General features: G+C 36.8%; 6 protein-coding genes across 19 annotated transcripts in view; 4 read left to right on the top strand and 2 right to left on the bottom strand.

Moving 5' to 3' along the window:
* The window catches only part of LOC134802609 (zinc finger protein 492-like), a 3,692-nt gene extending 2,857 nt beyond the window's left edge, over positions 1-835 (top strand). Inside the window, exons 3-4 of the mRNA XM_063775246.1 lie at positions 1-258; positions 823-835. The exon at positions 1-258 is cut by the window's left edge and continues 1,243 nt beyond it. Of these exons, the coding sequence (XP_063631316.1) occupies positions 1-258; positions 823-835 (271 nt within the window). The remainder of the gene's footprint in view (positions 259-822) is intronic.
* A 6,885-nt stretch (positions 836-7,720) lies between these two features.
* LOC134802700 (zinc finger protein 569-like) lies at positions 7,721-13,723 on the bottom strand. Its single transcript, XM_063775344.1, has 3 exons — positions 12,308-13,723; positions 10,784-11,098; positions 7,721-9,556 (listed from the first exon to the last, which is right to left on the bottom strand). Exons 1-3 carry the CDS (start codon positions 13,704-13,706, stop codon positions 8,178-8,180), a joined length of 3,093 nt encoding a protein of 1,030 aa, XP_063631414.1. The 5' UTR covers positions 13,707-13,723; the 3' UTR covers positions 7,721-8,177.
* Positions 13,724-39,267: 25,544 nt separating this feature from the next.
* Positions 39,268-42,832, top strand: LOC134802769 (all trans-polyprenyl-diphosphate synthase PDSS2-like). Its single transcript, XM_063775466.1, has 2 exons — positions 39,268-39,710; positions 41,867-42,832. Exons 1-2 carry the CDS (start codon positions 39,474-39,476, stop codon positions 42,830-42,832), a joined length of 1,203 nt encoding a protein of 400 aa, XP_063631536.1. The 5' UTR covers positions 39,268-39,473.
* Positions 42,833-48,206: 5,374 nt separating this feature from the next.
* Positions 48,207-75,124, top strand: LOC134802799 (androgen-dependent TFPI-regulating protein-like). Of its 5 annotated transcripts, none has more exons than XM_063775514.1 (5): positions 58,851-58,937; positions 64,960-65,128; positions 68,664-68,810; positions 72,026-72,246; positions 74,079-75,124. In XM_063775514.1, the coding sequence occupies exons 2-5, from the start codon at positions 64,964-64,966 to the stop codon at positions 74,260-74,262; spliced, it is 717 nt and encodes a 238-aa protein (XP_063631584.1). In that variant the 5' UTR covers positions 58,851-58,937; positions 64,960-64,963; the 3' UTR covers positions 74,263-75,124. The 5 variants fall into 5 exon arrangements, with proteins under 5 accessions (XP_063631586.1, XP_063631583.1, XP_063631584.1 ...); XM_063775515.1 differs by having other exon boundaries at positions 58,873-58,921; XM_063775512.1 differs by lacking the exon at positions 58,851-58,937 and adding an exon at positions 64,435-64,475.
* A 7,486-nt stretch (positions 75,125-82,610) lies between these two features.
* Positions 82,611-104,335, top strand: LOC134802608 (uncharacterized). The gene is made up of 9 exons (XM_063775245.1): positions 82,611-82,778; positions 88,565-88,711; positions 90,875-91,095; positions 91,586-91,761; positions 93,548-93,695; positions 96,603-96,774; positions 101,406-101,552; positions 102,428-102,648; positions 103,958-104,335. Exons 1-9 carry the CDS (start codon positions 82,614-82,616, stop codon positions 104,154-104,156), a joined length of 1,596 nt encoding a protein of 531 aa, XP_063631315.1. The 5' UTR covers positions 82,611-82,613; the 3' UTR covers positions 104,157-104,335.
* Positions 104,336-110,715: 6,380 nt separating this feature from the next.
* On the bottom strand, positions 110,716-280,888 carry LOC134802727 (probable nuclear hormone receptor HR3). Of its 10 annotated transcripts, XM_063775382.1 has the most exons (13): positions 231,886-231,993; positions 222,733-222,880; positions 132,106-132,219; positions 130,132-130,245; positions 122,473-122,641; positions 119,401-119,588; positions 118,160-118,666; positions 116,869-116,983; positions 115,310-115,464; positions 114,811-114,919; positions 114,076-114,194; positions 112,755-112,905; positions 110,716-111,905 (listed from the first exon to the last, which is right to left on the bottom strand). In XM_063775382.1, exons 2-13 carry the CDS (start codon positions 222,833-222,835, stop codon positions 111,782-111,784), a joined length of 1,968 nt encoding a protein of 655 aa, XP_063631452.1. In that variant the 5' UTR covers positions 222,836-222,880; positions 231,886-231,993; the 3' UTR covers positions 110,716-111,781. The 10 variants fall into 10 exon arrangements, with proteins under 10 accessions (XP_063631452.1, XP_063631454.1, XP_063631449.1 ...); XM_063775384.1 differs by lacking the exons at positions 222,733-222,880; positions 231,886-231,993 and adding an exon at positions 280,585-280,888; XM_063775379.1 differs by lacking the exons at positions 222,733-222,880; positions 231,886-231,993 and adding an exon at positions 259,329-259,932.
* Positions 280,889-288,358: the final 7,470 nt, after the last annotated feature.

The following is a 288,358-nucleotide window of genomic DNA, read 5'->3' as shown; positions in this document are numbered from 1 at the left end:
AAAAGGGTTCGTACAAAAAGGCCATTTGAACAAACACATACTAAGCCATACTGGAGCGAAGCTTTATTCTTGCGAAATCTGCAAAAAACGGTTCGCGCAAAAGGGCAATTTGAACACACACATACGAAGCCATACTGGAGCGAAGCCTTATTCTTGCGAAATCTGCAAAAAACGGTTTGCGTACAAGGGCAGCTTGAACACACACATATTAAGCCATACTGGAGCGAAGCCTTACTCTTGCGAAATCTGCAAAAAACGGTTCGCCCATAAGAGCTATTTGAACATACACATACTAAGCCATACTCGACCGAATCCTTATTCTTGCGAAATCTGCAAAAAACGGTTCGCGCAAAAGGGCAATTTGAACACACACATACGAAGCCATACTGGAGCGAAGCCTTATTCTTGCGAAATCTGCAAAAAACGGTTTGCGTACAAGGGCAGCTTGAACACACACATATTAAGCCATACTGGAGCGAAGCCTTACTCTTGCGATATCTGCAAAAAACGGTTCGCGCAAAAAGGCCATTTGAACAGACACATACGAAGCCATACTGGAGCGAAACCTTATTCTTGCGAAGTCTGCAAAAAACGGTTCGCGCAAAAGTGCAATTTGAACAGGCACGTACGAAGCCATACTGGAGCGAAGCCTTATTCTTAAGATCAGATATTTTAAGAATTAATAAAACCATAAAGTGCGATGTACGTTAAATGAACTTTTAGCACTCGACACGTGTTGAGTACATTTAAAATAAATCAATATTAAATTAAAATAAAAAGCCTTTATTAATAGGGAGTATTACTTCTATGTTTTGCCGCCAGAGTGCAGCACTAGTGACTTAAGTATACCATAGAGTAACTTACACATACTGTCACTTAAACTGATTTTTGACAAGTTTTCACTGACAATCAAATATGGCATTGATACATCAAGGCGGTTTGTTTACACTGGGCCTACCGGGAAACGCGAAATCGAAACTCAGCTATCTGCATCTTTATCATTCGAATATGCAAGAGTGATAGAGAGGTTATTAGATAGCAAAATGTTGACTCTCTTCGTTTGCGGTAGACCCTTAATAGATTGTGACTTATTGTGGGAGTGACGCCACCTACGCAGAGTTTCGCGTAATATTCCCTATTCTCTACGAGATTAAAGTATGTTGTATGGAATATTTCAAAACACAAATTTCAAAAGCCAAGGACTCCTCGAAAGAGATTTGGAAGGTTGTCCATAAACATCGAAATAAGATGACAACTAGAGCACAAGAAAATTTGTTATTAAAAACCGAGAATGAGAATGGGGACTTAAAAGTGCTTAACGATCCTACTGACATTTGTGCAGCTCTGTTAGAACAATTTACTCACAAAAAGGATGTAAGCAATTTTTCTCATCAATCTCTCGCTATCCTGAGAGCGCATGTAGAAAGAGTTAAAGAATATAAAAACATGTCATTGGAACCGATAACTCATCTAGATGTGATTTCTCTAGTTAAAAAGCTCAAACCAAAAAGATCGTGTGGATATGATGGCATTCCGATCACTGTTATAAAGGATAACATCGATGTACTTGTGGATCCGCTAGTCAGCTTTTTTAACCAGTGCTTTGAGGACAGCGTCTTTCCGGATCAACTTAAGGTGGCGAAGCTTTTGCCTTTACACAAAAAGGGCTCTAAGTTCGATTCCAAAAACTACAGACCTATCTCGCTATTACCAACTCTTTCTAAGCTGCTTGAGAGGTTGATGAAGGACAGACTTGTAAAGCATCTTTACCAGAATAAGATAGTCTGTGAAAGGCAATACGGATATCAAAAAAGTAAAGGCACTAGCGATGCAATCGGTACATTCATCAAAAATGTTGTTGATCAAATGAATGCCAGGAAAAAAGTAGCAGGGGTTCTACTAGATTTGAGCTCAGCTTTCGACAGTGTAAATCACGCCACACTATTAGGTAAGTTAGAACATTATGGAGTCAGAGGAAAAACATTAGCTCTTTTTCAATCATACTTAATGAACAGGAAACAATTTGTAGAGATAAGCTGGACACAAGATAATAAGGAAAAAACCTACAGATCGAGTGTAGCCAGCATACATAAAGGAGTCCCACAGGGTTCAATACTGGGCCCAATTTTCTTCATCCTGTTCATTAATGACATGATTCCATTTTTGCACAACAATGTACCCGATAGTAAATTAGTGGTTTTTGCTGATGACACTAACGCTGTCATATCGGCAGACAACATTTCAGAGCTAAATGCTAAGGTAAATTATGCTCTTGAAACTTTCCAGTTCTGGTTAAAGATAAATAACCTCAAAGTTAAACAAGTCGTAACGGGAAGGTTTCTGGGCGTTAATGTCGATTGTTTGCTCAACTGGAAACCTGAGGTTTCGGCGATTGTTAATTCAATAAATTCATCGTGCTATGCTCTCAGAAGTCTTCGGGATGAACTGCGCTTAGCTGAATTGAAAATGGTATACTATGCACTGGTTGAATCCAAGTATCGTTACAGTATTAAATTTTGGGGCAACAGTTATAAGCATAATATCCAGGCTGCATTTGTTGTGCAAAAAAGAGCAATTCGTATTATTGCCAGAATTCCGCAACTAACATCTTGTAAACCCTACTTTATTCAATTCAAAATTCTAACCATTCCTTGTTTGTATATATTAGTAGTTCTGACAGATTTGGTTAAAAATATCAAGGATGTTGAAACACAAGAACAGAAGGAGAGACGTCTTGCATCTAGGAGGAAAGATTTGCCACAACCTATTATGAGCAAGCTAACAGTGGTCAAACAATCTGCAAATTATCAAGCGATTACACTGTTCAATCAGTTACCCATTAGCATGAAGGCAATCTATAATAGTTTTCTGATTAAAAAGAAGTTAAATGCTTTCTTGTCGGAAAAATGTTACTACTCTGTGGAGGAATATTTTAGTAAAAATTTAGATTAATGCAATTATTATGTCTACAAATATTTTAAGATTTTCAATTCATATATTTGACATGAATAATAAATATTAATTTTGGCTTGACATATGAAATATTATTGCCTATATTGTTCTTATTATGTTTTTAATTTAAATTTTCCTTTTAATAACAGTTAATTTCAATATTTATTGTTCATGACATTAGAATTAGATTTTTTTTCATTATTTATTATTATTTTTTAAAGTGTATTTTATTTGGTGTTTTGTATGTCTTGTTATAAGTATCTTATAAGATTTGCTTGTGTATATAGATAAGAAAATGTATATGTATGTAAATTCATTTCAAACACAATGAAAATTGTTTATGAATAAACTATGACTATGACTATCATTAAGTATGTTTTAAAAAGTTTGTTCGTAAAGACCCCTGGGCCCTGTTTGGCTGAGGGCCTTCTCCAGTTTTCGCCAAGTTTTTCTATCCTTGGCCTTCTGTGGCCAGTCCTTGCCAGCTGTAGCCACTATTTCATCGGTCCACCTTTCTTTCGGCTTCCCGTATTTCCTGGTCCCGGTGGGACCACGCCATAGCGTGGTTATTTTCAACTTCAACTTTAACTTCAAATATACTGTATTCATGTAGGCCTAGCAAGTAGCAACAAGCACTTATGAATAGTAGCTACTTATTACATGTAATTATATTATCTTAAGAGGGGTTAGAGGAGGGTAAATTTTCAGATTCTGTCAAATTACCCCATTAGTCCCATTACACACACAAACGCAGTTCACGCACTCTACCTCAATTTACTGGGACAGGTCAGTGACCCAGTGATGTTTTTTTAAAGGTTCTGTTTCGAGTTTGGTATTAACCACTGGCCTCCTTTGAGGAATTAAAACTGTCAAAGCGTTCTTTGAAATGAAATATTTATTTTGTAAAGAAATGGGTGGGTTACAAGATGGTTACATAAATGATCTTATTCTATAGACAGTGTCTCCATTTTCAGCCTATTACAGACATACAAATTAAATAACCTTACAACTATATTTACAGAACTTATTATATCTATATTTACATTATTGCTTCATTGCGAAATGGCAAAGTGTTCCGAATTGTTATAATACATTTTTTCTAAACACCATCTAAATAATTTTGATTTAAATTGCGGTAAGTCCAATTCCTTCAATTCGTTAGGGAGATGGTTATAAATTGTTGTGCACATAAATACTATATTTTAATTAACAAGGGCAGAGGTTGTTCCCGGATAATGTAGGTTTAAACCATGTCTGGTATTGTATCTTGAGGTTGAAGCAAAGCTACAGAATGAGCTTATGTTATTTTTAACAAATAGACTCGCTTCATAAATGTAGAGTGAATGAAGTGTTAATAATGTTGTTTTTTTTATTGGTCGACACGAGTCATTTTGTTGAGCCCCGTAGAGAGCGCGCACGCATTTTTTTTGGAGAAGAAATACTTTTGAAACGTATGTACTGTTGCCCCATAATATTAGGTCATACCTAAGATTTGATATAACGTAACCATGAAAAGCCAGAAGGGCGGTTTTTTGGGACGTGATGGATTTGAGTCGCTTAAGTGCAAAAACAAATCGGCTCAACTTATCAATAAGATTTTCAGTTTGCTGTTTCCTTCGTTATATATATGCGAAACAGCTGTATTAGTGCATAGCAATCAAAATTATTTTAATAAAAACTGCGAAGTTATAACCTACAACGACCGGATATCCAGACAAAAAGACCAATTACGTCAATTATGTGTACCTAAAGCTAGCTTGAATCAAACGACAAATAGTCCATACTTTATGTGTGTTAAAATATATTTTAATAAGGTTCCAAGAAATATAAAAAAACCGGGCAAGTGCGAGTCGGACTCGCGCACGAAGGGTTCCGTACCATTATGCAAAAAAAAAACGAAGAAAAAAGAAAAAAAAAACGGTCACCCATCCAAGTACTGACCACTCCCGACGTTGCTTAACTTTGGTCAAAATCACGTTTGTTGTATGGGAGCCCCATTTAAATCTTTATTTTATTCTGTTTTTAGTATTTGTTGTTATAGCGGCAACAGAAATACATCATCTGTGAAAATTTCAACTGTCTAGACAGACTATCACGGTTCGTGAGATACAGCCTGGTGACAGACAGACGGACGGACGGACGGACAGCGAAGTCTTAGTAATAGGGTCCCGTTTTACCCTTTGGGTACGGAACCCTAAAAATCTATACCTCTTAATCAGTTCGAAACGAGTTTGTATGCCTGGATATGTGACTTAAATGTGTATTCTATTAATGAGTTTTTTAATGTAAAATGTATATAATAATGGTACGCATGTTGTAAGATAAGACTTGTAAATAGACTGTCTCTGTATCTTGTTGGATCATTAATTTACTAACAATCCACCAAAATACAGATTATTTTTTGCATGCTTGTCTAAATAGAATATGGAGAACTTGTAAATACTATGTTTATACCAACCCTATGTAATAATGTACAAATAAAATTAATTAATTCATTCATTATAACTTAATTTTTAGGGCTTTATTGAAAATAAGGTTTTAAAAAACATTGCTTAAGTATGTACTTATAACTTATCGGCCTTGTTAAGAAATAAAAAAAAACTCATAATTATATTAAAATATTTAAGTTTACTATTTCATTTCATCAAAGCCACTCTGATAAGACTTAAAACACCTCATAATTATAAACGTTCACTGAAAAAAACCAAAGGCATTTCTGATAATTCTATTTCGTTTCCGAGTTATCGTTTTGCACAGAATATCAATGAAATAAAAGCACGTTGTTATACTTGTTATTTGATAGATACATTTATATAAGAATCGTCATATGAAACCAACATACTCGTAAACCAGACCACTGCGATGGTATTGGCTTTAAATATCGTTTCTTCAACTGGGGTAACATTCCATTTCTAACCGCAGCTGCATTACTGTCAATTTTACTATGGAAATTGACAATGACAGCGACGCGTTCAGTACCAGTAGTGCCGCTGCGGTTAGAAATGGAATGTTATCACTCGCTGAGACTGCAGGTCGAGACTTGATTTCAATTTCTCGATGATAATGATGATATATCATTGAATTAACTTTCAAAGCACGTGATATTCTCAAAAACAACCTTAGGAACAAATAAAATTATTTAATTAAATATTTGTATTTTTAAGTTTTCACAACTAAATAGAACTAGAAGTGCCCGCGGCTCCGCTCACGTAAGTTTGTATTATGCTTACTTAAATACCGACATTATTATGTAATCAAAAATTAACCTTCAGATGATGATGATTCAAGCCTGCCAGAGTTCGTAACTGTGATGGACGTCCTAATTAATTGTAGCCGTCATTTAGATAACATAGTTCATAAATATCTCAATAAATGATGTGATTTGATAAAAAGCTAAATTGTATTTTTTCATTCACGTATTTATTTACTTACTTTTCAACATAAAATTATCATTTATTTTTATAAGCCCAGTTTCAAAAACGTTCATTAGATTAATCGCCGCCTTAAGGCCAGCTCAAACCGGCGGAGCGCAGTGCAGATCACCGAAGATTTACGCCGCGAAGCGCACACCGACGAGGTAAAATCCCCCGCATACCGCGAGCGCCCGCCAGCCCGAGCGCTGGCGGCCGGCGCAGCAGGGAGCACTTCGGCGGTGGGAGCAATTTGGCACCTGAGCGTAGTGATCCAAAAGACTCGAGCTCTGTTAGCTCTTTTTTTAGGGCTCGCCTCATCTCTTGACGCCTAAAAGCCTATTTTACTAATGAAATAAAAAAGGCTTTTAGCCTTTTAGGCGTCAAGAAATGAGGCGAGCCCTAAATAAAGGCTCACAGCCTGAGCGCGGGCTAGTCCAACGCTCAAAAAACCAGTGTAGATGCGTTTTCCGATAACGCGCCTTTGTTACGCATCTCGATGACACATTTTAGACTGGTTCTGTAGCGTTCGACTCGCCAGCACTCAGTAACCGAAGTACTGAGTGCCGGCGAGTGGAACGGACCACACACATCGTAACAAAATATTTATCCATTTAGTTCATTTTGAATCTTATTGCAACTTCTACAGGAGTTGTAATTCAATTACCTGGGTAAAGTGAACGAACGATTTTTTATGCAGGTGGTTGTAGCACGAGCGGTTTTACTTAACAATAGACAAAGGATTAGCCATCGGGGCTTATTAGAAAGCTACAACTACCAACTCATCAGATGGCGACCCATACCAGAAGAGGACTAGAAAAATGGGTTTAGTCGCGGACGGTCTAGAACGCAAAATGACCACTTTTTTATATCACTAGTTAGTTATCTTCAAATGGCCGAAGGCCAAACAGCACAGAATAAAAGCCCCGCGACGGCAGGGCTCCGTCGACATCGCTAACGTAAAGATAAAACGACGAAAATGATGTAGGCATTTTGCGTTCTGGACCGATCGCGATGTAGACTAAAAGTGATATAGGCAAAATATTACACTAGTCATTTTGCGTTCCAGACCGTCTGCGAATAACCCGGAAAATGAAGTCCACCACAGCGCATCGAATAGAAAAATAAAGATAGAACTCAGGGCAAGAAGATCAGGACAGACATGGCCGCTAGGTAGCGACAGCGCCACGCGCGGCTTATGGCTAGCCACAAGGATTAAAAAATAATGTACACACGGAAAAAATTAAGTATTTGTTTATTACTTACACATTTTATATAGTGACTACTTAAAAAAAAAAACAAATGTACACTTACAGGAACAAATAAAATTACTTTAATAAAGCCCTTTGAGAGCGGTGGTGGCCGAGTGGATATGACATCCGACTTTCAATCCGGAGGTCGCGGGTTCAAATCCTGGCTCGTACCAATGAGTTTTTCGGAACTTATGTACGAAATATCATTTGATGTTTACCACTAGCTTTTCGGTGAAGGAAAACATCGTGAGGAAACCTGCATACATCTGCGAAGAAATTCAAAGGTGTATGTGAAGTCCCCAATCCGCATTGTGCTAGCGTGGGGACTATAGCCCAAGCCCTCTCGCGCATGAGAGGAGGCCTGTGCCCAGCAGTGGGACGTATATAGGCTGAAATGATGATGATGATGATGAATAAAGCCCATCGACGTTTCGAGGATGTTATCCCCGCGGTCTCGGAGAAAACTGAACGTCGGAGGTAAATTTAGAACTTAATTTTACGCGATTAAGTCCCATCGTTGTGAATAATAATGAGTGAAAATCGTAAAAGTTTAAATCTGTCTTTATATCTCATGAGTCCTTACATGTGCGGTTAAGTGATATTTCCGACGAAACCCCATCTTACACGTATCGCACGAAAACGGCTTCTGTTTTGTGTGTACAAATAGATGATTCTTTAAAGCACTCCGCTGTGCAAAACATTTTTGACATATTTCACAACAGTAAGGCTTTTCACCAGTGTGGGTCCGTTTGTGTACATTTAAATAAGTAGAAGTCGTAAATACCCTGTTACATATTTCGCACGAGTATGGTTTTATCCCAAGATGTGTTTTTATATGTTGCTTTAAAGTATCCAATAGCAAAAAGCGTCTGTCACATATTCCACAGAGATGTGTTTTCACACCTATGTGAATAAGTTTATGTTTATTAAAAGCACTCAAGTGCATGAACGGTTTTGAACAGGTTTCACAAATGTAACGTTTTACACCCTCGTGAAGGCGTCTATGTGAGCGTAAACTACATAATTGTGAAAACTGCTTATTACATATTTGACACGAATATGGTTTTTCTCCCGTGTGAGTTACTTTATGAACTTTTAAAGTATGTCGCAGTGAAAACTTCTTTTTACAAATTTCACAAGCGTAAGGCTTCTCACCAGTGTGAACTAGTTGATGTCTATCTAATGTGGACTTTAGAGTATACTTCTTATTGCATATTTCACACTGGTATTTACGTTCTGCTATATGAATTTTTATATGCCTCTTAAAATTGCCCAATCCTGTATATTGCTTTCCACAATTTTCGCAAGAGTATGATTTTCTCTCAGTGTGAATTAATAGTTTGTGGGTCTTTAAAGCATTTGAATGCTTGTACTTCTTTTGACATATATCACAAGTTTTTTCGTCAAAACGGTGTGCCGTCCGTATATGTTGCCTTATGTAGTCTGGTCTCGCGAACGATTTTTTACATAGATTACAAGGGTATAGTTTCAGTCCTTTGTGTGCTAATTCATGCCTGTATGCGGAACGTTTAGATTTTAAAACTTTGTTACAATATTCGCAGACATAGGCCTTCTTTCTTGGACTGCGTTTGTGGTATAATTCTGATTTGGTATTTGGTAATATCTGAACCTTCTGTAGATGCACCCTACCATGACTATTGAGGCCAATTTCAGTTTGAAATGTTTCACCGCATGTATCGCATGCATATGTATTTGTGTTAGTAAGTTGGATAGCGTCAGAGTGCATTTCCTGTCGTGGTACACTATCCTGTCGTGATACAATTTCCTGTCGTGGTACAGTTTCCTGCCGTGGTACATTATCCTGTCGTGATACAGTTTCCTGTTTGCTCGGTTCTACGTTCTTAGATTCAAGCTCGCGATGAATCGTGTCACAGCCCTCGAGTCTCACCCAGCAGTCACGCATCAAAGACTTCAATTTCTCTGGAAAAACGAAAGGAGCATGAATATTTCCCATGGGCAGTAAGTACTTTACCTATCTGAGTCTGAGTTTTCGGGGGCCCTTGCGGATACACTTCGACCCATAGGGATCTTTTGTGCAATTATCCCCTGGAAAAGATCCGTCAACTACTCAAGAGCTTTTCCCACCATATCCATGTGTCGGATGATGGAGCTCATGGGTAGCGTTTTAAAGTCCTTTGGTTCCAGGTATCCTGCTCCAAAGTCCTTCATTCTTTGTCTGTCACCTATCTAAGTGATGGTATGGTACTACATACATATTAGGCTTGTGTCGGTCATGAACTAAGAACTGTTAAGAATGAAATCCCGTCAAGGACCGAAAGAAACTAAATCTTTTTGCACGCTCTTAGTCGGTCTTTAGGTCCTTAGTTCAGTGGGATTGATGAGCGCTAGACATGAGTGAAACAGAAAATAGACTGAACGAAATGGTTCACAATGACGTTGGCACGAGTGCGAACGAGATAAAAGAGTGTCAAACAGTCCTAAACCTGAAAAGTATGAAAAAAAACAAATATTTTTTCAATATTTTTTATTGTGTCTTTTTTGATGTTTAACCGTCATATAGTATCGTACAACTTGAATCGTAATTCAGTTGCCAATAATTTAGAAAAAAAAATAAGGTAAAATCGATTCATACATTCCTAGCTCTCAAAGACCGAACTGAACTAAAGGAACTAAAAGACCGAACTAGTTCGTTTGACCGATTGACCGAGAGCGGAGCGCTATCTGTAGTGACCGAGCAGGCACAAGCCTAATACATATGTAAAAACAAATTATAAACTGTTATTTTTAACGCTTACGATGGTAAAATAAGTCTTTGAACTAGTATAGGAACCGTCAGAATTGTTATACATATATAAACATTTAATCTCAATAACGGCTTATGCAATATTAAAAAAGTCAGGAAATTAAATTTCATCTTTATCAAGAAAAAAAATAGATCTGACTTAAGACAGACGGACGGGCCGACTAACTATAAGGCCTTTTTTATTATTTATTTATTTAAACTTTATTGCACAGTAAAAATTGTACAAAAGGCGAACTTAATAACAAGGCATTCACTACCAAGTAACCCTCGGGCCAAACAGGGAACAAGTAGTAATAGGTGCAAGAAAAATTTAAAGTACGATTTTTTTTACTTTTTTGGTTTTTTTTCTTGACTTGACGTAACCTTAAAAAAGCCAGACTCACCACAGTTCGAGACGCTGTGTCTCTCTTCCTCCTTCCCTGTAGGCATATATATGTGTCTCATCATGGCATGTTTCATCAAATCTGTTTTCAGACCAAACGCAGCACCACAAATACTACATATAGATTCTCTTTTGCCTCTCTCTTTTCTCTCAGGAGTAAGGTTTTGTTTAACCTCTTCAGTCTTGACAGTATGAGAGCCCTTGGTTCCTTGGTTGTCGGTGAACGCTTGGTGTTGGAGGCGTTCGAGCTCGACGGAGCACTTTTTTAGCTGTTTTACGCCGCGAGTACGCGCGGTTGATGCCGTTAACACCCAGCCTAAACACAATAACACATTATTAGTTACTTTTTGAGGTACTTCTTCTAGCACCTTATAACGGCGTCCTAGCCTATTTATTTTATTATTCAAATTAACAGACCTATGAATATGAAACAGGAGGTCCAGGTCCAGGGTTCAAACCTGGTAAGGGCATTTATTTGTGTGTGCAAGATATTTGTTCCTGAGTTATGGATGTTTTCTATGTAGTTAAGTATTTATATCTATAAATTACATATAATTACCATCATCTAGTAGTCAAACCACAAGTCTTATTGAGCTTAATAAAAGGCTAAGATGCCTAAGATAAGATTGTCCAATAATATTTATTTATTTATAGTGTATTCATCCTTAACAGTAACTGTCCTATCATGTAAACAAAGACTTATCGAAGATATTACCAGACTTTTCTCTGGAATTACACAATAATCATCACTTAAAATGTTCTTGTACACTTAAATAAACTCACAAAGTATTGAAATCAAACAAATAACCACTGAAAAATATCATTTCTAATAAGATTTTTATCAATAATCGCAGTAACAAACGGATCACCTCAAAAACATCTGACATTACGGTGTTAAGTATATGAATCGTATTGTTGGAATGACACTTTGACGTCACGTTTGTTTACATGATAAGATATGTAAGGGTGAATACACTTTATGTAGCCACCCAAGATTTAAAACATGTCAATAATGGAATTTTGAAAAATTGACAAAGTAAAGATGCAAATCACAATAGAATGTGAGGCCTTTTACAGGAGTCAAGCTGATCAGACGATGGACCCATGAGGTGACCATAGCAACAGTGATACAGCGCAACCTAATTGTGTATGGGTTTGTTAGAATTGTCTCGGATAAGTATAAGTTGCTAGTTGTAAGAAAAATATAGTCAGTGATAAATGCTTGAATCTAAATAGTTATTTACGATACAAGTGCGGAAAAGAGGAAATTCGAAACGAGTGGCGATAAATTAAAACACGACCGAAGGGAGTGTTTTAAATCGACACGAGTTGCGAATTATCTATTCGCACATGTATCGTACAACGTTTTACAGTACATATGGCCCTTTAAACTTTTGACATACGCACGAAAAGTGCTATTTTATGCACTAGTGCGGGAAAATACGACCATATTATATACTGTAAATACAGTTTTTGACGGTAAACTTATTTTTAAAACTTTAATATGAGAAAGTAAAGTACTTACTGGGAACCGTCAGTATTGAATCAGGCCTATGTGGGTGCTCCGGCCCTAACACAAGTTCGTCCTTGACAGTATGGTCGTTGTACAGGTCGGCCAGCAAGGCTGCCTCACTCAGTCCATCTGTGATATTTTGTGAAGGGATGGACTCTGGCATAACCTCATTCTTAACTTCATGGTTGTACAGGCCGGCCAGCATGGCTGCCTCACTCACTCCATCTGTGATATTTTGTGAAGGGATGGACTCTGACACAACCTCATCCTTAACTTCATGGTTGTATAGGCCAGCCAGCATGGCTGCCTCACTCACTCCATCTGTGATATTTTGTGAAGGGATGGACTCTGACACAACCTCATCCTTAACTTCATGGTTGTATAGGCCAGCCAGCATGGCTGCCTCACTCACTCCATCTGTGATATTTTGTGAAGGGATGGACTCTGACACAACCTCATCCTTAACTTCATGGTTGTATAGGCCAGCCAGCATGGCTGCCTCACTCACTCCATCTGTGATATTTTGTGAAGGCATAGACTCTGACATAACCTCATCTTTAACTTCATGGTTGCACAGGCCAGCCAGCATGGCTGCCTCACTCACTCCATCTGTGATATTTTGTAAAGGCATATACTCTGACATAACCTCATTCTTAACTTCATGGTTGCACAGGTCGATAGACATGGCTGGGTCATTCACTCCATCTGTGATATTTTGTGAAGGCATAGACTCTGACATAACCTCATTCTTAACTTCATGGTTGCACAGGCCAGCCAGCATGGCGGCCTCACTCACTCCATCTGGGATATTTTGTGAAGGGATGGACTCTGGCATAACCTTATTCTTAACTTCATGGTTGCACATGCCAGCCAGCATGGCTGCCTCACTCACTCCATCTGGGATATTTTGTGAAGGGATGGACTCTGGCATAACCTTATTCTTAACTTCATGGTTGCACATGCCAACCAGCATGACTGCCTCACTCACTCCATCTGTGATATTTTGAGAAGGCGTAGACTCTGGCATAACCTCATCCTTAACTTCATGGTTGCACAGGCCAGCCAGCATGGCTGCCTCACTCAATCCATCTGGAATATTTTGTGAAGGGATGGACTGTGGCATAACATTATTCTTAATTTCATGGTTGCACGGGCCAGCCAGCATTGCTGCCTCAATCACTCCATCTGTGATATTTTGTGAAGGCATAGACTCTGACATAACCTCATTGTTAACTTCATGGTTGCACGGGCCAGCTAGCATGGCTGCCTCACTCACTCCATCTGTGATATTTTGTGAAGGCATAAACTCTGACATAACCTCATCCTTAACTTCATGGTTGCACAGGCCAGCCAGCATGGCTGCTTCACTCACTCCATCTGTGATATTTTGTGAAGGCATAGACTCTGACATAACCTCATTCCTAACTTCATGGTTGCACAAGTCGATAGATATGGTTGCCTTGCTCACTTCACGAAATAAGGCTGTCTGTGAAGGCGTAGACTCTGGAACAACCTCATCTTTCACTTCATTGTTGTATAGGTCGGTCAGCATTGCCTCCACAAGTGCCTGCAGAGTGGGGTCTGCACTGTTTAAACTTGCTGTCTGTGAAGGAACTGTCTCTAACTTGTTCTCATTTTTCACTTCATGGTTGTATAAGCTGGATGGCAGTGCCTCGCTTATAACACATACATCACTGTCCAAACATGGAGGCGTCTGTGCCAGCACAACCTCATCATTAACTTCAGTTATGTTAGTATCTGTGGTCTCGCTCAGGCCACACTCTTCACTGTCTGAAGGCTCATTTGCGAAGTCTTCCTCCTTGACATGCACATCTGTCAAACAGCCTGAATACTGTAGCTCTGCATTGTTGTTGAAGTTCACTGTCACATAACAGATTGAATATTATTTTGAGTAAGTAAAAATGCTTATTAATAAATCTATCACAACAGTTTAGTCAAACTCCCAACTAAGATTAATATGTACCATCAGGCTCCGCGATTGTTGCGCCATTTAGGGCCCTAGCTAAATTGATTGTTCAATACTTATGCTATAGAATTTCCAATTTAGCAAGAACCCTAAATAGCATGGCACAATCCCGTGTGGTGACTGTACAAAAACCCTAAGAAGAATACAAATAAACTTTGTCATTTTATTCACATTTTATCTACTCATAACCTTTTTGTTAACATTCATAATATCAACAGATAAGTATATCAATATTTATAAAATCCCAATTTCTGGCAAACACACTTTGAAGAATTCAACTAACCTTCTGGTGTTGACAATTCTGTTGCTGCATATGTATGGTCTCCGAGGTAAGGCAAGTCATAGAGCCCACATGTTGAATCTGTAACAAATGATACAGGGCAGTAGTACTAGTAGTAGTAGTAGTGTGTAGTCCACCTGATACTGATACTACTACTACTAGTTCACCTTGAAGTGCGACCGCTGCGCCAGACGAGGGCAGGTTATCTGAATCTGTTTCAATCTCTTCTTTCACTTGCACTAAGTTTAGTGACTGTCCATAATGACTCTCCATGTCGCGCTGAACGTGAATACTCGGTATCGGGTCGCAGCTCGCTAATATGGGACCAGTATTGACGTTTGTATGTAAATAATATCACACGGCAGAATAAATATGTCACATTAGGTGTTTTAATTTAATTGTTACTGAATGTACTAGGGCCAAATGCTGAATGAAGGAATTAAAAATGTAGTTATCATAACCTCAGCTCGAAAACAAATACGCTGCATGTAATGACAGAAGTCACATTGACAGTCACATCAGTCGCTTTTTTTTACAAATGAACCATAGACTAAGAATAAGGATTGAACCGCCGATCGAACAGGTCCAAGACAAGTCCAAGGTTGCTCTCCGGTACGCCCGTCTGTTATAGTCAGATCAAGAAAAGTCTGCAGCGAATTTCATAGCCCACGCAGTGCAAGTGTTATTTTAAACGTGTAAAATTATGACGTATAAATAACACTTGCACTGTTATGAGTCTGTGCGGAAAGAGAAGAATCGTGGAATGTATGGGGCCTATACATTCTATGATTCTTATTATTCCGCACAAACTCTATGAATTGTATCGTTTTAGGTATGGCGTTCATCGAGTATCTTTAATTTACGTGATCGTTTATCTCTATTCCTTATATATGTAACCCTAGAAAACACTTCTTGCCGAATCGTGTGGTAAATGTGTGGAACTCTCTACCAGAAACTGTTGTTAGTGCACCGTCGGTCAACACTTTTAAAAATAGACTGGATACACATTTTAGAACTTTAAAAAGTGCAAAATAAAATACAAGTGCTTCGATATACACGCATCAGCTCTAAGAGCTGCTAGTGTATCAAATAAAATAATAAAAATAATAAAAAAAAAAAATATATGTCGGCGGCCGATCGTAAGGTCAGGCATATCGTGAAATTCCTAGGCATATCGTGAAACGTGAAAATCTTTGACTCGTTCCCTGAGTCGACGGAGCCCCGCTACGCGGGGCTCCTATTTCTGGGCAGTTTGCCCTTCGGGCATCTGAAGCAACCTAACGAACCTATCCTGCCTATCTATTGAGTTAATGTGACTATCGTCAAAACATTACACAGGAACATTACGATCTGCCTGATCTTACGATCGGCCTACGACATATATATCCTATAAGGGTTCCGTTTTTTCCTTTTGAGGTACAGAACCCGATGATATGATTTGATTTATAATGAATGATAAATGAGATGATTTATGATTTATTTATGATTTAGAACCCTAAAAACTTCTTAATTAATGATTACACGGAGAAATTCTGTGCCTGGTGGAATATATCGCCAGTATTGAATTTACACACTGTATATTCTCTTTTAAGGTCACCTTTGTCACCTTTGTGACGGACGGGTAACTACGGAACCCTACACTGAACATGGCCCGACATAGAAAGTCTTATAGTTAAAAGTTAAAGTCATAGAAAGCAGCGATTTAGGTAGCCCAAACTGTGAAATTATGACGTATAAATAATATTTGCACAGTCTGTGCTGTCAAAATCGTTGCAGTGCTATCTTGGTCTAACTCTAGTTTGATTCAATGGCTGTAACTGTTTTTAGGGTTCCGTACCCAAAGGGTAAAACAGGACCCTATTACTAAGACTCCGCTGTCCGTCCGTCCGTCCGTCCGTCTGTCCGTCCGTCCATCCGTCCGTCCGTCTGTCACCAGGCTGTATCTCACGAACCGTGATAGACAGTTGAAATGTTCACAGATGATGTATTTCTGTTGCCGCTATAACAACAAATACTATAAACAAAATAAAATAAAGATTTAAGTGGGGCTCCCATACAACAAACGTGATTTTTGACCGAAGTTAAGCAACGTCGGGCGGGGTCAGTACTTGGATGGGTGACCGTTTTTTTTGCCGTTTTTTGCATTATGGTACGGCACCCTTCGTGCGCGAGTCCGACTCGCACTTGCCCGGTTTTTTTTTTGTTAGCCTAGTTTAGTGTCCCACTGCTGGGCAAAGGCCTCCCCTCCTTTCCTCCGCTCAACCCTATTGTTTGTTCTTTCCCGCCAATCCGGATAAAATGCGTCCAAGTCGTCCGTATAACTGTTTAAGTTTGAAGCACATCATACCTGCATCATATTTCCTTTGCAGTATTCTCTCTTGGGATTTTTCTGCGATGACCGGACATGTTGCTTCGGCAGATCCAGATGGCATAGGTATTTCTGGTATGTCAACTACATACTTAGATGGTCCCGTCATGTCCGTCAATGCCACAGGTTGGACATATTCCCTTTGCGGTTGAGTATAGCAGTGATCCACCTGTATGAATGTAGAACTGCTTTGCCGCACACCTGGAATACATATTTCAATGATCAGTATAATTTACCTTGATTGGGTATGTGATATCCAAAATTATATATTCATAGGTACTTTATTGTTAGTATGTTCTCAATAAATATATTAATAGACTATACGGTTGCTCAAGACAGGAAGGCGTGGAAGAATTTTGTGGTTGCCCTATGCACCAGGGATGTTGCGGATGCAGATTTTTTGACATCCGCGGATGCGGATGTCAAGATTTGGTACTTAAAAAACGTCAAATATTACATTTTTTATTTAAAAATAACGAAATGTTTAGTATTTGAGCAAGAATATAGTTGCGTTTTATTTAATAAACAGTAACTTGGCCGACTTTTCGGGATCTAGACTATTTCGCTAAATATAATGACGAAATTACCTAGCACTTACGCCGCCGGCGCCGCCGCTAATACGTTCCTGTTACCGACTTGGTCAACATCCACATCATGCGGATGCTCCGCATCGATTTTATGCGGATGCGGATGTTGAAAATAATGCGGATGTTCCGCGGATGCGGATGCGAATATTCGCAACATCCCTGCTATGCACCTCCGGGGTGCCCTAGGACAGAAAACAACACTTACAATGTAAATTTATTGATGGGATTGCCGACTGCTTTAAAAATCTTCCAGATATTTTGTCTTTGGGATCAAAATGATGGTCACAGACTCTTCTGTTCTTGTATATTTTCATCCAATCAGTTTCATTGAGTGTTTCTCCAATGGCTGACATCCAGGCAGCAAACAAATCAGGGCTTTTCTCGGGACGGGGGAAGCAATGCTTGGGTTGGGTACACCAAGTGTGAAACGTAATTTAAACATGGTATATTTATTTACAAATTGAGTTTGTTGCATTCTATCAGCATAGAGAAAAAAATACATAGATTGCTCACTCCATACATCAGTTTTGGTAGGTTTCAAAAAGACTATTATTGTCATAGTCAACATCTAGCATTGAGTAGCGGAATTATCAGTACTGCTACTTGACAATAGATGTAGCACCGGCCGGAAAATTAATTTAAGTTAAGCATTAGACTTTCTGCATTAGACACAACCAAAACCGATGTATGGAGTGAGCACTCTTGTCTTATTGTTATTATATTTCTCTATGCTGAAACATAATAAAAACATGGTATATTTATTTACAAATTAAGTTTATTGCATTCTATCAGTGATATTGATACCTCATAACCTCATAAGCTACCTGAACGAATCTGCTTACGGAAGAATAAGCAAAATCATAACCATACATTGGGGTGTTCGGTGCGGGAATGTTTTACACTAGCCAAATAACAGGTAAAAACTGTAAAAAACGATACTAATTTAATATTTCTAAGCACATTTGGACCTTACTACCTATGTTTAATTCATAGTTTGGTAATTATTTTACAATAAACAAAGTTATAAATACACGAAATCATTCCCGCACCGAAAACCCCGATGTATGAATACAGCGTATGAATACATGATTGCGATACAGCGAGTAAATGCCGCCAGCATCCTTGGTACAATGCCTCAAGGGCCTATTTTAGATTTAAGCTAGTTATTAATTTAGTTTAGTAGTACCACTGTATATATATTGTATGTAAATAAATGATTAAAAATATAAACCAATTAATTTCTGTATAAAGGGGCCCACTGATTAACAGCCCGCCGGACGGTATCGGCCTGACAGTTAGAACAAAATTTTGACAGTTTCGAACAACTGACAGGTCGATACCGTCCGGCGGACTGTTAATCAGTGGGCCCCCTTAGTATATAAATCAGTATTATAGTTGGTCAAGCAGATCTTGTCAGTAGAAAAAGGCGGAAATTATGAAAAATATAGGCGCGAAGGGATATCGTCTCATAGAAAAGTTGAATTTCGCGCCTTTTTCTACTGACAAGATTTGCTTGACCATCTATATTTTTGTTGTCCTATACTCTAAATCATAATAAGATTCCAAAAAAAGTAAGACAATGTTGCCACTTATTACTAGCGCGTCTTGTATTTATGTAAAAATAAGTAAATAAAAGTACTTTTTTAAATCATAGGCGTAAAATTACCAATAAATAAATTATCTTAGCGTATTTATTTATAAAAAGGAATTTACTATTTTACAAACTAATTATTGCAGTGGCAAAATTTTTTGGAATCTAATTATGATTTAGAGTATACTTGTTCACCAACTTTTGGTCTTGTCATTATCACATCACAGACAAGACATCCCCCAGACTGTGCATAGTATAGTCAGACCGTAAAAAGTCTGCAGCGATTTTGATAGCCCACGCAGTGCAAGTGTCATTTTAAACGTCAAACTTCTATGAAATTATGACGTATACATAACACTTACACTGCGTGGGCTATCAAATCCGCTGCAGACTTTGTTTGGTGCGACTCTAGCTCTACCCCCTCTACCACGCATACGGTAGTTTTACTCGAAAACGGACGTCACATAAAGACATTTTCGAGTCGAAAGTGTCTTTGTGTGACTGTAGGCGATGGACGGGGCCGGAACCCCGTAGGCCCACATTCGAACCTAACTTTTTCGATAACTCAGTTGAGTGCTCTTCGGTATAGCCCTATATACTTTTACCGGCTGCAAGTCTGTCCACCCACGAAGTCCTAGCCTTCTTGCCTACTACTTTCCGGGATACTGAAGAAAACACCACTAATATTGTTATTGTCTATAATTATCGTTATCACTGAATAGAAGACATTAAGTAAGGTAAGTAAGTCTATGCGTTTTCTAATTGTGAAACTACTAAAATACCACAGCCTGTTTATAACACACTAAGTTAAGTCTATATGTAAAAATAATTAAATCTGCTTAAACCACTGAACACTTCAGAATAAACTAGAATAGAATCCAGAACTTTCCGGACAGAGTAACCCCGAAATTATTAATATTTACTCGCTAACCGGTGAAGATGCACTGCTGGCGCGAGCGGCGCCTCTAGTTTATATACGCAATTTTGATCCCATATGGGTGGAAAAAATTGGGGAAAAATTAGCCAATAGTATCCTAGATATCCATTTCCGGTGGATTTCTAGAATGTTCCAACGAACCGGGTTGGTTGCGCAGGAGCAGCCTTACTATTCTAACATACGAGTATATTTCTACTGTCTCTTTCATGCCGTAGAAGGTTCTGGAAACTAGATCATAAGAAATTTCTCTAACTACTAATACAGTATACCTTATTACAAGGACATAAGGTCCAGCAAATTCAACAGTGACTAGTGCATTGTTTTAATGTGATTAATTATTTATCTATAAACCTATACCTGGCAATTATTGTACTAAAAGTTGTGGAAAACTAAGTATTTATATAATCTTAAAGCTGATTTAGCCGGAAATGATTTTAAATGACATAAAATGCGTTTTTTGTTAATAATTCTTAGAATATACAATATTTTAGAAAATTACGACACTTAGGGCATTAAATATGTTATTCCACAAAAATGTATAACATTTTCATATTAATTAAAAGCCTTATTATAGAAAAAAGCGACAGTAACATAGTGGTAGTATGGCGCTGTCTCTTTCAGCGCGTCAAGGACAAAACGATTCCCTGCCGCTTCGCACGCGCAGTGACCTTGCGTTATGAACCTATTTAATGCCTTATTCTAGCCTAACTACTTACTAAACTATATCTACGATTCTATATAATAAAATGTTAACTTATTAGGTACGTAGGTACTAAAATAGTCGCTGGGTGTCCGTAACATTCTCCCCTCGCTGAACACGTAGTCGCGACGTGGTCAGCCTGTCCGTACCGGGAGGACAGCCAGCTTCGTAGTGGGACGCCTGAAGACTCTGCCCTTGGTTGAGACGTCCGCCAACCGGACCCCTCCATCTGGGCCAGGATATACCGCTGTGATGATGCCTCTGGGCCACACGTTCCGTGGTAGCGTGTGGTCGACGATGATTACCAGGTCTCCTACTTGAAGTGGTCTCGCTTGGTTGGTGGGTGACTGCCGTGGGGTGAGTAGCGGCAAATACTCGCGTAGCCACCTCCGCCAGAAATGGTCGGCGAGCGCTAGTGTGGCGCGCCAGGTTCGCCGATCTGCCTCCTCGCACGGACCGGTTATGGGTAGGCCCGTGGAACCTCCAAGTAGAAAGTGAGCTGGTGTGAGTGCCTCTTCGTCTTTCGGGTCGACTGACACGTGAGTGAGAGGTCGCGCGTTGACTGTATTTTCGACCTCCGCGAGCAAAGTTCGAAGCGTCTCCTCCTTCGGCGCCCTCTCATGTAGTGTAGTTGTGAGCGCTGTCTTGACAGAGCGCACAAGCCGCTCCCATGCTCCTCCTTCGTTAGGCGCGCCGGGTGGTATGAATCGCCAGCGCAGCCCGTGTTGCAGCCCGTACTCCTGGAGCTGCGGTAGCCACTCCTCGAAGGCTCGCCGTAGCTCGATGTCGGTCGCCCGGAAGTTTGAGCCGTTGTCACTGTAGATGACTGCCGGCCATCCTCTGCGCGCTGCGAACCGCCGCAACGCCATGATTGCACTGTCCGCTGAAAGCGATGAAATAACTAACTATGGTTATCTGATCTGACTGATTAATTTGTCTATATTTCTATTGTATAGTTGCTTTATATCGTTCTAATTCTTTCCAATTTTTAGTGTATTTTCCCCATTCCTTTTTGTGTAATATATGTATGTTTATCCTATAAATTTTGTATGTATTTATATCCTTTATCTTTCTGGTACCTTGTTGTACATTTTGCTGCATTTGTCACCCTCTTTTCACTTTCTCCTCTCATCTACTCAAAGGTTAACTGGAAGAGATCCCTCAAAGGGATAAGTTCGCCTTTGTACTTCTTACTAATTGTATGTTATTTTTGATGTCTTTTTGTACAATAAAGAGTTTACTACTACTACTACTATAACTTCTAAATGCACAGCTCTTGTAGTTAAACAGGTAAATAGGGCCACCCATCGCGTTTCATGCCTCCTTCCTATGGTAATGTGTAATGGTCCAAACAAATCTACCGCTGAGTGGGTGAATGGCCTTTGATATGGTGTAATTCGTGCTGCTGGTAGATCACCCATCGCAGGGACCTCGGGTTTAGCCTTCCTAATTTTACACATCATGCATGCATACGCTACTTTGCGCACTGACGGCCTTAGATGTAGGATCCAATAAAGTTGTCTTAAAAGATCATTGATTACACGTTCATTGTTTGCGTGATGACTCCGCGCATGTGCCCGTAAAATAAGTAAAAATACGACCTTATTTTTGCCATCCAGTATGATAGGCCTCTTGTTCAGCCCCTGGACCGGTGCGGCGTTGATTCGTCCACGCATCCTGATCAGTCCATCCTCCTCTAGCACCGGGTCCAGGCCGTAGAGTCGGCTGCTCGGCGGTATGGGCTCCCCTCGTGACAGCCTTAGTAGTTCGTCGGGGAAGGCTTGCTTCTGTGAGTACTGGAACAGCAGGTGCTCTGCTTTCTTCAGATGGTGTAACTGGAATGCAACATAAGCTTTATTTTTTAAGCGTTCAATAAACTGGAATATCCTTGCTGTTGCATTTAAGAGCCTGTCATAATTCGAAATTCTATCTGGGTCAGGTATAGGGACCTTATTTATAGACGGTGCCACCTGCGTAGCGCAGCAAACCTCCTCTAGCCCTTCGGGCTCTATAGGGCGAGTGTCGCCCTCTGCCGGACGTTCTTGAGGCCATTCAGACTCCGGCCGCCTCAAAAAATCTGGTCCCTCATACCAAAGGCTATGTGCATGTACCTGACGCTTCATGTCCGGTCGACTAGCCACGTCTGCCGGGTTAACCTTGGTCGGTACCCATCTCCACTGGTGGGTTCTAGTGAGCTCTGCTATCTCGCCTAGCCTATTTGCCACATACATCGAGTAGCGTTTAGAGCCGTTTCGCACCCAATGTAGAACCGTTGAGCTGTCAGTCCACATACAGACCTTTTCAACGTCGAAACGATGATGTTTGAGTATAGTCTCCTTTAATCTTGAGCCTATAAGAGCTGCCTGTAATTCGAGCCTCGGGACGCTCAGCTGCTTCGTCGGGGAGACCTTACTCCGTCCGCCGATTAGAGTAATTACATAATCTGAATCTACCTTATATCTCCAGTACGCGACGCACGCGTAGGCCTGACTACTTGCGTCCATGAAAATATGCAGCTGTTTCGTAGACTTCGTGTCCATTGCGAAGTAGCACAGGGGTATTCTTAAGGCCGTGACGCTGTCCATCGCCTCCAGCCAGGCGTTGAAGGCTTCTACATCCTCCGGTGGCAGCGGCTGGTCCCATTCGATTTTCTTACTCCATATTTTCTGTAATACACATTTCGGTGATATAGTATAATGCGCTAATAAGCCTAATGGGTCATATATGGACATGACAGCTGACAGCATTTCTCTCTTAGTCGGGGCTCTAAGTAGATCCTTGACCTCCTGAGGTACTCTTAACAGTTTCGTATTAAAGCCGAGTTCGTCAGTTTGCGGGTTCCAAAATAAACCTAATATTTTACTTTCCTTGTTACCCAGCTTCGCGGGTGTTTCTGCTTGCAGCTCCGCTGGTATCTGCTTGCGGAGTAGTTTGCTGTTCGAGCACCACCCGCGAAGCTGGAACCCGCCGCGCTCGTGGCACTCGGCTACTTGCAGGGAGCTGGAAACCAAAGCAGATTCATTTTCAAAGCTTGCTACGAAATCATCCATGTAATGATTAGTAGTTATTTCCTCAACAGCTAATGGGAATTCCTTTGCATTATCTAGCGCATTCTTATTTCGCACGCAATGTGCTAGAAACGGGCTCGAGGCTGCTCCGAAAATCATACTTTTCATTTTATAAACCTCAGGAACGCTCTTATTATTCTCTCTCCATAAAAATAACTGACTCGGCTGATCCTCCTTTCGTATCCTTATTTGCAGGAACATTTCGGCGATGTCTGCGACGACTGCGTATGGCCCTTCTCTAAACCTGTATAATATTCCTGGAAGAGACTGTAGGAGATCTGGGCCCTCTATAATGTGGTCATTCAAACTTTGACCCTTGACCTTTGCCGCAGCATCAAAAACTAATCTCAACTTGCCTGGTTTATTGACGTTAGTTACTCCGAAATGTGGTAAATAAAAGGTCAAATCACTGTCCGGGCGTTCGTTAACCTTCTCAGCATAACCTTTATCTACCAGATTTTTTATTTGAGCTTTATATGCCTCCGCATACATCTCGTCTCGTTTCATTTTTCTCTCAGTTGAATGAAGCCTCCTTACTGCGTTGGTGTAGCTTGGCGGCATCGTTGTGTCGTCCTTACGCCACAGCTGACCGACCTCGTACCTATTTGATTCAATTTTCTTACATGTCTGGTTGAAGATCTCAATCGCACGTTGCTCTGCCGGGTTACTTTTATTTAAATTTTTTATACCTAATGAATCCATCTCGAAATGCGACTTTACTAAGTCGTGCAGCTCGACCTCCTCCTCTGTATGGCAGTGCAGTGCTGAGTATTCTTCTTCTTCGGCAAGTAGTCGCATGAAGTGGGCAGGTGTAGTTCCGTAGACCACCCATCCTAGACGACAGCGTACTAAAGCAGGCTCGGTGTCGTCACCTACTCGCACCTCCTCTGGAATAGTTAAATACCAATGATCAGACCCTATTAATAGTCTAGGCCTCACTGTGCCATCATAGCAGGCGTCCTTTTTAAAATCAACGATATGCTTGCAGTTCATAACGTCATCGCGTATTGTTTGCTTGCGTAGTCCTAGATACTCTACTGTTTTAAACGTGACCTCGTAGGCTGGCAGGTTACGACCTCTGACCTTCGCTTTAACCCGGCGACTAAATTGATTCCCAGACTTCATATCTAAAACGCCATTCACATTCAGGGGAATCTGTGGACCTGTGATGCCGGCTTCCTCCATTAATGATTGTTCTGCCAGTGAAATCGAGCTTCCATCGTCTAAAAGGGCGTATGTATTGATCGTCTTCAGCGGGCCCTCGACGATTATCGGAATTACCTTTAGTAGAACCGCTGTACTTTGCTCCTGATCCGGTGTAGTGTTAAGTACTGTTGTTGTCGTTGTCTGCTCGCTATCAGTCGTACCACACGCCTCTGTGCTCGGCTCTTTGCGAGGGGGACAAGGAGAGCGAGGCGGGGGCGGTGCTTGAAATCCCGCCGTTTTAGACTTTGTTTCATTACTATGAAGCAGCCTATGATGGACATAGCGACAGCCGGTCACGCCGCAGCCCTTCGCCTGGCATTGATCACGGCTGTGTCTCCTTTCTAGGCATTTGAAACATACCTGATTTCCCTGTGCCCACTCTAGACGTTCTCCTATGGACATACCTAGCATTTTCTTGCAAACACTAATTCTGTGTACTCCGCCGCAGCACAAACAAACCTCTACTGATTTCACCTCTGTTATGTTATAGCTTTTCTCGGGGGGCTTGTGCATCAGTGATTGAGTTTGAACCTTATTATTATAATTTCTACTGTACTTGTAATCGTGTCGCGGCGCCCGAGTCTCTCGTGGCGGCGCGTATTGTCGCGACGGCTGCTCGCGCTGCACAGTAGGCCTCCTAAAACTCGACTTCACGTGGCTAAACTGCAGCTCTATGTCGCTTTCCTCGATTAGAAACTTTGATAAGAGTGTTAGCTCAGTTTTGCCTTTACTCATGTTTTGAGCGGCGTACGAGCACCATTTTGACCTCAGATGTGGGCTTAGCCTTTCAGTTACCTCTCTAATAAGGAGCGGGTTATCTCCGTAGTTCTTCTTGTCCACATGTATTAAGGTACTTACAATGTTTGCAACCTTTGTAGCAAAATTATTTAAATCAAGGGCGCTCGTTCCGACGTTCGGCAATCTCCGCAGTTCCTCTAAAGCTCTGTCTATAATTAGATCGTTTCGCCTGAAGTTTTTCTGTAGTATTCTAATAATTAAGTCAGGCTCTGACGCCGTAGCCAACAGGTGATGTACACAGGCGCGTGCCTCCCCTCGTAATGCATTACGGAGACGCGCCATATTTTCGTAGTCACTGAATTCGTACCTTTTTGTTGTTTCCTCGTACGCCTTGAAGAATATCTGCCACTCGCTCGTGTCACCGCTAAAATAAGGGAGCTCGTATACCTGTTTTGGCGGCCTAGGGCGTTTAAGCTCTTTTAGTTGGTCGGCGAGGGCTTGAAATGCTGCAGCGGCGTCGCTCATAAACGCCGGGTCGTTCATTGCGCGCTCCTCCTGTTCTTTCTTCACTCGTGGTGTAGACGTGTAGGCCGCCTACCTCGACTGAGCCGGCTGTGGCTCGCGGGCATAGGCGGACGTGTCCTCGCGCTCGCCCTGATGGGGCGCAAGGTCAAAGTACCTATTATAATCCACTCGCGGTTGATTACGAACTTCACTGATAGCTTTAAAAGTTTCTGAACGCGACGGCCCTACGTCTCGTTCGTACCGGCGCGGTGGCGACTCATCCGGGAGTCCCTGTCTAACCTTTCTTGATTCTAGCCAAGCGTCTATTCTATTAACAGTTTCTAACGGCCTATTCACTTTGTCCGACACTCGCGGTTCATCCACTAAACTGTCACTCGACGACGACCTGCCTAACTGTTCGAGTCTTTTTAATAATCGTTCGTCTTCCGCGGCTCGATTTGCTAACATCGTTTTAATTTGATCTAGTTCCGCACGCTTAGCGCTCGACCGCTGCGAGTGTAACGACGGCGTGTTGCTCCCGTCTCGGCCGTCGGTCGCGTCGCCGGTGGGATGCGCGGGAAGGGATGCGTCGCCGCTCGGCGGAACTCTGCTGGCGTCGACGACGGTTGAAGCCGCGGCCGTCTCTTTCTTGCGCTTGCTCGGTTGCCGCACCGCAACCTTACGAACCTTTGGTATTGCGCCGGTCTTCTTAAATTTGAAGGAATGTGATCTCTGTGAATATGTAGCGGTAGTATTGACGATCGCCTTGATTTCTGCCGGCTGCAATGTAGCTCCGCCGACGGCCTCTGTAACCTCCTGTACGTTACGGTCCACAATAGTACGGTCTCCCTGCTCGGGATCGAGATTCTGTTGACTCTCCTCCGCGTTACGCTTTGACTGCGACCGCGTAGTCATATGACCTAATAAATTGTCCATTTTTAAAACTATCACCAAAGTCAATCAACTAATACACAGGGAGCCTAAAACCGAACGTAAACCTAATTAGTAACGAGCGTAAGTATCGATCGCGACGAAATAATGTCCACGTGTTTTGAAACCTCCTCGCGAAACGAACACGACGTAAACCTAAAAATCACTACGACCCTACGTAGTAATATGCCTCCTAGCCTATTTTACGCGTGATTCGACCGCACTGAATTTATTGTTCAAATAAATCGCTCGCGAACACTTCTCACTTCGGCGACCGATATCTTGCACGACGTTATTCGTGGGGCACTCCTCCTGAAGCTGCAGGTCTTGATCCGGCTCGAAGGACCACGCAATGTAGGCGATGGACGGGGCCGGAACCCCGTAGGCCCACATTCGAACCTAACTTCTTCGATAACTCAGTTGAGTGCTCTTCGGTATAGCCCTATATACTTTTACCGGCTGCAAGTCTGTCCACCCACGAAGTCCTAGCCTTCTTGCCTACTACTTTCCGGGATACTGAAGAAAACACCACTAATATTGTTATTGTCTATAATTATCGTTATCACTGAATAGAAGACATTAAGTAAGGTAAGTAAGTCTATGCGTTTTCTAATTGTGAAACTACTAAAATACCACAGCCTGTTTATAACACACTAAGTTAAGTCTATATGTAAAAATAATTAAATCTGCTTAAACCACTGAACACTTCAGAATAAACTAGAATAGAATCCAGAACTTTCCGGACAGAGTAACCCCGAAGTTATTAATATTTCCTCGCTAACCGGTGAAGATGCACTGCTGGCGCGAGCGGCGCCTCTAGATTATATACGCAATTTTGATCCCATATGGGTGGAAAAAATTGGGGAAAAATTAGCCAATAGTATCCTAGATATCCATTTCCGGTGGATTTCTAGAATGTTCCAACGAACCGGGTTGGTTGCGCAGGAGCAGCCTTACTATTCTAACATACGAGTATATTTCTACTGTCTCTTTCATGCCGTAGAAGGTTCTGGAAACTAGATCAAAAGAAATTTCTCTAACTACTAATACAGTATACCTTATTACAAGGACATAAGGTCCAGCAAATTCAACAGTGACTAGTGCATTGTTTTAATGTGATTAATTATTTATCTATAAACCTATACCTGGCAATTATTGTACTAAAAGTTGTGGAAAACTAAGTATTTATATAATCTTAAAGCTGATTTAGCCGGAAATGATTTTAAATGACATAAAATGCGTTTTTTGTTAATAATTCTTAGAATATACAATATTTTAGAAAATTACGACACTTAGGGCATTAAATATGTTATTCCACAAAAATGTATAACATTTTCATATTAATTAAAAGCCTTATTATAGAAAAAAGCGACAGTAACATAGTGGTAGTATGGCGCTGTCTCTTTCAGCGCGTCAAGGACAAAACGATTCCCTGCCGCTTCGCACGCGCGTTATGAACCTATTTAATGCCTTATTCTAGCCTAACTACTTACTAAACTATATCTACGATTCTATATAATAAAATGTTAACTTATTAGGTACGTAGGTACTAAAATAGTCGCTGGGTGTCCGTAACAGTGACGTCCGTGTCTTTGAACGGACCAATCACGGCACGGGACCTCGCTCACCTCGTCCCCCGCACCCCCGTATTTTTGGCATCATCGGTTTCATGAAATAATTACTCTAAACTCGGTCTAGAGGATTCCTAGTCTATGGGTCGGTTGCACCAAACTGTTCGTATCGTTAAAGAGTTCGCTAAATTTTTATGTATGGAAAGTTTCATAGTAAAGCGCCGGGGCGCGCCGGCTGACGTTGATCAGTCTGTCAAATGTGGTTGGTGCAACTGGCCCTATGTGTCACATAGTTCAGTTTCATAGTACGAAGTACCATTTCGTAAGTTTCGGCCCGGCCGATATATTTGTGGTACATTGTAAATATTTCCCGCACCTATTACTGCTAGTGGTCCAATAAACTCGAGGCCTGTGAGCCTTTTTTTAGGGCTCGCCTCATTTCATGACGCCTAAAAGGCTAAAAGCCTTTTTTATTTCATTAGTAAAATAGGCTTTTAGCCTTTTAGGCGTCAAGAGATGAGGCGAGCCCTAAAAAAAGGGCTAACAGAGCTCGAGTCTTTTGGATCACTAATTACTGCTTGGAGTTGGGGGTTGTGCACAAATCACGCGAGGTGTTTTCGGCTACTTTTTGACCCCCCCTCTACATGATATTTAAGCGGGACTCCCTCTGGTCGCATAATAACTTTTGTCATATTTTTAATTGTCATAACACTTTATGTATAAAATTGTAAGTCATAAAAATCTTTAGTCAGAATTATCCTGAGCATAACTGGGTTTTTGTCATAAATTAGTTATGACATAATTTTTGTAGTCATTAATTTAATTCGCATAAAATTTTAAGTCATCTGCTTGATATCCATAATTGTTTATCGTTCGAAGTATTGCAGTGCATAGTATTAATATAGTCATAAAAAATTAAGGGGCCGGTATATGACGTTTTCGATTTAGACCTCACTTTGTAACCATAATTTGTTCAATAAATGTTTAATAATTGCATTAAATTACACGTAAATTTGTTCACGAAGAAACCGTGTACCGACTCTTCATGCCATTGTATTTTTAATTTGCTGTTATTCTCTACAAATCGACACTAAAAGTATCAAAAAATCAAAATATGGAGTTCCGTTTGAGACGGAAGCAAAACAATTTTGTCTTTGACAGTAATTGAATTATTGTATGATTCTGAAAGCTAGATAATTCAGCTACCAATTTATTATCGATTTATATTTTTACTCACAAAGACAACACAGAAATTCAATCTCAAATGTAAACTTTCGAACAATTTCCATACATTGACGACATCACTCAAAATTCTTCTTCAAGTCAGATGCCCGTTGGGGCTACACCGGAGCACACGTGTACTTCTTCAAATGAAAATGACAGCTTGATTTTCTTGCTTTTGACAATTATATTGACATTAAATCATATACGCACACGAGAAAGTATACCAGTAGATAAATTGTATTTCATAAAATAGGGTACATAAATATCAGCTTGCGTCTCATTTAAATTTGATTTGCTGTTATAATGGTTGAAAACCGCAGTAAACTATCTTAAAACAATACGATTACAGTCGAATTTAAGTATTATGTTCCTTCAAAACTCGCTTAAAATGAAAAAAGTTTAAAGACTCATCTTTACTGATTGGGATCAATTTTTATTATGCTGGTATCATTTTGCGTCAGTTTAAAAACGTATTTGACTTCTGTACGTCAATGAATTTTGATGACAATTGTAATCTTGTATTATATTATAGAACTTTTATCTTAAAATAATGCCTATTAACAGGAAGAGTTATGTAATTCGTATAAGTAATACCTGAAAGTCTTGTACCTAGATCTGTAATACCATGGATTGCGACGAATAAATGATAATGATTATGCGGTTCGCTCCGTCTATATGTATAATGCGTGTACGTGCTGTTCTCTGAAAATCTTCAAGAAAAAATAACGGCTAGACCAGCACTAAGTACTAGCGAGTTTTTGCGGCTTTGGAGACCGAGATGAAGCTTACAGGCCAATAGCGCTCTAGTTATTGTTATGTATACCTATGTATCGAATGTTTTATAAATTACCTATAAAAAGCAATGTTTTATTTTGATTAGGTCTACATTTTGTGCATATTGCATATCTGAAGTATTTTCGCACTAAACTTGAAACTTTCGTTGAATGTACAGTCACCTGCAATTTATGTTACACAACGAAGGCCGCAAAAATATCTGACACGATCTTATTTGTAGAACCATAAGACCATGTCACATATTTTTGCGGCCTTCGAAGAGTAGGTACCGTCATTATCACCAACTTTGCCCGCTTATTTTTTAAAACGAATTTCTCAAAAAACATCACATCATATGACTTTTTTTGCTCAGCACGTCCATTGTGATCAAACGCATCAGTTTATTAAAAAAAATATATTTTTATCGTGTTTTTACTAATTTTTTTGCGTTTTAGAGGGCGGGCAAAGATATCCGGGGTTTTCGCCAACATTGCCCACGTCAATTTGGTATTCAAATACAGCTCGTATGATGATGATGTCTAAGGATCACTTAAAGGTTTTGGGCAATCCTACCATTCCCTGTTAATAACTTAGCGATAAGTGTAAAAACTTTAAAATAAATTTGCTGGGCAATGTTGCCTACCCGTTTTTGCCCATTTCCAAATAAGGCTCGCCTAAGCATTTTACAATCTAGACATAATCTATGCTTCATGTGTTATAACTCAAACCCGGAAATATTTGTCAAAGAGTTCTCAATTTTTTCTACTTGCATTCATTATTTATCAATTTTTTGCCCGCCGAAATATACCCTATATTAGACAACTCGCTCAAACTCTAAATTCCCAAGTCAAGTTATGCACAAGTTTGGTATATAGTTTTGTCAGAAATATAACCTATTTTCTACTAAAAATAGCAGGGTGGCCATAACTATTATAATTTTTTCTACATTAACGAATTTGTTTAAAATTGTCGTTTTGGGCAAAGTTTCCCTGGAGGCAAAGTTGGCGCTAATGACGTAACATATTATTGCAGGTGACTGTACATAAATGTTTCGGTGATTTTGAGATTATTTTTCAGGTTAGTTTACTAACAATCAAGTTATGCAGATACCGATTTCGTGAACGTATAAGTAGTAAGGTACCGCTATTGTTTAGCGATACCGATTAGTTTTGAAGGCAAAACTATACCGTTGAAATATAAAGATTAAAGATATTAAAATTACAGCAGGGACAACCATTTTTTATAGGTGTACCTAAACCATCATTGGCCGAGCGTTAGCAAAGGTCTCCGTTTCAGCTTGGGCAAAAATGCTTTTGTATGTTCTCCTTTGCAGATCACATTTCTCAACTGATTCTCGTGAAAATTTGTAAGCAGGTTCGATAGAACTATTCTGTTTCGCTTTATTCGCCAAAATGGAAATGCCACCCTGCTGAAACTTTATTTATTTAAATTCCTATTGAATGGATTTTGCACCTTATGAAAAACCGTATAGAGTAGTAAATAACATTTTACATCTGACTTAATGACATCTTGTTTTATTCGCTTTAATTGTACAAAACGCGTATCTCGACAAAGCAATATTAGGTAGTAAAACAGTCAACAATCAAATTAATTAAATAGTTAAGTACGTCACGTGTGACATGAACAGACAAGGAAAGCAAGATTAAATGCATTGTTTCTCTTTCATCTTTCAATGGAACGCTTTTACCCTCAAAGGAGGCTAGTGGTCAATACTAAACTAAAAGTCCAATCTTAAAAAAAACATGATGGGTCACTGACCTGTCCCAGTGAAGTGAGGTAGTGTGCGTGAAGTGCGCTTGTGTGTGAAATGGGGTAAATTGACAGAATCTGAAATTTTACCCACCGCTACCGTCGCCTTAAGTCATATATTTAGTGGTCATTATAGAAACTAATCATAATAGGTAGGTTAGGTTCGTTAGGTTGCTTTAGATGCCCGAAGGGCAAACTACGCAGAAATAGGAGCCCCGCGTGAGCGGGGCTCCGTCAGGCCTCCGTCACACGCTCAAGGCCACGCGCTATATGCCTACCGCTCGGCGTATCGTCGACGATACAACCGACAGAGGGCCGCCGAACGCCCGCCTGAACGCTCGCACCGCACGTTTCCCGCGCTTACGCTTCGAGATGCCGAAACCACGTAATTATTGTGCAGTAAATGGGTGTAAAAGTCAAAAAACAAAGGAAAAAGCCTATAATGAAGATTCATTTTTTTATGGCGGGCTGAAGGTCCCACCTGAAACGTTTAATAATTATATTGAAGGGTTAGAAAAAGTATTTTTAAATAATTTTGACGACGTAATAATTAATCGGCCTGGTAGCACCGTATTACAACTTTTAAAAACCGTTGCTTTTCCGTTGCTTTGCTCCTGAGTATTTATTAAAATTATTTACGCGATTTAGGATATTTACAACTATAAAATTTAATAACAGAGAATTCCGAGAAGGGAAAAAAATTAAATCATTATATAAGACTAAAACATATTTCATTGACTAATAAAAAATATGGTTGATCCGCAACATTCGTTTTATTACAATAATCATTAATCATCATAGGTAGATGCCTACAACCCTAGCGCATTCTTACGATGACGCGTTAGCACGTGACTCGCACGGCGGGCAACACAGTCTCGACTCTTTGTGCGCGTACTTATGGTACATTTCTTCTTGTCCTGAGCAGCAGGTATTATTATTAAGGTTTTGTAGGCTATTATAGCGTAGGTATTTTCGCTTTTGTTTGGGAATGAAGTATCTGTTACGTAGTAACTATTTATTAATCTGTGGTTCCGTCGAATTAAGTGTTTGGACGGAGATTAGGGAAAAGGTTTTTTTCGAGGAGTTGTTGAGAGACTAAAATTAGTTTCTTAAATTATTTATGTAAACCATTATGGTTGAAAATTATTATGCTACAAAACGTTATACGTAAAAACCTTATAAATATCGATAAATATGGTTTTAGCTGGTATGACATTTGATTCATTATAATCAAAACCTATATGCACAAAAAATGTATGACAACTGCTGAGTATGTCATCAAATATTATGGCTAAAAATGTATGACACAATATAATATGACTTTTCATTTGTATGCCCAATGATGATTATGACACAAGTTGTTATGCGCATCAAAGATATGACCTAAACTTGTATGCAACCCAATATGGACCCTATTAAAGCTCTCTAACGGACCTCTACGTGTTGGATCTATATCCCTACGCGAGCCTATCAAAAGATCGGGATTTATATGCCCGTGAAATACAATAATAAATAAATAATCAATGTGATACAATCTACATCAAATCCCACATCTTGATTATTGACCTGACCATAAAAACTGGTCTGAAGTGAAATGGTATTTGACGCATCTTATAAAAAAAATGAACTTTCGAAAAAGGAATCCGTTTAAATCACCAAGTTGACCCGTACCTCAAACGATTTGTGTAGAAAACGTAGATCTTCAAGACTGGTCGTGTAAACAAGCGTTATGCGATCCATGATATAGCTGTTAGCTCTTAATTATATTGAGTTAGAGTCGGGTTTTGAGTGTTTTGATGAGTAGTAGGTGTATGTGTAAAGTTGTTTTTCTCTACGGTACATCGGTCTGTCCACTAGCGGCCTACTTTACACGGTCAAGCGCAGCTGTGTTGCCATCATAGTGTTGTTTAACCGGAATTATGGATTTTTTCAATCTATTATATGGTTCATAATTAACTACATATTCTTTTATTCTAACAAAGTTATTTATAAAGCTAGGGTACCGTTTAATACATATATGATTATATATGAAGTGACCGGTTTCCACTGCTCTTGATTGTATACCTGGAAAATATATGAAAACATTAAAAATACAAATTTATTAAAACTGGCCAATTTTATTGTTACAGGTAAAGTAGGTTCATACTTAGATATTCATATTATTATTTCTTTGTGTATTTAGGTACTAGAGATGCGCAAAACGCTTCACTGAGTTGAAAAGATTGATTCATTATCTTTCGCTCGCGGTGATATGTATCACTCATTTCGCTCATTTGGTTCATTTCGCTCACTGGATCTGAAAGCTATATGTATTGTTCACGAGTGAGTAGAGAGAGATGTCAATCAATCAGATACACACAGCCAAAGTGCGACCAAGATGGAGAATCACGCGATACGATTCCGCCATGTTTTCCCGACACTCTTCGAATTCTTCGGAACCGCTCCGAAAAATATTCGCATCGTTTCACTCGCTCAGTCGCTCGTCACGCTCGACCGGCTCATTCGAATCATGAGTGGGAAAGAGCGAGCAAGGACCACTGAGATAGATGAGTTGAGTTACTGAGCGAAATGAGCCAGTTGAATCTGCACTGAGTTGAAGAGTGAGTGAGTTCGGTCAAATGATACAGTTCATTTAAATAACTCACTCGTGAACGACACATGTCTATTGCGTACAATACAATAAAAAACTGTTATTGTTATGGCACTCCACAAATATTATTACAACAAACTGGTACAAAAAAATGACAATGACACCTACGAGTAAGTAAGTTTCGGAATGGAAATTTTCTTATTTCCAAAATGAAGAGTTTCTTTGTTCCCTGTAATATGTTCCTGAAATTTCCTAGAACTTTTCCAACTGTTTGGAAACTTTCCATAACATGCCTATATGTAAATAGAATTGTCATTTTACTTTAATATTTATTAATGTATTTTAGTTGGGGAATTTTTAAACCTAATAAACTGTAAAGTTACGGTCTTGAAAATAACCTACCTGGGTCGTTCTCTCATTTCGTGCAAATCGGTGATGTTCTCTCGATTTGTAAATTTTCTTTTAAATGGTAAATTTTTGGGTTTTCATGCATTGTGGATTCATTTATTGACACTTTTATGCTAAAGGCACCTTCGTAACCTTATTCCTTTTCATTTAATAAGACTGGTGGTAATGAACTGCGCGCTGGTAATGAAATGGGCATGGATGGTAATTTTATCAGTGGAGGGTAATGAAACAAACTTATGAAATCGCAATAAAAAAACTTTAGTTAACGAAAATTAACACCATTAATATAATGAACAACATTAAAATCACGTGTCTTAAGCGCTGTGCAGACGATCAAGCCGACTTAACAAATACTCCGGCTTGACAATCGCGACTTATGATTTACCACCTAGCTTGTAGCGATTGTCAAGCACAATTTACGTGATTGAAGACGTATTTCGTATTGTTTATTTATTTAATGATCACACAGCACTACATTAGTCTTGTCACCAACACACTGAGAAACTACATACTTTAATTTAAAATTAACATCCAAATACACTCGACTGCCAATCCAGCCACCGTAGCTCCATAAACTCGCAAAATCTCAAGCACTCATGAGTCAACAGGAGAAGCCTAAGGGTTATATTTCTAATGTCCGGTACAAAAAGTCTTACAAGCCTCTCTACTAGTTCAAGGCAGCCAGAGTCTCCACGAAAAGCCCAACAAGCTAAAAGTAGTAGGCTTAAGTTGTGCCTCACCTCCAAAGAAATGAAGCCCATGGTTCCTAAAATAAATATTTTTTGGTAATACACCCTAAGGAAATTCCTTTGGACCTTTTCCAATAGTAGAATGTACGTTGACTCGTAAGGGATCCAGGCTAATGCTGACGCCTCCGACTTGCTTCTGACCAGAACATTGTAAAAAACTTTTATGGGGCAAGGGTCACGGAATTCTCTGACGTTGCGAGTGACAAAGCCTAATCTACTGAAGCTACAGTACCAAGTGCTTTGATATGGTCGTGAAATCTTAGCCGCGTATCGAATATGACCGCAAGATCCTTTACTGAGACGACTCTTGTTATTACAAGAGTCTATTGATCTAAGAGTCTATTGGCTCAGGTCCAAGAAAAAATTGAGCATGTGTAGGAAATAGGGCTTGATTAAAACTACACACTTGACACTTAGCCGCATTGAAAGTCAGTTTGTTATCCCGACTCCATTGGAACAGAGATGAAACATCCTCCTGCAGCAACTTACAATCCTCCTCCTTCTCAACTCAATATACCAATTTAAGATCGTTGGCGTAGAGTAGACAACGAGCGTTATGGATAACCGAGGGCAGGTCATTGACCATTATTCCAAATAGGAAAGGCCCCAAGATTGAACCTTGGCTGTCACCAGAACGAGTATGGTACGGATCTGGTACGAAGTGGCCATGCTGGTCGTTGCGTACTGCGGTTGATCACGCAGATAACTGGCAAAAATGTTAAGCAAATGTGGATTGAACCCAATAGCGTCTAGTTTGTGTAGGAATACATCGTTACCCACACGATTGAAGGCTTTTCGGAAATCATAATACAGGACGTCTATCAGGATACCCATATCCAGATGCTCTGAGATGGTGTCAACCAAGGTCAGGTTAGTTTTCACAGACCGTTTCGCTCTGAAACCATGCTGAGTGTTGCACAGGAATAATGGTTTCACTTGTTTCGACAACGTGCCATGGAGTATGGACTCAAACAGCTTTGCTGAAACTGAAAGAAAAGAATACCTTGACTTTGGGATCGGTCTTATCCGTGAAATCTTCCAATGGTGAGGATATGTACTTGTGGAGAGTAGGTACCAGATTAAGCATGGAGTGTATTGGACCATTCAAATGCTCTAAACACCCCTTTAAGATATATGCAGGTACCTAAGTAGTCTGGACCAACAGCATAGAAGCCCGAAAAACTTACTTTGGTGTTAAGACCCCTTATGCAGGTACCTAAGTAGTCTGGACCAACAGCATAGAAGCACGAAAAACTTACTTTGGTGTTAAGACCCCTTACATTTTGGTAAATTAGATCCAGTGAAGGTTTCAAATCAGGATTCCGAACTAAGTATTACTGGTTGGTTTTTGTCTGACTCCCATTGACGTTGGATTTACGAAATGACCACGATTATCGGGCTACATAGTTGGAAATAAACAGGATTCATACATTGTCGAGGGTACTCCTATTTTGAAAGTCTTGGAGTCCCCTTTGAGCTTAAGTTCATCGACAGTGCACCATGAATAACAGCAGCTATGCCCGTATGTCCTCCGATCCTCAAGCTATATTCCACAGATGGATGAACTTGCGATGGTCCACCGCCCTGAGAGGGATTTTACACCGCTTTTTACTGCTGGTATCAGTTTTCTGAGATTTATCACGCACGGATTGGGAATTGTCGCTTTTGACGGCGGAGGCACTATTATTGCTTATCGGCCTGTGTTTATATTTCTGTAGTTTCTGCCCTTTATTCCAAACATGTGCCCCGTTCTCTACCTTATCGTCGACAGGTATCAGATGATTCCAACTCACTTAGTCTCTTAGTAACGTGTCAAATTTCTCAGCACAGTCCTTGAGTGCGGTCTGGTATTATATGTAGAGCGCCAGATTATGTTAATCTACTGCGCTCTAGTTAAATCCAAAAAATCACCAGTTGGGCTCCCCTATATATTATTACAGTTTACAGTTTTAAATGCTTATACCAACATTCTATTTATAATAACTTAACCCTCTTTCCATTAAATGCACTGCCTCAAATACATTATCATTACTTTCTAAATTCGTTCATTACCTTCCCTGGCAAAATTGGAAGGAAAAGAAATGAATGAAACAGATATGAATGAAGTTTTGGAAGTTTTAGTCGCCTAGGTCGGTTGATATCAGACCTTAATTTCGCAGAATAAGCCACACGAAAGGCAACCCTAAAACACATCAATTAGGTATAATTTTAATAATGTACAATTGGTACTTACTGTATATATCACTAGATGGCGATGACGATTTATCTGAACCACACTCCTTCCCGACACGAGAGAATGTAGGTATTTTCGTCAAAAGCAACATACGGACGACCGCTGTGGTAGCACGCGGCCAACTGACTGACGAACAATGTGTTGTATCCGCGGGAATTGCTATATACCCTTGCTATATAGCAAAATATAGCTAATCCATTTCTCGCGTCGGTAATGAAGAAATTGCTTGGACCATCACTTATAAAGCTGTATAGTTTTATTGTTAATTTCTTAGCGTATAATATTATAGGATATAAAACATAACTAAATTACTTGTTTACTGAACCAACAACAAGTTTTCTATTTTTAGTATCTTAAGGTTCAAATGGGGGTCAAAGTTTAACTTCACGCGTTACATGCAGAGAGGAATGAAAATAGTGGGGGTTAATTGTAAATATAAAGAAAATAACCACCTTTTTAGAATTGTTCATGGCGGGCCAATATACTTTAGGTCCTATGTTACAACCTTGCATTAACAGATATTCGAAAACACCATCACATTTTCGGTAAATTGCAAATAATACCGATTTGCACGAAATGCGAGAATGACCCACCTATCTAAAAATCTTACCGGCTGCTCTATTTACCGATGGTCTTCGCGACTATGTTTAATATACGTTGCAAATACAAATGGTAAATAGACCAAAGTAAATAATAAGTACAAATGCAATTGCTACTACATAGGAATATACGTTTACACAATTTACACGGACACAGTTGACAAATCCTAATTACTAAAACAATATAAATACCTATTGTTTATATAACCAACCTTGTCACATATTATAATGTCAAGCCACACTTCAGTAACTTTTGGGGTCGGACATTGATTCCAGAAAACTGGCAACACAGTCTCACGCACATCACTTACCCGTCAGCCGCGGCACGCGATCGTCGTCTCAAATTAAAAAGTAAAAATTCAAAATGGCGCGCGTTTTCCGCGCTTTCCGCCGGCCGTTCTTTTTTCAAACTCGACACGAATCTACAATGGCTTCGTTGACGAAGGACGAGATTTTGATACTTTTGCGACCGCCTTTTACTAATTGGAGTAATATCATAAGAGATGCTGAGAAAGTTGTGGGATATCCTACATCGTTTATGAATCTGAGGTGTCTGTTGAGTGACGAGTTTGCTAATATGGCGCTGTATTTAAGGAAATTGGTAAGTTTCATGTTATCAACCATTATTAAGTTTTCCTGTGTTCGTATATTGACCACTAGTTTCTGTCAGCGACATCTGTACGTCAGTATTCAGCATATATATTAGGTAAATTCAACCATTTGACTCCTATAATGTTGAGGGATAATTTTCGTATTAGAAACTATCCTATTAATGTTCATTAGGATTATATTTGTAATATTTTACAGTTACCTATTTTCCTCGCGTTGGTGTGGTAAAAAAATTTGTGTTACAACTAGGTGGGTAGCAAAGTTTGTTTAACCCTCCTGCATGGAAGCCCTGGCAACGCTCAAGATTCTATATGAGAATTGAATCAATTTTGTAAAATATATATATATACAGTGGTACTACTAAACTAAATTAATAACTAGCTTAAATCTAAAATAGGCCCTTGAGGCATTGTAATCTTTCACTTGCCCGGGTTGATACTATTGATATTGAGCACGAGGGGTTAAACAACAACTTTGTCCCCTACTAAAACAAATAGGTCATGGGGCTATTGCGCTAGTTTACGTCCAGCTTATTGCAATCCTTGATGTGAAAACAATATATTTATCTACATAAAAATAATATTTATCAATACTTACTTACTTACTCCTCTGGCGCAGCGACCCAAAGTGTGTCTTGGCCTCCAACACGACTGCTCGCCACTGATCCCGGTCCTGTGCCATTTCTCGCCAGTTTTCAATCCGGAGCTCGCGCAGATCAGCGTCCACCACATCCGCCCATCGATACCTAGGTCGGCCGACAGGGCGGCGTTCTATCGGTTTTCCCTCAAACGCTCTTTTCACCGCCCGATCACCTCCCATTCGCTCAAGATGGCCGAGCCACCGAAGCCTTTGCGCCTTTGTCACACCAATGATGTTTGGTTCCGCAACTAGTTCTTCAACTCTCACGCCCCGTCAGAGCGACGGGTATATTCAGCTTGAAATCTCAAAATTGACTTTTAGCTCAGCTCCCGTTTCGTCTTAATCTTGAAAGTTAAAGTTAAATTTAAAAGGTGTTTTCACTAGAGGTTAATTGGACTGCGGATGATATAAACAGACTACTTTCACGACGATATGACGTCAGTAAGTAGGTGGGCGTGAAAGTGGTTCCATCGAAATAGGAACTGTTATTGTTTACACGCTTATAAATAAGTAGTTTCGTTTTTTTTGACGAGTTATAAATAGAAATAGCGATTCTCAGCTATAATCTGATTGTATTAAGTGTTATAGCCGGTCAAACAAGTTGGTCAGTAGAAAAAGGCGCGAAACTTATATTTTCTATGGGACGATAACCCTTCGCGGCTACATTTTTTTAATTTGCCGCTCTTTTCTACTGACGGAAATTGCTTGGCAGAGTATATTTATGTAGATATCAAGTATCACTTTGTGAAAATATGTCACAAAAAATCCAGCATATTCTGTTGTTTATGTTTTTTAGGTACATATAACTCTTGAAAGGCTCGCGCAACGAATTAATTAACAACGAAATTATTATAATTGTTACCTTTAGAGCATTTCACCTAATTAATTCAGATTAATTAAACCATATGATTATTATAACATGTTATAACGGAATCCATCTTACTTTATTCATTTCAATTCAGCAAGAGCGAAGAGCTGGCGGCTTCCTCTCACAACGTATCAGCATTGCGATACAACATAGAGTAATTATAAGTAAAGAAAGGGTGGTAACTCCATCCATACATCAATTTTCTTACCAAAACGCGAGTTATTCGTAGTCGACATCTAGCGTCAAGTAATGTATTTATCAGTACCGCTACTTGACACCAGATGTCACGAGTGTTGTGACTGACGAAAAATGTACTGCTAAAACAATTTACAACTATAAGCAGAAGGAGTTGAAAATAGAGTTTCGGTTATCCGCGGTTATAATATTAGCTGAAAACTGTTGCGCATTAGAGTGTTCGTTCGTCGCGACATCTATTGTCACCTAACAGTACTGATAAATTCTGCTACTTGACGCTAGATGTCGACTACGAAATAACTCGCGTTTTGGTAACAAAACTGATGTATGGAGTTACCACTCTTTCTTAACTTATATTTCTCTATGACCTTATCTACCTGGGAGTGTATGACTCATAAAGCCCTAATTTATTATTAACCTTCTAATTTTAAATTTTACCATTCCAGCTGGGCAGCAACCACCTCGTGATGCAGACAGCCAAGAACGTCCTCTACGGGGACTCCAAGAACCTCCAACCTTGGGGGCTGATCATCCTCCTCCTCTCCAAGTCTGTCAAGACCTCATCCACTCCCCTACAAGCCAAACAGATAGAGGAGAAGCAGAGACTCCTCGCCGAACTGACCGAAATGATGAGAACAGGCCATCTGATCCATAAAGGCATAGTAAATGTTCCATTCGCTAAAAGATCTAAAAGCACAGAATCAGCGATCTTCGGAAATAAAATAGCATTACTCCTTGGAGACTATATCTTAGTGACAGCCAATGATATGCTCGCAAAGCTAAGGAACTCTGAAGTCTCCTACATAATTTCTTCTGCTTTAAGAGACTTATCCGAAGGAGAATTTTTCGGAGAACGAGATGAACAGAACCAACCGATTCCAGGCAAACCTAAAGCAGTACCCGATGATGTAGACATCACGTTTGATACCACTACAATCTCTGTTGATGATGTCTTGGGCAGACCTAGGAAAGAATGGACTATTAGATCAGTTTATAACGGCGCATCCTTGCTTGGCAGGGGATGCCAGTCTGCGATGGTCCTAGGCCAACAAAATAGGGAAACTATCAGCTATGCGTATCATTTTGGATGTCATGTTGGACTTGCTTGGCAGGCTGCTGCTGAAAACCAGACTTTAACGTCGAACAGCAAAGATCAGTTTTGCTTAGCGAGTGCCCCCGTCTTATTCGCTTTGGAAGAAAATCCAAGCCTATATCAGATTATAGACCAAGCGAAGGGAGACTTAAAAGACGTGGATTATGAAGATCTAAAATTCAATATTTTAAAGACTGATGCTATTAATAAAACTCAGAAGCTGTATGAAGACCATGCGCAGAAAGCCATAGCTTATATTGAAAGTATTGGACAGAACGAATCGGTTGATATGGTTAAGAAATTGATAAATACTTTTTAAAGCTTTCCTTACTTCGCTATCGCGATTACCCAAAATGAGTCGTGGCCTCCAACACAAGAGCACGCCACTTTGATCGGTCCAGGCCGCGTAGCCAACATGCCAATCGCTTAAGGCTTGGCCACACACAGAGCGCGACGCAGCGCCGCGTCCGCGCCGCGTGATGCCGACGCGAAGCCTGGTCAAACAGGGCGCGCGCCGATCGCGCCGGCCTCACGCTCTCAACACGCCCTCAAGGCGCGCGTGAACGCGGCGCGGCCGCGCGGGAACGCGGCGCACCGCTCGCTGCCTACGTCCGATCCTACTGACGTGACCTTGCGCGACGCGGCGGGCCGCCGCGTTCGCTCGGCGCAGCGCTGCGCACGCGCCGCGCGGACGCAATGGGCCGCGCGGCGCGGGGCGCGACAGAAGCGGGGCGTGATACCGGCGGGACGCAGTCTGTTTGACGTCGGTAACCTGTTAGCATGTGCCGCGGTCGCGCGGCGTGGACGCGGCGCTGCGTCGCGCTCTGTATGTGGCCAAGCCTCGCTCCGTAGCGATCGAAACGCAACTGTCACTGTCGCACTAATATGGAAGAGTGATAGAGAGACAAAAAGCGTTTCGGTGTCGAAGCGATAGCGATTGTAACCTTGGCTAGGCCGGCAGAGCAGATTCACGCCAGCTTTCGCCGACGCCGAGCTCACGGGATCTGCCTAACGATATTTAGGATGACCAACAGGACAGCATCCAGTTGGTCGACCCAAGACTTTATGAATTCAATATGCCCTTTGGTATGATGAATGTATTATCCTTTAGATCTGAAAGACTTAGTCGTATTATTAATATACCTACCTATTTACTACTCGTATTATAATTAACTTGACGGATCTTGCCAAAACCAAGTGAAAACTTAAAAGGATCGTGATTTCATTATTTTTTCTATTTGGGTAACATATAGATGTTGTAAACTTTTGGTTCAATAATTCGTTACGTACTACAAAACTTCTCTTAAGATCGTAGTGAATAAAAGTAGAATTGATTTTTTTGCTTAAAATAAGAAGAGAATAATGGTATACCATTAAATTATGAATAAGCTTTTATTTATTTAATTATGTGCCCAACATTATTGTAAGTTATTTATAACCATTTTTGTTTTTAAATCTTGTTTATTGGCATTATATAATGTATACTTGTTAATAATAAACAACTTATTTAAAACAAATGTTATTTTAATTTGCAATTTATAAACAGTCACATACGAAAGAAATAGTGACCAAGGCCTCCACTGCCGAGAGCTGGGATTGAACCAGTCCATTTATGGCGGGAATAAGGTACGCTTTTTTTTACCAGAATAGGAGATTCTCCAAATGTCTGATTAAAAAATCTGATAACTTCAGACACACAGAGGTGGATTAATAAAATTGCTCGCAAAATAGTTCAAGGCGTTAGGCGTTCTGGGTTAAAGAAAACTGTTTTGCAGCTTTGCTAAACCAATTTTGTCAGTAACAGAAAAATATGACTTCTGTTTTGTAACAGAAGTCACATTTTTTTCTTCCTTGTGGAGGCAAAAATGTTGGTTAACCCCATTTGCAAATATTGATGTCGGGTATCAAGCGAAAGATTCAAAAGTAATTGCTTCGAAAAGAGGAATCTTGAGCGTTGCGAGGGTTTTAGGACTTTTAAGGCACGACAAAACAGACGTGAATCACAAATTTTTTCAGCACAACAACACAAAGAAAATACATAGGTCGACGTCAAAAATATGTTTACACTTTTGCACCTTACTCCTTTGTAATAAGGCGAAAAATTTAAACATATCTTTGACGTCGACTGTACCTACTGTAAAATATTAAAAATCAAATCCAAATGAACGCTATTAAATATCTATCATGCAAATCATCATATCATCAATTCTACCAGCCGACACGAGTAAACAACTCAAAATTTGCATCAAAAATTTCTTTGCCACTCTTCTGAAAAAAAATCTCATCAGTTTTTATAGAATAAAGTGAATTTATATACGGGTGTCCAAAAAATAAGTGCATTCCCGTTGCTAGGGAGGTTTTGGGATTATAATGAGCAACTTTTACTATGGGACCAACACCGAAATCGTGTATATAAAAAGACTGGGCTCAGTATTTGGGATTATAATACTAGCATCAAAATATTAAATGTCTGTAGTAACTATAGTTTGTCAAAGGACTGTCTCATTTCAATCATAGACAGAGAGAATCATACCTACTATCTTTGTCTTACACTAGTACTAGCACCCAAAATAAAAGGATGAGTATAATAGTTTTCCTGGTTCTTACTCACTGACAAATTGGTTTGACCAACTATAATAATAGTACGTAGCATTATTGAACGCTACTCCAAAGAGAATATAACCACGTTCTATGCTACACCTCCAAGTCAATAAGGCGTGATTATACACACGTAAATTACTTACCTACTTATCTCTCATTATATTATAATTATGGTAAGTACCTTTACAAATAATTTATTGAGAAAAGTTTAGTACAGTGGTTGCTCTTAAAGACAGAATTTATACAGACAAGGGGTTTACAAATGCCTGAACTAGGATTCCCTGTGTTTCAGGCAGCGAAGGACAATATTAATAAATTTTTAATTATTCACTTAATTGTTCAATTGAACGTCAACAGGTGTTAGTGGTGTTAACGACGTTACCGTAGGTACCGCGTCTACCCTACATAGGTACCTATGTATCAAAGAGAATAGATAGTATAGAGGGGTCCTGTCCACGGAAGAATGAATGAGCGCGCATAGTAAATTTTGTAGTCACAGTAAATTTACTGCCATCTTTCGAAACGCGACTAAAACTCAAAATGAAAACGGATAAAATTATCAAAAAAATGTATATATATATCTGGATAAATGATTTTATTATTTTTATATCATTTTGACCCATGTTCATTCACTGATATATCTATGTTTTAAATTGTTAAATATGAAACGGTGTCGTCACGCCATCTAGCCGAGCATAGGCTAAGCGTGTGTGCGCCATCTATCCGAGAATGACTTTTTCTTGATTTCCGAGGCACGTTTTTTCCTTAGACTTTATTCATCTTATACGAAGTTACATATGTCTTTGCTATGTATGTATGTATGTATAAACGCTTTATTGTACAAAACAGATTTATGGCACAGGATAGGCAGTGCAAAGGCGAACTTATCCCTTGGGATTTCTTCCAGTTAACCTTTGAGCAGATGATGAAGTAGGTGTGTGAAGCGTTTAAGTCTTTTGTTTGACCACATGAATTAAAATACAGGTTATGGTGTTTACCGTACGGATGCGCGTGAGTGGCTCAGTTGCTCACCGTTACACCAACGGTGAGGTCGTCGCTGTTACGTAGGTATACTTCGTGGAACGAGTATAATTTCCGAGTATTTTAGTAACAGGTAAGTGTCGATATGAATAATGATGTAGAGTCTGTGCGGAAAGAGAAGAGTCGTAGAATGTATTGAATCCCATACATTTCACGACTCTTCTCTTTCCGCACAGACCCTTAGTATCATAGTATTTTCGTTACCTACCTATGTAGGGAGAGTCCGAGAGACGTACCAAGGTGGGAGTTTAGAACCTGTTTAGAACCATTTCATTGAAAAAGTGCCAGAATGATAAATAACATATAACATACAATATATTCTTTATTTTTGTCATGCCAATAGGTATCGTTGCGAGAAGGAGGCGTAGGTGCTGCAGGTGGCTTGATTTTGGCATTTTAAAAATAAATTTGTTTAGGATCTTTCAACTGGGCAAGTCTCCCAGATACCCCCTAAGTAGTGTTATATTCTATTTGATAAATTTTAAATAGCTAATAAGTAGGAAGTGTATTTAAAAATACTTAATTATTATATTTTAATAAAGTTTTTTAAATATATTAGTTAAATTATGCAAATAATAAGTCATCTTTGACATGCATTTTTATGTTTTTTGAAGTTATTTTTAATTGTTAAGTGTAGGTAGGTACCTAATATGTTAATTTCGTAAAACAAGCATTGCCATTGTAACCTTGACTTGTTTACGAAGAAAAAACAAGAGGTTATACTTACAAATAAAGTTACTTAACAGATTTATGGAAAATCGCTGGCCCAATGTTACAAAAAATAGACAACGCAAACGCGAACGCTCGCTTTTAGTATCTGTCAAACTTGTGGTTCGATTTTTAGTGTTCCGTACAAAACTTTGTTCACACACTTATGGGATCACTCCGGTCTTAGTTAGTTATACTGGGCCTTTTCCGCAAGAGACAACCATTGTGCCTATTTTGCGTGTAAAAACGAGGAGCACTACTCTAGCTACCCCGGCCAGCTCCTCCATGAAACAGTGTCCCTAGCATAGTCTAATAAAACATGGTCTTCCATTCCCAGAGTGACACGGGGCTACGTCACAACAACATGGCCGCTATATATAGCGCTATCGCATATTATCATATAGCGCTGTCGCATGATGACGTAAGCCCGTGTCAGTTAGGTGACCTAGAAAAGACGGGAATGGAGTACCAGGCGGAGTATATTATTATACCATGGTCCCTAGCAGTGTCCTCATGTTGCTAACTGCCTCCTACAGTGTGCACGGAGTCCCTAAGGTATTTGGTTCCTGTAACCTGTATACTTCTACCTGTTTACAGTGTAGGAAAATATGTTTCGGTCTTGCAAATCGGTTATTTCTTTATAAAATAAGGTAGGATTATGTTCGGTAGTTTGCTTTAGATGGCCGAAAGGCAAGCAGTCCAGAAATAGCTCCGTATACTCAGAGAACGAGTCAATGATTGTCACGTTTCACGAGCCTAGGAACTTCACGATCTGCCTGATTTTACGATCGGCCGCCGACAGGTGAATCAACTTTTTCTTGTCACTATAGTTGCCATGGAAACGGTCTCTTGGGTGACTCTTAAAATACTAGTTATTTGGTATTTAAATGAACCAAACTTAGATTTTTTGGTAGTTATAAGGCCTTTCCATAATGGGACATCTACATCTTCTACTAAGCATGTTTGTAGAACATGGTACAGCAGCTCTTCTAACACACTATGCTACGATTGTCTCGTGGCTGATGGGACAGAATAACAACAAGAAATAGTTGATCGACTCATCACTCACGTATTTTAAGTCGAAAAACGAAACGAGGGTAGTTTCTCGCTCCCCCTGCCGCCATCGGCGCCTGCGCCGAGTCATCGGGCACGGAGGGCTGCGGCCCGCAGTCCGCGCCGGTCCGTCACCGTAAACGCAAGCTCCTGATGACACTCCTCGGTACGGAGTGAAACAGGAGCGTTTTTCGACGTAAAATACGAGAGTATACACATAACATATTTACTCGTAATATGTCTGTGTCTCACGGAAATTTTGTTATTAAATTATCTATATTCTCAATGATCAAATATTTATTTCCGAATTTCAGCAAAATGGCCGCCATATACTTGCGAATGCTGGGCTACGTCGTGACCTTAACAATGCATAGCTGCAACTTGTTCGTGATGAACAATCTTCTCCAGGGTCCAGTCATGGAAGACCCTAACATAAGGGCCTTCAGCGCGATGTATAAAAGATTCTTCACTGTATGGACTATGGTAAGACGTATTTGCAATAGCCCCGTGTTTACAATCACCGCATGTAATAGGTTATGGACTTGTTTGTTTTTGTGTTTACAATAACCTTTTCAAAGTCTTGTAAGTTTAGTCTCACCCCTTTTTTTTAACTAATAAGTACTTATATAAAACCTCCGCATGCGGCATTGAGCCCATAACGCTGGCTGCGTTACCTCTCTGTATTGCCAGCGATATGCGCTGGAAGAGGTAAGCGCCAGCCCTATGGTCTCCCGAGGCGTTGACGAGCCTTCTAGTTCTAATTCGCCCCATTTATATTTCCATTCGTATATTTCAGTTCCTCCAAATCGTCGTGGCGTCGCTGGGTCTGACATCTGACTACCTCACGCTAAAATACCCCAACAAGACAGAGCCTAAATGGCTGGGGGTTATTAGGAGCACTAAGAATCGTCTTTTCGCTGCTGTACTCTGGCCTACGGTTTTTGTAAGTTTTATATTATGACTTAAAACTTTATGTCAAACAAAGGGACCCCGTTTTAAACATTTCACAAGTGCGAAAGAGACAGGGTATAAATGAAAATCTGTGACCATTTTTAACAGCGGTCGCTTTAATGTAACAAAACAAGGATACATTAGTCTCTAGTTCTACTAACCCCGTTTTAAATTCTCCTTTCATTGCAGCTCGTCTCCACCCTCTTCTGGTCGCTCTACCATTACGACCGTAGTCTAATTTACCCCCTCTTCGCCGACAAGATCCTCAGCAGCACCGCCAACCATATACTCCACACAGCTGTTGTTCCACTCGTGGTGTGGGAACTAGTTTTCCAACCGAGAAGTGTGCCGAAGAGTCATGCGGTTAATATTGCTATGTTGACGGTGTATATGTTTATTTATTTATTTGTGTAAGTAACAGTTTTGAATGTTTCACGGTTAGTTTCACTAGACTTATATCGACCGGGATATGAACCGTGATTAGCTTTTGTATTGTTTTCGAGCTCCCGATATTTCGAAGCAGTTACATGCATCTTGTTCACGGGTAACTGATGATGCATGATGCATGTAACTGCGTCGAAATATTTATTTGTTTATTTGTTTATTTATTTGTTTATTTGTTTATTTGTTGCATACAATTAACACTTACAGTTCAACCTTACGTGCTAATTGGAATTACATTACTTAATAGCTAGCAACATGCATTATGCGAATAAATAAGTGAGTGAATATGTCGCAGTCGGATCGTATAATCCGCCGTATTACATTACGGCTAGCCGTTTTCAAAAACAGGGGCGTTTTGAAATGCGGCGGTTTAACGATTAGCCGGATTGAATGCGGCTGAATGAGAATCCGCCGGAATGTATTCGGCGCCATACGTTCTTCAACACGGCTAGCCGTAATGTAATACAGCGAGTCATTAGCCGCCGCTTTGACAGTTTATAGTTCCCATTTTTAACACCCGTGGCGCTGCCTCACAAACGCTGGGGTGTCCATCAAATCTGGAGTTCGTCGGACAGTTTCTTTTCAAAAAACATTTCCATCGCAACTTAAGTAGACGGAGCCCCGCTTCGCGGGGCTCCTATTTCTGAGCGGTTTGCCCTGAAGTTTGCATCTGAAGCTACCTAACGAACCTAACCTACCTACCTATTGATTAGTGAGACGTCCGTGAAAACATTACACTTTGGGGAAAAAAGCGTAGGTAGGTAAGTAGGTTAGGTTCGTTAGGTAGCTTCAGATGCCCGAAGGGCAAACCGCCCAGAAATAGGAGCCCCGGTTGCGGGGCTCCGTCTATTTAAGTTGTGAAGGAACTGTTTTGGAAAAAAAAACACATGTAGTGCGGTGGGACCATGGTAAAAATAAATTAAATTGCAAACATTGTCAAACTCCGGTTACGTAGGCGACCGAAAGAACTGGTCACTCTACAATCTAAAATAGTAGTACGATGCGGCTAAACGTAGGCCGCCTTATTAAAGAACGTATCGCAATGACAATCCGGCTAATCGTCGAGCCGCCGCATTTCAAAACGCCCCTGTTTTTGAAAACGGCTAGCCGTAATGTAATACGGCGGATTATACGATCTGACTACGACAAATATATTATAAGATTTATAAGTAACTACATTCGATTTAAATCTATAACACATTACTGACATTACATTAGGAGTATGACGTTATTACATAAAAGAGATCAAGGGAGTAAAATAATTGATTAAATGTCATTGAAGGATAATTAAACCGTGGGATTGCAATAATTAATTAAATGTCATGTATATAAATAAATCAAGGAATTGCAATAATTAATTAAATGTCATGGATATAAATAAATCGAGGAATTACAATTATAGTACAAAGTCATAAAAATACAAATTCGGGTAAAGTCAAGCAGCACAATATGGGCAATTTATTAAAATTAAAATTAAGTCAGTCGTACATAAGCAATACACTGATTTAAACTTTCACGATTATTAAACATTATCAAACTGCACAACGGCTTGCAGTTGTGGTAGTTCCTATATCGGAGAAACTAAGCGCACCATAGCAGAAAGAGTTAAGGAACATATCGCAGCTGTCAAAAATCGTCAGGTCAACAAGTCTGCGGTGGCTGAGCATTTGCTGGAGTCAGGACCAAACCACTGGATTGAGCTGCATAACCCTAAAATCCTCTCCACGGATCGCCATTTCTACAGTAGAAAAGTGCGGGAAGCCATTGAAATCAAAAAACATTGCAATTTTAATCGGGACGAGGGTTTTAAGATCTCATCCACATGGAATCCAGTCATTAGTAAATGTAAGCGGAAACGAATATCGACAGTCGATAAATCGAATATCGTTAGTGTTGTGTGTCGACAGAGTGACATCCCTAGTGCGCAAAACGTTCAAACTGATAAACAAGACCAAGTGCGGGTAGTTCGAAAAACTCGCGCGGCTAGAAGATGTTGATGTCAACTTGAGCCAGTCTTCTCCGAGACCACGGGGACAACGCCGTCCTCGAAACGTCGGAGGTAAATCTTAAAACTTAAATACGCGATTAAGTCCCGTTGTGCAGTTTGATATAGTACATAAGCAATGTCAAATATTTCCAGCGAATACTTATTATAGCATATTAGGTAATGGAGCTAGTGGTAACGATTGATTCGATTTACCGATTTGATGCGCCTAGAAATTTAGACTCCGTCGTGAAAAAGATATCTAGGTCATTATCGCTGTCCAAGATGTTGTTAAGCAACGTTAAAGCCTGGTGAAGAGGGGACGTAGCAAGCAGGCGCGTCCGACCTGGAGGTACAGCAAAGAGACCACGGCTACGGGGCCGTAGCTGTTTCGCGGAGAGACGGGGAACCCGTTAGAACAAAATATCGGGAGCTCGAAAACAATACAAAAGGTAATCACGGTTCATATCCCGGTCGATATAAGTCTTGTGTAAGTAATTTTTCTGACATTGTGATACGAAATAAATAATTATGTTTTTAGTAGAGATGCCCCGAATAATGGTTTTGGCCGAATACCGAATATTCGGGCCCTCTCTCTGCCGAAGCGTCGAATATTCGGCATGAACTGTGAACATTTTGAGTCACAAATTTTTATTTAACAAAACACAACGTTTGCTAACATATAAGAAAAAGTTTAAGTTATTCATATAACTAGAGTTAGACCAAGAAAAGTCTGCCACGCAGTGCAAGTGTGACCTATTTTAAACGTGAAACTTCTGACGTATAAATAACACTTACACTGCGTGGGCCATCAAAATCGCTGCAGACTTTTCTTGGTCTAACTCTATTTACTTAAATATTTTAAATAACAAATACATTATATTTTCACACTAGTCCCACCTTGGAGTCACTCTAAAGGCGCCCACTGATTAACAGTCCGCCGGACGGTATCGACCTGTCAGTTAGAACAAAATTTTGACAGTTCCGTACAACTGTCAGGCCGATACCGTCCGGCGGACTGTTAATCAGTGGGCCCCTTAAATAACAAAGTACTTTATTTTTTTCAGAATGTATTACACCTACGTAGAGCAAGGAATCTGGATGTACCCCGTATTCGGCATCGCATACGACACTCATTTTTGCTTCCCTCTCATTATCACTGCCATTGGCGTGATGCTGATCATATATTATCACTTGCAATGGCTTTTAACAAGGATAGTTTGGGGATCGCAGGCGAAAATTAAAAAATAACAAATTCGGTACAGATGTAGTGCATAATTATTTTCCATCGTATTTTTACAGAAACGGTGTCTTGCTATTTCAGTCAGTCTCGGTACACAAAGTACTGAGGTTGACTGAAGTAGCACGACAAATACGAACGTTTCCGAGAAAATACGATGGAAAACAATTATGCATTACATCTGTAAAATCATGTTAGGACAGCGTTAAAATGGGGTGACTTTGAACATTATGTTGGCAAGGATGTTGAGGCAGCCTTAAAATGAGGTTACTTTGGAAACAACAGAATACTTTAACAGTAAAATAAGACTATAAAACGTAATAATGATTAATAAAAGAATCAAATTTTATCAAAAATCTTCTTTTGCTTTTTAGAATTTTAAGTTATAGTTGGTCAAACCAATTTGTCAGTCAGTAAGAACCAGGAAAACTATACTCATCCTTTTCTTTTGGGTGCTAGTACTAGTGTAAGACAAAGATAGTATGATTCTCTCTGTCTATGATTGAATAAGACAGTCCTTTGACAAACTATACTTGACTATGACTGATAGCTGCTGACAGTACCTAAGCTTAAAAACGATAAGGATTATGTACAAAAAAAAATCTTGTCATAAGCACAGTCCATAAAACAATACAGTCATTCGACGAAGCCGTCGAGACAGGGCAATCTTGTGGGGTGCGAGGGTCGAGGGGTCGCGCGCACCCGAGCTGCATACATCGCCATTATTAGTCGCTCGGTACTACTTACAAGCGTGATGTCTTATTTAAAATGTTTGGTATGTTTGTGTTGGTGTAGATGTCGGCACTTACGCAAACATCGAAGGCATCGGTCCACTGTTACTTTTTACACTGACATAACGGTATATTTGCAGGTACATATTGTATAGTCGTGTAACTCGACTCAACTCGCTACGCTCGTAGTTCAATTTTAGAATCTTTACAATAGGGTATTTTCCTACTAGTCAAATCAGTTACTTTTTTAGAACTGTCAAACCGATTTGTTAATATGGAATTTATATGAAACATTACATCGTGACGTCACGGTCAACTCACCTACTTATTATATTTCTATCCGATTTATTAAATAGAACTTGTGTTTAATAATAGCTCCTATCTGTGTTTTTCTAATAATTATCTGGTGCTTTATTTCATGCATGGTGTAAAATAATTTATTTTTCACCACACCAGCTCGGAAAGGCTTACTTTGCACTTCAAAAACTGATAGCAAAGTTGCATTTTATTCACATGTGAGGCAAAGTAATCAAATGCAAATTTTGAGTTGTTTTCTTATGTTTGCTGGTAGTGGTAGAATTAACTTTTAAATGATGATTTTGGATGATAAATATTTAAAAACATTCATTTGGATTTGATTTGGTTTGATTTTGTTTGATATTTTACATTAAATATTTGCTTCGGGTTGGTGTGGTGAAAAATGTTGTGTTTCACTCGGAGGCAAATTTTGTTTAACCCTCGTGCTTTGAAACCCTCGCAACGCTCAAGATTCCATTTTCGAACCACTCGCTACGCTCGTGGTTCAACTTTGGGATCTTTCGCTTGCTCGGGTATCAATATTAGCACGAGCGGTTAAACAACAACTTTGCCCCCTTGTAAAACAAATAACTATTAAATACAGTATAATACCCTATATTAAGTACGAGTGATTATATAACAACTTTGCCCCCTTGTAAAACAAATAACTATAATTATCGGCCCTGAACTGAACACTTCGCTCCGCGTGAACAGGTGAAGATAACAATGTATTAGGTACTTAAGCTTGGAATAAATTTAAAAGTGGAAAAATTACTGTCTTGGGTGAGACTTGAACTCACGACCCCTGGATCGATACTCCAGTGCTCTGCCATCTGAGCCACCAAGACCTCATCCACAGCCAGCAAATCTTTCCACCATATTATAGGTCAAGGGTCCCCTTTAGCGACATCTACCGCGAGAGTGTTACACTTCTTAAACGGCTACCGGAGTTCCAAGTCATACTATTTTCTTAACAGCATCGTTTGCAGACGTTTCTGCTTGTTAAAAAAATTAAAAAAAATATTAGGTACTTATACAATAGAGAAATATAAGTAAGGAAAGAGTGCTAACTCCATCCATAATCCATATACATCAGTTTTCTTACCAAAACACGAGTTAATTTCGTAGTCGACATCTAGCGTCAAGTAGCGAATTTATCAGTACCTACTGCTAGTTGACAATAGATGTCGCGACGAACGAAAAGTCTAACGCTCAAATATTTTCATCTAATATTATAAGTATTATAACCGGATTAACCGAAACTTTATTTTCAATTCATTCTGCTTGTAATACTAGTTGTAAATTGTTTTAGTAATACATTTTTCGTCAGTAGTGACACTCGTGATCTCTGGTGTCAAGTAGCGGTACTGATAAATTCGCTACTTGACGCTAGATGTCGACTACGAAATAAACTCGCGTTTTGGTAAGAAAACTATGGAGTTATCACTCTTTCTTTACTTATATCCTTATTTATTCATTTAACATCTTACTTATATGTATGTCTTTCTCATCACGGAACAATGGTGTTCTGGACCTTTGGGAGGCGTGCGCGGAGCCAACACGTAGAGGCCGTTTTGACACTTTAATGAAATGTAAGGGGTACACCGAGCGGATGCTGCCCTTACCCGTGTCATGGGACGCACGCAGAGGCAGCACCCGCCAGGGTGTAAGGGCTATTGAGAGTTGATGGAATCTAAAATGACCTAGGTTATTGGGTGAAAGCGATGGACTAAGTACTGAGCTATGGGGTAAAAAACCGGACGCCTGCCTAATAAAACGGTATGCAATTTTATTTCCGGCAGACGGTGACTCGCCCTCACAAGATGGGCCCCCACAAAAAGCGACATCTAGGATGGCTCAAGGGCAACACCGGTGTGAGCGGCTCAGGGGTGTCGAGAGGTGTGCGCCGCTTTCTACCCAGTGGCTGTTAACAGCCACTGTGCCAACTCGCGTCTTATGCATATTTCACTTCCACCCCTGAAGCTTATAGCTCTACCGACTCCACTCTGGCCGGCCGGCTAAGGCAAGCCAGAGACAGAGAATCCTGTCCCACCCACCCTCCTTGCGGGTAACAGAACTCCCCAGGAGCACTCGGGTAGGTACGTGAGGTCGCTAATCCCCAACAGCTCGCCACAAGCTGCCCTGCGTTGACTGATTGCACTGGTAAAACCAGCGGGCGATGGGGTCGTCACATCCCTACGCCTTTTTACTTATATTATTACTAGCTTTTGCCCGCGGCTTCGCACGCGCAGGAGAGTTTTTTTAATTTTGTTTTTTTTTTTACGGACTGAACAGTGACTGACCTTAGTCTCACCTGCTGGAAAGTGATGACAAGGCCGAAGGTGTAGGGTTGTAAAAAAACGGTTTTTTTTCTGACTTGAGAAAAAACATGAAAAAATACCGTGAAAAAGAAACGTTTTTTTTCTGGAGTACGTTTTTTTTCAAAAGTATGAAAACTCAAAATTTGCAAGGCAGTTAATACTTTTATACGGTTGTTTTACTTGTTTTAGACTTTATGTCAGTTTATGTTAACCATTAAACCAATTTAATTTAACAACTTTGATTAATAACAACATAAATGAAATCTGTAGTGGTAGTTATCGCAATTTACTGTTGGCAACACCAACGCCTCTCGTCGTCGCATCGGGGAATTCAGGGATTCCCCAAAAATTACTTAGTTTTAAGTTACATATACAAATAAATCACGAAAAACCGTTATTGTGGCATATTTTTGTTCATCTGAAAAAAAACCCTAATTTAGAAAAAAAAAACCATGGTGCCAGGTTTTTTTTCATAAATTTGAAAAAAAAACATTTGGTTTTTTGCTATTTGCAACCCTACGAAGGTGTAGCTCACTATTTCAGTAAAAGTAGCGTATTCACAGTATTCACTCTTGACTTGAAGACACCAATTGTAATTATATCGATTAATCGAGCTCGACTTATTTAATATAATCTAATGTACGTTTTGTACCTAATACCTTTTAATTTATATTTTTTATTTATGTAGTTGTAGCCTTTTGTACCTATAGCACCTCCTTATACACTACATTAGTGGTTCTCCCTTGGATTGCTAGAGGACGATAAACATTGGGACTCAACTTTAGAGGAAGCTGCGTTGTGCGATTCTCCCTTCAAGCTGCGTGAACTTTTCATAATAATGTTAGTTTTTTGTCAACTTACTGACCCGTTAAGTCTCTGGGAAAAATATAAGGACAGTTTTTCGGACGACATTAAACGGCAACTTGAGAGAGAATTGCAAAATGGTGCGGAGTTTTACATGGATGAAGTGTATCAGTGTGTGTGATTTGCTGATACCTAGCGGAGGTATCACGGTTTACCTCGGGGTGGGTTTGCTGATACCTAGCGGAGGTGTCACGGTTTACCTCGGGGTGGGCTTGCTGATGCTGATACCTAGCTACTGCTTCTCTGTGTACATCAGGGTTATTTTTTTGGTAATTGCTTACGGCAGCTTGGTGATCTGATGATTTGTTTTGCATATATTTATTTGCGGCAGCTTTTAGTTGTTTGTTCCGTGTAGTATTCGTGAACCTGGCACGGCGTTTTTTAGTAACTGTTTTGGTAGCGGTAAGAGATAATGATGAGCAACCACAGAGAGGAGTGAAGAAGGGGGCTCTGATATTGTGGGTCTTACGAGTAATTCACTGCGAATATATACGTCAAAATGACCGCTAGACAAATCACTTGAAAATTGCCCCACCGGATTACCCACAGTACCAACTCTCATATATAGCTCATTGTTGCGGTAAACTTCGAAAACCCACGGAAACAGTTGTCCTGCCGCTACCAACTCGCAGAGACTACCGTAAGTAAACGGGCGCGACATTTCAAGGCAGTATTCAACGGAGCTGGAGTAATTATCACCGTTACTGTTATGAGACATAATAACAAACTCCTCCCAGTTGGCCACCACGTGAGTAACGATTTGCTCGCGCACCTCCCTGGCCATCACCTGCGTATCATACAGAAGATAGGAGATGGCGCGAAACAGGCTCCATCTCCAATTATAGGTACTACGGTGTGAGCCAACATGGTCCCATCAATATCCAACGATTCAACAGCCATTGTAGGTATTAGTGAAATTTTCCCTGAGCTAATAGCTAAAAAAATTTACTTTAAGGCATTGCATTCTCAAAAGTCTGGATCACGTGTGGCTGTAAATCAGCGTGTATGTTACAACCGTCTATGCTATCTTCGTAATTAGCATTCCCCACCAGGGGCCATAGTTCACGTCGGCTACGTTATATTTTAATTTTGATCCCATTTTTGTAATTAGCGTCCCACAAAACCATGGAAATGATACCCATATTGATATTTTGAAATTTCAACCCCATTGCACCCCCACCAGGGGGATGATTGTTCACTTCGGCTACGTTAATTTTAATTTTGATGCCATTTTTGTTATTAGCGTCTCAAAATACTATGAAAACGATACCCATATTGATATTTTGAGATATCAACCCTATTGGGGACTTTTCCCCCTCTTAGGGGTTCAATTTTCAAAAAACCTGAAACACGTGTTTACTCATTTATCTTTAGGAATACTCCTGTGAAATTTGGAATAAAATAGTCTAACTAATCTTGTTTCCCCATACAAACTTTGGACCCCCATTTCACTCCTTTAGGGGATGAATTTTGAAAAATCCTTTCTTAGTGGACCCCTAGACCTTATAAGGAATATAGTTGCCAAATTTGGACTTTCTGGTCCCAGCGGTTTGGGCTGTGCGTTGATTTAAGTCAGTCAGTCAGTCAGGTCTTTCACGTTTATATATTTAGATTAGATTACTCTATGCTTATACCAAGTTTCCATTTATATTAGCGGTAGCGAGACCGCATCAATTCAATTTCAATTTCATCCCAATTTCATCGTAATACTCTGTGCCTCTAGTGTGATTTTTTTCGATTGCGTCATGCTACGTACGCGTTTGCGTTAAGTGTGATTTTGTAAGGGATTTTGAGTTTCCATAAAGTCCCGCTTGGCGCGGTGTTCAAAATCCCTTACAAAAATGAGACTTAACCCAAACGTAAGTCACGTCACGTTATCGAATTAAATTCTAGGGGTTCTGACCATTAGTTTGACCAAATGGATGAAAATACAGAGGCTCTGGGCAAACACGAAAATAAAAATTCCGTTAACTGCCTCTCCATCGTTCGAAGCAAGAGCGATAGAGAGGCAGATAACGAAATCGATTTTCGTGTTTCGCGGTAGGCCCTCAGGTTATGTGTTCACCGGGATGCGCATGAGTGGATTAAGTGGCTCAGTTGCACACCGGCACACAAACGGCATGGACGTCGCTGTTATTTTTACTTAGTCTCGTGGAACGAGTATAATTGCCAAGTATTTTTAATAACAGGTATGTGGCAATATGTGTAATGATATATTTACGTTATGTTGGGGGAGTTCGAGAGACTTGCCAAGGGAAATTTGATTAAAAAAGTGCCTAATTACGTAACATACAATATACAGGTGGGTTAAAAAATAAGTGCATTCCCGTTGCCAGTGAGGTTTTGGGATTATACTGAGCAACTTTTACTATGGGACGAACCCCGAAATCGTGAAAATAAAATTTACGCTCCCATAGATTGGACCAGCCAAAATGTATGAAACAGCAAAATTTATTTTCGCGATTTCGGTGTAGTATAGTAAAAGTTGCTCAGTATAATCCTAAAACCTCCCTGGCATACGGGAATGCAGTTAATTTTTAGCCACCCTGTATATATATTTTTTGCATGCATGTGTCCGAATAGGTGTAAGTCTTCCACCTGGGTAAGTCTCCCAGATTCCCCCTAAATAGTGTAATTTTTTATTTCGATATTTCTATAAGATAAAATTATGAATTAAAAATACTATTTTTTTTTTCGAGATAATAATAATGTTTTATTTTAGCTTTAAAACGCTTTTTCGGTCTTTACATTAAAAAATATATTTTTTTTAAATAACAAAAAAGTACATAGGTAAGTACATTTAAATGTTTCAAACAAAATACCAATACATTAGATATACCTATTTAAATATTACATGTGTAGGTACTACTTTGAATTTGGAAAAAAAACTTAGTACTTACGAGCCAAACACAGTTACACGATGCGACGTCGTTCGTGTCACGTTGTGACGTCGTGTCACGTTGCCACGTTGTGTCACGTTGCCACGTTGTGTCACGTTGCAACTAGGTATTTATATTCGGTGCCAACCCCAAAGTTAATAAGTTAAAGTCCTAAGGTCAACATAGGAGTCAACGTTCTGCGCGATAAGGGATTATCACTATTATCATATGCGATTAATTGATAATACACTGGAAGTATTCGATATTTTAATTTGATTAAACTGATTTAACACTACTATCTTTGGATTATTCAGAATTTAAGCAAAGTTGTGAACTAAAGCAAGGACCTATACAGGATGATTTCGGGGTCGTGGAGCAAGAGAGCCAGACATCATACAGATTACAGAATCCAAAGATGAGCCTAATGATGTTGTTAATTATTGTTTATCACCAATAATGATGATTATTTTACAGATGACAAGTAGGAAAAAACATTTTTGCATACAATTTGGTGACCCTACTCAATGTGACGTCTTGTCGCTTTCCATACAGCGTATGTCAAAAGTCATAGGGTGACCATAATTACTTAGCATAATATTAATTTTACTTGAAAAATAAGAATAATTCAAGTAATTATCTTTTAATCAAATACTACCATATGATAATGTGGATCATGTACAGAGTCAGAAAAAGTGGTTCTGGATCACGACCCCGAAATCACCCTGTATATTTTATTGGTACAAATAATTTATTAAATTATTAGTTATTCACATAGACTCTGTTATTAGAATAAATGGGACTATAAAGGAGTGAAATTATTGCAGTTATTTATATAATTCTTACAATTTTTAACCTATAGTTGGTAAAGCCTATGGTTGGTTGGGTTGGTTGGTGGTTGGTTGTCAGTAGAATAAGGCGCAAATTTTCTATGGGACCCTTCGCGCCTAAATTTTTTTTAATTTGCCGCCTTTTTCTACTGACAAGATTTGCTTGACCAACTATATCTTAAATTTCCCTACATATTTCATAAAACATACGTTGCGCTTTTCTCTTTTTAGTACGGATGACGTACAGCTTGGCAAAAAAGAGTAGAAATTAAAAAGTGGCAACACTGTAGTGTCGTCCCTTTCAAACCAATATATATAAGAAAACAGTGTTGCCACTTTTTAATTTCTACTCTTTTTGCCAAGCTGTAAAAAAATAAATAGGCCAATTAAATTAGATTTTTTCCAAAAATGTATTCCCAGCAAGCTGGTAATCGTTTTAATACCTTCATTTGGTGCCACATACATGTATTCCGAGTTTGCGCAATCCCAAGAGGTGTGCATACATTTTAGGAATTATCACTAAGCACTGTGTAAGAAGAATAATTTATTATTTTGTCTGCCACGGCACGTGTTAGTCACGTTTGTAGATATAAACCGACCTTTTACCGAACAACGCGCATTGTCTAAAATATGTTTGTCTTACATTTGGTAACTCATTAGCGGTTGATAAATCACCAAAACAAACTGATATGAAATCTCTACAAATAAATACGATCATTGGTTCATTTAATGGTAGTCAACGGCCAAGTTTGAACGGTTCGCAACAATATTGGAATATTTGGAAGTAAATAATCGTAAGTCTTTTATGGAATTAAACCTAATTGCGACTCTATACGGTACAAATTTCAATGACAATATAAATGGACTGTGTGCGTTCCACTGATTAATTTTAATTTTCCTTCCGGCGTTCGAATTTTGAAAGTTTGTTATTTTTTTTATATTGACTTGATATGAACATCGCCCGATGTTGCCCGCAGCCAACGTCAAGTAAATTGTAAAAGGGAAGGAAATTAAACGCGGAACAAGGATTAAAGGAATTCGGAATTTGGAAAGTGTAGTGGTCAGGACAGGTAGGTATATAGATGAAATACAAAATGATAGATATACTTAATATTATAAAAGTTTGTTATTGATTTGGTCAATTTGGTGAACGGATTCTTTTCAAGCATAGAAGGTAGGATCCTATAGAAGTAGGTACTATACGCGTGCCTCCGTGAGGGACAAAAACATACGCAATGCGACGCTATGATTGGTCGAATTTATTTGTTGCCCCCCATAATCAACACACACACACACACACACACACACACACACACACACACACACACACACACACACACACACACACACACACACCACAAATATGTTTTCTCCTTATATTGTACTCGAGTACCTACTGTACCTCTACGTGCCTCTACTTATCTACCTCTTCTTATTATTTTATGTTGTAAGTGTTGTAACCCTTTTACTGACGCCTTCAGCACGTCTATTCCAAATGTTTAGAATTAAAATTACTGTAAACCACCTTTTTATTATATAACGTCTACTTTATTAAGCTACAACATGTGGAAGAGCGGTGTTCTCTTAACACAAGTATTTAAAATACTTAAAAAGAGGCACCGGATCAAATATTGTAATTTAAATTAAGATAACGAATAAAAATCATTTTTATAATCCATACTAAATTTACGGTGGGGATTAAAAACAATCTGAGTCTGTGACAAGGACAAACAATAATAGCTCTTTCGCTGCTACTCCAACTGAAAGATACAGGGTGATTCAGGAGACGTGAGCAGGACTAACACTGCGCATATCGTTAATTATAAGCAACTGTTTCGTATCAGTATTAGTGAGGTTAACGTTAATTTTCTAGTCACGTTGAAAAAAAAAGTTATTAATTTTTTTACGACATGCATGGTCACCCTAAAATTAGAATACTAAACTACCGATATTCTGTGTCAAATTGAATGTCATTACTGCCATCACTTGTTACTTTTGAAAACTCGTATCTCACTCAAGTTTGACAGTTTATTTTCTTCGTAATCAAAATGCCATTACGGTTAAAGAGGTTTTATGTTTATTAATTAGGTCCTGTAGGGTGACCATGATTATTGAGAATTAAATTTGCCCTCATCAAAAAGTAAAAAAATAGGAAAAAGTGTGGTTGTTTCTCCTAAATACGACGGTGATCGATCAATTATCAGTTACTGAGTGTGCAGGATTAGTCCTGCTCACGTCTCATGAATCATCCTGTATATAATATATATCCTGTTCGGTCATTTCTTCCCACCCCTATGCCTGCATGATCCAGTTATATCATACATATATAATATACTTAGATGACGTCTCAGCGAGCTGTCACTGTTACCACTTTTGTTTAGTGTACGATTAACAATGTGGCCCACCTTGCTGTAGCCATATCGATAAAGTCATATCGATACACTATCGACATTGCTTGCAATTTTAATTTTACTTCAAAGGTTTAACGATACCTAAAATTAACAAAAACGCTTTTATTCTTTATTGTGATTATCAGATCGCAATTTTATCGTCACGCCCCAGCAGGGAACCAAGGGAAAGTTCAGATATTTAATTAAAATACATAAATACCTACTAAAATAGGTGTTCCGCAATAATTGAATTATTTTATTATATTATAATATATTCATTATCCATTAGCATTTCAATTATGTTTATGTTTAACGAAGATATTGAAGCTTCAATTAATCGCTATTTCGTTCCGCTGTGTAGCGTTTATCGATATATAACATGATTAAAATCGACTTTTCACATCCCTAAAAGAGCACACATATACGCATTTACGCACACATACACAACCTGGTTCTACCTAAAGTAGCTAACACACTATCGCACAATGACCTTGGTCCGGTGCGATAGTGTGATAGCTACTTAAAACGATAACACCTTGATTTGAAGTCCATCTTGTCAACAGTATGGTTGTCCTTTTTTGACAAACGGCATTTTTAAAAGAGCGAGGAGAGAGAAATGATACTAGTTGCTGCGCCGTCAAAGAGAACAGAAAACGTTGGGGCCTTGAGTTATATACTAGATTCATGGTCTAATAAAACATGGTCTTCCATTCCCAGAGTGACACGGGCCTACGTCACAATAACATTGCCACTTTATTTCAACATAACATGTTACATGGGTACATTATACCTATGGTTAATAAGTTAAAATATTTCTTTATAATTTTATAATTTTCATTTATATGTATTTTAGCTTAAATTTTACAATAACACGTCATTTTTAATTACTCGTTAGCAATATCTTCCGATTCACGAAAGAAATTTCAGACTTTCGGGTAATTCTGTTTATACTACTGGCAACACAGGATAGCGCTGTGCACATTTGACAATTCGGATCTAGATAACTTCATGCCCTGACCGTCATCCTTGTCGAACGCGTGTTAATTGTTATTTCCTTCTCGCTCAGTGTCAGCAGTCGCAGTGTTTTCCAAACTTTTCACGTCGTAAGCTTGGTAATTAATGTGTAACTGTGAATTAGTTTTTTAAACGTTTGTCTTGTATAGATAAATAAAGTTTAATTTAATACATTAGATTTGTTGTATTTTACTATGTTTCTACATGAATAACTTAAAATTAATGCCGTTAAAATAATTTTCACCGTTGGTTAAAATTCTCCCACATTTCAAAGTTTGAGAACCTGTAAACAGCATGATGACGTAGGCGCGTGTCAGTTAGGTCATACGCGAATCTCGGAATGGAGTACCAGGCGGAGTATATTATTTATTATACCATGGAATGGAGTACCAGGCGGAGTATATTATTATACCATGAGATAGAGTTGTCAAGTGTCAATGTCAATGTCACTAGTGTCAGTAGTCGTGCGTCGTGCGTTGTTTATGTTTTGATTCATGATTGATTCAATGTTTTTACCGGTCTTGTTAATAGTATGTTTTGTGTGTATTTAAAATGAAATGAATTTAGGTACGCGGATATAGTGATTCGACTATGTATAAGTATCGTGTCGGGCGAAGGTATGCTATTTATCATTTAGAGCATAATTGAAAGTTCTATAAGACTTCGTAAAGTCTTGAATAGTTGAGTTGAGCATCGTAATGCTCAACTCAACTATTTACGTCCACTTAAGTCCGATAAACGTATGGAGAATACAAAATTACTAGGGAATTTGAAATTAATTAAATGTAGGTTGAGACAGAACGCTCAAAGTGAGAAAGCCTTGTTTCCCCTCAGGGTTCGAAGTTCAGTCAAACGGCAGTCGCTTTCGTAAAAACTAGAGCCTACGCCAAATCTTAGGTTAATAGCCGAGCGGAGCCCAGGCCCACATGAGTGACAAAGAGCCGGGACAAAGCTAGGAATTTCGTAATGATCTTTAAGTTTTTTGTCGTGATAACATCTTATAAATCGATGAACACCGGTATCATGCACGTTTTCTTATGTCGTTATTCCGCAAAATTATCGTCCGTAAACCGACTTTACAGACAACCATTTTTTTTTCAGCAAAATGGTCGCCATCTACATGCGAATGCTGGGTTACACCGTGACCTTGGCAATGCATGTTATCAACACGTATGTGATGACCAGCTTTCTTCAGGGTCCAGTCATGGAAGACCCTAACATTAGGACCTTCACCGCGATGTATAAAAGATTCTTCACTGTCTGGACTACGGTAAGTTTAGTTACAATAGCCCCTTATTTGTTATGACCCCATGACATTGCGTTATGTTTGTTAAACGCGTTTTAGACTTAAGTAGACTACTTGTCAGGCGATTACCTGCCTTTATTTATTTATATTTTCTCCTTCACTTTGTTGGTGTATACCCATGTTTGTGAGCCATAGACTAGACATCGCAGGAGACAGGTGTCACTCACCACTTTTTTTAATGTCATGCTGTAGTCTCCCTTCATAACTTCTTTCAGAGACCAGTACTTCTTCCAGGTTATAGTTGATCTTCTGTTAACCTCTTCTTCGTTGCTGATTTTCGAAAATGATACCTGTTTGCCTAAATATATATAGTTATTAACATACTCTATTGTCTCGTTACCAATGATTATAGGCTTTTCATAACTGTTGGTCATCAGTTTTGTTTTATTAGTGTTCATTTCCAGTCCTACTACGCAGAGAGCTATGGAGATAAGTATGACGGGGCTGTGGAAAATATACAAAATAAGACACACAAGAATCAGAGAAAAAACCATGGTAACCGACGCTCTTACCCATGCTCTCAAGCTTAAGTGGAACTGGGCTGGCCATGTAGCCCGCATGACAGACAAAAGATGGACCATACAAACCACAAAATGGAAGGGACCACACGGAAAACGCCCCCCCGGCAGGCCGAAGAAACGCTGGTCCGAAGACATTACCCAAATAGCCGGAAAACATTGGATGGAGACAGGAGAACACAGAGAAAGATGGAAAAAACTGGAGGAGGCCGTCACCCAGAGAGGGATCCATATAAATAAATAAAACAATTAGTTCAAAAATACATAGCTAAACTAAAATGGATATGGAAGAAGAGGCTATAATAATAATAATAATTTATTTATATTTTATTGCACAAACACAGGAAAAATGTACAAATGGCGGACTTAATGCTTAAAGGCATTCTCTACCAGTCAACCATTAGATCAAACAGAAACAAATGTTGGTGCAGGAGATTTATAACTTATAAAGAGAAATGTAACCGAGAAGTCAAATATTATAAATAAACATAATAAGATAAACCTATAAAATTAAGATTAAATACTAATATTATATGATATACAAAAAAAAACTAATACATATTACTACATAAAAGATGAAGAACATTATTCAAATTTTTCTGACAGAAGATGCTTGCAGAGTAGTCATTTGAAGACAGGTTTGCTTGGGGCTTGTTGAATAGAGAGAGGGAGGGAGTTCCCGAGACGGATTGCCTCAACGGCGAAAGAGTTGGAGTTGGAATCAAAAGTTTGAGAGAACGCCTTTCCCTTTATTCTGTATTCCCTTAGCCTTAATCTGTTAACACCACTCTTACCAAGAAATGTGTCCCAAGAAATAGTGTAGGCTCAGTTTCACTGGTGCGGGGTGAGGGAGATTTCCAAAACGTATGCCATTATGAGTTTCACTAGTCTTGCTGCCGGTTTAACCGCCCCGACAAAAAAACCAAAAGGGTTTGACCTCCCTCGCAAGAGTCGCAAACTTTGGTATCGCCTAAATAGGCTGAGAACCGGGCTTGGTTGCTGTAATTCTCTAACACACAAATGGGGTTGGAAAGGTTCTCCACTCTGCGAATGCGGGCAGGAAGAGCAGACACCTGACCATATATTCCAACGCTGTCCCCTTCACTCGTATTCTGGACCACCTGAAGATTTGAACTCTGTCACGCCTGAGTTGGTTGCCTGGCTTAGCGACCTCAAAGCTATACTCTGACTGTCCTTCTTTGTGCTTGCCATATCACTAAATAATAAATAACTAGTCTTTATACTGCCTACGGGGAGTCACCGCACAACATATCGACCAAGTTATCAACTTATGAGTTTCACTATAGTTCGTTTTTTTTTTTAGCATTAGAAAGAAGGTAAGCGATCTTGACACGTCTTTTAAAAGAAAAACGCTTTTTAAAAATCGGTAACTATTACTTATGGGTTACATATCAGAATACCGAAAATCGATTTACCTAATGTTGAATCACCTATGCTCGTTTCACCTATTTTTTTAAATACCTAATGACCAATTAACCTAAGCTCATAACACCTAATGAACGAATTACCTATTGCACGTTTCACCTACAATTGGTTTACCTAAGCTCAGAATACCTATGCTCGATTTACCTAAAGTTGAAACACCTAATACTCGAAATACCTAAAGCTAATATACCTAATACATGAAACACCTAATGTTGATATACCTAATGCACGAAATACCTAAACTCGGTATTCCTAATGATCGAATTGCCTAAAGTTAACATATCTACTGCACGAATTACCTAAAGTCGGTATACCTAATGATCAAATTACCTAAAGTTAACATACCTAATGAACGAAATACCTAAATTCGATACACCTAATGCATGAAATACCTGAACTCGATGCACTTAGTGAACAAAATATGTACCTAAAATAAAAAATATAATTATTGTTTAGTAGAATATTATTAGGACATAAGTACTTACAACATTTGGTATAAATTTTTTAGCCAAATCATTCAATTGACTTACTATTTTTTATTATAATATAAGGTCTAGTCATTATAGCGTGTTAGGTTAACTGCGACCAAACAGTGCCAAAACCGACTTTTATTTCATCGTCATGATGTTAACTTACAAAAATTAAGTTGTTGATAAGATAAGATAACTAATTTTGTATTAGACTTCAGAAATCATCTACTACCTAAAAAGTAGCGTTTCAAAAAGTGTATTTTTAAGTTGTTATCCAAACAAACAGTTTCTACTGTAAGGTTGGGAAATCATACGATTTATTGGGTGGAGTTGCCACTTGATCATTCGGCAAAATGATATGAATTTTGTACTAGGTATATAGATTTTAGGTATTCCGTGCATTAGGCATATCGACATTAGGTAATGCGTGCAGGAAGTATATCAACTTTAGGTATTTCGTGCGATAGGTTTAACAGTTTTAGGTATTTCGTCCATTAGATAAATCAAATTTAGGTACATCGTTAATTAGGTATATCAGCTTTAGGTGTATCGTCCATTAGGTATATCAGCTATAGGTGATTCGTGCATTAGGTACAATAGCTTTAGGTGAAACGTGCAGTAGGTAAAACGTGCATTAGGTATATCGTGCATTAGGTATTTCGTCCATTAGGTTATTTAAGCTTAGGTATTATAAACTTAGGTCAGTCAATGTTTAGGTAAAATGATTGATAGGTAATTTAAAAATAGGTGAATCAAGCATAGGTGATTCAACATTAGGTTAATCAGTTTTCGGTATTCTGATATGTAACCTACTTATGAAAGGAGAAGGATATAAATGATCGTATTAGATTCATAATTGTTACATATTTGACTTATTTTTAAAACGTGTTTTTCAATTAAAAGACACATCAAGATTGTTTACCTTATTTCTAATGGTAAAAAAACGAACTATTGTTGTTGTACCGCTAAATAAACTATGTTTGTCTTATCCCATATTACCTTAATAATCATAGGTTTTAAGTTCAATCTCACCCATTATGCTAATTAACCCCATTTATGTTTCAGTTCCTCCAAATCTTCGTGGCATCGCTGGGTCTGACGTCTGACTACCTCACGCTAAAGTACTCCAACAAGGAAGAACCTCATTGGCTGATGGTTATGAGGAGTATGAAGAATCGTCTCTTCGCTGCTGTACTCTGGCCTACGGTTTTTGTAAGTTTTATCATAGCCTCCTAAGGCCCAGCCATACAAATGAAAAACCCAAAATTTGCCACTGAAATTTGAACCTATAATGTAGGTCATAGAGTTGATTTTGCGTTGTTTGAAAATTGAACGAAACAAAGCAAAAGCGACTCTGTTCCAATTAAATATGATTTAGATTTCATCGAACTGAAGAAGTACTATAGGTAGGACCTTGGGCCTTAGGAGGATAGAGAAATATAAGTAAGGAAAGAGTGGTAACTCCATACATCAATTTTCTTACCAAACGCGATCTATTTCGTAGTCGGCATGTAGCGTCAAGTAGTGGATTTATGAGTACCACAGCGTCAAGTAGTGGATTTATGAGTACCACAGCGTCAAGTAGTGGATTTATGAGTACCACTACTTGACACCATATGTCACATTTTTCGTCAGTAGCGACGAAAAATGTACTGCTAAAACAATTTACAACTAATATGTATTACAAGCAGAACTAGTTGAAAATATAGTTCGGGTTAATCCGGTTATAATATGAGCATAAGACTTAGTTCGTCGTGACATCTATTGTCGACTAGCGGTACTGATAAATTCCGCTATTGACGCTAGATGTCGACTACGAAATAACTCGCGTTTTGGTAAGAAAACTGATGTATGGAGTTACCACTCTTTCCATACTTATTTCTCTATGGTTTTATTTAAACTCTTTCTACTTCTGTCGTCTAATGATAGTCCCTATGACAGTACATTTTATACGTAAAATTTTTGTAGGCACACATTTTTTGGAAGTTTAGCACATTCTTTTATTTAGTAATGTTACATTTCAGAAAGTAATAAAAATATCGTAAAAACATATTTCTTCAATTCATTTTTACCACAACCAAAAAGATTTTAAGGAATTGTCATAGGGCCCATCATTCGACGTGAGACGTATCACTACATCTTATAAAAAGTCCCCCGTCGTGTATGTCTGTTTATGTGTATGTATGTTCGCGATAAACTCAAAAACTACGCAACGGATTTTCATGCGGTTTTCATCTATCAATAGAGTGATTCTTAACACATTCATTGCCACCAAGTGCTACGGGTTACGCTCGTAGCGCGTAGCCACGGTTTCGCCGTATGTAGCGCGTAGTCGCTACGAACCTACGAACAGCGCACCCGACAGTCGGGTTCTTGGCCCTGAATGTGTTAAGGAAGGCTTAGGTGTATGTAACCCGTGCGAAGCCGGGGCGGGTCGCTAGTAAACAATATTAGCATTATTTTAAATTGATTACATATTCAAATCATGTTTACTATTTCAAGAAAAAATGTGGTACATGTTGAGTGCAGGAATAATAACCAAGTCCAAAATCTAGGTATACTAAAGAACATTTATCGTTATGCCACCAATTACGTTATCAGAATGGAAAGAAAGGAGGTCAGGCAGACATGCTTTATCTACCAGTCAAAACTACGCGACTCAATTATACTTACGTGATGCACACGTGGTGCAATATCAAATTATATTAATTAACAAAGACGAAAAACAAAATTACTATTTTTAGGTGCATAGATAAAACACATATTAAGATTATAATTGGGAATGTTACGGAGCTTCGCCTCTGACTCTTTATTTTTTCAATTTCAATTTCAATGTCTTTAATGTCAAAATAACACATGTCAAACCGGAACTTCCGTTTACACCTTCGGATCCGACTCCGCCTCCGCAATTTTTTAGGGTTCCGTAGTTTTTTTGGAACCCTTAGAGGGCTTAGAGTTTCACCATGTCCGTCTGTCTGTCCGCGGCATTGCTCCGAGATCGTTATTCGTTATCCGTCATTCTGTCTGTCATTTCTGATTCCATCATTCTAATCAATTCATTGTCAGTAGTAATGTCATTTCTAGTGTCATTACTTTGACATAACTCCAATACTGACGGATGATATTTAAATAAACTTCATTACTGACCGTCATTCCTTCATGCCAATCCAAACACTATCACTAAAAATGTCATTCCTTCAAAGTAATCTCATTATTCATGATAGTGTCCGGCCCATATTAGTGTTAGAAAACTGCAATTTGGCATGGATGTATAAATAAATCATGCCGAAAAAGTGGTAAAATAAAAACTAGGAAAAAAATAGAATTTAGGGTACCTCCCCTACACGCAAAGTGAGTTTATTTTCTGTAACCCTATGGTGTGGGACTGTGAGATGTAGTTTTAATCAGTTGGATAGGTATTTTAAAACGAATAGAGGTCTTTAAGAACCATTTTTTATAGCGTAATTATTTTTGGAAATAATCGCTCCCGTAAATAAAAAATGCGTCCCTAAATACAGTATGGTGTAATCTTTTCGAGCGATGACGCCATAACCTTCAGCCTACTCTCGAGTAGATGGCGTTAATATTAATATTTAACAAGTTAACACATATCAGGGAAAGAATAATGATCAAAGTCAAATGGCGTTCTAACACTTTTAATCTTCTGTCGAAAGATGTCAGTAAATGTACTGTAGCTACATAATTTACCATGACAGTAACTCTCTATTTCAAATTCTCTTTCGTTTGTGGTTAGGGTCGGTCTGTAGTGTTGTCCCCAAATAAAATAAAAATATCCCCTTTTTTAATTACACAAACGGTTCTACCGCGATATAATTTAATTGTTTTTACCTTAAATTCCGACGTTTCAGCTGAGTTGCACCGGTCACGGAAAGACGTCTTTCCGTGACCGGTACGGAATTTAAGGTAAAAACAATGAAATTATATCGCGGTAGACCCGTTTGTGTAATTAAATATGTGTACAAAATGCGAGAGTTTAAAGTGTAATATCCCCTTTGACTAATGCTCAAAAGCTTTCCCTCAAGCTTTGCCAGAGAGCGATAGAGCGCAGTATTCTCGGGGTCAAATTGACTGACAGAATCAGAATATCGTATCTTGCGCTCCAAAACCAAAGTAGCCGACGTAACCCTGACAGCCGCTAACTTAAACGGGACTGGGCCGGACACATCTGCCGTATGCCAAACGACTTGTGGGCCAAGAAAACTACCGAACGGACACCAAACATAGTGCGGCGTCACAGCAGACCTCGAAGGAGATGGCGGCACGATCTTGACGTCTTTAAGAAGGATTGGCCTAATAATACCATAGAACGAGACGCGTGGAAGAAAGAGAGGGAGGCCTTTGCCCAGCAGTGGGACACAACAGGCTGACAAATAATAAAATAAATAAATAATCCCCTTTTGTTGCAGCTCACCTCCACCCTATTCTGGTCTCTGTACCACTATGACCGCAGCCTGATCTACCCGACCTTCGCGGACAAGATCCTCAGCAGCGGCACCAACCACGTCCTCCACACGGCCGTCATCCCCCTCGTGGTGTGGGAGGTGGTCTTCCAGCCGAGGAGCGTGCCGACAAGTCATACGATCAACGTTTCCATGCTGTCGGTGTATATGTTCACCTATTTATTTGTGTAAGTAAATCCATACTAATATTATAATAATTATAATATTTGCGGCACTCTAGGTTAGGTTTTTTATAATGTGTTTATATGTATTTTTTATTGTTTTTTATGTGTTTTTGTATTTTACTTTTATATTCATGTTATAAAGAACCTAACTTATGAAGAAAAATAAATAAAGATAATAATATTATAAAGGCGAAAGTGTGTCTGTCTGTCTGTTAGCTGAACGGATTTAGTTTAAATTTGGCATAGAGATAGTTTAAGTCCCGGGGAAGGACATAGGATAGTTTTTATGTCGGAAATCATCCCTAAAGAGAGTGCAAAGGGGGGTGGAATCGAAAGAGTTAATGAATTGCCTAATAATTGAAGTAAGCAATGCGCGAATTGAATGATTGCTATTAGCATTATCCAGGCGCTATACCTACTTTAGCTGCTGTCACTAATTACACGCAGACGAAGTCGCGGGCAAAAGCTAGTTTCTGATAAAAATAATTGTATTTGTCCTTTGTCCGTCTGTCTGTCACCAGGCTGTATCTCATGAACCGTGATAGCTAGACAGTTGAAATTTTCACAGATGATGTATTTCTGTTGCCGCTATAACAACAAATATTAAAAACACAATAAAATAAATACTTAAGTCTACTCCCATACAACAAACGTGATTTTTTTGCCGTTTTTTGCCTAATGGTACGGAACCCTTCGTGCGCGAGTCCGACTCGCACTTGACCGGTTTTTTATTTACACATGCCAATTTCATATTCAAATTCAAAGTCTACAGTTAAATAAGTTAGTTTTTCTGATTGTGTGATTGAATGTAAGGGAACACCCATACTGCGTGATCCATTTTTTTTACGATTTTTACCCCGTCTCGCCCCTTAGGGGTAAGCTCTAAAGGTGACTTCAGTTATTAAATGCTCTACCTAATTACCTAATACCAGGGGTGCGAAACTCCTGAGATCGGCCAAACTCGGCTCCGCTCGGCTCAGCATTGCTCCGAGCAATTATTAGGGTTGGCACCACTTGACTTCCTTCTGCGTGCACGACCACAGATAAGATAATCACTTGAATTTTGACAACCCTAAATAGCCGAAAGGGATAGTGCCATATATTAGAAAGGGATAGCATGATTCGACCCTGAACCCTGTCAAACTTCGGTTTTGTAGGAAGATTCCTTTCTGTACGGTAGTACTATTATTTATTCTGTGCTAATACTGTACCTACAATGTGTCTAACTTGAAATGACCATAATTGAAATAAACGAACTACTACTACTACTAGCAGGCGAGTCTTCATTATTTACTTAAATAAACAAAGTGTTTCAAAACAACAAACAAACAACAAAGGTTGTCTGGAAGAGATCGCTTTTTAGCGATAAGACCGCCTGTTGTTTACCTCTGCTTGTATTTCTGTTTTCTTTTGTATTGTTTTCTTTATTCAAAAATAGTAGTTTGTGTTACAAGGGATCAAAATGATATATTTCCGTCAAGGGCGTACATTGAATCCTGAGCGTAATGAGGGATTCAAGTGTTAACGCCCAAGACGAAATAATTTTGATACCGTGTGACACATACTGCTTTTCACATCAACTATGAGGAAAATATAAAAATCTTAATGTTGACACTACATGTGTTGCCACTTTTTAATTTCTACTCTTTTTTGCCAGGCTGTACATACGATGTTCATAGTCAATAATATTAATATTTTATACTGGCAATGAAATGTCCTTGAACAGAAAAGTGCCACTTTGATCCCTCCTAGCAGGGAAGAAAAATCCATTTTCTGATTAGGTGATGTGAAAAGAGTATTAGTAATTGTATTGTATTGTATTTTCTTCTTTTCAGAATGTACTACACCTACGTAGAAAAAGGCATCTGGATGTATTCCATATTCGGCATCGCGTACGACACTCATATTTGCTTCCCCCTCATTATATCTTTCATTGGAGTTATGTTATACATATATTATCACATGCAGTGGTTCTTAACCCAGATAGTTTGGGAACCGCAGGCTAAAATAAAAATTTAACATGTCACAACAGGCAAGTGACAGTCTCACCCCGTTTTAACATTGTCTTAACATGTTGTTAAGGCAATGTTAAAACGGGGTGACTTTGAACATGATGTTGGCAAAGTTGAGCGTTAAAATGGGGTTACTTCGAGTAATGAGACGCTTTGTATTTTTAAGACAATGTTAAAACGGGGCGACTTTGAACGTTAGCAATGGTGTTGAGGCAGCGTTAAAATGGGGTGTTTTCGAAAAAGTAATGGGACGCTTTAATTATAAAATAACTGTAAAAACAAGAACTATTTTGATAAAATGGGAATATTTTAGGCATTATTTGGTCTTGTGTAGACATTATGGGCCCCATGCATGAACTATAGGGGGCATAGGAGCCGTCAGATTTTTGGCGCGAGGCGTAAATGTGTCGTTTATGCTTCCGATGTAGCCCACAAGATGGCATAACCTACTATGCTCAAGGAAACGTACCGACGAGAACGGTAGATGGTAGCACTTGCTTTGGCAATATACATGTGCACATATGTTTCCGATTCAGGCCACAAGATGGCAGAAGTTATTGAAATAGTTTATGCTTTTTCAGTTTCAAGTTAATTATGTTTATGTGTGACATTAAGGTCAAAATATTTATTAATTTATTATCCACAAAGTGATCAAAAAATATATATAAGTATAAACATTTAACATATATAATATAATTAATATAACATGTTAATAAGGATGTACAGATTCTGATAACCGGGTGTTTAACATTCCTTTTCCATTTTCGCCCCTTACTGTGATGATTTATTAAATACAAGTAAGATTATTTAAAGAAAATATTGTTACGGATAACGTTAAGTTATTATTAAATAAATGTTAACAAAAAGTGTGTTTGTTTTTTATATTTTTCGGCTCGATAATTCGCTAACGTCGGATATAAAATAGTAGTTTGTGTTACAAGGGATCAATATGATATATGTATTTCCGTCAAGGGCGTACATTGAATCCTGAATGAAGCGATGGATTCTAAAGTAGAATCATGAGCGTAAGGAGGGATTCAAGTGTTAACGCCCAAGACGAAATAATTTTGATACCGTGTGACACATACTGCTTTTCACATCAACTATGAGGAAAATAAAAAAATCTTAGTGTTTGCACAAATTATTATGTTTAAAAATATTATTCAAGGTAAAAAAAGAATGCAAAAAACAACAAAAACAGTGTCCTAGAACAGAAAAGTGCTACTTTGATCCCCCCTAGCAGGGAGGAAAAGTGCCACTTTGATCCCTCATAGCGGGGAAGAAAAAGCCCTTTTCCGAATAGGTGATGTGAAAATAACATTTCACCACACCAGCTGGTAAAGGCTCTCTTGATTGTTCAAAAACTTATGAGAAAGTTGCGTTTTATCCACATGTGTGGCAAAGTAATCGAATGCAAATTATGGGTTGTTTCTCTATGTTGGCTGGTAGAATTCAAAAACAAAATAAAATCTAAATCAAAAAATTGATTTGGTATCTAGGTGGATTTATACAATACAAGGCCATCGAAAACAGGGAGGGATACCCACACGCTGGTTCAACGCCATTCAAGACTTCAAGAGGTTACACGCGAGGGGTTCCAGGGTTCCTTAAGGAAGGCAATGAATCGGCCAGGATGAAGAGCACTACAGTGCAGAGCGACTTATGGTGGTCACGACCCTCAGACGTGAGGATTCGACTTGGAAGAAGTTATACAATAATTTGTGGTGGATATATACCTCCTGTTAAGTATAGCAATACTTGTTTTAGGAGGTACCGCTCCTTCCAAACGGAGTGTTTCAGGTTTGGTACATAGTTGTTATTTTTACAATAACTATAACTATACCTACAGCTAATTCATATAAGTATATTTTTTTTACAATTCAATATTCCGAGATTTATAATAAAATTAATAAATTATACCTACAGGGAAATATATTGTTTAAGTTAGTTTGTTATAATCACAAATTCATAATTCATTTTTTTTTTATTTATAATTACAATCAAGATTAATTCGCAGGTATATACAGTGTGGAAAGATAAGTCGGGCCCTGGAGGGAAACTACCTTAAATTCTTAAGCTGGCTCATTTTACTTAAAGGAGATATTCCTTTATTTTTTAAAAAGAAACAAAACTGCATTCGAAGATTTTCTAAAACTCGCTTGCCTCGCCCGGGACTCGAACCGACTAAAAATCCCAAAAAATAAACACTCGCAATTTTATTCTACTAGTCGATACAGTTAATGTTAATTATAACATTTCTCCAAGAAACATTAGGTCCTACACTCGTCTGTCGTATAAAATATCCATAAAATCTAATATTTAGTACTCAAGATTTTTTTTAGACAAGCCAAATTGAAGAAAAAAAGAAAAATCTTTTTATATAAATCACTAGTTGGATATTTTCTAGGGAGTTTATGCATGACCTCTCTCAACCTGCAAGAATTTGTTTTTGTAGCTCCACCCCAGACGACAATACAATAACTCATCATTGACTGCGCAAGTGCATTGTATAATTGTTCCAGCAATTTTTTGTCGGCAAGAATTGACTTTTAAATGATGATTTTTTAATGATAAATACATATTTAATGTAATGACGTTCATTTGGATTTGATTTTGTTTGATATCACACACACACTCACACAGAGTTAATATACGCAGACACATGCACAGTTAATATTTTCTTCGGGTTAGTGTGGTAAAAGAAATTGTGTTCACTCGGGGGCAAAATTTGTTACATAATAGGGTTGCCAAAAAAATAATTAGCAATCATGAGGATTTTCTTTAGTGACTTCATCGATGCGAACCCTGATTTTTTTGACTCGCTTGTTAGAAAAAAAAAATAAACTCACAGGATTTATATGATTATTACTATCACACCTTATAAAACAAAGTCCCCCACCGCGTCTGTCTGTTTGTGCGTATGTATGTTCGCGATATAAGTACTCAAAAACTACTGAACGGATTTTCATGCCGTATATCACCACCTATAAATACGAGGGTCGCACTGAAATATTCGGGAATGGGACACTTAGAAATAACATAATAGAAACAGGCATATAATTTATAAAAATGTAACTCTTTATAAAACTTTTAAGGTATATTCCATTTGGTTGTCATTTGTATTTAAGAATTACTGGCAATTTGAAAATTGTATGTCGAACATTATTTGAATTTTTGGCCAAGTGATTTTTCGGATCATATTTTTAAACGGTTTTCAATATGCCCTCAGCGAACAAATAAAAGTTACAATGGGCTTCTGTTATTTTTTTATGAACTAGAGTTCATCGTACGCTCGTTTGCAGTTAAAATTAAATATGAAAGTCACTTTCATTTTATCCCATGGGTGATCTTAAAGAAGCATGTCATTCCAAAGCGACGTCAAAAATTAAAATCGCATTTGTGCTGTTAATTAAAAAGACTGCCAAAAAAGTTGCATATCGGCAGATTTCGACATTCCTAAATATTCATATGACAACAGTAAAAAAATCTTTTATATATATATATATATGTAAAAAAACATCAATTCCGTTGGCTACTCCACGAATTTCATACAAAACCACTAAGGCCCCAAAATCGCCATACAAAAAGGACTTTGGGATTATGAGCCGTGTGCATTACAGAATGATTACTTTCAAAAGAAAATTTATATGCGTGGTCAGTTTGAGTTTAAGTATGTATTAAAATAAAGATTGACCGTCTAGATGCGACAGTTTTCTCTATTCCCGACATTTTCAGTGCAACCCTCGTAGAGTGATTCTTCTACAATTTCTACATGTCATAAATGCGAGTTCTTCAAAACAAGCATAGTAAATCAGTTATGTTGTAATTACCTATATGGGGCATTATCTATGAAAAGGGACCTTATTGTCGATGGCGCTTACGCCGCACAGCGTCGCGCGTTATTGTATTTATATCGGAGCATCGTTAATAATGGCGTAAGCGCCATCGACAATAAGGTCCCTTTTCATAGATAACGTCACATATACATATATCGTAATACTTGGTAATACTGAAGATTCATTGGTGTAATCAAAGACATAGGTATGTAACTCCGTATAAGATGAATAAAGTTCATCTTCCGTATACCGTATACGATGAATAAAGTCTAAGAAAAAAACGTGCCTCGGAAATCAAGAAAAAGTGATTCTCAGATAGATGGCGCACCTTTAGCCTATGCTCGGCTAGATGGCGTGACGACACCGTTTCATATTTAACAATTTTAACACGTAGATATCAGTGAATGAACATGGGTCAAAATGATATAAAAATAATAAAATCATTGATTCAATAAACATACATTTTTTTGATAATTTTATACGTTTTCATTTTGAGTTATAGTCGTGTGTCGATAGATGGCAGTAAATTTACTGTGACTACAAAATTTACTATGGCAGGACCCCTCTATACTATCTATTCTCTTTGGTGTAATTAAAAGTAAAGATTTATACCTATACTCTGTACCTTTAGGTATTTAAATAAAAGTAAACAAACAATTTGTAAATTTTCGGGTAGTTGTAACATTTATTTGTTAACCGAGCAATTACAAAACCACCTGGATCAGTCACTGAACGACCTGACTTTAACCTACATTATTTGGTCGTGTAATGTTTTCTTCTACCCTCAACTGGCTTAAGGAGCCATTTGAGGGTAGATTTTGTTTACGTTTATTTAAATACCTAAAGATACAGACTATAGGCCTTGGCTTATTTTTAAAGTTTAAAGTGAGCGAACTAGCTCAGAAAACTATCTTGTTTTCAGGTTATTACTGTCTAGGATTATAATGTATTAGATAAGTAAATATTATTGTATAATTTATATTAAATAAAGAAATATTATAAAGAAGAAGACAAGTAGAGTGATTCTTGAGGAAGGTTTAAGCGTATAATATGTGTATGTATGTGTGTGTAGGGGCGTATTTACCCTAGGGCCATCCGGGCCATGGCCTGGGGCGCCAACTCCCGGGTGCGGCTTATGCCGCCCCGGACGGATTGCATTTTGTTTTTCTTCCTTGACTTCTGGGGCGGCGAAAGGTATTGGCCCGGGGCGCCAAATTTCCAAATACGCCCCTGTTTGTGTGTGTATGTGTTGTGTTTAAATGAGCATGGCTTATTGAAATTTCATTGTGCTGTGTTTTTTCTTTATTTCTTTTGAATCTTCTTACGAATACAAAATTAGTTACTCTGCCTTTGGCGTTGAAATGAATGTGTAGTGCAATAGTGCTAACCACCAATTGTTTTTGTTAATCTGGTGGCTTAGCACGGTCGCGTTTTTATCCCTTGTCACCATGCCTGTCACGTTCTAACAAGTATGTAAGTGCGAAAAGGACGCGCATAGTGATAGTCGATAAAAATGGAACCGTCCTGAGCCCGCTGTACTGGTGAAAACTTGTAATTGGCTTTTTGTAACACATTTATAAAACCTATTGATATTTTAACAGCTATTTAATTACACAAACGGGTCTACCGCGATATAATTTCATTGTTTTGAAAATTGTTTTGTGTGTAAAAAACACCCTAAAAATTTCAATCGAGAGGACGGGTACAAATTACCGTCTACTTGGGGACCAGTGATTCAAATGTTGAAACCAGCGGATATATCTTCGGACCAGTGTACGGATACTGTGAGTGTTGCGTGTCGTGCCGTGGACAATAAACATTAAACTTTAACGGGTAGCTGCAATTTCTTTGTCTACCCCGAACATTTTTATAAACTAATTTCGGGTAGTTTAGTGGTGTTTTATTAATATCTCCGTTGACATTTGCTGGGACGTCGGTCTTTCCGTGACCACAGCACCAGCTCAAACGTCGGAATTAAAGGTAAAAACAATTAAATTATATCGCGGTAGACCCGTTTGTGTAATTAAGAGTTTCAAGTGTTATTTTAACAGCTGTTGGATCCGAATAGTATTAAATAAATAAATAAATAAAATATGTAAGGTTAAAACATTCTTTAAAATAAAAAATAGAAAATATTAGTTATAAGTAGTTTATAAATAAAATAAGTTACTTGCTTATGTATAAGATTTCCTATAATTAACAACAAGACTGCTTAGTTATGGAGGAGCGGGGCATCCTGATACAGGTTCACTCACCTAAAAGGAAGTCCCAACCACTGATGGCAATTTGTATAAGTTTAATAAGGAAATAAATATTTCTTCATTTTTTTTTTTTTTCATATGTGTAACCCGTGCGAAGCCGGGACGTGTCGCTAGTATGATTATAAAAGTCTGACCAAAGAGTCGTGTTTTATAGGTTTGGTTTGCTAAAGCATGTCCGCTACAAGTACTTGATTGACCGGTTTGGTATGGCAGGTTGGCAGGTCGACCAAGTCACGTGTATATTGACTTTAAAAACAAAACTTCCGTGAGACAGACATATTAAATATATTAAGAACGACTCACGTATTTTAAGTCAAAAACGCTCGACATGTTTCACTCCGTACCACAAAAAAATACGTGACCCGTTCTTAGTATATTTAATATGTATATTGACTTATTTCATTTTGGCTAAAATGTAATATACTTCGTAGTATCGTCCCACGTTTTCAAATATATAATGTTACTATAAAGTTCTCGTCATTTAGTCATTTATATATTTCAAAACGTCGTATACCTAGTCATTTATTTATTTCGAAGATATAAAGCAATTACAAACATTGTACTAATACATTTACATATACATATTGTTCAGTGTTTTACATAATATATATACAAGAAATAGTGAATGAGTTTCATCTGTGATATCAAGATAATAGTCATGTAAGTACCTAGGTATTCCTAAGGGCCAGCCATACAAATAAAATCCAGAATTTGCCACTCAAATTTAAACCTTTAGTGGAGGGAATAGAGTTGTTTTTTTTAATTGAAGGAAACCACAAATGCGACTCTGTTCCAATTGGATATGATTTAAATTGCATCGAACTGAATAAGTACTATAAGTAGGACCTTGGGCTTTAAATCAAATCAAATCAAATCAAATCAAATCAAATATCATTTATTATCAGGCAACTAAGGCCCATAGATACATCATTACATACCTTACAAACAAACATACATACAATAGTAAAATCTTACAACCTAAAAATTATTTTATGTTAGGAGGCTATAATAAAATGTAGTGATACAGTATCTAAATAGGGTATTTGACTGTAAAATAAATTATTTTACACCATGCATGAAATAAACCACCAGAAGATTAATAGAAAAACGTGGACAGCAGTTATTTTTAGACACTATTTCTGTTTTCAAACCCGTATAAAACTATAAAGAGAAGGTAATTTGATTGTGAAGTCACATGCCAGTGTTTCATATAAATTACATAGTATAGTAGCAATATCGTTTTGACAGTTCGAAAAAAGAAACTGATTTGACTTAGTAGTCAAATACCCTATTCTTGGTTAGGTATAGTAAAAGCAAAGAGAATAGAGTGTATAGAGGCTTATTGTCTAAATTTTGCAGTGACAGTAAATTTACTGCCATCTTTCGACATAGGATTGAAACTAAAAATGAATTAAAATACCAAAAATTATACAGCGTGGAAAAATAAGTCGGGCCCTGGATGGAAAGTACCTTAAATCCTTAAGTTGGCTCATTTTACTTAAAGGACACATTCCTTTATTTTTTAAATTAAACAAAACTGCATTCAAAGAGATTTGATTTTCCAAGGTACGTTTTTTGTTAGACTTTATTTGTCTTATCTTCTACAAAGTTACCCACATATATCTTTAGTAAAAGTGATATGTGACGTTATCTATGAAAAGGGACCTTATTGTCGATGGCGCTTACGCCATTATTAACGAAGCTCCGATATAAATACCTACTATGCCGCGCGACGCTGTGCGGCGTAAGCGCCATCGACAATAAGGTCCCTTTTCATAGATAATGCCCCATATGTAGATAGTGATTATCTATATACCTAGTTTGTAATTCGCAGATTGATTTTTCATAGTTCATTGATATCTTTATCCTTTAGCCAAGAGGTATAAAAGGTCTCTCATTTTATTATAATTCGAATCTTTATTTTGTCATGTAAAAATTTCATTTGTCTTGGAAAGGATATAACAAAAAACTGCTAAGCGACGTGTTAAAATATTTACTTTATTATATTTGTGCTAAGGTAGTAAACAAATGGAAAATATCGGTTAGAGGAGCCTTAATATCTAAAAATAAAAAAAATAAAACGTTGTCTCGAAATGCCGCCAAATATAAAAAAAAATATTATTAATATAAAATATATTATATAAATAAATATAAATATTAATTATATAAATAAATATAAATATTTTATATTATTAAATATTATTTCTTACCAAAAAAATATTATTTCTTTTTATCCCACTTAATATATCCAATTCAGGACAATGTCCCGAATCCACCTGCGCATGGCCGGCTATGTGGTCACCCTAGCACTACACCTCACAAATGGCTTGTATATGAGGAGTTTCCATACGAAAGAATTGCTGGAAGACCCTGAAATAAGGACTTTTGTTGGCGTCCAGTGGAGATACATCACAACGTGGACTTTTGTAAGTTTTTTTTCGTATATTCCCAAACTTAGGTTCCCAAGTAGTCCGACAAGAAATTGTAGAAAATTATTGAGGGCGCCACTTCCTACGTAACTGTCCATGGAAAGTAGGATCCTATAGAAGTGTTATACGCGCGCCTCCGTGAGGGACAAAACATACGCAATGCGACACTATGATTGGTCGAATTTATTTGTTGCCCACCATAATCCTTATATATAAACGCGAGCGGCTTTGACGGTAGAAACAAATTAAATTATGCTCAATCGAAAGAGCTTGAAAAAATATCACTTTTGAATCGAGAACATGTATCCGCAAAATTCGTATTGTCGCGTATTTTGCATTTAAAAGTGAAAAAATTTCGACAATCAATGCTAAAGGCTCAATTTGTTGGTTGAGATTTGACAGCTATGGATGCGTTCAGAATATGTTGCATGTTAGTTAGCTGGATTGTAACCGCGAACACCGAAGTTCGCAAATTATCTCTGTCATTCTTTCTAATTACGCCTAAAAAGGCGTCGACGGGATGATCAAATCGACCGAAAAGAAATTGGCGTCAATCTCATCTTGCACCCATCCCATTTATTCTGACATTGAAGCGCTCTAAAGAGGAATTTGAGTTTTCGAACGGTCTTCTGTCACGTCAACGTCATTACATTGTGTTGAATAATTGAGTGTTGAAATGTTGAAATCTAAACTAAATAAAATCAGTTAGGCCTGAAATCACCCTGAAATGTGTAGTTTGAAGTGTAAAAATTGTATAAATAACGATAAACAGTGATTTACATTACGTTTTGTACTTACCAGCCTTTGTAGAAACCGAAGTTACAAGTTTAACGGATGTTAAAATTTGGATTTAACCTGGGCGAGTAAGTATTTGTTTTATTATTTTGTTAGTTTATAAGACAATAGTTCTCATTGTATTGCATATGTGAGACACATTAGCATTACATGTTACAAAGTTCATAACTTATAGCGTCGTGAGCAACGTCCAATTTCTCTTTACTTAACGTATGAGATAGTTTACACCTACATACATTACCTTATAATCAGTATTATGTATGTAGTGTCAACACTTTAAATATATTTGACAAATAAATAAAAATAAATATTGATGTCCCTATTCTTACACAAATCTCAGTCTCTTTGGAAGTACCTACTTAAATACATAGAAAACATCCATGACTCGGGAACAAATATCTGGGCTCATCATACAATTAAATGCACTTACCATGATTCAAACCCAAGACCATTGGCTTCATAGGCAAGGTCACCACGCACTAGGCCAGACCGGACAAACATTTTATATTGAATATGTCTACTAAGTTGTATTTAATTTCAGAAAGGCTTCAAACATGGCACTGCTAGCCACCTGGACGGAAAGCAACCTTGAAGGAGTTTGCATGACAAACTAATAAGTGAGCGAGATGAAAGTGAAGTGAGAAGAAGTCACAAAAGTAATTCAAAGAAAGTCTCGAGTTAAAGAACCGGCTGACTCCACTCTGATTGTATGGACAGTGTAAAACAGTGTGAACAACTACAGTGTATGGTGGACATATTTGATATGTGTGCTTTAGACTAGCTTCAAAGAATCAAACTTGAGGCGTATCAGTGAATCGGAAAGTGAATTGAATGAAGCTAATTTATTAATAAGTGATCTCCGGAGACAATGTAAGTTGAATATAAGGTTAAAAGATAATAAGATATATACATAGATAGTATATATAATAAGATATATTTTATGCTTATTCAAATAAAAGTGTAAATAACAACTTCAGAGTTTGACTTTAATAAATAGTCAGGTGACAACTAAAACAATATACTGCTAAAATTTCAGAGTCATAGTGAAGCTTAGTACATAGTAAACAAGGTTGATTTTTAGAGTTCTGTACACAAAAGGTAAATACGGGACCCCCCGGGAGACGGGACGGGGAGGGCAATGGGACGGGACTAAGACTTCACTGTCCTATTAACACAAAACAAATTATTTTCAGAAAATATTTAATTTAGGCTCAGGGATGGCCAGGGGGCACCATAAGCCTTCAGTTAGTAGTGCATATACTTGGAAAAATTCGACCTATGCCGCTGGGGCCCGGTGGCCGAATGGCACAGGCACCTGCTGCTATAGCAGGGGACGCTGGTTCGATTCCAGCCTGGGGCACTGGAGGCCATGATCACTTTTTAGGGTTCCATACCCAAAGGGTAATAACGGGACCCTATTACTAAGGCTCCGCTGTCCATCTGTCCATCCGTCTGTCTGTCACCATGATCTCATGAACCGTGATAACTAGACAGTAGAAATTTTCACAAATGATGTATTTATGTTGCCGCTATAACAACAAATACTAAAAAAAAAATTAAATAAATATTTAACCGGGGCCAATGCTAGACTGGATATGACAAATGAAATGAGTAAGTTTTTATTCATATGTTTTAAAATGCCATGTTGGTGGCAAACAAGCATACAAAGCTGTTAGTGCCGATGGTAAGTGGGACTTTAGACTAGATCTCTGCATCTCCAAGGGACTTACATTGCTGACGGGTTACAAATCTATACACTCTTAATAGGGTTCCATACCCGAAGGGTAAAAACGGGACCCTATTACTAAGACTCCTCTGTCCGTCTGTATGTCATCAGGTTGTATCTCATGAAACGTGATAGCTAGACGGTTGAAATTGCCACAGATATTGTATTTCTGTTGCCGCTATAACAACAAATACTAAAAACAGAATAAAATAAATAAAGTGGGGCTCTCATGCAATAAACGTGATTTTTCTGCCGTTTTGTGCGTAATGGTACGGAACCTTGCGTGCGCGAGTCCGACTCGCACTTGGCCGGTTTTTCTTAGTAGGTATATGACATTTATTCAGTTTACTTCACTGTCCGTCTGTCTGTCTGTCACCAGGCTGTATCCCATGAACCGTGATAGGTAGCTAGGCAGTTGAAATTTTCACAGATGATGTATTTCTGTTGCCGCTATAAGAACAAATACTAAAAAGTATGGAACCCTTCGTGCGCGAGTCCGACTCGCACTTAGCCGGTTTTCTTAGTATATGACATTTAAGGCTCCGTCACACAGGCGCGTTTTGCGGGCGGCGCATGAGCGGGGCGCGCCGCTTTTTCATATAAAACGCTCACGCCCCGCCTGGAAAACGCGCCTGTGTGACGGAACCTTTATTTCAGTTTACTCCACTGTCCATCTGTCTGTCTGTCACCAGGCTGTATGTTATGAACCGTGATAGCTAGACTGTTGAAATTTTCACAGATGATGTATTTCTGTTGCCGTATACTAAAAAGTACGGAACCCTCCTCGGTGGGCGAGTCCGACTCGCACTTATCCAGTTTTTGTTTATTTTTTTTTGTAATCGAATTTAATATTTAACGGACAGGCTTTAATATTAAAGAATGAAATCGTAGTCATAATTTCCATATGTACTTTTATTTTAGTGCCATGAAGGGTAGGTACAAAAGGGTTCCCTCTTTTGAGATTGGAAAGTGGGTTAGGTTATAAATGCGGCTTTTACAGAACCGATCTGCGATCAGAACAGTGGGTCAGGTTAGAGCTGTAATCCTTATAGAACCAAACTGCAACCAGAAGTGGGTTAGGTTAGGTTAGAACTGCGACCCTTACAGAACCGAACTGTTACCAGAAAAGTGGGTTAGGTTAGGTTTTTTAATTACATATTTGTTTTTAGATATATCGAAATAGTAAGTTTTTAGAGTTATAACTGTATGTTACGGATTTAAAGTTTTCTGAGATGAGATAGGTATGTAACCGCCATGATGAAGGTTTGAAGTCTAAAAGTAAATAATTACTCAATTCAAAATGAGTATCTATTATTATTATTTATTTTACCCGAGCGAAGCCGGGTTTTCATCTAGTACATACTAAATTTACGGTGGGGATTAAAAAAAAGTGAGACTGTGACAAGGACAAACAATAATACCCAGCGCTTTCTCTGCTACTCCTACTGAAAGATACGTGAGACTATTCCGTTCTGTCAGTTACCCCCACCACTCATGCCCAATCCAGTTTAATACTAGATTCATGTAACTGACACATTTTTGACGTAAAATGCTTAAACATGGCAACAATTTAGTATGGATGTGTTTAGTTCCATTTTATTTAATTTGTACTATTTTATGTCGCACTATACTCGTATATGTGTATTTTATGTGCTGCTGCATAATTTAGTTGTTAAATTTCTGAAAATAATAGTACATTACTACAGAGGCCGGGACGAAAGGGGTTGCCGGCCGAAGACATATAGACGGATAGGTCTGAGCGCGGGCAACCCCATTTCCCGCCGAGGTATGTATAGTGCTTTTCTCAAACATGCAATGAAATAAATAAAATAAAAAATCCACGAAATCCAAGTTTTATTTATAGAAAAAACTAAAAGTAAACTACACCCAAAATATAACCAACACGTACCTATATCATTATCACGCGTATGTTTTACACGAGTCGTGTATTTTTACTACCCGTATATTTTCATGTATCTTTGATTTTTTCACCTTGTATCCGTCTGACTGTAGTTTTCGTCACATAAGTTTACATAGTCTTTCATGTTGATATCATGTTTCACATACATCGTTGCTTTATGCATGGAGTAAATAAGTATAATTTCCACAGTGTTGACGAATTTGTAGTTACATTCATTTAAAATATGCCACAAAACTGTTTCTAATAAACTGTAAGCCATTTTTCTTAGTTTCTCAAATAATAAAATTGCCATAAGCAACCATATACATACTTCGTCTTTGACTTGGCGACAGAGGCAGCAAGTTATTAAAATCAATTCTGCTTACGCTGCCAATTCCAACACCTACGATTACAATTAATATTAATTTCATTATTTCTTCGGAACTCATATTAAAGTCAAAAAATCAACAACGCACCATAAATCCAATAAAACAGAATGAATATTTTTCAACTTTACCTCCATAACAATTTAAAAAATATAACTACGCGTGTTTGAGTAGACCTTTTTACCGCTAACGTTTAGATGAAATATTTTAAATGTTTTTATTTGTGTAGTTATAGCTGGTCAAACCAATTTGTCAGTAAATAGGAACAAACAAAACTATACCCATCCTTTTCTTTTTGGTGCTAGTACTAGTGTAAGACAAAGATAGTATGATTTTCTCTATCTATGTTTGAAATTAGACAGTCCTTTGACACACTATAAATTTATAATTTAAAATTATAAAATTATAGAATGTATTATTTATTAAGTTCATGTTGATTTTATACAAATAAAACTGCAAATTATAGCAAACATTGTTTTTTTTTATAGGCGTAGTGGCAGAGTGTCATTACGAACCATAAAGCAAATAGGTACTGCCTCTAGTTTTTTTTATGGATGAATGCCACGATGCTGTGTCACAAATATCTGTGAAATGAAAATTAAAAAAGAGGACTTTGCCGGCCTAGGCCTGCAAGATGTGTATGAAATTCCATTAACGACCTTTTGTCCTAGCCGCACCTGAAACGTCATACTTCGCAGCCTATTATAAGGAACATAACATCAATATTTCATTGCATGTTTGAGAAAATATTATTATATGTCATAAAATAGGCATAATAACATTGCATAATAATTACATCAACGTTCATCATTAAACTGGTACCTATTTTAAGATAATTTGAAGGTTTATGAATATTTTTATTTTTAATTTGTGAATACTTTTGAAAATTATTAAAATAATACTTTGGTAATAAAAAAAAACTGCTTATATTGAATTCTATTTATTTTGTAATAATCTAAATATAAATTTATTCCAGCTCTTTCAAATGCTGTACGCCCTCATCGGACTGAGCTGTGATTGGTTGACACTGAAAAACTCCTCGAACAAGAAATACAAAGTCCCGAGTTTCCTGACCAACAGTAGAAACACCTTGTATTCCGCTATAATTTGGCCTTCGACTTTTGTAAGTATTCAATTTACTGACTTTAAAAATTTAATTGTGATAAAATTTTAATTAAATTAGTTCAGAATGATGTAGTTTCCAATTTAGTTTTTTCGCACCTCCTCATCATTCTCTTGCCCTTGTCCCATTCACTTGGGGTCGGCGCAGCATGTCTTTCTCTTCCACACCTCTCTGTCGCCCGTCATTTGATCATTCACTCGCGTTCGTTTCATATCATCTCTCACACAGTCCAGCCACCTTTTCCTCGGTTTTTGCACCTCCTAAGTAGTTTAATTAATATTATAATTTCTCCACTACCTAAAGGTTGTCTGGAAGAGATCGCTCTTTAGCGATAAGACCGCCTTTTGTTGCCTCTGTCTTCATGTGTTATGTATGTCTCTCAGTAAATGTTTTATTTTAAATTTTTTTGTGTTTATTATTTTATTGTTAATTTTTTGTAAATTGTAATGCGATGTGTTGGACCTATGTTGTCTTTAATAAACGGATTTATTATTATTATTGAGGATGAGGATTTGTATTGTAATGTAATTAGAAAACCTAATATCATTAATATTCATACAACCGATTTTTTTTAAATGATTTTATAATTACAATATTTAAAATTTCTTGGGTAAGATTGTCTCGTAATATATTTTTTTAATAATGTTATGACTGTCTCTAAGAACAGTGTTACATGATTTTTAAAATGCCCACGTTTATAATAGTTTAACCGGTTACTCCATAGACCTGTTTACCAATATATGAAGCAAATATGTGTGTTCTTTCCTCGTAATATCATACCGTAAAATGGGGTGAGTAGGGATTACGAAAGCTCACAGACTTCGCTGGTTCGGTCACCTACTCAGAATGGGAGAGGATGCCTGTTAAGAGTTCTTGGGACGAGCGACTGGTAGCCGTTCGGTGGGTCGGCCCAGGCCCCAATTTCACCACGGTGACAGGTGCGACAATTGTAAAATCACTGTTGCCGACGTCACAGGCATCCATGGGCTACGGTTACCACCTACCATCGGGCGGGCCGTATTCCTGTTTGCCACCATCATTGTATTATTTTAAAAAACTTTATTATATCGGAAAAAAACAGATATTTCTTTTGCGAAGTTTCTGACAATTGTCAAGATTTAGAAGAATTGTAGGTAATTCTTGACAGGTAATGAGTTATATGTCGGAATTTCGTGACAATTGTAGTGTTTCTTGTGACAATTGTCATAAACTTAGCAAGAGAAATATCTGTTTTTTTCAGATATTATAAAGTTTCTTTTAATAAAACAATGATGGTGGCAAACAGGAATACGGCCCGCCCGATGGTAAGCGGTAACCGTAGCCCATGGATGCCTGTGACGTCAGCAACAGTGATGTTTTACAATTGTCGCACCTGTCACCGTGGTGAAATTGGAGCCAGGTATCGCTGGGAAGACAGTGTGCCGCTGCGTCTTACGTAAGCGAACAACTTGCGAACGCGACGCGGCGCGGCGCGGCGGGCCCAAGGCGTTCGCGTTCGCAACCAGGGGCCGATTTTTGAATTTCTACCGCTGGATTTCGTGTATTTCGTTAAATGATATCTCCACTACTAAACATTTAAATTTTACTAATAGAATTGAAATCGAGTGGTCAATACCACTAGATTCCAAATTTCGATCGGTCGTATTTAAAAAATTAGCATTTCGCCGTTTTCCACCGATTTTCGAGTGACAAAATCGAGCGATCGAAATTCAAAAATCGGCCCCCAGATCGCCCACGTAGGACACTTCTATAGGTGTCAAAGGATTGATTCACCCCGCGCCGCATCGCTTCGCGTTCGCGTGTTGCTCGCCTACGTAGTACGCTGCGTGACGGCGGATCTGCTTCAGATTCGCGTCAGTAACTGGCAGGAAGTTGCGCAGGATCGGGACAGGTGGCACGCTCTCGTTTCGGAGGCCAAGATTCTCTTTGGATCGCTGAGCCAAAATAGTTAGTTAGTTAGGGTTTGCGAGGGCAGTTGGGTTATAGGGAGCTATGAGAGTGGGGTGAGATGGTATTTTACAACAGAGTTATCACGTTGTTTTGTTACGTAAATACTTTATTGTCCAAAAATGACTGCGGCCAAAGTTTTTGTAATCAATGTACTAGCGAATTGCTTAAATTCTAACGATCATCATGTTAATAAATATTGTTATTATTTTGCAGCAAGTGGCAACCCTATTCTGGCCTTTCTACCTCTACAACGTGCAACTGGTGTACCCAATCTTCATAGATAGGGTTGTCACCCGTTTATCCAATCATATCATGCACAGCTTCATAATACCAATAGCTGTATGGGAGATGTTGATGAGGCCGCAGAAAAGACCTCAGAGCGAAGCGAAGATTGTTAGTATAATGTCGGTGTATACTGTAGCTTATTGGGCTGTGTAAGTATTTTAAAAATGAAGAGATGTTTTTTTTTGGATATCACTTTTACATAATATCTTTGTTATCCTCCGACTACCATTTCTATAGTCCATTTTTTGAATCATCTGGCATTCGGAACTTTCGGAATGACCCGAATAACTTTGAATTTCTGTACACGATGATGCATTTTGTTGAATAATTTGTATGAACTAGTCATCATATGAATCATGAATTATAAACCGTCTATTAGTGGCCACCGTCCAATAACTGGCCACTTTATACTAAAAAAGATTCTTCTTAATTTTCACACAATCCGAAGATAATCTTTAGAACTAGTTAATGTTATTAAAATTTGGTTTACTTGAATTGTGCGAATAAATAAATAGGACTCTTATTTTACCCCTTTTAGTATGAGGTGGCCAGTTATTGGAAGGTGGCCAGTAATATACAGTTTACCTTATATCTTATATACATTTTTATATTTTATTATTACTATATTTTTCTTTTCAGATTATTCTACACATACATCGAGCAAGATTACTGGATATATCCCATATTTAAATATGTATATGGCACAATTTATTTGCCATTACTTATATGCTATAGTTTCCTACTTTTATTTATAAATTATAAGTCGCAATGGATTGTAATAGAGTATTTGTATCCGTCAAAAAAAGTTAATAAAAGTTGAGATAAATATTTGTATTACTTATTTGATTTTACGTTTAAGATATTAGGGGCAGAAATGGACCACCATAAATATTAAAGCATTTTTAAATAGGCCAGTAATAGACAATTTACCCTTCCTAAGCTCTAAAAATATTGATGTACTTATATATTACTTACCGTAAAATGGGGTGAGTTGGGTGAAATTTGACTTTCAAACCTCGATAAAATTTTATTTTTACATGTGAAAACTGAATGGTGTATATAATAAGTGGTTCGGACCTTTGTATTTTAGTTTGTATTTTATTGACGACCGGTCTGGCCTAGTGGGTAGTGACCCTGCCTATGAAGCCGATGGTCCCGGGTTCGAATCCTGGTAAGGGCATTTATTTGTATGATGATACAGATATTTGTTCCTGAGTCATGGTTATTTTCTATGTATTTAAGTATTTATATATAATATATATCGTTGTCTGAGTACCCACAACACAAGCCTTCTTGACCTTACCGTGGGGCTTAGTCAATTTGTGTAAGAATGTCCCTATAATATTGATTTATTTATTATTTATTTATTTATTTATTTTGGGTAGTTCCATCTCATAACTTTGACGATAAAGAGGAAAACCCACCTCACCCCGTAGTGCCTCGTATTTGGGGTGAGAGAGTTTTTCATACAAAGGTGATTTTGGAAGATTGTTGGATCGATTTTTTTTTATTATGAATATTACTATAGCTCCATTTTAAATTGGAATACATTATTTTTGTAGCAGTAGCCTTAAAAAACCACCTCACCTCCCTCTCAATCCTTCTCTCCCCATTCATAACCCATAGCTCCCCGCGAAACCTACTCACCCCGTTTTACGGTACACAAATAAATTATTGTAAAATATATGAAAAAAGAAACAATATTTTTGACATATATTTTAAGGTCTTCGCTGTGATTTGTGAAAGATATGATCGGTCGAAGTATAGTATCATAAGATTTAATTATCATAAGTGTTTAAGTGGTATATTTATTTATTATGCAGTATCTAAAACATATCGATACATTATCAATTTATCACTTATCAGTACTTATTCGTTTTCTTGACTATGCATTAAACTTTATCATTTCTTACTAAGCAGCACGCCTTTGCACATAATTATTTAATTAATTACGTTTAAAAATATCAACAGTGGAAATAACAACAAACGCCTACTTCTCAGGCCTTACCTTACTTTTCTTTTCTTTTTCTTTTTTAATTTTTTTTTCTTTTGTTTCTTTTTTTCTTATTTTTCTTTTCTTTTTATGTGTATTCGTATATTATATATATCGTCGTCTAGTACCCACAACACAAGTCTTATTGAGCTTAAAAAGTACTGTGGCACTAGGTCGATCTGTGTAAAATTATCCTATAAATATATTTATTTATTTATTTAAGTATGTTCTTTTAAATTATAATAATTTTAATTACGTAATAGTAAGTGTAGAACTTAGGTATACATACGAGTTTTAATTTAAGTGTAAAATGATGGATTTTCATCATTTTATTGACTCCATAGTTTCAAAAATATAATTCTCTCTACGCTTTATAAAACAATAACCCCCGCCGCCTTTGTCTGTCTGTATGTTCGCGATAAACTCAAAAACTACTGTACGGATTTTCATGCGGTTTTCACCTTTCAATAGAGTGATTCTTAAACAAGGTTTAAGTGTAAACATTAGGTTTTATGTAACCCGTGCGAAGCCGGGGCGGGTCGCTAGTTATTGGATAAAGTCAACACTACCTTATACCTATCCTATCTGAAATTTATTCATATGTTAACATTGTGGCGTTATAGACGATGGTTATATCGCTACAAAAGATGGTTATGGCGTTATAGAAAATGGTTATGGCGCTACAGAAGATGGTTATTTAACTTGTCAAGTTATAGAGATACTATGTTGTCTGTATTACTGTGGATATTCTGTCTGGTAAGTATTTTAGCAGTTTATTTTTATTTATTTATTTATAAAAAGTTTACTTGTAAAAAACCTGACAAAACCATTGACTTGATATAAAGTCATGGCGTGTGGGGCACTAATTATATGACTTTATGTCAAGTCAATGGCGGCGGAAAGGTTAAACTAGTCTTTTCGCGGCTTTGCCCGCGTAAAAGTCATTAAAATGAATGAACTAGGTATTCTATTTAAATCTTCAATTTTAATTAATATTCTCTTGTCTTGTTTACAGATATTTATCACAGTATTTTGGTTCTTATTCTTATATGACATAAGCGTTATATTCGTGGACTTTATGTATGGTACACTATCAAACCATTTAGATAATATGTTGTACCTGGCTATTTAAATGCAAGACTAATTGAATTAAAAGTATACAAACAAAAACATACAGTTTTAGGAGTCGCACGAATTCAGCCGTCACCATACAATTGAAGGTAAGTTTGACTCTTAATTTACTAAGTAACACATTGATTAGCATACACAACGGGCTTCGAAAAATCTGAAACTATGTTCATTCAAATATAAACTCTAACACTTTGTAATAAAACCGAATATTCACCACACGCCCTCAATGCTTAATTGTCAAAATGGCTTACAGACTACAACTTTTCCATTAAGATACACCCTATTTGAAATTAGTACTACATACAGTTATCATCGAACTGCGTGAACCCTACACGATAATTTAATATTACACATTCAAAAATACACCTAGTCGTTTAGTTAATTAAGTCCAAAATCGAATAAACGTGTTAGTGACTTGTGCTCTTATGGTGTGAGTGATTGGACCAGTATAGTTTGAGCTGCCTCGATTCTCTTCTAGTTATTGAATGGTAATAAAAGTGCGTGTCCGTACTAAATGAGAGATCTTTTAAAAGTGGTTGCTGGTTCCGTTATGTTACCCACTACCCAGTGACGAGTATTCCTTTACGTAGAGTGGACATGTTTTATTTTTGTGTTTTTAAGGAATTATAAAGGTACGGATGTATTTTAAATTGTATATGTGTGTACATAAGTGAAATTCAGTGATAACTTGTTCATATATTTATAAATGAATGAGTATTTGTGATTTTAATAAAATACAATATACCAGATATGAGCTTTGCGTAATTACATCGATTTTGATAGGTGAGGTTAGTTATAGATAAATGCAATTGATAGATCATTTGATATAGGTACATACTCGTATGTAGTGTTTCATAGATCAACGATTTTTGTTTATTCACAATTCTATTCATGTCAATACATAATGATTAAAAACAAAATTACAATTAGCACCTAACACTCTAAATGCTGACTAAAAAAAACTATAGGTGCTTAGGTAATTAGGTGAAATTTTGCTAGGAAATGACACAATTTAAATTCTGACTCAATTAAATTGTGACATTAGTAAATTTCACGTAATTATACCTATAGTTTTTTTAAACAAAACAACTTATCAATCAATTTTTGTCAATAAAGATGATGATATAGTTGAATCATCGAGAGCGTGGAATTGCATATGTAGTAGTATTGTTTGTTTACAGGCATTCTATATTTGAATTTTCTATTTTCTTGTACTATCAGCATACAACCACTACAAATGCAATTCCATCTTCTCGATAATTCAACTATACCTATTGCGAATAGAGTTTTCAATGTTTATACAATTTAAACCTACAAATAAACAGTCAATAAAAATATGAAAGTGGAATCCGAACATTGACAAAGAAACTTGTAAAACTAGTTTTAACCCATTGAACCCCGTGAATGCCTAATCACGGTGAAGGCCGTGCCTTTAGCTTAGCTCCATGACTTTTTTTTTTATAAATAAGTAGTTTACTAGCAGGATATATAAGTACAGTGGTATTACGACGTATTTAATTATTATGAAGTTATTAAGAGGGAAGACTCGACCAAACAAAAAGAGAAAATGTTTTTCCACTTCTAAATATTTTCCATTCTCCATGATTTTAGTATGTTATAGACACAATGAAAAACTAGGTTTATAGATAACATTATTTTTTTCAAAATTTGCAATACAAAATAAACATTTTTGAAGCAATTGACATCAAAATCAAAGTGATTTGTTAAGATTTAGTTAGTGCAAACCGTTTTATCCTAAAATGGAGATTCAAAGAAAAAATACAGTTATTTCGGTTTTATAGATGAGGTAAGAGAAACTATGGGGCAAGTTAGGCAAGTTAACATAGATACCTACTCAAAGATATTAAAATCTAAATTGACATTATGGAAAATATTTAAACACAAGTCATTGTGTCTTAACCATACCTATAAATAAATAAATATTAGGGGACATCTTACACAGATCAACCTAGTTAGCCCCAAACTAAGCAAAGCTTGTACTATGGGTGCTAGGCGATGATATACATACTTATATAGATAAATACATACTTATATACAATAGCTATGCCTCTTCATTTGTTTTTTTTCTAGTTTTAGGGTTCAGTAGGTACCTATATGAAATTACCCGAATACACCTATTTGATTCAAACTGTTGTTATTTTAGTCTTCTTTGGATACAACATTACTTAAGATTTATATGCTGCAAAGAGAATAGAGTGTATAGAGACGGATTGTCAAAGTAAATTATGTTAGCCACTGTAAATTTACTGCCATCTTTCGACAGAAAATTTAAACTGTTAGAACGCCATTTGACTTTGATCCTTATTCTTTCACTGATATGTGTTACTGTTAACTTGTTAAATATTAATATTAACGCCATCTACTCGAGAGTAGGCTGAAGGTTAAGGCGCCATGTAACTCACTATTTCAAATTCTCTTTGTATGTTGTATCCATAATTCCATACTTGTTGTATAATTAGTATGGATAGTCATTCCTTTTTAAAAGCTAATAAGAAGTATTATTTCTTTCAGCATAATGTCGAAACTGGGCTACCTCCGAATGCTAGGTTACGTGACCACACTAACAATGCACATAGGCAATTTAGTGTACGTAGGAATGAATCTGACAGAAGATGTTCTGGAAGACAAAAGAGTAAGAATTTTTGGTGAGACGAGAAGAAGATATTTCACCTGCTGGACTTTCGTGAGTATTTTATACATTTTTACAGTACATCTGATGCTACATTATGACACCAGGTGCTATAATAAGCACATTACGTAACTACGTCGAAAATTTAAAAGGCCATATGTACTGTAATAGTACCTACATCAGTGGTGGGCAAACTTTCTTCATGAGGGGCCAAAACTTGAAGGAATTTCAGAGGAGGGCCAGATTTGCAGCAAAAATGTATTTTTATTATATCGCTGGCAATATTATAATTTTTTTTAAATGACCGGCGGCGGGCCAGATAAATCCGGGCCGTACTTTGCCCACCACTGACCTACATTATGAAATTACGCACGTGTATTTTACAACGTTTTAAAGTAAGTAGGTACATTAACGGCGCGATTCGGGAAATGAATTAGAGCTTCACTAGATATGAAATAGTAAAGATATGTGACGTTCCACGGCAAAAGGTACCATTGCCCCGGCTGAATATTGGAGCGGCGTTAATAATAGCGTAAGCGCCAGCCGCCATAAGGTACCTTTTGCCGTGGAACGTCACATATCTTTACTATTTCATATCTAGTGAATCTCTTAATCATTTTCCGAATCGCGCCATAAGGCCCTTTAAATTTTCGAGATACGCACTTATTAGTAATAAACTTTCTCGTTTAAATCTTTTTTGGGTTTTTGAAACTCTTTCCAATTTACCTTGATTATCGACCTGATTCGAACAGTAAGATACGTCAAAAATTTGCTAAAGATACGACATGGATCGAATATGTCAGTGTCAGAAGTGACGTTACTTCAAACAGAAACGCATGGGGGGGGCCCCATTTTATGTAAAGTTGTCCCCTGATCTTTTTTTTTTATTTGTGAAATTTTATGTTATGTCTACTCAGAATCACGAGCTCTTTCTATCCTAATAGGAGAAAAAAAGTGTCCCAAGGTTTTAATTTCCATTCCGTTACCATTTTCCATAGACTTTGTATGGCGGTCACGGAATGGAAAGATGGAAAATTTTATGGAAATTTTGGGACACTTTTTTTCTCCTTCTTTCTTTCAATTTAAGAGCTAGGCTCTTGTCGGTGCAGCGTGATGAAGTTGTCTCCACCTTGGTCGGTCCAAAGCCAGCCCCTTAGTGTCCTGGTACGACACGGCCCCTACATGCTCCTTTACTTGGCTCATATAACTCTTCCTTGGTCTTCCCCTCCCTCTCTTTCCATTTATTTTCCCTTCTATGATGTTTCTGATGAAGTGGTCGTGTCGTAGCAGGTGGCATATCATTCTTCCTCTTCTATTTTTAATAACACTCATTAGACTTCTCTTTTCTTTCACTCTGTTTCATTCGTAACTCTTTCAGTCCAACTTATTCCTTCTATCCTTCGCCAACACCACATCTCAAATGCTTGTAGGTATTCTTCGTCTCTCTTATTTAGCGTCCATGTCTCACATGCATATAGTGCGATGGACCATATATATGTTTTCATAAATTTCTTCCGTAAGTTTAAGGATATACGTGATTTAAAAAGGTTTTTCTTCTTATAAAAAGTCTGCTTAGCCATTGCAATTCTTGCTTTTATATCTGGAGTACATCTTGTGTCCTCTGTTATGATACTTCCCAAATATTTGAAGTTCTTGACTTGTTCTATATCTCTTCCCCTTATTTTTAGCTCACTCTTTATATTAGCTGTCTTAGACACTTCCATGAATTTAGTTTTATTGTCATTAATTTTTAGTCCAAATTCTTGAAATATTTTATCCATTGTATTTACCAACTTTTCTAATTGAGTGTTGTTATTGGCTAAGGCTGCAATATCATCCGCAAACCTAACAAATACTACTCTCTTTCCATTTATTTGAATGCCCTGCTCTTTTACTGAATCCAAAACCTTTAGGATAGCAGCTTCAATGAACACGTTAAATATGAGTGGTGATAATGAGCATCCCTGTCTTACCCCCTGTCTTATTTTAGCCATTCCCTTTTCATTCTCTACTTCTATAATTGTTTCTTGTTGTCTGTATAGTTCATATATATATTATCTTCCGATCCCTGTAGTCTAATCCTATTTCTTTAAGTCTGCTCATCATCAGCTTCCAATCCACCTTGTCGAAAGCCTTTTCCAGATCTATAAAGGCTACACTTGTATTATGGCCTATATCTAATCGTCGGTCTAAGATCAATCTCAATGCCAGTATTGCTTCTCTAGTACCCTTCTGCTTCCTGAATCCGTATTGGTCCTCTCCTAGGTTGCTCTCAATCTTATCTCGTATGCGATATTGTATTATCTTCAGTAGGATTTTTGAAGCTTGTGATATTAGACTAAGCGTTCTGTGTTCCTCACACTTCATGGTGTTTGCTTTCTTTGGTAACATTACTGTTTTCGTCCTTGTAAAGTCCTTGGGTACTTTTCCTTTTGCGTACATATTCGACACCAGCTTAAAAACTTCTTCCATTAAGATTGGGTTGTTAGCGTATTTTATCATTTCAATATAGATTTCATCAGCACCTGCGGCTTTTCCGTTTTTTATTGATCTTAGTGCTCTATCGAATTCTCCTCTAATTATTTCTGGACCCATGTCATCTTTAGGCACTTCCCCTTTAATCTCAATATCATTTTCTTCCAGTCCATCTCCTTTGTACAGATTTTCTACATATCTTATCCACCTTGCCAGAATATCCTTGCTGTCCGTTATTATATGTCCATTCTCGTTTGTTATTGTTGTTGATTTGGTTTTATGGTTCCTATGTAGTTCTCTTATGATTCCGTATGCTTTGTCATTTTCTCCCTTTTTTATGAGTTCTTCAATAATTTCACAGTCTTTTTCCACATCTTCTATTTTTGATTTTCTACACAACAACGTTATTTTATTTGTGATTCTCTTATAGTTTTGCAGGCTTTCTTCATCAGTTCTGTTTCTTATAGTCCTTCTTTCTATCATCAAGCTTATAATGTCTGCCGTGATCCATTTTTTCCTAGGGATTAATTTCTCTTTCTTCGCAGTGGCTCTGGCACTTTCCGTCATTATATTCTTTTTGTCGTCCCATCTTTCATCTATTTCATTAAACGAATTGTCACTTATATATTTATCCTTATACTCTAATAATTTTCCTCCTATTGAGTTACTATATTGCACATTAGTTTCAATATCACATTTTAGTTTTCTGAGATCTATTTTCTTGCTTCTATTTACTCTCTTGTATCTTTTTGGTTTGACTTTAAGATTGCACATAACCATGTTGTGATCCGTACTTACATCAGCTCCTGGGTAGCTCTTACATTTTGTTACACACTTTCTGTGTTCTCGTTTTATCAATATATAATCTAGTTGATATCTAGCTATGTCACCAGGCATTTTCCATGTGTAACGTCTTCTATAAGGTTGATCGTATAACGTATTTGTTATTGTTAGGTCGTGTTCTTTGCAAAATTGTACCAGTTTTTCTCCTCTTCTGTTGCGATTCCCCAGCCCGAACCTACCAACTGTCTCTCCGTCTCTACCTTCTCCCACCACTGCGTTAAAATCTCCTAGTATTAGCAATTGTTCTTTTTCTTTATTTGTATCCATTAATGTTTCCATTTTCTCGTATACACTTTCTACTTCTTCTTCCGGGTGTGAACTAGTTGGCATATATGTCTGAATAATGAGCATATTTTGCGGTTCCGCTTTTATTTTCACAGCTGTGATTCTATCACAAAGATGCATCGTGTTTTCTATTTGCAGGCCCCATTTCTTATTAAGAATAATAGCCGTACCGTTCTTTCCTCTTTCTTCTCCTGTAAAAATTATTCTGTGATTATCTTTCCAAAAGTCTCCACTTCCTTCCCAGCGTGTTTCGCTTATACCTAGTATGTCTATTTCTAATCTCGTCATTTCGCTCAAAAGCTCTTCTAGTTTTCCGTCAGGCAGCATAGTTCGCACGTTCCAGGTTCCTATCTTCATATCCTGACAAGGGTTTCGCGGGATGACGACCGAGGCAGCCTTGTTTCTGCCCCTGCCGGACTCGGACCGCCACGGTATATTACGTCGTGGAAGCCCGTTGTCAAGGACTGTATTTTCATTAATTGTACTATTCATCTTTGCTGTTACATATGTCTTTGATTCTAGGTATTGTGATAAACGGCCTCCTAGGCTAGTCGGTAGTGACCCTGTCTATGAAGCAGGAGGTCCCGGGTTCGAATCCTGGTAAGGGCATTTATTTGTGTGTTCATCACAATTATTTGTTCCTGAGTAATGGATGTTTTCTATGTATATAAGTATTTATATATATGTATATTATACATATATATCGTCGTCTAGTACCCACAACACAAGCCTTATTGAGCTTACTGTGGGACTAAGTCGATCTGTATAAAATTGTCCTATAATATTTATTTGTGGCGCCACCTATTGAAGGTTTTTTGACGGACACTTTTTGATACATGGTGACTGTTTTCCTTACGCCTACGTAGGCGAACAACACGCGAACGCGACGCGAAGCGATGCGGCGCGGGGTGAATCAATCCTTTTGATACATATAGAAGTGTCCTACGTACGAGATCGCCCGATCTCGTTGCGAACGCGAACGCCTTGGGCCCGCCGCGCTGCGCCGCTTCGCGTCCGCGAGTTGTTCGCTTACGTAAGACTGTAACCTTTACCTTCCATACAAAAACGTCTTCTTTTTTTAGTTCCTTCACATGATATACGCCATAATTGGGTTAACCTGCGAGATCCTGGTAATAAAGAGCAGTAATATAAAGAACTACAGCCTTCCCAAACACTTGAAAGGATGTAGAGATACTATGTTTGCTGCTCTACTATGGCCGGCTTCTCTGGTAAGTGAGAGAAAGGCTTATTTTTTAAGGATGACTCACGTTAGATCGGGCCGTGTCTGGGCCGGAGCTTCCGGAGCTTACTTTTATATGACATGACAGTCGATCACGTGATTCACGTGATGCTTTCCATAGAAAACGATGCGCTGCAAGCTCCGGCCCGGCCACGGCCCGGTCTAACGTAAGTCATCCTTTAGGGTTCCGTACCGTGTACCCAAAGGGTAAAAACTGGACCCTATTACTAAGACTCCGCTGTCCGTCTGTCCGCCTGTCTGTCTGTCACCAGACTATCTCAAGAACCGTGATCGTGATAGCTAGACAGTTAAAATTTTCACAGATGATGTATTTCCGCTATAACAACAAATACTAAAAAGTACGAAACCCTCGGTGGGCGAGTCCGACTCGCACTTGTCCGATTTTTTTATCGTTAGTATCTGTGACGAAAGTGTAACAAAAACAACATATTAGGTAGGTACCTACCTAAGTTACCCCAATGGTGATGTGAAAAGCAGTAGGTATGTGCCATATGGTAGCAAAATTATTTCCACCTTGTTAACAGACTTGAATCCCTCACTACGGGATTCTATTTCATAGAGTCCTTCGCTTCGTTCAGGATTCAATATACGCCATCGCCGTAAATATGTAATTTTGCTCCCTTGTGACAATCTACGATTGTAAACTCGGCCGTACTCCTGTAGGTACAGTCGCCATCAGATATATCTGAGCGGCCGAGGTGCCCAAAAATATCTGAACACGCACTCTAACGCCCTGACAATAGAGGCGTGTGCAGATATTTGTGAGCACCTTGGCCGCTCCGATATATCTGATGGCTACTCTACCTTGTATCACATTTTAATGTTAATTCGTTTAATCCACAGCTCGTGTTCACAGTATTCTGGTCCCTATTCCTATACGACCGAAGCCTCATTTTCCCTGACTTCATCGACAAGGTGCTCACACCCACATCTAACCACATCATGCACACGGCGATCGTACCAACGGTACTGTGGGAGATATTGCTCCAGCCGAGATTCGAACCCAGGTCCCATGTGAAGAATGTCGCGCATCTGGTTGTTTATATGTTGGTGTATTTGGGAGTGTAAGTATAATAAGTATTCTTGAAAATATCAACAGCATCTAAGAGGAAGTGTTAATTGATCGCCCCCTAAAAATCTGAGAAACACTAGCAAGACTATACTCTGTATCTTTAGGTATTAAAAAAAAAGTAAACAAAATTTACCCTCAAATGGTTCCAGTTGAGGGTAGATGAAAACATTACATGATCAAATGATGTAGGTTAAAGTCAGGTCGTTCAGTGACTGATCCAGGCGGTTTTGTATTTGGTCGGTTAATCAATAAATGTTAGAACTACCCGAAAATTTACAAATTGTTTGCTTACTTTTATTTTAAATATCTAAAGATAGGTACAGACTATAAATAGGGCTTTCTAAGAGCACCGTCCACTGCATAATTCATGAGCATCTTCATATGGTAAGGTCATGCAAGGTGGGTGCTTATCACATTCACTGCCCCCGACGCACATGTGCGTCCACCGTCATACAAGTTTGTTCCTAGGTCACGCCCCCTGGCAGTGAATGCGTTATACATCTATCAGCGGTTCAAAAAGAAGAACGTGTCAGTTTGACCTGCAATTTTTGGGACACCCTGTATATCTATTTTGTAGGAAATTTTATACAGATTATTTACGTATAAGACTATATTTTGCTATGGGCTACCGTTTACAAATTATTTACGAAAAACTATAAAAGGGGACGTTAAATCCCCCCTACCCGTTAGCTTCACCGCACCCTCCGGTACTTTTAGTATGTTGTTTAATACACCATTCCCTATAACTATGCCTTAAGAGCCCATCAACGTGAACACTAGCGCCACTGCTAAATAATCGTGATTATATAAATTTCACGACATTTACTTAAAAAAGGGGGCCGCTACGTACTGTATTTTGTACTTAAGTACCTTTTGAATACATCAAACTAGTTTTTATGTTGCTGGATTCGTCAATCTATGCGTCCAAAGTTAAAACGGCCGTTTTTGTTTCGAGTTCATAGATTGACGAATCCAGCATCATAAAAACTAGTTCAGCGATATCACTATGATGACCTCAAACGTAGAAACCGCATCAAAAGGCACGAGACAAACGGTTAAAAACTAGTTTGATGTATCTATACAAAAGGTACTTACATACAAAATACAGTACGTAGGGGCCCCCTTTTTTAAATATCTTTCGTTAAATTTAAATAATCACGATTAATTAGCAGTGGCGCTAGTGTGCACGTTGATGGGCTCTTAATACGCTTATACACATATTATTTCCCCCGTTTTACATTCGTTTGGTGGTCTATATTGATAAATACATATTAATAATAAAAACACCTTATTTGTTACAGGTTCATCTATACCTACATTGAGCGAGGTATATGGTTATACCCCATATTCAAGAAGCTATACGGAACGATATATTTCCCTCTGACTATGTTGATAATTTTCGTTCTTTTATTAATATTTTATCGCATTCAGTGGACGATTTCCTATTTAATCTATGGCAAGGAGAAAACGAAAAAAGAAAAGGCGAAAAAAATACGTTAATTATACTCTGTATCTTTAGGTATTTAAATAAAAGTAAAAAAATCTACCCTCAAATGGCTCCTTAAGCCAGTTGAGGGTAGATGAAAACATTACATGATCAAATAATGTAGGTTAACGTCATGTCATTCAGTAACAGTTCCAGGTAGTTTTGTATTTGGTTGGTTAATCAATAAATGTTATAACTACCCGAAAATGTACTATAGTAATAATAAGCGATTTAATAGATTCCATTTACAATATCTTGAGTTGACTTTGTGTAGCTTTTTTTCTATTCTGAGCTTTAATAAAGAAGGTACGTATGAGTCGTTAAATGTATTTTTTATTAAATATTTTGTACTAAATAAATACCTTGTTTTAGTGTAACTAATCTTTAAAATGTAATTAGCTGTAGACCGACCGCTTAAATGAGTCCTCGCCGCGCCTGCGCGGTACGGGGGCGACGGGGTAGGGCGACTAAAGGTGGCCACTGACGAGCCTTCCAACAGTCCAAATAGCGTGGCTGCAATCCAAAATCGGTCCGTGAATGTCAAAAAGGTACAATGTTTAATATTAGGATGCCGTCCATTTGGATGAATCCATTGTAACGGCATCCATTTGGAAGGCTCGTCAGTGGCCTGCTTAAGGGTGGTATGGCGGGGAAGGTGCGACCGCCGCCCTTAGTCGCCCTACCCCGTCGCCCCCGTACCGCGCAGGCGAGGACTCATTTAAGCGGTCGGTCTATAGTCTATATGTTTTTTTTTTTTCATGTAATAAAAATATAAGCAAATAATAAAACTATCGTAAGGCCCTGTCTAGCACTATTGCTACTAACTACTACACTACTACTAGCTACAATTTTGACTTGCGATAAAATAATCCCTATCAGGATTCGAACATGAGAACGCCAGCTTCATTGTCATGTAACCATATACCCTTCGGATCGTAAAATAATGTAGGTACCTACTTAAACGAAAAAAAAAATTCCGGCCACTCGTCAATACATACATTGTACCAGTCCACACAGGAGAAAAACCATACGCCTGCACCATCTGCCATAATAAGTTCGCTAATTCACGGAATTTAAATCAACTGCATTGTACACACATTTTGAATCTGTCACGTTTTCTTACATTATTTAAAGAGATTTGTATTTGTAGTTTTTGTTGTTTATGCCTAACAATAAAAACTACAAATACGTATTTTTAGTAGGTAAGTAAATTATTAAGAAACTTTGGGGGTACATAGAATCATTTTAAGACAGACTGGATTTAGGGAAGTAAAGGGATATATAAATAAAACGCTCTTCTTGCAAGTGATTCGAGAATAATAAAAACAATGTAACATTTATTCACTATTGGTTCTCAAACTCCATTTTTCTACTTTTTAGGTACAATTGTTTGTATTGAGTTATAAATCAACAAAGCTTTAGTCCAAACTGACAGAAAACTGACATTTCGCTGCCACAGGAAGAAATCTCGCAAGAGTCATGTGAGTGAATTGCAAAAAATTTGTACATAGTTAAGCACCTGTAATTAGTCTAAAGTTAATTGATTCCATTGTGTTACGACAGTTAAGCCATTTCTATTTAAGTTAGATGCATGAAAGTGTGTTAGCGTATGCTATAGACTTATATGTGTACGAATTAAGTACAATACAACACAACTTACATATAGTTAATTTTCGTAACACAAATGAATCAATTAAGTTAAGACTAATTACAGCTTCTTAACTGCGCTTAATTACGTACAATTTTTTTGCATTTCACTCATGTCCAATTCAGTTTTCTGCCAATTTCAACATGCAAAATATGTTTTTTTATATATTCTGATTTTTACATAGATATATGTTTTTATATTTGTTCTCTTTAATATGTTCAGGTATTGTGTAAAAATACTTAATACTCTTAACAAATCAATATTTTGATAATATAAATCATCTTTTAGAAAAACAAGGTACAAAACGCCATTACCGCGATACCCGTTTCGCCGAAGGTACCTTTAAGTATAAAATAGATGGTCTCTTTTAAAAAAAATCGACACCAAAACTTAAAAAACTAATTACACACACTCAACCACCAGATTTTCCATTTACCACTCATGTTTGCCAATACGCTAAAACTATCCATGTGTCCAAATCTATATATAGTTTTAGTGAAAATTTAGCAAAACATAGTACAAAAATTTTAAAAATATCCACTAAAAACTACCCAGCAATTAAAACGTTTACCCTATATCTATCACTATCGCACTAACATCCCCTCTATGTGTGCGAAAGAGAGAAGTTATATTCGCTTCAAGTTCCACCAATCGCAAAGTGTAAAAATCAGGACACGAAGAAGGACGTCTCGGAGAAGTTAATTCGGGATCAAGAAATGAGAGAACCACTTCATAGTACAGATGTAGTGTATAATTATATTTCATCGTATTTTCACGGAAACGTACGAACGTGTTTTCGACGCTTAATAATCAATACTGTCTAAGTAACAAAAATACAATTTTACAGGAAGCGTAAAAAACGATTTAAAAATTAGAATTTCAAATTATTGAAAATATTCAAAGACGATTAAAATGAACGTAATACGTATTTTTTTCATTTTTTTTTATCGTCTTTTGAATATTTTCAGTAATTTGAAATTCAAATTTTTAAATCGTTTTTTACGCTTCCTGTAAAATTGTATTTTTGTTACTTAGACAGTATTGATTCTTAAGCGTCGTTTTGCTATTTCAGTCTCGGCAGGCGTGGCTCACTCCGCGATTTCGTCGCGTCGCAACAAGTACATCCGTCCCACACCAATTTTGGTGGCTAGCCGTAGACGGTAGTACTATTAGTTATTCTGTGGCCATAGGCCGCGCGTGGCGCTGTCGCCACCTAGCGGTCATATCTGTCCTAATCGTAACAGACGCGTTATGTTAGAGAGCGAATCTTCTGTACCTAGTACTATTATTTATTCTGTGGTCTCGGTACAAAAAGTACAGAGGACTGTAGTAGCATGACAAATACGAACGTTTCCAAGAAAATACGATGGAAAACAATTATGCTATACATCTGTAGGTATATTCTTTTCATTTCGGCCTATTTATTCCATTTCCGTCAAGTTAAAAAAAATGTTTTTTTATCATCTCGCCGTTTTCATCTATCGCAATTTCCAGTAAGATTATTTTTTAAACAGTTGCGAAAGGTTATAATATTTTATATTTTTAAAAATACAACCGACTTCAACCGATCCTGACTAAATTTAAAATAAATAAACTACCCAGCAATAACTGATAATCTTGTAAAAAAATTGCACAAAAAAACGAAATACGAATGACTTTCGTCATTGTAATGTTGTATTTTTTGTTTTTGTCGGTTGGAACATAATTGTAGACAAATAACATTGCAATTAAACAGACGAAAAAGGAACGGCCTAGCGTAAAACGCTTAAAAACTAAAGTACATTTTTTTGTACTTTTTATATTTTTTTTACCAAACGCCCATTCATATTTTCATTTGACATGATTCGGATTTCGTGTTAGGCATGCGCGAAATTTCAGCCAATTTTTTCAGTCTTAGTGTTCTAAAAACTTTATTTTTTATAATTAATCGACATTAAATTTAAAATTATTGTTTTAACTCGAAAGCTAAAACGACACAAACAGACTATGTGCGCCTAGTTTACTCGCCTAAATTAATTGTGTATTATCATGAAAATGACGTATTAGAAAACCTATGATCTTATATCTAAAGATAGGTTATACACGCTCCAAAATTGAAGCACTCACCTTGTGACAATTGTACAAGTTGCCTTTAGTCGCGCCCATGCAAGCGAGAAGTGTGCACGTGCTAGCGAGCTCCCAAAAGAGAAATAGACAAGCTTATGTTTAACAACGAGTATGAATGGAATGCGAAAATTAATAAAAAATAACAGATTTCTTCGTAGGTATAGAAATAAATATGGAAGTGTTTTTTGTGCTCCTTATGTATGAGTATAACCTATCTATAGTTATATAATATCATTGTTTGAAACATGGAAATATATCTTATTTAATGCAAAGCCTCAACAGTGATATTATTGTTTGATGTACCATTATAATCGAAATAAAAAATATATATCCACTAATTATATATGTATTATAAAATAAAACTTTTGAACCACCCGTATATTTTATTATTATATTATGCTCTCACTATTTATTTATGATTAACCTTAATATAGCTTAATCGCAGAAAAGTATATGCGTGATATATGTCAAAAAAGGAACGCAAAGTAAAATAAAACAAAAAACAAATATAGACAATAACAGATTGCTTTATTTAACAAAAAATATATAATATATAGAAAGGAAAAACAATGTACACGTGATCTTGAAGACTCCCGTCTTTGTGGAACAATTGTTTTTTTTAATAGAATGTAAAATTAAAAATAACCCATCGAACCTTATAATATTGAATATAAAATACATAATATACGATTAATAGCTATTTACAAAATACGAGTTAAGATTTATACTTTTTTAACATTATAATATAAACCAGTCTATAGTAAAGGCTATTCGACAAAACTTAGCGTAAGTGTTAGAAAATTGATGATTATTAAATACATCTAATTGATTTAGCAGGCAATTCTAAAAAATACGTACAGCGGTCAAAAAAAATAAACGTCGAAAATAATATAAAAAATTACGTATTACGTTAAAAATGTACTTTTGACATGCGATTGTACTTCTTTCCCATCACGGAACAATGGTATTCCGGACCTTTGGGAGGCGTGCGCGGAGCCGAAGCCAACACGTAGAGGCCCTTTTGACACTTTAATGAAATGTAAGGGGTACACCGAGCGGAGGCTGCCCTTGCCCGTGTCATGGGACGCACGCAGAGGCAGCACCCGCCAGGGTGTAAGGACTATTGAGAGTTGATGGAATCTAAAATGAACTAGGTTATTGGGTGAAAGCGATGGACTAAGAACTGAGCTATGGAGTAAAAAACCGGACGCCTGCCTAATAAAACGGTATGCAATTTTATTTCCGGCAGACGGTGACTCGCCCTCACAAGATGGGCCCCCACAAAAAGCGACATCTAGGATGGCTCAAGGGCAACACCGGTGTGAGCGGCTCAGGGGTGTAGAGAGGTGTGCGCCGCTTTCTACCCAGTGGCTGTTAACAGCCACTGTGCCAACTCGCGTCTTATGCATATTTCACTTCCACCCCTGGAGCTTATAGCTCTGACGACTCCACTCTGGCCGGCCGGCTAAGGCAAGCCAGAGGCAGAGAATCCTGTCCCACCCACCCTCCTTGCGGGTAACAGAACTCTCCAGGAGCGCTCGGGTACGTGAGGTCGCTAATCCCCAACAGCTCGCCACAAGCTGCCCTGCGTTGACTGATTGCACTGGTAAAACCAGCGGGCGATGGGGTCGTCACATCCCTACGCGATTGTACTAATTATTAATGCAGTTATTATATTTAATTATTATGCAGTCAATCAAATCAGACATGGCACCAAGGCGAAGAAAAGTGCAAAAAAATGAGATCAAATTTATACTACGAATATAAATTGCCTGCTAATATACGAAAAATAATTTTGTCCGTACAAATTTTGTTTTATCATTAAAAAATGTTCGACTGTAATTTTGTTCAATGCACCGCGTAATAATACGTTACAATCCAAACTTATTATTATTTTAAATTACATTATTATTCTTGAATTATTACAACGCCTTATCATACCTCGTGTTTTAGACATGGCCAAAAATATTAATAATCTCTTTAATAAAAGTCAAAATTCTATTTCCTTTTTCGGTACACGGATTCATTAAATGTTTTATTTTTCTTATTTCAGTCAATTTTTAGAGCTCCGTACAAAACTTTGTTCACGGAGCTCTTATTTTATTTATATTTTTGACCATGTCCTAGAAAAGGTACATTAGCAAACTGCACAACGGGACTTAATCGCGTATTTAAGTTTTAAGATTTACCTCCGACGTTTCGAGGACGGCGTTGTCCCCGTGGTCTCGGAGAAGACTGGCTCAAGTTGACATCAACATCTTCTAGCCGCGCGAGTTTTTCGAACTACCCGCACTTGGTCTTGTTTATCAGTTTGAACGTTTTGCGCACTAGGGATGTCACTCTGTCGACACACAACACTAACGATATTCGATTTATCGACTGTCGATATTCGTTTCCGCTTACATTTACTAATGACTGGATTCCATGTGGATGAGATCTTAAAACCCTCGTCCCGATTAAAATTGCAATGGGACGAGGGTTTTAAGATCTCATCCACATGGAATCCAGTCATTAGTAAATGTAAGCGGAAACGAATATCGACAGTCGATAAATCGAATATCGTTAGTGTTGTGTGTCGACAGAGTGACATCCCTAGTGCGCAAAACGTTCAAACTGATAAACAAGACCAAGTGCGGGTAGTTCGAAAAACTCGCGCGGCTAGAAGATGTTGATGTCAACTTGAGCCAGTCTTCTCCGAGACCACAGGGACAACGCCGTCCTCGAAACGTCGGAGGTAAATCTTAAAACTTAAATACGCGATTAAGTCCCGTTGTGCAGTTTGATAATGTTTAATAATCGTGAAAGTTTAAATCAAGGTACATTAGGTACAAGAAAGTCATTAAGCGAACGTAAACTTATAAAAAGGGGCAGTATCGTGTATTCCTATTTTACAAAATAACCGACAGTCTACATCGAAGACAAAACATCAATCATAATCATTTGAAATAAATAACAAGTTACAATTCTCTTTAAAAAAACTGTTAAAATTAATATAAAAGTCCTACTCATAAGGGTTTCATTAAAAAAAAACTGTTGTGTGATCTACATCTTTCTACACCGTTATAACTTCTTTATTTATTTCTTAATAAAAACTCTATTACTATTATTATATTTTTATAATAATAATTATTATTTCTTCATCCAAGTTAGATACAGTTTATGATAATTATATTACGACACGCCATTATACAAAATACACAATAAAACATATAATGGAATGTATTATTATGTACTTTTATACAGGCAACTAAACCAGTGTTCGTATCTACATTATAATTTGCTATGTTATAACATGAACATAACAAATAAAAAATACAAGTTCCGGTTTTACGCGAAACTAAAGATACCTACATGTCCCTAGATTAAATTTGAGAATTAAATAAACATTTAAATATTAATATTGTACGTACGTACCTATACGTAAATATCATTATAACAGTCTCAAAGTACATACATACAATTATAAATAGGTTAACAAATAACGTTTAGGTATCTTTAGTCAAGCGGAGCCTACAGCTGTCATTTGACAGTCTTTTGACAGAAAATACGTCGTCTCAGGGCAATGGGCAGAGATCCACATCTACGTACACGACACATCTGTGTACACAATTATACGACACGTACCCGTTTTGTACCGCGTACACTTCCGACGTGCAGACATTTTCACCAATGCATACACGTTTTAATCTTATACACGATTGTACGTATATCCGTTTTAATGTGTACCCGCTGCTATTTCTACTGCATGCACACGACGCGTACAGGACACGAAGATGTACACGATTAAACATCGTGTACCCGTTTATACAATGTGTACCCGTTGCTATTTCTACGGTGTGCACACGATTACACGAAGAGGTACACAGTTATACGGCGTGTACCCGTTTAGACGTGGTAGTCGAGCACGCTGTCTAGAGAGAAGAGCTCCTTGTAGAGCGCGGGGAACACGTGGTGGGGGTGCGCGGCCTTGAAGCGGCACAGCGCTTCCAGGTGCATCAGGGACAGTTCTCTGTAAACAAATAATACACATATTATATAGTAAAGCTAAACTCAGATCTGAGATTTTTTAGGCTTCGGCCCTTGTTAAACCAGTTACTGCTCTTTGCAGTGCACTTTCTATCTAAGAAGGTAATCTGCCGTGTCACGCCCAACTCCGTTAACTTGAGTTACATGAGTTACGGATAACAAGCAAAATCGTCTTTAAATCCGTTAAATATATATCATCTAAAAAAATTTTTGGAAAATTTTAATTATTTACTGAGAAAAGCATATGACTAACTCATATGCTTTTCTCAGTAATTTTGCGTGACACGGCAGTAATCTTACCTATCAATATAGGATTTAAATTCATACAATAGTTAATTCCCTGAATGTCCTAAATACATAGCTCAAAAATTTTATCTCCGAATAAGCTGTTATGAATTTGTTAGCTTATTCACAAAACTGGCACCCAGGGCAAGTCTAGGGCCCTGGCGTTCAAATTATATACTCGAAAATCGTTCCCCAAACCTCTCATAACGGCGGTTGAAGGCCATTTGTCTTAAACCTGTGTTATGTTAATTTAGTAAGACTAACTGTAATTGAGAATTGCCAAAATCTTTTCCAACACAATTTTTGGTTGGCCTAAATATCGTTGTCAAGGATGTACACTAAGTTTGTAAAATTACCTTAAAGTAGGTATCTTAGCCAAAAGTGTATTGAGTACTATTACGTCGCCCTTCAGAGGTGTGTGTTTGGTCTCGATATCGTACCTAATGATGTAGGCGTGTTCAGATATTTGTGAGCGTCTTGACTGTTCCTATATATCTGATGGCGACTGTACGCTAAGTTTGAAAATGGAAAGTATCTGCAAAATTACCTGAAAGTAGGTATCTTCGCCAGAAGCGTATCGAGTACTGTGACGTCGCCCTTCAGAGGCGCGTGATTGGTCTCGATCTCGTGCCGCATGGCCGCCATGGACATGTTGAACAGGCACTGGATCTCCGGGTTGCCGCGTACACCGTGGCGCTCTGAAAAGTTTGAAAAGTGAGATTAATAATTTGCGGGTATTTATTTTTAGAGCAGACCATAATCAGGCGTGGCTCCGCGATTTCGTCGCTTTGCTACAGGTAGCTAAAAGTACATCCGTTCCACACCAATTTTGGTGTGGAACGGATTTGGTGTACCACCTAGCGGCCATACCTGTCCTGATCGTGATAGACGCGTTTTGTTAGAGAGTGAGTCTTCGGTACTATTATTTATTCTGTGCCATAATCCACTTTTCATGTAACGATTAAATTCTTACCCCCTTATTCATAAACGTTTACTAAAGTTGACAAGCCGATAATAATCGTTTGTCCCTTTCCATCATACCATTACGTCGGAAAGGGACAAACGATTATTATCGGTTTGTCAACTTTAGTAAACGTTTATGAATAAGGGGGTAATTCATTAAGAGGAAAGGGGACGGCTGTTTCTCCATACACCATTTTCCTCTCTGGATATTGACATTATGGAAAATATTTTTAAATAATTGGATGTATATTAACCATAACTATGCCTCTACGTTTGACTTTTCGATTTTTTGATTATGGTAAAAATTAGGAGCGATAAACAGATTTCATAAAAACTTTTAAATGCTCTTATAATAATTATAAATTCGAAACAAAATCAAACGTATGGGCATAGCTGTGGTTGATATACAAAAAATTGCGTCAAAAAAATTTCAATACTGTTAATATCCAGAGAGGACGAGGACTACGTTTGTATGAAAAGGCGATTTCGCGCGGGTCCTCCACTTTCGTCTTAGTCAGTTTCCTGGTTGGGTGAAACAGATCACTGTGTTATGTCTTTCCTGTAGACATACACAAGAGTTAAGGGCTATAAAGGTTAATTTTCTTATTTAACCCTTATTATATTATATTATAAAACTAGTGTGTTCGCGCGAACTGTACATTTTTCTCTCCTGTGGGCAATAGTTAACAGCTTGTGGGCATGTAAGTAATGATTTTATCATAGTTCTCTAAATAAAAGGAGGACCTTTTCACGTGGATAAGGGTTAAATAAGAAAATTAACCTTTATAGCCCTTAACTCTTGTGTATGTCTACAGGAAAGACATAACACAGTGATCTGTTTGACCCGGTTGTCCAGTTCTGTATGATAAAACCATTGCGAAAAAGAAGGAAGATTAGAATATTACCTGGCCACAGCAGCACCAGGCTCTGGTAGAGCGCTAGTTCAGTCTCAGTAAGCTTCAGGCGGGCGATGGTCTTGGCGGCGTCGAAGATTCCCACCACCAGCGCCATGTCACGGGGGTCGCTGTAACAAGATAACAATTAAATTAAAAACCGGCCAAGTGCGAGTCGGACTCCCGCACGAAGGGTTCCGTACCATTACGCAAAAAACGGCAAAAAATCACGTTTGTTGTATGGGAGCCCCAAGCGGACCCCGTCACAGTACGGGACAAACGCTAGGAGGAGGATGATGATTCTCTTTTAAGTATTTATTGTTATAGCGGCAACAAAAATACAGCATCTGTGAAAATTTCAACGGTCTAGCTATCACGGTTCATGAGATATAGCCTGGTGATAGACAGACAGACGCACGGACAGTGGAGTCTTAGTAATAGGATCCCGTTTTTTTCCCGAGTATAAAAGTATAAATAGTATACAATTACACTAACGGTTTTACTGTGTGTACCCATTTGTCATGTGTAGGCGTTGCTATTGCTACGGTATACACACACAATTATATGATGTTTACACGAAGATGTACACGATTATACGACGTGTACCCATTTGCATAATTGGTTGTTCAGGTACCCGTTGCTATTTCTACAGTGTCACAGACGAGTTAATGGCACCCTTATCATCATCATCGGTATGATAAGGGTGTTATTCATTTTATTACATATAGGTAATGATTATATACTTACCGCGCGTGTACACAATCTCTGATAGGCAACACGACGTCCCCGTAAAGCACGTTGTCTCTGTTCACGTCGATCAGTCGAGAGAGACGGACGATCGCTAGTTCAAACGAGCCTGGAGAAGAAAGAAATAATTGCAAATTATTGGAGAAAAGTATGCCGCACTTCACAACAATTTTTTTATTTATTTTAATTTTTTGGCACTCTGTCGGTGTTAACATGAGCACAGCTATAGCATGACTAGGCGCGACTAAAGAACAACTGTACAATTTAAGCGTCTCAATTTTGGAACGCCTATAACGTATCTGGAGTTATAATATCATTGAATTTTTTAAATATTGAACATTATAGGGCTCATATGTATGGTCGGTGCCCCAACTTACTACACTTACTAAACTCCACCATACGTCGCCATACTAATTGTATAGAAAAGTGGATACTTATTTTAGGGCACCGCTGTACATTGTATAGTTCTGAAAGCCAATAAATTAAAAAAAATACTCACCAGACTTGAGCAGCAGGATCTGATCGTCCTGAGTTAGTTTCATGAAACCGGGAATGAGTTTCGCGAACTCAATGATGTTCTGAATCATCCCTGTCAGTTTATCCGCGCAGTCTAGCCACATCTCCTCGTACGTCATCGAGCTGTAGCACAGTTGCCTGGAAAGAATATGCAGATGGTAATTAAGTAATTGGGAGGTAATAATGGTTAAATGGGAGGTAATAAACGTGGGGAGGGGTTTTGGATGAATTTTGATGAATTTATGTGGTGATATCTACTGATAAAATAAAATAAACTAACTGTCTATTGATAATAATTGTGAGTAATTATAAGTCTAAATATGTAATGAAAATTATATTATATAAAATGATCTACTAAAATTATGAAAGGCTACTTATAATGACATAAATAATATTAAGTGCGTGGCTTTTCAAAACAAATAATCATACAAATATATTAAACCACTCCTTTGAATTAACAAATTTTTCTTGCGAATTAAAATGTTTTTTCTAATTAATGAGGCACATGTAAAAAGCCTTTTTGGCTTGCTTGACTGCTTGTACAGTGCAATTCAGATAACTGAAAATGGGTTACCTACTTTGTATAGTATAGGTACCCATTTTATTGCTCTTAATTGTATTTTTTTTGCCTTGGATAGCCACAAATAATGATACAATGGTTTTAATATTACGAAGCTACGTCCTCTTGGTCCTCAAATGGTGATGGGCGGTGATGGTGATGAAGTGATGCGCTGAAAAACCAGGCCAAAGCCCCACAATCTACCGAATACAATCATTATGACTTTTAATTAAATGTTAATTATAATTATACAACTGTTAATAAAGTTATACTGGAATTAATTAAAAAACGATTATTAATTGTTGAATACCAATTGTTTTCAGGGCTGATTGTTAACGTCATGATTGTCATTGAGTTTGTTTTATGAGGCGATAAAAAAAACAGAATCATTTATGTTGATTAAGGATAGGTGACATAAGGATTAATTTTATTGTCGTAATTAAATAATCCAGGGGCAATTCGTGATTTAAATAGCACTAAGTAACACGAAAAGCAAAAATTGATGTTAGCTCCGTTAGGAACCTAGCGTTATTAGATCGAACTACTGAGTTCCTTAAAACTTAATTACAAAATATAATTTTATGTTTATCTATAAGATGATTATCGCTGAAGGAAAAGATCGCTAGGAAACTAGATTGAATAAGGACTAAATAATCAGTTAGTCAGATGACAGTCGCTTTTGCAAAGAAAAAAGAAATGCAGTTAGACCAAGATAAGACTGCAACGATTTTGATAGCACACGCAGTGCACGTGTTATTTTAAACGTGAAACTTCTATGAAATTATGACGCATAAATAACACTTGCACTGCGTGTGCTATCAAAATCGTTGCAGACTTATCTTGGTCGAACTCTATCCGATTTGCAATACCGAAGTGACCCCATAAGTGCTCCGTAGAAAATGTACGGAGCACCAACAGTCTCAGTACTTTCAGTCACAAAAGCGGACTCGGTCGAAAAGATCCGGCAAAGTTAAGAAACTTACTTAGAGACATCGAGGGGTTTCCGAAACATCTCGTGAATGAACTCCAGCTTGGGGTTGGTGTTGGCGTGGGCCTCCGCTAGACTCTTCACCAGGACCTTGCTGATGTCGCCTTCCGCTGAAAAAGGGACCCCAATCAAACTTGGTCTACACACACACATGTAGATATACGTGGGCCATACTGAAAGTTTCTGGATTCTGATATATGAGAAGATTTATTTTTTCTAAGTGGCCAGTCCAGGAATTTTCAGTATGACCTAAGTACTAGACTTATATCGACCGGGATATGAACCGTGATTACCTTTTGTATTGTTTTCGAGCTCCCTATATTTGACACCCACCCTCTATCATCAGTTACCCGTGAACAAGATGCATGTAACTGCGTCGAAATATCGGGAGCTCGAAAACAATACAAAAGGTAATCACGGTCCATATCCCGGTCGATATAAGTCTTGTGAAACTAACCGTGAAAACTGTAGGTATATAGGTAATTGGGAAGTTTTGTCTCTGACTATTTGTCTATTTATTATTTTAAATATGCATCATAGTAAAATAAATAAAAGAAAACGAATTTGATTATAATAGAGTAGAGTTGTAGTGCATAATTACTTTCCATCGTATTTTCGTGGAAACGTTGGTATTTGTCATGATACTTCAGTACTTTTTGTACCGAGACTGACTGAAATAACAAAATACGTTCGTACGTTTCCGTGAAAATACGATGGAAAATAAGTATGCACTACATCTATACTAGCTACAGCGTATTGTAGGGGTTGGGGGGGGGGGGGGGCTAGAAGCCCACGAAAGGTTTTGGAATAAGGTGGATTATGAAAGAAATTACCATATAAATATGTCATTTTGCTCCCTTGTGGCACAGTCTACTATTCAATAGTATTTTCACGGAAACGTACGACAGTTTCTTGCTATTTCAGTCAGTCTCGGCACAAAAAGTACTGAGGTTGACTGAAGTAGCATGACAAATATAAGGTTCCGAGAAAATACAATTATGCATTACATGTAAGGACTAGGACTACAATGTAGTCATATCAGTTAGGAACATTAAATACCTGTCTGAAATTTTCATTAACATAGGTTCATTATGTACTACTTTTTTGACAACAAAGATGCATTTAATTATATTTGAAACATAACAACTAGGTAATAACATAAATAATATAAAATAATATCGAACATAAACGTGTCTAACAAAAATATTAAATGCACTACTAAACACTACACTAAACGCAACCGAAAAAAATTAAAAATAGCTTGGCAACCAATGGTATCCACTCACAAGGAAGATCGTCGCTCGAATGGCTTGAGCCCTGATGTCGCCTGTTCGTCACTGCATTCGGATTCACCATTCCCATCCCACTCATATTCAAGTTCAACGGATCCATCAACCTTCCATGTCCACTGCTGGATGTCAGATCATCCGGGCTTAGCTCCTCACTAGTTAGCGAAACAGAGCTTTGTCCGCTAACTAGCACAGAATTCTGTATATCCATTGGACTGTGTTGTAAATTCGAAGGACTGTGCAGGAATGTCGTTGAATCAACATAGCTGGCAACCAGATTATCAACTCCTAGTGACGTCTCTGGTTTTATCTCCTGTTTTATATTAATAACTCCACTGGATATAGAGGCGGGGGATTGGATCCTGTCCGGCTCGTATCTGTCGAAGTCCTGCAGTCTCCGCGGGATCTCATTCACGGTCGTCTGTCGCATGGATGTCGTGGATGTGGTTGCCGTGGATGTGGATGTCGATCCTGAGGGCCGGACGACCGTGGTTCCTTTTTCGTCTATATGTACAATGTGGAATGTTAGTATTTACCTACTGTGACTATATTTTGCGTTAGTATTCACTGAGTACAGTATTTTCTACTCATTGAATCACTTAAAAAAAATTATTAATGCCGGATAGCCGGTTGAAAAGCATTGTTTAAAAGGCGGCTCATTATAAAACAGCATTTTATGGTTATCCTTAAATTGTACGTAATTTACTCATGCATAAGTCACGCATCCCTACTATATGTTATATAGAAGCAGAAAGTACGATCTACCTAGTATTTCACCGTTGAAAATACTTAATCGTCAATTTCTGTTAGATACATGTCCGATTTTATTTCATGTATTATAAATAAATATTACAATTACAATTCTAAGGCTGTTACGATAACCATCAGGCGGATTATTTAGCCAATAAAATAGTTACAAATCGAATGACGAAAGCTAGCACGAATGGAATGAACAAAACTTTCATTGTATGAGTGACACCTGTATCGATATACAGTCAGAGCCAACATTTTATTAGTTAACGTGATACATAGATATTTTCATTCACTCATTCCATTCGTGCCAGCTCTTGTGAATTATACTTGCCGCAAAAATAAGTGGCGAGTCAGGTCATAATGCCATCTCTTTCACTCTTGGTTGGTCTTAACAAGGGTGAGATCGTAAAGCATTATATATGATCTCAGTCGCCAGTTGGTATTGCGGCAAGTATAACACAAGCAACCACTGACATCCAACTCACCGTGGCCAATGAAGTCCGTGTCCAAGAACCCCCCCTGTTTGGGTTCGTACGTCGTGCTGTCGACGTACGTGTCAGCTGGCACTCCGTCGTAGGTCTGCGCCGGCGCCGGTTGCTGGATCATGCCGGATGTCAGCTGGGGCGTGCTGTTGTAGCCGTACGAGGAGATGGGGGAGGGGTAGCCGGTGTAACTGGAAATTAGAAAAAAAAAATATATAATTATAAGATAATTTTATAATTTCTACACAGATCGTCCTAGCTCCAAACTAAGCAAAGCTTTTACTATGGGTGCTAGGCGGCGACTAGGCGTCACAAACCCGGTTTCACCGAAATCGAAAAAACCGGAAAAACCGGGTTTATAGCCACTTGCAAAAACCGGGTTTTAACCTTGATAAAACCGGCTTTTTCTAGTTTTTCGGTTTTACAGTTTTAAATACATAGTTAGAGTATTTTGATGAGCAACAAGCATTTCAGAGTTTAATATACAATTCATTATACGCACTAATTGTTTAAATAAATAACCAGCTTACTATTTTCACTAAATATCCCTTAATTTCCCTAGTTTAACGTTGTAGTAGTAATGCTGATTGATCTCTAGTTAACATTGTTTATTAGAGTACTTAATTATAACAAAAGTCAATCTCGCGATATTTACCACGTACAGTTTTCTTCTTTTTTGTCGTATCGTCATGACTGAGGGACTATCAAATTAGATTTTTTTCACGAATTAATTCCCAGCAAGCTGGAAATCGTCTTAATACCTTCGTTTGGTTATAAATTAGTGTAATCCAAGTTTGCTCCATTGTATGATAGAGAGAAAAAATATTTATTCAGTTTAAGAATTACTTATACAGTTGTAAGTGTTGGCGCCTCTTTTTAAGTAAAAAATACCTGTTGACATCTGAGGATTCGAAAGATACCTTTATATGAGTTTTTTTGTAGTCAAAGATTGTACAAAACTGCCGGCACTTTGAATTTCTTTTTTTGTGTATAATCGTGTTAAACTCCGATTTTTTTTTCACCAGTGTCTAATCCACCACAACCTTGCTGGTAGTGACATTGTAATTGATGGTGTGCTGCCTCTACATCGAGTGGTTATGTCAATCGAAGGTAAAATGTATCTCCCAAGGCTCCTAAAATTTATCCACACATCCTGGGGTGGAGCAAACTCGGATTATACACATTTAGGACCAAATGAAGATATTAAAATGATTTCCGGCTTGCTGGGAATTAATCCCTCAAAACGCTTTTTTTTTGGATCTAATTTGATTGGCCTGTATATATCAACACCGTTGTCATGTAATATTTTACTTAGGCATTCCGTTTTAGAATTGCTGACTTAGTTAAAATCTTTATTGAGGAAATTTGATGATGATGGTCTTGGTAAAGATGAAGTAAATAGAAATGTCGTGGAAGACATATTAAAGCATTGATCCTAAAAATACTTGCTTAGTTTACAAATTATGCGACATACATACTTATATATGTTACGGGTACCTAATGTTAGAAGGTTGATTAAACTTAAGTTTACCAGGGTGTAACTAAAAATTTAAACAACAAGGGGAATGCTTCTAGTACTGAGTTTACTGTATGGCGAGAACCGCGAACTCCCGGCCCCGGGATTGAGTTTGTATAGACACTACAAGAAAATAAAGAACCGCATTCCCTCCATAATGAAATTACGCCCCATTATCATTGAATGCACCGCCACCTGTTATCTCTAACAAGAACCGCTTAGTACCGCTACCCGGTGATAGATGGCGCACGCGTTTACCGTTAAAAATGTCACTCTCTGTGACTTTGCGGTACCGTAATGGCTCTGTCTCGCCGTTGACACGGATATCTGAACAATCATTCTATAGGGCTTACTTATATACCTGGATACGTTTGAAATTGGACCTTCTCCCTTTAGATATAACATTTATTTTAGAAAATAAGTTGTTTGAGATATAAGACGGTTATTAAAGGTGACATATGAAGTAATGAAATACGGAAAAGCAACGGTTGAACGTTTAATGATGATTGACGATTTCTTGTACCGGTATATATTAAATCGTTCAGTAATGAGTTGACAATGATAGCATCATTTTTTAATGTCTCAACATGTTTTATAGACCCCACATAGACTTAAGCTTTTAGACCTAAAATACATAGGTATTATGTACCGTTTTATTATTCTTAGAAATCAATTAAGTACAGTTGTACGTAACATTGTCTTATGTATGAGTCTTGAATATAAAGCTAAGATTATCTTTGAAGACTTTATACGAATTTGCCTTTATAACCTTAGGTGTTTAAGCGACAACTCATTTTTTCAAAATTCAATACTATGAAGGTTTATTCTTTCATGCCAGTTAATTTTTGAAGCAGAGGTTTTAGGTTTCCCTTTTAAGCATAGATAAATATTTCTCTATGCTTTTAAGAGACGTCCTGACAATACTATTGTGAGGATACTAAGCTACCAAAATTGCCTACTGTTTGTATTACCGTAAAAAGGGTATAATGACAAGGCATATAAATTATCATTTACTTATTTCGGGGCCCCTTTGTTTCACATAAAGTTTTAAGTCATAAAGTATTGTTTGTCATATTATCATTAGTGAATTAGTCCTAAAACTGAAAGCGTTAACTTTTCATGATTTTCGTAAGGTTATGATATAGATAGGTTAGGTTTGTTTTATGGCAATCCTGAAAAGTTACGCGTTTCTGAACCAAACAAATTATGACTAACGAAAATGCGGACAAACAATACATTATGACTTAAAACTTTTGGGAAACAATAGAGACCCACTTATTTCATTTACTCTAAGACATAGGGTAGCATACAGATAATTACTATGTTGCTCTATGGACATAGGTACCTCTCCAAACTGTCTAATACTTTTGTCAAGGGGTCATTCTTGAATTTAGAGCGGCTTATGAATTTGGAAAGAGTAAATTGCCGTTATATTATGGTATAAATCAAAGTTGCTTCCAATTACGTGGCTCCATACCAAAATGCTGCCGGTTTAGTTCATCTATTAGATATATAGTATTACTATTCGATAACAGATGGCGCCACTATGCTCAACTTACCCATTGTAGTGTCCATGGAATTGATCGCTTGAGCTCGGGGTCTGTTGCTGTGCGTCATACACCGAGTCCGGTGCGGCGTCTGTCTGGGCCCGCATCTGGGCTCGGTGGTATCTGACCTCGTCTTCCACCTTCTCACGCTGTTTCTTTGACATACGACCGAATTTGACCGCTGTAACAAGAAATAGTTTGGTTAGTTACTTATTTAATGCTGGTAAATTGAAGGTCTTGTAATAATAGGTGTACACTGTACAAGTCTAGAGTTAGACCAAGCTAAGGCACCGATTTTAATATAACAGACTGTGCAAGTGTTATTTAAAGGTGATAATTTCATAGAAGTTTGACGTTTATAATAACATTTGCAGTCTGGGCTATCAAAACCGCTGCCAACTTAGGTTAGTATAACTCTATGCGTCTTTATAAACTTTATCTTCAAAGATAGACAGAGTTTAAGTATACGTTTTACCCGGCTAACTGACTAAGGGCCACTTGCATCATACCACTAACCCGGGGTTAACCGGTTAAACCTGGAGTTACCATGGTTACCAGTACGATTTGACACTGGGTTAACGGTTTAACCGGTTAACCCCGGTTTAGTAGGATGGTGCAAGTGGCGCTTAGGTAAGTAAAGGTAAACACGATATACACAGAAATGCGAGTAAAATGAAGTCTATGAATGAACAGAAAATAGATCAAAGTAAAACAACAGCGTTTTTGGGGATTTTTTTTATAACGCTATAGGTTCTCTAGAATTTTCTTAAAAATGTTACCTACCTCTGTGTGAACCTATAGAGTTATAAAAAAAATCCCCAATAACGCTGTTTTTTTACTTTGATCTATTTTCTGTTCATTCATAGACTATAGTGTTAATAATAGTACGATAATAAATTAATCGTCGTATAGCTTCACGGAAAATACTACTCCACACTAGATGTCACTACAAGCCACATTTTTCTCACAAGAAAACCTTTTTCGCTATTTGATTTCAGCGCCATCTACCTAACCCAATAAAAACCAAGGAAGCTTCCCACAGCGTAATTAAATATGACATGTTACTCAATACCTACGCGTGTGTGCGTGGAACGCGTGCTAGTGTGGGTGAGGACGTTGGCACACTGCCGAGTGGACCAATGAACTCTTGACGTATATATACGTATGACGCGTATAGTACGTAGCTGTGACGACACGCAGTACGGTACCTTTTTTACTGTGTGGCTTTTTGTTTTTTTTTTATTGGTGTTCGGATGCAGAGGAATTTAGATGTTCTGATTATGTTTCTTAATTTGTTTGATTTAGATGTTCTGAATTTTAGATTATGTTTTTTAATTTGTTTGATTATTTTATTTATGGTTAATGATTACTCAGCTAGTAGAGTCTGTTCGCAGTTTCGCACAGACTACCTATTTTGAACCATTTTGTGTCTTCTTGCCCAGGCTTTCAATTTAATTCGAATTGCAATTTAATTCGGTTGCTTTTTTCTTGTGTGTGATTTGCTAATTATGAATATATGTTGATTATAATTAGGAAAACATAAAACAGTATAATTAGCAGACTTGGTAATTCGGTGGCCGTAAAACGATTAAATCAAATACATATTATAGTCTATTATCAGTATTATCACTTGTCATTATCAGGCAATAAGCGCCTAATTATGTCAGTACAAACGTACAAACAAAGGGCGCGAAATTAAAATTTGCGCCTACATTTTTCAAATGTCCGCATTTAAAAAAAACATTTCATTTAAAAAATCATAATGCAAGTAGGTATAAATAAGCAGTGATCGGACAAATCATCGTAAAACCATCAAAAATCAAAAACTGCAGTTCACAATTGTAAAAAAAATTGTATCATGTTCCATACCATATTTATTTTTGCGATAAATTGTCCGAACTCTGTAAATAAGTGTTCTTTCATTTAAATATCCATTATTTACTTAAAACATGACCCTTGTAAAATTAGAAACGTAACGTAAAACATTAAACTTTAAACAAAAGATCTTTTCAATAGTTTTTAAACACATTTTATTATTTAATTTCCTTATTCTTTGTTTTCAAGTCCATTGCACTACCATTATATTATGAGCTCTTTTTCCAAACTTTTAAAAAGTACACAGAGATCTATTGTTTTTGGTCGGATTTTGGAACGTTAACCGGCCTGGATAAAACAAAGGGTTAGTGACGAAAATTTGTATGAAACAATGGTTTGTTCATACAAAAACATGTTTTGTAGGAAGTGTATTGGGGGCGTCGGGGCTATTTGCAAAGTACAAATACATTTTTAAAGTTAATACATGTGTTTTTCGCTATTTACCTAAGATAAAACTACCTTCTGCCCGCGACTTTGTCTGCGTGGAATAATGATGATGACGATTGATAAATACTACCCTATGTCCGTCCCCGGGCCTCAAACTATCTCCATACCAATTTTCATCTAAATCGGTTCAGCGGTTTAAGTGTGAAGAGGTAACGGACAGACAGAACCCACGCAGACGAAGTTGCGGGCAATTTTTTAGGGTTCCGTACCCAAAGGGTAAAAACGGGACCCTATTACTAAGACTCCACTGTCCGTCTGTCTGTCTGCCCGTCTGTCTGTCTGTCACCAGGCTGTATCACATGAACCGTGATAGCTAGACAGTTGAAATTTTCACAGATGATATATTTCTGTTGCCGCTATTACAACAAATACTAAAAAGTACGGAACCCTCGGTGGGCGAGTCCGACTCGCACTTGTTCGATTTTTTTATTCGAAGATTAAATCTCACCTGATGGTTTAAGCGCCGATGCAGGATGGGGCATATATGCTTACCTAAAACGTGTCTTTTCGTTCTCAATGTAAAAAGAATCTAGTATTTTCCTAATAATTTGACATTTATTGTGACACGACCACACTATGTCACTGTAAAGTTTGTATGTGCAGATAGTTGGACGCTGTATTTTAATTTCCATGTCTAAAATGCCTTCCATTCAATATACAAAGATTGACAGTCCTTATTTACTTGTCTCTAGCCTAATAAATAGTTGCCAGCGCAAACGTCGCGTAGTTACATAAAGAGTTGATGGTTACACCTACATCGATAAATTATGTTACGCTTCGGGCCTTTGCACAATGCTTAGTGATGGGACAGAGATCGATAAAAAGGTCGATGTGTTAAAGTTTGTTTTAAAAATCCCTCCTAAAGAATCAAGTCACTATATACAATTTAAAAAATAAATGAATACTGATATTTTTTGCTTTGTTAGGTAAATTATTTTATAATGCTTTTCTATGAGCGAATTTTTACATTGAAACTGGGTGGTTTTGTAACCAAGAGAACTACAATGACAGTTCGATTGCCCCAATTTACTGATCTGCCATTTTAGTACAAAAATTGCGAAAAAAGCAGAATTGTAGTAAAGAGCTTAATCATAACATAACATTCACAAGCTAACGTCACACATGTATGTACATATATTGAGCATCAATTGATACGAGCGACAAGAGTATGTAAAACAAACGTCTAGAAATATAAAAAAAATGCCCTTTATATAGATGCTGACAGGCAACGCCCAGCCTAAACAGTTGAAGGTTAGAAGAAACATACATTTTTCAAATGTCGTAGTGTAGAGTACGTTCCATAGCTAGTAGTAGGGGTAGCTACGTCCCAGATACTGCATAAGCTATACGTACAGATGTATCCGACGACAATAAGACAGTAAGTGTCTGCTGGAGAGTTACCTGTCGACAATCTGTCCCTGTGGCAGTCAGGCAGTGTGCCAGACAGATCCAACGGATACACCTGTAAGTATATCCCTAGCTATTCGCGTTACCTGTTTATCGTATAGTTTATCGAGCATGTCGCAACACTACTGTCAATTACGCAACTCCTCACGGCACGGTGGCGTCGTGCTATGTGCTCTGAATGTACGGAGCTTTATTTTACGAGTACTTAGTCTAATATTTAGTTTAAAAAAGTCCGTGCCATTACGCAAAAAACGGTAAAAAAATCACGTTTGTTGTATGGGAGCCCCACTTAAATATTGATTATATTTTGTTTTTAGTATTTGTTGTTATAGCGGCAACAGAAATACATCATCTGTGAAAATTTCAACTGTCTAGCTATCACGGTTCATGAGATACAGCCTGGAGACAGACAGATGGACAGATGGACAGATGGACAGACGGACAGACGGACAGCGGAGTCTTAGTAATAGGGTTCACATACAGTAAACAAACCACATTGACACATGGCCTACCGCGAAACAAGAAAATCGAAATTTCGTTATCTAATCTCTCTATCACTCTTGCATATTCGAGCGATAAAGAGGCAGATAGCTAAATTTCGATTTTCGCGTTTACCGGTAGGCCCTTGTTAACAAACCGCCTTGATGCATCAATGTCATATTTTATTGTCTGTGAAAACTTGTCAAAAAACAGTTTAAGGCACAGTATGTATAGGTTAGTCTATGAATTTACTGAGTCGGTAGTGCTGCACTCTGGCGGCAGAACATTGCAGTAATATCCCCTATTGACGGAGCCCCAAATTAAAAATTATCGTTCTTCGAAATCCAGCTCTTGTACACACAGTTTAATAACTGTGTGAAGAGCTGGATTTTGCTGTTTTTTCTCTTTGTCTCGCGGAGCTGCTACAAAGGCTTTGCGGAGCCCTAGAGCTCCGCGGGGCACACTTTGAGAATGGCTAACCTATACTATAAGACCCACAACAAAAGCTTTTTTAACTTACCGTGGAACTAGGTCGATTTGAGTAAAAATTTCTCAACCTAATATTTAAAAATAAATTGTGTAAAATTCCCCCCGGAAAGTTTGGAAAGTGTCAGCAACGCGCACGTGGGTCATTCTCTGAGAATGTCTGCAGTTGCGTGTAATCGCCACGACTATTTTCATACATTTCGTATTAGACCGCAGACATAATTTTTGAGAATGACCCACGTAACCTTTCAGTTGCAAGCATCCATAGGCTACGATGATCGCTTACCATCAAGCGAGTAGTGTACTTGTTTTGCCACCGACGTATAAAAATCGCGTCGCGTTTTTTGTCTCACAAATTATGTCAGATCCTGTAACGTCTCGCTCTAATGCCCAAGAATGCGATTACGTGTATGTATGTGTGTCAGTACGCTCATTAGCACGCATATATGCCAAACAATTCGTTTTTATAGTACGCGTGTCGGCCGAAATTAATCGTGTTTTTAAGTCGGCTAACTAGCTCGATAAATATCGGACATCGATTAACATTACAGTTTTTACCCGACTGGGGAAAAAGGGGGGGTTGTATGTTTAACCGTTATAGACAAAAAAATAGTAAAATACGTTTTTTATACCCCCTTAATTTTTAATTTCTTTATTTATCGTTATTAGTAGTAATAGAAATATTATTTACACTGTAAATTTCAACCGATTATTTCTTACAGGATTTATAAAGGTACGTATCAAACCCTAAAAAGTAAGTAACCTAAAAAGTAGGTTACCCTAAACAAGTGTTAGATTACCCTAAAAAAAGTAGGTTACCCTAAAAAAATTGGTAACCCTAAATTTGCATTACCCTAAAAAAGGTTCCGATAAAAATTCCCTACTAAGGTTACACATTTTTTCCGTCACTTCTTCATGCTTAAACCGCTGCACTGATTTTGATGAAATCTGCTATGGAGATAAATTCCCGTGAAAATACATACCACACCTACCTACCACAAATATATTAACGGGGACGAAGTCGCAGGCAGAAACTATGGTTTATATAAAGCCCTGTAGGCGCAAATCGCGAATAAACTGTACGGTGTATGCGACCATGTAAGCATGTAAATTGTATGGTGTATGCGACCATGCAAATCCCAGTAATTGATTTTAGTAAAGATAAGCCCAGGTTAATAAGCGAGACGGGAGACTCGGAGGCGGTTGGTGCGAGCGAGAGGTCCAAGTCACAAGCTTTTTAAAAAAAGTTCTAGATTAGGACTTTCGAATGCAATACGCCTTGTTTTGAAATCCCAGATATAAAACTTTAATATCGATTGTCCCGATTTTATATTATATCTTATCTAAACGAACAGTAGCCTACTACGACTGCCTTATCAGTGTGAAACTGACATATTCGCTAACTTACTTTATCTATACATCTCGCTCGCACTGACATGCCGGTACACACACACGTTAGCGAATCTGTCAGTGTCAAAATCGTGGTATGGTTAAAGGAGAGTTGGGTAGTAAACAGTCCAATCGAACTGACATTCTATAGTATCTACTGGAGCATAAAACAAAAACGAAGATCATAACTATAGTGTGTATCTTTAGGTATGTATTTAAAAAAGAGTAAACAAAATCTACTCTCAAATGGCTCCTTAAGCCAGTTGATGGTAGATGAAAACATTACATGATCAAATAATGTAGGTTAAAGTCAGGTCGTTCAGTGACACATCCAGGCGCTTTAGTATTTTGGTTGGTTAACCAATAAATGTTATAACTACCCGAAAATGTACAAATTATTTGTATACTTTTATTTAAGTACCTAAAGATACAGAGATAATTGAAAAAACTCCTACGAAAAATTTAAGCTGGTTACAAAGCTGATGAAATCTTAATCCGCTCCCGCTCCCTCCTATGGCACGCGCGTATAATTCGCAACCGTATAAACACAACATTGCGTTATCACGGGCGATAAGCGGTCGTTGACCCCAGCCCGCTTCCTCATACCACACGTGGTTGGACGGTTGTGTTTTATTTTTTATCGCCGTTTTTTTCTTACGTTTAGTTTATTAAATTATTCGGGGGTCTGAGAACTGTAGCCCTCGCCAACCCCCATGGGACCGTAATTTTGATAAAAACCGTTTACCGTAACACCAAAACACTAGTAAAACTAGTGCCTACGCTAATTCCTGGGATTAGTTGCCAAGCGGACCCCAGGCTCCCATGAGCCGTGGCAAAATGCCGGGACAACGCGAGGAAGTAGTATTTACTTATAGTTTCGGAACTATTTTACAAAGAACAAGGTTACAAATAGGCAAAATCATTTCCGCACCCAATACCCCGGGGCATGGTTGTGACAATATTTTTATTATTTAATTAATTTAAAAAATATCTTTTTATTTATTTAATTTTATTACCAACCAAGTACCTGTATTACATCCAAGTTTTATTTTCATTATAAGATCTCTATTATTGTTTCTAATGATATGTTTTTCAGTAAAGTTTTTATCTATGTAATATATATCTATCTAAATGAAGCTTTATATTTCTAACATTTCCATTTTGCTTATTTCCTTTTCCTGCTACGAAATTTTCATAAAATCATTTTCCCGCGGTGCGTTTGTTGTATTGTTGTTAATGTTGTTGTTGGTGCTGTAGTTTTTGTGCAGTAGTTTGTTTTTCCAAGGGAAAAGTAATGCAGTTGTACTTTTGCTAGAAAGAAAAGATTGCTGGATTTGCTGGTTGGTTTTGCTTTGGGGGCTACGCGGGAAGTTGGAGCTTAAACACGACCCAATAGTAAAAGTGCCTAAGCGCCACTTGCACTATCCCAATAACCCGGAGTTAACCGGTTAAACCGTTAACCCGGGGTCATATTGTACTGGTAACCATGGTAACTTTAGGTTTAACCGGTTAACCCCGGGTTAGTGAGATAGTGCAAGTGGACCTAAGTGTAATAAGCTCACGTCATTAAAAACTACGAGTACATACCATCACGGCTCATCCCCAGTTTGAGGCACTTCTGCAGCCGGCAGTACTGGCACCGGTTGCGGTTGACGCGGTCCACCACGCACGCCTTGTTGCGCGGGCATTGGTAGTTCACCACTGAAAAACAATACTGTGTTAGTTTCTTAATAAATATCTATTTCAAAAATTTGGGGCAACCCTAGTAATCTTTTTAAAAAATGGAGGTGATGACCCTAAAAATTATGGTAACCCTACAAATCATATCAATAACCCTAATGTTTTGGTAACCCTAAAAACCGTATCCTACCCGGGTAGGTAGGTAGGTACAATGTCCTTCCCTATTCCCTATGCTACGCAAGTCTTGTTACGCGGCGACATTGGTAGTTCAACACTGAAAAACAATACTGTGTTAGTTTCTTAATAAATATCTGCGAGAAAACATGAAAAATATTGAGCGAAAAAAAAAAGAAGACAAAAAAAATTTGGTGGCAACCCTATAAACCCCTACTCTATCCTAGCCTTGTTAAAAAACAATACTGTGTCAGTTTCTTATTAAATATCTGCGAAAAATATGGTCAATAAAATTGGGTAAAAAAAGTGATGACCTAAAAATGTGGTGGCAACCCTAGTGCCTAACGTAGGCCTTGTGCGAGCAATGGTTTTAGTGGTAGTACACCACTGAAAAACAATACTGCCCTATGCTATTTGAAAATACATAAAAAAATGGGGTGAAAAAAGTGATGACCCAAAAATTTGGTTGCAGCCCTAGAAACCCTATTCTAAGCTTGTCTAGTGCACGCCTGTTGCGGGGGCTTTGGTAGTTCACCACTGAAAAACAATACTGTGTTAGTTTCTTAATAAATATCTATTTAAAAATTTTGGGGTAACCTTAATAACCCTACAATATAATATCTATTAACTCACATTTATAGACGGGTCTAACGCGAAAGTGAAACCTGTGTCGAAACGTCGGCAAATCAAGGTAATTGAATAAAATTCGCGTTAGACCCGTCTATAAATGTGAGTTAATATGTGTTCAAAACGCGAAAGTTTAAAATATAATAATATAATATTTTAAAAAAAAATGGAGGTGATGACCCAATAAAATATGGTAACCCTACAAATCATGGGTTATATAGGGTGAAAAAATGAAAGCCCGCGTAAATTAACCCTGATGACTTGATGATTGATGTAAGGTCCGGCTCCGGAGGTCGCGGGTTCAAACCCCGGCTCGTACCAATGAGTTTTTCGGAACTTATGTACGAAATATCATTTGATATGTACCAGTTGCTTTTCGGTGAAGGAAAACATCGTGAGAAAACCGGACTAATCCCAATAAGGCCTAGAATCCCCTCTGGGTTGGAAGGTCAGATGGCAGTCGCTTTCGTAAAAGCTAGTGTCTACGTCAATTCTTAGGATTAGCTGTCAAGCGGACCCCAGGCTGCCATGAGCCGTGGCAAAACTGCCGGGATTACGCGAGGAAGAAGAAGACTTGACGATTGATGTTTAAGAGTGATGACGTTTTAGGGTAAAAGCACGTATATATGACCCCTGATGATTTGATGACAAGAATAATGACGTATTGGTGGGAATGATGACTGATGTTTAGGAGTGAAGTAAGTGACGTTTTAGGGTAAAAGCACGTATAGATGACCCCTGATGATTTGATGACAACAATAATGACGTATTGGTGGGAATGATGACTGATGTTTAGGAGTGAAGTAAGTGACGTTTTAGGGTAAAAGCACGTATAAATACCTCGTTATGACTTGATGACAAAAATGATCTTTATAAGTGAATGACTGATGTTTAGGAGTGAATGACTGATGTTTAGAAGTGAATGACTGAATGCTTGTGATCCAAATGAGTTTATAGGGTAAAAGCACGTATAAATGCCACGTTATGACTTGATGACAAAAATGATGTTTAGAAGTGAATGACTGACGTTTGTGATCTAAATGAGTTTTTAGGGTAAAGGCACGTATAAATGAAGCCGACCTGTGCTCTGGGACCGCCTGAAGAACCCCTTGCAGCCCTCGCAGGTGATGACCCCATAGTGCACTCCTGATGACTTGTCCCCGCAGACCTTGCAGGGTATGATCTCGATTTGGGCTGCAACAACAGAAACAAATATGTTAGACATTTTATACTCATATATAAGTACATTAAGTACTCGTTTATTTATAATATTATACAGGGTGGCCTAAAAATAAGTGCATTCCCGTAGCCAGGGAGGTTTAGGGATTATACTGAGCAACTTTTACTATGAAGCAACCCCGAATTCGCGAAAAAAAATTACACTCCCATAGAAAATGGACCAGCCAAAATGTATGAAACAGCCAAAAAAATTTTTCGCGATTTCGGGGTTGGTCCCATAGTAAAAGTTGCTCAGTATAATCCCAAAACCTCCCTGGCAACGGGAATGCAGTTTTTTTTAGCCACCCTGTATGCTATTTATGTATAAACTCTTTATTGTACAAAACACAAACATATATGGCATATGATAGGCAATACAAAGGCGAACCTACCCCTTTAAGGGATTTCTTCCAGTTAACCTTTTAATAGATGAGAATTGATGAAGAACGGAACATTTTATAATATATAGTTTTAAATTTTAAAATAATTACATGGACTATTATATTAGTAGTCTGAAGAGTCAGACTAAAATAATATCTTTTTCTTATGATGTAGGAGACAAATTTAGTAATAGGATCCCGTTTTTACCCTTTGGGTACGGAACCCTAAAAATGAGAAGGAAATGAAAATAAAAATCTTGGGGCACTTTTTTCTCTTATTAGGATCAAGAGAGCTTATGATTATGAGTAGAATAAACATAAAAAAATCCCAAAATCTGAAAAAACACTACACTTTTTTCAGATTTTGGGATTTGGGTTATGTACACTTAAAATAAAATGGTTATACTTAAATATGATACAACGATGACATGTCCTAAAACGGCCATATGACGAACTCGAATAGCGTCTTATAAATCGACATTGCCGTATTAGGCGGGATGAGGGTTCAATGACCGAGCTCCGACCTTGCGGGTCGATGACCTCCAGTACGGTGCTTCATACAAAATACTACGTTTGGACTAAGTACAGTCAACTGTAAAAATATGGGTGTAGCCAACTTATTCAAAAATATGTCCCATAGTTCATAGGGCTTGTGCACAAATCACGCGAGGTTCGATAGGGGGAGGGGGGTCACGATAAAATCACGATAGATCACGTTGGGGGAGGGGGGTATAAGGAAACCTCACGTGTATTTTTCTACAGTGAACGCAATTAAGTAGATATTACCTACCACATGAGTACCTATATACTTTTTCTCGATTACGTTTAACACTAATCTTCACTTTGCACTTCAAAATAGCGAGTCCATTTAACGAAAATAGAAAAATAAACAAGATTTTCTATATACAATACTACTTATCTCAAAATTAGGTCGAATGAAAAAATTTCAAAAAAATACACGTGAGGTTGTATGGGGGGAGGGGAGGTAGCCAAAAACCTCACCAAATATCACCAAGGGGGAGGGGGGGTCAAAAAGTAGCCGAAAACACCTCGCGTGATTTGTGCACAACCCCTTAATTCGCTGACATATTTAAGAGCTATGGGACATATTTTTGAGATGATTTGTGCACCCATATTTTTACATTTGACTGTACTAAAATTACAGTTCATTTGTCAAAATTAGTTAAACTAATCTGTAATTTTAGTACAGATGTCGTGCATAATTATTTACCATCGTATTTTCACGAAACGTACGAACGTGTCTTGTTATTTCAGACATTCTCGGTACAAAAAGTAGTGAGGTAGACTGTAGTAGCATGACAAATACGAACGTTTCCGAGAAAATACGATGGAAAACAATTATGCACATCTGTAAGTAAGCTTAGTTAGGAATCATCCCATCCTTGATTGTATAGTGAATAGGACACTCAATTGACATTTTAGGTAATTTCTGATCTGGGATATAATAACAGCTAACAAACCAAAAGACCGTTAATATAAATACCAAAAATTTTGAACATGAAATTTTTTTTTACTTTTTTTCGAAAACCCTTTAAAAATGAAGCCTAAAACTAATCAGGCTAATTAGTATTAAAAATATAACCTACGTAGACTTCCAAAATCATTATTTAATTTTACTTATTTATTTATTTATAGGTAAGTAAATTATATAGCCGTAATTGCTACAATTACGGCTAGGCGAAAACGCGTTGTAAAATTAAACATTGAGTAAGTACATAATTCAATTAATTTAATATTTAAAAGAATAGTAACTAAGTAGTTAACAAATGTAACAATAATATTAAAGAAGAGTTTTTCTTCCTGTTAAGTACACAGTTTTTAACTGAATTACCGATGCTTTTAAACCCTGACCAGTACGGTTACCATCAGTTTGCCACTGACATAAACGCCGTCGAGAACGTAATTTACTTTCTATACATCTCGCTCGCACTCGCATATTAGTGCAAACGGGATGTATAGAAAGTAAATTACGTTCTCGACGGCGTTTATGTCAGTGACAAACTGATGGTACCCGTACAGGAATATATATGATCGCGCGCCATGTTGCGGAATTTCACTGGAACAATTTTTTTCATACTATACTGAACTGTCAGACTGTCACCCTATACATGAGAATAACAGCGCCCTCTTGACAATGACCATACCACGCATGGTATAATAATATACTCCGCCTGGTACTCCATTCCCGTCTTTTCTAGGTCACCTAACTGACACAAGCCTACGTCATCATGCGACAGCGCTATATGATAATATGCATAGTCTAATAAAACATGGTCTTCCATTTACAGAGTGACACGGGGCTACGTCACAACAACATGGCCGCTATATATAGCGCTATCGCATATTATCATATAGCGCTGTCGCATGATGACGTAAGCCCGTGTCAGTTAGGTGACCTAGAAAAGACGGGAATGGAGTACCAGGCGGAGTATATTATTATACCATGATAATATGCGATAGCGCTATATATAGCGGCCATGTTGTTGTGACGTAGGCCTGTGTCACTCTGGGAATAGAAGACCATGTTTTATTAGACTATGATACCACGAACCTTTACCATGAACTCCCCACCTGTCATCATTCTGCAGCCAAAAAATCCGATGTCAGATGATTAGCAAACCTAAGACAATGTCTTTGGGCCACAAAACTGTCCACCTCAGTTGAAATAAAATGGCGGCCACAAACAATGGTGTTGCGATGTTAATTGTCAAGTGTCATTTAATTATTGTGATAGAGGATGTATATCCTGTCATTTCCACACCTTTTGTTGGGCAGGAAGTGGATTTCGTAATTTAGTGACAGATAATCTAGTCCTTAATTTTTGAGAATCATTGGGGATTTGACTACTAGTCAAATCAGTTTCTTTTTTCGAACTTTCAGAACGATTTTGCTACTATGGAATTTATATGAAACACTAGAATGTGACGTCACAATCAAATTACCTACTCTTTATAGTTTTATACGGGTTTTAAATAGATTTTTCGTATAAAAATAACTGCTGTCTACGTTTCTCTATTAATCTTCTGGTGCTTTATTTCATGCATGGTGTAAAATAATTTATTTTAAATACAGTCAAATATCCTATTGTTGAAATGACAGACGGACATGCTTTCAGACGCGGATTTAGAGACCTAGGGCCCCTAGGCACTTGGAATTTGGGAAGCCCCCTACTTTATCTCAAAACCATTGCTAGGTAGCCTGGGCCCCTAGGCCCGGGCCTTGTGGGCCTAAGCGGATATCCGGCCCTGGCAAAACGCTATCTCTTAACAGACTATGAAGTAATAAAGTGTAGAAATGTAAACGTCATATTTTCATGAATAGGGAATATACGAAATTTCGTTATCTAACCTCTCTATCACCCTTGCATATTCGAGCGATAAAGAGACAGATAACTAAATGTCGATTTTCGCGTTTCCCGGTAGGCCCTTGTTAACAAACCGCCTTGATACATCAATGTTATATTTTATTGTCTGTGAAAACTTGTCAAAATAAACCGGGCAAGTGCGAGTCGGACTCGCGCACGAAGGGTTCCGTACCATAATGCAAAAAACGGCAAAAAAAAAACGGTCACCCATCCAAGTACTGACCCCGCCCGACGTTGCTTAACTTCGGTCAAAAATCACGTTTGCTGTATGGGAGCCCCACTTAAATCTTTATTTTATTCTGTTTTTAGTATTTGTTGTTATAGCGGCAACAGAAATACATCATCTGTGAAAATTTCAACTGTCTAGCTATCACGGTTCGTGAGATATAGCCTGGTGACAGACGGACGGACGTACGGACAGACGGACGGACGGACGGACAGCGGAGTCTTAGTAATAGGGTCCCGTTTTACCCTTTGGGTACGGAACCCTAAAAACAGTTTAAGGCACAGTATGTATAAGTTACTCTATGGTTTACTAGAGGAGCTAGTGCTGCACTCTGGCGGCAGAACATTGCAGTAATACCCCGTTTTCTAAAAGTAAAATTCTACTTTCCTGACCGCTGTCTTACACACAAGAACCTAATTATATAAGATTTTCTCGCAAATGTCACCAAAAACAATTAAAAATCGATCTCTACACGTGTGACCTTAAATCATCAAACACATCAAACTCTAATTAATACGATAAGCGATACATTTTGAACACAAGGATTTTGATTATACCTACTTTCGTTAGGTATTCGGTTAATTTAGGTACTTATTTAGAAAATATAATGGAAAAGAAACGGACACACATATTGGACACACCCTTATAAAACAAAGTCCCCCGCGTCTGTCTGTTTGTGTGTTTGTTGTATGTTTGTTTGCGATAAAACTCAAAAACTACTGAACGGATTTTCATGCAGTTTTCACCTATTAATAGATTGATTCTTGAGAAAGGTATAGCTGTATAATTAACCCGTGCGAAGTTTTTTTTGATAAGGTACACTAGCCAATAATTGACCCTAAAATTTGACAAGCGCTAATAGTTAAGTACAAAAATATACTAAGAGAAATTATTGACTAGTAACTAATTATTTTTCTATTGTGTCAGATCAAAGGCCAAGATCCTTTTTGGGTCACTGAAGTGAAGTAACGCATTCACCGCTGAGCTACGGTCGTAGCGCTACGTCGTAGCTGATAACATGGGTTTCCCGGCATGTAGCGAAAATGCTTCGTAGATGCAAAACGACGTGTCGTGATTACCGCTGAATTGGGTATTTTAATATTGATAATTTTATGATTAAATTGTAATGATAATAGTATAAAATTTGCATTGTAACGAAGGAATGACAATATTTTAAATGTAAATTTTATAGTGTCGGTTAAAAATAACAAAAAATAGATAATCTTAATGATAATTTGCTGCGTGTGTTGTTGAGTAATTGTAATTAAAATCATAATGACAGAAGCAATTACTGAATAATTCTTTTGTTTATATTTGACAAATGTTTTTTAGGTTTTTGCAGAAAAATATCGTCAAGGTTGAAACAATTTAAGTTGTTTAAGTAATTTTTAGGACTATGATTCGTTAACAAAAATGTTAGAATCCCTTTTATTTGTGTATGTCTGTCTGCGGTTTAGTTCGAGTGTAGAAGGTGAATCATACATATACAGCCAAAAAATAAGTGCATTCCCCTTGTCAGGGAGGTTTTGGGATTAACTTTTACTATTGGACCAACCCCGTAATCGCGAAAAAAAATTAACCCACCCATAGAAAATGGACCAGCCAAAATGTCTGAAACAGCCAAAATTTTTTTTCGGGATATCCGGTTTGGTCCCATAGTAAAAGTTGCTCAGTATAATCCCAAAACCTCCCTGGCAACGGGAATGCACTTATTTTTTGGCCTCCCTGTATACACGCTGAAATTTTTATCGTTTTGTTCCCGAAGCATAGAGGTTAGGTATCGATTATACAGTCAAATAAAATTGTCAAAAAAAATCTAGCTCTTCAAATGAAAAAAATAAGCAAGTGAAAAATCAGTTTCACGAAATGAGTAAAACACGTAGTAACACCGCTGACGTCACGTCGAAAAAGTCATAACCACAAGTCATAAGTCACAAGTCATAACCGCGGGACGTGCGGGGTGCGGGAGGGATAGCTCCTTAGAAAATCAGCACGAATGAAATCGCGGCGGCGGCGACGGTTTGAGGCGGCATTTTTCTGTGTTACTATTTATTCTCACGGCTTCGAGTTCTGTATTATTTTTTATTTATTTGGCAATTTTGAAACTAAGAGCTAGATTTTTTTTGACAATTTTATTTGGCTGTGTAATCGATACCTAACCACTACGCTTCGGGAACAAAACGATAAAAATTTCAGCGTGTATGTAAGGGACTCGACAGGACAGGCTCAGCCTAGTCTGATACTAGGCTGAGCCTATAATGTATGCTGAGTATATGTATTATTATAGTATCAGAGTCACAGATAAAAAAGTAAAGAATGTTTCTTTAATTATGTATTTGTTTACCTACATAAAAATGTGATTAAATATTTTTTTTATTATGCACAATATAAATAAATATTGTAACTTGTTATGTTGTTATGTTTCTCCATACGAACTCATACCACATTTTTCCCTACTGCACGTGCGAGCGAGACAGCGCTACGACCGTTGCACCAGCTGATCGTGACGTCACGGGTCGACGGCCGCGCTCGAAAAATGCGGTGTGACGTCACACACAACGGAATTTAGGATTAGGGCTAACCTGATTTTGTTTTTTTCTGACGTTACTGTTTTGTAGTTATTATGGATTTTTTTGTTTTCTAGACTTCTAGAGTATTAAGTTTATGTGGTTATTATGGATTAAAGTTTAATTAAGAGTAGGAAACCGGAAGATGTTATTATAGAAAATGAAAAAATTGAATATGTGAAAGAGTATATTTACCTCGGTCAAACAGTGTCGTTCGAAGATAGCACAGAAAAAGAAATACAAAGACGAATATCTACATCTTGGAGAAAATATTGGGGACACAAGGAAATTATGAAAAACGGCTCTATTAATATTGGTATAAAGAAAAAGGTATTCAATATGGCAATACTACCGTGCTTAACATACGGTTGTCAAACATGGTCTTTGAAAAAGATAGACGAAGAAAAGATTGATGTTTGCCAACGAAAAATGGAAAGGAGCATGCTCGGACTAAAACTATCAGACAGAGTAAGAAATGAAAAAATAAGGAGAGTTACCAAAGTAGAGGATGCGAAGAAAAAAGCTCGGCGGCTTAAGTGGCAATGGGCAGGCCACATATGTAGAATGGAGGATAATAGGTGGACCAAACGGCTGACAGAATGGTTTCCGTATGATGGCAGTAGAAATAAAGGACATCCAAGAAAAAGGTGGAGGGATATATTTAACGAAACAGTTGGCGACAACTGGATGCAAAAGGCCCGCGATAGATATATGTGGAGATGCATGGGGGAGGCCTACGCCACAGAGGCGACTACTATTATAAATAATTGTTAAAGTTTAGTTTAAGTTTAGTTTAATTGAATAATATGTATAAGTAATTAAAACTGTAAGGATAAAGTAACTAAATACTAGATTGTAAGTCAAGTTATTGTAAGGTAATACATAGTAGAAATAAAGGCTATTTTTATTTTATTTTATTTTATTTAAGAGTAGGTATTAAAACTGGTTTAAGAGTATTTATTAATTTTGTGTTAAATTTGTAAAAAATTGCTTTTAAGATTTTTTGTTGTATAAAAATAAGAATCACTTACAGACGATATTTTGTACTTGGTATTGGTAGTACATAGTTCAGTATTTAGAACAGTTTTATAATCAAAGATCGATTATTGTAACTTGTACCTTGTACCTAATTTGGTTTCGGTATGTTATTTTTGTTTTATTGTTTATTGTTAAATCAATATTTTGTAATATACTGTTTTTATTTTAAGGTACTTAACTTTAATAATTACGATATCAGTACTACTGATACTATTTAAGGCTTCCTAGCAAGTTTAAAAACTGTCTAAACATTACTTTTCTTTCTACTTTCCATAATTAAAAAAAAATCTTAACACAACGTCATCAGGTCAACGCCCGAGTCGAGCCCTCGCAGCCCAAGGCTCTAGTTCCGAATTTGAATTCTAATCTAACGGCTTGCGTACGTCACGGGTGAATGACCGCGAATGTCCGAACTCAACCCCGCTCCGTTTGCTGCTAAAGGGGAAGTACTCCAACTCTATCTCAACGGGATAAAGCCGGAATTTAATTGCACAATTTTTTGTCAACTGCAACTTAATTTTTGCTGATTGGCTAGAGTTAGTATGCGGGCGTATTATCGGTAGAAGGAAGCTATTACAAAGGAGTTAAGATGATTTTTGATTAGCAAATAGTTTTTAGAGCTGCATTAGGATTTTTGGTTGTTAGAAAAGCATTCGGAATTCGAATTTGAATTGACTCTTCATAATATCGGCTAGTTTCTGTGGTTTGGTGTACAAGAAAGAAAAATGTAGGGTAAAATCCCTAATAACGGTATAAGTAAAGTAAAATGTTTGAAACAGATAACTTTTGTTTTCTGAAAACCATCAATAGTAACTAAAAATATTAACTATTAACGCCAAATAAAAATTTAATAAGCATACTTAAAGATGAAAGAGAAGAAGTAGATGTTAAACTCTAAAAAAACATCTATAAAACTTTTAGACTATTTTAATATTGTCGTTCAGTTTATATTGAAGTTGTTTACAATTTTCATCGGCTTATATATAGTCTTGGCAGCCGCTGGATATTACATAAAGAGGTGAGTGACCCGCAATGTAAGTACATATTTTCATTGTTACATTGATGACTCGATTGTTTTTTAATTACATTTTGTGAGTCAGTGTTTGATTTAAAAATGCAATTTATGAAGAAAGAAATATAATGAGTTTATTTTATACTATACACTTACAAAACGACCAATAAGCTGACATTTTTTTGTAAAAAATAGGAAGGGTACATTTTATTACAAAAACCAAAAAGGCAAAGAAATAAATCCGATTAATTTAAATAAGTTATTTAAAACACATATTATATTGTTATTTATTTAAAAATAACTTAAAACACAGCAAAAAATTACCATTAAAGCATAAAATCTAACTTTACCTACTCAAATAAACTTTGAAGCAACGGCTATGTCATCTCACATGTATTTCTTATAAAACAAACTGCACCTATCTTTAAATCCTATGCGCTTACGTCATTTCAAAACTGTCATTAGTTAATTATTTTAAATTTAGAAGCCAACGTTCAAAGTGTTGCAACGGCCCACAAGGCCGGGCGTTAGCACGTCCTCCGCGCCATAAATATCTAAACATTTTGATGCCTTATTCCTTTGAGATAAAGATCAAAAGCGCTTACATAATTGTGCTTACAGAATACAATAATAATTATAATAAATACCACATTGTCATCCAAGGATGCGTATAACGATACAGTCGGAGTCATGACATTTAATACATTAGGTAATTATATACGCTTACCTATACAAACTTCTACAGCAAGTAAAAATAATGCCCAAAAAACACGAAAAAATAGTGTAAGTATCTCAAAGATAACCTCGAACATAGCACATGATCATTTTAATAATATCTCTACCTACTTTCGCCTAAAAAGAGTAAATGAAAAAACTGATATAGCTTTTTTTACCGAGAGATCTCTTCCGGATAAAAATTAAGGTCACCTTGGAGACTACCCCAATTCAATATTCGTCATTAGTCATGACATAATCTCAGTCATAAGACAATGACCTAATATCAGTATCACCGGAATCAGCCAGCTATGACGCAGAAGGTTGTTGACCTTGATAATGTTTTGGCAATACATATCACACCTTGAGCATTGAGTCTAAATCGTCGCTCAGTTTCAGAGGAACTATGCTACCTTTGTAAAGTTGTGTAAAGTGTAATCGCCGAAATCATATGACGCAGCAGGGCAGGTCAATGAACTTAAAGAATTGCTGATTTTGACGAATTGTGCAATCAGTCGATGCCATTGGTGAAACAAGAGAATCAATGTGACATTGCAATCACGTGAGTATAGGTGTCCATATCCATTTTATATTCCTTCAAGCAATTTTTAACCTTTCAATTTATTTCGTTTATGGTCATGTTATTTTTCTTATTTCCTCTGAAAATCTAGCGCAGCGAAGTATAGCCTAAATTACACTAAGTAATATCCTTTTTAGTAGATCTTAGAAAGCTAAATTACCTTTACTGGTACTGTTTCGTGCCATTTTTTTATTCCTTTCTCTTAAGTATCCGTAAGTAACCTAATAAAGGTAAAAAAGTAATCCATCAAGGGATCACCCTACAAGGCGAGCAAACAAGGGTTCATTGACCCGTGACGCGCCCGTGACGTCACGTGTCACTTGTCACTTTTATTTTAAGACAATTAACGGACGATGAAAAAGAAACTTGGGCCATTTATAGGATGATTTACCCTTCAAATGTAGATGATGATGTTTTTTAACCCCCGACGCAAAACGAGGGGTATAAAGTTTTACCGCTATATGTGTGGGTCTGTCTTTGGCGAAATAGCTCTTAAACGGGTGAACCTAATATAGGTGCGGTTTTTTTATTTAAAAGCAGGTTTTTTAGCGGTGGGGTATTTGTGTGCTGTAGGTTATTTTTTAATTTAATTTTTTATGTTATTGACAATAGGTAACTTTACAATAACTAATTGTAAATGCTCTTTCTAAGTTTCTTAAGGTTTTCTTCCCAAATTTTACATGAAATAGATCGCCTTTTTGCTTTGTACTTTTAGGCTTCTAACATTTTACTCAACTTTACTGCAAACATGTTTTGAACAGTCAGCGGCAGAAGTTGCTAAGCGGGCGAGGTGTTCAAAATTACCTTGGCACGCTCTTATTCTCGCGTCAAGATCATTTTGAACACCTCGCCCGCTTAGCAACTTCTGCTGCTAACTCAACAATATTCATAGTATAGTTGAAATATCGAGAAGATGGAATTGCATTTGTAGTGGTTGTATGCTGATAGTACAAGAAAATAGAAAATTCAAATATAGAATGCCTGTAAACAAACAATACTACTACATATGCAATTCCACGCTCTCGATGATACGACTATATTCATACAGCTTCATAATTCGCTTTTATAAGTTCGTTGACGAACACCTACATAAGTTTGGTACTTGGCACTTTTAATGGAAGTGACCTTGAACCTGGTCAAGTCTAATTGGCTGGTCTAGCCAAAATAAGACCATTTGGCACAATAGTTCAACTAGTCGAAAACTGAGCTAAGACCAAGCCACAGAATAAATAATAGTACTACCGTACAGAAAGGAAACTTCCTACAAAACCGAAGTTTGACTGCGGTTCAGGGTCGAATCATGATGTCCCTTTCTAATATATGGCACTGTCCCTTTCGGCTAATAGGGTTGTCAAAATTCAAGCCATTATCTTATCTGTGGTCGTGCACGCAAAGGGACGTCAAGTTGTGTCAACCCTAATAATTGCTCGGAGCAATGCTGAGCCGAACGGAGCTGAGTTTGCACGAAGGGAGGAGTTTCGCACCCCTGACCAAGCTAACTCTGCAATGGCAAAGGGAGGCATTGTTTCATATCAAATTTATATGAAAATAATATATGACGTTTATAATGGTCTCATTATTAACGTCATATTTTCATAGAATGGGGGTGTTCCCTCGTAATCGGTGCAGAGTTAGCTTAGACGGATACCGTCACGAAATAAATAGGTTCACCTATTCGATTTTGAAGTTTTACTAAAACCACAGTTAGATTTTGTCCTTTTCGAACAAAGTCAAATGGCAATATAACGGATAGGGACATGAGATTATGAACGGCTTGTTAGATTTGAGAGACTTTTATGAATAACATTTACTGTTTTTTTTTTCTATACTACTCATGATCTTGTTCACCAAAAGAAAGATGTAAAATATAAAAGTCAGTCAAAGTTAATGGAAATCACTCATATCATAAATAAATATTCGTTTTTTTTACATCAATATAATGCTTCCTGTTATTACCGTCCGGTGTCAAAAGCTAAATACCGCATTTTAACTTTTAACCTCCACATAGCAACAAAATGCATTTAAAAACAATCCAAGTCAAAGTGCCCGTATAAGGTGCATTCACCTCCCGAATACACGTGTCACCGCCACAATAACATTAACAGCCTAACTGTATAAACACTGCAACTAAAAATGCACCCTAATTGTACTTTAATTAGAGTTCACTTTCGTTTCGCTTGATTGATAAAAGTTTGTAAGTAGCCGGTAAAAATGGAATGCTGATACTGTATTTAAAATTATACCGTAACATTACGTAATAGAATCCAGTTTTAAATAAGTGTATTGCAGAATGGTTTGAATGCATTAGAAAAAGTACTGTAAACGGCGATAATTAAAGTTTATTTTTGAATAATGGCCGTTTTAAGTGTTCGAAATATGAATTGTGTTCATGTTCAATATGGAATGACTGATTTATTTGAAAATAGGTCGTAATGCTTGTTCTTAAAATTGGATTTTGAATGATTTAGATCGAGGGTTGAGATGTTTATTTATTTGTTTTATAAATGAGTGCAGCGTACATGACATTTTCCTTCCGAAGCATTTTTCCTTCACTGTTATGCATAAAGTTATGATCAAATAGGAAACCTATCTAATTTGGGGAAAGGAATTGTTTTATACCGTTTTTTAATTAGATGACTGTAGTGTATAATGTATATACTTACCTAGTTCCGGCTAAAGTCAGACCAAGAAAAGTCTGCAGCCATTTTGACGACGTCATAATTTCATAGACAAACTTCTACGTTTAAAATAACACTTGCACTGCGTGGGCTATCAAAATCGCTGCAGACTTTTTATGGTCTAACTCTATCTATAAAGAGATATGACACGTCTTTCATACTAATATTTCCAAAACAAGGAAAATAGTAGTAATTACAGTGATTGTTACTTTTTCCTTTATGGTACAATGAATGATTGAGTTTCAAAGATAAATTTATTTTTTATCTTTTAAATAGTGTATAAAGTAGTGTCAAAATAATTAAACACGCAAACTAATTGCTTACATTTATGTAATAACCGATTCAAAATAGGTACCGTTTACTTAGTTTATTTTCTGTAAAATAGATTTTGAGGCACTTTAGATAAGGCAAGGCATATTTTTTTTACCTGCAAATTTTGGTAAGTATTTAAAACATGCATAGTGGTCCAACACCTAGTATCTAAACTAAACATAGTCAAAAATATTTAAAACCCATTTATTTTTAAATACGTGTGATTAAAACATGCAAAGTGGTGCAATACTCAGAAAATGTAGTCAGAAATGTACACCCAAAGGTGTGTCATTTTGTCCCAAATTTTTGGACAATTAACACAGTTTTCGAACAAAGAAAAAAAATCGACTAATTGCGGAAAATTATTGATTATTGGGGGCACAAACATTTAAAGTCGATTGGGAACAAAAGATATCGTAAGTGTAAATAAGTTTATTTGGGACGTGACGTCAAAATAGCCAACTTGTACTTGTAGCTAAAAGGGTTTGGTTAATTTAGTTAAATGCACTCTGTAACTGGTTAGAGTAGGTAAGAGTTGGAAAAAGGGACAGTTTTTATATTATATTATATTTACAAAAAAACTCTAATATCACATCAGTCATAAAAACTTAAGAAGTACTAAATTGTATCGTTGCATTTTTATTTTTAATGAGTATACTAATTGTTTATTGCTTTAAAACAAAGAAAATATCGTAATTAAAGTTCAAATCGTCATAAGCAAGCAGTTATTTTATTGAATTGTTTTATTTTTTACCACGGATTATTTAATCAACATAATTAATATCAGACGTAAATACCACATGTGGACCTCATTTATATAATAAGTAATAAAATATAATACTTTTTTCTTTTCATAAACACAACAATTTATATTTTAAAAGAAATACAAACATGGCCTGCCGTTACTAAAATAACTATTTTTGTCCAAAAACCGTTATTCAATGCCGACATGATTTAACGTCTCATCAGCATAACAAATTCGGGCGTCCCGTCCTAAGGGCTAGTCACCAATCCGGAGTAGGCGAAGGGGCGACGGCCGTACGGCGACGGAGAGTCTGAAAACCCAGACGGCGAACTAGCACAGCCTAGCTTGAACTTCAAATAGGTTTTTAGGACTAGGCTTTTGGCAGTACAAAAGTTTTGGGTCACAAAAAGGTTTATAGTTCTTTAGTTCTTAGTTTTGTTCATATGAACTGATGAAAGGATAAAAATGATGAATTGACGTGTACTGGAAAACCTTTTAGGCTAAGCAAATTTTAGACTTAACAAAGTGATAGACTTTTCATATGTTTGAAAAATCCTATTTGTCAAATACCTACGACTTTTCTTTACTTCATTCTTCTTCCCTTCTATCATCATTTCTTTTTCGAACCCTTTTAATTTAACCACGTCTAGTAGGGCTAAGATGGTCGATTTTTCATCCTCTGTCATCATAGCTGTCACTTTCTAGCAAGTATGTAAGTGCGAAAGTGACGCATGACATGACAAGTGATAAAAATGGGACCATGATAGCGCCGCAGGACAAATCAATGTAGATAGGGCAAAGTGGGCAAGCATTTCACTAATCTCAGGGTACAGTCACAAGCAATAATATGTTACACTACGAAGGCCGCAAAAATATCTGACACGATCTTATTTGTAGAGCCATAAGAGCGTGTCACATATTTTTACGGCCTTCGTTGTGTAACATATTATTGCTGGTGACTGTACACTAACCCCATTAGTTCACATCATTTTTTTTCTGTCAGTGGCGATACAAAAAGCAAGGTGTCTAAGTCTAAACACGTCAAAGTTATATTTCAAGGCAAAACATACGTAATTGGCATAATTGTATATCAAAGGAACTCTTTTTTTATATTTCTTGCCCGTAGTTTTATTTGGTTTTAGAACATGAAATAAAACCTGTGAAAATTACGATGTGCAAAACTAGTTTTGACATTTTTTCTCAGTCTCTCGTTGACCACGAATGCTGTAAAGGGTTTGAATTAGAAACGCCGGAATGTATATTAAAATTCATTATACGCGATATAATCCGTTTGCATAGTTTTATTACATCGCGGTAACCGAAGATAATATTACTTGTTTTATTTCTAATATGTCCGTCTCGTATATATCTACCTGTTGATAACTAGAGAACTTTGGATTTATCAATATGGTCTATTAGTACGTGCTTTATTCATAGTCCCATATTATCATATATTATTACTATACATATGTGTATGTATGTCTGCGATATGGACTTCAAATAGTTTTATTGATATGAATATTTGGTTAATAGTCTTCAATAGCTCGTGTATTACATATACATATACCTATATGTAAGATATCAATTCAATTAACAGTAGGAAGCAATCTATTTAATATAATAGAGATTAATATGACATACAGTCCAATTCGAACGTACACGGATGCAGAATGACATATAAATGATGCCATTAAGATATTATGCATTTCGCTTGTACTTGTCCGTACATGTATTGGAGCGAGCGAGACGCACGATAACTAAATTATATTCTGATGTCCGTGTACGTTCAAGTTGGCCTGATAGAGACATAATTATGAAATGTCATTCAAATCCAAGATTTAGTAAAATGTGAAGCACGTGCTTATTAATCTTATTATATTATTTAAACTCACAATCGTACACAACATTAAATCGAATTTAAACTGTCGTGAGGCATACTAACATTAAAATAATTAATAATTTCACTATTAATTTAATTAACATATTTGCATTTGTCGCGCGAGTTACTAAAAACGTGAGTCTAAACCGTAAAATTATTTTTATGAAAACATTAAATATTGTTGAATTGATCAGTCATTTAATAAATCATTTAATATTTATCATAATTGTTTAAAAATAAGGAAGTAACCAAGTCCTAGTCATAAACCTATCTATTTATAACTACTACATTTTAATCAATTTGACAATGATGCATGATAACAACATACAAAACGATAAATGTGACGTCAAAATTATCAAAATATTAAATATAGGACTGACCCTCAACGCAAAGGATTTACAGTGCATTTTGCAAAAACCCGATCACTATACGAGGTTCCGAAAGTTATTAAAGACAAGCGGCCCGATTCGAACTTTAAGATACCTCAATTAATAGATCTAGAAACGATATGGATTAGATATTCAGTGTCAAATATGACGTTTCTTCAAACAAAAACCTCACTTTTGACACTGACACATCTAATCCATATCGTTTCTAGATCTATTAATTGGCGTATCTCAAAGTTCGAACCGGGCAGTAGCTTGAACTGAACGTTAATAAATAGATCAGCGTATGTATGTGTGTGTTTATATATATATGTACATACGCTTGTGTGTTTAATGGGATAGTGGACCAATCTTCACCTCTTAATTTTAAGGGTTAAATGACCTTGATATTGCTCTAGTCTAGTCTAGTCTTAGTCCAATGTAATATATGTATTATTATGTATGTAGTTTATTAGAACAGTGAACGATGGACCAATCTTCATCTGTTTTAAGAGGTCAATGACCTTGATATTGTAGAATTCAGGTCTAAAACTCGGATCACTTAAAATATATTTATAGATTGTGTCTATTATCTGAACAACGAATCTTCAAATAAATGTTAATTAACTACGTAATTTAGTATACTTAATCAATATTTTTATGCTTTATGCATTGCAATTTTTTTTTAAGAAATGTACTGGTTGTCAAAGGGTTAGCATCGCGCAGGTAACACCCCAGGGTTGCAGGCGTCCGTTGACTACGGTGACCGCATATCAGTCGAGCCGTATGCTTGTCAGCAACCAACGTAATAATACAATAAAATATTAATAAAAAAAACGCATTAATAACCCTTCCTGATTACGTCTATAGTTGCAGTTTTAATAACTAGTCGGACCACGCTAACTTTGCACAGACTTTTCAATACCTAATAACAAGGCTCGGAACCGGTTTTTTTCTTTATACAAAAAATACCGGTAAAATTACGTTCTTTTTCGTTCTTTGGTTTATTATGTAACTTTTAATGGGACAATCTAATAATACGAATTTGGTACCTAAATACATGATTCAGTCCTACGTAAAGAGCATAAAATATTGGCTATTTCGGGGTTAAAAAATCCGGTTCCGAGGCTTGGCTAACAAAAGTTCAAAGTTCCACTTAGCACTTCCACACGTAGCTTAAGATTAGACGTAGCGTATATTTTACCTACCTACTTATAATGTAAATAATTATGAATAATGCAGACAACACGGAAAAAACCGTTTTGTGATAACTTAAGTGAAAAATTACCGTTTGTGGGTACAGAGTATAGTGCAGACCACCGCAACCACAACGTTCACCACCCACGATAAGCCACTTCATTCTTACGAAGTCTTTAAGCATTTATAGATACTCGTTTTAAAGTTTACAAATCACTCATTCATGTAGGTACCTATTGCTATGAATGGAATGGAAATTAAGTAAATTCGTAGAATAGATGAAAATCACGCATTGTAGGTCAAAGGTCAATGAACTTTTGAAAATATATTAAAATTGTTATATTGATTTAATATGGATCTGGTTTAATTAGGTGAATGATTCTTTAAGAAATTGGCTGAATATTTTACATAGTCGATTATTAATGTGATGTCCTTGGAGTCTCCAGCGTCCATATACTATGTTGGTTTCTTACTAACAGGCAGTAACCTTATTTGCCATCAACTATTTTTTCAATTTCATCATGGCAAAAAAAGTGTCGTTGCAATTAAAACATGCCCAAATAAAAAAAAATTAAAACTTACCTCGTATAGAATTAGCAGCTTTCTTATCCATAAACATGGTGTTCATAGAGGATCCGAACATCCCGTCGCTGCTCCCAGGAGGGGGGGAGGTGCTGTCAGCCACAGAGCCTGAGATATCCTGCATCCCCATCCCCATCTGGTTATGCATCACATCCGTATGGGGTTCTCGTTTCAGCTGCATCCCCTGTGGCAGGGATGTGTGCAGCATAGTGGTTGCTGACGAATGACCTCCATGCTGATCAGGCGGCCATTGCGATCCAAAAAGCTCGTGGAACTGGTTATTATTCATTTTTGAAAAAAAAAAGGTTTTTGTCTAGGGTTCAGGTTATCTTCGACCACTGTGCGAATCGCATTCGCATTATTCTACTATCACTGTTTGGTGTTTCTCTTATTGATGGTTTTTTCGACTTTGTCGTTAAGGCAACTTTTTTATACCATATGATTATGGCACGATTGTTCAACTTGGTTGTATTAAGCACCAGTTAACTGATATATATAATGTTCCGGCTGAAAACGGTAAAGTTTCTTTTTGAAAAGTTTATTTCGGGTATCAACTTCTTGAATAGCAACAAGTTTTTTGGCATTTTGTCTCCGTGGTGATGTTTTAAAAATCACTTTCCCTTCAAAACATATAAGGCACTGTTTTTTATTGTTCACACTTGTTCCCGTATACTATGTTATCCTTAAACACTGGATCTGTAAAGAAAGACAGAACGGAAAGAAGGATTTAATTCTTTAAAGTTACGGAAAAATGCCAATTTCAGAACGATTTTAAATAACCTCGGTTACTTAAAATCAGGAACACACTTTTGTAAATCCAGTTTGGTCACTTCACTGTCACTTTGTAAAAATATACGTTCACCTCACTAGTGTAGAAGAAAAAATTTGTACGTTAATTTTGTACTATATGTAGTGCACAACTCGGTGTCCCGATGGCGACTGGCTGCCCGCGCGACGCTCCGATCGTGACTGACGCACTGTCGAATCTTCAAAGGCTACGAAAAAAAAATTCATCCGAATATTCCAGCTAGCTCATAGTTATAGTTCAACGTCCAGCCAGTCACTAAAATCCGCGTAAAACAGCCTTATTAAGAAGAAAAAAGTCACGTACCCGGTGCTGGTGGTAAAGAACGTTCGATTTTCAAAATTCGAAATGGAAAAATCTTAGTTTTAATTGTAATTAAGAAGCAAAATGACTGGCCGGTATGACTCGCTATGTGGGTGTGTGCGTGACGACGTAATCTATACGCGCGGCGCGCACACCGCGGCGCTCAGGGCGTTGAACCGAGGACCCAAACAAAGTAGATTTCGGTGAAAAGTTGTTGAACCCTAGGAACGTTCGAACCGCGATTTTTGGCAAACGTTCGATTTTCGAATTTCGTTTTTAATCAACGGTTTTTCTATTGTAATTGATATTGTCGGTGTGTTAAGAGGTCAGTGACCCCGGAAAATGCGTTCGTGTGCTCGTTTTGTTTTATTAGTCATTTTGTTTTTTATTTTGCAATTAATGTTTATTGGGAATTTTAATTGCTCTTTCATATAACGTACTTACCTGTAGAAGGTTAAAGAAAAACATTGTGCCCTTCATCAATTTAGTTTTAGAATTTATATGTCAAAATTCAAACATGGAACGTTAAGTGTTATAGACCAAGAAGTGCCACGATTTTGATAGTACACGCAGTACAAGTGTTATGTTAAACGTCAAACTTCTATGAAATTATTATGACGTATAAATAACACTTGCACTGCGTGTGCTATCAAAATCGTTGCAGACTTATCTTGGTCTAACTCTACCTACATCTGATTCAGCCAAGACCTAAATATCGGGCGGCTGACTCAGTATTTGGCCGACTAACCGGCTGCCCTGGGTTCGATTCCCCGGTGGAGACAAATTAAGGTTTTAAAACTGTGATGTAAGTTTGATATAGTGCCTGATAATTATGAAGCAAATATGCTTTAATTAGTTATGATTGTTTTTAGGGTTCCGTACCCAAAGGGTAAAACGGGACCCTATTACTAAGACTCCGCTGTCCGTCCGTCCGTCCGTCCGTCCGTCTGTCACCAGGCTGTATCTCACGAACCGTGATAGCTAGACAGTTGAAATTTTCACAGATGATGTATTTCTGTTGCCGCTATAACAACAAATACATAAAATTTTTGCGACATGTACGTCGCAAAAATTAAAAAAAAGTGTTGATTTGACTCCAATACTTACACGTCATGCATTTAACAGCTGTCCAAAAACTTTTGTACTACACCTTGTAAAATACGTCAAAATATCTCGCGATCCAAAACCACGTGGTCACATTAATGACTATCATTTGTATTTTAATGTCATTGACCCCGGGGGTACAGTTGAAAACTTTTGGAACATCCCATCAAAAATACTCCCAAAATATCTCGTGACCACGTGGTCTAATGACTCATTAAGTACTTAGGACGTTTATTTGGTGTTTTTAATGTCTTTGACCCCAAAGGTGACTGGACGGGGGTGCAAGGACGTTCAAATTGTGGGTGACTGGACTTTTGTGGGGTTATGTTATGAAATCTTGCGAAATGGTGACAGAACTTTTAGAGCGATTTTAACCTGCTAAGTCCCTGCGTACAATTTTTTGTACATATTCCTAAATCTATTTTGAACTTTTATTGTGAAACTAAGGGTTCCAATTACAAAAATAAAACAATTGCTTCTGGGTTCAAGATTCGAACTTTAAGATACGTCAATTATACTGCAAAACGTAATTCAAGACCAAAAAAAGTAAGACAATGTTGCCACTGCAATAATTTGTTTGTAAAATAGTAAATTCCTTTTGATAAATAATCACGCTAAGATAATTTATTCATTAGTAATTTTACTCCTACGATTTAAAAAAGTACTTTTATTTACTTATTTTCACATAAATACAAGACGCGCTAGTAAAAAGTGGCGTCATTTTCTTACTTTTTTTGGTTTTGAATTACGTTTTGCAGTATAGATCTAGAAACGATATTAGATATGTCAGTGCCAAAATTTGACGTTTCTTCAAACAAAAACGCCACTTTTGACACTGACACGTCTAATCCATATCGTTTCTAGATCTATTAACTGACGTATCTTACAGTTCGAATCCGACAGCGAGAACTTTTAGAGCGATTTTAGTGAGTTTTTAGCTGACGACCTGTCTAGCCTAGTGGGTAGTGAGACTGTGTATGTATGTATGTTCGCGATAAACTCGGAAACTAAGGGTTTTCATGCGGTTTTCACCTATCAATAGAGTCTTGAGGAGGGTTTAGTTAGATATATAATTTGTTATAACCCGTGCGAAGCCGGGGCGGGGCGCTTCTCTCGCTAGTTTATAATATTAACAAGTAGGTAGTGGGAATAAAAAAAAGCTTATATAATATAAACCCATTCCCGTTAAAAACATAATGAAACAGGGATCAATAGGTCGTTAGCTTTAGAGTGAGAGGTCCGTGACGTCACGGGCGTCTCCCTCGCACGCAAGGTCACCGCCCGGAGGGACAGAAGGGCGTAAGTGCCTCTGGGACAACCTGTAGCCCTAAATAGTACCATACTACCGTACAGAAAGGAAACTTCTTACAAAACCGAAGTCTGACAGCGGTTCAGGGTCGGATCATGTTGTCCCTTTCTAATATATGGCACTATCCCTTTCGGCTATTTAGGGTTGTCAAAATTCAAGCCATTATCTGTGGTCGTGCACGCAAAGGGACGTCAAGTTGTGTCAACCCTAATAATTGCTCGGAGTAATGCTGAGCCGAACGGAGCCGAGTTCGCCCGAAAGGAGGAGTTTCGCACCCGTGCCCTAAGGGCCGACAGGCACGGACTGCAACCCGACTGCATTTGTATGGGAACTGCGCGCCGACTGCACGCCAACTGCAACGTCGACGTGCAGTTCCCATACAAGTTGCAGTCGGCTTGCAGACGTTGCAGTCCGTCTGTATCGGCCCTAAAATCAGGTTTAAGATAAGTTTGTGGTCAAAAACTTCAATTTTAGAGTTCCGTACCCAAAGGGAAAAAACGGGACCCTATTGCTAAGACTCCACTATCCGTCCGTCTGTCTGTCACCAGGCTGTATCTCATAAACCGTGAAATTTTCACAGATGATGTATTTCTGTTGCCGCTATAACAACAAATACTAAAAAGTACGGAACCCTCGGTGGGCGAGTCCGACTCGCACTTGTCCGGTTTTTGATACACGCTTTTATCGCTGACTGTACTTGTCTCTCAACAGACAACTAATACTCATCGAGACAATTCTAACAACCCCAAACACAGGGTTACGCAATAAACTCAATAACTACTGAACGGATTTGCATGCGATTTTCACCTAACAATAGAGTGATTCTTAAAGAAGGCGTATAATTTCTTAAGGTTTTGTGTAACCCGTGCGAAGCCGGGGCGGATCGCTAGTGTTAAGTATGTAAAGGTCAATACAATATACAATCTGCCCGATTCGAACTTTAAGATACGTCAATTAATAGACCTAGAAACGATATGGATTAGATGCGTCAGTGTCAAAAGTGAAGTTTTTGTTTGAAGTAACGTCACATTTGACACTGACATATATAATCCATATCGTTTCTAGATCTATCAACTGACGTATCTTAAAGTTCGAATCGGGCCGAATATTTCTTCAAATAGTATTCGTAATAAAACACGTGTGTACCAAGAAATGTACATACAACTGGTTGCCATGGCCGATATCTTTAAATCTGTACTATCTGTACTTTAAAAATTGATAAAAATTGCATGTTTTATCATTATCAGTAAGAGTTCGTTGACTGGTATTTATTTTTGAGTGGGCTTAATACTCTAAAAGGTATATAGAATAAAATTATTAAATAATACAGATAATTATTTGCTGAATAAACCCATTTTTAGAAAAAAATGTTACCTAAAGGAAAAAAATGGAAAATGCGCCGCATGGGGCAAGACTGATTTTTTAAATTTTTTCTATAATATAAGAATTTGTAGTATCGCCTCCAGATGTATCTGCTTGATAAAAATGAGTTTGAATAATTTTTAATAGAAATTACAAAAAAGCATGAGTAATTTCATAATATGTAGCAATAGGTCTGGCAATTAGGTAATAAAAAAATGCTACAGCAACAATTCGCTAATATAGCTGGTCAAGCAAATCTTGTCAGTAAAAAAAGACGCGAAATTCAAATTTTCTATGGATATCCCTTCGCGCCTACATTTTTCAAATTTGCCGCCTTTTTCTACTGAAAAGATCTGCTTGACCAGCTTTAATTATGTAGGTAGGTAGTACATACGTAAGTATATATTACTCGTAGTGTATCATTGAAAAATATATTTTTAAACCTTTTATATTACCTTTTTATATATTTTTCTTTTCTTTTTCTTTTTTTAATATATTTTTCTTTTTTTCTTCTATTTTATTATACTTTGAAAATTACAATGTAAATAAATATGTTTTTTAAAACTTTTGTTTAAAATTACCTTTTTTAATTTCAGCAATACCATTCCGGGTCCGGGCGTCGGATTCGCAACCCCGAGCAGTGTCAACTACAAATGACCGTTAAATCATATTCCGAATTCAAAAAGCCAAATGTGGAGCGAATTCGAATTTCAAAACGCGGGGTTTAATGAACTATGAACTCATTGGTGACCCTTTTGACAGTTCACACTGAAATAAAGGCAGTTTCACACGTCGATATAAAAAAAGTTTTTATTTTATTTTACCCCCCACCCTGAAGGAGCTCGAGCCCGTTTGGTAACCTTATCTCAAGAATTGGCGAAGGAACTAGTCGTTGAATTGACTGTCATCTGACCTCCCAACTCAGAGGCCTTATTGGGATTATTTCGGTTTTTTGTTTGCTATAGTTACTCAATATCAAAAGGGAATCACATTATTTTAAACTGAGAAAATTTGTCATACATTTATAAATTAAATTTATTTAATTTAATATGCAGTTACAAATGTACCTATCTTTATAACTATGGAGATTGAATTTAAGCCGTTTTTAAATTATTATTATAAGGCAAAAGTACTTTTTATCAATAAAATCAAATAATAAATATAAACTAGGAACAGTCCTATTCAACGTTCTATTTTCAAATAAATATTCCAAAATTTGCAACAAGGGGAAACAAAACTTCCGTTGAAACTGTAAATTTAAACTTCGAATCCGAATCTAGTTACGAATTGCAACGGCTAGAAAAATCAGGTACAGAATAAAAACGTACTAACTCCACTAACGAAACAATTAAAACTCAACCCTATAACTCAATAAATAAGATTCAATTTTAGAAAACTGCAGCTGATACTTTCGACTTTTGCAATCCGAACATAACTCCAAAATAAAAGCATATCAATTGCCATAACTGCACAGATTAAAAATGAACTCTATGCGTCATATAATAAGGTTACATTTACAGGTAACTGCAAGTAATAGTTGCGACTTTTTGATATTAATCGAGATACGTTGACCCGCAATTTCGGGCGGGTCGTCGTCCGGCGAACGAACTGCTAGTATCTAGGGTTGTCAGTTGTGTCAAAGAGGTGTTATTAAGTGTCCTAGTGGGCTAAGGGTTGTCACAACCAGAAATGTAACAACTACTACTAATCGGAGGTCAATAAACACAGACTGGCTGATGGTAGGCGGTTGGTGTAGCCTATGGGCGGTCGCAACGGTACTTGAAGTCAGAATGATCGATAGACAAACAGATGGACAGACAGCGTAAGCTTAGTAAAAAGTGATTCGGGTACAGAAACCGGGTCTCTATTTATTTCCCAAAAACTTTTAAGTCATAATGTATTGTTTGCCCGCATTTTCGTTAGTCATAATTTATTTTGTTCAGAAACGCGTCACTTTTCAGGATTGCCATAAAACAAACCTAACCTAACCTATCTATAGGATAACCTTATGAAAATCCTGAAAAATTAACGGTTTCAGTTTTATGACTAATGATAATATGACAAACAATACATTATGTCTTAAAACTTTATGGGAAACAAAGGGACCCCACAGAAGCCTAATTAGGATTTTGTTAGTAAAAAAGTCATTCAAGTCAAAAAGTCAATATATATACTAGTAGTTAAGGATTTGGGTACCTTTCATACAGTCTTTAATCAAACAGCTTTTATGAAGTAGAAGTTTTGATTATGTCTAAAAAAATTCGCTTTAAATTCCATTTATTTTACATTGTCCACAGGAAAGACGCATAATGCTAGCTCGTAAAATTTTTGTCCCATTCATTTCAATTAGATTCTGAACACGACGCTAATATATAGTTTTCATGCCAAGTGCTAAGTCAAGTATGGAGCTTATAGGGATATGTATGTATGCGTTCTTACTGCCAAGATTACGCAAACTTAGCGTGGTTTGAGACATTTTTTTTGTGAAATTATTATTTTCGCTAAACTATGTTATTGTATTTTAATAGGCTATTTGACTGTATTTAAAATAAATGATTTTAAACCATGCATGAAATAAAGCACCAGAAGATTAATAGGTAAACGAAGACAGAAGTTATTTTTAGACACAATTTCTCTTTTAAAACCCGTAAACTATAAAGAGTAGGTAATTTGATTGTGACATCACATGCTAGTGTTTCATATAAATTCCATAGTTGCAAAATCGTTTTGACAATTCGAAAAAAGAAACTGATTTGACTAGTAGTCAAAATACCCTATTCTGGCAACCCTATTTACAGATCGGGTGTCCGGGGAATCGATCGGCGGTCCCCGCAATTGATGTGTTTCCGGCACCTTCCGGCTTTATGGCCGCACACGGACGACCGTTAAGAAAAATGTGCGTACTTTATGGCCCAACAACAGACAGTTAAAAAAATCGATTTCGGCAAGTTTCAGCATAAAAAAATATGTTTCGGCCGAAGGTTTTTCGGCGAAAGAACTGCCCAACCTTTGGCCGCGCTAAAACTATAGACTTAGACCAAGAAAAGCCTGCAGCGATTTTGAGAACCCACGCAGCGCAAGTGTTATTTTAAACGTCAAACTTCTATGAAATTATGATGTATAAATAACACTTACACTGCGTGGGCTATCAAAATCGCTGCAGACTTTTCTTGGCCTAACTCTGTTATCGGTTGTGGCACTTGTGGCCAACCAAAGTTACGGCTTCGCTTCCGGCAAGTTTCGGAATAAAAATCACAAATAAATACCTACACAAATAAATTTGCTGGCTATGGATGAGGTCTTGGTGGCTCAGATGACAGAGCGCTGGAGTAACGATCCAGAGGCCGTGAGTTCAAGTCACGCCCAAGACAGTAATTTTTCCACGTTTAAATTTATTCTAAGCTTAATAGCATAGTTCGCAGACGTTTCTGCTTGTTAAAAAAAATTTAATTGTCTGTTGTTTGTTTAATTTTTAATAAAAATTTAAAAATAAAATCACATTTCGGCCGATACCGAACCTTTGGCCGAACCAAAACTAGAGCAAAACCGAACCTTCGGTCTCGGTTTCGGTCTAAAATCCGGTTTCGGTACACTAATATGTAAGCCACGCGAATTTAATATAAAATAATATGTAAGCCACACCAATATATTATTGTTCTGACGGTACAAACATAACCCAGTTTGAAACCAGGACAAGTTTATTTAGGAGTTCCGAGTACAAACAACACTCTTAACTAGAGATGCGACGAATATTCGGCCACTATTCGGTATTCGGCCTATTCGGCCACTTTACCGAATATTCGGTATTCGGCCGAATGTTGCCTACTATTCGGCCGAATACCGAATATCTGTTGCACCTACCTAAAAAGAAAAATTATACAAAAAAAAAAAAACCAAAAACTAGGTATGTTTAATATTTAAACTGTATTCTTGGAATGTAGTTAAATACGAAGGCACGTTTTTGGGCATTTGTTGATTACAAAATATTTTATTTTTATCATGGGTCTGATTTAGGGTTGCCAGATAGTCGCGATTTGGCGGGATTCTCCCGATTTTTAGCATGTGTTCCCGATTCCCGACAAAGTGGAAACTGTCCCGAAAAACAGCTGCACGTTATAAAACAATAATTTCAAGTTCCGAACTGTCGTCGAGCGAGCGAGCAACCCGTGTCGATCGACGTCGAAAAACGTCTATGGGCAGAGCAACTGACGTAGTGCCAATAATGTAAAATCTCGTTGTTTTTAATACAATTACTTTAATTTGAATGTTTATTTTTTCCCGACTGAAGTCTCAAAATCCCGAAAAATTGATATTTTTTCCCGATAATAGCGCCTTTCGATCTGGCAACCCTAGTCTGATTTGATTGACTCTAACTACATTCATTAATTCTGTTCAACATAAAAATATATCTTAGCAAACGTTGTGCTTTGTTGGCGAACAGTTTTCATAATAATTGTGACTCAAATGTTCGCATGTCATGCCGAATATTCGGTCGCCGAATATTGGGTTGTCGAATATTCGGTATTCGACCGAGATAGGGGCCGAATATTCGGTATTCGGCCGAGTTAGGGGCCGAATATTCGGTATTCGGCCAAATTCACTATTCGGGGCATCTCTACTCTTAACTATCCATCGGTGGACCTTATGCCTCTGGTAATAAGGTTTACGAACTGTCAGTTAACAGTGTCGATGGTACGGTGGCCATAAAACCCAAAACTCATCTGGGACGTTTTACTAGCGTCACAGTATAAATAATAGTACTAGGAACAGAAGATTCACTCTCTAACAAAAAGCGTCTAGTACGACAGATGTGGCCGCTAGGTGGCGCTAGCGCGAGCAGGCGTCCGTTCCGTAGCGGTGCGCGGCAACTACTATGGCTAGACACCAAAATTGGTGTGGGCCGCATGTACTTGTAGCGACGCGATGATATCGTGGAGTGAGCCACGCCTGCTAGCGTTACATTTGGATGGAAATTAAAAGCCACTACAGATGGACTCCAACCCGACTGCAATGGGGATGGCAACTGTCAAAGCTTTGCATAGATGGCGCCATCATAGCTTACCCCCTTTTTAGGGTTCCGTACCCAAAAGGTAAAAACGGGGCCCTATTACCAAGACTCCACTGTCCGTCCGTCTGTCTGTCACCAGCCTGTATCTCATGAACCGTGATAGCTAGACAATTGAAATTTTCACAGATGATGAATTTCTGTTGCCGCTATAACAACAAATACTAAAAAGTACGGAACTCGGTGGGCGAGGCCGACTCGCACTTGGTTTTTTTTCAAGCACAGTTAAGCGCTTCAGGTTACAGACTTTTTTGATATTACATGAGGCAAAGTAATCGCCTGATGATAAGCAATTACCGCAGGCGTCAGTTCATCCCACAGTTTGGTTGTGGGTCAAACAGATCACTGTGTTATGTCTTTCCTGTAGACATACACAAGAGTTAAGGGTTATAAAGGTTAATTTTCTTATTTAACCCTTATCCACGTGAAAAGGTCCTCCTTTTATTTAGAGAACTATGATAAAATCATTACTTACATGCCCACAAGCTGTTAACTATTGCCCACAGGAGAGAAAACTAGTGTGTTATCGCGAACAGCAGATTTTTCTCTCCTGTGGGCAATAGTTAACAGCTTGTGGGCATGTAAGCAATGATTTTATCATAGTTCTCTAAATAAAAGAAGGACCTTTTCACGTGGATAAGGGTTAAATAAGAAAATTAACCTTTATAGCCCTTAACTCTTGTGTATGTCTACAGGAAAGACATAACACAGTGATCTGTTTGACCCTTGTGCGAGGCAGGAAGTCTCTGGAGAAACGCACAGTTGAGGACTGCCAACCATCTGAGTCGTAAAGATGAGTTGTCTCTTGGAGGATATAACGAAACGGAGACGCCTTGGCTCTAATTCTCTGTACAAAACAGTCTGCCGATTTTTGCGGGGGAGGGGCACGTCAAATGTCGTAACGTAAAAATAGCCATGTCAGATAAACGTCAGTCCATACATTGTGTATGACCATTGTCCTATTTCGGACAGAGGGGAACACCTGTTAATGGCTACTCCGTTTGGTTATATCCTCTAAGTGTTATCTCATAGAGCGATGGACTTATTGCCATTATGGACCCCTATAATGGCACGTCCACATGGCACATAAAATGATTAATTATGGTACCTATACACCCGTTTACCAAAATTAACTTTCAGTGGCTTATGTACATTACAAAGATACAGTACGTCTACCATCAGTTTTGACATTGACATATACGCTCACGTCTACGTAACTTACTTTCTATGCATCTCGCTCGTACTCGCATATTAGTGCAAGCGAGATGTACAGAAAGTAAATTAGGTAGACGTGAGCGTTATGTCATTGTCAAAACTGGTGGTAGACGCACTGATTGCAAAAATGAATATTACTCAAAGTATTTGTCTAATACAACACCGTCATATTCCTTTTGAAAACCGAACAGTTGTTGTAGCACATACAGCTTCCATTTGACTATCGCTGAACCTTAGGACTTTAGCATAAGGTTCACAATCGAACAGCGTGTGCGCTACGCTACGCACACAAACGCGCGCGTACGCACGTTGCCTGTGCGCATGTGTGCGCGTTCAGCGACCCGCGCGCGCACTGGGCCAGACGTTGACCTGCCCACGTGGTCGCGTTTTTGCCCCGACTTGGAAAAAAGCGCGCGATTATGACGCTATTGCGATTTTTCTTATTTTGGTCTATGATTTCAGAAAAGCGTGCTAGTACCTATGATGCGATGGCGATTTTTCTAATTTTGGTGATGACTTCAAATGAGAGACTTTATACCGTAAAATGGGGTGAGTAGGGATTACGAGGGCAGTTATTTTTTTGCAATCATTGGATCAAACATCAATTCATCTCGTTCAAATAAATTATTGACACACCTAATTATACATGTATAATAGCACTAATGTACCCACATTAATATATCATTGCCAAATTAAGTCGAAGAAAAAATAGTCCCCTGAATAGGGAATATTACGCGAAACTGTGCGTAGGAGGCACCACTACCGGCACTACCCTATTCGTCACAATCTGGGGGTCTACCGCGAAACAAGAAAATAGAAATTCCGTTATCTAACCTCTCTATCACTCTTGCATATTCGAGGCAGATGACTAAATTTCGAGTTTTACGTTTCCCGGTAGGCCCTTGTTAACAAACCGCCTTGATGCATCAATGTCATATTTTATTGTCTGTGAAAACTTGTCAAAAAACAGTTTAAGGCACAGTATGTATAATTAAGTTACTGAATGGTTTACTAGCTAGCTTAGTGCTGCACTCTGGCGGCAGAATATTACAGTAATACCCCCTATTGATACAATGATACATCATTACCGATTTTACCGTACACTTTGACGGTTTTTTACAACCAAGTACAAGTCGATAATAATCGAGAATGTGTGAGATAATGTATGGAAATAAAAACCGGCCAAGTCCGAGTCGGACTCGCGCACGAAGGGTATCAATTCGCAAAAATCGGTAAAAAAAATCACGCTTGTTGTATGGGAGCCACTCTTAAATATTTATTTTATTTTGTTTTTAGTACCTATTTGTTGTTATAGCGGCAACAGAAATACATCATCTGGGAAAATTTCAACTGTCTAGCTATCACGGTTCATGAGATACGGCCTGGTGACAGACAGACAGACAGCCGGACAGCGGAATCTTAGTAATAAGGTCCCGATTTTACCCTTTGGGTACGGAACCCTAAAAAGAGTGACATCATGTGGATGGAAATGGCAAGTGCGAGTCGGGTTCTGGCTCTTTATTAGGTTTGCAGTTTGATATGATGTATCGAATATACCTACATGTATAACGTTGGTTAAGAATAGCTAGAATTTTAGAAGAATAGTTAGATTTTATCGCTTACTTGACAATATAAGATAAAAATTTAGAAGACCCAAAACACAGAAAGAAGGTTTTTTCTCACAGATGATGTTTTGATAATTACAGTTAGAAACCCTCATAAAAATGTGTAGGTATATGTACTTATTTTATTAAATTTGAAGCAAAACGGAAATATCGTTTTATTTTTTGACGGTATAAAATTATGGAATGAAAACTAAGACAACAGGAAAAAGAACGTAAAAATGTGGTTAACAACAAAGTGGCATACAGATAATTATGAACACTTCATCTATTAAAGCTACTTTACACTCAGAAGAGGAGTTTTTCATACCAACAGAACCCCAAATTAGCATACCGTACGCGCCAAGGCTCCACACCTACGCGTGGTAACGAGCAATCCTTCACCTGCCTTCAACACATCTTTTAACTTATAATTTGAGCTCTATCTCCCTTAAACCTCATTATATTCAGAGACCAAGATATACTGGCCTTAGATGTTTTAAAGATCAGAATATATGTTATTTTGACCATAAGTACCTCTTATGACTTTGTAAATAAGGTTTACGAAGTCAGTTACTACTACTACGAAATGTACGGGTTGGGGTCTTTTGTGATGCAAAAGAGTATTTTGGGTACTGTATGTAAGGTGTTTCACCTTGGAAGGCCTCAAACGATAATGTTCGTTGATTTGGACAGTACCCCTCATTCGATAACGTGACGTGACGTACGCGTTTGTGTCAAGTGTCATTTTGCATTGGATTTTGAGTTTCCATAACGTCCCGCTTGGCGCGCTATTCAAAATCCCATACAAAAATAGACAGAACGCAAACGCGAACGCTCGACACGATAGGGGTTCAGATTTAGTTTTGTGTTTTTCTTAATTAGTGAGAGAAGTTTTGATATTTCCCATTAATATTGTATATGTAATAGAGTACGTTTTACAATGTGTGCTTACAAAATCTACTGTAGGTACCTACGGATAGAGTGCATAAGTAATTATTTTCCATCGTATATTCACGGAAACTCACGAACGTGTCTTGTTATTTCAGCCAGTCTCGGTACAAAAAGTACTGAGGTTGACTGAAGTATCACCACAAATACGAACGTTTCCGAGAAAATACGATGGAAAACAATTACGCACTATCTCTACTGTACACAAAAACCATACAGCTGCGAAAGCTGTACAAAAACCTCCGAATCTGTAACTCAATGAACGCACGATTTTCCGTTGCTTTTCCGAACTTTGACACAATTCCGCCGGTCGTCGCCCGCTACGTTGACTGACCCGCCGGTTACTGTACTTTTGGCCTGCCCTTAGGTTACCGTACTTGTGAACCTACCCTCAGGTTACTGTACCGGCGGTTGAACCCAGAGTTCACCCTTATTAACTACGAAATGGTGGGCGTTGTCGGTCTAAGATCAATGGATTGGAGGATATTTTTTTGTTACCTAGTTAACTAGTTACGCTTGGAAATAACTTGTGATTTAGATTTTCACATAAGCAAGATTTGGAAATAATTGCGTGTCTTAGGTTATTCTTTTACTTATTAACTATTACTTATTATAAATATTTAATCAGCTTTCATTATATATATATTATGCGTACGTATATATGTTACAAAATTCACAAATTCACAGTTCGAAGTGTATTCGAGAGATTTTTCATAACGATTACTAAAAAATATTGCTAATTTACTATAGTTAATAGAAATAAAATAAAACAATAATACTTTCAATGTGTATGGGTTAGCGTTGTTCATAATCATAAGTATTCCAAATTTCAAATTGATAGCTTAAGTAGTTAACGAGATATTTAGCAATGTGATAGACAGACGGACAGTCGCACCATGAGGGTCCTCTTGCACCTTTTTGGTACGGAACCCTAAAACCCCTTTTATACCAAGACGGTAGCAAAATTAATAATTTTCACCAGATGGTAATCACACTGCGTAGCCTATGGACGTTTACAACTCCAACTATCGCATGCTCCATGTCGTATAATATCTAATTTCTGGGAAACCGAGCTTTGCTCGGAAAACATATAAAAAACTCAAAAACGCGCGTTTTCCCAGAGATAAGACCTAGTTAGATCGATTTGTCGCCCCTGAAGACCCCCATATAGCAAATTTCATCGAAAACGTAGAGCCGTTTCCGAGATCGCCGAAATATACTTATATAGGTACATATACAGGATGATTCATGAGACGTGAGCAGGACTAATCCTGCACACTCAGTAACTGATAATTGATCGGTCACCGTCGTATTTAGGAGAAACAACAACACTTTTTCCTATTTTTTTAACTTTTTGGTGAGGGCAAATTTAATTCTCAACAATCATGGTCACCCTACAGGACCTAATTAATAAACATAAAACCTCTTTAACCGTAATGGCATTTTGATTACGAAGAAAATAAACTGTCAAACTTGAGTGAGATACGAGTTTTCAAAAGTAACCAGACCGTGATGACAGTAATGACAATTTGACACAGAATATCGGTAGTTTAGTATTCTAATTTTAGGGTGACCATGCATGTCGTAAAAAAATTAATAACTTATTTTTTTCAACACGACTAGAAAAATAACGTTAACCTCACTAATACTCATACGAAACAGTTGCTTATAATGAACGATATGCTGCACAGTGTTAGTCCTGCTCACGTCTCCTGTATCACCCTGTATATGTCGTAGTCAGATCGTATAATCCGCCGGGCAAGGGCAAACCGCTCAGAAATAGGAGCCCCGCGAAGCGGGGCTTCGTCTAGTTAAGTTGTGAAGGAAATGTTTTTTGAAAAGAAACAGTCCGACGAACTCCAGATTTGATGGACACCCCAGCGTTTTTCATAGTTTGTTGTTGTTATATATGTCAGGCAGCGCCACGAGTGTTAAAAATGGGAACTAAAAACTGTCAAAGCGGCGGCTAATGACTCACTGTATTACATTACGGCTAGCCGTGTTGAAGAACGTATGGCGCCGAATACTTTCCGGCGGATTCTCATTCAGCCGCATTCAATCCGGCTAATCGTTGTACCGCCGCATTTCAAAACGCCCCTGTTTTTGAAAACGGCTAGCCGTAATGTAATACGGCGTATTATACGATCCGACTGCAACATATTTATAAACAAGAATAGCTTGTTTAAAGATAGATAGATTAGATAGATAGATTTACGTATATGAGTGTTCGCCTTGGCATCTACATGACATCTACATAAGAAAGACCGATTCCTTTGGTAGTTTTACGTAAAGTGTACGTCAAATGTTATGTTATACTATATCTATATTCTATACCCTGGGGTCATCGAACAGCCTTCAAGTTCGTAGTACGCGGGGTCGTTCGCACCCCACGTGGTGCGCAATGGACTTGAATGGACTTATAATAGACGTATAATGAAAACATATTTAAATAAATATGAGGAGACATCTTACACAGATCAACCTAGCCCCAAACTAAGCAAAGCTTGTATTCACCTGCAATAATATGTTACGCAACGAAGGCCGCAAAAATATCTGACACGATCTTATTTGTAGAGCCATAAAAGCGTGTCAGATATTGTTTCGAATGTTTCGGCCTTCTAAGAGTAACATATTATTGCAGGTGACTGTACTATGGGTGCTAGGCGACGATATACATACTTTATATAGATAAATACATAGGTACTTAAATACGTAGAAAACATCCATGACTCAAGAATAATATTTGTGTTCATCACACAAATAAATGCCCTTACCGGGATTCGAACCCAGGACCATCGGCTTCACAGGCAGGGTCACCCACTAGGCCAGGTCGTGGCTTGTCTTTCCTTAAATTACTGAGGTTAAAAATCACTTAAAAATCCACATATTGTAGTCGCCATCAGATATATCGGAGCGGCCGAGGTGCTCAAAAATATCTGAACACGCGCTCTAACGCCTTGACAATAGAGGCGTGCTCAGATATTTGTGAGCACCTCGGCCGCTCCTATATATCTGATGGCGACTGTACCGGTTCCGATTGTCTTTTGTTTTGGAACAATACAGTCTTCGATTCATCTTCCGCTCGCCTTGTTTTTTTTTCACCGACTACAATTTATGTGTTGACTGGTAGAGAATTCCGTGTGGCATTAAGCCCGCATTTTGTCACTGTATATTTTTAAATATGCAATAAAGTTTAAATAAATAAATAGGTAGAAGGAGGTTATGTATTCGGTTGTGGCTATTTTTTATGTATGTTCGCCAATTATTCCGCGCCCCGGTGTCCGATCTTGTGTTAAAACAGTATTTCGATGTGCGAAGAATATGTTATGATTTCTTATTTTATAATAATCATAATAATACAAATTACAACTAACACTTACAAATAAAAATTTGTAATAGGTACAATCATTAAAAAATAACAGACTTCATTAACCGATTAAAAAAGAAGTTCATTTATTTAAAATAATTCAGATTGGCATAAGAATTTAAGAATGCCTAAATTTATTAAAATACCAAATATGCATAGTAATGTCTTAAAACATCGCCTACATCACAGTACAGCGTAAAAATCATACATCACGTCATACTATACCCGAAAAAATACTTCACACAAAATACAAATACATCAACGCGTCTCGTTAAAAAAAGATCGACCTAAAGCCAAAAACCTCGAATAACCCCAAAAAATACCTAAAAAAAACCTAAAATGTCCAATTCTATTAAAAATATCATCAACGTTCATAACAATCAATATTTTAATCAAATATAATCGAAATAATACAGGTCATTGATCTGCGAAGAGTTGAATGTGCCAAAATAAAAGTTGCCAGCGTAAGCTGACCTCTGTCGGTCATTCGTTGAACTTATGTTGTCATAGGTTGTAATCGCTTCCGCATGTGCTTCCTCGGCGGGGTATCCAGGTTTTTAAATGATTAAGTTTTTAATTTTGTTTTTTTTTTTCGCGAAGGCAGAGCATAGGTTTTAAGTTTTCGTGCTTCCGTGTGTTTTTTATGCATGGTGTTTTTTTTTTAATTACAGAAGAAAGAAGAGTAACATAAATTTAAATACTTAGGAACTCTCTATGGTTCCTAAGATACAGGCTCGCCCTAGTTTGGGGACTACTATCAATTTGTTTTGATGTAATGTTTTTTCCCTCATTAAAACTTTTTCATTTTTCATTTTTAACTATGTGTTATAGACGGTCAAGCTAATCTTGTCAGTAAAAAAAAGCGCGAAATTCAAATTTTCTATGGGACGATATCCCTTCGCGCCTACATTTTTCAAATTTGCCGCCTTTTTCTACTGACAAGATCTGCTTGACCAAGTATATTTTGACTGTTTTTTCACGAAATCTCCTGAAGACGCTTTAGCAAAGAGGTTATGTTAGATTGACTAGGTAATGTTTAAATCTTTAATGTTAGGTAACAAAAGATGTTAGATGCTAAAATATGTTTCAATTATATTGTATATAAAATAAATTATTTTACACCACGCATGAAATAAAGCACCAGATAATTATTAGAAAAACACAGATAGGAGTTATTTTTAAACACAAGTTCTATTGAATAAATCGGATAGAAATATAAAAAGTAGGTGAGTTGACCGTGACGTCACGATGTAATATTTCATATAAATTCCATATAGCAAATCGTTTTGACAGTTCTAAAAAAGTTACTGATTTGACTAGTAGGAAAATACCCTATTCTAACTACCTCAACACCACTTGCAAATGACTAAAATTTCGTCACAATTGGAAAATTCGAGACACATATCTTATCTAAAAAAAGTCTGCGAATAATCGCTGTCTCACTTTAGCCGTAGGCGCGTTATCGCCGTCTCGCTCGTGCTATAAATATGGCCGGAGGTCGATGAACTGCCGAAAATCTTGGGTCATTGGACGACCGCGGGTTGAACGCACTGTGTTGTAAGGAAGTATTGTTTTTAAGCGGTTTTCGGCTAGATCTATCATTTTCAGACAGTTTTGGGTGGTTTGATGTGCTGTAATTTTATTTGCGTTTCGATGAGTTCTAACTGTCTTTTTAGCGGGAAAAATAAGAAAAATACCCATTTAGCATACATTTAAGCGGCATACGCAACAAATATTTGCGTTAGAATAGTCATAAATAAACTTAAATAAAATAGTAACTTAAAATTTTCAGGAAAACCTAACCATAATACCAAAAAACACGTAATAACAAAAAGTGCCACATAACTCAAAAACTACTGAACCGATTTAGGTCAAACAAACACCAAAATAAAGCTAGAAAAAAACGCTTTCGATCCATATAAACAGCATATAGATAACTTAAATAGGGGCTGAGTAATCTTTAAAAAACAATTGCTACGAATGACGGATGAAATTTTTCGGCGGTCAACGACATGGGCGTCGAGTGTCGACCTTTGCAATGTTTGGGTGACCAGAGTTCCTTGCCGCAATACTTACCTAGACAATTAAAAAAAACTTACACTGAATAGCGAAATCAAGCGAAATGATTCACACTAAATTCTTGTGTAAAATCTTATATAGGTATATGTATGTAGGTATAATATATTTATATAGTTCGGGAATCTCGGAAACGGCTCTAACGATTACGATGTAATTTGCTGTACGGTGGTTTTCGGGGGCGAAAAATCGATCTAGCTAGGTCTTATAGCTGGGAAAACGCTCATTTCCAGTTATATGTTTTCCGAGCAAAGCTCGGTCTCGCGGATATTATTTATTATAACTATACGGAGACATAGTTTTTTAATACTTGACAACCAATAGAAATCGTAAGATTGGGTATGTCGTTAATTTCTCATTTATTATAAAGTTATTATTGCATTTATTTGCATACCTCCTAAATACTAATTAGGAGGTATGCAAATCATAGCTATTAGTCACAGAGGGACTTGCCAAAATGTGAATTAAGGAAACCTTGAAAAGAAACACATATTTTTGCTGTGTTTTTCTTATCCGCCAATAAGTAAGTACCTAATTTAGGTTCTCGAGAGAATTATTTTTTGTTCAATCGTCCAAGAAATAAGGAAAACGTGCCAAGTGCGTGATAGACAACGCATGACCGTTTTACGAATTAAAAACAATATATGTGGCAACATAGAAAATACACCTAAATTCCAAAATTCGATTTACATTTCTGAGTATTTGTCTCCCCTCATCTACTTGATGGTTAGCTGGAAGAGATCCCTTACAGGGGTAAGTTCGCCTTTGTACCTTTATTTCTGTAAATATTATGTAAACCTGTGTTGTGTACAATAAAGTGATTACTACTACTACTACTATATACTCGTACAATGATACCTACTTACATACAGTCGCCATCAGATATATCGGAGCGGCCAAGGTGTTCACAATATCTGAACACGCGCTCTAACGCCCTGACAATAGAGGCGTGTTCCGATATTTGTGAGCACCTTGGCCGCTCCGATATATCTGATGGCGACTGTACATGAGAAAACTAATATAAACGTTGCCTTGCCCTGTTACGTATTCTAAAATAAATAATAAATAAAACCGGACAAGTACGAGTCGGACTCGCCCACCGAGGGTTCCGTACTTTTTAGGATTCCGTACATAGCGGCAACAGAAATACATCATCTGTGAAAATTTTAACTGTCTAGCTATAACGGTTCATGAGATTGGAGTCTTAGTAATAGAGTCCAGTTTTTACCCTTTGGGTACGTAACCCTAAAAGCCGTAAATTTCCCTTTTTTGAAGGTAATTATCATAAATATTGAAATAATTTACATTAAGGTCATTAAAGTATGTTAAAGCCGTAATTTGTATCTTTTTCCTAGGCTAACTGATTTATAAATACGAAATCTCCCCCCTTAAAGAATACATAGCCATTTATACTAAAATAAATATTTGCATAATAGTAAGAAAATATTTTATTTGTGCTTACCTACACAAAAACTAGGACATGCGAACTATGTATATGCTACTACAAAATCGGCTATAGGATATTGAGCTATTTTTATTAATTTATTACTTAAGTTTACTTTTTTTTATTACTCAAGGAGTTCGGCTAATTATGTAAGTACTTATTTCAGTGTTCAGTATGTATATTGTATACATCATGGGCATATACTTTTGAAAAATTTTCGATAGTGACCAGAGATTCTGAATCTAGCCTGCAATTCTCAGTGAGTTTCGCGGTGGATACGTTTCGGGGGTCGACGCCCGGCCATGCACCCCACTAGCCGTGCCTATGAGAATTGGAAAAAAGATCTGCCTAGCAACGTAGTTAACCATATTTAACTTAAAGGAAGAAGCTCTACGGTCTGCCTGGTAACATAGTTAACCAGATACTGAAAATTGTGGTACTAATATGCTCTAAAATTCTCTAATATGCTCTAAAGTTACAGAATCTGCATAACTCTATAGATTAGAGATATTTAATTTTGAATGCGTGTATTCCGAGTTTGCGCAATCCCAGGAGGTGTTCGAACCCTTTATTTAAGTACTTCTTTTCCAAAAACTAACAACTGGGTTTTTTTTACTCAGAATCAAGAGGACTTTTGATTAAAAAAAGAAAAAAGTGACCCAATTTTTCATGCAAATTTTGGATTCTTATGATTTAGAGTAGGAACCTACCTAGAAATAATCCTAAAGTTGATGGTGTTTCGAAAAAAAGGAAATATGTCTCTTTTTTTAGGGTTCCGTACCTAAAGGGTAAAACGGGACCCTATTCTTAAGACTCCATTGTCCGTCTGTCTGTCCGTCCGGCTGTCTGTCTGTCACCAGGCTATCTCATAAACCATGATAGTTAGAATTGCCGCTATAACAACAAATACTAAAAAGTACGGAACCCTCGGTGGGCGAGTCCGACTGGCACTTATCCGGTTTTTTTTCGAAAATAGCCCGCGCTTAATGTAATACCACTGAGGTTGAAATTGTAATACCTAAATTATATCACGTTCAAGACTAGGTACTTACTGTAATGGGAACCTGTTTAGGTGACCTGAATGCAAAGCTAGCACAGCCAAGGGCAAGACAATTCAGTTGGATTGACCTAGAACTACACTCTAGACTTTTACAGTAGGTATCTGTTTTTAATTTATTTATTAATAACCGCCTGCGAATTCTGCGTGAATTGTATTTGTTTCAATCCCTTAGAAATTATAAGAAATCCTATCTGATATAACCAATATTCCTTTCTCTTGTACAATAAATTGTTTACTTACTTATCTACAACATTTTAAGAATATGTTTTTTCGACTATCTTCAATGGCCAGATGACTGAGGCCTCCGACACTGTGTTCCATGACGGATGATCGGTGATCACGTGTTGCTTTTTATAGAAAACTGAAGTGTTCGCCTCGATCCGGACCCGTACCGATCTAGCGTGAGATACTTCAGGCTGTGCGTATGTATATACCCTATACATAACGCGACTGTTTTATAAATTTAGATTAAGATATATAATCGGCCTTTATCGTCTGTGTCAGACGTTTTAAGCAGCATCCCAGTTACGACACTTGCGTTCGTGGCTGTAAAGCCCTATACGAGAGAGGATCCGGCGTCCACACACGCAGCAGGTGTATGCTCCCCCAGGTGGGCGGGGGTTGGAGGCCTGCTCGTGGCGCCTCATGTGTTTCTCTTTTAATGAGGAAAACCAGGCATTGTCGTGCTTAGATTGACCAAAAAAAAAGTAGGATATCCCTACGATAAGTCATTATATTTCAGAGGAAACAGTTGATAACGGTACCTTGAAATTAGAATGTGAACCATAATTACTGTTATATTTCCTCTATTATTTTCATACGTCGGTGACATCGATCGATCATCCAATATAATATGTGCATTAGCAATAATTTGTATGACTCAGTAGTTCCGTCACAAGTGGGTCAGTGACCTGAGTTTCGTCCATTGTGAAATATTTGCAAGCATTCATGTAGCTGTAGAGGGAAAATTAATTATAATTATACCTATTTACCGTAAATTACACTAGATTTAACAGCTTAAGAGGGAAGAGCACGTAGGTACTAGTCCATACAAAAAGAGAAAATGTTTGTACACTTCTAAATATTTTCTATTCTCTATTTTTAGTACATTATTGACACAATGAAAGACTAGGTTTATAGGTTTTCCTTTTTTAAAAATTTGCAGCAAAAAGAAATGTTTTTAGTAAGCGATAACCTATATATCTCGATTTCGGGGTTGGTCCCATAGTAAAAGTTGCTCAGTATCCCAAAACCTCCCTGGCAACGGGAATGCAGTTATTTTTTAGCCACCGTGTATAGCGAGAGGTAGAGTCTGTTCGGAAAGAGAAGAGTCGTGGAATGTATTGTGGCCCATACATTTCACGACTCTTCTCTTTCCGCACAGACTCTATCAAGATTTTAAACAGTCAAGTGACTACTTGAAAATGTCATCGTATTTATAAATCGTATACACAGTGAATGGCAAGTTGACGGGTGCAGTCTTTAATGAAGAATTCTTCTGGAAATGCGAGTACCAATTCTTGGACATCATTCGGCAGTTCGTGGTCTCGGCCGCCATTACGCTTTGTACTGCTGCTCCGGCTATCCTCCAGTGCATCGTGAAGGCCTATCACCGTACGTCATGTATTGTGAAATATTTTACTTGTAATCTACATTTACTGTATTTTGGCAAGGGCCCATGAGGCTGCCACTTCTCCAATAAATAATAATAATTCAACTGTCAAACTATGTTTTGTTTATTTCACGATTTTAGATAATTCTTTCCTGGTCGACTTATTATACAATAATAAATTATTGTTTATAACAAAGGGCCTTATTTACCTTCGATAAGTTATCGCCGAAAATTATCAGTGAGGTCAATGACCCCGGCATACCTAGCACGCGTGTGTACTGGACATATATTATGGTGACACGCATGTATTTAAAAATATGTAAATAAATACATAGCTAACGCCCTGAAAATATACTGCTCTGTCAAAAAAGTACCAGGAATAATGTACACTCAGCCGCAAAATTGCATGACCAATTCATGCATGAACTCATTCGTATGTGCCTATGCAATTGTGCAGCATACTGTACCTACTAAAATTATCTTATAAAAACCTGAAGTTACTTACGAATAACTTTGGATGTTTAGTTCAAAAATGGATATGTTGAAATTGTCAAGGATCCTAAATCAAAATGAAATAGAACTGTATAGAAGTTACTCATCGTTTCGAAATACTTGGAAATACGAATAATCCCATACAGCATACACAAATCGTGACAATTGCCTCACAATTGTTGAATAACTCATAAAATACATTAAAATGTCCGATTATCTCATTACATATTAATAAAAACCAAATTGATTCCCCAAATCGAATCACGCCAAATGTATCAAACGACACTTTCCTCTTCCTCTTATTTTTTGTCCAAAACACTTGAACGGTACAACAACCTACGGTGGGATCAATGTACTCGAATGACACCGTCCTGAGTCTATAGAGATTGGTTAAAGCGCCACCTATTGTGCAATAGCGGAACTAAGCGTTAACGCGTATTTTCGCTTTTTATTGACAAAAATAACTAGAAAATCACCTTTCTACTTTATGCAACATATAGTTATGAATATATTTGATTTTTTCACATACAAAAATACTTCTAAAAAAGAAGTTTTGCTAGTGATGAGTTAAGTAGCGAGCTCTGTCGTCGGAAAGCGGAACTAAAGTTCAAACATTGCCAAACTAGGTTGAATGAACGAACTTATCGGGTTGTTATGAATCGTGTATGACGCATAAATGATCTGTACGGTGATTCTGCGCCTAGATGGGATGAGCCGTATATGTGACGGTAAATTCGACGGTTTGAGCTAAAAACTTAGAGGATATAACCAAACGGAGACGCCATGTCTGTAATTTTGGGTACAAAATAGTCTGCCGATTTTTGCGGGGGAGGGGCATGTCAAAAGTATACATAACGTAAAAATAGCCAAAAATCGATCCAGTAGTTTAGAGTACTTTAGAGTATCGGCTCTTTTTCAATATGATGCGTTTTAGGGGGTTTTATTTATTTTTTATTTAATAGTTATCTTAAAATATCTTTGATATAGATCAAAGATATTTTAAGATGTTAAAATATCTTTGATCTATATCAAAGATATTTTAAGATGTATGATTAAAGTATGATTACACTACTACTGCAAAGTATATAAGTTTCGAGTATATGTATGTATGTTTGTCCATGTCTTTCCATCGGCAGACTAATAATTGAAAATCAAAGTGAGTAATGGTCCATAGTTTTTGCGAATGAAAATAATCAATACATTATATCGATAGTCGACACTTATGGGCAATCGATTAATAATTCGATTGTATTGAATAGACAAATTAATTGCGAGCGTATTAAGATATATGGCTTTACATTTATTACAATGTTCCGTTGAGTTAAAATTTCCATACAATATATTATCGAGATGTATGATTTTTTTTTGTCGTGGCTCGTTTTTTAGCATTAGAAAAAACTACACGATCTTGACGTGTCTTATTATTAAAAAAGCTTTCAAAAATAGTAACTAACTATTACCAACTATTACTGAAACCAAAAGAAAAAGTAAATAAAAATGTAATGTTCTCTTTGCAACACCTACTTTTTCGATTAAGTACTTCTCTGTTTCCACTACCCAAAGGTTGTCTGGAAGAGATCGCTCTTTAGCGATAAGACCGCCTGTTGTCTGCCTCTACATTTAATCAATTGTACTTTTCTTTTGTATCTTTTTACTGAGGTGTGCCAATAAAGAGTATTCTATATATATATCTATCTATCTATCTATCTAAACATAATTATGCTAATTGTTACATATTTGCTGTGACTATTTTTTATCTAAAGTGTTTTTCTATAAAGAAAACACGGTAAGATCGCTTACCTTCTTTCTAACGCTACGAATAATACCTCCTAAGTTATATTTTAAAATTATTTGTATGTGATACCACTGGAGAAAACGTTCATTGGGTACGGTAATAGCTTATCAGGCTGCCTGTATGCTTGTTTGTTACCGATGTGGTATAAAAAGTACTTAATAAGTTAAAAGGAAAAATTAGTTGATTTTTTTTTGGCAAAAAGTACCGATTTCGAGTCTTTTTAGACGCTTTTGATAGAGTCCGTCTATGCTAACTTGCCACCGAATTGAATATAACAAAGTAAGAAAGTGTCATTATACGTCATATTTGGTCTTATTTTCATAGAAATAAATTGCCAGACTTTACCATTGCCTTCTTACAGGAAGTCTGTTGAAAAACAAAGCATTTGTTATGACGTCAAATTTGCTCCACAAATATGTAGGTGACATTTGTCACGCCAACACGGTGTTTTTAGGGCAATAGTGAGATTCCATTGAACTGTGATTGTAACATTTCTTTGAATATTTTATACATTTAAACGAGCAATTCTTGTATATTTATTTATTTATAAGTATATATATTTCAGGGATCTCGGAAACGGCTCTAACGATTTCGATGAAATGTGCTATAAGTATGGAGGTTTTTGGGGGCGAAAATCGATCTAGCTCGGTCTTATCGGGAAAACGCGTATTTTTGAGTTTTTATATGTTTTCCGAGCCCCCCAGATATTATGTATTACATGTCAATTCTCGTAATAGTGGTTGAGAAAAAAAAAGATATATGTTATATGTGTTAGGTACCTACAGAAATGAACATTTTACGCCAGAACTCAAATATGGAACATCAAAGTTCAAAATGCATAATAATTAATATAATTTTCACATCACCTACTCGGAAAAGGGCTTTTTCTTCCCTGCTAGGAGGGATCAAAGTGGCACTTTTCTTCCGAGCTAGGAGAGATCAAAAGTTACACTTGAAAAGCACAGTATGTGTCACACGGTAACAAAATTAGCATTAGCATGGTAGCGCTTGAATCCCTCACTACGCTCAGGATTATATTTTAGAATCCCTCGCTACTCTTGGGATAATATTATTATCCTTCGCTTCGTTTAGGATTCAATGTAAGCCCTCGCCGTAAACATTTCATTTTGCTCCCATGTGGCACAATCTACTATTATAAACGATATCTAGGTTCTAAAGAGAATAGAGACCTACTATCCTGACTCATATAAAAACTATAGTACAATTTTAGCATATTTATTTCTTCATCGTCTTCCCCACGTTGTCCCGCCATTTTGCCACGGCTCATGGGAGCCTGGGGTCCGCTTGGCAACTAACCCCAAGAATTGCCGTCGGCACTACTTTTAACGAAAGCGTTTTAACGTGTTTATTTGTTGGTGGTATTAAATATCAATATATTAAGTTTTAGGTATTACCAAAGAGAATAAAGTCTATAGAGACGGATTGTCAAAGTAAATTATGTAGCCACTGTAAATTTACTGCCATCTTTCGACAGAACATAAAACTGTTAGAACGCCATTTGACTTTGATCCTTATCCTTTAAGTGATATGTGTTAACTTATTAAATATTAATATTCACGCCATCTACTCGACTATAGGCCAAAGGTATGGTTCCATGTTTTCGAGCGATGGCGCCACAACCTTCAGCCTATGCTCGAGTAGATGGCGTGAATATTAATATTTAAAAAGTTAACACATATCAGTTAAAGAATAAGGATCAAAGTCAAATGGCGTTCAAACAGGTTTAATCTTCTGTCGAAAGATGGCAGTAAATGAACTGTAGCTACATAATTTACCATGACAGTAACTCTCTTCTTCAAATCCTCTTTGGTATTACCTTTTGCAAGTTGTAATTAATGCTACAACATGAAACAATGCAATTGTCATCAATAAAGTAAATTACTACGCAATACCCTGTAGGTATTTATTTATCAACAGTTTACTTAGCAACAGACGAGGAAAAAACACCGCAGTCAACGTACGATTACCTAGGCTATGCAATTTTACGATAAAAAAATCCTTTAGGAGCAATGGCCTATGGCAAAAACACTGGCGCCACCTATTGTCGAGCGGCGGAACTAAACGGTCATTCACATCGGTTGTTGTGATTTGTAAAAACGAGTGAACTTTACCGTGCGCTGGAAATTTGGGGAGCGGTTCCGCTATTCGACTCTAGATGGCGTTTTAACTAAAATCGTTAATAAGATTTGATTATTAATTGTATATAAAATAGGGAGTGTTTTACTGTGTATATGCATGTATTTAAATTAGCTTTCTAATACTTTTAGACCTAGTCCTTAGTAAATTCTTAAATTCTTATATCAATTATTTATAAATACTATAATTAGCACAATTTCACGATAGAATAAATGTGATAGGGGGTAATTTTTCCTCACCTTCCTTAATCTTACTTATACAGGGTGGCTAAAAAATAAGTGCATTCCCGTTGCCAGGGAGGTTTTGGGATTATACTGAGCAACTTTTACTATGGGGCTAATCCCGAAATGGCGAAACAAAAATTTTGATATTTCATACATTTTGGCTAGTCCATTTTCTATGGAAGTGATTTTTTTTTTCACGATTTCCGTGTTGGTCCCATAGTAAAAGTTGCTCAGTTTAATCCCAAAACCTCCCTGGCAACGAGAATGCAGTTATTTTTTAGCCACCGTGTATATTGATACATTTTTAAGTGTGGTTTTAGTTTAAAATATATTATAATTATAGTTAGTCAAAACCTTTCGGAAAACCGCCGTCATTTTGTGGACATACTCGGACATTGCAAAAGTAAGCAAAAGTTAATGATTTGGATACATTTTTGAATTAAGACTTTTATGATTCAAGATGTAGTGGTTTTATCATGCCTGTAAGTATAAAGTAAGAAAATTAGCATCCAAAGCCCGTTCATCGTACGATTTCCACAAAAAAAGACATAACCTTTACTCATAGTAAAATGTGTCCGTTCTAGTAATGATGTGTGTTCTTTCATGTTTTATGTTTCTTTTTGTACAATAAAGTATTTTACTACTACTACTACTACTAGTCTCCATAGCAACGGCGAGTACGGAACAGAAACCGGAGCGTAGCGAACAGCTCAAGTACTGTTAGATAAAGTCATAACCTCTCCCACTAGCAGTTATCGTTACGTTTCGCATTACGTATCCGTTACGTTGACGTGCGTGTAACGGAGTGGTTTTACCACTATTGTCATAGTGTTACTTTTTTAAGAGTGGGGGGTGTTGTAGCGTTTATAAGTTGACATATATATAAGGATTTTGAGATGAGCCAGTGAATTGTCACTATATTTAGAATACTTAATAATATATTCAAAAAAGAGGTGCACTTTTTCCTCAGACTTTTCGGGGTATTAATTCTTCTTTTTAGGGTCCCGTACCCGAAGGGTAAAAACGGGACCCTATAACTAAGACTCCACTGTCCGTCTGTCCGTCCGTCTGTCACCAGGCTGTATCTCATGAACCGTGATAGCTAGACAGTTGAAATTTTCACAGATGATGTATTTCTGTTGCCGCTATAACAACAAATAAGTACTAAAAAGTACGGATCCCTCGGTGGGTGAGTCCGACTCGCACTTGTCCGGTTTTTATTATATTAATACACACTCCGTTTGATTTTAATTCCATAGAATAAATGTTTAGAATTTTTATTAAAGCGTATTAAATTCTCATTAAATTGGATACATAGCTGGTAAAAAAACACTGTGATAGGTAAGTAGGAGAAAAACAGGATGCGCACTAAGTTAGTACACAATCTGTTAAAATTATTGTTTATATTCCTGTATTTAGGTATTTTTGCGCTAAAAACGTAAAAAAAACTTAGTACGCCAAAATAATATCCCCAAATTCTAAACCTTTGCCCACCCGGTGCATTTTCTTTAAAGTTTATAAATACTGAAAAATCAATATTTCACAGAAAACCAAAGTGACACATGACCACCCAAACGTTTACGTTTTAGAACTTAAGCTCAAGGGAATAAAGACTATAATCGTATGTTCAGCAAAATTAATTTTAACTTAAAAATAAATAACTTTTTTACCCCTACTGCGAAGTGGAAAATGGCATTATTTATGGTCAAATAAATTAAATACGTGGAGTGAAAATTACCCCATGAAAAACACAGAAAAGTTATATGGTTGTGTTGGTAACCGAGGAGTTTCGAAACTGAAGGTAGCGAGTTCAAATCCTGGCTCGTACCAATGAGGTTCTGGGGACTCATGTATACCTATACTAGAATAGAATAGAAAAGAAATATTATTTAATGAAGAAAAAAACACTTGATTAAATGTAGAGGCAGACAAGGCGGTCCTATCGCTAAAGACCGATCTCTTCTCTTCCAGACAATCTTTGGGTAGCGGAAACAAATTATGTATTAAATTATAATGTATTAATCGAATAAGTAGTAGGTGTACTACCTCATACGGTTTTAAAATTGTCGATTAATTCCGGAAATAGATTAATTTTATGTAATTTTGGGTTATTTACGGATTTACAAGACATTTTAAAATTCGCGAGTAAAAAGTCAAACTCGAACTTGACCGGATTTTTATACAAAGCAGTGAAGTGAGATATTCCGGTGTTTGAGCTCAAGGGGTCCTTAAACCTACCTTTTGTATTCACGTTTTAGACATACGGATATAATCTTGGCACCAAAATTTTTTTTTACAATTTTTTGGTAATTAAAAGAAAATAGCTTGTTTAAAACAGCTGTGTATTTTGAAAAATACCATGGGAAAGGTCAATCTATATAAAAATAACCAAGTAAAAGATCAGTGTTTGTCAACCTATCGGTCACGAACCCTTAGGCTATGCTATGCAAGATTTCGAAAAAAAAATAATTTCAAAGGGGTCGCTTTTTTATGTTTATATCACAGCCCGCCAGATGGTATGGACGCATGCAACTCCATTGTCATGTCAAGAAGGTTTTTTTTAGTTAATTTATTACCTAGCGACCCGCCCCGGCTTCACACAGGTAGTAAAAGCGTGATTTTTCCAACATCATCATGAGCAAACGTCGTCACATTTCAATCAAAATACACAAAACCTTAACAAATCATGCACTTTACGTATAACCTTCCTCAAGAATGTCTTGACTCTATTGATAGGTGAAAACCGCATGGAAATCTGTTCAGTAGTTTTTGAGTTTATCGCGAACATACAGACAGACGCGACGGGGGACTTTGTTTTATAAAATCACATGTGACATTTTCAACTAAAAGGTACAGGTTGTCGATAAGGTTGATTTCAAATTGAAGCTTTATGGAAAAAGCGCCTTATTGACAAACGACAATAAGTAGGTACCCTTTTGGTTAAAAATAGCAAACATTCCTTGTCTATGGTCAGTGTTGGCCGAAAGTTAATGCAAATTGAAAATGCTGGCCATTAACCATTATAAATTGAATCGTAAACTGTAATCGTCCGTTACGGTTTAAGGTTCAATTTATAATGGTTAATGGCCAACATTTTCAATTCGCATTAACTTTCGGCCAACACTGTCTATGGTTTTACAGACGGGTTTAAGAAGACTGGAAGAAATGAGCACGCTCGCCTTAATACATTATGCGATAGTAGATTAAGAAGGAAAATAATTCAATATATTTTTGAGTGAAGTTAATATTATGTCCGATATTCTGATAATTAAGTATTTGTATTTGCTGTCTCCATAATTCAAATCGGGTAATTCAAAGTAAGCCACCACGCATGCGCCAAAGTTTGACCCAAAACCCAAGTGCAAGGTCGGTGAGGTCAATTTAGGCGGCCCCAATCGGTGCCCTAGAAACCTCTGAGGTCGCATTCGACTCTGACCTCAGCAAGGTTATGTTTTGAAACAAAACATTACCTACTTGTGTCAGTCGGGAAAATATAAAGTTACAAATAATATGAACAAAAATTAAAAAAACCGGACAAGTGCGAGTCGGACTCGCCCACCTAGGGTTCCGAACTTTTTAGTAATTGTTGTAATAGCGGCAACAGAAATACATCATCTGTGAAAATTTCAACTGTCTAGCTATCACGGTTCATGAGACACAACCTGGTGACAGACAGACGGACAGTGGAGTCTTAGTAATAGGGTCCCGATTTTATCCTTTGGGTACGAAGCTCTAAAAAAGTGTAATCTTTCCACCATATTATAGGTCAAGGGGACCTGTGGCTATGGATGAGGTCTTGGTGGCTCAGATGGCAGAGCGCTGGAGTATCGATCCAGAGGCCGTGAGTTCAAGTCTCACCCAAGACAGTAATTTTTCCACTTTTAAATTTATTCTAAGCTTAATAGCATCGTTCGCAGACGTTTCTGCTTGTTAAAAATTAAAAACTAATATGACAGATTCTCCTAACTACGAGTAAGTATATAAAGTACTTATATAACCTCTTGGGGTTCAATGTCCTAATACTAGTACAAATTACCTCCAATGAAATTTGAATCCTTTTTAAATGGAACAGAGTTGCTTTTGTTTTGTTTTGTTTGATTTGAAAGCAAAGCAAAATCAACTCTATTTTCTAAGACAATTAATTCAAATTTGCCTGGCAATTTTTCTTGTATGGTGGGCCGCTAGAGGATAATACATCTGGGTATAGCTAAAATGCAATAATATTGATGATAAAATTAATAATATTGCCATAAGTTTGGTCGATTCAACTATTAAGGATCCCACTGATTACCAGTTCGCCGGACGATATCAGCCTGTCAGTTAAACGCAAAATTTGACAGCTTCGAACAACTGCGGGCCCCTATTTTGGTTAATATTCTGCAATATAACTTCACGTAAATCTCGTGAAGATTTGCATCAAAAGTGATTATTTTCTACTACATAATAAAATGGGAGGCTTAATTATTGGTTATGCAAAAACGGAAGAATGATATGATCATAAATGTTAGCTACTTAGATTTTCTGTAAATATCTTAGAGCTTATCGTTTTATAATAAATTAGATCATGGTTAACCTCGTAAGACCCTCCATATAAAGTTTTCGAATTTTTAATTTGAACGTTATTCAATTAGTAAATTAGAACGAATTTTGTTTGTTTTAAAAAGTAATGAATCAAAAGAAATGCAAGTAGCATTATTTGTTTCATGAAAGGTTCAAATTAGATTGCACGAATATGTACATTGTAATGTACATTTAGGACTTTTAGGAGGTTAAGTGAGACACTGTTGTACGCCAATATTATTTGATGAATCGTCTTTTAGTCATAGTTAATAAGTATTTTTTTATTTCAAAAGTTCATATATTTCAGTTTTTAACTTTTAAACGAATTTTAACAAAATCTCACTATTTATAGACAAATAAATAGAATTTCCAATTATTTTAATTACGCAAAAGATTTAATTATATATTAAAAAATTGGTATTTCATTTTTGGATTTTTTCGTCCCTACGTATACTTTATTGCATATAAAAAAGTTAGAGCTATAGGTAATCAATTGTTCAAGATGGTACGATACAAACTGCCCGATTCGAACTTTGAGACACGTCAATAAATAGATCTAGAAACGATATGGATTAGACGTGTCAGTGTCAAAAGTGACGTTTTTGTTTGAAGAAACGTTACATTTGACACTGACATATCTAATCCATATCGTTTCTAGATCTAATAAATTGACGTATCTTAAAGTTCGAATCGGGCCGAAAGGTGAACTTATTCCTAAAAAGGTACTTCTTAGTATGGAAAAGGGTTAAAAGCCTATTAACCGTTAAAACAACATTCGTTAACGACATACCGTTGCGAATTGTCACGAAAAAACGTGACGGTACCTATTACTCAACGGCAGAACCTACGTTTTTAATATTCCTTGCATTTTTGCGAAAACATTAATGAATGAATGATTTTCATAGATGGTATTTTATGATTTATAACTTCTTTTAGAATTAGTAATATGTATATATAAGGTAATATTTTTACATTTTATAAAGCAATACAATAATAATTTAATAATAGGTACCTACTACCTAATAACAGGCGGTCTTTAAAAACTGATCGTTTTCGATTTGTGTGTATATTTCTAAAACTGTATTTATAAAAAAAACCGGACAAGTGCGAGTCGAACTGTCTAGCTATCACGGTTCGTGAGATACAGCCTGGTGACAAACGGACGGACGGACGGACAGCGGAGTCTTAGTAATAGGGTCCAGTTTTACCCTTTGGGTACGGAACCCTAAAAATGAAGATAATATACACTAGGGCAGCGGTCGGCAACCTTTTAGCAGCCAAGGGCCACATAGTAGTTAACGAAGTTGCCGCGGGCCGCACTTTGTTAATATTTATGACTTTATCAGACATTGTCGTTCGTCAATATTACATACAAAATAGCCTGGGAGGCTCGCGGGCCGCAAGTGAGAGGTTCGCTTGTTGCCGACCGCTGCAATTATACACTCATAGACAAGAGGAATGCAAAAAAAAGTTTAATTACTAATTTTGAAATTACTTTACGTGCTGTAATCCAGTAATTAAACTTTTTTTGCGTTCCTTTTCATTTGTCCAATATGTAGTATATTTCACGGCAATTTCTTAATTTTCCGGTTCTTAATAGCTGTAAATATTATTAAGTCTTGTAAAATAATTGTTATAGTTGCATAATATTATTTTTAATTTTAATTATAATTTATATTCATATACAATGTAAATTGTGACTGAATAAATGAAATGAATTAAATGAACGGGCATAGACTAATATAAGTAAAGCAAAACTGGACTCAATACATCAGTTATCTTGCCCAAACCAGGCGTGGCTCACTCCGCGATTTCGTCGCTTTGCTACAGGTAGCTAAAAGTACATCCGTTCCACACCAATTTTGGTGGCTAGCCATAAGCCGCGCGTGACGCTGTCGCCACCTAGCGGTCATGTCTGTCCTGATCGTAACAGACGCGTTTTGTTAGAGCAGTGGTTCCTAACCTTTTCAGTCCGGTCACCCCTATGACTAACTAGGGAACTTGATTTTACCCCTCCTCCCAATTATTATTATTATTTATTATTATGAGCCCATATTGCCCCACTGTTGGGCAAAGGCCTCCCTCTTATTCTTCCACTTATCCCTATCCTCAGAAGTCTCCCACCAGTCTCTGTCAAAAGCGTCAAGCTCGTCCCGCCACCTCCTCCCAATGGTAATAAAAAATAAAACGTGTACGTTTGTTGTATTGTTATATTAGGTTAGCTTATTAACCCCGTAAAATACCAGTTTTACCCCCACGGGGGTAATTACCCCCAGGTTAGGAACCACTGTGTTAGAGAGTGAGTCTTCTGTACCTAGTACTATTATTTATTCTGTGCCAAAACGCGAGTTATTTCGTAGTAGCGTCAAGTAGTGGAATTTGGAGTCTTTGATTTCGGGCAACCTAAATCATTCATTATTTGAGGCTGGTAACTAACCAGAATCAGACACAGGAAAAAAAACCTACTCCTTACTTTCTGAATATTTTTTATAAAAGAAACTGAATTCAGTACATTTACAGTGATAAAGTACTTTATTTTCTAAGCCCTTTGAAACCGTAACCCTCCAAAAACCCTGCGTACTTTAAAAATCCCTTTTGTTTTTCCCCCCAAACTCCGAGCTTTTCGATGCTTTTCAAACTGGCCACGTGTCAAACTAGGTCAACCATTATGCTAAACAAGAGCTCTGTCTTCTTCTTTCTTTCGTGTTTCGTGTGGGGTAGAAAGAGAGCGATGCCCCTTAGTTTTCCACGGAGCGACAATACGTGTTTTTAAAAGCATGTGTTGGGAGTGATAGGTACAATAAGCCAGTGTGACAAGTCCAAGTGAATGTTACGCTATTTTAATACATAATGTTTAGGAAATAAACAGCATAATTGCGTGCACTATTAAACTTTTGGTTGATTTTCAGTATTATTACAGAAAATATTGACGTGAGAAGTTCTGAAATAAATAAATGAATGTTTGGGACAATCTTACACAGTTCGACTTTTGTAGTCCCAAACTAAGCAAAACTTTTTCTATGGGCACTATATATATAACTACTTACATATAACTACACTTATGGAACAAGTTAAGAGATATACTTTGAAAAAAACGGCCAAGTGCGAGTCGGACTCGCCCACCGAGGGTTCCGTACTTTTTAGTATTTCTTGTTATAGCGGCAATATAAATACATCTGTGAAAATTTTAACTGTCTAGCTATCAGCAGACAGACAATGCAGACAGACGGACGGATAGTGGAGTCTTAGTAATAGAGTCCCGTTATTACCCTTTGGATACATTGGATTCTAGAACGTTTTCATTTAACTAAAAACGATATTTAACAATATTTACCCTTTTTGTTATCATGAATGAACTATTGTGTGTTCGCGTTATCTAGTTGCAGGAAAAGTTAGATACACTGTTTTATCACATTACACACATGGCGTTTTGCGAATTCGTCAATTTTCGATGGTTCAGCAAATATAAATGGCGCCGGGCGTACAGACAAGTCCCAGAATAAATAATAGTACTAGGTACAGAAGACTCACTCTCTAACAAAACGTCTGTTACGATCAGGACAGATATGACCGCTAGGTGGCGACAGCTATGGCTAGCCACCAAAATTGGTGTGGAACGGATGTACTTTTAGCTACCTGCAGCAAAGCGACGAAATCGCGGAGTGAGCCACGCCTATTCAAGTGTAAAAATATGGGTGTAGACAACTTATTAAATATATTAAGAACGGGTCACTCACGTATTACTTACGACTTAAAGTGCGTGAGTGACCCGTCCTTAATATATTTAATATGTCTGTGTCTCACGGAAGTTTTGTTATTACAATTGTAGACAATTAACTTACTCAAAAATATGTCCCATAGTTCTTAATTCGCTGATTAAGAGCTATGGGACATATTTTTGAGTATGATTTTTGCACTCATATTTTTACACATGACTGTACCTATATGTATGTATTTCACTTTATTGCACATAAACATAAAACGGACAAAACAAAACCAAAATAATAATGTTATGTATAAAGACGAACTTATCCCGAAAAGGGATCTCTTCTAGCTAACCTTTGAGAAAATGCGAAAGGATCAAACACTAACAGGTGAAAGACAATTTAATATGGACAAATAGCAATATGAGAATTTACAGTTACTGAATGCAGTTATTGAATTATATTTGTGTTTTTGTAGGAAACTGTGTGGCTTGTGAATGAGTAATCAGATTTTCTACGAGTATGTTTTCGCCTGCTTTTTTCCCAGAGGTATAAATAAATAAATAATTCTAGTTCTCTAGCCGCCCAGAAGCATATAAAAAAGTCTCCCGTTCCATTCTAATTTTAATCTTTAGTTTGACAAATTAAAATTGCATTTGTCTTGGCAAGTTTAAGGTCTGGACTAAAGGATAAAGACATTATGTAGTTTAACCTCTTGTCTGTATATAATAAAGATCCTGGGGGCCGATTTATGATTTCGACCGCTTGATTTCGTGTATTTCGTTCAATAATAGATTTAGATTTTTTTTTAGATAGATTTTCCACTACTAGGCATTTAAATTCTACTAATAGAATTGTAAACGAGTGGTCAATACCACTAGATTCCAAATTTCTATCGCCCGTATTTCAAAAATTAGAATTTCCCCGTTTTCCAGCGATTTTCGATTGACGAAATTGAGCGATCGAATTTCAAAAGTCGCCCCCTGACCGAATTTTGAATCATTGCCAAGGTTTGAAATCACGATATTTGACCACCGAAAGGTTAACCTAATTATTCAGACCTCCATTTTGAAATTTTCAATTAGTAGATAGAAAATAAATAGAACCCAGAACTTTCCATTGTGAATTACATTTAACACATTCATTGCCAACCAGGCAAACAAGACATCCGCGCCAGGCCACAACAATTTCGTCATATAAAGCTGTAGTACCACGATCCCGACTATCGGGTCGTCCGGCCTGGGAACGAAATCATAAAATACCCGATAGTCGGGTTTTCGGCACTGAATGTGTTAATAGGCTTTTCATCAAGCTCCTTGTGTTTACTAAGCTTATCAATAAGTCATGAGTGTCATGAGTCATGATAAATAAACATAGATTGTATTAAATAAGTATATTAAAACGAGTCACTCACGTATTTTAACTTAAGTCGAAACATGTCGAACAATCTTCGACTTAGACCTGTTTTATGTGACTCGCAGTGACTGTGTCTCGGGGAAGGTTTGTTATTAAAACTTAGATTATTTTATTTTATTGATTGTATCCTTTAATGCATAGATAGGGACGTACCGACAATATCAAATACAAATAAGTAAAAGAAAATAGGAGTCTATTCTCCTTTATTGATTAAATTCTAAAACTATATCATAATTTGAAAATAAAGATTTATTAATGTCGTATTTTGTATTATTAACCTTGTGTCTGTGTATAATAAGGATCTTGACCGAATATTAAGTCATCTTTTAGCATTTTTAGAGCTCCGCACAAAAACTGATTACTTCGGGTTTGCAAATCGGTTAAATGCGTTTTTCTCAAAGACCGTTTTATGTAGGTACAGTCGCCATCAGATATATCGGAGCGTCCGAGGTGCTCACAAATATCTGAACACGCACTCTAACGCCTTGACAATAGAGGCGTGTTCAGATATTTGTGAGCGCCTTATCCGCCCCGATATATCTGATGGCGACTGTACGTACCTACAATTTAGAACAGTTATAGCAAGTACTACCACTAACTCTGTGAATAAGTCAAAACCGCTTATTTTTTTCGAGACCGATTTTTTCTGCTCTAAGATACAGGACAACCGAGATTCGTACCCACGATTTTCGACACTCATATATTATGGAAGGGTAATTGTGACTTATGTCATAATAATTAGATAACTTATAATTAGTAGTTGTTACGTGTTCCTCTTTTATATTAATTTAACAGTTCATAATGAAACGGTAAGTAGAGTTGAGAGTAAGACGGTAACTAATATTCATTTAACGTAAAATAAATGAGCAAATTATAACTTTTAAGTGACAGCAGTTTCATAATTTGCTTTAATTTAAATTAATTATCATCAACTGTTGCGTTAACGGTAATATTATTCAGATATAACGAGTCAAACCTCTAATTGTGTAATAAAAACATTATTCGTAAGAAAGTTTTTAACGCATTAAGCGTAATAGTTACATCACTGACTTTCCAGTCAAAACAACCGAGTTGTGCACAAACCTTTACCGAACAATCCGAAAATCACTGTTATAACACTCGTTATTTTTCACTTAACCAAAAATAACTGGTTATTTTGCACATGTCACTGGCCACTCCCGGGTTCGGATTAAAAAATTAAAGTTCTATTTTTAAAATTCCCGCGTAATGTTAGGACCCGCTCACATTGTGTTGCAAGCGGGTCGGGCCTGAACTAGGAAATGACTACAGGCGGCACCTACACAGGCATAACTCACGCACACAACCCCACTCTTCATACTCACTACATTAGAAATGCATGCGTTGCATAGGCCTAGTAACAAAAAAATAAAAATAACATTCTCAAAGCTCAGGCACATACAACTGACTTGACGAAAACAGTATGTTTTGTTAAAATTTTTAGTGACAGATTAAACCTACATAGCGGTCCTAGGAGAAAAATGTTACGCAGCTATCACAACAACCGTTATTACATAACAGTAAGCGGAAGAGAGACAGACGACAGCTAGAATAACGGGCGTGAAAGAGACGGAAGAACTGAAGTTGTGTAACTTAACACAGAGAAAGCTCACACGTACTTTCTTTGTATATAATCACCACTACGGAGACGTCTTTGATACGCTGTCTATGTGTAAGCGTCTTTAGATTTTCGAAATTCGAACGAAAGAGCGTAACAGTCTGTTAGTATTTTCAAAAATGGACTCTTTTTTTATGCTGAAAGAGCTATTTTCGACCGTCTGCATATGTTATTAAAGTACCTTTTGGTGTACGCGTTGTAGTCGGGCCAGGTTTTCGAAAGTTCATTGACACGTGGGTTTGGCACATCTTTGGGCCCGCTGATTTTTTCAGGCCGCGGCTACAAACTTAAATATGCGGTCGCCAGCGGCGTCTTTTGCGAACGGTCGCCTTAAAGTTAATATGAAGCTGCTTTAGTTCCGTTTTTACCCGCTGCGTCACATAAGTTTGCAGCGCGAAGAAAAACGTCAACATTTTCCACAGAACTAAAAAGTAGGGCATGCGTAGTTGCAAGGTTTTTTTATCGATTTTTCCTTGAAACCTGTACAGGAGGATACTTTGTGAGAATTCTCAGTAAATCTGTTGTTATTTCCGCATTTATTGAGACCATAGACCGAAATTAGGACACGCGAGATAACGTACTGCAATTTTGAAGTTTCGCTACTTGCCAATAGATGGCGGTAGCGTTCAATAGGCTACTTATTTTTTTAACCAAAATACCAATGCTATTGAATATTTCTTATTATAATAAAAGAACTACTAAATTATGATATTAAGTAATATATCATGTAGATTAACTCAATAAAAACAAAATACTTACTATAATAACTGAGAACTGTAAAGGAAAATAAACAATTAACATTTTGTGTTTCCTTATGTCAATATTTTGAACTACATATGTCAATAACCTACATTAAGAAAACTACAGGAAGACATTTGACCTTATTTTAGTTATTAATGACTCATTTTCCTTACAGTGGGTACAGTATAATTCGTTTTTAACATAGCTACGCCAAAGTACAATGATTATTCTAATATTGTTTAAGTAAAATGACTAGGAAACCATGAAAAACAGGTAGCAGATTTTTATGTTTGATAATAGATGCACCTCAGTACAAATTCTACGGTATTTGTTGAGTTTATACATGTATGAGGGAATCATACATATTATTGAATACGTATCAATACATACAAATACTGACTTAAATAACCACGCTTTGTCTTAAAATAGATATTTTACAGTAAAATTGCATCACAGCAAAGGAAGTGAAATAACACTCATAATATTTATAGATAGTTATCTCTTTCGCACTACGCGGCCATTTCGTTCGCACTCCCTGTATTTACCATTACTGACGCGGAAGCGTGAGAGCTATATCCGTCCCGCTTTTACCCGTCAGTGTTCGCGTATTTCTCTGTCCCGCGCAAGGCAACGGAGTGCGTTGACCTGTCCTTGTTGCGCGTGTGTGCAGCCTTGCTTTACAGTTATATACGTAACTGTGTGCATGTAGTAAAACGTGCATCATAAAGCTCGGTTCACACTGCGTGTTTTTTTTAAGAAAAAAAAAGGTAATTTATAGGTTAATAAAATGTGGTTTTAATGTTTTGATATTATACCTGTTGTGGATGGTCCGATCATTTTGTAGTGTTGTAACACTTGTTACCGATTGCTTACCTGTAAAACAAATAAAATTCATATTAGTTTCCAAGTATAAGCACATACATATTAAAAGAAAATAATAGAGGTACATAGGAACTGTCATAACATATGTAAATAATGGGTAACTTGATTTACAATTTAAATAGTGTCATTTTATAATTATTATGTGTTAATAAATTCACTGTATAAAATAAATGAATGTTTTTATAGATTTTTTTTTATTCTGAATTATTCACGACTGATGGAGCATTTAAGTGCTGTTTTTCCTCTGTTATAATGGCGCTTGTATAAATAAATACAGCAAAAATACGATTCTGTTTCAGTTTATCATACTTGAGTTATATTTCACGTTCCATGTAGATAAACCATGAAAACATGTTTGCAATTGTCGTGATATAAAGAATACTCATATTCACAACTAGCAAACAATACCTATTATGAAACACAAATTAAATTATTTTTAATGAAAATAAATTTAGGTGACTAAGTGGTTTTAGGTAGCCTTGGACACTGGAGACCATTTATTTCAGTTTACTAGGGAACAAATAAAAATATTTTTATTAAATGCTTTTTTTATGTATAAAATACGAAAAAAAAAATGACAAATGCCTCCAGTGCCCAAGGCTGCCTAGTGGCCGAGTGGCCATGGTGTCTGCTGCGAATGCAAATGACGCTGGTTCGTTCCCAGCCCGGCGTAATGGATGCCTGGGTGCCTTTTTCCTTTCTATATGACATGATGTTTCAGTTTATAACTTTAATACCTAACTGGGAGACCGAGCTTTGCTCGGAAAACATATAAACACTCATAAAAATGCGCGTTTTTCCAGAGATAAGACCTAGCTAGATCGATTTATCGCCCTCGAAAACCCCCATATAGCAAATTTCATCGAAATCGTTAGAGCCGTTTCCGAAATCCCCGAAATATATATATATATATATAAATAAACAAGAATTGCTCGTTTAAAGGTATTATAGATAGATAGATATATAGATATTAAGCCTTCTTTTCTCGTAGCGAATTAATTTACTGTATCTGTGAACTACGAAATTGTAATGAAACCAAAGATTCGTAACCGCGGTTTAGAGAAATATATTTCAGAGCAATGAAAATGGGTCACTGTGAACGATATTCTCATATAAAGTGACCGGTTTTTATTGCTATCGAGTGTATAAAAGTTGTATTAGTTTAGCATAGCATATTGACCGTTGTGGCTTCAAGGCCTAAAGTTAAGGCGTAGATAAACAGTTCTTAATCTTTATGAACAAAAATGAATGAGAAGGATTTTTTTTTTCTCATTATGATTTTGATATTCATTATATTTGCCAGACACACATCAAAATATGATTTTTTTTTATTAAAAAACAAAACAAATCTAGTTTGAGTCGGGTTTTTCCTGCAATTTGTTATAAAGAAATAAGATAACAGACAAAAATATATATTAGGTATATTTAAAAAATTTAAAAAACTCCGATTTTTATTTAGTAGCTGTTTAGTCAATTTGACCATATTTTAAAATATGAATTTTAGATACACTACAGACATCACAGTCTGCATTAAAAAGGAAGTTATGTAACAGAAAAATATAAACAAAAAAGTTTCTTAAAAACACAAATATATCGCGTTAATATTGTCCAAATCACCATATGCCGGAATTTAAACAAATGTAAATTTAACAACATATCGATAAATTTTAATATAAACAAACATACTAACACGGCTTTGGTTGAAAAAGTTGCGTCAGAGTACATAAAAAATGTCTGTGAAGCGTCAACTTGGGTATTACATCACTAGTTGTGCGCATGTGTGAGTGTGTTACGCGTGTGTGCCGGCACGTGGTCACACTCACACACGTGTCATGCATGTGTGGGTCCTAATCTTTTGTGGCATGCGGGTTTCATACCTTAATGAGTACTTTTTAAAAGCACTGAAAAGGGAAATTCTCTCTTTCAGTTTTCGTTGCTTTTTAGCTTTTCTATATGTTAATGCTTGAAGCTTTAATGATTTAGGGCTTTTAAGTTTAACCTTGAAATTTAATGGTTCTCATTAGTTGAAGTTAACATATATGTATATAATGATTATAACTATTATAAGATATATAAAAACAAAAATATACACACAAAGCTACCGGGTCACTTTTTATGGAATTTTAATACAACACAGTTACCCTTTGTCATTACTTGTTGTCATATAAATAATTACTATACAATACAATTTTATATATCTATTACTTTTACTATATAACTAATTATTAACGTACCTATTACGTTGAATGTTAAATAGCATGAGAGGCAAAAAGTAGTAAATTAAAAAAGGAGATATTTAGAAATCTACATAATAAATCACATGACTTTTACTTTCAATCAAATTTGTATAAACATTTAGATAAAAGTCATCCATTGCCATTTATATAATTAACTCTCTCTTGAAATTAATTTAATAAGGTTTTAAGGAGGGACCGATAAAAAAAATTGTTTATTTCAGACCATCAGATCCATATGGTGTTTTTATTGTTATATTAGTTATATAACATTCTCGATTCGATTTTCGTGCGAGTTCATGTAATCATATAAGTCTTATAACATATAACCTTAAAGCTATATAAGTAGTTTAAGTTTTAAATTGGTGACAATACATAGGTATAAGTTATACAACGTATTAGCAAACCTCTGTTAAATTTAGTTTTCCAACAAACAATTAATGTCAAAATAACAAACTATTATCAACGACCTGTTATATTTGACTGACATATATATTAATATATTTATGACTAACGTTACTAGACTACAAGCATTCATAAAATAGTAGAAATTAAATAAAATGGCAAAAAAAAGTCCATACTAAATTGTTGCCATGTTTAAGCATTTTACATCAAAAATGTGACAGTTACGTAGGAAGTGGCGCCCTCAATAATTTTCTACAATTTCTTGTCGGACTATATATTTGACTGACATATATGTATATTTATGACTAACGTCACTATACTGCAAGCATTCATAGGGTAATCGCTTACCATCACCGTAATGCTTATATGTTATTCTCGTGTTAAGTACATAACTGACATTATGACAAACCGTTAACACAAAAACGACAATACGTAATAAACAATGCAAACCCGTTGCAAAAACCTGACCTACGATACTACTCACCTATATCGTTACGTGGGAACATACATAAACACATATATACTGTTATACATAACGATGATTCACTGTTACATGAATAGTAAATAGTTTCTTACAATGTATGAGGCTATTTTTAAACGAGATAGACATAAATGAGACATTCCGATAAAAAAAAAACAAATGATGTACAGTCAGCCGCAGAAGATGCTAGGCGGGCGAGGTGTTCAAAATTACCTTGACACGCTCTTATTCTCTTAACAATAAAGTCGCGTCCAGATCATTTTGAATACCTGGCCCGCTATATGGCCTAGTATATGATGTAGGCGTATATGGCGTACCGTGCATAGGACTCCATTCTCACCGGCTAGCTCAGTTTAAAAAACCAAAAAAAACTAACCAAAAAAAGCAGACCCAATTAGCTCCAGATTGACAAATACTTATGTTTGACGTATTCCCACTTTGATATATAAATATTTATTTATTTATTATTTATTTATCCCGTGTCTCTGCCTACCCCTCCGGGAAAAAGGCGTGATTATATGTATGTGTATGTATGTATGTAAGTTTATTTATTTATTTTAATCTTTATTGCACAATACATGAAGGTACAAATGGCGGACTTAATGCCTTAAGGCATTCTCTACCAGTACCAGTCAACCAATGTATGTATGTATGTTATTATTTATTTAAACTTTATTGCACAAAATACAAATAAAATGTACAAATGGCGGACTTAATGCCTAAAGGCATTCTCTACCAGTCAACCATAGGGCTAAACAGAGATGTAATAAAACTAATAACTAATAAAATATACACATAGGAACATATTAATTTACATGTAAGTAAGATGGAAATACATACAATATTCTAAGCAATAAACAACACAAAAATGTTAAATAAAGTATTTAAATTTTTTTAAATAAAATTAAGTCATATAGGTAAATATAAAATTATTTTATCAAGAAAATAAAATTTTGTATACAATATAAATAATCTCTAATTAATTAGTTAATTAGAGATTAGTTAGCCGCCAGCATCCTTGGTACAATGCCTCAAGGGCCTATTTTAGATTTAAGCTAGTTATTAATTTCGTTTAGTAGTACCACTGTATATATATTGTATGAAAAAAAAAAGAGTTAATTATTATTGTTGTGGTATTTTAAATTGTTATTTTATCTTAACATGTATGGACCTCTGGTTATCTGAAATAAATGTATTGTGATATTTGTGATTTTGATTTGATTGAATGAAGTATAAAAATTATATACTTAGTAATAAAATTAAGTCATATAAATAGAAATTTATTTGATCAAGAATATAAGCCACCAGCAACATGCTGAGATGGGGCCATTTCGTGGCACTTTAATCTTATTTTGTGTTTTCTTTTATATAAAGGGGTCCACTGATTAACAGTCCGCCGGACGGTATCGGCCTGTTAGAACAAAATTTTGACAGTTCCGAACAACTGACAGGCCGATGCCGTCCGGCGGACTGTTAATCAGTGGGTCCCTTTATGTATTGTATCGATTGTTTGTGCTTACGAATAAATCAATTCTATTCTATTCTAAAATAATATCTAATCATAATGTCTGTTTATTATCGTGGCTTAGTGGTAGCAGCTATAAGTCGTTTCAAGGTCACCGGTTCAAATACTCGCAAAGACAACAAACCTGTTGGTATTTGTATGAACTTTGTATAGTAGATAACTTGTTTATGTGTGACGTCCCACGGTCAAAGGTACCTTATGGCGGGTATGGAGTTATGCATACCCCAGTAATCTACAATAAATAAGCTATCGATAACACAAAAGATCAACCTTCTAGGTTGCGTAGTTACAGAGATATGATTTTTTGAAAATAATGTTGTGAAATGAGCAACTTTACGATAGAGAAGTTTTAAGTTTAGCCGCCTAAAAAACTATGTTCCTGAAGTAAGTTACATAGTTGACTACAAATAATAATACCTTATATATCTGAGATTAAAAAAGTATTGCGACTTGTTCTGTAATGCAAATAGACACTTTTGATATCGACTGATTTATGTGTATACTAACCAATCTCTTGAAAATAAAGTTTTATTTCATTTTCACGATTGATTGCAATGAGCTCTCAAGATTTAAATTTTATCTATTAGAAAACGACAGTGACAGACAGTTTAAGCAAAAAACAATACCGATTTAGAGGTGAAAATGTATTTTCTGACTTTTTCATATAAAATCACAAAATTGAATATTTTTACTTTTAATGTGACACACAATCAATTTTTCTGAGCACATATGAAAGAAATTCTGTCATTCAAATGAAATAAATCCTAAAACCCCAACTACATACTATATTTAACCCCTTATGCCACTTTAAACTTACATAACAATAACAGTATTTGCTCCATACATTTACGAAAAGGTACCTTATGGAAATAAATCTAATAATACATCACTACAAAATATCAATCATATTACAGTTTATCTTTTATGAATAGAAAATATTAATTTACATTAAACTGCCCCAAATTTAATTAGTTCTTCGTCATAATAATCTTAAAAAAGACCAATAATTTGTATGTAATGAAAAGGTACCTTGTGATTAAGTTACATGATGAGGCATGATGATGATGATGGAACAGTTAGGATAAACTAATAATATTTTGGTAATGGTATAAATCGTCTATTTCTTATCAATAATATATTTCGGTTGCTATTGAAGATAAGCGGCATTGAGGTTCAATGACCTCAGATATTCCATAAGGTAATGCGTCGGGTATTGGCATTTTTCAGCAAACCAACGGCTGATTTACTGCATGCGACCAAACTAAATGAAGATTATTCTAGTTAAGAAACACTTGACGAGAGTAACTTTGGTATAATAGCAGGCTACTTGGATTTGTGATGTCGGTCGATGTACGGTTATAATATTTGCGAGGCGCCCCAACCAGAACTGAAATTATCAAATTAGTTTTGCAGAATGCTAATACAGTTCTCTACCAAACTTCTTTTCCCGTATTGACTAGTTTTTTTGGGAATTTTCAATCTTTTTTCCATAAGGTACCTTTTCTACTAAACTCTGAGACGACATTACTAGGCTTATAACTAACTTATAACAAAAATAAAAACAGGTAAACAAACGTTACGCATTAAGGTTTCAGATCACACAATAAAAAAAAATTGAGCATTTTTTCACCTCTTTACAAAACATTTCATATCTCCGAAACTAGAAACCCTCATAAGGTACCTTTTCCCGTGGAACGTCACATGTTAAAACTATCTAATACAGCACAAATGTGACGTTTTCATGCAAAAGGTACCACATTGTCGGTTGTCGACCCACAACACAAGCCTTCTTGAGCTTACTGTGGGACTTAGTCAATCTGTGTAAGAATGTCCTATAATTATTTTAATTTATTTACAGCATGCGCTTTACTTATTACTATTTTTTTTTAATATCTAACCCACTCATTCAAAAAATTTGGCAACTTCTTACAAACTTATATTAAATTTTGTCTCTTTCTAACAAACAGGAATGTCAAAATGACGGATAGGGACAAACGATTGTCAACGGTTTATTAGATGTGACAGACATTTATTTAATACTTATGAAAGGCATTAAAATAAGAGTGTGCGTTTATGAAACGAACGAAGTGAGTTTCAGAATGGAATCACACGAGTGTTTAAAGACTAATTATGGACAGTTAAAAATACTGTAGATAAAATAATATTTGTAATTTTGTTACTTCTTGTACAACTAAAACCATCTGTCGAATAAGTTAGGTATCACGGAGTATCACCTTCACTTCCAAATTAGGTCAGACTAGGACAAGTTCAACTGAGTAAGAATGCATTAGTTAGACGACCGCTTCACCATACTCCATACAATTGTAGTTTCCATTTTCCTCTCTGGATATTAACATATAGATATGTTTAATTTGATGTCTAAATCATAGCTATGCTTTTTCGATTGGCTTTTTTAAATTTTTGAACTATAGCTCTTTACTTTTAAAACATATACGTATGTATTATGTTTTAAACGTAAAGAGCTTCCAAAAACTCGTTCGCGATTTGTGTTTCGAATTGAAAAAAGTCAAACGATCAAATTAATAAAATAATATACAGGATGATTCATGAGACGTGAGCAGGACTAATCCTGCACACTCAGTAACTGATAATTGATCGATCACCGTCGTATTTAGGAGAAATAACAACACTTTTTCCTATTTTTTAACTTTTTGGTGATGGCAAATTCAATTCTCAACAATCATGGTCACCCTACAGGACCTAATTAATAAACATAAAACCTCTTTAACCGTAATGGCATTTTGATTACGAAGAAAATAAACTGTCAAACTTGAGTGAGATACGAGTTTTCAAAAGTAACCAGACCGTGATGACAGTAATGACATTCAATTTGACACAGAATATCGGTAGTTTAGTATTCTAATTTTAGGGTGACCATGCATGTCGTAAAAAAATTAATAACTTTTTTTTTCAACACGACTAGAAAATTAACGTTAACCTCACTAATACTGATACGAAATAGTTGCTTATAATTAACGATATGCGCAGTGTTAGTCCTGCTCACGTCTCCTGAATCACCCTGTATAAGTAGATGAATATTACAGGACATTATATAGGCTTGATATAATATTATAGGCTTGTGTTGTGGGTACTCAAACAACTTATATAAATACTTAAATACATAGAAAACACCCATGACTCAGGAACAAGTCTATGCTCATCACACAAATAAATGCCCTTACCGGAATTCCAACCCGGGACCATCAACTTCATATGCACCGACTAGGCCATACAGGAGGGCTAAGATGGTCGACTCTTTATCATTTGTCACCATGCCTGTCAAGTTCAGACAAATATGTAAGTGCGAAAGTGATGCATGGCATGACAGATGATAAAAATGCGACCATGATACCGCTTTTGTGCGGATATGATGGTCGTTCTTGTCTACGTGACAGCGTGATAAAACGGCGTCCATCACTTTCTATCCCACGGCGTTAAAAAGTGACAGTTATTTTATCACGTGAATAAAGATGGATAAAGTTATCCATAATACGCCGCGCCGGCTGATCGTCAAATTGTGTAAAAACATTCGAATACCACAGGTTTTTAGTTACATAAGCTAAGTTACGTGATAAGTTGTTAGTGCTTATTCATATGCGTGGTTAGTGCCTGGCCTAGGCCTATCTGCATCTAGGTAGGTCTATCTGCATAAATTAGAAGTCTAATGACGCGAAATTGGTCAATGCCAGTCATTTGCGGATTTGTTGTTTATTAACAAGTGATTTTTATTAATGTCTCGTTTAAATATTAAGTAGCCTTCAATAATACTACAGTCAAACATAATTACAATAACTTCTGTTAACCTTTTAACCGCCATATAATTTTTCATCGAGCGTGCTTGTGTCGGTACGAAGTTACATGAAGTTTTGGCTTATTATATTTATATCTCCTTGGATTTCACGGGCCTATAAATCCCGGTCTTTTGATAGGCTTGCGTGGAGATATAGATCCAACACGTAGAGGCACTAGAGGCCCCTTGGAGAGCTTTAATGTCATGCAGAACGCCTGCTGGAACCCGTTCACAGGCGCAACAAATTATATTTCTTATTATTTTAAACTTATCATCATCAAAAAGATCACATCAAAAAAAAGTACAGAAGGCGGACTTAATCCTTGTGGCATTCTCTACCAGTCAACCATATTTATCCGCGGGCTGCGGCGAGATGAGTCCGATTTTGTATATCTTATAACTATAAGCGGTTAATTAATATCACCTGAAAGACATATCTCAATGGCAGTTCAATCTAAAAATAATAAATAAAATATTAGTGGTGCTGGATCTATATATTCCCACGCAAGCCTATCAAAAGACCGGGATTAATAGGCCCGTGAAATCCAAGGAGTAACAATAAAATATAAAACACGAAATTATTTTAATTTTAAAACAGACACAGGAAAAAATACTCATAATTTTGAGACCACAGTTTAATTGTTTCCTTCCACAAATAAGGAAAAATATAAAATAGGAAATAACATATGATTTTTTTTTAATTTACCTTCGTTACTAGTTAGGTACTACAAGGACAACAACCCGTGTTATTTACTTTATTACAAAATAACTGTATTTTTTATTCGTATAATATTTAAGTATGTTTTTTGGAAGAAATACACCTTATATTTTTTTACGATTTTATGTATAATTTTAATTATATGAAAAAAAAAATAGTCCCACTGAGTTTCTGGCACAAGTAGGTAAGTACCTTATCGGGGCTGTGGTGGGTATTTATAGTTCGTTTTTTTAGCATTACAAATAAGGTAAACAATCTTGATGTGTTTTTTTTTTATTGAAAAACACGTTTTAAAAATATGTAACAATTATGAATCTAAATACGATCATTTATATTCTTCTGCTTTCATAAGTAATAGTTACTGTTTTAAAAAAACCGGACAAGTGCGAGTCGGACTCGCCCACCGAAGGTTCCGTACTTTTTAGTATTTGTTGTTATAGCGGCAACAGAAATACATCATCTGTGAAAATTTCAACTGTCTAGCTATCACGGTTCGTGAGATACAACCTGGTGACAGACGGACGGACGGACGGACGGACGGACAGCGGAGTCTTAGTAATAGGGTCCCGTTTTACCCTTTGGGTACGGAACCCTAAAAAACGTTTTTCAATTAAAAGACATGTGAAGATCGCTTACTTTCTTACTAAAAAATTAACTATAGAACAGGTGGTATAGTTTCTGACAATCATAAGTGCATTGTAATATAATATGTCTATAATATAGAATTAAACTTTCACTTTCATTTGATATAAGTTGAATAGCACCATATGACTAAACATCGACCAAGTATTATCACATGAATAGACAGTAATTAACGTTACTATTTATGGACGACGTTGTGACACGTCTGAGTTTGTGACTATGACCACCAGGGCCATCTTAAACTATGCTGGGGCCCCTGGGCACATAAGAATTCGGGGCCCTTTTGGAAAGTAAAGAAAGCGAATTAAACTAACAATTTTCTACTATGATCTTCTATTTATTATGGGTAATCAAGTATGCTGGCACGGGCCCCGTGTGCCCTTATGGTAAAGACGGTACTGCATATGAACAGATAGTAATTAACGTTACTATTTTCGGACGACGTTGTGACACATATCTGTGCCTGTGACTATGACCACCTATGACTATGACTTGAACGAGTTCAAAGGTTATAAATTTATAATTTAAATGGCGTCCTGGGAACAATGCCTCAGGCTAATTTAGGGCTAGATTTATGATTTATTTATTTTAATCTCTATTTTATTAATATGCAATAAACTCCTTCCCCCTTATTCATAAACGTTTATTAAAGTTGACAAGCCGATGATAATCGTTTGTCCCTTTCCATCATACCAATACGTCGGAAAGGGACAAACGATTATTATCGGCTTGTCAACTTTAGTAAACGTTTATGAATAAGGGGGCTTAGATTTAAATGAACGTGATCGCCATAAAATTTAGATAGATATTATAATAATATCTATCCATCTAAAACAAATATTTCTGTAAGAAATCCCTTAAAGGGATAAGTTTGCATTTGTACTGCCTGTAATGTCCCATAAATTTGTGTTTTGTACAATAAAGAGTTTATACATATATACATATTTTATCAATTAAATATATAATATGATCTATACTTAGTTAAAACTTAATTGATAATAAACGATTTAATTCTTATTACCATATAAATTGCAACATACTACTTGTAATATACCTACAAAACAAAATATTATTAGGGACTTTTTTCCTTACTGCAGTCTGCATCTCAAATAACGTTTCTTGATTACTAAACATAGTCTTGAAAATTGTAATAACATAAATTAATATCACCATAACAAACCGTGGAACTATGTTGCTGTGCCCTAACAGGGCGTCACATGAACAGCTTATATATTTAAGAAAATCGGTACCTACCTGCTATGTGATAATTATGCAATAAACGATTTCAATTTCAATTTCAATTTAAACCAAGACATAAGGTTAAGTAAGAATACCTACCTAAAAAGGTCAATTGTAAGTGTATAAGAATTAAGTTTTCCATAATTATCAGTAGTATATTTAAATTATTTAATTACTATCAATGCAGATTTGAGCATAATTACAAACACGAAATGTACCCAGCGCGAATAATCACATAATGTGTCAATACAAAAAACTCCGTCACGAGATACGATGCGTCGCGCGCATGTGTGCGTGTGTCCGTGTGACCTACTTAGCGAGCGCGTTCGGCGCGCCTCGGCTCTTTCCGTCGCCCGAACATATGTCTGCTCCCGCCATCTTGTTAAACGAACCAACCTAACCTGACCTACGCTACCGATGCGACGCCAACTAAAATTAGATAATGAAAGGTAGATAGAGGTCAATCTAGTGTGGTCGTTTGGTACGACGCTAGGTTACGTAAAAGCTGTCAAATCGCTATTTGTAGGTTGTTTTCAATCTGTTATCAAGAGGTTTCGTCATTATGCGTGATAGTAGACGGTGAGGTTTTTCCTTTAATGCTTTGAATAAACATGAGCACCAATTTCACTTTCATTAATTAAATTAAGTACTTTTTATTTAGATTACTGTTGTAGATTTCGCAATGTTGTATGAAATCGAATACCTAACTTAATAATTAAAGCACCTACGTAAGCGCTAAACTGTTGAATGCGAAATAATCGTAAATTTAAATAGATATTGCATGAGATTGCAAAGATTACACAAACTTGTACAACGCAAATTCGTAAGTATTTTAACGGATAAGTATATAAAATATAACTGGTTCATAGACAGTGGCGCCACGAAGAACAATAACGAAAGTTTGCAATGATAGTAAATATTTCAGGAAGACGAAAGTTAATCACAGCGCCCTCTATGAGTGAGTGGCGTACTCTGAAGGTTACATTTTGAGCGTCCCATTTTGTAGTCACTTTTATAAATGGAAAACATACTTAAGAGTTAGTTATGTTTGTTTAAAATTAAAAAGTACTCCTGTAGGGTTTTTATACACTTGGTGTGACGGTTTCCTATACATTTTTTGATATAAACTCATCGAACAGACCTAGGACACGTTTACATTGTTTACCTATATGAGATCTGTGAATAACGAATCCGCTAGTATTCTAAGCGGCTAAAAGGACTAGCATCCAGGCCATAGTTGTTTATTAAAAAGTCTAAGCGGAGTCAATGGAGTCAATAACCGAACTTCCGCCTTCGAAATTTAAAATAATTTTTCGCCACAAACACAAGCACGCGACTTTCACAATTCGAAAGTCGTGCGTGTTGCCTTGAGCTTTTGAAAAAATAATTTGACGGATAATTGTAAGTATTTTAACCGTTATTTTTACGATTGTTAGGAATTGTGATTATGTTAATTTTAATTGTTTTAGATGTGCCTACATTAGGCGTTGTAGATTTGTATTTTTTTGTTAGATTTATTTACTTACAGGAAAAAATGTTTAACTTTACGTAACTGCTTAATGACCATGAGTGAGAGTGCGTTTTATTTTACTAAGATAGTCATTTACAAGGCTTTAGCATACGTTAACATCGTTCAGCATTAAAATATACATAGTTTTCATTATAGAATAAATAAAAAAGAGCCAAAAAGAATACATACGTGTCACACCATCACTTTTGCCTCAAGTAATAGGGTATTTGACTGTATTTAAAATAAATTATTCCACCATGCATGAAATAAAGCACCAGAAAATTAATTGAGAAACTTAGACAGCAGATATTTTTAGACACCATTTCTATTTAAAACCCGTATAAAACTATAAAGAGTAGGTAATTTGATCGTGAAGTCACATGCTAGTGTTTCATATAAATTCCATAGTAGCAATTCGTTTTGACAGTTCGAAAAAAGAAACTGATTTGACTAGTAGTCAAATACCCAATTCTTATGACTCAAACTTCTAATCATAATTACCAAATCGATGATCGATTGTGACTTCTCAATACGGAAGTGTTCAATCATGCTGTCATTGCTCCCCCCCCCCCCCCCCCATCTCTAAGTAGAGAAAGTTTCTGCTCACGATTTTTGGCAACTCTCTTTTTAGCGCGCGGCGAAAACGCTTCGAGTTTCGTGTGCGAATTGTGTTTGTGTCTTTGTTAGTTGGATCAAAGATAATAGGGAAGTATATGACTACTAGTCAAATCAGTTTCTTTTTTCGAACTGTCAAAACGATTTTGCCACTATGGAAATGATATGAAAGCATGTGACGTCACAATCAAATTACCTACTCTTTATAGTTTTATACGGGTTTTAAAATAGAAATTGTGTTTAAAAATAACTGCTGTCTACGTTTCTCTATTAATCTTCTGACGCTTTATTTCATGCATGGCGTAAAGTAATTTATTTTAAATACAGTCAAATACCCTATTGAGTGTATAGAGGCTCATTGTCATAGTAAATTTTGTAGTCACAGTAAATTTACTGTTATCTTTCAACACAGGATTAAAAATTTAAAACTAATAAGTAATGAAAATTATAAAAATATCAAGAAAATATATTTTAAGGGGTAAATGATTTTTTATTTAAAGTTTTTTAGCTCAAGGCCTGTGTTATGGGCACTAGACAACGATAATACAATATAAAAGCCTTAAAAAAACCCGACTACGGATTTTTTTCGTAAAAAGTGGAAGTAAAAAAAAGTGGGTGTATGGCGGCAAAATGTAGCCTATATCACCCAGGCCATACAAACGGGCAATTAGACAACCCATTCGCCAAAATTGGCTTACTAGTTTCGACGTTTTGTCCACAAAAGTGACTTTTTTCTGAAATGAGGCTTTCCCTTAAGGGGCACACTAATTAACAGTCCGCCGGACGGTATCGGCCTGTCAGTTAGAACAAAATTTTGACAGTTCCGAACAACTGACAGGCGGATACCGTCCGGCGGACTGTTAATCAGTGGACCTCTTTAAGGTTGACTGGTAGAGAATGCCAATATAGTATACAGTAAACTACCGAAATAACTGACCCTCTGCATAGAAACTTGTTTGCAGGGGGTCAGTAATCTCGGCAGCTTACTGTATAACACATTCACTGCCCCCGACGCACATGTGCGTCCACCGTCATACAAGTTCGTTCCTAGGCCACGCCCCCTGGCAGTGAATGCGTAATTATAGGGCTTTTTTTGGAATAAAAGTTAAATTAATAAAAAGAGTCCTCTAAGCTAAATTTGCACCGACTTAGCAGAGTTGCACGTTAACGCAGAGTTAACTTGGTTCGACTCTTAAGGCTCTCTACTTTCCCTTAAGGTTGACAGGTCGAAAATGCCTAATGACATTAAATTCACCTTATGCACTGTAAAGTTTTTTGCAATAGGAATGAAATAAATAAATAAAACAATTTTAATTCATCAATAAAAAACAACGAATCAAAGTGCGAAAAAGAAAAGTGCAAGCGCTGTCGCATTGACCCAAATCGTGGTGACGTCACGACAGTGGTGACGTCACGCGCACGGTGGCCGTCGCGTGCGCAGCGGCCTTGCGCATAAAACGCAACTTGAATAGGGGTCTCTTTCTTATTTTCTCTTTCAGCATTGAAAAGCCAAACCTTAGAGTGAGATAAAAAATGATTTTCAATAGGGGGTCTTACTGCAATGTTCTGCCGCCAGAGTGCAGCACTAAGCTAGCTAGTAATAGAGTACCATAGAGTAACTTATATATACTGTGCCTTAAACAGTTTTTTGACAAGTTTTCACAGACAATAAAATATGACATTGATGCATCAAGGCGGTTTGTTAACAAGGGCCTACCGGGAAACGCGAAAATCGAAATTTAGTTATCTACTGCCTCTTATCGCTCGAATATGCAAGAGTTTTCTTGTTTCCCGGTAGATCCCCAGATTGTGATGGATATTATAGTGGCGCCCCCTACGCAGAGTTTTGCGTAATATTGCCTATTATTTTTAAATCATCAAAACTCATTACAAGGAGCTTATAATGTCACCAAATCACCTGTTCTTGAAACTGTAACTATATTGAGTTTCTCGTTTACATTCTTAACCGCCAAGTTATTAATATTTTTTTTTATATTCCCGTAAAAATAAAAATAAAAGATGAGTTTTTCGGAACTTATGTACGAAATATCATTTGATATTTACCAGTCGCTTTTCGGTGAAGAAAATCATCGTGAGGAAACCGGACTAATCCCAATAAGGCCTAGTTTCCCCTCTGGATTGGAAGGTCAGATGGCAGTCGCTTTCGTAAAAACCAGTACCTACGCCAATTCTTGGGATTACTTGCCAAGCGGACCCCAGGCTCCCATGAGCCGTGGCAAAATGCCGGGACAACGCTGGGAAGATGATGCTCAAAACACCGAGATACTAGGCATTACACCACCAAGATCGACGTGGCTAATGGCTCCTCTACTCGATGGGCCATCATACTGGCCCACTAAGATCGGCCAGCGTGTAGAGAGGGTAGTGGTGTCGGATGGCTTATATTATGGCGCGACGGGATGGCGATGGGATAGCCACGGTGTCGGATTAAACGTTTTTAGGTCCTTAACCTTTTCGACGCCGTGTCAAACACAAAAGCAGTCACCCGAACGCCACGTCACCGAAGTGTCAAAAATGAAATTGAACTTTATGCATATGCACGTAGGTCTATGATGCTCTGTGGTCTGTGACCGATTAATCAGTTTTTGGCGTCGAACCTGCGGTGCAGATATATCGGTCATTGGCGTCCAAAAGGTTAAACATGGGTGCGTTTAGTGCCTAAGTAACAGTGCCTAACGTATGTGTTCAGGTATCCTTGACTTAAACAAGTTTGTAGATAAGACATACTAGCAGTGCTGGTTGAATACATTATGGTTAATTATATTGCTACTTAATTGGTTGGAAGGGTTAATACAATTTATTCGCTGTACATTTGTATATAAAGTTAAAATAACGATATTTATAGTCTGTATCTTTAGGTATTTAAATAAAAGTAAACAAACAATTTGTAAATTTTCGGGTAGTTATAACATTTATTGGTTAACCAACCAACAAAACCGCCTGGATCTGTCACTGAACGACCTGACTTTAACCTACATTATTTGATCGTGTAATGTTTTCATCTACCCTCAACTGGCTTAAGGAGCCATTTCAGAAAATCGAAATTTCGATATTTGCCTCGAGCGATAGAGCAACAGTATAGAAGCAGTTGTTTTTTGTTTATTACTCGTACCTATGATTCAGAAGACTTAAGCATGATGCGTCAATAGTCACTGCTTTCCCTTGAAATGTTGCAATAAGGAAAATACCGACGTACGGTGCTATATGTACTATAATCTACGGTCTTCTTCTTCTTATCGTGTGAAGGGATCATAACTAAATTGTATTTTGCCAATATTTTGCCACCTCTAACCCCCGGGGGGTAGCTCTTATGAGGTCTTCCGTAGTGCACATAGTTGGACACAGGGAACACTGCATCATATGTTGCGTTGTTTGTAGGTCGCCACATTCGCATAGTGCATCACTTTGTCCTGGGTTGATTCCCCATTTCAGGAGGTTGTCTTTGGATCGGCCAACTCCCGATCTTAGTCTATTTAGAGACTTCCAGGTCACCCATTTTTCTTTTGCGCCAGGTGGTAAGCGCTCGTTAGGTGTTATGTTTAGCGAGTCTTCATTGAGCTGCATTGAGTTGAATGTACGGTATGATGTAAGGACCAGGGCCGTCTTAAACTATGCTGGGGCCCTTGGGCACATAAGAATTTGGGGCCCTAATGGGAATAAAAAAATCGAATTAAACTAACGTTTTTCTACTATGATCTTCCATTTAATATGGGTAATCAAATATACTGTTACTGTCTGTCCTTCGGGGCCCCCTGAGGAAGGAGGCCCTGGGGCACAGGCCCCGTGTGCCCTTATGGTAAAAACGGTACTGTGTAAGGTGCTGAATTATACAGTCTCCATCAGATATATCGGAGCGGCCGAGGTGCTAAAAATATCTCAACACGCACTCTATTAACAAAGTATGTGTCATTATCAACGTCATATTTTCATCGATATTTGACATTAGGTAATGATGACATTGCAAATGCCATGCAGAGTTGGTTTGGGCCGACTCTAGTGAATGTAAGTATATAAAATATCTCTGAAAAAAATAGAGTTAGACCAAGATAAGTCTGCAACAATTTTGATAGCACACGCAGTGCAAGTGTTATTTTAAACGTCATACTTCTATGAAATTATAGCGTATAAATAACACTTGCACTGCGTGGGCTACCAAAATCGTTGCAGACTTTTCTTGGTCTAACTCTACCGCTCTACCATTGAGCCGCGAGTTCATAATTCGTTCAATGAACGAATATTTCCTAGTATGCGTTTGCGCAACCATCGTTGCTCTTCGCACTTACCGTAGGGCCGTTACGTCACAAATGTATGTTCGACACATAACAAAAGATAATGGGGTCGGCAACTGTCAAAAGTGTGTATAGATGGCGCCATCATAGCTTGCCTCTTTTTCTATGGGATTTGGCTTAAAGGGCTGGCATCCAGGGCATAAAATTCCATTAAAAAAACAATAATTTGACACAATTCTAGGGATTGACAGGGCTATGATGGCGCCATCTGCTACATATATACTTCGACCGGCCAACCCCATTTAGTATTGTCAAAATTGTGCGTGTCAAAAATGATTTTTCCTTTTTTATTTGTGATATAGGAGGCAAACGAGGACACGAATCGCCTAATAAATAGTAAGCGATTACGGTCGCCCATGGACACCGAACACCAGTGCGGTTGTAAATGCGTTGCCGAGATTTAAGACGGGAGTACGCTCTTTTTCTTGAAGGTCGAGTCGGCTCAGGCGAGATATCAACAGTTTAGCTTAGAAGGAAGTGTCTTTAGAAACGCATATTCACATACAGACAGACAGTCAGACTGACAATATCGACTCATATGGTCCAAGATGGTAAGAATCTTTCCTCCCTAACGTGACGGCGCGGCGCGGCGCTTGCGCAAGGCTTGTTGATCTTCGCACTTACTAGGGCTCTTACATCACGCGTGTACACTCAGCCACTCTTAAAATATAACACTTTAAACTCTCGCGTTTTGTACACATACTTACCGTAAAATGGGGTGAGTTGGATGAAATTTGACTTTCAAACCTCGATAAAATTTTATTTTTACATGTGAAAACTGAATGGTGTATATAATAAGTGGTTCGGACGTTTGTATTTTATTTTGGGTAGTTCCATTTCATAACTTTGACGATAAAGAGGAAAACCCACCTCACCCCGTAGTGCCTCGAATTTGGGGTGAGAGGGTTTTTCATACAAAGGTGATTTTTGAAGATTGTTGGATCGATTTCTTTTTTATTATGCGTATTACTATAGCCCCATTTTAAATTGGAAACATTATTTTTGTAGCAGTAGCCTTAAAATCCCTTCTCACCCCCCTCTCAAACCTTCTCTCCCCATTCATAACCCAACTCTCCCCGCGAAACCTACTCACCTCGTTTTACGGTAAGTATTTATTTAAACGAACGGGTCTACCGCCGCTACCGCGATATGATTTCATATATTGATTTTAAATTCTGACGTTTCACCACCACACCTGACCACAGCTGAAACGTCGGAAAATTTAAGGTAAAAACAATATGAATTCATATCGCGGTAGACCCGTTCGTTTAAATAAATATATGTAATTTAAACAATTAAATAAAACAATAAAATCATATCGCGATCACCCGTTCGTGTAATTAATAAATATCGCTCTTAAAATGTCCCATTTCGATTTTCGCGCTTTTTTCTACTGCCAATTTTGGCTTTCTGGCGTACAGGTAATCATAATTTATAGGGGTTAACATTATTAACATCATAAATGATCATAAGTCTAAACCTAGATTAGCCTGAGGCATTGTTCCCAGGACACTGGCCGCGTTCCCCCTCTGCACGGTGAGGTTGAGTTTTTGCGCAAAAAATGCGCCTGCTCGTAGGTCGCCAGACACCCAGGCTAGTTAGGCTAGGTAGAAATTTATTGGGTGTTAATAAATACAGGGCAGGTTGCTAACTAAAGTGTCATTCTAAGGAACTTGCTAACTATGTAAACAAAAGTCACTAGTAAATTCATCATTCAGAAACAATTTCAATATGGCGGTTTGTTTACATAGTTAGCAAGTTCTATAGAATGACACTTTATATGTTGTATATGTTGCTAACTGTACATACGTACGCCTGTATGCGGCGAGGCTACTAAACTGTTTAGTGTAGTTTTAGCAACTGTTGATGAATGGTAGCAGTTTTAACCTATACCTACCTATAATATTATTATGATTGTATGGCTTTATTGGTGAAGAAATACAACAATCAAATTTACAAATTTAACATTAACATTATGTGCGTCTATAGTTTAAGATCTAATGTTTGGTAGCCATTCCCTGGCATCCGCAGTTATATCTATAATTAAAGGTTCCAATGATGATTCAATACTTTGGAAACTTAACAAACTTGCACCATGAATTACTTATGTTAAATTAAGAAATTGATACTAAGTAACCTTTCCCGTAATCAGTTAAAAAAGGGGTTTTAAACGCACTGTTGACAAAATGAATGGCTTGCGCTTGCGCTCACATGAAAGCAACATGTTGTCAAGTTGACACTTGACAATAAAGAAGTTAAAAGGTACCTACATACTAAACTGAAGATAGGTTATTAAGTTACAGTATTATACACAAAGAAAACGCGCGATCACATACATACAAAGATAACTAGTTAGGTATAGAACTATAGATATAGATACACGATACACATAGGTCAAGAAAAAGCGCAATATGATTAGAAGGTCCCTTGTAAAAATCATGACGAATGTCGACAATAATTGCAAGAAATGCCATCAAATAACATTCTAAGCATTCAAGTAAATATTCTACAATATTACATAGGTAAATAATATAGCGAATTATTTCAAATATCGAAGTGACGTTTGTCACATCCGCAGTTTTGACGCGCAACACGCTCACAGATAGAACGACCTTGTGTCGTGCTATTCAACTTGTGACATACTTTTGAGTTGGCTTCACGCCGCAACCTACCTCAAGCGATAACCAACCATAACAAAACGTGATAAGGTCGATAATTTAACACCGTAAATTTGGATTTTGTTTTAATTGAGCCGGTCACAATGCTAGGCGTCCTGTCGCGAAATTTCGAAATTCGAATTTTTACTTTTTCTCGGTGTAATTAAGGGCTTTCTTTTTAGGCTGCCAGTCCAGTTTTGTGTATTAATTTTGGCTTTGTATCGTTATGTTGGTTCACCTTATTCGTTGACATATTTCACCTTTTATATGTACCTATGTGGTTTATTTTATATTTATTATTTATATACCTGTGTGAATTTATATTAATAATACTTCATGTACATATTTGATAATTCACTTTGGATCTACCTTGTACGTAAACAATGTATGTTTTGAATGTGTATTTTTAAATTACTGGCTAGATAAGTACTACTCTAGACATCAGTTATTTTGCCAGCGCATAGCGACAATAGAACAATTTTGTAGGTATTAGTTATTGTAGTACAAAGTTCTTAGACATAATTCAAAGCTTATCATGGCCTTATCGGTTTAGAAATGTTATTATCTATTTTAGTGATAAAGTTCTTGTTTATTTATTTCAAACACTAAACAAACTGGCTGGCATCTGACAAACCAATTTGTCACTAAAACGACTCTACTATAAAATTTTATAAAAGATATTGCGCCTTCATTTTTCATATTTGCCGCCTTTTTCTACCATAGATGCTAAATCGAAAATAAATAATATATTCTAATTTTAAAAAGGTTACAAAGTTACACTTGCGCGTACCATCAGCGCTTCTACGCAACATCTCAAACTAACTCGTATGAAAACATGCTAACTCCAAATTCAACCACGCGTAAAAATAAGTTTGTCAATCGAATCATTGTCGATACAGATTTCCTTTAAAACAATTAGTTGTCAAAGTGAAATCGACCTTTAGCCGTGGATTGTGTAACTATTGTCGTTTGGCAGTGAGGCCTTTTTACAAATTTTCGCAACTTCCCTTCAAGGTTAGATTGATTAGTTTTTTTTAACTGTCAAAGCGAAACCGAGGTAATAGGGTTAGGCCCTGAAGGTTGTTTGATGAAACTTTTAATCTACTTATATGCCCAGGTTCCTTGGATTTTTAATTAGTCATTTATAGCTTGGACTTTCGTTTTCAAAAAAACTGGCCAAGTGTAGGGTTCCGTACATTACCCAATTTTTAACAATATATTTTTTATATGTGAAACGCGAGTGAATTGCCTTTAAAAAACCCGGTAGGGGTCAGATCAAAAACTAAGTAATTAGTCCGACTCACTCTTGACTGCATATTTCTAATAGGTTTTCCTGTCATCTATAGGTAAAGAACTATTTTGTCCACTTTTGGGGGGTAAATGAGAAAATTAAAAAATAATGTTTTTTAAACTATATCGTGTTATATATCAAATGAAACAGCTCATTTTAAGAATCAAAAATATATATTTTTTGTAATTTTAAAATAAATAGTTTCGAAGTTATTTAAGAAAATAGCCAAAAAATTACCATTCCCCCCCCCCCGCCCCCTCTTTATCTCCGAAACTACTGAGTCTGAAATTTTGAAGAAAATATACAAAATAGTTCTTTACTAACCATGGTAACTCCAGGTTTAACTGGTTAACCCCGGGTTAGTGAATGGTGCAAGTAGCCCTTAGTGATGTAATTCAAGATGGAAGTGGGTTGAAGTTTTGAATAGCGTGGAATGGAAAGTGACAATCAAGACTTCCGCCTCATAGAACTATGACGAGTTACGGAACAACGGGATCTTTTAGATATTATACGTCAATGGATCTTTTAAAACCATCACTGACTGAAAGTAGGATTGTCAGATATGTCAGGTTGCCATTCAGGATTTAGGGTGGTTTTGTCAGGGTCAGGATACTCCTTGTTAGGGTTCCGTACCCAAAGGGTAACAACGGGACCCTATTACTAAGACGCCACTGTCTGTCTGTCTGTTACCTGGCTGTATCTCATAAACCGTGATAGCTAGACAGTTGTCCGACTCGCACTTGGACGGTTTTTATTTTCGTAAGGCAACCCTAGATATATAGTTGGTCAAGCAGATCTTGTCAGTAGAAAAAGGCGGCAAATTTGAAAAATGTAGGCGCGAAGGGATATCGTCTCATAGAAAATTTGAATCTCGCGCCTTTTGGCGCGATTCGGGAAATGAATTAGAGATGCACTAGATATGAAATAGTAAAGATATGTGACGTTCCCCGGCAAAAGGTACCATTGCCCCAGCTGAATATTGGAGCGGCGTTAATAATAGCGTAAGCGCCAGCTTATGGCGATAAGGTACCTTTTGCCGTGGAACGTCTCATATCTTTATTTATTTATTTAAACTTTATTGCACAAAACATAAAAATAATGTATAAATGGCGAACTTAATGCCTAATGGCATTCTCTACCAGTCAATCATCTTTACTATTCCATATCTAGTGAATGTCTAATTCATTTCCCGAATCGCACCGTTTTTCTACTGACAAGGTTTGCTTGACCAACTATATATCTAGGGTTGCCTTACGAAAATAAAAACCGGACAAGTGCGAGTCGGACAACTGTCTAGCTATCACGGTTTATGAGATACAGCCAGGTAACAGACAGACAGACAGTGGCGTCTTAGTAATAGGGTCCCGTTGTTACCCTTTGGGTACGGAACCCTAACAAGGAGCATCCTGACCCTGACAAAACCACCCTAAATCCTGAATGGCAACCTGACATATCTGACAATCCTATTTTCAGTCAGTGATGGTTCTAAAAGATCCATTGACGTATAATATCTAAAAGATCCCGTTGTTCCGTAACTATAACTGAACTGACAGATTCCAGATTTAATCGTCTATGGTCAAGGAAACCTAAGGGCCTATCGCGAACCACGTTCGACGGGTTGCCTCTCTGTCGCACTTGTAAATTCGTACGTAAGTGTGACAGGGAGGCAACACGTCGAACGTAATTCGCGGTAGGCCCTCTGTTCAAAAGTCTGTTGACATTTTCTTAGTTGAGGGTTGGCAGCTTTCATAATATCAAGTGTCTGCGACTCTGAGCCAATTTTCGGTTTAGGTTGCCAAAAGCCACGTTTTCTAAGGCCTGTATTGATATTTTTGGGCGCCTTGACCATGGAAGACCAACTCTCAGGTACCAGGCGATCATAGCCATGTGACACGTCGCACGTTAGGTTCGGCGCGAGAAAAATTGCCTGGCCAAGCTGTGAAAAACATTAATCAATCAAAGTAAATTTAAAGGCCTGTATAGATATTTTTGAGCGCCTTGACCATGGAAGACCAACTCTCAGGTACCAGGCGATCATAGCCATGTGACACGGCGCACGTTAGGTTCGGCGCGAGAAAAAGTTGCCTGGCCAAGACCCATATAGCGTGCGAGCGGACGCGGCAGTCTTGGTACTTGAGCTGCACATAGGGCCATTATATGTATGGTATAAGGGCCGATATTTAATTTGTTGTCGATTTTTTGACGTGATAACGTCTTATAAATCGATGAACACCGGTAGCATGCACGAAAAAGTGTCACGTTGCGGACAGATCTCCATGGTAACGTTGTGGACAAATCTCCATGGTAACGTTACGTAATGTAATGGTAATGTTTTCTTATGACGTTATCACGCAAAATTATCGTCCGTAAACCGACTTTACAGACAACCATATTTATTATTTCGTTAGATTTGGTTAAAATTTTGTTGGTTTGAAGAGCTCCTTATCCTGGGTGGAATAAATACGAGATCACAAGAAAAAATAGACGGTTTATAAATGAAATAATTTTATAAATAATGTATTCTTGTGGAGATTTAATTACGTAGGTATTTTGTTTCATTTGTCATCTATTTCTGGTTGAACTCATACACTGCTAAGCTACGGTTGTAGCGCTAAGTCGTAGTTAATAACACGAGTTTCCTGGTATGTAGCGAAAATGCTTCGTAGAGGTGAAACGACAATGTATTGTGATTAGGAGGCCAATTCTAACTTATATTTTGATATTACAATGATCTAAATAAAAATGACATCATTGTACGACATGTACGGACATGGACACATGAGTGAAACGGACTCGAGAATGATAACTAACCCCCTTATTCATAAACGCGCTACAAACCTCAATTAGCTAATAATCGTTTGTCCTTATCTGTCATTTTGATTTATGTATTTGTAAGAAAGGGATAATACATCATTTAACTAAATTAGGCCCGTAAAGGTTTATGAATAAAGGGGTAAATGTTTATGTATGTGTATTTAGCCTCTAAGTTTTAGGCCTATGTTTTAAACCATTTGTACGAGCGCTGGTCTAGCAGTTCGTCGTCGTTCGTGGCTTTGGCAACCGTGGGCGCGGGTTCGAACGAAAGCTACAAGCGTACGAGATAACCGAAGATATTAAAACTTATGTATATGTGCAAAATATCATTTGGTATTTGCCAGTTATTGCCCGCGAAGGAAAACATTATAACGAAACCGGACTAACCTAAATAAATAATAGATTACCTGTGAGTTAGAATGATAGAAGGAAATTACTTCTGCAAAAACTAGTGCCAAATCTAAACCAAAGCTGACTTGCTATAATGAGTAAGTATTATAAAATTTTACTTAATTCTAACTTATTTATTGTCTCAATTTGAGTTTCAGAACTTAAATAAATACGTTAAGACTTAAGTGTGAATACGATTAGACATAACCCAGCAAGAGCTACAACACAAGTACTTGTAACCAATATTTATCCATCATTATCTATAAATATTTCATTAAGTACATTCAAAAACGTCACCTGTCAGGGTATAATTGGCACTTTGACTATTATCAGCCTATTTAAGGCCCGATTTACTCGATTTAGGTACTTATTAAGCCCTAGATGGTTCAAAACATTAATAAGTGGTATAATTTAACCCAGGATTATTACGAAAAATTGTTTAGGTTTCAGTTTATATGTGACGTTCCACGGTAAAAGGTACCTTATGGCGGCTGGCGCTTACGTCGCATAGCGCCGCAATAATATTGGAGCGGCGTTAATAATAGCGTAAGCGCCAACCGCCATAAGGTACCTTTACCCGTGGGACGTCACATATAGATGTAAACGATATTATGTTCACTATTTTAATTTTAAATAAGTAAGAAAAAGCTATTTATGATCTTTTGCATTACCTCGTTATCTAGATTTCTGAAAATCGCCATTAATTTTTGTTTAATGCGCAAAGACACCCATAATTTCAAAACGTTGTAGGTAAGTGTTGGTGGCCGATCAATAAGGCGTCATAAGGCCTAGTGTCTCCTTTGGATTGGAAGGTCAGATGGCAGTCGCATTCGTAGAAACTAGTGCCTGTGTCAATTCTTGGGATTAGCCGAGCGGGACTCCAGGCTGGCTACGTAAGCTATGGCAAAATACTTACTTGTAGATTTTAGTTTAATAGTTTACTTTTATTGTGTAGGTATATGGAAACTATTTCTGGAATAAAACAATTTTATTTCATTCATTTTAATTTTATTTCAAAATATGGGACAACACTAAGAAGATGATGATTATAAAAAAGATTCTTTGTAAAGTTTCCTTAAGTAGCCATTTACTGTTTAATTTATGTATTCGCTAGGAGGCGTTTCTTTGAAGGTTAATTGAGATATTCAAAACAAATTTATACTTCTCGTGCCTATTTAGGTACAAAGAGCATATTTACACCTTTTTACAAAAATAAATCTAATCGCACAAACATTCTCTATGTTTTTAAGCATATAATATTACCCCAAAAAAGGGATGAACATATTTTTTTATTGATTGACTGACAAAATTGATTCGCTCGAGGGACATTCGTACAAACGCAATTTTTTTTTTTTGCATCTGTCATATTGTTAAATTGTTCACTTCGATTAAGCACCAAGACTGTCGCAGCACGCTGCTCGTATGATAGCGCATGCGTACTTACATGCAGGCGGTGCGTTGCACCGAGCCTCGTTTGGACGCGAGCAAGGCAAGTTGTTTAGTTGATATTTAAAGTACCAAGAACATTGGAGCGCATCGTACAACAAATGACAGTTAGTCGAAGAAGCGTTTAGGTCACTCGAGCAGGTGCAACTGGAAAGGAGTTCTAAACAGTCATAGACAGTATTTTTGTGATTTGGAAATTTATTTTCCTGACAAAAAAAACGCATTAAATAATATTTGTAAGAGAAAATGTTGTCAAGACCAAAATTACCTAAAGAGCAACTTTCAAATATACATAATGTACAATGCCAAGAGTGCCAAGTTTATAAATCTCGTTGCAGGTATATAGGCGAAAATATATTATATATGATTAATGATTATGTTTATGCCGTCTAGTTTTTTTTTTACAATTTTTGTGACCACGTCACGGAATATTAGTAATAGCGAATCGAATCAGCTTATTAGGAGAAAGTACAAAATGCCGTCATCGTCATTGTACGGATGCATTGTAACTATTGTAAGGAACCGGTAGGTATTGTGTTCAAAGTGAGTGAAGTGTGAACGAATGATTTTGGTTTTAATTTGTCATTTCTATCGTGTAATATTACGATTATCTCCGGCTAAAACTAAGTGAAAATAATAACAAAAAATCAGTACAACTTCCTTGACTTTCAGATTAAGTCGAGATTACATTATGTACAGTCACCTGCAATAATATGTTACTCTTCGAAGACCGCAAAAATATGTGACACACTCTTATGGCTCTACAAATAAGATCGTGTCATATATTTTTACGGCCTTCGTTTTGTAACAAATTATTGCAGGTGACTGAACTTTAATTTTCGTGTGTCTTTATTGACTTTACATATTTTTATTTATTAGGCAATAACACATTAACACAAAAAAAAATTACAATGTAATAATATATCAAGTCTTTCCTTGAATAACAGCGACTCGCGCCAGTACTAAACCGTTACGAAGACTCGCCTGCACGCAGGCGCAGAATGCCGCGATGACGTCACAGCACAGTAGGTGAATCTCGGGCTGCCTACTTACCTACTCGAATAACTAGCGAATAGCTAACACCTAGGATTTATTAGGAATTAAAGTTTTGGGGTTTGTGGGTTTTTGTAAATGTTTCCCAATATTATAGTTTTAATTCTATTTCCTATGTTATCGGTTCAAATTACTCTAGAAATTTTTGGATTTTTAATTTGTATAGTGGTTGTACGTAATAAGAGCATGTGATGTTAATTTTGACTACCAGTCTGTTTCTTTTGCAGACTACCATTACCAACATGACTTAAATTTATCAGGAAACCGTAAATGAAGGCTTAATCCAAAACAATGATAAACTAAATTTTGGCTAACCTAAAAATATTTAAAACTATTTGTTGAATAGAAATAAACAGTTTAATTTGAATAGCTTGTAAACTTAAAGCATTTAGGCTTTAGGAAGTTTGCATTAAAGATTATATGTATAAATATATTATTAATTGAAAATATATTTTAATAATTTATAAATAGGTATCTCAAAAACGGAAGTTATCGTCACAATTTTTGTTAGATTTTTTACAAATTGGTGTGCATATCAGAATCTTTAATTAAAAGTATCAAAATCTTTTGTTTAGCAAGCAAAAATCTGAAGTAGATTTAAAAATATGGTATTTAATCGTAATATCTTAATAATATATTTAGAAGGTAATAGTTTATACCTACCAAAAAAAGCAAAGTTGATATTTTCCATTATTAGCAAAATAATTTCGCATATACAGTATCACATTTCGTTTGTTTATATATTTATTACTTAGAATGGCGTTTTAATAAGCACTTTGTTTAATGAAATTGCGCAAGAGTTCATTACGCACGTAAATTTCAAGCACATAAAAAGTTTTAGGTATTAGTAATTTTGTTACATACTAGCGACCCGCCCTGGCTTCGCACAGGGTAACAAATGATACACTTAAACCTTCCTCAAGAATCACTCTATTGATATGTGAAAACCGCATGAAAATCCGATCAGTAGTTTTTGAGTTTATCGCGAACATACATACAGAAAGACGCGACAGGGGATTAGGTGTAATGATTTAATTGATTATCTGAGCGTTTCTTTTATTTTTTGCCATATTCCGTACCCAAAGGGTAAAACGGGACCCTATTACTAAGACTCCGCTGTCCGTCCGTCCGTCGGTCCGCCCGTCTGTCACCAGGCTGTATCTCACGAACCGTGATAGCTAGACAGTTGAAATTTTCACAGATGATGTATTTCTGTTGCCGCTATAACAACAAATACTAAAAAGTACGGAACCCTCGGTGGGCGAGTCCGACTTGCACTTGTCGGGTTTTTATATATTGTGACCTTTTTTGCCACTTTTGTGTTATTTCTAGTCAGGATCGCGAACCCTTTTCATCCTTATAGGAGAAAAAGTGTCCTAAAATTTCCATACATTTTACAAACTTTCCTTTGGTTATCGCCATACAACGTATATGGGGAAATGGTAACACAATAGGAAAAACTCTGGGACACTTTTTTATCCCATCAGGATCGAAAGAGCTCACGAAATAACCCATTAGAAAATTACTGGAAAAACGTAGTCCGCATATTTTTAGACATAATTACTATTTAATAACTCAAAAAGAGCTACAAAGAGTAAAACCCACCGACTATAGTCCAATACTATTATACAATAGAGTATTTGACTACTTGTCAAATCAGTTTCTTTTTTCGAACTGTCAAAACGATTTTGCTACTATGGAATTTATATGAAACACTAGCATGTGACGTCACGTTCAAATTATCTACTCTTTATAGTTTTATACGGGTTTTGAAATATAAATTGTCTAAAAATAACTGCTATCTACGTTTCTCTATTAATATTCTGGTGCTTTATTTCATGCGCGGAGTTAAATAATTTGTTTTAAATACAGTCTAATACCCTATCACCCTGCGTTCGTGACCCACAAATGGTCTCACCGGAAGATCAGCGCTGACTTTTGGGTTAGCATTTATGCTGAGGCGGGACCATTTCGTGGTAAACTATTTATTTATTTTTAATACAGTTGCTCAAAAAGTGCTACTTTACGTAGCTGTTTAGCGTGCGGAAAGTTGGTTATCTCGAACTAGTGCTTTTTACTTTTCCAATTTTTTTAAATTTATACGTGTTCCAATTCACGACTACTTATTGATGAGTGTTAATATTAGTTTCCTTTAAACGTCGTAATCAGCAGAAAACCCTACTGTTAATGTAAGAATGTGAAAAATATACATATTTCATATTTTAATACTTACCTCTTCATCATTATAACACGTTTATTTTTTAATATTGAATATTGAAAATTCCGTTCTTAATAAGTTGTCTGAATGGAACGGAATAGCTGCCAAACGCCCATAGATATAATATACTTAAAGACGACGTCTAAGCGAGCTGTCACTGTTACCACTTTGGTTTAGTGTACGATTAACAATATTTTACTTATTTTTTCGCAACTGTATTAAAAAATGTCGTTCGATACACGTGCGGAAATGTCATTCTTCACTCGTCCCGAGTCTTGCCACTCGCCTGCGGCTCGTGCCAAGATATCTCGGTACTCGTGAAGTAATGACATACCTTCCGCACTAGCATCGAAATGTACTATTTTATGTTCAACTTTCTTTGTTATTTCTTTACTTGTGTATGTTATAGTTTATCACGAATAAATGAGATGATTTATGATTTATGATTTATTAAGTATGATGCACTAGTTTAAGAGGTACGTAATTTAGTATCAAATCCAATTAAAGGTTTTTTATGAGATTTTTCATGCATTTATGACAATATGTTTCCTTAAAACTGCTACATTCAAATAATAGTCACATCTGAACGAAGATATTCGAGTTAATTTTGGACCATAATCTCATCACATGTCTGTATTTCACATTCAACTCAATACTAGTTAACCTTTTTGACAGTTCGAAAACGAAGGTGATTTGACTACTCCCCACCCCACCCTTTAGAGATTGTTATATCTGTCCTTTCGTCGGAAACTTTCTGCTATCTTACTGCTGAGAAGGGCGGGAAAATCACATATCCCTTTCTCTCCCTGTCCCTCTCAGCAGAAAGTGTCTCGAAAATGATAGATAATAACTAATAACCTCTACTTTTTGATGTCTATAGGATAGGTAGCAAAAATTTGTAAGTCAGTAAGGTAGCAAGCTCTTGTAAATATTTCTAAACTTAAATAGAACACACAAGTCTATAAGTACCTTGCCAAGCAACGGCGCAAGCATACATTATTATAATCCAAATACAGAAGGGGTTTACACACGCTCATACAAAACTGGTTCAGACTCCAGTTATGCCAACATTTCAGTTGCGCAACGCATTTAAAAAGAAACCAGATTGCTTTCATACTGGCCACACCGAGTCCTTTTTTAAATTTCGAACTTCGAACGTTCACGCGCGAAAGCACTTTCGAAATGTCAATTAAGATGAGAAAGTGTAGCATTTTTTGAAATTCGAACTTATTTTAAATACCGCGTAACCTTTTTAAGGAGTCCGTAATTTTAAAACGCATTATGAAAAAATACCGGATTATTTTAACTTTTTAAGCACGGAGATGACATAAAATAAAAGTATGAATTCAATTTGCAACAGTAGATTCAAAATGGCGTCGTAACTTTTTAAAACGGTGGATTTCGTTCGGAAATTAAACAATGCTCATCTCATATTCTTAAATGGCTACTTTCCTCCGTTTCGTTACGCAAGATGTGAAATAATTATTTAAATAACAGTGGTTATGTTATGACATAACTTTCTAAATTTTAACAATATGATCACGCAATGGTTTTATCTTTTTAATAATGTTTTTTAAAGCATGTTTAAAGAGGATGTTCCTAATTATAGTGTTCGGTTTTATAACTTTAGTTTTTTGATCGTAAAAAGTTATAGGCACTGCCAATTTGTTAAAAACTCGGTCTTGTACTCAGGGTTCATGTATATAAATATTAGGTATGACCGTCGTATAATTTGTATATTACTATATTCATCAGTGTTGCCAGTAAATAAAATACCATAAGATACATATTTTTTCTATATTACTCCTCTGAATGAACAACTGAACAACACCAGATTAGAATAATTTAGTGGCTGTCAGTGACTTGTTAGTGATAATAATATGGTTAGGAAAAAATATAAAATTCGCAGTACACTAGTTATACGCTATTAAACAATGTTTTTTTTTCTTTTTTTTTGTCAGTGGTCGTGTGTTGAGACATTAAGTTGACATTAAATATCAAAATAAGATTAAATAAGCTTAATTCGTTTCAAAAAGCTTCATCTTTCAGGTCACATGGTCGCTATTTAGCCATTAGGGCGGATACGGTTAAATTTTAACCTAAAAAGGTGTGTTTTTTCAGCGTTGTTTTAGGGGTCTGTAGTACCTCTTTGGGATTTGTAGTACCTATTTGGGTTTCTACCATCGGCTCTGCGTACAGCTACAAGTACAGATGTGCAATTTGTCGAAAATTTAATAAAACTTTGAAATTTTACTCACAAATCGCATGGAAATTTATATTTTAGAAACAGAATGATTGAATGTCCATAAAAAATGAGAATTCTCTGAAATTTGTAAGAAATTTCGCAATTTTGTAAACTTTCGCACAGAGATCGGATACCGGTATTTTTAGTATGGGAACGAAATCGGTACTTTTTCGTTCTTTGTTAATTGTTTCTTTTCTAATTCTACGAAGTTTACCCAAAAATACAACTGTGTCCTACATTTCAAGTATAAAATAATTCGAAATATAATGATTATTTCAACGTTTTTGCAAAAAACCGGTTCCGATTCGCGGCACATCAGCTACAAGTACCTGAAATCAAGTTACCTTTAATACTCCCACCTGATGTGTGTGGTTGCTGACTCTGCTGCACGTTAGTCTGCTCCAGCTTCGTGCTGACCGTACTCCACATGTCAAACATGTTCAACATATTGCCACTGCGGCTAACACAACATAACACTACACAACATGTTCACTGGAAAACTTGCAAGTGTCAAGATCTTTCGTCCGTACAAAAGCTTAAACTATCTAATCTGTTCCCTTAATTTGTATCTTTAGTTTATTATTGCGTTTTTTATAAATATTAATATAAACTTTCTCAAATGGTCAACTAATGTAAATACGCTATTTGGTTTAATATCAGTCTAAAATTTCGTTCGTAAGGTGAGGGTTATTTGCTTGGGAGTTATTCATAAATTCTATTTGTGATTTTACTATTGATTAAATGCGTATAAACTTGATAAAGGTTATATTGTCGCTTACGGGATGAAAATGTTCGTTTTTTTCTTGCTTTTTTTCCTCTTCATAGTCTTTTCGCGGCGCTCACTTTTCAAAAATCGAACGCGTCATAATTTTTAAATTGAACTGCGCGTCATTTTTTTCGGTTATTTTTTGCCTGCGTTCTAGTATGCACTGGGATGCAGTTGCAGTGGGGGGTGTTAGGGGTGGGGGTTCGGAAGCGATGGTGGCAAATGCGCATGCTCGCAATCGATCCTGAAACTACTTTCCTTGCTTGCTATATGTGCTAGCATTGTGCTTGTATTATGTCATTCACTTTGATGTTTCTACGGTTATGTGGTCCTTTTGTTATGTGGCGCGGTGAAGTATTTTTTAGAGTCGACTTATACAGGCAGCAGCAGAAGTTGCTAAGCGGGCCAGGTGTTCAAAATTATCTTGACACGACTTTATTGATTAGAGAATGAGAGCGTGTCTAGGTAATTTTAAACATTTCACCCGCTTAGCAACTTCTGCTGTTGACTGTACTCCGACAAGAAACTGTAGAAAATTATTGAGGGCGCCACTTCCTACGTAACTTACATTTTTGACGTAAAATGCTTAAACATGGCTACAATTTAGTATGGAATTTTTTTAGTTCCATTTTATGTAATTTCTACTATTTTATGTCGCACTGTAAGTGGTCTTTAATTACTTAGTATGAAACTAGTACAGATTTCTGTGGTTTTACGTCGTGAAGAAATTTGTAGGAATAGATTTGTTTTTTTTTTGTACCATATTTTAAGCAAAATAAAGATATTTGATTTGATATTTGAAGTCATAAAAATCTACATAATACGCGCATAAGAATCTTTTGTTTTATTGAGATAATGATTATGCTACTTATGAAAACGTAGGTACGTAAATAATTTAAACGAGGAATATTACTCAAACCTAGTTTAAATTTCATTTATGAATAAGTTTAATTAGGTAGGAATGCAAAACCTTATTGAAAAGAAAACTAGTTATTCTAATTCTAATACAAAACTGAAAATATCCATTTTTATTATCTAAGTACTTAGATTTTTGCTAATAAATAGAAAAATCACTTTATAACTAAGTATATAATTTCCAAAAAAAGTTTTTAAAATAAAGTGATTCCTTTTCACATGAAAAAAATTCAATCAATTGCTTACATTTTTAAGAGTCGTTCCACGTGTCCCTTAATGCCCTACTGCTGAATAATTTAACCCTTTAAACAGCACATTTTCAACCCTTTTTCATAATGATTAGCCGTCACGTCACGTCACGTCCCGTCACGTCACGTCCCTCATGACGTGTACACACGTCAGCTGTGACGTGGTTACATTTTAAGTGTTATCTGTTGTTACAAAGTGCTCAAAATGATATATACGACGATAAAGTCCGTTTAATGTAACTTTGCACCGACTTGTATACTTTTGTGTGTAATTTTAGTTTTTAAGTTTATCGCGAATAAAATAAATGATTAGTAAAGAGCTTTTTTTGTATGGTTTTCATACAAAAATAAATTCTAAATAGGTTCAGTAATTTTTGAATTACACAATGAGTTCGACTAATTTTTTTTCATTGTAGACACCAAAGGTAGACATAAAATTATTAAAGAAAATGGCTATCAGTAACCACTTAACCAGTTATCAATAACATACAATATTAAACATTACATACGAAACATGGCCGGGCCCAAAACGCAAGAAATAGAAAGGAAAATCCCCGAAATGTTGCATTCACATGCGCAGGCGACATTACGCAAGATTACGTTGCGCGCGCGCCGGCGCGCCAGCCATAGGAAGTAGCGGAAGGGGAAGCGGATGGCATTTAACTACAATCCAATTACCACCTATAATGGCTTATAATTTATAGTTGAAAGTAAACAAAGCGAGTGTGTAGGTTTGTAAAGGGCGTGTAACTTGCTTATAAGACCCCTCAAATTAAACAAAACAAATGTATAAGTTTGTAAAAGGTGTGTATGTGTAACTTGCTTGTAAGATCCCTCAAATTGCGACTATCTTCTCATAAGGCGGAGTTTATGCTTGATTCCCACCGAGTCTGTGTCAAAGAGTAATAATTGTACTAAAGATATACAGTAAGATATGTAATAGTCTTTACAATTAAGTTAATATCGATTTTCGATTAACAAAAATCATGTTATTAAGTAGAGTAGAACAATTAACTAGAAACAAAATAAAGAGAGAGATTAGGTCAGGGCCAACTCTATTCAAACAATAATAAAATTAATTAGTAAATTTTCAGTACTTACTCCAATAATTTTATTTAACTTTATTGCACATAAAAAAGAGTACAACAGGCGGACATCATGCCAATATAGGCATTCTCTACCAGTCAACCATAGGGCAAAATAGAAAAGCGTCGAGGTGGATGCAGTGAGAAATAAACAAAAAAAAAACGTAACTTTTGAGCGAAGTATAATTTCTACATAAATACTATTATAATATGTTTAATTATACCTTATGACTATGAGTACACTAAATATACAAATATTTATGTATACAGTATGTAACTGAACAAAAAGCAATTACTCAAACCCGTTAATGTTTAGGTCATACTAAGCAACTTTTACTATGGGACCAAACCAGAAATCGCAAAAAAAAAAATGACTCTCCCATAGGAAATTTCAACATCAGTCCAGCGAAATGTACGAAACATCCAATTTTTTTTCCGCGTTTTCGGAGTTGGTCCCATAGTAAAAGTTGCTCAGTATGACCTACCTACGGGTTTGAGTAGTTGCTTTTCGTTCAGTTACATACTGTATAATATTCTATGATTTTAACCCGCTACATTCTGTGCCTTGGACCACTCGGGCCCCAAGTGAAAGTAACTGCCAAAATCTGTAGAAAGCGAGAGAGTGCCTTGATCGATGCCGTAATTATTATTAGCCATTATATGAGATATGCTAAACGAGCCGGATGTAGATGGCAATAAAAAAAAGTTAGAAAAAGATATAGGTACCTATATAAAAAGTTAAGAGTTTTACAGCATGCCAATACAGGGCGTAAAGGGGCCCACTGATTAACAGTCCGCCGGACGGTATCGGTCTGTCAGTTAAGGTAGCCACTGACGAGCCTTTCAACAGTCCAAATAGCGTGGCTGCAATTCAAAATCGGTCCGTGAATGTCAAAAACGTACAATGTTTAATATTAGGATGCCGTCCATTTGGATGAATCCATTGTAACGGCATCCATTTGGAAAGCTCGTCAGTGGCCTGCTTTAGAACAAAATTTTGACAGTTCCGAACAACTGACAGGCCGATACCGTCCGGCGGACTGTTAATCAGTGGGCCCCTTAACAAAAATAGTGGGGATCCGAGTTAGACCAAGAAAAATCTGCAACGATTTTGATAGCACACGCAGTGCCAGTGTTATTTATACGTCATAATTTCATAGAAGTTTGACGTTTAAAATAACACTTGCACTGCGTGTGCTGTCAAAATCATTCAGACTTTTCTTGTGGTCGAACTCTATTCGATATCGTGTTAAAAGGAAAAAGTAAAAGAAATAAAATTTTGACGCATTTTTTTTTTTCTATGGCACAGGTCGTCCGAGTCCCAAGTTCGGACAACTCTCTATGCAAGGGCCAAAAAATTTTTTTTAAAAAGTGGCAAATTTGAAAAATGTATGCGCTAGGACAAGAAAATTTTAATTTCGCGTTTTTCTACTGAGAAAGTGGGTATAGCTGACTGAATGAGTGAGTGAGTCATTCTACGTATATAATATAGTGATAACTGCAAACACTAACATAGCTATAAGTACACACTAACAATAACTATGAGACTATGAGTCTGTACAAGTTACTTTAAATAAATGATAAATACCAAGAAAGATGCTAATGGCGCAGACACACACTCTCTAAAATAAGTTTTTATCAACATGGACAGACAATAGTCTTCAGAAAATTATGATATCGCCTGGAGATTTGCGAGAAACAAAAAAAGATGAATTTACGATTATAATTGCACATAATTGATGAGTTCTGTGTCCTCGGGACACGCAAAAGTATCTTTGTAAGGCTCTGAGCACTAAACTAAAGATAGATTCATAATCATCTTATTTATGAATCTTGAAATAACTATTAAATTTCATTTTTTTTTGAAGTATATCGTACGAAGTATATACATGTTTAATTTTATGATTTCATTATAATAGGTATATCAATTAGTATTTAATTTGTAAATAGTAGGTAGTGATATCGGTTAATTATTCTCAATTACAGTACAAATCCTGCACCAACAATCATCTCTTTTTGGCCCAATGATTGACTGGTAGAGAATGCCTTAAGGCAGCGGTCGGCAACAAGCGGCCCGCGGGCCGCATGCGGCCCGCGAACCTCTCACTAGAGATGTGCGCCGATGGCAAAATCCTCGGCGGCGGCGTCCGATGATTTTATGACCGGCGGCGGCGGCGTGATCGGCGTGAAATCGGCGTGGCATAATTTTTGATACTGCATGAGAACGTGGCTGTAGAAACTCTACATTAAAGCCTTCTGAGTATTTACTAGGCTATCCAAAACATATTATGTGTGTTTTCTAAATTATTGCCGAAAATTATTACCCATCATGTCACTTGGCAACTATCTATTTATTACCAATACCAAACGAACGGTTACCAACGGTATGTTTAAATATTAAAATAAGAAGGATACTTTAAAACACTACATTTTAGGCAGTATTTTTACTTACTTTGTAAGCGGAATACAAATAAAACACAAAAAAAATCTTTATATGTTAAGTCTTAAATCTATATTGACTTTTCCCAGCCGCTGTCGCCTCACCTAGGATTTGTTACGAAATAATGATGAACTACATACTTTACATTTGTCTCAACTGAAGTTTAACAGAAATTTATGTTAGAATAAAGATGTCATCGTTTTCGAAAGTAAACGTCTCTGGCAGGTTGATTCGCTCAACAGAATGTCTTTGAAGTGTCCCGTTTTATGGAATATTAAGGTCAACTTTGTTTTCTTTACTGCTAGCTTAGTGATGATACTTGGTGATTTAAGTTCCTATAAGTAGGTATAATTGTTTAGGTAACATAGCTCAATACGTAGCTTTAGCCTGACTTTTATAATTTTGATTGAAATACATATTGTTAAATAAAAGAAGCTGATAATCACATTAAAGAATTGATCGTGTGTAATTTTAAATGAAATTGTATATTATGTGATAAATAAATCAAATCATATCTATCAAATGATGACCCTTATGCGTGTCACCAGCATCACAAGAGAAATCATAAAATACGCAATTATAATCGTGGTGACAGCTTGCTGGAGATTCTAAAAAGAAAATAGCATGTTTATGTCCTAGGATATGAACCTGTTATTTTCTTGACTTTAGTTCACTGATTAAATTGACAATCAAGAGACTATTGATGTAAAACAAAATGCGTTCTACAAAAACTCTGTGCGATAAAATATCAAATAATAACCTGAGATCCAGAAACTAGATCTTGTTTAAATGAACGCTAAATCGTTATCACGGCTAGACACTGCAAAGACAAAAATGATGCTAATTTGGTTCACTGGCAAATAATAAGCGAAAAAGCATAAGGATCTTTAAATTATACCTCTGACACTATCTACTCACTACGCAACATGGAATAAGACACGATAGGTATCAAAATTTCCCACGCCGATTATACGCCGGTCAAATTTATCGGCGGCGGCGGCGTGGAAAATTCGTCGGCGGCGGCGGCGCGGCGGCGCGGCGCACATGTTTACCTCTCACTTGCGACCCGCGAGCCTCCCTGGCTATTTTGTATGTAATATGGACAAACGTCAATGTCTGATAAAGTCTTTATTAACAAAGTGCGGCCCGCGTTAACTTCGTTAACTACTATGTGGCCCTTGGCTGCTAAAAGGTTGCCGACCGCTGCCTTAAGGCATTAAGTCCACCATTTTTACTTATTATTTTATGTGCCATAAAGTATAAATAAAAAACCCGCTACGCTATATGCCAAAAATCATCAAAAGTGACGTTTTCTTCAAACAAAAATGTACTTACACACATATCCGATCCATATCATATTTGAGCGTTGCTTTTATTTTTTGCCATTTTTATATATTGTGACGTTTTTTGCCACTTTTATGTTATTTCTACTCAGAATCACGAGCTATTTCGATCCTAATGGGATAAAAAAATGTCACAGAGTTTTTTCCTATTGTGTTACCATTTCTCCATATACTTTGTATGGCGGTAACAAAAAGGAAAGTTTGAAAAATGTATGGATATTTTAGGACACTTTTTTTCTCCTATAGGGATGAAAAGGGCTCGCGATCCTGACTAGAAGTAACACTAAAGTGGCAAAAAAGGTCACAATATATAAAAATGGCAAAAAATAAAAGAAACGACCATCTAGACCGAATATTTGATGTATCTTAAAGTTCGAATCTGGCCGAAAGTAGCTGGCAGAAGCTAGGACGTGTTACAAGGAATCCAAATGAACAATCCTTTAACCAAGCCTCAAAAGTGAGCGTTCGGGCCTCGCCGAGTTTCGGCGGGCCAACTTTCACCGTGTCGTAACGTATTTTTAGACGACTATCTCCATGTCTCGTTATAATTGTTATAAAACATTTTGTAATGTTTATAGATACAATATTAAGTCCTAAGTTTTATAAAACACCGGACAAGTGCGAGTCGCACTAGCCCACCGAGGGTTCCGTACTTTTTAATATTTGTTGTTATAGCGGCAACAGAAATACAACATCTGTGAAAATTTCAACTGTCTAGCTATCACGGTTCATGAGATACAGCCTGGTGACAGACAGACAGACGAACAGATGGATAGTGGAGTCTTAGTAATAGGGTCCCGTTTTTACCCTTTGGGTACGGAACCCTAACTAGATGCCCAAAAGGTTAAAAAACGGCATCTCTAATCATAAATATTTTTCAGTCTCTAAACAAACTTCCTTTAAGTGAGATGGACTTTCGCCGTTTCGCAAGGTTTTTTTTAGATGGCTATCAGCTTCTCCATATTTAGTTACATATTAAATATTTTGTAATGTTTAGTGATACAAAGGAACTCCTAAGTTTTATAATTTATAATTTTATTTTATTTACAGACAAAAGTAAATTTATTTTTAACTGAACGGAACTTTTCGCCGTTTCGCAGCGTATTTTTTGACGGCTATCGGCACCTCTATATTTCGTTATTACCTATATACATATTTTGAAATGTTTGGATATTAATAGGTTTAATTACAATAGTTAGATTTGAATTACTTTTCATAAAATGATATAATTTCCATATTTCTAACAATTGTAATGTTATAAACTGAAATAAATGTCATATACTAAGAAAAAGTGACCAAGGCCTCCAGTTATATCAGTTATTTCAGTTTTTTGGGTTTATCATTTATATAGTAGTGTTTCTACTTGAAATAAAAACAAATTAAAATATTTTCTGAAAATAATTTAATTTGTTCTAATACTTCTAATAGTATCTAAAAAAAGTTGTGAAGTAACAAAATTAATTATGCATAAACAAACAATATTCCCACAAAAAAAGGGGGATATGTGTAAGAGTATATGCAAATAAAACATTTTTCCATAAAAAACCGAAAAAATATGCATTATGTAAGATAGATCGCCATGAAAAGGGTTAAAGAGGAAAAATATACAACTGAACTGAAAGAATGAATGAACGAATCCACTCCTCGACCTAAAAACCCAATATAACAAATTAGAAAATACCCGTGAAAAAAAACATTAGTTAAAAACGCCCTTCAGAACGAGAGAAAAAATGTTTCCCAAGAGTTTCCCAACCTTCTCTCTCCGACACAAGGTTAGTGTATATCTGTCTCGCTCGCACGTGCAATATAAGATCATGCAACTGCATAACCTTGATTTGATGCAATTTCGTGATAGACAATTATGCGGGCATTATGACCCGTTTTATTTTAAATGGGTTGCGAATTCGCGAAATTGTTTCGATATGTTTTTTTTTGTATTGATTATTTAGGTTTTGTCTTTTTTTCAGTCTGAATACGAAATCGATTGTGTCCTTAAATTTGATTGATCTTAATATTTATAATCAATTTTTATATTTTTTATTCAAAAATTAAATTATAAAGTATTTAAATAAATTAGTCATATTTTGAAGTTTTTGTTGTTTATGATATGAGATGACAATATAGATATATAGTTTTAACACATACATTGTTGGATATATATACCTACATGTGTTTTAATTAATTTCATAGTATATACTAGTTAAAAGTGTAAATAAATTGACCTATTTTGACCTCTTTTGACTAACAAAAATAAGAAAAAAATCATATTTCTCCTGATAAATAAAATTACTTAAATAGATATTCTTATATGATATGATACTTATGATTAATGATACTTTGTAGGTTATAGCACACCTACTTTGTTGACAATCTTAAATACTTAAATATAATGTAAATAAACTTTTTATCCGATAACACAAATAGTTGAACGTGTCTCAGTTTTTTAATAAACACGCTGTATTTATTTCTAATCTTGACCTAATTTTGAATTAGTCCTTAAAATATATTATAATATTATTTTTCACGTCATTAAACATAATATATGTCAAAAAAACGAAAGTTAATAACAATACAACTTTATATTAAAATTATTTTAACCGTATAACTCACGTAATCAAAAAAGTGAGTCACCCGTATTTATATTTGAGTTTTATAGTTAAAAAAATACAGACGAAAAATCTCAACCAAAAAGAAACTCACGTCCAAAAAAGCAATCCATACACTGCACTGTCACACACACATACGTAAGTACTGGTTAAGAACGCGCGGGCGCGGCCGTGCGCGTGCGACGGTCGGTGTGTACTGCGGTGAACGGACGCTTTTAGGCTTGGCGTGCGATTTGAAAAGCTGAGGATGCCTGAGGATTTTGCGGAGCTGGTGATGGGTGTCATTCTGAATCCCTAACAACGTTTGTCTTGAAGTCACTTGCACTAACTGGTTTGTCCTAATGGGCACATGCCCTAACGATAAATTGTCATAACGATTATTTTCCATAATGTAAGGTTCTGAAAAATGGTTAGGTTTTAGAACTTGCTGCCACAAAAGTGGGTTTGGTTAGGGTTAGAACTGCGACCCTCGCAAAAAAGAAAATATGAAAATATATATAATTAATAACATTAGGATAAGTAATCAATAATTAGGGAAAACTAAATTAGGGTTTTTATTTAACACTAAAAACCCTAACGGACAACTGATCATTTTGACAAACAATATTAGGGAATGCAAAGATAGGAGAAAATACTTTAGGGATTCAGATATAGATGCTGATGATGATGGTTAAGTTATACAGGGTGAAATTGTAAACACTTGTGTTGTTGTACCATTATAGGTAAGACAACTTTTACTATGGGACCTATTATATTGCGAAACAAACGTGATTTATTTGCCGGTTTTTGCGTAATGGTACGGAACCCTTCGTGCGTGAGTCTGACTCGCACTTGGCCGGTTTTTATACAGTATTTTATGGAAACTAATATGTTCTAATAATGACTCTTGCGCCTAACAGCTATAAAAATAACAAATGACACACATTGCATCCTATATCCTGAAACGGATTATTTACGTTTTTTTTTTCAGAATAAATGAATCACAAATTTAAAAATATACTCGTTCATTAATGAGGTAAACGTTCTACTTGACGGCCCATTTCCAATAGATGACATACCGTTTGTCAGCTCTATTGCTTGGAAGATTGAAGGTATCAAGTATTGTTCAGCACTGGGACGTTATATTGTATTAGTATGTCCAAAAATGGCATTAGGTGAGCGTTTCTTTAATTTTGTGCCATTTTTATATATTGTGACCTTTTTGCCACTTTTCTGTTATTTCTAGTCAGGATCGCGAGCCCTTTTCATCCTTAGGACAAAAAAGTGTCCTAAAATTTCCATAAATTATTTAAACTTTCCTTTTTGTTACCGCCATTGGTAATACAATAGGAAAAAAAGTATGGAACATTTTTTATCGCATTAGGATAGAAAGAGCTCGTGATTCTGAGTAGAAATAACACAAAAGTGGCAAAAAAGGCCACAATATATAAAAATGGCACAAAAAGAAAAGAAACGCTCAGGTAATTCACTTTTAAATTCCACTTTGTTACTAATTATTACTATAGGGCCCCAGTGCAGCCCTCCTGAGCTTAAAAGCAGTGTTAACTAGGGATGTACCGACTAGTCGCCGACTAGTCGGGAAAGCCGACTATCCGGCCTCATTTGTAGTCGGCGATTAGTCGGCGACTAGTCGGCAAAAATGGCCGATTAGTCGGCGCCTTATAAATGACGGAAAAACAGGCCAAAAAGAAATAAAACGCAAATATTTACTGTAAGCTTTTCACCTATTTTACCCAAATTCCTATTTAGGGTGCTTACGAAAACTTTTGTCCGAATTATCGACCGTGTCGTCGCTTTCTTATGTCCGATTGTCCGGTTTTCATATGAAATATAGCCTTAGGATTTTTTTATTTATTTTATCTTTTAGCGTTACCTACTATAATATGATGAATAGCGCGAAGAAAGGGGTAAAACGATTGTTTTTTAAGTGCATCTGAACCGAACTTAGACGAAACTAATGATCTGGCCGACTAGCCGACTAGTCGGCCGACTAATCGGCCATCCGAGCGCCGATTAGTCGGCTAGTCGGCCAAATCAATAGTCGGTACATCACTAGTGTTAACCTTAAAATCTTAATCTGAAATTTCCTTCTTCAAGTTCGTTTGTTTTTGAGATACCGCCTTTTTACTTAGGACGGCGTGTTGACCAAGGTGGTGGCCCAGTCATTCACAGAGGGAATAAGTCTATTTCCTAATAGGTATTCGAATGTTCGCATAATATACAAATATCTGGGAGACCGAGCTCGGAAAACATATAAAAACTCAAAAATGCGCGTTTTCTCAGAGATACATACCGGGTGTGGCCTGTAACACGAGCAAATAATTAAAACATAGATTGTACTCCTCAAACGGTGACACTTTTGTTCAACAACTTTTAAAAATTATGAACTATTTAGACTCCCTATTTTTCATACGAAATAAATATTATCTTCAATGGACGCCATCGCCACGCCATATCATTGTGATTGACGTTGCTTGTCACGCCTTAAACATAACAAAATTCGCAATACATTGCGTCTTAGAATAAACTTTAAAGTGTATTAAAAATCAAACCACAAGTTATTTTTAAAGTCGCTGAACAAATGTTGGTCAGTATGAGGAGTACAACCTACAGTTTAGTTTTGTGCTCATTTTACAGGCCACACCCGGTATAAATATAACACCTGGCTATATCGATTTTTCGCCCCCGAAAACCGCCATATATGTATCTATAAAAGTTTATCGATATCGTTAGAGCCGTTTCCATAAATAAACAAGAATTCTTCGTTTAAAGGTATTCGATAATACGCCTGTAAAACTGCACAAATTATCACGAGAATCGGTTGAGAAAATGCGAACTGTAGTGGAGCGCATCCGGCCATATGAAAGCACTTTTGAAAGACCTTCGCTTCGCTCGGTTAACAAACATCAAGCCCTTTACGAAAACCAACAGGCCGTGCCAAACTAATATAAATACCAGTTAAAATTAGTTTGTTTTGACAGTTTAAAAGCTTGAAAGTTACAATTTTCTTTCCACATCAATCAAAGTCTGAACAACATTTTTCCCGTTGAAATGTAAATATAAAAAATAATTTAAAGAAGTATGAGAAACATTTAAATGTTATTTCTTCCCTTTTTATGAAGGTTTTACTTGATTAGAAATATATTATGTAATATTCTATCCCAACAAAAACATAAATGTGAAATGAGAGCCAAGTTCAATATTAAGAATAGGGAATGCAAATCGGTTATTTTTTGTATGGAAATAACCGCGGTTTCGGTTAATAACCGATAATTTCCATACAAAAAATAACCGAAAATAACCGATTTGCATTCCCTAATTAAGAATATGTGTCGTTGACTCGCCGACAAAAAAATTGAGATCTATAGGTATGGGTGCCAAGTTCTGTGTTGTGTAGAAAATCCTGAAATTATAAAGGATTTGATTAGGCTAGTTTTTACGTATCTCTAGTTCATCTGGAAGTGGGTTAGGTTTTTGATCTATATGTCAGACAGTCACAAAAATGCCGATTTTTAACTAACTATTTGAACTACGTTTATGAAATTTTGTATTTTGGACAAGCTAAGGGGCTTGAATACATGTGCTAAATTTCATGTGTGTAGGTTAAGTAGGTTTCAAGTTGTGAAGGGGTCAAAAGTAGCTCGAAATGGTTCGTGTAATATTACACACGGTTGATACGTCACCAGTTCCTTTTTCTTTGAACTTGACTGGACACGCTACAGCGTGTCTAGATACGTTTTATAGGTAGGTTCATATGGTAACCCTAACCGGGTAAGCAGGTGTATGTCTGCAATTTCTTATTTAATTGGTACATATTCCACTCGGCACAGATATTAAAATATTCAAATCTAAACAGACCCCTCCCGAATTAGAATTAAAAGCAAATTAGAATGGGAACCGGTCCGGTTCGCAAATAAACCGGACCCTTGCGAACTGTCCACGTCCAGTGGTCCCATTGTTATTGTCCACTAGACGTCATTGGGGAAGATAGTGTCATGTTTCTGACTTGGATGTGCAATTTTGTCTCGAAGGGGTGATTAGAAGTTGAACTAGTTAAGTAACGTAAAATCACCCAACTAGGTACACAACAACTAGGTAACAAATAATTACTTTTCACCACACCAGCTCGGAAAGGCTTACTTTGCACTTCAAAAACGGATAGCAAAGTTGCTATCAGTAATTCACAGCATGTGAGGCAAAGTAATCAAATGCAAATTTTGAGTTGTTTTCTTATGTTTGCTGGTAGAATTGACTTTTAAATGATGATTTTGGATGATAAATATTTAATAACATTCATTTGAATTTGATTTTGTTTGATATTTTACATTTAATATTTGCTTCGGGTTGGTGTGGTGACAAATTTTGTATCACTCGGGGGCAAATTTTGTTTAACCCTCGTGCTTTGAAACCCTCGCAACGTTCATGATTCCTTTTTAAAACATATAACTATTATAATTTTTAAATTACGAAGTTTTGAGACACGATTCTTTCATAAACGAGAGAAATATAATATTTAAAACTTTCGCGTTTTGAACAAATTTATAGACGGGTCTATTGCGAATTTATTTTATTACCTTTATTTGACCGACGTTTCTACACAGGTTTCACTAGTCGTGGTCGCGAAATAGACGGGTCGTCTATAAATGTGAGTTAATATATTTATGTATAGACCAAAATCTCCCAACTATGACAAAATTAACTTAAAATTAAATATCATAGTTAAGACGTAGCTATTTATAAATGACGAAGTTTTGAGGCACGATACTTTCATAAACGATAGAAATAACTCAAAAAACAAAAAAAAGTACATTGGTTTTGATTTGAAGGTAGATTCTTTTACCCACTACGGAAAAGACCAGACTTAGTTCCATACATGGTGGGTCATTAATTATATTAAATAGTCAGTTAAAATTTAAGGAACGTAAGGACATTGTATCCATGTCTGTTGAACGGACTATAGAACTAAGTGCAGTAGAATTAGAGCAATTTATTGTTGTCTGTGTGTATAGGCCGCCATTAAGTAATTTTGAATTATTTGAAAACATAATGGAATCTGCCCTACTTAAAATATCATCTTCTAGTAAGAAATTGCTTATATGCGGCGACTTTAATGTAAATATTATGGAAAATTCAACAATGTCTTGTAGATTATTGAATCTTTTTAAATCTTGTAATCTCAACCACATGTTTATGGAGCCCACTAGAGTGACTGCTACTAGTGCAACCTGTATAGATAATATTTTCACAGATATTTTTCCTATTGCTAAAAAAGTTATCAGCAATTTAGAATCAGACCACTTAGGTCAATTAATGGTATTTGAGGCATTAAGGAAAAATACCATGAGAAAACAAATAACTTTTGTACCAGTAACCTCGGACCGCGTGGAAAGAATGAAGCTAAGTTTAGTTCAGGCGCTACCCTTTTTGTCTTCCGATATGAGTCCTAATAGTATGTATAATTCATTCTTTCACACTTTTATGGATCATTATAATGCGATATTCACCTCAAAATCGGTCGTAGTTAGTGGTGCATCAGTTTTTAGTGAGTGGGCTACTGCGGACTTACATCAAAGAAGACGTGAACTGTATGCCTTATATGAGGAACGGCGGTTTAATCAGAGTGATGAATTTAAAGAACATGTGAAGGAGTATTCGAAGAAGTTTAAAGTAGATTGTCATATAGCTAAGCGAAATTATCTAAGTCAGAAAATAAAAAGTAGTTCCGACATTGTTAAAGCAACCTGGAAAGTTATAAATGTGGAGACTGGTCGCTCGAAACATACAATTAAAGAACTTAAACTAAACATTGATAACAAAATTATAGATTCCAATTTAGAAGTAGCTACAGAATTTGAAAAATTTTTCACCGAGGTACCAGTATCCACAACTAAGGATTTAAATTCATCACCCTCATCTGCTGTTACATTATTAAAACATAACGCTCCAGAGTGTTGTGGAGACCTTCATTTTGAACATGTTTGTACCTCAGATGTAATAAAGGCGTTTAAATCAATTAATGTCAAAAAAACTAATGACCTCTGGGGAGTCTCTGTCCATGCTGTCAAATCCTTTGTAGAAATTGTAGCGCCTGACTTGGTAGTTATATTTAACAACAGTGTTGATTGCGGCGAGTTTCCTGATCTAATGAAACATAGTAAAGTAATTCCTTTATTTAAATCTGGTAGCAGCTCTGACCCCACTAACTTTAGACCGATATCTGTGCTACCAACATTTAGCAAGATTTTTGAAAAATTAGTTCTTTCTCAATTAGTACGACATTTTAACGTTAATAATTTGATGCATAATAAGCAGTTTGGTTTTACACGGGGTCGCTCAACAACCGATGCTGGTGTTGAGCTAATTAAGCATATTTTCGATGCCTGGGAGGAGTCACGAGATTCTTTAGGTGTCTTCTGTGATTTATCTAAGGCCTTCGACTGTGTTTGTCATGAAACATTAATCAGGAAACTTCATTATTACGGAGTTAGAGGATCGGCACTGAATTTACTTAAGTCCTACTTAAATGGTAGAATACAAAGGGTCGATGTGAATGGACAGCGATCACCTGGGTCATTGGTCTCTATGGGTGTACCACAGGGGTCAATATTGGGGCCTTTCCTGTTCCTTATCTACATAAATGACTTGCCATTCCTTGTTAAGACCCACCATGATATAGTATTGTTTGCAGACGACACCTCACTTATTTTCAAAGTCAAACGTCAGCAACAAGCTTACAATGATGTAAACAATGCTATTTCAAAAGTAGTAAATTGGTTCAATGTTAATAATTTATTGTTAAATGAGAAAAAGACTAAATGTATTAAGTTTGTCACTAGTAGTAACGTAAGGCATGTGCAAACAAGTGTCATTGTGAAGGATGAGGAATTGGAATTAGTTGATAGTACAGTTTTTCTTGGTATAACTTTAGATTCTAAACTCCAGTGGGGTCCCCATATTGCTACTCTTTCGAATAGACTGAGCTCTGCAGCTTTTGCAGTGAGCAAAATCCGTCAGTTAACTGATGTGAAAACAGCTCGATTAGTATATTTTAGTTACTTCCATAGCATTATGGCATATGGTATTTTACTGTGGGGCGGTGCTTCAGAGATAAATACCATTTTTGTTCTGCAGAAGAGGGCTATTCGAGCAATATACAAAATGAACCATAGAGACTCACTTAGAGATAAATTTAAGGAAATTGACATAATGACAGTGCACTGTCAATACATTTATGAGAATATTCTGTATGTACATAAAAATATTGTAAATTTTAGGAAAAATTGTGAAATTCATAATATTAATACTAGAAATAAACATAAGCTCGCAGTGCCCTTCACTCGGCTCCATAAAATTAAAAAATCATTCATGGGTAATTGTGTAAGATTTTATAATAAACTTCCAAACCATATTACTGAATTATCTATTAATAAATTTAAGAATTATGTAAAGCGTAAACTTATTTCTAAAGCTTATTATACCACACAAGACTACATGAATGATATTACAACGTGGGATTAATTGTTATTCGAAATGATTATTTATTTATTAGGTATATTTGATTATTGATGAGGAAATGGATATTCCGATGTAATACTATCTACTTCTTTTGTTACTTATGCTTTTTTTTGACATTTAGATTTTATTCTAGAAATTCTAGACTAGTATTTTTTTATACAATCTTTTTAATGTTTGACGATTCTTTTGTGAAATTTTTAGTGTTAAATTTGATATGTATAATAATCCAATTTTATTATGGAATAATACTAACATCAATAAATTGCTCTGATAATTAGATTAAGATTAATTACGATTCATAAGAGCTTGTTGCTAGGCCTACATGAATAAAGTAAATTTTGTTTGTTTGTTTGTTTGTAAAGCCAGAGCCAAAGGTAATTTTTTTATCCCTCGCTACGCTCAGATTCTATTATAGAACTCTTTGCTTGATCACGTGTATGTCATTTTGCTCCCTTGTTACACAATGTCCTAATTAACTAACTATAAGCTAATTACATAATAAAAAAATAGAATATATCAGATTGTGAATTTCGTTCATACGTTATTCCGCTGTAAGATTTCGGAATAATTAAGTACCAATTTTTCTATAAAAAAACGTTTGAAATAATTAAAAAACCGGACAAGTGTGAGTCGGACTCGCCCACCGAGGGTTCCGTAATTTTTTGTTATAGCGGCAACAGAAATACATCATCTGTGAAAACTTCAACTGTATCACGAGATACAGCAGGCTGTGACAGACAAACGGACAGTGTAGTCTTAGTAATAGGGTCTCGTTTTTACCCTTTGGGTACGGAACCCTAAAAAGGAGTAGAATATGAGATTGTGAATTTGGTTGCTATCCCTAATAATAACCATTTTTTTCTAGAAAACAAAAGTTTGAAATAATTCAAAAAGGAAGTAAATACTATGAAAGATCAGTCAGTGTTTAAACAAAGGCCTCATAAGTTTAAGATAATCAGTAATTATCGCAAATACTTGCTCATTACAGCCATTCGTGAGTTATTAGCGGACGATGCTGTAATTTTGAGTGAATCACAACGATCTTGAACATCGCTCGTGCGATTTGTAACAAAGAATATGGCGGAGGTTATAATAAAAACTGGAAGGATATGATTGAAAATCTGTCGCACTACACATAAGGTGAGATGGAGCAAAGATATATGTAACTCCGTATAAAATAAATACAGTCTAAGGAAAAAAGTAATTCTCGAATAGATGGCGTCAGGGGTCCCTTTGTTTCCCATAAAGTTATAAGTCATAATGTATTGTTTGTCATTTTATCGTTAGTCATAAAACTGAGACCGTTAACTTTTCAGGATTTTCCTAAGGTTATTCTATAGATAGCTAGGTTAGGTTAGGTTAGGTTTGTTTTATGGCAATCCTGAAAAGTTACGCGTTTCTGATTAAAACCAATTATGACTAACGAAAATTCGGACAAACAATATATTATGAGTTAAAACTATTTGGGAAACAATAGAGACCCTGGCGTCACACCTTTGGCCTATTCCTACTCGGCTAGATAGCGTTGTCAATTTTAACACATACGTGAAAGAACATGGGTCAAAGTCAGATGTCGTTTAAAAATTGATAAAAAATCATTTATCCATATGTATATAAGTATACACATTTTTAGATATTTTTATTCATTTTCATTTTTAGTTTTAATCGTGTGTCGATATGTGGGAGTAAATTTACTGTGACTACAAAATTTACTATGACAATAACCCTCGATTTACTATGACCCCTTGAATGGGGTAAGAATAAAATAGTGTCTGTGCGGAAAGAAAGTTACTTCTATACATTTCACGACTTTTCTCTTTCCGCACAGAATCTAGATAAATTTGTTATTGGTGGGAATAGATTATAGGCACCGTGCGCGTTGGAGGGTCTGTCATCTTGTGGCCTGAATTGGAAAGATAAACATGTACCTACATTGACAAAGTTCTACATATCATCTACCGTTCTCGTACGTTTTCCTGTGCATAGTAGGTTCTAGTTGTGGGCTTCATCAGAAGCATAAAGATCTGACGGCTCCTATGCTGCCCCCTATAGTTCATGCACGTCCCCTATAGTGCTCAGGCAGAGCTGGGCACCGTTAATCAAAAAGTTAACTTCGTTAATCGTTAATCCGTTAAATAAAAAGTTAACTTCGTTAAACGTTAAAACGTTACTTTTCAAAAGTTTTAACGGAAGTTAAAGTTAATCGTTAATCGTTAACTCGAAATCGTAAATATACGCAATAAGAAATAAAACTAGGAGAAATAATCATAAATTTTGATTTTTATTAAAGACTAATCTACTAATTACCATGGTAATCTTTACTAATTAATAATAGCATAGCCAATAAAAATATTATTCCCTAGCATCTGCCATAAGGTGCATGTGCCCCTTCATGAACATGAGCATATTAAAATTATCGTCTGATAGCGACGCCCGTTTTGGAGAAAAAATATCTTTTTCCGCCGAAAACAGTTCCACAGCAGCACTTGATGGTATACTAGTGTTATATTTGTACTTAGGTATTAACGATTAACGGACTTAAGAAAAGTTAACGGAAGTTAACAAGTCCGTTACAGGTTTTTAAAGTTAACTTAAAAGTTAATCCGTTACTCGAAAACTTAACTTCGTTAATTAACGATTAACGGATTAACGAGTTAATGCCCAGCTATGTGCTCAGGGCATACCGAACATAATGCGATTCCATAATTAGGTACCTACCTGTCTCTATGACTCAACTTGGAGTTAAACAAGTAAAAATTTTGGCAATCCACGTCACGAAGTAAAAGTACAAACGGCCACTTTCCCCTTCAATATTAGCAACAACTAACCAAACACTGTGCTGTGTGCATAGGATGCGTGACCTTATTTAGCGATGTAAGTACAGACAGCAGCAGAAGTTGCTAAGCGGGCGAGGTGTTCAAAATTACCTTGACACGCTCTTATTCTCTTAACAATAAAGTCGCGTCAAGATCATTTTGAACACCTCGCCCGCTTAGCAACTTCTGCTGCTGACTGTACATACATGGGTCATGCAACTCATACACTACGACCACGTTTACTCTGTCATCATCATCATCATCATATCAGCCAGAGGACGTCCACTGCTGGATATAGGCCTCCCCCAAAGAGTGCCACAATGACCGGTCTTGCGCCATCCGCATCCAGCAGACTCCAGCGAACTTTACCAGGTCGTCAGTCCACCTTGTGGGGGGTCTACCCACGCTGCGCCTTCCGGTACGTGGTCTACTCTGTATCTTTAGGTATTTAAATAAAAGTAAACAAACAATTGGTACATTTTCGGGTAGTTATTACATTTATTGGTTAACCGACCAATTACAAAACCGCCTGGATCTGTAACTGAACGACCTGACTTTAACCTACATTATTTGATCATGTAATGTTTTCATCTACCCTCAACTCTGTAGATTAAGGATCCATTTGAGGGTAGATTTTGTTTACTTTTATTTAAATACCTAAAGATACAGAGTATAGTTTAGTACCGATAGATTTAAAACCTATTACCGATACAGTAAGCATCAATTTTAGCGGATTAAACAACACTCTAAAAGTATTGCCACCCTGGTTTACTGTTCCTAATAAAAATATACTTATCTCTACAGTTCTCATTTAATAGTATAAATATCTGGGAGACCGATCGGAAAATATATAAAAACTCAAAAATGCGCGTTTTCCCAGAGATAAGACCTAGCTAGATCGATTTATCGACCCCGAAAACCCCCGTATAGCAAATTTCACCGAAATGTATATATGTATATAAATAAACAAGAATGGGTCTCTATTGTTTCCCAAAAAGTTTTGTCATAATGTATTGTTTGCCCGCATTTTCGTTAGTCATAATTTATTTGGTTCAGAAACGCGTCACTTTTCAGGATTGCCATAAAACAAACGTAACCTAACCTGTCTAGAGGATAACCTTACGAAAATCCTGAAAAGTTAACGGTGTCAGTTTTATGACTAATGATAATATGACTAACAATACATTATGACTTAAAACTTTATGGGAAACAAAGGGACCCCAAACAAGAATTGCTCGTTTAAATATATTAGATGTACCTACTGTCAGGCGTGGCTCACTTCGTGATTTCGTCGCTTTGCTACAGGTAGGTAAAAGTACATCCGTTCCACACCAATTTTGGTGGCTAGCCATAAGCCGCGCGTGCCGCTGTCGCCACCTAGCGGCCATATCTGTGCTGATCGTAACAGACGCGTTTTGTTAGAGAGTGAGTCTTCTGTACCTAGTACTATTATTTATTCTGTGGTACTGTTATTGTATACAACTGCACCCAAACTTAACGCCCAAGGCGCCAAGACACTTGGCACTCATTACACGGTAACCCAATTTTCAGTGATAACGGGTGATAACAGGACGCTATCTCGGTCAATGTACGATAGGTACATAGCGGTAGATATCACACGTACATATGTACTTCGCGAGCCTAGACAATACTAGACTAACTAATGCATATAAGGAAGTTCTTACAAATAATTAATTAAGCCAATTGCTGAGGGTAGATGAAAACATTACATGATCAAATTATGTAGGTTAAAGTCAGGTCGTTCAGTGACAGATCCAGGTGGTTTTGTATTTGGTTGGTTAACCAATAAATGTTAAAACTACCCGAAAATGTACAAATTGTTTGTTTACATTTATTTAAATACCTAAAGATACAAAGTATAGTATGTCACTATGTTTGTGCGGGTCAAATCTTGCAAGTGAAATTTGACCCACTTCGCGACTTCCAATGAAGCTTAAAATTTGCATACATATGTAAGTCGAGTGACAATGCAATATTATGGTACCATCGAGCTGATCTGATGATGGAGACAGGAGGTGGCCATAGGGACTCTGTGATAAAACAACGCAAAGTTTTGTTTGGGGTTTTTAGAATTTTCTCGATGAGTATTAGTTGCCTGTGGATAGAAAAGTACAGTCAGCGATAAAAGCTTGTACCGAAAATGAAATGTTTGGCAAAAAACTATTTTTTTTAAGTACCGCCGGCGCACGACCGGTAATGAAATTTTTTTTTATTCGAGCGCTCGATATCGAAGGAAAGTTGTCGAAAATAATCTGCACTTACGACATTTTATTGTACATTATTAGAGCATATACTGTACCTCGCGGGTATACTAGACGTAGACAAGGAGACATGTCTATGAAGAAGTTTCCATGTTTTAGGGTTCCGTACCTCAAACGAAAAAGACGGAACCCTTTGGATCACTTTGTTGTCCGTCTGTCTGTCAAGACCCTTTATCTCGGGAACGCGTGGAGGTATTGAGTTGAAACGAAAGCCATATACTTAAGTCTACAGCCCCTTGAAGCTGTGAAAAAATAAACTTCTAAGTTTACGTAAAAAAAAGATACGACCGTTTATGCCGCAAAAAACCTATATTTCGACACTCTGAATACGTTCATTGAAAGTTATTCCAAAGGTTGCAGAACTCCAATAAAACGCGATTTTAAACAATTCACCCCATAAAGGGGTGAAAATAGGGGTGAACTTTTTAACGTTTATTACGCGGACAAAAACGCCACCTGCTGCTTGGCTAGTCATAAATATTTAACCGGAAAACTACCTGAAGTAAATAATCTGCGTATAACGTATTAATTTACCAATTTTTTCGACATTGAATAGAACTAAGTATTTACCTGAATTAATCACACTCGTACGTAATGTGATATTTTGCGCACCAGTGCAAATATATTGCCAAGCCGATAATAGCTACTTCCTTTCTCGAATACCTACCTATAACGCTAGTCAATAATGTGCAAATTGACACTTACTTCCACTTTTGATTCCGAAGTTCAAAAATCTACTTTACATAAATATTTTTTTAATAATTCATGGTCAATATAACTGTGTAACATTTTAAACTCTCGCGTTTTGTACACATTTAACAACAATTAATAATTAATTAATTAATTAATTTGTAATTTTGTATTTACATTTAAGGTAAAAACAATGAAATTATATCACGGTAGACCCGTTTGTGCAATATGACTGTGGTCGAATAAATAATATATGTATGCATGGTTATAAATTATGTTAAGAGTTTGAACTATAGGTATATGTGTATTAGGTATATTGAAGATAGGTATATATTAGTAATTTGAGAAGAAATGCATGACATGTGCGCGGGTATCGATTTTCATGATTAAAATGCAATTGTATTGAACATAAACGTATAAATTATTAATAGATTTAAAATTTCTATGTTTTAAAATATATATACTTAATTCCACTATGGTAATATGTATCATATATCTTATCATACCTACACTATAAGTGTTCCTTTTACTCCTAAGAGACCTACGGCCCGATTCGAACTTTAAGATACGTCAGTTAATAGATCTAGAAACGATATGGATTAGATATGTCAGTGTCAAATGTGACGTTTAAGCGCTGGTAGCCAAGACGAGCGTGCGACTTTCAATCCGAAGGTCGCGGGTTCAAACCCCGGCTCTTACCAATGAGTTTTTCGGAACTTATATTGATATTTACCAGTTGCTTTTCGGTGAAGGAAAACATCGTGAGGAAACCGGACTAATCCCAATAATGCCTGGTTTCCCCTCTGGGTTGGAAGGTCAGATGGCAGTCGCTTTTGTAACAACTAGTGCCTACGTCAATCCTTGGGATTAGTTGTCAAGCGGCTTCCATGAGCCGTGGCAAAATGCCGGGATAACGCGAGGAAGAAGAAGTGTCAAATGTGACGCTTCTTCAATAAAAACGTCACTTTTAACAATGACATATATAATCCATATCGTTTCTAGATCTATTAACTGACGTATCTTATCGGTCAGCTAGCTTCAGATCACAATATAGTTTTTCACTTCTCATGCTCAAAAAATGCACCTTTATGTCGTGCGTAGACGACATAAAATCGCATTTTATGCTCTAGAGCATAAAAGTAAAATTTTCTTCTAAGACTAAGGTAATCGGTCTCAACAGCTAAACAGTTAAAACATATTGCACAATTTTACTGAGCAATAAAATTGTGTAGATGACAAAACTTGTTACATTATTTTATTTTTGCTACAATTTATTAGAAATCCGTATTTTCTGTCATTAAATTTAGTACTTAAATCACATAAAATAGGAGTCTATTATCGTTCAAAAATGCTCCGATATGTTTGACTTGGCAGAAAACCAAGCGTCTGAAACTCTGATCACATATTGAAAATTAAAAAGTTAGTTGGCGGGAATTGGTTATGTATTATGTTCTTTCGCTTTACGACAATTTCGTGGTGTAAATTGCCGTGAAAAATATAATTATTTTCCTCGCAATCGAAGTGAAAAGCAGAGTGTACAACAAGGGCATAAATGTCCATTTTTACCCTCGTCTACTATTTTGGTCTTCGCTTCGCTCAGACCAAAAATTGCCTCGGGTAAAAATGGGTCACTTTATGCCCTTGTTGTACAATCTACTATTATCTACTTACCCATAGGCTACGTGTTTGATTCCCGAAAAATACATTTTACAGTACAATATTGTGCTACTTTACCGCACTAGTGCGATAATTAGCATATTACGTAACTATGTTGAAAATTTGAAGGTCTCATGGACTCTACTGTCTACTGTAAAACGTTGTACGATACATGTGCGACGAAATTCCTGTTTTTCGCACTTGTGTCGTAATGTACTATTGTAGCTGGCTTTATTTTCCTTGGGAACTTACCTGAAACAGAAAATAATTAAATTAGTGAATATAGAATCATCTAATAATGTGACGCTAAAACCTTTATTTTAAAAGAGGTTGTTTAGTGATTTTTTAAAAAAAAAAGGTAACCTACATTATTTATATTTTGCCTACAAATATACGTGCAAAAATTAACTGCAATGTGCACGTTAGTAGGTTTGACTTTTATTATATTAATGTTTTCCTTCGGTGCCGTTGTAATTTATAGACTAATTCTGATGGTCATATGTGTTGTAGTAGGTGGCTATGTTGGTGGACTGTATTATTTAGATGTTGGTTCACTTTTTATCCTATATAATAAGACCATGATAAGTCTGCAACGATTTTGATAGCACACGCAGTGCAAATGTTATTTATACGTCACAATTTCATAGAAGTTTGACGTTTAAAATAACACTTGCACTGCGTGTGCTTCAAAATCGTTGCAGACTTATCTTGGTCCCACTCTATTTGACTTTCACAAAATTAAGACACACAAGTACGTCTACCATCAGTTTTGACATTGACATATACGCTCACGTCTACGTAATTTACTTTCTATGCATCTCGCTCGTACTCGTGCACTAGTGCAAGCGAGATGTACAGAAAGTAAATTACGTAGACGTGAGCGTTATGTCAATGTCAAAACTGGTGGTAGACGTACTGCACATGATAACCATGGAGGAAGAGCGATAATTTCATTAAGTACCTACCATTTCGTACCTTGTCAGTGATCTATAGATCTATATATCCTAGTATGAGGTCCCTAGCGACTTTCATATTGATGGTTACTGTGACAAAGCTCACAGATAGATAGATAAACCATTTATTTATTCGTTTGCAATACACACATGTTGACAAAAAATAGAAACAATAACTACCTATACGAAAATAAAAATAAAATAAAGAACAAGAAGCATATGATAGACCTACCTCAGGTTTGCTGTGTGCGTTGCGGCAAAACAAAAGGGTTCTGGCTCAGTGATACGCTCCACTCTTTCGGGTGAAGCACTGATAATTCTGCTAGAACCCATATCACGAACAGATTATCGATGTACAAAAAAGAATAATATAAATATACAAAAATAATTAGAAACTTGCCTATTAAATAATAAAAAAGTGTCGTAACTAGTATGGATTATGTCAAAGTGTGGTGCATGTTAGTGTGTAGTGTAATATCAGATATATATGGAGTAGAAAACGGCTTACAATAACAATAATCAAATAAAGGTTACAAAATGCGTGGTTTGTATGCGTACCACCTTAGAGCATTTATAACGCAACCCGCTGCCGAATATCTTGCACAGTTGTGCATACTTTTGTATAGACTGACGTTTATATGACATGGCTATTTATACGTTACGTACAAATAGCCATACATTTGACGTGCCCCTCCCCCGCAAAAATCGGCAGACTGTTTTGTACAGAAAATGACAGCCATGACGTCTGCAGTTACTAAATGCTCTAAGCTTACCACAGATAATACAAATAATTCTAGTCTTTATGTTGGCAATTGTAATGGTATTGGGGTTGGTTAAACATACCATAGCTTTATATTAAAGTATGGTATATTCAATCGACCCAGTACCATTACACGAGGTGCCGTGACCAGGATCTAGTATTTGTTTCTTAATTAAATAACGAAAAAAGACAAAATATTACCAAAAAAATGGTACCATTATACAATGCTGGCTACAATATGTTCAAATAAAATACTGTAGAACAAGTGATTCTTAACGAAATAATGGTATACTATTCTGAGCTGCAAAGTTGCATGGCCATATTAATAATGGAATTCTTTCATAAAGTGGCCATGTATTTTTGCGGGAGGGTGTACCTACACTGATTTAAATGCTTAGAAAATTTTCTAAATATATTTCTAAGCATTGCGGTATCGTTTGCAGTTTGCTTGATAGGTAGGTATATACTTAATTCACTTATTTAACTTGTACGATTTACACACATTATAAAGCCAGCTTGGAGTATAATAACTTTAGTCACTCCGCTTACTATAAATCTAACCCTTTCGCAAGCTCATCTAAGTTACAAAATTGTCTATTTTAGTGTCTAAAATTCTAGTCAGACCTAACCAAACAAAGCCACCATACAAATACCTGACACAAAGCGGTACCTATTACAAAACATGTAAAAGCACTTAAACATATCCAGCGTTACTTGACCTCCGGCTCATATAGCCCTTCCTTACATTAGATAGGTCTAGATATACTTGAGATGTAACCAGCTTAAATTGAATGGGATTATAAAGGTTTTTACTAAAGATTCGGGGCTCTTCGAAATCTGGACAGTTCAAAAACAGGTTTGTAAAGCCTAACGGAGTAGCATCCCGGATTCTCGCACACAGACGTAACTTTCTCATGTCTACGTCACACAGCGACGATCAGCTGTGAGGGAACTGTGTCAACCAACGGTTCCAACGGTACCAGGCGAAAACGCGTCGCTACTCGCCGGCAGGTGGCGCTGTTGTCAATTTGCGATTACCGTTAGAATTACTTCATTATAAGCAATATTGCGTTGTGTTACTTAACATTTTAAAAACGGCTGATATTTTATAGTTACTTGACATATTTTATAATTAATATTATAAGAAAAACATTAACATTTTTCTAAGTGGATTTTAATCGAATTAAACTTACGAGTAAGAAAACAGTTAGATTCCGGAGATGAGTCTTTGACCTCGGCTAATTACATTTAATTAATATAATTGCGTTCTCAAGGCTATTAAACAGTAGATGCGAGCTAGACAGCCAGATTACTGTTACGTTTAGACTTGTCCCTATATGTGTCACGCGGGTGCAGCTTTTGCTCGATAGATGGCGGTAACGGTAAGCATCGTACACTGCGGATGTTTATAATGTTTATTTATGTTATGTTTGCTAATTGCTTTGGTTTGTTTACCAATGAAACGAAGCTTACACACACTTTATGAGCGTTTTAATGAGTTATAAGAAATTGATGCTATACAAGCTCTAACTCCTCAAGCCATTATTTCTGTAACTTAGAACCTATTTTATGAATGAAATATGCCCTAAAAATCTCGATATTTCTAGTTGTCGAAAAACAATTAGCTAGGGATGTCAGATCTGCCTAACAAATATGTCTGGATAGGGATACCTTACGTCAGGATTTCCGGACATGTCAGGATTTTTGGTCCATTGTCCAGATTGCGGGGTCTTGCCGAGTGTTAAAGTTTTTTAGAAACTTCAACCACTAGATGCTAAAAGTTTGAAGTTGGGCAGAGAGGGTTAAGCTAAGCTACAGACGTAGTGCATAATTGTTTTCCATCGTATTTTCTCGGAAACGTTCGTATTTGTCATGCTACTTCAGTCAACCTCAGTATTTTTTGTACCGAGACTGACTGAAATAGCAACACACGTTCGTAGGTTTCCGTGAAAATATATATGATGGATAATTATGCACTACAATTCTGTACTAGCTACAGCGTATTGTAGCGAGTAAGGGGGGGCTAGAAGCCCACGAAAGGTTTTGGAATAAGGGATCATGGGTGGATTTTTAAAGAAATTACCATCTAAATATAATTAAGGTTTACTCGGGTAATTCCGAATGCCGAAAACCGTCGGATAATTCCGAAAAGAGACTTTTATTATGATGGAATTAAGGGTGATTTTCATCTGAATTTCGGAATTATCCGACATTCGGTAATACCCGAATACACCTTATGTCATTTTGCTCCCTTGTGGCACAATCTACTATTCCATAGTATTTTCTAGGAAACGTACGAACATGTCTTGCTATTTCAGTCAGTCTCGGTACAAAAAGTACTGAGGTTGACTGAACTAGCATGACAAATACGAACGTTTCCGAGAAAATACGATGGAAAACAATTATGCACTACGTCTGTAGATTTATTTTGTAGGTACTATAAGACCATTGAAACCATATTTACTGCAAATAAACCATTTGTAAGTAAATGAAAATATGTAAACAAACAGTAGCCGCAATGCCATCAGTAAATTTGTAAAAAGACTGTTTTCTTAATAGAAACGTGTACAATTTCGAATTTCGGTACTTTCTCTGAAAGCTAAAGTCAAATGTCGTTGACTGAGGTTGACTTTAGGTATATTTTACGAAAGTGTTTAGTTTCTAAGAAATAGCAAAGAAAGTATTTATATTTAAGTACGACTATGGAATTCTCTGCTTGCAGACTTAAGGTGCGCCCAGTCTCCTTATTCTTTCAAGAGACTCGTTAAAGTTCACTTTTTATCTGCTCCGTAATACTTTTACCTGCTTCCTTTTCCCTATAGCTGGCATTTTTACGTATATATATGTATATATATGTGTATATGTATATAATTTTATGTATGTATGATATGTGTATTTATGTAAATCTTATTTTATTTTATTTTTATTTGTATGTCTTTTATACTGTTTTGTATTGTGTTTTTTTCTGTGCTAAAATTCTTATATTGAATTTGAAACACCTACTGACATGACATAAATTTATTAATTTCCGCTACCTAAAGGTTGTCTGGAAGAGATCGCTTTTTAGCGATAAGACCGCCTGTTGTTTAACCTCTTCTTCCTGTATTATTTGTATTGTTTTCTGTAATGAGGTGTGCAATAAAGAGTATTTGTATTGTATTGTATTGTATTTACTTGAAATGTCTTTTCTGAATAGAGTATTTGACTGTATTTAAAATAAATTATTTTACACCATGCATGAAATAAAGCACCAGAAGAATAATAGAGAAACGTAGACAGCAGCGGGCTCAGCACGGTTCCATTTTTATCGACTATCACTATGCGCGTCCCTTTCGCACTTACATACTTGTTAGAACTTGACAGGCATGGTGACAAGGGATAAAAACGCGACCGTGCTAAGCCGCCAGTTATATTTAGACACAATATCTATTTTTAAACCAGTATAAAACTATAAAGAGTAGGTAATTTGATTGTGACGTCACATGCTAGTGTTTCATATAAATTCCATAGTAGTAAAATCGTTTTGACAGTTCGAAAAAAGAAACTGATTCGACTAGTAGTCAAATACCCTATTGCCGTTAAATAAGGTCTTGGGTAATTTTTACCCAGGAGGTAAGTTCTTGACGATTCGTAGAGCTATTTTTAGATAGTAATACGGTTTCCAAAAAATATGAAGATTAATCTTGAGGCCTTTCTCTAGTAAATTCATCGATTCAAAAAAAAAATATCACGAACATAGTTCTCCAATGCCCTATTAAAAATTTGTATAAACTTTTGCAAAAAAACTAAAACTACGAAAATCGCTTCTAAAAATGCGCAGTTTTATCTTTGATTGAACTTTTTAGGGTTCCGTACCCAAAGGGTAAAAACGGGACCCTATTACTAAGACTCCGCTGTCCGTCTGTCCGTCCGTCTGTCTGTCATCAGGATGTATTTCTGTTGCCGCTATAACAACAAATACTAAAAACAAAATAAAATAAATATTTAAGTGAGGCTCCCATACAACAAACGTGATTTTTTGCCGTTTTTTGCGTAATGGTACGGAAACGTTCATGCGCGAGTCCGACTCGCACTTGGTCGGTTTTTTTTATTAAAATGAACTAAAAATAACAAAACAATGATATCCTCGATTCCGGGCACGCACAGCCATCTCGCTCACGCTCAAACTCAGTGAGAGTGAGAGAAGAACTCACGGCGCCTTAAATCAATCTTCTTCCTTGCGTTATCCCGACATTTTGCCACGGCTCATGGGAGCCTGGGGTCCGCTTGACAACTAAACCCAAGAATTGACGTAGGCACCAGTTTTTACGAAAGCGACTGCCATCTGACCTTCCAACCCAGAGGGAAAACTATGCCTTATTGGGATTAGCCCGGTTTCCTCACGATGTTTTCCTTCACCGAAAAGCGACTGGTAAATATCAAATGATATTTCGTACATAAGTTCCGAAAAACTCATTGGTACGAGCCAGGGTTTGAACCTGCGACCTCCGGATTGAAAGTCGCACGCTCTTACCGCTAGGCCACCACTTACTGCAGGCGCCTTAAATCAATATAATCCATTATTTTCCAATACCTGGACTTATTGCTATGATTTCAGTGGCTACAATATCGATAAGTGTCCGACCTGACAGTGACCTACTTCCGAAGGTGAACGGTTTCCGTGTTAAATATCCGAATAAAAAAATATCTTCATATATATATATATATATATATATATATATATATATATAGTGCATAATTGCTATATATGTATGTATTGTTATATATGTAGTGCATAATTGCTTTCCATCGTATTTTCTCGGAAACGTTCGTATTTGTCATGCTACTTCAGTCAACCTCAGTACTTTTTGTACCGAGACTGACTGAAATAGCAAGACACGTTCGTACATTACGTAAAATATGATGGAAAATATTTATGCACATCGTAATCACTTATTCCTTGTGGGCCCGTCGGTCTTTTTTTTGTATTAATTTAAAAAAAATCGGCCAAGTGCGAGTCGGACTAGCGCACGAAGCAGATAACGAAATTTCGAATTTCGCGTTTCGCGGTAGGCCCTTGTAAACAAACCGCCTTTCTGCATCAATGTCATAGTGAAAACTTGTCAAAACTGTTTAAGGCCTAGTATGTATACTGGGTCAAGCAGATGTTGTCAGTAGAAAAAGGCGGCAAATTTGAAAAATGTATAGGCACGAAAGGATATCACCCCATAGAAAATTTGAATTTCGCGCCTTTTTCTACTGACAAGATTTGCTTGACCATCTATATAAGTTACGCTATGGTTTACTATGTGCACTAGTGCTGCACTCTGGCGGCAGAACATTGCAGTAATCCCTATTATTTGTACGCATTGTTTAATCTCACGCAATCTCACGGTTACAAGTTTAAAAACCGATTGTCATATTGAAAGTTTTAAATCAGTGTTGTAGGTACATATTTTTACAGTACATATGGGTTGTACTTAACCGCCCTAGGGCGGGATTAAGGACAATACGTGCCTATGTCAAAAATTTATAGGGCCATATGTGCTGTAAAAAGTTGTACAATACACATGCGAAAAGGTAATTCGCAACGATTGGCAATAAATTGAAGCACGAGGGAGTGTTTTAAATTCGACACGAGTTGCGAATTTCCTTTTTGCACCTTCCTCTTTCCCTAGTTTTCGGACTTGTATCGTAATGTACTATTATAGAAAAGCTTTATTGATTGTAAATACAGCTACATAGCCACAATAGCAGGCTCCGTGATGTAGGTCATGGCTGCAGTCCTATTTAGCCACGCACCGGGACTATTGATTTTCCTAGCCGACCTGATGCCTAGGTCCTAGTCTAGTCTAGGATACCTAGGTTTAACAACCGGCCGTGTGTGTCCTGCGAAACTTCTCCCTTCGGGAAAACTCGGTTCCGTTCGGCTCAGCATTACTCCGAGCAATTATTAGGGTTGACACAACTTGACGTCCCTTTGCGTGCACGACCAAAGATAATGGCTTGAATTTTGACAACCCTAAATAGCCGAAAGGGATAGTGCCATAAGTTAGAAAGGGACAACAGGATTCGACCTTGAACCGCTGTCAAACTTCGGTTTTGTAGGAAGTTTCCTTTCTGTACGGTAGTGCTACTTATTATTTATTCTGTGTCTAGGATACCTAGGTTTAACAACGTGCCCTGTGTGTCCTCTGAGGATCTCGAGTCGAGGGTACATTATGAAGTTTTTAACACATTCATTGCCACTAAATGCTACGGGTTACGCTCGTAGCGCATAGCCACGGTTTCGCCGTATGGACCACGTAGTCGCTACGAACAGTGTACCCGACAGTCGGGTTCTTGGCCCTGAGTGTGTTAAAGCAAATTTGACATCAGGCAAGCTTTATTCTTGTTTGCCACCGAATGCTATTTAAAAATATGTGTGAAATAAAAACTAAAAAGAAGAATAATGACTTTTATATGACTTTAACACTATACACTTAAACACTATATGACTTTTAATTTATATTTACTACTCTAATAAATAAATAAAGAAACAAATGTCAAGTAAAATGAGCGTTTCTTTTATTTTTTGCCATTTTTATATATTGGGACCTTTTTTGCCACTTTTGTGTTATTTCTACTCAGAATCACGAGCTCTTTCGATCCTAATGGGATGAATAAAAGTCCCAGAGTTTTTTTTCCTATTGTGTTACCATTTCTCCATATACTTTGTATGGCGGTAACAAAAAGGAAAGTTTGATAAATGTATGGAAGTTTTAGGAATCTTTTTTTCTTCTATAAGGATGAAAAGGGCCCGCGATTCTGACTATAAATAACAGAAAAGTGGCAAAAAAGGACACAGTATATAAAAAACCCACAAAATAAAAGAAACGCTCAAATGACACAAATTAAAAAGTACATCTAAAATAGCAATAAACGTTTTCGTAATTAAAAATGTGTAAAAATCGTTAGTTTAAATCATAATTAATATTGACAAAGTGATCACCATGTCACGGATTATGAACAAAACCAGAGGGCCTACCGCGAACCACGTTCGACGTGTTGCCTCCCTATCACACTTACGTACGAATGTACAAGAGCGACAGAGAGGCCACACGTCGAACAGAGCACGCGATCAGTCCATCATGCGGGCCGAGGCTGGAAATGCAGTGACCTTGAGTCACTACGAATATGGGTCATAAAAATCTGCGCAGAAATACAATGTTTACATTACAATTATGCCACTGTTTTTAGGGATCCGTACCCAAAGGGTAAAAACGGATGTTACTAGGACCTGTCCGTCTGTCCGTCTATCTGTTACCAGGCTGTATCTCATGAACCGTTATCGCGTGGTTATAGCGTGGCTGCCGCTATAACAACAAATACTAAAAAACCGGCCAAGTGCGAGTCGGACTCGCGCACGGAGGGTTCCGTACCATTACGCAAAAAATGGCGGCTGTTTTAGTAGGTATTTGTTGTAATAGCGGCAACAGAAATACATAATCTGTGAAAAACTGTCTAGCTATCACGGTTCATGAGATACAGCCTGGTGACAGACATACAGACGCTATCCGTGCAGCGGAGTCTTAGTAATAGTGTCCCGTTTTTACTCTTTGGGTACGGAACTCTAAAAAATGGTAGCAAGACAGAAAATCTGTCAATTTATGACAAATCCATTTTGGACAAAACTTCGTGTTTATGAAAGCAGCACCGAATTCGCATTTAAATAAATTGGCTGTTCCATGGAAAACTTCTACCTCTAATTGGATAAAAATGGGATATAATGTATGAAAGTACCTTTTCTGCAATTTAGGGTTGGGCGTATCGTAAAAGCCATTCAATCATGCCTGAGGGTTGAGAAAACCCTCTCAATTTTGTGTACACTTTTCCTAAAAGTGAAGCTTGAACACAATACGTTTAATAATTAAATATGGTGTATGATAACTTTTATATTTATCATGATTTATGACACTCGTATTTTAAATGATTTAACCATTAACTTCTTGTCTGTACGTACTCGTATATTATAATAAGAATACTGAACAAATTTAGGAATAATCTTTTTTTTTTTCGTAAACGATTTTTGCTGGTCTATGCAGCACAACCGAGGCTTGACCCACGATCTTTGATCATCACACACATACATATAAAAGGTTAATCAGGAAAAAAAACCGGGCAAGTGCGAGTCGAACTCGCGCACGAAGGGTTCCGTACCATAATGCAAAAAAAAAAAAACGAAAAAAATGCAAAAAAAAAACGGTCACCCATCCAAGTACTGACCACTCCCGACGTTGCTTAACTTTGGTCAAAAATCACGTTTGTTGTATGGGAGCCCCATTTAAATCTTTATTTTATTCTGTTTTTAGTATTTCTGTTATAGCGGCAACAGAAATACATCATCTGTGAAAATTTCAACTGTCTAGCTATCACGGTTCGTGAGATACAGCCTGGTGACAGACGGACGGACGGACGGACGGACAGCGAAGTCTTAGTAATAGGGTCCCGTTTTACCCTTTGGGTACGGAACCCTAAAAATGTACATTCATTAGTTAATTGATTCTCTAAAACGGTTCTAGCGATATCACTCTAATTATTTTAAGAGGCTTACGAGGAAAATCGTTTCAGCTAAATGTATATTAAGGAAAAATTCGCTTCTGTAAAGTACATGCTTTACAATTGTAAAGCTTATTTAATGATTTATGTTTAATTAATTGTGTTATAATAAATATTTTACCTACAGTAAAGTACTTTAATACCTACTTATAAATAATATATATAAATAATAAGCACAAAAGTCCTTCTGAAAAAAAATATTTTAGCATTTTTTTCAGAAGAATTTTTGTTCTTTAATAGAGCACTACCTTCCGAAATTTAGCCTATTACACATATATGAAAGGTTAAAACATAATACTTTCATGTACCGTAAAATGGGGTGAGTAGGGTCAAAACTGAAATTCAAACCTCGAAAACATTTTATTTTTACATATGAAAACTGAATGGTATATAATGTATTATAATAAGTGTTCCGGACGTTTGTACCTATTTTGATTTTTATTTTATTTTGGGTAGTTCCATTTCATAACTTTGACGATAAAGAGGAAAATCCACCTCACCCCGTATTAGTGCCTCGTATTTGGGGTGAGAGGGGTTTTCATACAAAGGTGATTTTGGAAGATTGTTGGATCGATTTTTTTTTATTATGCGTATTACTATAGCTCCATTTTAAATTGGAACACATTATTTTTGTAGCAGTAGCCTTAAAATCCCTTCTCACCCCCCTCTCAAACCTTCTCTCCCCATTCATAACCCACCTCTCCCCGCGAAACCTACTCACCCCGTTTTACGGTACCTAAGTTAATTAATTGGTTTTAATAGACGTTTCTAACGATATCATATCACTCTAATCTATCGAGGATTCGAGGCTTACGCAGGCGGAAACTCTACTCAGCTAAATATACTTTTAAGGAAAATTTCGCGTTCCAGTAAGTAACTAGATACCTATATAAATCTCGGTTCTCAAATTTAATTTTTGAGATAAACCATATTTCAATATTTGCTTACATAATAAAACAATAATATAGCGCGCACACATACAATGTAATAATCGGTTCTTGCCGCATTTGTGTGCATTGCGTAAATATTATCAAATATGATCGTAGAACGTAATGCTTTGGGGAGAGGCTTACAGTGTACAAATAGTTTATATTTCTATTAATAATTCTTTTCAGTTACCTATCCAAAAATTATTTTGGACGTAAAATACACGGTGGCTAAAAAATAAGTGCATTCCCGTTGCCCAGGGAGGTTTTGGGATTATACTGAGCACTTTTACTATGGGACCAACCCCGAAAAGAATTATCCTCCCATAGAAAATGGGCCAGCCAAAATGTATGAAACAGACAATTTTTTTTTGCGATTTCGGGGTTGGTCCCATAGTGAAAGTTGCTCAGTATAATCTAAAAACCTGCCTGGCAACGGGAATGCACTTATTTTTTAGCCACCGCGTATATTTACAAGCTTTCTATATTTTTCGAAGCTTGGCGTCAATTGGATTGGCTATCCCAGGGACGATCAATCTTTATCGATGACCTTTGAGGTCATTACTTTTTTTTAAATCGATTTATAATAATATGGTTGACTTGACACTGAATAGAGTGTATAGTATAGCATAGTAAATATTATGGTACAAGAATCCACATTGAATTGACGTGTAAAATTTGTACAATTTTATCAAGAAATGTATCTTATCTTAAACGAATTGGCTGATTTTAATGAATAACCAGAGCTTTCAATATTACGCAGTTTTGAGGCAGACCACGTCGTAGTAAAGTTACGAAGGCGGCGCGTAACGTAGAGATAGGATCAACGTAGTTTCTTTTTGTCTGTCTGTGGTTTATTCTGATGTTCATTTATAATTTACATTTACTGGATAGTATCCTAGAGATTTCTTTAGTTTTTGGGGTTCAGAACAACGTTCATTGAGCAAAATTATGTGATTTTTTACCCGACTGCGTCAGGACGGTAATATTTTTCGAACGTATGTTTTATAATAATCATTTTTGAAACGACCAAACAAAAGACATCAGTTTAACCTGAAACCTGAACTAATGTCTTAATAATAATCTTCATCTCTTAAATAATTATATAGGTAATCTTACAATGATCAAAAGCTAGACTTGTAAGTAAAATTTGCATGTCCACACTCTCGGCTATGCTACCACCTATTTATAATTTGTATACCACATTTCTTGCCAATAAAAGATATTTCTATTTCATTATATTAATATTCATAATCATCTATAAATGGTATATCATTGGCCGACTGTAAAAAGTCATCATCACTTTAAAAACCCCGATTGTCTGCACCAGACGTGTTTTGTTTCCGTGACCCAAATACTCACCTGACGCAGTGGTCGTCGCGACGGTCGCCGTCGTCGTCGTCTCCGTCGTCGCCGCATTCGCCATCTCCACAATCCTGTCCACCGCGATCCTGTTCCCTGGAAGAACCCCTGTCTCCGGTTCCTGTTCTTCCTGTTGTTCAGCAGGACTTGGAACTGTCTGACTTAGATCGTTCGCAACGATCACGTTGACTGTCGTTAAGGATTCTAACTCGCTGCTTTCGCCTACATGTTGAGAGTTATCTATGTACACAGCAGCTGATCGGGCTCCTAGAGTCTCCATCACGCTTTCAGCCAGTGAACGTGTTGATAACTCATCCATATCTATATCCTGTTTTATGTCTATGATTATCTGATGTCGCTTCCCACTTCCATTCTGCACTTGATGCACACTCACTTGGGCCTCGGCCCCCGGTTGGGACATATGGTGCTGTATCACTTGGGACAGCTGCCCCTCCAGGTCGCGGCCGGCCATCTTAACTATTCAGACTTATATATCAGTCGAGGTAAAAGCTAATGAACACAATAGAACACATTTCGGCAGTGGTGTCTACATGGTGGCCCGGTAGCCCGGTGTCCCAGTTAGGCTGCGGCCTACGAGTGGCGCAGGGTATAGGCTGCCGCGCTTCCGTGGCGGGGGTTAGGGATACGTCCGGGGATATCCGGCATCGATCGGACGCAAATAGAAAATGCTATGAATATACGCATCAATTCTTGATTCATTTTAAAGTATGACTGAAATAAATATTTTGTAGATTGAATTACATCTCCAAGTTTAATTTATTATTAACTATGGAGACTATACAATCTATACATGTGTTATATGTACATACAAACAAACAGACGCAGCGGGAGACTTTGTTATATAAGGTGTAGTGATGTTCAGAGACTGTTTGCCAAGTTATGAAATACGAATTTTGAAATTATAAGGCCTTATTATATTATAATTATATGTTACAGAATATTATGCGCTTAACAACAATTAAAACACTTAAACAGTCACTGTTTAACGAACTATAAATTACGAAACTATATTCACTCACTTTCAAAACTCAAATCACCATAACATTAAAATCGGTTAAAGTTTACCCAATACATTTCCATAACAAATATCACAAACATAGGCAAGCCGCTGTTATAATCATTCCCACAATGAAAATACACCACTGCAGTCTTACGTTCAGATCTGTCCCCGGACCTATCTCCACACTCTGCCCACCCCCGCACCCGCCATTTTACCGACACGTGCCCGCGCCTGCGCCCTCCCCAACCCCCATCCCTCCCTCTCGTCGCGATACACCCGTCCCTGTCGCACGTCTTCGATCGAGCCCGGAATGACGAAAAGTATATAATCGAATTTTATGTGGGCCCGAACGTAGCGTTGGCAAAAAAAGTGGGTAGTGGCCTTGAGTATGTAAACAAAGGAGTTTTTTTGACGTGATAACGTCTTCGTACATAAGTTCCGAAAAACTCATTGGTACGAGCCGGGGTTTGAACCCGCGACCTGCGGATTGAAAGTCGCACGCTCTTATCGATGGACACCGGTAGCATGTACGAAAAAGTGTCACGTTGTGGACAGATCTCCATGGTAACGTTGTGGACAGATCTCCATGGTAACGTTACGTAATGTAATGGTAATGTTTTCTTATGACGTTATCACGCAAAATTATCGACCGTAAACCGACTTTACAGACAACCATATTTTTTTGTTTTTTATTTTCTCAGAGGAAAATGGCTGTATAGATGTAGTGCATAATTATTTTCCATCGTATTTTCTCGGAAACGTTCGTATTTGTCATGCTACTTCAGTCAACATCAGTACTTTTTGTGCCGAGACTGACTGAAATAGCAAGACACGTTCGTACGTTTCCGTGAAAATACGATGGAAAATAATTATGCATTACATCTGTATCAGCTGAATTTCCTTCTGCAAATGCTTCCTCTGAATGAATGCAGGGTTTTTCAAAAGGATACAAAAAAATAATTTTCACAAAACGGGTGCCGGTTTTTGAAGGGGCCAACCGTGCATAAAACTCCATTTGGAATTGCAGGCATTCGTACAGCGCAATTCGGCCAACCAATGTCACTTTTACGTTAGATAGAGTAAGATATCTATTAGATGTGAATTGGATTTCTAAGTCATATCCTGCAAAAATCGTTCAACAGTATCTCCAGAATCGCGCAAATGTCAAATTTGACAGGTTAGATCTTAAACATATCGTTATCGTATCTTGGTGATGTCTAAAAGATGTCTAATAGATGTCTATTTCAAAATCCGAATCGGGCCCATAGACTAAATAAATAAATAAATATTGGGGACATCTTACACAGATCAACCTAGCCCCAAACTAAGCAAAGCTTGTACTATGGGTGCTAGGCGACGATATACATACTTATATAGATAAATACATACTTATATACATAGAAAACACCCATGACTCAGGAACAAATATTAGTGTTCATCACACAAATAAATGCCCTTACTGGGATTCGAACCCAGGACCACCGGTTAACATCAGGCTGTGTGTTTGTCTGCAACCAACGTGCTATAACAGAACCTTGGCATGAAGAGTCGTGTCCTTGTTTGCCACCACCATGACGTAAACGGACGCTCGTAGCGCTACGGCGTAGCTCGTAGCATATTTCCTTCACTTTCTAAAAATACCGTAAAATCAGCCAACTTTGCATAAATAAAATTAGAATTTTTATATGTGACTCTCCACGGGAAAAGGTGCCTTATGACGGCTGGCGTTTACGTCGCATAACACCGCAATAGTATTGGAGCGGCGTTAATAATAGCGTAAGCTCCAACCGCCATCCATAAGGTACCTTTACCCGTGGGACGTCACATATTGTGGTAGGCATAGGGGCTATTCATAAATTACGTCATTTCAAATTAGGGGGGGGGGGGGGGTCTGGACATCGGATGACGGTAGCATGAAGTAGGAGGAAATGGGGTCATTTGAAGCATGATTTTTGGATGATTATAGGGGGGGGGGGGTCAAAAATCGTCAAAAATCGATGACGTCATTTATGGACAGCCATTTTCTTAGCATTTAGAAAAAAGGTAAACAATCTTGACGTGTCTTTTTATTGAAAAACACTTTTGAAAAATAAGTCACGGCAAATATGTAACAATTATGACTCATATAAGATTATTTACATACTTTTGCTTTCATAGGTAATAGTTACTAATTTTACTAAAAAGTATTTTACATTTAAAAGACACGTCAAGATCGCGTAGTTTTTTTGCTAATGCTAAAAAAAGGAACTATAACATCAGATTGTAATATAATTTTCATAATTATATAAACTGGTGCAGCACATATACTACCCAAGGTATGCAAAATAGGCACAATTTAATTAGATTTAATTATATAATAAATTCATTAGAATTAGAATTGAACTGAAATTCCTCCCTTTATTTCACAACTTCCCTTAAAACGTACCCTGTATTGTTAATATTGTTATCAAAATATTAATTCCATTGTTTTGCCGACGCTCCTAGGCTCCGCCATTGCGTAACGCGCCTCCAAAACAACGGCGTAAACACAGACACTATCTCTCAGGTGCAATACTATATATAGACTAATAGTAATTGATAAGCACGCCATCTAGCGGTCAAAAGTGGTGTAAGAGTAAAGAGCGGCCATACAGTTAGGGTGCAGGGCTTACTTTGCTCTTAACATAAACTAATTTTAATTTTTAACAAGCAGAAACGTCTGCGAACGATGCTATTAAGCTTAGAATAAAAAAGTGGAAAAATTACTGTCTTGGGTGAGACTTGAACCAGAGGCCGTGAGTTCAAGTCTCATCCAAGTAATTTTAAATTTATTCAATTCAACACTTTTAAATTTATTCTATGCTTAACATAGACTGTTATAAATTTGCATTAAGCCGCAAAACCTCAGAAAAACTCAGTTTCCCAGGGGCGAACTAATTAAATCGATAAAGCAAAACGCATTAAAACAAAACCAAAAATAGCGCAGGAAATGTGAAAAATACTGAAATATTTCCTTTATTTTCCAACCTATAACAAAATATTTGTTTGTTTTGCTGAATTGTTTTTGCCGACGCTCCTAGGCTCCGCCATTGCGTAACGCGCCTCCAAAACAACGGCGTAAACACAGACACTATCTCTCAGGTGCAATACTATATATAGACTAATAGTAATTGATAAGCACGCCATCTAGCGGTCAAAAGTGGTTTAAGTGGTTGGTCGCTCTTTAGCGATAAGACCGTCTTTTTTTGCCTCTGTCTTCATGTATTATGTATGTCTCTCTGTAAATGTTTAATGAGGTTGTGTAATAAAGAGGATTTGTATTGTATTGTATTGTATTGTATTGTATTGTATTGTATTGTATTGTATTGTATTGTATTGTATTGTATTGTATTGTATTGTATTGTATTGTATTGTATTGTATTGTATTGTATTGTATTGTATTGTATTGTATTGTAAAAGTTGAGTGACTAAAGGTTTCGATTCATAAATTTAGGAGTAGGTACTAAGGGGGCTTTGTACTTTTTACTAATTGTATGTTATTGTTAATATGTCTTATTGTACAATAGAGTTTACTACTACTACTATATGGTTTATTTTGCTCTTAAATATCACAAAAATTGTTATACGTTTGCAAAAGCAATAAAACTCAGTTTCCCAAGGACGAAATCTAACTAAATCGATAAAGCAAAAAGCTTGACAACTAAACCTATAATAACTTTAAACCTAAGAAATAGATCATAGATACATCTTTAAACCTAATAATATGTGAATTGAACTGAAAATTCCCACTTATTTCCCAACAAAATGTTTTCTTTGTTATGGTAACAAATATTTTTTGCTGACGCTACCAAGCTCCGTTATTGCGTAAGGCGCCTCCAAAACAACAACACAGCCACTATGTCTCTCAGGTGCAATACTATATATCAAATATATAGACCAATCATATTTGATACTAGCTGTGCCCGCGGCTCCGCCCGCGTGGAATTCGGTCTGTGTCGGTAAGCGGCTAATTTCTAATCCTAATTTCTCTCCCTCTCCCCTGGAGGCGGAACTTGAAGTAAAGTTGACAGATGGATATGCTAGAGGACTGTATCCACTGTGTCCAGATAAAATATTTTACAATTACCTTATTAAGCCCCAAGAGTCTAGGCTCTTAAATAGAATTAGGCTCGTAAATGCCATCTATCGGTTAATTTGCTTACTAACTAATTATTTGTACTTAATATATGTAATTACCTAATTACTAATACTTGAGGAACACAAAACACTAATAATGGCTAATGTAGAGAGGTGTTCTTAATGCTCTTAAAAAAAAAGTAAACAAGTTCTTAAAGTACCGACAAAGTGCATGTAACAGCCTGGAGTTGCAGGCGTACATAGGCTACGGTGACCGCTTACCATCAGGCGGGCCGTATGCTTGTTTGCCACCGACGTGGTAGGTATATAAATCAGGTTTAATTTTACAGTCGGTCAAAAACTGAAATACGGTTAGGTACAGTCGCCATCAGATATATCGGAGCGGCCAAGGTGCTCACAAATATCGGAACACGCCTCTATTGTCAGGGCGTTAGAGCGCGTGTTCAGATATTGTGAACACCTTGGCCGCTCCGATATATCTGATGGCGACTGTACTTATACTATTGCTGAGTCTCAGTCCATTTTTTTACTACCAAATATCTGCTCGTATTTATCTGATTTTTATTTTTGATTCATTAAATGACTTCGTTACTACTACTTGAACTAGGCTAGATATTTTTGTGCAATTTTAACGTTTAATGAAAAAAAAACATTATTCACTTTTCTCAAAAAAAACTTTTTAAGCTCAAAACCATATAACACAAGCGCGAGGAATATAATGAAGGAACGAGATACTTTACTTAAACAGGCATTTTATTAATTGTGAAATGCCACGCCATCTATCGCTGAAAAGCGACACTTCATTAATTAACTTGAGCGCTACGCCGTAGGCGCTATCTGCTACGCAGCGAAAATCCGTAGCCGAGAGCGCATGTGCAAAATGCATACATACGCAGAAAAGGTGCCTTTTAATATAATTGATTCGGGCGTCACCTAGCGACAACCTGCCCGATTCGAACTTAAAGATACGTCAGTTAATAGATCTAGAAACGATGTGGATTAGATGTCAGTGTCAAATGTGACGTTTCTTCAAACAAAAACGTCACTTTTGACACTGACACATATAATCCATATCGTTTCTAGATCTATTAATTGACGTATCTTAAAGTTCGAATCGGGCAGTAAGATACGTCAATTAATAGGTCTAGAAACGATATGGATTAGATGTGTCACGTGATGTTTTTGTTCGAAGAAACGTGACATTTGACACTGACATATCTAATCCATATCGTTTCTAGATCTATTAACTGACGTATCTAAGATAAAAACAACGATCATGTAACGATCCACACACAAAGGTACACGACCCGTCTGTACGTAGATATATAGGTTAGTTTGTCTGCCGCAGCGACCCAAGGACGGAGGCTATACGTATACGTATACGTATGTGTGATGACGTTTAGGACGTACGGCCCAATTCGACGCTTATAGGGACCGTGCTTATAGTTCGTTTTTTTTAGCATTAGAAAGAACTTGAAAGAAGGTAAGCGATCTTGACATGTCTCTTAATTGAAAAACGCTTTTTAAAAATCAGTAACTATTAATTATGAAAGCAGAAGAATATAAATGATCGTATTAGATTCATAATTGTTACATATTTGCTGTAACTTATTTTTAAAATGCGTTTTTCAATTAAAAGACACATCAAGATTGTTTACCTTATTTCTAATGCTAAAAAAAACGAACTATAGAGGGCCTGCCATCTTGTGGCCTGAATCGGAAACATATCGATACCTTTGGGTTCAATTGGCGTAAAGGACATTTTGGCGAAAATTAATTATGTACCATATACATTATATGGTATATAATTAATTTTCGCCACAATGTCCTTTACGCCAATTGAACCCAAAGGTATCGATATGTGCACATGGACAGTCACCTGCTATAATATGTTACACAACGAAGGCCGCAAAAATATCTGACACGATCTTATTTGTAGAGCCCACGTAGAGCCATAAGAGAGTGTCACATATTTTTGCGGCCTTCGAAGAGTAACATATTATTGCAGGTGACTGCACATTGCCAAAGCAAGTGCAACCATCTACCGTTCTTGTAGGTACGTTTCCTTGTGCATAGTAGGTTCTGTCATCTTGTGGGCTACATCGGAAGCATAAACAACATATTTACGCCTCGCGCCAAAAATCTGACGGCTCCTATGCTGACCCCTATAGTGGCTATAGTTCATGCACGCCCCCTATAAGATGAGATTTAACTGGATCTACCTAAAATTATTAAGCTTATTAAAAAATGTTTATGATATATATATATATATATATATTATATTATATATATATATATGTATAATAATAATAAAATATATATTAATTAATACCTTTAAACGAGCAATTCTTGTTTATTTATTTATATGTATATTTATATATTTCGGGGATCTCGGAAATCTCTATCTATCTATCTAACGAACGATTTCTCTTACGATATCTAACGATTTCGATGATATTTGCTATATTATGGGGGTTTTCGGGGGCGATAAATCGATCTAGCTAGGTCTTATCTCTGGGAAAACGCGCATTTTTGAGTTTTTATATATTTACCGAGCGAAGCTCGGTCTCCCAGATATTATATATGAAAGGATAATAATATTTTACACTTATAAAAATGGATTGTTGTATTATACGAATGATGGTTTTTAAACATTATTATTTTAACGAGCGATTTTATATTTGCGAGATATAAAAGGCTTTCACTATATAGGCTAATCACATGAATAATAGGTTTTTATAGTCTGAAAGAGATCTGCGCCGATGGCAAAATCATCGGCGGCGGCGTCCGATGATTTTTTGACCGGCGGCGGCGGCGTGATCGGCGTGAAATCGGCGTGGCATAATTTTTGATACTGCATGAGAACTTGGCTGTAGAAACTCTACATTAAAGCATTCTGAGAGTTCTGAGTATTTACTAGGCTATCCAAAACATATTATGTGCGTTTTCTAAATTATTGCCGAAAATTATATCCCATCATGTCACTTGGCAACCATTTATTACCAATACCAACCTAACTGTTACCAATGGTATGTTTAAATATTAAAATAAAAAGGATACTTTAAAAGGCTACATTTTAGGCAGTATTTTTACTTTGTAAGCGGAATACAAATAAAACACAAAAAAAAATCTTTATAAGTTAAGTCTTAAATCTATATTGACTTTTCCCAGCCACTGTCGCTTCACCTACGATTTGTTACGAAATAATGATGAACTACATACTTTACATTTGTCTGAACTGAAGTTTAACAGAAACGTATGTTAGAATAAAGATGACATCGTTTTCTAAAGTAAACGTCTCTGGCAGGTTGATTCGCTCAACAGAATGTCTTTGAAGTGTTCCGTTTTATAGAATATTAAGGTCTACTTTGTTTTCTTTACTGCTAGCTTAGTGATGATACTTGGTGATTTAAGTTCCTATACGTAGGTATAATTGTTTAGGTATAGCTTATTACGAAGCTTTAATCTGACTTTTATAATTTTGATTGAAATATATATTCTTAAGTAAAAGAAGCTGATAATCACCTTAAAATGACTAACAATTGATCGTGTGTAATTTGAAATGAAATTGTATATTATGTGATAAATAAATCAAATCATATCTATCATATGATGACCCTTATGCGTGTTACCGGCATCACACGAGAAATCATTAAATACGCAATTATAATCGTGGTGACAGCTTGCTGGAGATTCTAAGAAAATAGCATGTTTATGTCCTAGAATTTGAACCTGCTATGTGCTTGACTTTAGTTCACTGATTAAATTGACAATCAAGAGACTATTGATGTAAAACAAAATGCGTTCTACAAAAAAGCTATGCGATAAAATATCAAATAATAACCTGAGATCCAGAAACTAGATCTTGTTTAAATTAACGCTAAATCGTTATCTCAGCTAACACCGCAACGACAAAAATGATGCTAATTTGGTTCAATGGCAAATAATAAGCGAAAAACCATAAGGATCTTTAAATTATACCTCTGATACTATCTACTCACTACGCAACATGGAATAAGACACGATAGGTATCAAAATTTTCCACGCCGATTATACGCCGGTCCAATTTATCGGCGGCGGCGGCGTGGAGAAATCGTAGGCGGCGGCGGCGCGGCGGCGCGGCGCACATGTCTAGTCTGAATTGCGCTCTATTTATGACGTACTTAATACAATATAGAAATCAGTTAATAAACATTATGAAACATTTGTTAGTAAAAAGTACATTTGCGTACTGCATCGTCCTTTTTAATATAAGTAGGTAATCCAACGCGGCAACGCAGCGAGCGTGATGGGCACCTTTGCGTCGGGGGAAGCTCGGGACGGGCTTCAGTAGGCAATTTATTTCATACTTATTAAGTTTATATTTATATTTAAGTTTAGTTTTTAATTAGTTTTATGTTTAGTTTGTGTTATTTTAAGTATGTAGGTAAGTGTATTTTATTTTACGACATTATAAACATATAACACTTTAAACTCTCGCTTTTCGTACACATATTTAATTACACAAACGGGTCTACCGTGATCTAATTTCATTGTTTTTACCTTAAATTCTGACGTCAGTCTTTTCGTGACCACAGCTGGTGCAACTCAGCTGAAACGTCGGAATTTAAGGTAAAAACAATGAAATTATATCGCGGTAGACCCGTTTGTGTAATTAAATATATTATAAACATATTTGTAAAGTGCCGAAAACCCAGAAAGAGTCACAAACGCACTCTGCCCACCCCTATCTACAGTTATAGGCACAAATATAACATATGTTACATGTATATTTATCTCAAATAATCACACGTTTGCTCATTTTAAGGCTAGCCTTTCACTTAGTAACGGGACATACGAAACGTTGTATTCAACATACAACATACGTATCACGAGAATCACGTGCCAATCTGCAAAACATCACCTTATTTAGCATCAAACGCGTTAAGAAAACATTTGCAAACTCTTATCATTACCCAAAAATGTCGATAAACTTAAAATATCAAAAAACTTTTACGCTTCAAAAAAGGTCACTGACACTGCCATCTGTCGGCGAGTAGCGGCGTCTTGAAAGTAAAACCACGATCACGACGTAAAATTGCCGTGCTAATAATATTCGCTATAACTACATATGAAACTTCATTCAGTTATTCACCTTATTCAGTTATAACAAGGTCTATTATGGAATGATGTTTAAATGTAAGTATTGTAAATTTTCTTAGCGTATAAAACTGCAGTCACGTACGGCAGCTAACGGCGAATAGCCGAACTAAGTTCGTTGACCCCCGAATCTCCGTTATGCAACTCTTACTGTTACGCCGGTGCGTGGCGCACATTTTAAAAGTCGAACTGTTTTTTTTTCGCTTGCGACGAACTTTGGTTAACCAAGGTCGTTGTCAGGAATAGTTGTTTTTTGGTTAGGCCTTATTATGCCTTAAAAAACCGGGCAAGTGCGAGTCGGACTCGCGCACGAAGGGTTCCGTACCATAATGCAAAAAAAAAGAAAAAAAAAAAAGCAAACAAAAAACGGTCACCCATCCAAGTACTGACCACTCCCGACGTTGCTTAACTTTGGTCAAAAATCACGTTTGTTGTATGGGAGCCCCATTTAAATCTTTATTTTATTCTGTTTTTAGTATTTGTTGTTATAGCGGCAACAGAAATACATCATCTGTGAAAATTTCAACTGTCTAGCTATCACGGTTCATGAGATAAGCAACCTGGTGACAGACAGACAGACGGACAGATAGACGGACAGACGGACAGTGGAGTCTTAGTAATAGGCACGGACTAGTATAGGGTCCCGTTTTTACGGTACGGAACCTTAAAAATTACTATCATACAAAAAGTGAGTACTAAATGGGGCATAAAATATTAATACATACAGGCAGGGGCATAAAATATTAATACGTACAGGAAATGTAACTGGGCCTATTTGTATTCCGTAGTGGATTTTTTCTTCAGATTTCAATAATACGTGGTGGATAGATAGAGTTCCCTATTCTGTTAATAAAAAGCACAATTTCGTCGTATGTCCAAAAAATCTTCCACTGACGAAAATGTATGGTATTCTCGTAACTCAAGGGAAAATGAAACATATTTTTGTCCCAAATTGAGATTTTGTATTTATAGATGGTCAAGCAAATCTTGTCAGTAGAAAAAGGCGGCAAATTTGAAAAATGTAGGCGCGAACGTATATCGTCTCATAGAAAATTTTAATTTCGCGCTTCTTTCTACTGACAAGATTTGCTTGACCATCTATATTTACTCCACCCTAAATCAGGAAATTTTTCAAACGGGCCAATTTTTTTACAATTCAAACAAAAAAAAATATGGCCCAACTAAATTCTTAAACTAATTCGCAATGTAGTTGTAAGTTTCCAAACGTTTTCTGAATTTTTATCTCAAGAGACACCCAAAGTGAATGCAAATTAAATTATTTTACTTTCCCACATACAATACAGCGGTCAAATATTACGACAAGTAACGGTGCGGTCAACGAACTCTTTCGTCTTTTAATAAATAACTGGTTGCCGATAACTGGTTTCGGTTTTTGAATTGGCTAATCTGTGGTACTATGAATGTTGGGATTTGAATAAAAACCGGGCAAGTGCGAGTCGGACTCGCGCACGAAGGGTTCCGTACCATAATGCAAAAAACGGCAAAAAAAACGGTCACCCATCCAAGTACTGACCCCGCCCGACGTTGCTTAACTTCGGTCAAAAATCACGTTTGTTGTATGGGAGCCCTACTTAAATCTTTATTTTATTCTGTTTTTAGTATTTGTTGTTATAGCGGCAACAGAAATACATCACCTGTGAAAATTTCAACTGTCTAGCTATCACGGTTCGTGAGATACAGCCTGGTGACAGACGGACGGACGGACGGACAGCGGAGTCTTAGTAATAGGGTCCCGTTTTACCCTTTGGGTACGGAACCCTAAAATGGAGACGCAGCATTCCTTTTTATCTATGGTCGTTTTTGTGTTTTGTCGTAGATCGGGAGGCGGTTTGAATGCTTTTAATAAACTTTAGTACTTATAGGTTAAAGTGTTAAACCAAGAAAAGTCTGCAGCGATTTAGATAGCCCACGCAGTGCAAGTGTTATTTACTTACGTCATAATTTCATAGAAGTTTGTCGTTTAAAATAACACTTGCACTGCGTGGGCTATCGAAATCGCTGCAGACTTTTCTTGGTCTAACTCTAGATCGGTAGGCGTTTTGAATGCTTTTAATAAAATTTAGTAGTCATGAAAAGTTTATGATGAAAAACAAAGTTAGTATAGGTATAGTTTGTAACTTGTACTGAAATGAGGTTTTTGATCCTCACCTAATATAATCAATATAATGGGACATATTTTTGAGATGACTAGTGCATCCATATTTTTACACTTGACCGTACAAAAACATTGTCAGAAAGTTAGTTATCTGTTACTTCACATGCAATTTGCGTGTTAAACATTAAACTTCACACGTGTTTAAAATTTTCTTGAATACAAAATTTGTATTCAACAAAATTTAAACAGTTCGTTGAACTTTGTCCGAAATGCATCGGTCAGATTTGACGATAGATGTCTAGACCAAAGAATATAATACTCACGTCTAGACGCGTTATGTCGTTTTTTAGAATGTAGGTACGTTTGTTAAAAACTTAATTGGGAATTATAGTGTGATAAAGATATGACTGGGGAAATAATTTATTCCGGTACTTTTAAATAAGCATGCAATCAAAGTTTCAGTTCTTTTTTAATCACTTTATTTGCTATAAGTATATAAGGTTTGTTAAACAATTTTAAGAAAAGAATATATTAAAGTCACTACACACACTTCACACGTTTTAAGTAGACGATTGCTCGATATGTTTCGACTTTCGCTTCTTAACGTGGAGCTTCAACAGATTTTTTTTAATATGTGAGTGCTATTAATTTTAATGAACTAGGTAGCTAAAAGTCAGATTTTATAGCCGTATAGTTGTAGTACGTAGACTGTATTATATAGCAAATAAACTACATGAGTAGGTATGAGGGAGTTATTACAACCTCCAGTCATAACCATCTGCCAAATCTAACAAGCCTTGATAATAGTTTTATTCTATCAAAACCAGACATCGTTAATTTTACAGCATTTTTGGTGCAGCGGAGTGGTGTTAACGGAACTGGTATAAATAATTTCAACCCTAATGATTAATTAGCGTTAATTACGTTAATATTAACCTTAATTTACCATTTCAGTTGAAATTATTTATACCAATTCCGTTAACACCACTCTGCTGCACCAAAAATGCTGAAAAATGTAATATGTCTGATCAAAACACAGATTGACAGAGGTGTGTTAAGTTTTATGGCCACTTGCACCATCACACTAACCCGGGGTTAATAGGTTAAACCTGCGGGCGCAGCACGGTTCCATTTTTATCGACTATCACTATGCGCGTCCCTTTCGCACTTACATACTTGTTAGAACGTGACAGGCATGGCGACAAGGGATAAAAACGCGTCCGTGTGCTACGCCGCCTGGAGTTACCATGGTTACCAGTACAATTTGGCACTGGGTTAACGGTTTAACCGCTTAACCCTGGGTTAGTGGGATGGTGCAAGTGGCACTTAAGGGGCCCACTGATTAACAGTCCGCCGGACGGTATCGGCCTGTCAGTTGTTCGGAGCTGTCAAAATTTTGTTCTAACTGACAGGCCGATACCGTCCGACGGACTGTTAATCAGTGGGCCCCTTAAGCCTCGAAACAGATAAAAACAAATGAGCGGTGGAACAAACTCTCCGTCCTGCATTTAATATAATATTACCCTCCTTGATATATCATCTTCCTCGCGTTGTCCCGGCATTTTGCCACGGGTCATGGGAGCCTAGGGTCCGCTTGGCAAATAATCCCTAGAATTGGCGCAGGCACTAGTTTTTACGAAAGTGACTGCCATCTGAGGGTAAGCTAAGGCCAATAAGGCCTTTATTGGGATTAGTCCGGTTTCCTCACGAATATAATCGGGGGCGGGGTTTGATATAAATTATTATAATAGCGCTGGTGGCCTAGCGGTAAGAACGTGCGACTTTCAATCCGGAGGTCGCGGGTTCAAGCCCCGGCTTGTACCAATAAGTTTTTCGGAACTTATGTACGACAATATCATTTGATATCTGCCAGTCGCTTTTCGGTGAAGGAAAACATCGCGAGGAAACCGGCCTAGTTTACCCTCTGTTGGAAGGTCAGATGGCAGTCGCTTTCGTAAAAACTTGTGCCTACGTCAAATCATGGGATTAGTTGTCAAGCGGACACCAGGCTCCCATGAGTCAACGGCAAAACACCAGTATAACGCGAGGAAGAAGATGGCATGTAAAAAAAATCGGCGCCTCCCACCCTCTGCAATCATTTTTTTATTTTAATTATGAATTGCGACCTTCTTTGCGAGACTTCGCGACACCCAAGTCTAAAATACGTTATGGTATGTATGTAATGTATGTTATATGGTACAGCCGTAGTCTCATCTCACGGTAAAAAGCAAAAAGCGCGGGAACGCCGCCATCTTGCCCGGATCGCGACCACGTAACGGCGCGCGCAGTTACTGTATGTAGGTGAGACCGTTAGCGACGTCATCCGAGGGATGGGACATGCACACTGTGACGGTTTTTCACTATCGTTTCCAATAGGCTATTTGACTACAAGTCAAATCAGTTTCTTTAGAGGGTTCCGTACCCTAAGGGTAAAACGGGACCCTATTACTAAGACTCCGCTGTCCGTCCGTCCGTCCGTCCGTCTGTCACCAGGCTGTATTTCACGAACCGTGATAGCTAGACAGTTGAAATTTTCACAGATGATGTATTTTTGTTGCCGCTATAACAACAAATACTAAAAAGTACGGAACCCTCGGTGGGCGAGTCCGACTCGCACTTGTCCGGTTTTTCTAACTGTCAAAACTATTTTGCTACTATGGAATTTATATGAAACACTAGCATGTGACGTCACGATCAATTGACCTACTCTTTAGAGTTTTATACGGGTCTTAAAATATAAATTGTGTCTAAAAATAATTGCTGTCTACGTTTGCCTATTAATCTTCTGGTGATTTATTTCTTGCATGGTGTGAAATAATTTATTTTAAATACAGTCAAATACCATATTGTATGCATTTATTTGGTATATGTTTTAACATTTTTATTAGTTAATAATTACTGTATTATGAGACCGTTAGCGACATGATAGCTCAGCCTATAGAAGTATTATCATAAATATCAAACACCAACTTCGAAAAATCTAAAAACGTTACCTCTCTATCGCCCTTATAAGCAAGAGCGATAGAGAGGCAGATGACGACGATGAGCGATAGAGAATAGTGTCAGGCAGATAACGATATGTCGATTTTCGTTTTTCGCGACGCCTTCTGCAATAACTCAGAGTTTTCATCGATATAAAGTGTCATACGTGGCAAAAAGCCGGGACAACTTCAAGAAGATGATGACTAACCATAACCACCAACGTCGAAAATACAAATAACGTTAAGCACCTTTCTATCGCTCTAATAAGCAAGAGCGATAGAGAGGCAGATAATGATATTTCGTTTTTCGCGGTTGGCCCTCTGCATCAGCGCAGAGTTTATTTTTATTAATATGATATTTAATAGCACTAGTCCTAGTTTTAAGTTTTAACTGCCATACCCGTTCCGGGTCCATGAGATACGTTTTATGTTTTAACATCTTGTAATTACCATGGTGCAATAAAGAAATAAAGAATAAAGAAATAAAGAGTTTTCATCGATAAGTGTCATACGTGCAGTGCGTTAGCGCAGCATGTACCGTTGCTTACGTCACGACGAAAGGGACCGCGGCAACGGTACAGGGGGCCTGCCGCGATCCACGTGTGACGTGTTGCCTCCATGTCACACTTACGTACGAATTTACAAGTGCGATAGAGAGGCAACACGTCGAACGTGGTCCTCGGTAAGCCCTCTGGGCTGTTGTCGCTGCGCGCGCATCATCGCAGCCAGCGTAAGATCCCCCATGATCCTAGCGGATATGGGATTGTTTTTCTGATAATTGATAACTGTCAAATATTATCTAATCGTTTGACAGTTCAAAAATACTTTTTCTGCAAGCGATACCTACCTACTATAAATTAAAACAAAGGTAAAATTTAAAAAATCACCTTTTTGTCTTCCTAAGGTGTCTAAACAAAAGGAAGGAATGTAAAAACAAAAATAAATAAAAAGGAACCCTCGGTGGGCGAGTCCGACTCGCACTAGGACGGTTTTTATTTTATATTAGATAATCTAAGTTTAGTATTAACCTTCGTTATTATCACCTCACGCATTCTACCCCAAATGGTGGGAAAATGCCGATGACAGGGTCGAGTGGAAAAAACGAGGGGAGGCCTTTGCCCAGCAGTGGGACACCAAAGTAGGCTAGGGAAAAAAAAAAAAAAATTATCACCTCATCTAGGCGTTAATTTTGCTTCCCTATCAAAACTGAATTACAACATAATAATTACATATTTGAAATAGGTAATGTTAGCAATTGTCACGTATGACGCACGAGACCAGGCATTTCTGCAACATGATATTTGTTTTGTTTACCTACCTTTACGTTTCAGAGGTCATTGACCTTTCGAGATTGAATCTTAGCGTAGGTTCACAAGAAGCTGTGGCTACTGGTATTACTTGCAGATGTCGCTTATGAGGATAGGATACCATTTTTTTGTAATTTAACCCTGTAGGGTCATTTGCACCATCCCATTAACCCGGGTTTAAGCGGTTAATCCGTTAACCCAGTGTCAAATTGTCTTGGTAACCATGGTAACTCCAGGTTTAACGGGTTAACCGCGGGTTAGTGGAATGGTGCAAGTGGCCCTTAGAAACAATATATTGTACGCCAAATGCTGGCCGATTGTGACGCACTTTATGTAACATAAACATCATTTCCATTACTCACTTTCTGACAATAAATGATGTGTATTTGTATTTTTTTTCATTTGTATTTTTTAACGCAACAGATAAAAAATACGTGACTCAAGCAGCGATGCCTTTAAAGTTCCAAACATTCTGTAAACGAAAAGAATACAAAAAGATGATGATCATTTTTAGAGTTCCGTACCTACCCAAAGGGTAAAATAGGGGCCCTATTAGTAAGACTCCACTGTCCGTCTGTTTGTCTGTCTGTCACCAGGCTGTATCTCATGAACCGTGACAGCTACACAGTTGAAATTTTCATAGATGATGTATTTCTGTTGCCGTTATGACCACACATACTAAAAAAGTACGGAACCCTCGGTGGGCGAGTCCGACTCGCACTTGTCCGGTTTTTTTTCTTATATTATCTTATTGAGCCCTATGAAGTGTTAAGAGTATTCAATCGCATAACAATGGAATTATTTAATTTAATTTTGTTCTCAATAGAAAAATGTGGGAAGCTTCCAGATATTTTTATGTGGAAAATTCGCAATTTTGGGAGTTTTCCATCGGTCATTGTGGCCGTAAAAATATGCGAAACATATTCTAGAATGTATTAGATTTATATACAGTCTCGCACACGGGTATGAAAAATAATAAGTAAGTACCTATTTCTTGAACATAAATCAATATTTTTTCTTCTGAATAGGTAGGTAGTATAATAAATCGGAAGCTTCTAAATAGTTCAATTTTATAAGTTTAAGTTTTAAATATATATATTTATTATAATTAACTTGGATGCTTGCGGCATTATGAAGAAATAAACTTACATTCTCTCCTTAAGCCTGTGTGTATATATTATGTATGTGTACCTATTTATATATAGGGGCAATGCGGCCAGCCTTCTGGGCACCCTAATCAAATTTTTAGTGTTTTTATTATGTTATAAAAATGTTGATAAAAAAATATACGACATATTTGGATGTATTTATTTAAATGTATATTTATTATCTGCTTAATGTATGTGTAAGTTTTATTATTCACTTTTCCCTGCACCCCATGATTCGAAAACTTTTTTTTTTATATCCTGCTATCTTAAAGTTGTCTGGAAGAGATAGCTTTCAGCTAGAAGACCGGCTATTGCTATCTTTGTCGACATTGTAAATCATTGAATTGTTTTATTTTATGGTGCAATAAAGAATATGTACTTACTACACTTATTATCATTCCTAAATAGTTATTTACGATACAAGTGCGGAAAAGAGGAAACTCTAAACGAGTGGCGATAAATTAAAACACGACCGAAGGGAGTGTTTTAAATCGACACGCGTTGCGAATTACCTATTCGCACGTGTATCGTACAACGTTTTACAGTACATATGGCCCTTTAAACTTTTGACATCGCACGAAAAGTGCTATTTTACGCACTAGTGTGGGAAAATAGGACCATATGTACTGTAAAGGTTTTTTTACTATTTTTGTTTGACCAACCAAACTATATAAATTATATGTTTATGAAATTCAAAAAGCATATAACCGAGTTGTGATTTGGCATGTAAAATCTGATAAGCTATCTTATTTTGATAACATTTAGGAAACCCAAATATAAATGACATGTCATGTAATTAGTTTCATAATTAAGAAAATCGAAAGAATCCCAATGTCATAATAAATGAGGTAATCAAAGTAGGGTAGTCTCCTATAGATAACTAAAATTGTTTCGTAGCGATCATGAAATCAAACTTACGAAAAAAAAAAACCAACAAATTTTTGTCAAAACATTTTTTGTGACACACACTTTTTTTGCTGACTGTACTTTTTCTCATTTGCATGTCTATCAAGAACATTTTGAACCTTTCTAATGAGTATGAAATTATGGCGTATAAATAACATTTGCACTGCGTATGCTATCAAAATCTTTGCAGACTTATCTTGGTCTTACTCTAAAAACTCATTAATAGGTGGATTAATTTTGACGTCACAGAAAGCGTTCTCATACTATCTCATGGTAACAATTTTGACGTCACAGAAAGCGTTCTCATACTATCTCATGGTAACAATTTTGACGTCACAAAAAGCGTTCTCATACTATCTCATGGTAACAATTTTGACGTCACATAATGCGTTCTCATACTATCTCATGGTAACAGTTTTGACGTTTCATACAGAGTAGTTGATTTGACTGACCCTATTAACACTTTCGGTGCCGGGCGCCCCGTATCCAGTACAAAATGAACACACATACGTGTTCTTGGCAGTGAATGTGTTAAAATAAAGCGTGGTGACCCGAATTTTGATCGACCTTGACTCCCATATGAGTCCCATAATACCATAAATGAGCGTTTCTTCTATTTTTTGCCATTTTTATACATTGTGACTTTTTTTCGCCACTTTTGTGTTATTTGGTTATTTCTAGTCAGGATCGCGAGCCCTTTTCATCCTTATAGGAGAAAAAAAGTGTCCTAAAATTTCCATACATTTTTCAAACTTTCCTTTTTGTTACCACCATACAAAGTATATGGGAAAATAGTAACACAATAGGGAAAAAAACTCTGGGACTTTTTTTATCCCATTAGGATCGAAAGAGCTCGTGATTCTGAGTAGAAATAACACAAAAGTGGCAAAAAAGGTCACAATATATAAAACTGGCAAAAAATAAAAGAAACGCTCAAATACCTACCAAAAGTAGGACTTCAGGATTTTTTTACAACACATGTGGCACACAATCGTACGGGACACGTCTTACGGGAAGCGGTAATCGTAGCCTATGGACACCTGCAATTTAAGATGTCCCACGAGCTTAATGCCGATTTATTCCGTTTGGTTAACTAGTAGAGGATGCCTTCTGGCATTAAGTTCGCCTTTAATACAATTTTTACTGTGAAATAAAGTTTAAATAAATAAATCAATTTATATAGAGGGCAATTACGTACTCACACAAACTTATTAAGATAACTTAATCAAGTTAAGCTTTTAAGTAACTTATCTTAAACATCAATTAACATTTTCGTTAACGAGCTTTCTTGTCTTAATTCCAATTGCGTATGTATATTAATATTATTTGGAGATAAAAAGGTAAAATATTAATTTAATTTAAAAACTTTCATGAAGATTTAATGTAGGTTATATACACCGTGTTTTTATTGAATTCCGTTAACTTCGGGGTATGGTTAAGTACGTTTAAGAAAACTAAATGGCATAGTTAATTTTGAAAAAAAAAAATTTTTTTTTGCTTTTTTTTTCAGAAAAAATAATATTAAAAAGTAATTAAATGTAGCATATAGCGTTGTTGTAACACGGGCATTACATTTAACTAAACCAAACAATTGAAATCTGTGACATATCAATGTCAATTCGAACATCGATCGACCGAGATTTTACTTAAGTTTAGTAGCAAATGTATGAACTCATTCTAAACACTAATCAATATGTAAACCGGCCTTAAGGCAAGTGTACAAGCTTGTAGAGGCCTTATAGGAAAAAAATAAAATATTGATTATCTTCGAAATGGAGTTAATTAGAATATCGGTGTCTTTGGGAAAGTTACTTGATTTAAGCTCAGGTATGCACCCTTGAAATTAACGGAAATCAAAAAAAACACGGTGTATATCCCAATGGTTAACTGGTAGGTAGAGAATATATGCGTCAAATCCACCATTTGTATTATTTTTGTGTAAAATTGTGCAATAAAATTTAAATAAATAAATAAATATCATGTTTTCATTTCTAGAGCAAAGTCATTGACCCTTACTCTACCTAAATTTAAATCAATAACAAACTTCATCGCTACTTAATACTTATTAACGTGCGTGTCTCTATTAATTATATTTATAATAATATACATTGTTTTAAAAAATACTTAATAAGATATCATCATATCAGTCATATTCAAATTGCCTTCATATTAAAAATTTTTTTGGCGCAACTTGACATTATTATTCGTTTATTCTTCTTCAGTTACGCTAAATTTATCCGTATATTTAATTTATGACGGTTATATTAATATTAAACTAGTCGGAAAACTTTGTAATAAGTTCCTTTTAAATATTGAATCAAACTTTGCACCTATCAAAAGTTACTAAACTCAAAAAATATCAAAATACTTTTCCTCTAATCGAACGAGACTACGTTAAATATATCAATACACATATTTTACGACATTAAATCAATATAAAAATAGTCAAAAAACTACAGTTTCCGTTAAAAAAAACTTCGTATGAAAGTTTCCAAACTTTAAAAAAAACGATAATAACTCACCTCTAATCGTGCTCGGCATTTTGTATCCTGTCACAACACTATAACCAATTTTAAAAAGTTACGAACACAATCCGTTCACAAATTATCCGAACTCCGCCATGACACCATAGAGTATAGACACAACACTTTTCGCGCCAACGCAGACGTGCAGCAGTAGTGATGTAGCCAACGGTAGTGTTTTTTCGCCGGTAAGCGCGCGGATAACTGTATTTTTTTCGTGTTGGTAACGGTGCGGCCGGTTATTGATGAAGAGGCGTGAGGTCCCGGGTTTGAGGCCGAAGTGGGACATAGGAGACCTTCAGACATTACTAACTACATCCAAGTAGTGGGGTTAAGTCTTGTATTCTGTACGACCGGTTGGATAGATGGCGCTGTCTTAAATTACGACAGAACGAAAAGTTATGTTATTACTAGCTTTTATTTAGTTTCACCTGTCCTGTTGTCTGCCAGTCTGTAATCAAATCTTGCAAGTTAAATTTGACCCACTACCCGGTTTCAGAGGAAGCTGAAAATTTGTATACATTTGTAAGTCTGGTGACAATGCAATATTTATGGCAGGTACCATCGTGCTGATCTGATGATGGAGACAGGAGGTGACCATAGGAACTCTGTGATAAAACAACGCAGCCTAATTGTGTTTAGGGTTGTTAGATTTGTCTCGACGAGTATTAGTTGCCTGTGGGAAAAAAAGTAAAGCTTGTATTAAAAATGTTCTTTTTGACAAAAAAACTTATTTCTTTTTGATTCATAGTTCATAGTCATGGAATAAAAAAATTTTTAGAGATCAGCAGTAGCCAAATTTTGGTTTGACATTGTTAATTTTTCAGTCAAGCCCGGGAATGGAATATCATTACCGTGATGTGGTTCCCATCCCACTATTTTCAGAACTAGAGTAAGTAGCATTTGTAAGGGGAATTGAGTCGCCTAACTTCAAACTCGGGTAAATCCACCTGTCAGATTATGCGATTTTGGTATTAATAAAAGGTGATAGGGTAGATATTTGCTGAGAGGGTCGAATGGATTAACCCGAGTGTGAAGTTAATCGACACAATTAGCGAATTCGGTTATTGCTGCATGCTAACTTCACTCGATAAGTTTTTCCCTTTTTTGCGGTGTTTAGGGTTCCGTACCTTAAAAGGAAAAAACGGAACCCTTCTAGGATCAATCGTGCGTCTGTCTGTCTGTCTGTCCGACCATTCCCCCCCCCCCTTTATCTCCGAAACTACTAAGTCTAAAATTTTGAACAAAAATACACAAAATAACTCTTTACCTATAGATGACAGGAAAACCTAATAGAAATGTGCAGTCAAGCATGGGTCGGACTTAATTACTTAGTTTTTGATCCGACCCCTACGGGTTTTTTAAAGACATTTCATTTACGTTCCACATAAAAAAATATATTGTTAAAAATTTAGTAATGTACGGAACCCTTGGAACGCGAGTCCGACTCGCACTAGACCGGTTTTTTAGGTTTAGGTTAGAGTTTGCTGATTGAGGTCCTTGTTTCAATTAATTACCTATTTAATTATGTCTAACTATAGTCTCCAGCAGGCCTACAGCTAAGATGACACGCCATTTTCATTTCAAAACTACTCCATATCTTCTTCCTCGCGTTATCCCGGCATTTTGCTACGACTCATGGGAGCCTGGGGTCCGCTTGACAACTAATCCCTAGAATTGACGTAGGCACTAGTTTTTACGAAAGCGACTGCCATCTGACCTTCCAACCCAGAGGGGAAACTAGGCCTTATTGGGATTAGTCCGGTTTCCTCACGATGTTTTCCTTCACCGAAAAGCAACTGGTAAATATCAAATGATATTTCGTACATATGTCCGTATAAGTATAACTCATTGGTACGAGCCGGGGTTTGAACCCGCGACCTCCGGATTGAAAGTCGCACGCTCTTACCGCTAGGCCACAAAAAAAATGAAAGGAAAGGATTATACGCAATAATAGGGTATATTATACCGTACCAGGCGTGGCTCACTCCGCGATTTCGTCGCTTTGCTACAGGTAGCTAAAAGTACATCCGTTCCACACCAATTTTGGGGAAAGCCATAAGCCGCGCGTGGCGCTGTCGCCACCTAGCGGCCATATCTGTGCTGATCGTAACAGACGCGTTTTGTTAGAGAGTGAGTCTTCTGTACTTAGTACTATTATTTATTCTGTGCCAATACGCCACTTACGTCGGTTTGCAGGAGAGCGAAAAGAAGCAAAAAAAATATATTTTAGAAAAGTTTTTTATTTTGGAAATATCGAACTTATTTATCATTTAGGCACATATGTTTACTATTTATAGTACCATACAAATATTGTAAATATAGTGGTAATCAGCATAATATAAAAGCATTTTTAATATTGCCATATCCGTTTTTGATGAGTAAATATATGTTAAACGTACAATGTATGATATGCCACAAACGTTTTGGATATGTCACACTTTTGTGATAATTTTCTGTTAAAAGAGTGTAATTATCCTATAGCAAAATGCGGATATGGCACAACATTTTCCAAAAATTGTTTTTTACAAAAACCGATTACTGTCAATTATAGCATATTTTTTGTTATTTTATGAATTACTAAAAAATTAATATGGCACAAACGTATTCTCAACCGGCGATATGATATGACGCATGCAGATTGGCGTTGACATCATTTTGATGATCTTGCACTTTCAGATGAGAATGATCGGCTTTTCGAGCATTTCTATTCAATAGATACCTTTCTTAGAAACGGCTTTAGCGATTAAGATAAAATAAAATGTACAATTAAATAAGTATAGGCGTATAGGTAGGTAGGCTTTAGATGGCAAATAAATGTCGAAATCGCGAAATATAATCCAACAAGAAATTGTAGAAAATTATTGAGGGCGCCACTTTCTACGTAACAGTCACATTTTTGACGTAAAATGCTTAAACATGGCAACAATTTAGTATGGAAATAGAGTGCGTGTTTAGATAGTTTTGAGCACCTCGGCCGCTCCGATATAATATAATGGCGACTGTACCTACGGTAAAAATCGTAACGGTGTAATTTTTTTAAGTTATACTCGTATACCGCAATATTTTGACAAGAGACACGTTAATATGAAAAAAATATGTATTTCTGTTTAATATAATGTATAAAAAATATAATTTATATTAAAATAATATAATCAAGAATGTATAATTTTTATATAAACTTACAACTATAACTTACAAATAAAAATTAAAACTAGAAATTTAAAAAAACAAACCGCTCCCTGCCGTTCCCGGTGCAAAGGTGCCCATGATGCTCGCAGCATTTCCACGCTGGATCACCACGGACAGCCTTTGCACAAGGAACGACTCGGAGCGGGGGCCCTCCCCTTTCTGTCTGAGTCGACGTCCCAAATCGCGAGTGAAGCGTTTCGCGTCGGCTGACCAGCAACCCGCCGTTTCTACAGAGAAAGGGATGACTATGTAGCCAGGGGAGAGAGGGGCATATTTTTGACGCTTTAGATCCGCTTGAGTTTCGGCTGCCGCTCCGGCCACGCGCGAGGTACGGCTGATGTGGGAGGCGGCGAAGGTACTGACGCACGTAGCGTCCCATACCAAGCACCGTCCCCTTTCCCATGGTAACAATTTATATGTATATAAAAAGTATACCGCAATATTTTGACAAGAGACACGTTAATATGAAAAAAATATGTATTTCTGTTTAATATAATGTATAAAAAATATAATTTATATGTATATAAAAATCTTTGTAATCCTAATCACAAGCTTAATTAGATGTTTTTATTTGAGCATAAGCAAATTAATTAATACAGTGTACCTATAATATTTTAAGGGTTCCGTACCCAAAGGGTAAAAACGGGACTAAGGACTAAGACTCCACTGTCCGTCTGTCCGTCTGTCTGTCACCAGGCTGTATCTCATGGACCGTGATAGCGATAGCTATAGACAGTTGAAATTTTCACAGATGTATTTCTATTGCTAAAAAGTACGGAACCCTCGGTGGGCGAGTCCGACTCGCACTTGTCCGGTTTTTTTGTTTAAAAACCAAATCCCACCCAAGAACAGTCAAAAGCATAAAATTAAACGGATAGGTACAAGCGAATTCAAAGAATTTCCGACAAAAAAGAAGAACTTGGCGTCTTTTAAAGTCTTTCAAGAACCCCCGAAATAAAACGTCATGCATTTTATACAACGTCCATAATTTTTGTGAATCGAAATTATGGAATTGTTAAGGCGCGTTCACATCATTGTAACTCCATTATTTTAAATAAGTAAGTTAACAATAAACTAAATCATCAAAAATGCTTGATGGGATTTATTTTAAAATATAAAATGTTGGTACCGAATTACATACAGGTGCTAGTTTTAAAAGAAGAAGAAGAAAAATTTGAAGTTAGTGTTAAAAATAAGTACAAATGGCGGACTCAATGCCTTAAGACATTCTCTGCCAGTCAACCATAGGGCGAAATGTTGTTAAAATGTCGAAGTAAATTTGCTATAAGTATGTTTACCACATCATTTAAACAGTCATTGAGAAGTAATATAAATCAAGTAGGTACTGTGTAGGTATACGTTTGTATTGTACCTATTTTATTTAATAGTAAAAATACTTTTTTCTGAATTTATTCACAAAATTAGCCTATAAATATAAAACATACTGCTTTATTATAATTACACACTCAGTTGCACTCAGTAAGTATAGATGGTCAAGCAAATCTTGTCAGTAGAAAAAGGCGCGAAATTCAAATTTTCTATGGGACGATATCCTTTCGCGCCTACATTTTTCAAATTTGCCGCCTTTTTCTACTGACAAGATCTGCTTGACCCAGTATAATAGCAAATAATAGCAAGTAATAGGTAGTTATAAAAGTATTCGACCGTTTGCAGCACGCGACAATGTGACCCGGCCTTAACAAGCGTGTAAACAGGCCCTTATGAATCACATTGGCATCCCAAGTAAACAAAACCACGGAGGTCGTTCAACCCAACGGTAACTGCAACCTGCTTCGACGGGTACCGTGACGTCACGTGGCGCTACTTGTTCAGCGCCATCTTACGGTCGGTAGTGGAACTAAATTGATGAAAGGTGACTTGTTGTTTTAGTACTAGACTAGCAAGTACTAGCATAGGTTTATCCGTGAAACTATATTTTTTAAACACAAGAAAATATGTAAAAACAGTCGTATTTATACTGCCGTGAGACATATCATTAAGCTAATATTATGATGATAACACAGACATGATAATGACAATGGAAGCCATCTAGCGGAGAGTAGTAAAACTAAAGTTTAGCGCAATAATTTAGCATCTGGTTAATACCGGTTAGTATAGATTTTATTTTTTAATTATAGTTTCCTTGTCATCTAGTTTTTAAGAGTAAGTTTGAATTACTAAAATTATGCATATGGTCTTTGGTAAATAATCTTTGTTAGCAAACTTACACCCCAAGTGACATCTATCACGAAATGATAGAACTGCATGTAACCGGCATCTATTGATGAAATAGCAAACTACTTACCAGCGTTGTAAGCTAGCCCAGGTACGCTCGTACGGGGCAAAATATTGCTACGCGGTGCTACTAGATGTCGCTACAAGTAGTAAACAAACCGTGAAATGTGATTGTGAATTCGCCATCATCCATTCATTCATTGTGATTGTGAGTCGGCGGTGTCTTGTTGTGATGAAACTAACATCAAAACGTTTTCTCTGACTCAATTACACGGTTTTTGTGAACATAAAAACGATTATTTTGTGTATTGGTGGACTATTTACCTGAAAATAGACAGTTGTGGCCGTTCTCTGCATGTTTTGAGCTGATTAACTTGGATTTTAATAACGGTAAGTCTTTATGCTTCGCCGTCGGCCGTCGGTGTTGCATTGCCCAGCAATTTGCAATTACTTAATAATCGTGAATGTAAACGTATATTAGGTACATTTATCGCTGGGTTAGTAATGAATAATACTAGTATAACTGCGTAAAATACATGTAGGTGTATGTTTTTGCTTGAATTGTCAAAACTAACCTACAATTTTTGGCCATCAAATAGCTATTGACCTCTGGGTTGTTTTTCGATTATCTTATTTTATACGTTTGTTTACGATGTTATTAACATTTCAAGATTGTGAGCAGTTGTGTAGTGTGTAAATATTCAAGGTCGCTTTTAAGTGTACCTAAACACGAATTTACGTATATTTAGATCTAAGAAGTATGGATGGTGGGCAAACTATACGGGCTATACCTAATCCTACTAACTTGTCTTTGTTCTGTACTTGTAATGGTGTAATGGTAGGTACTTTAATTAACGATGAAAGAGTAGCTATTTCCGTACAAATCGAAACTACAGCAATTAATCCCGTCTCTTTCCACTTATTTATGTCCTGTGTCAGATATAAATTATTATGGCTGTGCAAATATTGATCTAAATACATACGTAGGTAGGTACATAGGTATAGGCTCGGTATAGGTATGTGCCATTTCATTCGGCGACTATTTCAAGGTTTTATTACTGAATGGAGATAAAAATATTAAGAATGTATTGAACGTAGTAGCTCTAGTCTTCCCTATATACTCTGTATCTTTAGGTATTTAAATAAAAGTAAACAAACACTGTGTACCTACATTTTCGGGTAGTTATAACAGTTATTGGTTAACCGACCAAATACTAATTACATATATAAGGTGTATTCGGGTATTACCGAATGTCGGATAATTCCGAAATTCAGATGAAAATCACCCTTAATTCCATCATAATAAAAGTCTCTTTCGGAATTATCCGACAGTTTTCGACATTCGGAATTACCCGAGTAAACCTTACCTGTATATTCAAATTATATACAATTCTTTGTAGCAACTACGCCAAGTGGACGGAAACAGACACTGGACGGAGAACTGACGCAATGACCCTACCTACCTACCTGTAGGTAAGTATAATTCGGCTCGCCATCGCTCCACCGGAAATAGTCCAAATTTAGGTTACTGCTTGTCTAAATTCGCCGATAATTAGGTAACATACTTATCCTTATAATATAATAATATTAGTATTAGAGTTAAATATAGTTTCGGGCGTCACTACCAGTTAGGTTACATACATATCCTTATAGTTATAATATAACTAGCGACCCGCCCCGGCTTCGCACGGGTTAACAAATACACCTAAACCATCCTCAAGAATCACTTTATTGATAGGTGAAAACCGCATGAAAATCCGTTCAGTAGTTATTGAGTTTATCGCGAACATACAAACAAACACACGAACAGACAGACGCGGCGGGGGACTTTGTTTTATAAGGTGTAGTGATAAGATTAATATTGTATGTAAATATAGTTTCTGGGCGCCATTTATTTATTTACGTAAATTTTTTTTTTCAAGTTTTTGACCCCTATGTAATAAAACACAAGAAAACGCCATAGATCTCCCCCCTGTTTGATATTTATTACGTAAGAATCTAAAAAAACCGGCCAAGTGCGAGTCGCAGTCGCGCACGTAGGGTTCCGTACCATTACGCAAAAAACGGCAAAAAATATCACGTTTGTTGTATGAGAGCCCAACTTAAGACGAAACAGGAGCTGGGTTTTAAATATTTTAGGTAAATATACCCGCCTCGCTAACGGAAGCGGCACCTAAAAGTAGTGCTGCGATAAGGACAAGGCGAAAAATCCTGAGTAAAAATCTCAAAAATCGAGGTTTCGTACTCCTCTGTTTCCTCCTCCAAAACTTAACCAATCGTAACCAAATTTGGAAATCTAAATGATTATGAAATTATCTGTGTCGGACCGTTTTGCTTTTTTGGCTAA

This window comes from Cydia splendana, chromosome 25 (assembly GCF_910591565.1).
Source record: "Cydia splendana chromosome 25, ilCydSple1.2, whole genome shotgun sequence".
Classification (NCBI taxonomy): Eukaryota; Metazoa; Arthropoda; class Insecta; order Lepidoptera; family Tortricidae; genus Cydia; species Cydia splendana.
Note: the sequence above shows the minus strand (reverse complement) of the source record. Positions and strands in the feature narration are given on the sequence as shown.

What these genes read in the sequence shown, in the direction of transcription:
- LOC134802700 (XM_063775344.1), bottom strand. Translation starts at nt 13,706, where the DNA reads ATGTCAGAGTCTATGCCTTCACAAAATATCACAGATGGAGTGAGTGAA. An exon ending in TTCAATACTGACGGTTCCCA is followed by an intron (nt 11,099 to 12,307) that starts GTAAGTACTTTA and finishes TATTGTGTTTAG; the next exon opens with GCTGGGTGTTAACGGCATCA. An exon ending in ACACAGCGTCTCGAACTGTG is followed by an intron (nt 9,557 to 10,783) that starts GTGAGTCTGGCT and finishes TCGTTTTTCCAG; the next exon opens with AGAAATTGAAGTCTTTGATG.
- LOC134802769 (XM_063775466.1), top strand. Translation starts at nt 39,474, where the DNA reads ATGGCGCGCGTTTTCCGCGCTTTCCGCCGGCCGTTCTTTTTTCAAACT. An exon ending in CGCTGTATTTAAGGAAATTG is followed by an intron (nt 39,711 to 41,866) that starts GTAAGTTTCATG and finishes TTACCATTCCAG; the next exon opens with CTGGGCAGCAACCACCTCGT.
- LOC134802799 (XM_063775512.1), top strand. Translation starts at nt 64,450, where the DNA reads ATGTATAAGTATCGTGTCGGGCGAAG. An exon ending in AAGTATCGTGTCGGGCGAAG is followed by an intron (nt 64,476 to 64,959) that starts GTATGCTATTTA and finishes TTTTTTTTTCAG; the next exon opens with CAAAATGGTCGCCATCTACA. An exon ending in ATGTTCACCTATTTATTTGT is followed by an intron (nt 72,247 to 74,078) that starts GTAAGTAAATCC and finishes TCTTCTTTTCAG; the next exon opens with AATGTACTACACCTACGTAG.
- LOC134802608 (XM_063775245.1), top strand. Translation starts at nt 82,614, where the DNA reads ATGTCCCGAATCCACCTGCGCATGGCCGGCTATGTGGTCACCCTAGCA. An exon ending in ACTGTAGCTTATTGGGCTGT is followed by an intron (nt 91,096 to 91,585) that starts GTAAGTATTTTA and finishes TTTTCTTTTCAG; the next exon opens with ATTATTCTACACATACATCG. An exon ending in ATTTCACCTGCTGGACTTTC is followed by an intron (nt 96,775 to 101,405) that starts GTGAGTATTTTA and finishes TTCTTTTTTTAG; the next exon opens with TTCCTTCACATGATATACGC.
- LOC134802727 (XM_063775379.1), bottom strand. Translation starts at nt 259,800, where the DNA reads ATGGCCGGCCGCGACCTGGAGGGGCAGCTGTCCCAAGTGATACAGCAC. An exon ending in TTCGAGCGACGATCTTCCTT is followed by an intron (nt 116,984 to 118,159) that starts GTGAGTGGATAC and finishes TCCCTTTTTCAG; the next exon opens with CGGAAGGCGACATCAGCAAG. An exon ending in CCTGGTGCTGCTGTGGCCAG is followed by an intron (nt 112,906 to 114,075) that starts GTAATATTCTAA and finishes CAAACTTTTCAG; the next exon opens with AGCGCCACGGTGTACGCGGC.